This window comes from Cupressus sempervirens, chromosome 7, assembly GCF_028749045.1.
Source record: "Cupressus sempervirens isolate cs-2001-9-10 chromosome 7, ASM2874904v1, whole genome shotgun sequence".
In the NCBI taxonomy this organism is placed as follows: domain Eukaryota; kingdom Viridiplantae; phylum Streptophyta; class Pinopsida; order Cupressales; family Cupressaceae; genus Cupressus; species Cupressus sempervirens.
Window position 1 is genome coordinate 645870551 of NC_143124.1, and position 288358 is coordinate 646158908.

At 36.0% G+C, this 288358-nt stretch overlaps 3 protein-coding genes across 4 annotated transcripts; all 3 read right to left on the minus strand.

The window, feature by feature from the left end:
• Positions 1–35348: 35348 nt before the first annotated feature.
• LOC149548332 (alpha/beta-Hydrolases superfamily protein) lies at positions 35349–215966 on the minus strand. Of its 2 annotated transcripts, none has more exons than XM_089794847.1 (7): positions 215721–215966; positions 215430–215627; positions 163833–163894; positions 163086–163221; positions 162832–162904; positions 57122–57187; positions 35349–36530 (listed from the first exon to the last, which is right to left on the minus strand). In XM_089794847.1, the coding sequence occupies exons 2-7, from the start codon at positions 215615–215617 to the stop codon at positions 36378–36380; spliced, it is 678 nt and encodes a 225-aa protein (XP_089650973.1). In that variant the 5' UTR covers positions 215618–215627; positions 215721–215966; the 3' UTR covers positions 35349–36377. The 2 variants fall into 2 exon arrangements, with proteins under 2 accessions (XP_089650973.1, XP_089650974.1); XM_089794848.1 differs by having other exon boundaries at positions 215430–215652.
• Positions 175147–176937, minus strand: LOC149548333 (uncharacterized). Its single transcript, XM_089794845.1, has 3 exons — positions 176552–176937; positions 176042–176447; positions 175147–175907 (listed from the first exon to the last, which is right to left on the minus strand). Exons 1-3 carry the CDS (start codon positions 176882–176884, stop codon positions 175702–175704), a joined length of 945 nt encoding a protein of 314 aa, XP_089650971.1. The 5' UTR covers positions 176885–176937; the 3' UTR covers positions 175147–175701.
• LOC149548334 (uncharacterized) lies at positions 177722–178570 on the minus strand. The gene is made up of 2 exons (XM_089794846.1): positions 178519–178570; positions 177722–178329 (listed from the first exon to the last, which is right to left on the minus strand). Exon 2 carries the CDS (start codon positions 178295–178297, stop codon positions 177773–177775), a length of 525 nt encoding a protein of 174 aa, XP_089650972.1. The 5' UTR covers positions 178298–178329; positions 178519–178570; the 3' UTR covers positions 177722–177772.
• Positions 215967–288358: the final 72392 nt, after the last annotated feature.

The following is a 288358-nucleotide window of genomic DNA, read 5'->3' on the forward strand; positions in this document are numbered from 1 at the left end:
TGATTGCTTTAATGGGAGGAGCAAGCCTACTTGGACTATTGCAAATATTATTGATGAATGCATCCAGAACCTTCAAACTTTTGAAAAAACCTATGTGGCACATGAGTACCACGAGGCCAACAATGTGGCGAACACGTTGGCAAATTCGACAGTCAAGCATAATGAGGTGGCTAAGGGGACGGATGGACATGATATCCCATCAAAGTTTAATGAGGTCATTGAAAGGGATCATATCCCAAGTAGATTAGGTATAATTAAATGTCATAATGAAAGTTAGTAAGTTGCGGGTTGTAGTCAGTAATAACATGTGTGGATTTATTATGATAATTATTGATTTATGGGGAATATGTAGAGTTGTGAGATGGAAGTACAATATTTCTCATACTTCCCATATCTACAATATCCATCAACCTATGTCAAGTACCACTTGTGGGAAAAAAATTCACAAGGCAAAAAAAGGTGCAAGAAAACGAGGAGAGCTGAAGGCTTGCAAGTTTGAAATGGTGTTGATACTGACTACAGAGACTACTTTGAGAAGAACACCATAGTTGAGGAAAGACATGGGAGGGAACTAGAGGATGAAACCCAGAAATGGAGAAGAAGATCCAAGGTGTGGAACATCCTAAAGAAAGCCGAAATTATGAATTATATTGAATGCCTCCATGAATGGAAACCCTTTGTAACCAAAAGTATGGTTAGAAACTAGAACAAGGGCATGGTAAAAATTGATGGGGTGGAGTCCTCTATTACAGAAGAAATTATCTCCCTAATTACTGGCATCCCTATTATTGGCAAGAAATTTTACAGAGACCAGAAAATTTTAGGGCAAGCAGTGGTGGAGTTTACTAAGAACCAAGAGGAGAAAGATGCATTGGTGAAGAGAGGTACACATTACCTCCTGAGCTCCATCAAGCCTCTGTGGAGATTCATGCTCTGTGCCATCATCAAATATATTACCCTTTATACCAGGTTTGATTGCATATGCACTTACCACTTCATGCTTCTCAACCATTTTAGGTATGGGGCGAAAATCTCTATCCCCTTCTACCTTTACTTGTCCATGAATGATAATATTAATGAGTATAAAGTAAAGAAAACTAGGAATCTAGTGCTCCATGAGGAGCTATTGTTGTTAATCTATGAATACTTCAAAGCTAGGACTATTAGTAAACAAATTGAAGACAAGAAAGAGGGAAAGAAAATAATATGGAATATTGATGAGTTTGAGGAGATTTATTCACCTTCGAATACGGAGGAAAGTCTTGAGATGCACATGGATTCAGAGGACTCTGAGACCCAACAGCGTAGCTTGGGGAAAAAAACAATCAAAACTAACAGTAAGGAGAAAAATTTGCACCTTGAGCCCACACAAGACATTGACACTTCTTGGGAAAGGGGTTACAAAGAATGGGCTGAAGGGATGGACATGGGTGAAGATAGTGCAGAGGCAGAGGAGCAAATCAGGGAAGGGGATGGAAAGGAACAAAAGAAGAGTAAGAGAACCATCACTATCAATGTGTTGGCAAGCAAAGAGAAGGAGGCCACGGTGTTAGGGAATCGAAAAAGGAAAACCCCAGATGACAACAAGGACAAACAGGGGGAGGAGAGTGAGAAGGTGGAAGGGGATCCCATCGATAGGGAGGGACCCGAACATGGCTTTGAGGACTTTGGCACTAGTACTTACAAATGCTCAATCATGAGGAAGGATAGGAAGGTGGTGTGGAGGAACTTTGACTCTACTTTGGCTAATTTGGGCATTAAAAGGGAGCTAATCAAAATTCAGGTCAAAGAAAATGAAGAGGGCAAAATCCAATTGGAGGAGTTGATCGATCTTGCTTTGGTCATCCTCAGTGACATTGCTAAGGAGAACCTGAACATGGATGTCCTTAACAATGCAAAAAATAGCGTGGTGGACAGCTTTCATACCACTAAGTGGATTTTCCACAAAATCCTTGACCTCAAACACAGAATGAGCACTCTAGAAAGGGAAACCTATAGATTAAAGAATAGGGTCAATGAGGATGAAAAAAGCATGGACAGAAGACTGGAGGAAGTCAACAACAGAACTCGTGCGATGGACAGGACAATGCAAGGTATAGTTGAGCAGAGCTCTAGCATCCTCAAGGACAATGAGAACATCAAGAAGTTCATCCACTATGCGGATGTCAAAGCATCAACAAGGAGCATGACCTTGACACCCATAGCTTAAAGGATAGGATTTTGGATGAAGGTGCAAGGAAGCGAACCAGGTCCAGCACTAGGAAAAAGGATACCCTGGCCCCAAACTAGGAGCTTTTTGAGATGAAGGAGGTAGTAGGCAAGCTATCAGAGCTGGAGATCAATGCAGCTGAAATGCTGAGAGAAATAGTCTGAGCACCTTGGCCTTTTGTGGGTTGCCCTAGTTTTTTGGCATCTCTCCTTGGCTTTATTTATGTTTGTATCTTTGTTTAGGGAGATGTTCTTTCTTTTATTCTTTCTGGCTCTGTTTGTAGCATTTAGCGTTCTATTGTAGACTGATTTTTTTATGTTCAAGTTTTAGGGCCCTTTTAAAGCCTATTTTCCTTAATCAAAAACAAAATCAAAGTGAAGTTTTCAAATCTAATAGAATTGATAGGCCTTACAAAATTGAATTGCAAGATATGTCATACAATACCAATTGGAATGATGGAAAACCTATAATGAACAATGAAACCCACGATCTTCTAAAAAGAAATAACAATTCTGTGGAAAATGGCCCTTGGTGTGAAATTTGTAAGTTTCCACATGCTCTTGATCACTGTCTGATTAATCATAGCATTATGGAAGAAGAGGGGCAATTGGAAGAGCAACCAACTATAAATACTCTTTCATCCAAACCACTCTAGGGAGATGATGATTCTTCAAAAGATGAATACATTTCTGATATTGATATGATAAGGGCAAGGCAACAATGCTCACAACAAGTTTTCTATGATGAAGAGGAAAATCCAAGCGTAAGAGGTGTATTGAAGAAGAAAGAATAGTGTACACCATCGCAGCAATGGAACAAGCCAGAAGTAGTTACAAATTGAGAAAAATGATTATAAATCTTGAAAATGGGAAATCACCAAGAGTAACTGCCAACAAGCCACAAATTAATTTGCATAAAGGGATAATGAGAAGGCAATACTAAATCAACAACAAACAAAGGAGACACGTCCTCTTAATAAACAAATAGTAGACAAGAAAATGGTAAATTTTGACTCATTTATCTCAAATGCTCTATCACAATTATAAATTCTAGTTCCATTCTTTGAAATTGTCAAGATCCCTAAGTATGAAAAGGAAGTCATAGGTCTTTTATCTAAGGTAAACAAGGAAAAAAATTCAAGAGAGAAAAATGTTAATGATGTACTAGTCACTTATCTAAGAACAAATATAAATGAGAATTCACCACATGTAGACTTGTTCTATCTGACTTTGTTGATTAACAATAAATTGTTGAGAAACTGCATGATAAATTTAGGTGCTTCAGTAAATATTATGCCTATTGATGTCATGAAATAATTAGGCTTGAACGTGGATACATCTTATGGGAAGTAATATGCAAAGGATAATCACTCAGCACTAGTGGTAGGAATCATGAAAGGCATTGAGCTCAAGTTCCCCTCATGTCTTGATGTGTCATACAAGATGGATGTCATTGTAGTGGAGATACTAGCTTATTATGGTATGTTACTTTCAAGACAATAGTCCAACTTAGTTAGAGGACACATTCAATTAGACTTATCTTATGAAACCATCCCTATAAATGGAAGATGTGTCAAAACTGATAGGGAACCAAGGTTTAGATATTACATGGAAAGGTTTAGTCCTAATTATGGAGTCAACTTCTATTAGACTAACATAGACAATTTCAAGGTAGATTTGAGAAAACCGGTCCAATGCCCTAATAAATTCAATGAATTCTATCTACAAGAAGAAAATAATGGAATATGGAAAATGAATTTGATGGAGCTTGTCACAAGGAAGGTAATGGTGCTGGAGTAATTCTTGTATCTCGTTCTAAAATAAAATTTCAGATATTCTTTCTTTTTGAATTTCCAATGCACTAACAACATTTCTAAATATGAAGCATTGATATTGGGATTAAATATGGATAAAAAATGCAAGATTAAAATCTTATCAATCTTGGGGGATTTCGAACTAATAGTGTCTCATATTACAATTTAGTTTACCATTGAGAATTCAAGATAGTTCAGCAATACAAAAGCTATGTTTAGGACTTGATTGGATTCTTTGATGCATTTTCAATGAAGTGGATTGACATGAGTGAAAATGTTCTAGCTGATATGATGCCTAACCTAGAAATCAAGAAAATTGATATCCCATTGCAACAGATTGTGCAACTTGAAATAAAAAATAGGCCATCTATACCAAACAATGTACACATCTGGAAAGTTTTTAATGATAACAAGCACTTGTTTGACTTCCTGGCCTATGAAGGACATTACTAGGATCAAAGCATTGATTGAAATGGTTTTGTTGAGAATCAAGATGATAGAGACATTGTAAAGAGAATAAATTGTTCATCTCAGATCTAATAGAGTACCCAACAGATTGGTAGCGTTGGAAAAAAATTTGATGAAAATGAAAATCTCAAGACTTATAAGCTTATTGCTTTGACAAAAGAAATTAAGAAAGTTAATCTTGGGAATGAAAATTCCCCGAAGGAAAACTTTATTGGTAAAAGATTGACTCCTAAGATTAGATTAGACCTCATCTCTTTATTGAGAAAGTACAAGCATGTATTTGCATGGTCTTATGATGAATCAAAAGGTTATAGAGATGATTTGTTAAAACATGAAATACCTTTGAAGCCAGATGTCAAGCCTTTTAGACAAAAGAAAAGACCTGTTAACCCAATGTTAACACCAAAGATGAAGGAGGGATTAAGATGAGAGATGTTGGAATTATTAAACCTAGTAGACACTCTACATGGGTCTCTAATCTCGTTCTTGTAAAGAATAAGAATGGGGATATAAGATTATGTGTTGATTTTAGAAATCTAAATATTTCATCACTAAAGGACATTTATGCTCTTCCCAACATGGAAGCTTTATTACAAAAGGTAATATTGAATGAACTTCTTTCTATCATGGATGGCTTCTCAAGTTACAACCAAGTCAAAGTGAGGGAATCAAAGCAATACAAGACTTCTTTTACCACACCATGGCGAACATAAGTATATGCAATGATGTCTTCTTTTTCAACCAATGTAGGGGCTACTTTTCAAAGAGCTATGGACATTTCTTTAGAAGGTTTAATTGATTTTATTCTTGTGGTATACCAGGATGACTTCACTACTTATTCAAAATAGGAAGAGGATCATTGCAACCATTTAGAGAAAATTTTCAGAAGAGCCCTTGAATATGGAGGATCTTTAAACCTAAATAACTATCAATTTGGAGTCATAGAAGGAAAACTCCTTGGACATATTGTATCTAAGGGCAGGGTAAGAATAGACCCTAAAAGAGTAGCAGCAGTTGACAATATAAAGGTCCCTAGAACTGTTTAGGCTATTCAGGCACTTTTTGGATAAATTAACTATGTAAGAAGATTTGTTTCAAACTTTGTAGAGATAGTCAAACCTATTTCTAAAATGTTAAAGAAAGTAGCTAAAGTGATCTAGGATGATGAAGCATTGTAATCTTTCTCTGATATAAAAAGGGCAAGTAAGGAAGCAACAATGTTAAAGGGTCGTGATTTTAAGAAACCCTTTCAAATAGTTTCCTTTGCTTAATATCATACAATAGTTGTTATAATGTTGCAAAAGAATGAAGAAGGGCATGAGTAACCAATTACAATCTTTAGCAAAAGTTTGCAAAGTTCTAAATTTAATTATGACATAAACAAAAAATGAACTTATGCATTAGGAAAAGTCATAAAATCCTTTAGCCCATATCTATTTGGTGTTGAAGTAATTGTATATGTGCCAAATGTTGTTGTTAAAGATATCTTCAGATAGATAAAAAAATACAAGAAGGAGATGCAAATGTATCAATTAGATTCAAGAACTTAACATAAATATCCAGATTATGAAGTTCATAAGAGGCCAAGGGTTGGCAAAACTTATGGTTGATGCTAACTTGGAGGCAATGCAACTTAATCGAGTAAACCATGAAAACACAGTTGTTAGTATTCAACATTGTCCCTAATATAAAGATAACATTTACTATTTGAGACACATGAAATGTCATGACAATTTGGCTAAAAATCAAACAATGACCATAAAATTGCAAGCATCAAAATATGTTTTAATTCTGAGAGATCTTTATTGGAGGAATAAAGATGGTGTATTGCTTTCATATGTGGACACATATCAAGTTGAAGTTACCTTGAAAGAGTTCCATGAGGGACTTTGTGGAGGTCACTTTTCAGCCAAGACTACAATACATTAGATATGGTGTGTGGGATACTAATGACCATATATATTCAAGAATTGCCATGCATATGCTAGAAAATGTGAAGCATGTTAGAAATTCTCTAAAAAACTAAAGTATAATGGAGCCCCTCCATTAAGGACCATGCAAGCTTGAGAACCTTTTCAAATGTGGGGGATTGACTTCTTAGGGTAAATCACTAATAATTCAAGTGGACAAAGTAGGATCCTCGTAGCTACTGATTATTTTACTAAGTGGGTAGAAGCTATACCTACAAAGTAGTCTACTAATAAAGTTGTGATCAAGTTCCTAATGGAGAATATTATAACTAGGTTTGGAGTCCCTCGCAAGCTTATTATAAATAATGACATGTGCTTTAGGTTGGATGAATTCTCCAAGTTTTGACAAAAGTATGGTACAATCACTTCAAATTCTTTTGCATATCATCCTTGAGGAAATGATTAGGCGGAATCAAGTAATAAGAATTTACTAAAAAGTATCAAGAGAATGGTTGATAACAACAAAAAGGCTTGGGACATTAAATTAAATTTGGCAGTATGGGCTAAAAGAATTACAATAAAGGAGTCCACAAGATTTTACCCTTTTAATCTTGTTTATGGTAAAAAAAAGCCAGCTTTTCTTTGAACAATTTATTACTAGTGTACAAGTTTATGGTAGAGGAACAGCTTGAAGACATTGACTTCATGGAAGAAAGGATTAATGCATTAGTTAAGTTGGAGAGATTAGAAGATTGACATTGGAGCATAATATTGAAAAACAAAAATAGATCAAATCCCTTCATGATAAGAGGTCAATTGAGAGGTCATTTAAAGTTGGAGATTGAGTGCTTAAATACAATGTTAAAGATTAGGACAAACACAAACATGGCAAATTTGATGCCTTGTGCCTAGGCCCTTTTGTTATTTCTAACCTTGTAGGAGAAAACTCTTATTTCCTACAAGAGACAAATGCAACTATTCAAGAATTTCTTGTACATGCACAATTCCTTAAACCTTTCTTTTCTTAGTAGAAATGGATCCTTCCATTTTGTATTACTAGACATATTTTTATTTTCTTTTTCTTCCCTGTATTATATTTTTCCAGAGATAATTGGATTCTTGTCATATTCCAAAGCAAATGTGTCCCCAAAAAGAGCCACTGATGGAACTGTAGTGCCTCTTGTGTTTGCAGTTTGTACCTTGTTTATTTTGATCTGAGAGATGCTTGATACTCTTATTGTTATTTGTATTTCAAGATGACTTGAGGGTTAGATGTATACTTTGATTCAACACCATAGATGTGTTACTACTATACTGTTCAGTTTATCATATTTGCATGTTAATGTTATTTTGAGATGACAGTGGATCTATGAGGATATCTAGTTATAGGGTTTAGTGGACATATTGTTGATTATGTTATGAGATGGATTTTTATGCTATGGTTATTTACTTCAATCTTGTATTTTTATGCTTTCTGCAAACGTGAGTGATGTAAATGGATTAATTAGGTATTTAATACATGTTGCTTCGGTTGTGATATTATATGCAATTTCACTTGATCGTGTATTTTAGTGTGCAAGATTTATATCCCTGGCAATGGCACATGGAGATAATGATTTAGCTATTCATATTTTACCAATGTTGTCCTTGTATGGTCGATGTATCCTGATTTAATTGTTTTCAATTAAAACTTTTCGGTGATTGGTAAATCCGAACTCATCTACACTATGTGATTAGACTAGTGAGTGTGTCTATGCATTTAGAGGTTCGCTTTGTCACGAAACTGTTAATTGATTTTCTGCAATTTTAGGTTTTCAGGTTTTAAATCTTTTTGGATTTAATTTTTGGCAGCTTTGCCTTAGGTGAATTCCCACTATGGAGAATAACCTATTTTCGTTTGGGTCGATTCAAAGTCTAGCTACTCTAGTTGGCTATTTGCCCTAATCGACTATTCACTCAAAAAGTGAATAAGTATTGAAAAAGTGATTTCATTATTCGCTTCTCACTTTTTGAAATAGAAAACTTGAGAGCTTTTTGAGAATCCTCTTCTAAAGGATTCAAATTTTGTTCGCTCTGGGAGCTATGAGCATGGGTTTTTCGCAAGGTTAGTCTCATTGGACATGGCTAGGGGAGTTTATGCTTTGCTGTCACTTTCAAAAAAATTGGCAGGTTATTTATTTTATTGCGCGGGTCTCAGTTTCTACCCCTTTTGCTGTTAGGTAAAGCCTTCCCGTTTTATTGATTTTACTCCATTTCAACTTTTGTTTCTTGTAGCGATATGTTAGGAGGTTGAGAACTAGTGTTCCCCCCTGTTCATATTTGCTAGTTTTGCCCAGTTGGTCGAGTATGAACATTTTCCCTATTTTTAGGATGGGGGTTTGGGGTTTTGAGTCATTATGCTAGCCATTTTTGCATACGGTGTCTGAACTCTTTTTTTTTGGATTTTTGGGGTTTTTACACCCAAAGGCCAAATGGGTTTTAATTTCAGAATTTTTCCAAATTTTGGGGTATTTACCTCATTTTGTGTGCTGCCCTATTTTCTCAAGTTTTCTTGACACAATGTGGGTTGTGGACCTAGATGATCCATTTGGATATCAATCAAACCACTATTGCACTTTTATGTTGCATTGGGATGCATGTTGCATCTAACCTCTCGATTATGTTTTTGATTGAGAGAATTTTTGCTTTGTGCTCTCATCTAATCCTTGTGCTTTGATCTTCGTGATGGTGGTGCGCCACACACGAGTACGTGTGCATACATTTGTTGGGTGACCTGCGGGGCCCGATCTTCCATGGTACTTCTAGAAGTTATGATCATTGGGGTTGGGTTGGGAATTTGCATGCCTATGGGCACTCATCGTTGGATGAGCATGGGTAGGGTAGGGTAGCATATGGAGGGGGCTTCTATCATCGCAGCCTGGTGTCTATTTCCCAAGGGTTGGTGTGCAAAAGCTTTGTAAACAAGTGATAACTAAACTTAAACATTTGGTGGTAATAAAATGTAAAGATAATAAAAATGATTCAGGATGTGCTCCTTCCATTGGGAAGTGGAGAGCTACCAGTACCAGCTTGGGCTTGTGGATGCCAAATGACTCTCCATGATGTCAGCCCCTACTTAGTAGCCCTTTAAGTGTCTAACTAGGACCTGTAGTTTATGCATTGTCTATGTCTTGGATTCAGTCATCATACTGCCTGGCGTGTGTGTCAGCCATAAATGTTGCTTGTGTGTGTTTGTGGTTGGATCATTATCTCCATCAGCACAGTGGGTGTGGACCTATGGGTGTGATGTAGTTGGGAGGCGTAGCTACCTATACCACTGCTAGGCACCGGTGTACAGAGACGGTCTATTGTTCTAGCGCGACCGTTGCTAGATGTTTTCACTTGGTACTTTGGTTTTCGAAGTATGCTTTTTGGTGATTTATACTTTCATTGGGATGCTTGTATATCATGTTTTGATGATGTTAGTTACCAATGCATTTCCTTATTATGATGATTAGCATGTGATAGGTGATGTTATCTACTTGTAGGATTATCTTATGCTTTGTTTCTAGCATGTAAGATTTCCTTATGCTTATGTTGTAGCATGTTTAGTAGTGACATCCCTATTACAATAGTACCGACAATCTAGTTGATGGTTTGGGATGTTACACATAGGGGATGGCTAGGGCCCACGATGGTCTTATGACGCTATTGACAATTGGGAGGAACTGCTTACTTAGTTGTTTTCTTCACTGCAATGTTAATTGTGTTATTACAATGTTGTTTTCAGTACACTACGATGTTTCCCTTCCATATTTTTCCTTCTTACTGTTTCTTAGATGGTTAGTGTTGTTTCTATCTTTCAGATTTGGTTCGAGTGTTCTTGCCTCAAAATGTGGATTCAGTACTCCCTAGTGTGGAGGTTTTTATACTCTGTTTTTACCCTTTGGTTGTTGTCCTTAAGTGTTTCTTGTTTTCCTGGTTAACCATGTGTCAGCATGGTGCAATACAATAAAGTATCACATGCCCATTAAAATTGTATCGTGTGTTTCATGATTGTTTTGCACACCTCTTGGAGTTTTGTCGTGCGATACTTTCCAGTATCGCACCTCCTTTGAAGAACTGTTGTACGATACCCTTAAAGTATCACATGCCCTTGTGAGTTGTATCACCTCATCCTTGAAAATGTCACCCTACTTCTTTAGAAATATTGCATGATATTGGAAAGTATCGGCCAGTGTTGATTTAAAGTATCACTTGGAAATTGTGAAAACCTATGTGGGCAAGTAGCAGGCACTCTTTAGTAAGACCTAGACTTTTCGAGAAGTGTTTTGGGTACCCTCTTCGGTGTTCTTCAATCCTATGGTGTCGCATTTTGGATTTGGAATGTTTCTATTTCAATCTAGATCTATGTCTTTCCGTTGTCAATCCTTTGGGGTTTAAAATATATCATTTATGTATAAGTTGAACTTATACTTAAGATATATTTTAATAAATGTGACGATTCATTTGAGATAGGTTCCAAACCTCTACGAGCTAAGATAAAGATTCTAGGAAATTTCAGGGCTTCAGAAATTAAGATCTAGCCAAATTTCAGGGCTTCAGGATTTCAGACTTAGCCAATTTTCAAGAGTCAGTTTTTGCCTTTCAACTTGGTTGATCTCTTATGTTTTCTTATTTATGTTTTGGTTAATAGTGGCATTTGGAGATTCGTTGGTGTTTGGATAATTGTCAGTCTTCCATTGCGATCTTTATGATCCATGTCTGATGGTTGTCTTGTGCTTTCATGCTTGTTTTAAAAAAAATTATCTTGCTTATATTTCTTCCTTGTTCCAAGAATCTCTGGGTGAGGCATTAGAGGAACTCTCAAGTGTGTGTGTGTGTGTGTGTGTGTGTGTGTGTGTGTGTGTGTGTGTGCGTCTGTGTTTGTGTGTGTGTGTTTGTGTCTGTGTTTGTGTCTGTGTCTGTGTCTATGTATGTATGTATGTATGTATGTACATACATAGATCTATATATACATATACATAGATACATACATATGTATATACATATACACACATATATATGTATGTTTGTGTGTGTGTGTGTATGTATGTATCTATGTATCTATGTATGTATCTATGTATATATATTAGTTATATATTACAAATATGTGAGGCCTCGCCCCGACCCATCGTAGCATAGCGATGCATTACTATTATTTTTTTTGATATTCACGACTCGAGATGTCGAGACATTATTTGATGCTTAGAACATATTTTATTAATTCATGTTGTGTGATGTTATTTTCAGATATATTTGATGATTGTCATTTAATGTTTCATGTATATGTATGTCGATGAAATCAGTAAATGTACGATTGAGACTTTGATTTAAGAGATTTTAAATGATTAAGAATTAAGTAGGATAAAGAAACCCTTATTGATGTATGTTTTAATTTATGTGAATTTCTGAATACGTATACATTTATGTACATGTGATTTTATAGGACTACTGATGTGTGCAATGAGTGTGCAGATATTTAGCCGAGAAACCCTACGGAGGAACAGAACTGATCTCTATGTGTTAATTTTGGAAACCTTGTTGTTCGTAATTCACGTATTGTATTGTGAGATGTATGTATGCATCTTCTTTGTTCAGTGAATGTTAAGGTTCGTAATTATGTTCTTTCAGTGTCGCTTGACACTCGTAAAATGTTTGTGTGCTTCGGTGGATTGTTTAGGGTTAATTGTTTAACCTTTGGACCAAGTTGGTTTAAGTTATTGTCAGTTTTCCTATTAGGTTCTTAATCTAGGTTAGTCATCCCTTAATCCGGATTAGTGCTTATTTGCAAGTTAGAGTAGTGAGTTGGACCTATTTTATTCCTAGATTTTATTTGGCTCTAAACCTCTTTCCTAAGGCTTAAATCATGAAATTATTATACCCAAACGGTATGGGTATGGGTTAGGGGTCTTTTCCAACCCCTAAGCCCCTTTTGTTGACTTTTGAGGTCACTCAAAAAGTCCCTTTTTGCCTTTGTGCGAAAATTGACCATGGCTATCTTGAGTTACCTTACCTCATCTCCACTTAGGGTTTAACCATGCTGTAGGTTGAGTTAGGAGTTTCTAGATTTGTTAGTAGGTGGAGATAGTTATTGCTCCTTTTGGGTGGTTGAGTTGAAGGCTTATTTAGATGCCCTCCTTGGATTAGTTGGTTGTTACCCAATCTCTACATTTAGAGAGGAATTCTTGAAAGTTGAAGGAAGGAAAGGGATACTCTACTCAAACTTGTTCATTTCCATTACCTCTTTGTGAAGGTAGGAAATTCTCATCTCCCTTATTCAGTTTTTATGTTTGGTTTCATGTTCATGTTACCTTGTTGTTGTTTCACTGTTGTATGGTTGTGGGTATGTGGGAAGATTTGAAAACCATGTCATTTTGGTTGTTTTCCTTTCTTGTTTATGTTTGCAATTTTGAGTTTTCCTTACATGGGTGTTTTGGTATTACTCACCCTTGGAGAGGGCAGAAGTGACCAATTTTGGGAGAGGTCTGTTTAGTTGGACTCCAACCGGTGTAGAGTCTCTTCTCAGGATGAGAAGAGGGATAAAGGGTAGGGTGTTATGGGCCCCTACCCGTCAGCACAAACCTGGTATGAGTATGGCAAGTTTTAATGGAAGAACGGAAGTTCTTGGTTATTAGCCCCGATTGGGCATTTGAATTGGTGTTGTGCTTGACTTCTCCTGGTTGGAAGAATCCACCTTTCCCTAGTCTTGATTCATTGTGAATCCTATTGTGTAAACCATGTATGATTATGCATGCTTGATGTTCTTTTGGTTCTGCTTGGTCATCACCCGATCAGATATTGGTTTCCTCCATGGTTCTAGAAGTGAGTTGCAGAAAACATTATAAATCCCTTGATTGGGTCATGAAGAAAATTTGATTAAATTGTTGAAATTAGGATGGAAATTCTATGTAACTTGTAGTTTCAATTTTGATTGTGAAGTGGCCACGACGTCGGGTTTTCTTCCTGGTTCTTTCCCGGCTGAGCCCTTGAATCAGGTTGATAATAAAATAAGTGATTGAGTAAATTTTGCTTCTCTTAAAATTTTCGTATTCTATGTTGTCATATGAATGTGTATCAAAGATAAGATGGAACAAGGATGTTCAATTATGCAAGATTCGAATTGTAAATGTATGATATTTCCTTTGAGTTTGGTATGATTTAGTTTATGGATGGTTGTGTTGAAAGTGAATTTGCAAGAACATGTAGGAAAGAATTATGTCATGATATCCAAACTTAAATCTGAAAACACGATAGAGGAAAGAACTTGGTGTGTTTTGCTACTCCCATCAAAATGAATAGAGCATTATCATTTTGATCTCTTTATTGTCTCAATTGCCTCAAGACTAATCTAGTCACTATGTTATTTCAACTTTGCTCCTTCAGTTAAAATAGATAGTTAAATGAATATGTAGATGATTATTTCATGTAATGAGGGTATCATTGAAATACATAGTATTTAGGGATCATAGAAATTATCAACCCGAAATTCATAAGAGTTTTACGTAAGTTTTGATGATCTTGCAATAGTGTTTTTGTTGAACATGATACATAGTAGGTGATAAGTTAATATCATTGTGTATCAAAAACACCAACCTTATAAATTCAATAGCAAGACTTAAACCTACAAGCAAGTTTCAAATGCATGAAAAAAAAAAAAAGAGAGAAATAAGACCTGTAGCAGCACATATATCACTCTGGAAATTGTATGAGATTTTTTTTATTTTGTATGGGAGCAACAGAGAATATTCTTTTAAATATTCTTTCTATTTGAATTTTGTGATAAAACGAAATCTAGATCAAGCATAATATACATGTTAAAGTTTTAAAAGAAGTTCAAAAAAATAAAATATCTTTTTCTACCCATAAAACTTTATACAATAACTTTTTTTTTAAACATCCCATCTTACCATTACTTTTCCTCTTCCTTCATGCACGTCAACTTGACTATTTCTTTTGCTAGTCATTGAGGATGACGTCACCCTGCACTACTCAGAATTTGAGCTTGATTACCTTACCCTCCTTGGGAAGCGATGGAGTCTTTGCAGGGGTTACATTAAATTTTATTTGTTTTAAAAATTATGCTAGCACCTTACTCCTTTCCCATCGCCACTTTTCATGGCAGATGGGGATGGGACGGTACGTACCTGTCCTCTCTCTCTCGTACTGCGCGCAGTCCCTTTTGGACCGTTGGGAAAGTGTTTATTTGGAGTTTTAGACCAGGGGGGAGGGTTGACGTGGCATGTAGGAGGGTGTAGGGTTCCTTGAGTTAGTAGGTAGGTTAGATGTTAGTAGGTTTAATTGTTTTTTTTGTTAAGTTAAGTTGTTTGTTAAAAGCAGATTTGTATGTTAGTTTTTGTGTTTGGTTAGTTTTTAAATTAAGTTAGTTTAGTTTTTTATTTATTTGCATATTGTTTTAAATTAGGCAAGTATAGGGTTGTGATATTTTATAATGCTAGATTTAAAAGTTAATAGAGATTCCTTTGTTATTAGTTTTAGAAATAAGTTAGCTTGACATTTAAAAAAGAAAAAAAAAATGAAATTTAGTTTAGAACTATGACTAGTCAATTATATTAGATTTAGTAGTTTTATTTTTAGATTAATTTAGTTATTTATATATTAATGTTAATTTATTTAGTTTTGTAATAGTTTTAGTTTCGATTTAGATATATGTAAAACCGGATATGGCATTTAATTTAAGTTAAATTCGGTTTAAATTTAAGTTAAATCTTAGATTTTTGAGATGTTAGTATTAAATAGAATCTTGTTAATTTTTTTTTTATATAAATTGATTTATTAAATTAGCTTTGTAAAAGATAGTTAGTATCAAATGTAAGTATTAATGGGTTTAATTAAGATGGTTAGTCCCATGTATCAGATTTTAGTAGACCAATTAACAATCTGTTTAAATTAAAGATCGATATCAATCTTATCACAAAAGTTTTAATATCTTAACGATGTAATCGTCTTCATGTTATAATCTTAAGACATAATGTAGAGAACCTGTACGTAAAATGTTATCTCTATCATTTCAAACTTAGAGCATGTTTAATTATTAATTATTATTATAATATATATATATATATTTGTGTGTGTTTTGCCCTTGTAGTCTGGGCATGACAAAATATGTATCCATACATTTTCAATAAAACTTTATCCGACTGAACTAAAACATTATTACCCTTGTCCCCTTCTTGTGGTCTTCTCTTAGCTCTCTCATTCATCGGGTGGTGTCTCCCCTCTACCCCCTCTCATTCTTGTTCTACCTCATTTTTCCTCATCTTGGTATTGGCTTCCTTTTCCAACTTTGTGTGGGTAGTGTGCTTACCTTTGTGTCCTTTTGTTGTTTCTTTCGAGCCCCTTGGACCTTGGCTCTCTTGTGTTCTCCATTGTGTCCCTTTATCTAATGCTTTCATTTTATTTTCTTGATGCATGCATACATATAGTTTTTCATTCTTCATTCACTCATAGCCTCCAAACCCAACTTCATCCTAATTGTTCTATCCTATCATTATCCTATCTAGTTGAACCCTTGGTCTTGATCAAAAGAAAGAAAAAGAAAGAGAAAAAGCAGAACATGGTTCTTAGAAGCGTTGTGACATGCCCACTCTTTTTGGACTATATGATTTATTAACATCATATCATTATCCTATATGTTATCTCGTTCATTGACTTCCATTGCCTATCCAAAACATGCTTCATATAGTTATTTTCCCTAGCTTGGATAATCTTGAGGAGATAGTGCTTGAGAATCACATTCACTTGCTTCATGCATCATTGCCTATCCATCTTATCCATCAACTTGCTAATCTATCATGTCCTGCACCTTGTTAGGCACTAAGTCAAAACAATGTGATCTTTCTTCAGCATCAATAATCTCTAAACTATTATGAAAAATCACAAAAAATCGTAAAAGGTTTTGAAAAAAATGATCATCTTACTGAAAACCTAGCAAACATTCTCTTTGGTGTATCTCCAAAAAATAAATCCAAAAGATTATAAAAAGTCCTAAAAAAAAAATGCTCTCAAGTGGTGAAAGCCTGGAAACAGGGACTACTTGTACCTTTGCGCTTTCATCTATCAACTCGTGGCTTTTTCTATAAACTAGTTGGCTTTCGCAACACTTGTCTCTATCATTTGGAATTGATCGCAGTCTAAATCTTACTAGGGGGGAATCTTGTGCCATCGTTGTCTCTAGGAAACATAGGTGTTTCTTAACACCACCCCAACCAATGTTTCTCAACACTACCCCATCTAGACATTGAGTGTTTCTCCACACTTATTGGATAGCTAATCCTGAACTGACACCTTGTTAGAAGTTCAAGGCATACATTTTTATTGTACTTATGAGTTGAAGTATTAGAAATATCAACAATCTTTACATGTAATGGCCCTTGCCAAAAAGGCCACTAATAACCACTAATACTGAACTGTGTAATTTCTTCAAACACTTGACATGCAAACTAAATGCACTGTTGAAAGTAAAAATGTTGAATAAAGGAAATTGTTGTGCAACAAATCTACTCAAATAACTGATGTAAAATAGTGCCAATATATTCATTCAATGATAATCAAATGCTTTTACATGCAATTTTCATCTCAAGGCATTACAACATGGCACATTATAAACAAACCCTTACTGGCTGAATACAACTGAGAATTTCTTGCAATAAAACCTGGAATGAAAGAACCTGGATTGCGCAAATGTTGGAGACTGAATGCTAAAGATGAAAAGATGAAAATGCAACACCAAACTGCCCTCCACTTTGTTGACAGTACGGCTTGCAAGTACAGCCATACATGTGCGGACTAGTACGGCTCTTGGCAAAAATAATGCTGGGCTGAAAGGTGCTGAAAATGATATAGAAATAATCGCCAGGCTCCAAGGAAAATTCTCCCAAAAAATAAAAATCAAACTCCTAGCCAATAGTGAGATATGAGCAAAAATGTATGTCCAGGCTCAAAATTGAACCCTGTTGGAAATGTCTAAATACCAAATAAGTCCAACTTGAAGTAGTTGAATACCACTTCCAAAGTGCAACCCTTCAAAGGATATTTCACCTCCTCAGTTATGAAAATCCTTAGGAGACTCTGTTCCTAAAGATCAAATGACAATCTATAGACCAAGATGGCGCCACAAATGCTCAAAGAGAAAAGTAGTGTAAACTCAAAACTCGGGATGTCCAAATGAGAGGCCAAACACTCTATTTATGCACTTTTCTAAGAAGCCTCTAAGAACTTCTAGAAGTATCCATAAAATATTTTTTATGAAATCCCTTTATAATGCACTTTAATATTAAAGTAACTTAATAAAATAAAAAGTGCAACTCAATTCAAAATTATAATATTTTGGCCCCACATAACACAAAAATAAAAATATGATAAACCCCATCTCTCCAAGAGCAAATAAGACCATCCAATCCCCAAATAATCATCAGAATGACTCTCTCACCAAAACCATCTGCCTAGGAGAGTCCATAATAGGCAAATTCACTGAAAAATAACATGTCACTTAAAAGGGGACATGACAGTCCGCCCCTCCTAAAATTGCTTGCCCTCAAGCAATCTCAAAGCTGGATGTTGCAAAATATCTTCTCCCTCCCATGTGGCATCCTCCTTGAGTAAATCTGTCCACTTCACCAAGTACTCTCTGATAGTCCTCCTACAGAGCTATCTCTCTCTATTGTCAATGATGTACTCGAGAACAAGAACCAATTTCCCTTCATCATCCAATGGAGGTAGAACTGTTGAAGGCACAACATGCTAAACCAATGCCTTCTTGAGTCGTGACACATGGAAAACATTGTGCACCTTGATGTCTGTTGGAAGCTCAAGCTCATAAGCCATCTCACCAATCCGCCTAATAATTCTAAAAGGACCATAGTATCTAGGCTTAAGCTTCTCTGACCCCCTCTTCCTGAAAGTAGACTATCAGTAAAGTTGTAGCGTGAGGTAAACCATGTCACCAACCTCAAAACTAATCTTTGTCCTCTTCTGATCTGCATACTGCTTTTGTTGATTCTGTGCTCTAGCAATATTATCTCTAAGAGCATCAACAATGTCCTTGCTCTCCTAAAGCAAATCCCTAGCATGAGGAACTCTAACATCGCTCATAAACAAATCAACAAAGCTCGGTGCATTATAGCCATATAGTGCTTTGAAAGGGGTCATCTGAATAGACATGTGGTAGGTAAGCATTATAGCAATACTCACATAAATAAATCCATCTAACTCATGCTTTCTGCTGACAAGCCATGTAGTTCCTCAAATATCCCTCCACCCACTTATTTACTATCTTTGTCTGCCCATCAATCTGTGGGTGGTAATTGGTGCTAGGCGTGAGCTCAATGCAACATAAATGGAACACCTCCTGCCAAAAATGACTCAAGAACCTGTTGTCCCTGTCACTCACTATGCTCCAGGGTATCTCATGTAGTCTAAAGATCTCCCTAAAAAAGACTTTAGCCACCTGTGCTACCATGTAAGTAGTAGTGATGGGAAAGAAGTGTGCATACTTTGTCAACATGTCTACTACCAAATAGATGCAATCTCACCCTTGGGCCTTAGGCAAGCTTGTAATGAAATTCATGGATATACACTCCCACTTCCTGTTAGGAATGGGAAGTGGTTGTAGGAGCCCTACTGGGAATGTGTGCTCTTTCTTGTTTTGTTGACAAATAGGGCACTCTCTAACATACTGCAACACATCTACCTTGAGCCCCTTCCATGTGAACCGCTCCCGTACGTGCCTATATGTTTTGAAGTATCCAAGATGTCCAACTGTAGGTGAATCATGAAGTGCTCTCATAACAAAACACTTCACCTTCGATCCTAGGACTAAGAATATCCTATTCTTGTAGATAATCAAATCATCCACAAGTGTATACCTGGTATCAACAACTATCCCATCAACAATCTCAGATGCCCATGAATCTCTAGCATACTCAGCAATGATCAAGTGCCTCCAATTCTCTGATATCTTTGTCATACCACTAAGATGTGGTCTACGTGACAATGCATCTGCTACCACATTCTGAGTCTCTTTCACATAGGAGATGTCAAAATCATAAGCTTGCAGTTTACTAACCCACTTTTGATGCTTGTCATTGAGATCTCTCTGTCCAAGGAAATGTCTCAAACTATTGTGGTCAGTTTTAATGCAAAACTTACCACCCACCAAATACTACTTGAATTTAGCCAATGCATGCATAATAGCCAACATCTCCTTGTCATATATACTAAATGATCTCTCTGTCCCATGGAGCTTCCTACTCTTGAATGTAATGGGGTGCTTGTCCTGCATTAGAACAACACCAATACCCTCTCCAGATGCGTCACACTGAAGCTCAAATGGCTTCGAGAAGTCAGGCAATGCTAACACAGGACATGTAGTCATGATCTCCTTGAATCTCTCAAAGCAAGCTTGTGCCTCAGGTGTCCAAACAAAGGCTCCCTTCTTCAACAAATATGTCATAGGAGCTACATGATGTGAATAACCACTAACAAATCTACTATAGAAACCACACAACCCAAAAAACCCTCTCAATTGTGTCAAATTCTCTAGAGTAGACCATTCCACAATGGCAAGGATCTTATTAGGATCCACCCTTACTCCCTCTACACTAATGATGTGACCCAAATACAATAGCTCTATCATGCCCAAATCACATTTTTACTCCTTAGCATACAAAGACTCTGACTGCATGATCCCCAAAACTATCTCCAAGTGCTCCATGTGCTCCTACCAAGTTTGACTATATATCAGAATATCATCAAAGAAGACTAACGCATACTTCCTCAACTAGTGACGGAAGACCTTGTTAATGGTGGACTGCAAAGTAGCTAGCGCATTGGCCAGCCCAAATGGCATGACCACAAACTCAAAGTGCCCACAATGACATATAAAAGCAGTCTCCTCAATATTCTTCTCTCTAACTCTGATCTGATGGTAACCAGATCTCAAATCAATCTTCGTGAAGTAACATGCATCGTGAAGCTCATCAATCAACTCATCAATCCATGGAATGGGGTACCTATTCTTGATGGTTCTTTTCTTCAGCACCCTGTAATCAATGCACATCCTCAATGTACCATCCTTTTTCTTCACCATCACAATCGAAGAAGCGAAAGGAGACTTGCTAGGCCTAATGTGACCCATCGCAAGAAGCTCCTTGATAGTTTTCTCGATCTCATCCTTGAGCCTCTTAGGATGCCTGTATGGTGTAATCATCATGGGTTTAGCACCCTCCTCCAACTCAATGATGTGCTCAATACCTCTGTCTAGTGATCTACCAGGTGGGATGCCGTTGAAGACTCTATCATACTTCACTCTCAACTGTTGTATATCTGGATGATACTATGTCTTATGTTGTCCCTCTTGTGTAAGCATAAGAGTACATACGGCTGCCCACTCAATGTCATCATGTCTAGCTAACCTCTCCAGCCATTTGAAGGAAATAGCCTTGATGTCTCCATTCCTAGCTCTCAAAATGTGTTGCTTCACATCCACCTCAAACTTAATCTCCATGTCCTTCAATCTAAAGGTGACCTCTTCCAATGAGCACAACCACTCCATCCTAAGAACAATATCCAAATCACCCATGTTGACAACATGGTAGTCTGCCTTGAACTCATAGTTGTTCAGGCATAAGGGCAAATTTCTAACCATCTTGTTACATTTAAGAGTATAACCATCAACAACCTGTACTCGCAATCCCTTAAACTCCTCAGTCATAATACCACGACACTCAACAAAACGTGCATCTATGAAATTATGCGTAGCACCTGTATCAACCAAAGTAATAACTCTTTGCCCTGCTAGAACACCACGCAGTCTAAAAGATCCTTCCTGCTGAATGCTAGACAAGTGTGCCTCTTGGAAGTGCAACTTGGGCTCCTCCTTAGTCTCTAGAGTTTTTGCTTCTACCTCAGGCTTTGCATCACTATGATCAACCTCATGTCTAGAATTATCAGAATTTGAATCCTCGTAGTAAGCCCACATAGCCATGTTGGCCTTCCCCTTAGGCCTCATAGGACAATCATGATCTCTATCGTAGGGACCTTTGCAGTAAAAACATAGCTTCTTCCTGCACAAGTCATTCAGTGTCTCCATATCCAAAGGTGTGGTAGACTTACCCTTGGTATGTCCCTTTTTGCCCTTGATTTTATCAAACTTCTTATTGTCCTTGAATGAAGAAGTGCTCCTGGAGGTGAACTTGCTGGAGGGTGCAGTAAGCTCCATGCTTCGTGCCTTTCTCATAGCCTCCTGCAATGAAGGGGGATCAAATGCCTTGATCCACCCCTTTAGAGGTTCAGACAACCCCTCTGTGAATAGTATAACCAAACTCCTCTCGGACACATCCTGCAACATCAATAATAATCTTTGAAACTCTCTAATATAGACCTCGAAACTGTCTGTCTATCTCAGTTGTGCAAGATCATGGAAGAAGACCTCCAGGTCTTTCTTATCAATGCGCTCTACCATTCTATCCACAAAATCCTGATAGGATGTCACCTAATTATGCTACAATGTAGCCATACTATGTGACCACCAATCATGTGTTGCATCTTCTAAATGCAAAGTGGCATACTTGATACCATTTGTCTCTGACATAGGCCTCAATGCTAGGAATGTATCTAACTTATGGATCCAAGCTTGTGTTGTCATCTGTCCATTGCCATCAAAAGATGGTAAGGTGAGCTTGCTAGTAGCTCGCTACAACTCACTGTCCTGACCTCCTCTAGGCCTCCAATTCTACCTACTACTCCTCATGTGCTCTCTTCTCTGACTCAAGTAGTGATAAAAATTCAGCAACTCACGAACATGTGGAGGAAGTGCATGTCATTCTGCATCTGCAGATCAAAGATCATCTTGAAAGTCCTTTGGCATATAATCCTCTACTACCTCCTGGGTCACCTCTCTAAGGAATGTAGGATGTGTAGCCTATTTGCAGTCCATGACCTATGCCTAGGAGGACCTTGTGAACCTGCTACACTCTTGTTATCCTGCTCTGGTGTGCCCCTATCTTGTTCCTGATTACGTCTATCTTGTGGGTTCATACGCTCAACCATGGTGGTGAGTGCCTGCAAAGCCTGAGCCATCCACTCTTCTCTTGTAACAATTGCCCTGAAAAATTCCCTTGTTTTCTAATCCTCATCTCTGGATGGGTTGCACTCATACTTATCACCCATGGTGTCTAGCTACTATGATTGCTAAACCCTCAAGATGGTAGGATTTAGCTTTGATACCATTGTAATGGCCCTTGCCAAAAAGGCCACTAATACTGAACTGTGTAATTTCATCAAACACTTGACATGCAAACTACATACATTGCTGAAAGTAAAAATGTTGAATAAAGGAAATTGTTGTGCAACAAATCTACTCAAATAACTGGTGTAAAATAGTGTCATTATATTCAATCAATGATAACCAAATGCTTTTACATGTGATTTTCATCTCACGGCAATACAACATGGCACATTACAAACAAGCCCTTACTGGCTGAATACAACTGAGAATTTCTTGCAATGCAAACTGAAATGAAAGAACCTGGATTGCGCAAATGTTGGAGACTGAATGCTGAAGAAGAAAAGATGAAAATACAACTCCAAACTGCCCTCCAATTTGCAGGTACAGACATACATGTACGAACTGGTATGGCTCCTGGCAAAAATAAATGTTGGGTTGAAAGGTGCTGAAAATGATATAGAAACAATTGCCAGGCTCCAAGGAAAATTCTCCTAGAAAATAAAAATCAAACTCCTAGCCAATAGTGAGATATGAGTAAAAATGTATGTCCAGGCTCAAAATTGAACCCTGTTGGAAATGTCTAAATACCAAATAAGTCCAACTTGAAGTAGTTGAATACCACTTCCAAAGTGCAACCCTTCAAATGATATTTCACCTCCTCAGTTATGCAAATCCTTAGGAGACTCTATTCCTAATGATCAAATGACAATCTATAGACCAAGATGGCGCCACAAATGCTCAAAGAGGAAAGTAGTGTAAACTCAAAACTCGGGATGTCCAAATGAGAGGCCAAGCACTCTATTTATGCACTTTTCTAAGAAGCCTCTAAGAACTTCTAGAAGTATCCATAAAATATTTTTTATGAAATCCCTTTATAATGCACTTTTATATTAAAGTAACTTAATAAAATAAAAAGTGCAACTCAATTCAAAATTATAATATTTTGGCCCCACATAACACATAAAAATAAAAATATGATAAACCCCATCTCTCCAAGAGAAAATAAGACCATCCAATCCCCAAATAATCATCAGAATGACTCTCTCACCAAAACCATCTACCTAGGAGAGTCCATAATAGGCAAATTCACTGAAAAATAACATGTCACTAAAAAGGGGACATGACATTACACCACACTAACAAAAATCACTAAGCTATGACTGAATTTTCTTTGTATGTTGTCTTTTTTTTATTACTTTTGTTGATGTTCCCTCCTTAGTCTCTCTGGGATGTCACTTAGCTAAAGGACTAGGGTCATGGGGCATTTTTTTGTGTCTTTTTCTTGTGGGTGTGGTTTTGATGATCCCTATATGCTTGATGTGTTGGGTGTATCTGATAAGTGCCTCCATCACAATTAGAACACCACATTTTCCTCGACCTAATGCATTTGAACACTTAGGTTAGTTTTCCCTACGTCCTTGACTATTTATATTGTGTCCTTTTATGCAAGATCGCACTCTTGGTTATCTTGGTGCTTATGCTACTATGCTAGTGTAATCTTGCAACATTAACTGGAAACTTAACTAAGTCATCTTGAATTTTATGTCATTGATGCATACATTAGTTTCCTACATTCTATCTGATATAGATCATATTCATATCTTCATAATTATGCTTGAACTAGTAATAAATGTAAGATCTTGCTATGCCCCTTAATACGGTTCAATAGTGAAACTAATGACCCATTACAAGTCCTTGTGATGTGCAAGGTTGCATCTTAGTCTTTGCATTTTGCATTGGATGAGGAGAGAATCTTCATCACCATTGGACAAATCTGATCATCATACCTTTTGCAGACAACTATGCTTGATCATCATCTTCAATCATCTGATGATCTCTTTACCATCCTTCAATGTTTCATCTTTTCAGCATCTCCTATTATCCTCTCATCAAAGGGGTTAATCTTTCCATCATATCTAATCTATCCAAATGCTAATCTTTCAAATCATTTTCAACTCTCAAAATTCTGCAAAAAGTGTACCCTCACCTAATTTTGACATCCTAGATTTGTTCCAGGATCAAAATTGAAACTTGGATTGATCTTGCTTGTCAAAATCCCAATCTAAATTTCTTCTTCTTCAATACAATTTATTGTTCTTTTCAGGCTTATCTTTTCATCTTTTGAGGCATCAATCTCTTTTCTTTGTAATCACATAATTTGCCCTAATTCTAATGATATATCATTTCAGTCGACTCTTGGTCAAATTAGTCAAAATATGGTCAAACTAGGGCAAATTCTCATTGCCATGTGGTCAAACTTGGTCCAAATGCTCTTAAAATCTCTCCAAGTCACTTATCAATCATCTTGAACCATACCTTACCTCGATTTGATCCAATCTATCTTATTTATGCATGTAATGCACATCATTTTGAGTTTGATATGGAGGGGACAGGAATAATCTACCATCAATCTTTCAAGGTTGCAAATTGATTATACTATGCTTGTTAGAGGCACCTCAACTTCATCGCTTCACATCAAGTTGAGATTCTTCAATATTTTTGCATGAGTGGTTTCATCGCATCACATCAAATTGTTGGGGCAGATGATTAATTTGATCTTCGACATATCAATTCTCATTACATCATATCAGTTCTGATATTCTCTTATCTATCAACCTCAATCTCAATGTTTAGTTTCATTAATTCACATCAAATTGTGCATTGAAACTCTTGCTACCTTGCTAATATTCCTTCAATCAAGTTCGAAGTTAGTTATCTCACTACACTTTGTTTGATCAGGTTTAAAGTTAGATCTCTTATCAACTGCCTAACATTATCATTCTTTGACTCAATGTCCTCGCTCGCACACTGACGCAAAGAGGGGGAAATGTAATCACCCAATTTTGGTCTACTAAACTATAAGCCCCCTTATTGAATGTTTAAATCATATGCTAGACTACTATTATGTGCCTTAATCAATTTTGCATGATTAATTAATCAAAAATCCTTTATCCAATCATCACATAATCATTTATTTGATTATATCATATACATTGACCACCTTATCCTAAGTTTTGTTTAATTAAAAGAGCATCTCCCCTTTTAATTAAATAAAAAAATTCCCTTTATCGCATGAAAATCATTTTTTTGAAAATAAAAAGAGAGAATTCCCCCAACACTCGGATTAAATTTATTTTAGTTCAAATATTTTGTCTTATTCTCTAAATTCTTATCTCCACCTTAATTAAAGTGTCTTTAATTATGTCTTATCTTTAATCGCTTTTTCTAAGTTGGACTTATTTGGATTAAATTATTTTTTTAATCTTTTTCTTAATGTTGGTTAAAGTGAAATTTATTTTGTCTTCTCTTTAATCACATTTTCCAACGTGGATCTATTTGGAATAAATTTAATTTAATTCAAATCATCTTAATTATCCTGATTAAAGTGCCATTAATTTTGTCTTATCTCTAATCATGTGCACAATCACTTTTTTCAAGGTGCTTATCTTCTTCTTTTTTCTCCTCCAAGCATTTTTAACTTTCCTATTCTCTCAATGAGAATGGGTCATTGACTTTTGCAAAGTTTTGCCTCTTAATCCTAGCCAATTATTGTTTATCTCTTAATTTTAGCCTTTCGTTTTGCCTCTTAAGACATGAGCACATGCATCAACCAAGATTTAGTCTCCGACATTGCTCATTCTTTTACCTCTTAATTTTGATCAACCGTTAATTTCTAAAAATCTATAAAACTTTCTCTCCTCATTTCATCACACATCTCACAAACACACCACTCTTTTGTCCATTCATTTTAGCATTAGGTTGTTCTTATCCCTCCTTTTGTGCATTTCCATCCTAGCTTAGTTTTTATTTCTTTTCATTTAGCTTAGATAATCTTAAATTAATTAGCATGGAGTGTAATTTCTCTTTTTGTTAGATTAGCTTTACTTTTCTTATATTCTTGCATATCTCATTTAGCTTACTTTGCATTTGCATTCATCATGAGGATCATCGATACTAGCACTTCTATTGTGTTATATATATATAATCTTCTACTCTATGGTGCACCTTGCAAGGATCTTGATATTGGGTTTAGTTGAAACCCACCACTACCATTGCTACTTGATTCTTGCACTTCATATATAGGAAGCTATAAGCTGCCATTTGGGACTCCATATTCCATTGGATATCTCAAATAGAAGGGTTTATGGAAGTGGCCACATTTTTGGTACACAAGTACTATTGTTCCCTAATTATGGGTGATATTATTGATGTTTATATTATTTTTTACATTTTACTACAAACATGATTATTTGTCCTTTTCTTGCTCAATGTGATGTCAAAGATCACATTGAGTATTACACTAGTTACACTTTGATATAATATGAAACTTGTTACACTTTGGTTGGGAAATAATATCCTACAATTGGTCCCGTGTTCAAAAAACAATTTAGTGGTGGATGTTACCTTTTAGGAATTTCATCCCTTGCTCTTTTCATCTCAACTTCATGTGAACCAGTACCACTATTAAATATGAAGCCCTTATTACAAGAATATCTCATTCACCTACTAAGTATACAATCCTTTCATATTTATGAAAATTTGTGATTAGTGATATGGAAAGTATGAATTCATACTAGGTGCAAGAGGATGCCTTTCTTTATACAATGCCTTGACCCTAAGTCTTCTAAAACATGATTGATTCATTTCTTATTCTTCAATGTTGTCCCTTAAGAATGCAACCATGATGAAAGGGTCATGGCTAATGCCAATTATCTTTTTAAATGGCTAACTATAATAGGGGCTTTATTCTTCTTGTCCAAAATATTGCAATGCATGCATTCATGACACCTCTGCTTATTTTTCTCACAATCCATCAGTGGTGAAGAATGACACAGAATTTTAAGTGTATTTAGACAATGGATATTTGTATCCTAACTAAAATTACGTTTGCATACACATTCATTAAGATTATTCTAGATATGTACTTCTATTCCATATCTTATATCATAATGTTAGTGATGGTCATCTTCTTCAATATATAACACTTGATGAAGCTATTGTTTCTTTCCATGAATTGCATGTTGGTGCTTGTGGAAGAAACTAAAATGGAAACTCCCTTATCCATGCAATTAATTTAATGGACTATTCATTGCATAAAAGGCACAAGATGCCTATCACTACCAAAAAAAATGTCCCACATACCAAAAACATACCACTCATTTCCATATAGCTCTATGACATAAAGTTATGAAAACAAATATTCAAAATTGACAAAGAAAAATAATGACAAATATGTACTTCTATTCCATATCTTATATCATAATGTCAGTGATGGTCATCTTCTTCAATATATAACTCTTAATGAAACTATTGTTTCTTTCCATGAATTGCATGTTGGTGCTTGTGGAAGAAACTAAAATGGAAACTCCCTTATCCATGCAATTAATTTAATGGACTATTCATTGCATATAAGGCACGAGATGCCTATTGCTGCCAAAAAAAAATGTCCCACATACCAAAAACATACCACTCATTTCCATATAGCTCTATGACAAAGTTATGAAAACAAATATTCAAAATTGACAAACATATCATCAAGATGACATAAAATGCACTCTAGGAAAACTCTCATGCAGGGAAAACCCTAGTCTTCAAAATATCCATGCTCAATGTATTATCTCACGAACAAATACATTTTCACACTCCACAAATACCTCAAAATCATCAATGTTTCGACATGTAATCCATGTGAACAGATAAAGGAGAATCGATGCAACCAAACATCCCAATCCATATTTCCTTTACTCACATTTGCAACCTATAAGAGATAATCTAGCCAACATCAACAATGACTTGTGCTTGCACATATAGAACCAAGTTTGCACAAAACCACCAAGTGGCATTTCATAAACCATGTGTATAATACCATTAGTTTACAAAAACGTTTCTCCTTTATTTAATTTAATCAAGTATAAAAAAAAATTGTACTAAGTGGCTTTATTCTTCTTATTCAAAATATTACGATGCATGCATTCATGACATCCCTGCTTATTTTTCCCATAATCCATTGGTGGTGAAGAATGACACATAGAATTATAAGATTATTTAGACAATGGATATTTGCCTCCTAACTAGAATAACCTTTGCACGCATATTCATTAAGATTATTCTAAATATACACTTTCATTCCATGTCTTATATTATAATGGCAATGATGGTCATCTTCTTCAATACATCTCTTGAAGAAACTATTGTTGCTTTCCAAAAAGTGCATGTTGGTGCTTGTCAAGAAACTTAAATAGAAATTCCTATATTTGTGTAATTAATTTAGAGAGCTATTCCTTGCATAAAAGAAACAAGATGCCTATTACTACCCAAATAAAAGCCCCACATACCAAAAACATATCACTCATTTCCACATAACTCTATGACATAAAATTATGCAAACAAATATTCAGAATTGACAAGGCAAAAGAATGACAAACATATGATCAAAATGACACAAAATGCAATCTAGGAAAACTCTCATGAGGGGGAAACCCTTATCTTCAAAACCATCCATACTAAATGTATTATCTTATGAACAAATACATCTTTACTCCACAGATACCTCAAAATCATCAATCTTTCGACATGTAATCCATGTGTCCAAATAAAGGAGAATTAGTGCAATCAAACATCCCAATCCATATTTCCTTTACTCACATATGCAACCTATAAGAGATAAGCTAGCCAACATCAACAATGACTCATTTTCCTATATAGAAACAAGTTTACACAAAACCACTAAGTGGCATTTCATTAATCACATGTATAATATCGATAGCTTACAAAAACGTTTCTCCTTTATTTATTTTTAGCAAGTAAAATTTTGTTGGTACTAAGTTTATTCTAGATATTAAATATTTCCCTAATGTGCAAACTCATATTAAATATTTTTCCTAATGTTACAATACATAAAGTGGTTCTGATTTTGTCTAACCCATATCATACATGCATCCCTAGATCCTTTAGATATACTATAATTTTATTTTAATTTTTAAAATATTTAACATTATGCAACATAAATACTAAACCTTTTCCAAACCATCATGTTTTTGCTCTCAACCACCTCGCTTATCCATGGCCTTTCCCTATTCATCACTTGTACCTCATAGGAAAGTTTTATATTCCAAATTATGAATGTCCCTCCGTCATTAAGTACAAACTCATTCACCACATAGGCTGATTGCATTCCTCTAAAATATGTTGTTAATTATATTTGCAACTTCCTTATGATAGACATCATCTTACAATTTACATTACTTACGATGATTGTATTTGGCAATAACTTCTCTTTCAAAACTGATATTAAGAAATTTTGGAATGAACTTACAATCAACACTCATACTTTACTTACTTCCTTTAATATAATGGTCAATTCATAGCCATGATTTTCTTTTTCTGAATAAATTTGCATCAGAACCAGTACTCATACTCCTTACTACCCTTAATATAATGGTCAGTTCAAGGTCAAAAATTAAAGAAAAATGAATTCCATCAAAAAGTTGGATCGACATGGAATAGTTTGGGATCATCAAAATCCTTACCTTGCGAACATAATTTACCAGTGTGCATTGATGCAAGAGCATCCAAAATGCAGCTTCCTACATTTTACTGCATAATATTGTTTTTACTTGGCTCATGGTAGAGGATTAGTGTTCGACAATTGCTTGCATACATCATATCTAGAAGTTTTGAATAAGATTATAGAAAGTATCACAGTTCAGCCTAGTTAGAATATAGTTCATAGAGTGAGGTAAGCCGAAGCTTTTTGTGCCTTATAGAAGTACAGGAGTACAGGGACTCTGAGCTACAACCGTGTCGAGTTTCTTAAACAGATAATTTATTGCCAACAGATTTTGGCTGACCTACATGTTTCCTAGGCATCAAGATTAGAACACCTTGTGGCCAACGTGGATCATTAAAGCTTGGAGCAAATATATAACCTCTAGAATTCATTTGAAGGACAGAGAAAAGGGAGAACACAGATAGTCAAGAACTCATCTTAAGAGGACAGTAATCAGCGAGTCAGACAATGATAATATAAGAGTGATAGAATGGCAGTAGATTGTATTTCACATCTGTGCATGAAAGCCTATAATAAGGCTACCTTGGCCTATGACCCAATATGTAATCTTCATGTGGCAGGCCAGCGATGGAAACCACTTTGTGGCATTGAACCAATAAAAAGTTGATTTGACATTCAATGTCAATTCTAACTTGCACAATTGAACAATCATTTATTTGGTATCTCCATTTGGGACTGTATCATACATACACTCACAGGAAAATAAAATCATTTATATCTTGTTTATGGTGCCAAAATAATCATGTCCCTAAAAATCAAAGTTCCTTTACTTTAATATCTCTTTGTAGGCTCATTTAAGATAACAAATATTGTGTGTGCCGCCTCTAAGATTTATAAATGCTTATAATATATAATTTTTAAGCACCTTGCGTGTGTATTAAGATAATAGCACACTTTTTTAAGTTAATGGGTCCTTCCATGAACCTTTCATATGGGTGAGCTCGTGCTTAATCCTTAAGGCCCATATGCTAAACTTCATCTTAATTTGTTGTGTAACTAAATAACAATTACTTCTACATTTAGTTTTGGGGGCTATGCTCTATTCAGATATTCCCCTCAAATGTCATGACCTAGGACTTTCTAGTACTCTAGAAACTTCTATTGATTATTAACTAAAGCATTGTCTTTTTAGACAGAAAAAATGATTAATTATTAAATAACGATACTTAAAATTATTAAAAATATCTGAATATTTAAATAAAATCTTGATTAGTTTCAAAAATATAAATAATAATAATATAAGGTAAAAATAAATAAATAAAATTTAAATGGAATAAAATATAAGCTCAGCGAACTTAGTTCTACAAGGGTTTTGACTCGCGAAGGAGAATTAGCATAATTGGAGTTCTTGATCACTCCGGACATTTTAATTTCTTGTAGGAAAACCATGGCTAGCTGCTTTGATCTGATTTTTTTTCATATTCCATGAAAGAAATGTCATTGAAAAGATGTTAGGAGGGTACTGACACTTATGGTAGATTCTCTTACAGTACTTTTGGTAACCATAACTGTAATATATTTTCTGAAAAAATTAATTGAGCATGGACCTTCGTCAAACTAAATGTAGTATCTGGGTTTGGTACTTGTTTTGAGTTCGTAACTTGCATGGCTTGACTTTAGGTCTCCATAATTGTAACACATTTTAAACAGATCTCATTGTACCTGTATCCTCATCAATCTCAATGTAGTATCTAGGTACTTATCATTAGTTCATGTCATGCATGGCCTTAGATTTCCAAATTCAGAAATGTAATGCACTGAGATCCCTCTTGTTTGCCCTCCAGCTTGACCTTTTTCTTTTATCATAAACATCCTTTTAGAAGGCCATAGATATGAATTACAGTGACTTTTGGGCTTTTTTGGTACCTACCCTTGGCCTTTAAAGGTTTTTGTGGTCTGTCTATAAAAGGAGTAAACAGTGGCATGGTTAAAAACCACGAGTACTTAAGAGTCTGCAAGTGTGAAGGTTGAAAAACTCACAAGCAGATGTCAAATGTCTCCAACAGGTTTTAAAACCCTATAAAACACATCTGAGTTGCTCTTGAAGCCGCCTCCAAAATGTGATTGAGTTGCACTTGAATGGTGCAAAGTGTATCTTTAGTTTGGGTGGTTGAATCATAACTTTAACTCTCTTTTTTGTAGACAACAAATTAAGCCCCACACAGCATTTTACATTTTCCATCATATTTTTCCTAACTCTCAAACATGTGCCTTGTTAAAGTTTGGTAGTTGCAAGATACATATGCCTACATGATTGAAATATCTGCTATATTTGAGATCCTTGCTGCTGCATTGTCTAATCCTTTCATATGATGAGGCTGTGAAGAGTCTTTATTTATGAACAATCATTCATATGAAGAGCCATGTCTTTTGAAGATCATAGGAGTCTTAAGTGTTGGCTAGTAAGGAGACCATGAGTAGATATTAAAGAGTCAAGAAAATGAAAGGCTCTTTACTTTGTAACAGCAAGATAATGACAAGGTGATTTTATATATTCTTCGGGAGGAGTTCGTATGAAAACATATTGACATCTTGTGCTTTTGAATATTACTGCAGTTTGAGCCTTGTGTTTGGGCATATTGTATTTCAGACTTCAGATTATTCAATAAAAAGTGGTTTCATTGTGTCGGTGGGTTTTTTTCCCTCAAGTTGGAGGGTTTTATCAGGATAGATTGTTGTGCCTTAATGTTTATTATTGCTTTTGTTTTGGTGTTATTGTTGTTTATCTTTATTTCTGGACATAAAATCAACATTGTATCAGAGCAGGTTTAAGCGACATCAGGGTCAGAGTGACAGTAGTAATTATTACTCTAGAGAGTGATTCTTGTTCTTGGTGTTTTGTTTGAGACATGCATTTATTGTTATGTTGATACCTGTCTATTTCCTTGCACAGGGGCTTGCTTGCTGCATACCTACCTAGGATGGTTTTACCTACATACATATTGTGATCTTTCCAATGTGTTCTGTAGCATTTGGTTGGCTCTCGTATGTATTGATGGGCAATTTTTGTAAAAGAATTTGTTGCTGTCGTAATCTCTAGAGTTTATGTTTGCAAAATCTATCAGTTGAGCATACTGGCGAGCATAGTTGTTGCAGTTTGCTGTGATCATTCTACAATATAATCATTCCTTTCTTGATGATACCCTTTTCCTAAGTATCATGGGTAATGCTAGAGTGTAATACATTTCTGTTGGATTCACATGTGATTTACCATTATCATTGTTGTATGTGCTGGTCAAGGATCAAAATGGCATATTAATATTCAGTTACACGCATCTGCAACTGTATGACTTGTTGGATGTCTGTGGTCATTTGATTCTCTAAGACATTCTTGGATAAGATATGAACGCATGTTGTTGTAGCGGTCAAGTCTGCTGAACTGTAAGGGCTATGACAATCAAAATCCAAAAGGATTTGCTAAAGTGATCAATAAAGAGATAACTATTTTTTTATTATATCTTTGAATATTGATTATGAATTTTATGTAGTTAATTCATGCAATAACATAGGAAAGAATGAATCGTGTATGCTTCTAGAATTAATCTGCATATTTCTCTTGGGGACATCGGTTGAGCCTCTTACTAATCTCTTTAAAATGCTTCCAGAACAAATTGTGAAGCACCAGGATGATGAGAGATTACATAAGAATTCAAGGGAATGCTTGATGAGTTGAAGAGGGAGGACTTTTTTTAGGCTCGATAAGATTTTCAAGGAGATTGTGTGACAGAGGAAGAGTGTCAAATCCTTTGCAGAGGATCAACATGCTTGTGTAGCAGTGGGACTGCAAGAGCTCTTTGCTTAGTCAAACAATGGAATCAATTAATTTATTGTGATAATCAAAGTTGTGAGCATGATGTTCACATTGAGAGGGAGGTCTCAGCTGAGATGGAGTATTAGCATTCAAATAATCTTTTATGTGCTCTAATGAGTTCTTATTTATGAGAGAGAAGTTCAACGTGCAATCCCTTGCTAATGAGGTCTTCTCTATGAGGAAGAAGTTTGAGGTGCAATCCCTTGCTAATAAGTTCTTTGTAAGAGAGAAGTTTGAAGTGCAATCCCTTGATAATGAGTTCTTCTCCATGAGGGAGATGTTCGAGGTGCAATCCCTTGTTATTCTTCTCTGCCAGAGAAGTTTGAGGTGAAATCCCTTCTTCTACTCTCTGAGGGTAGCCATGGAGGATCCACCCTCTGGGAGTAGCCATGGTGTCAGTCATGTGTGGGACACCATAACTTAGCTCTTGTGTCATTCACCCTCTAGGAGTAGCCATGGTGAACATCATGTTGAGATGACGATATCACGTGATAAAGTTTTGTTGTTCACACATGGGTGTAGTCATTGTGTTTGTGATGACACGAAATCTGCAAATGATATCTTTTGCTAAGAGGCAGTGATAAACTGTGATTGCATCAGCATTATATTTAAGATGCTTCTGCATTATCTAATCCTTTAATATGGTGAGGCTGCAAAGAGTCTTTATTTATGAACGATATTTCATATGAAGAGCCACATTTTCTAAAGATCGTGAAGAATCTTCCTTGTTGGCTAATAAAGATACCATGCGTAGATATTGAAGAGCCAAGACATTTAAGAGTCAAGATAATGAAAGATCGAGACAGTTAAGGGGTCTTCAGTTTGTAACGGCAAGATAATGAAGGGTCAAGGCAATTTTATATATACTTCAGAGGAGTTCATATGAAAACATATTGACATCTTGTGCTTCTGACTATTACTGCAAATTGACCCTTGTGTTTGGGCATATTTTATTTCGGGCCTCTGATTATTCAATGAAAAGTGATTTTATTTTGTGGTTGAGTTTTCCCCTCAAGTTGGAGTGTTTTCCTAGGATAAATTGTTGTGTCTTGGTGTTCATTATTGCTTCTATTCTGATGTTATTTCTGCTTATCTTTATTTCTGGGCATAATGTTAACATGCCTCAGATCTTATTATCATTTGCAATTTGTATCTTTCCTTGTGCTAGTTTAAGCTTTGGGGCTTGCAAAGAATCGTGAAACGGGGCACTGTCGCTAAAACCAGTTACAGAGTTTTAGGAGCTTCAACTCCTATTCTTAGAATAAAACTCTCTTAAATCAGAGCACCCACTCCTAGATGAGCATCAACTCATTTACAATAGATAAATGTTTTAAGAATCAAATTACAACTCAATTCACATTTTAAAACATACTGACACCACTTTACAACCATGTAATTCTCCCTTAACAAAAAGAATGAACTGCGACTTTGTTGTGGAATTCTGATCAAAAGTTTTGTAAAAATATCTTCACACTGTACAAAGCACTTAATATGGCAAACCAAATCAATCATAAAAGTTCTTGCTAAAGTATGATCGGCATGAGTTCTTTTGATAGAATCTCTGTTAAATAATTGACTGAATAGAACCTGGATGATTAAGATGTCAAAACAATAATGCAGGTTGGAACTTTAAAGTCTGAAAGTATTATGAAACTCTGAACCACAGATCCCAGACGTTGTTGTTTGATCCTCTGACTGCAGAATATGTTATTTAACTGCTCTTCAATCAATTCTGGTATTATAATGTTACTTCTTTTCACTCAAATCTGTCACGCTATATTCACAGAGTTTTTCTACCATAGATATGCTTAGACATATAATACTTCTCAACCAAAACACATGCACCTTTTTGATGGATTACAAGTTCATTCATATACTCTCCTCCATATCTTCACAACTATCCAAATAATGATGATTGCCCAATTTATAAGCTCAATCGAGAACAGTTCAATGACTGTTATAACCAATTACTTTAACTGTTAGACAACTGACTTGTCTTTATTTCTCAACCAAAAACTCCCGTAACAAATAACAACTTTGGTACTAGAGTAAATGTTCCTTTTTGTCTTTTATTGAACAACATTACCTGCAGTTGTTTTTAATTGACGGGCATCATCTTTCAAACCTGATAGCACATCGATGACCCAGGATATTCATTTGCAAAGACTGAATGCTTGCATGCCTCAAAATTTCTTTACAAAGCATCTTTAATAATTTTCGTGTCATAACCCAACAATGATTTTTAAGGTTGAGCCATCCTTCTGACATGGTGCCCGGTTTGCAAAATGGAATGATAAAATGATCTTCAAAACAAGTGGGGACTTTGGCATCATTTGAACTTCTCTTTTTCTTTTACTGGGCTGGCACACAAGCAGCCAGCACCCCATGTTTTAAACCATATCTTCTGTTTTGTCTTCTTAACGGTGTTTGTCTGGATACAATGTGTGCCGGATTCCATCAATTGTTTCTGTGAGTAAAACTCCTGTATGCAAATATTTTCAACAAAAAGATACGTCAGTTGTCCAATATTAACATGTTGTCTGGTAACATTTGCACATAACAAGTTGCTCTAAACAGATACGAACAGAGACAAAACTAGATCTCATGAAAACAACTATTGGGGACTATGAAGGTCTCTGTATTTGAAGACTGATAATTAGATTTGAACTTGTATAATTGCAGCACTTCATATGTACTGTTCTTCCAAAAGCTATGCAGATTGTTTGACAGAAAGCACTTGTATCAAACATTAAACTTGTCTTTTTTGGATTTGTAATCACTTGTGTCGTCCATTTGTAGTTTTGATTCAACTCATTCACTAGCCCATTCAAATGTCTCACAATACCATCCCATTTTTTCTGACTAGTGACCATAATTCTGATATATGCACAATAAATTTTATTTTCCTACCCCACAGGATGGAAGAAAACCACTTTGATACCACTGTAAAGAGCCATTTTGGCTTGCCCTGAAACTATCTTGAAGTCTCTTGCTTTGTTTTGAAGTTTTATAAAAAATAAAAATAAAATTTGGGGGGCGGCAGGGGGAGGCAGCGGGGGTTCAAATATATGGAATTGACAACTCAAATCTAAGAAATTACTAACTTTAAAAGTCAACTTAATTTTCTAGTCTCCAAACTTCTAATGCTCACAATGCATATACAGAAATACCATAATATTATTTAATTCAGAACCAGGAAATGACACTTAAAAACAAATGGCAGCAGTGATTGCCACTTTATAACGGATCACAGCTCCTAGTGTAGAAACACTGCCACAATATGGTGAATCGCAGCCAATGTATGGGTAAACATTGCTTGAAATTCAAACATAGATCACAAATAGTAAACACAGACCATATAACAATGATCGCAGTATGTAATTTCCAATTCTAAACACAATATAGGACCACAGTAGTATAGCCGCCTTGATGGTTGTAGAAAACCCAGTGCTCAGAGGTAATTTGGTATACAAACCCTTGCACAATATGTCCAAACAGTCCTTGGAAAATGTGCAAATTTAATTCCCAGCAGATATGGCACAACTCATTAACAATTAGTGGCCAATTTAAAGTGCAAAACAATTGCAGAAATTATCATTTCTAACAACCAACACCAAGCTGTTATATCTCAGAACTTCCTACTATTCCTCTTCTCAACAATCACATCACCTTTCAAGCATGGGCTGTGTTGGGTGGATATTCTGCAGCCGACAGTTTGGGGTAAAATCCAGTGGCAAAATAGGATGACTAGCCACAGCGTGTGAGACAAAGTCTCTCCTACCTTAAAGGGAAGGCTGCCCCTTCTCACTGTTCCTTGTATCAACTCAAGGTAAGCCAGAAGTTGAGAGATTTTGTAAAAAGGTGTTACCAATATTCTTTCCTCTTAGCGTTCAGGAAAGAATCCACTTACCCACGGAGCGAGTAATGGGCAAGATGAAACCTCAAACTACACTTCTATCTAAAGTTGTAAACGTTGATACTGATAAACCAACACTAACTCAAAGTTTTACATCCCAATTTTCGACCCAATTTAAAATGTTCATATAGCCGTTGAGGTTCACATGAAGTCAATTGACAGTTAAATTTGTTATAACCCTATGAAATGGTAAGATGGTTAGTCATTATAATTTCATATGAAGATAACATGCTCGTTGATTATTTATCATGAATTCATGGAATTGAAAAGGCAGTTAGCCGTTATGATTAATTATGATTAATAACTTGTTATGATAATATGATTTAACTGCAGAGAATTTCCTTGTAGGGAGCACATCAAAGGGGTAGAAGCATTGTCAGAAAAGAATTGGGCATAGGAGCATCACCATCACTGAGCAAATGGGTATAAATCATGAATCACCATGGTTGAGGACCTAGCAACTGCATAATAGAATACACACATTAGACACGCATGAGCTATTAAATAAACATTTAAAATATTAAGTTAGTGAATGCATACCTCAAATGCCTTTTGATTGACTTTTCCACCATATCATTATAATGCATATTTATGTACATACACAGATATAAATTAAAGGTGGCATAATAATATTATTTTTATACAAGATTTTATCTATTTACTACATACATTGAAATGCATGTACAAGAAGATAAAATAAATCTTCTAAGATGAAACATGTATTTAGAAATACATATTTAAAAGGTACGACCTTGGATAAACATTTCATATGTGTTATATTAATAAAATATATTTACGTGCAACTAAATAAATATGTTTATATTATTCTTTTGATTTGTAACTTTTCAAATTTTTTTTCTTATTTATTCAATTCTTTACTTGAAACCGATTGAACACTTGGCATATTTATTTGGCGTCCAAGAGCCAAGACACTTCTTTTATGTTACAGCTTCTTGGAAGCCAAAGAGACATATTATCTCTTTATATTATGAAGTCAAGAGAAGCGGAAAACATTCATTTTTCAAGCACCTGACTTCCTTGTTCAAGCACCCGACTTCTTCATTCCTGACCACATTTATCATAGCACCCGATATCTCTATCAATTAGTAACCATTGCATTGTTTCCCTTCCACGATTCCTAGTTATATTGAAGTTTTCCTAAAATCTTGAGCAACATTCATATTGGAAATTAGTGTTCAAGATCTTTTCTGAGGCGAGTTTTTGAGCATCCAGCAAGACTCCATTCTTTCTTTCAGATTATACCAGATTGTGATAAGCTGGAAACATATAATATTCATGAATCAATTGAGAATCAACGGACAGAGCCGATTTCTCTGAGACCTGAGCACTTAGGACTCACCGGCTATATAGCCATGGAAAAGGTGAAGAGGTGAGATGGAATCTGCAATAACATGCAACAGAATCAGATGTGACATAACAATGTTTATCATTTTAGAATGAATCATTTAATAGCTCATGCATGATCATGTTTTCTTCTATTGTCAAGTTGAGTGGTGTGATTTGATACCAGGATGCTCAATCACTAACAAAGTGTTCCATGTCTATTCCAGATAGGGAGGGCCTTTCTAGTTAAAGAAAGTGTAGGGATAAGTTTAAGGTCTGTGGTTGAGTGGTTAAGCCCCTAACAATGTTTCCCCTCTCCACGAGATGCCAAGACGTACATCAGATAAAAATAAGTTGAGCATTCAAACATTTATTGGTAACAAGTACTTTTACTTTTTTGATATTTATACAAGTAGAAGATATGATGGATTAATTTACATCGTTGAATTCGATTATTCCCTTGATGAAAGCAACCTTTCTCGTCAATGTAATTGGTAACCATTTAGATCGATTGACCTTCCAATTGAATTATGGAATATATCTATTGGATTGTTATTTCAGTCTTTCATTTATAAGAATAATGATTATGAGCATCTCTTCTAATCTTATGTTATTGCCACAGTTAGTAATAAGAAGAAAAGAAATGAAGCAGAGGTATCGAATGCCTCAAATGATACAGTGGCATCTGATGACCAAAATGATACAGTGGTATCTAATACCTAAGTGATACAGTGGTATCCGACGCCCTAAATGATAGCGGTATTTGATGCCCTAAATAATCCAATGATAATTGATGCCCTAATTGATACAGTGGTATGTGATGCCCTAATCGATATAGTGGTATTTGATGGTAATCGTCATGTGATCCTAAGTGGTATTTGTGAACTAACCTGAGTGTTTGCAGCAGCATCCTTAGATTGATTCGGCTTCAAATTCCATGGTATGTAGATTTTAATTTCCATATAAATTCATTGATGGTGTTTTTAGTTGGTGCTCTCAATTCTTAGTTATGAAATTTTGTTTAACTGATTGTAACCCTTAATCTCATTCACATGAACGTAACTGATATAACTATCTTCCTATGAAAATGAACTAATAACTATATTTCTTTTATATGTTAGTTGTTAATTAAGACCCAGGAAAAAATGTATGTTACACCAAGGCTAGCTGAAGGCGTACCACTTTGGCTCAAGTCCTATTTTAACCTATTCTATAAGGATAACCTCTACCATTAGGGCACGAAGACTTCCAAAAGTAAGGAATTCTAACTATTTTTCATGAATTTGAGATAGTAATACAAGCTTATAGTCTATGTATTGTCACAACTACTCCTAGTCAAATCTTCGGCTCCGATTGCTTCGTAAATCACTATGCTCTATTATTGAACACACAATAATAACATGAATCAAAGACAATAGGCACAAATTACAATCAAAGCTTAATTGCTTCCAGTCAAAGTTTCGAATCCAATTGCTTCTTTTATTCACTTTTCTCCCAACTTCGTACTACATAATCAAAGCTATGCTTGCACAAATATGGCAAAGCTTTCTTGCATACAAAAAAAGATGATTTTTACAATGAGGGGGCACTCCTTTATATAGTCAAAGGAGTTGAGAAAAAGATGAAAGAAAAAGTGGGAGCAACTCAACCAACTTTGACCCAGTCTAACTAAGAGAGAAATTATTGGGTTACATGCAACTCACATTACATGTAATTATACATTTTCATGTAATACATCCTCTTCAATTACAAACATGAAAGAAGACGGAAGAGAAGGAAACAATCCTAGGGATTGTTCTAAAGGGCCTTATACTTGGTAATGCAATCCCGAATGATCATAGGATCGGAAGTTCTTGTATTTTGTGCCACTACATTCACCTTGATAACCATCGTGTTGCATCTTTAATAGCCTCTAATTCTCTTTAATGAAATGTCCATTGTTATTTGAAAACTTGATGTGATCAAGCTTTTTCTCGTTCAAATCGTCGTGAATTCTCCTTTGTAAATTGGCACATTATGGAGTCTCTGACACTTTGAAAACCTTCTCGATGGTGTCTAAATGTAAACTTTTTTTTTTCTTTTTTTTTTAAACAAAGTGCTTGGCACATTCCCACACGAACTCAGGTTCTCAGACAACCATTGGGAAAATGAAGACCAAAAGAATTACCTCTTCTTTGATTCAAAGCACGCCTTCTTTACTGGATGTCTTCATTCTTTGTAGAAATTCTAGCATATCTTGACTTAATGCAACATGAAAGTTTCAATGGGATTGAATCCTTGAAAGCTTTGAAATTTGAGTTACAATGATGAATCCATGAGGGGTGGGTATTCGAAGTATGGATTAGACACTTATGGAACACGTGTGATGTAAATGAACTAGAAGATGGAAAACGGTGGGTGGAGAGAGAGAAAACATGAAGTAGGTGATGAATATGCTTTGGGACATGAAAGTGTAACACATGGGAATGTGTGTAAATGAAAACTCTTGACTTTTAAAAAGTGACGGGCTTTCAATATGTCATTGCACGAAAAGTGGATTACATTTATATGCAACATGAAATGAGAAACAAAAAGTTAGATGACATGCGAATGCGGATGAAGAGTCAGCTTACATGTAAGTACGGATGACAAATGAGATGAAATTTGTAATGACACAAGAAATGGAATAAGATGTATTTACGCATAGAGGTGTAAGTGCATATGGAAAGATGCAAATACAATGTAACTTGAGGCAAAGTGAACTTTATAGTTGTCTTTGTGGTGAAGTCCAAGTACATAGGAAAACATGCACATGACATTTTTTGACCTTTTAAAAGTAACTTTTAGTCAAAAACAAGTTCTAGAGATGCAATTACATGTAAAAGACTTCTCATGTAATCATGACGTGTGATTGGATGCGAAAAGTGAGATGAGTAGAAATGGAAATGGAAAATGAGATCACATGTATGTGCGGATGATGAATGAAAATACATGTAATTGCATGTAAAGAATGAGATTCGAAGTGTTGTGACATGGAAAGATAGAAATGGAATGTGATGGTGCTCTTGCATGAAATGGAAGATGGAGCGAAATGAAACATGCTCAAGTTCTTGGGAAAGAACTTGCAACTTCTCCAAAATGAAGAAAAACCGAAATGCAAACTAGCAAAACACAAAAATAATCACAAAAGAAAAATGTACCTTTGGCAAAAGAATCAAACCTGTCAACAAGAAAGCCACTTCAACATGCAATTTCGAATTTAGAGTTTGGGAAAAAACCAAAAACATGAAAATGAACCATTTCATTGTTTTTAAAGGAAAAATACCAAGGTTACCAGGAGACTGGGGTACTTGGAGACCTTGGAGACTGGTACTGGTACTGGTACGGCTAATTTTCAAAAATAGGAGACGGGGGTACTTGGAGACGTTAATTGTTGTTTAATAAAGAAATAATTATACATCATTGACAAGTTTTTCTAGAGGTAATTAAGCAAATTGATTGGAAAACTATAGTGGCTATCATTATAATTACTAACATATATGATATAAGTAATAACAATTTTTTAAGGGGTGATGATAGAGGATAAGATTTAGGAGTTTTATGATGCCTTATGCTCAATATTTTTGGTGGGAGACATCAATTGTTGGTTGGGGGACTTTGGAGATGGCAACCAAAACCTTTTGCATCCAAACATTTTTGGGGACGTCTCCGGTACCTAGAGACGTGTCTCCGGTACTGGGGGTCTCCAAGACGCATCCCCAGGTGTAGGAGATGGGTCTCCTGGTAACCATGAAAAATACACTTTCCATAGCATCAAAAGCAACAAGTGTAAAGCATCAAGCTAAAACATGCATGGAATCAGCAAGAAGGAAAATGTCCACCTACATGATGATTGTGTGCCAAAATAGCAAGTTTTATGGACTTGAAGACCAATTCTCCCTCAAATCCGGATTTTCAAACAACTTTTTGACTTCTTTCGTACTTGCATGTAATGGACATTCAATGGTCGAATTTGACATGTGAATACCAAAAATGTAGTCTCCAAAGACAATAGCATGCATGAAAACTCAAAAATGACCCCACTTGATCAAAAGTATGGGCTGGAAATGCCATTTTTTGAGTTTTTTGAACAAAAACGTGGCCAAAAAATGCATGTTTTTGAGTCATTTTTGACTTGTGAATGCAAAAATGACTTTCCCAAATGCATATACAATGATCAAAACTCCAAAACAACCCCTTATTTGGCCAAAATCTGGCTATTTTTCTCCAAAACGTAGCTCTAAATGAGGCTGAAACAAAACATTTTTAGCATGAATGAGGTTGTCAAATGCATGGGAATGCATGAGGATGCAAAAATGCTTCTTGAGGGAAAGATTTCAAGTCATCCCATGGAGAAATCTAGGAGAAATCACCAAAAACGAGTTCTTGGAGGCCAAAATCATGAAATTCTTCAAAAACGGGTTTTGGAAGGGCAAATGCATGAAGTTGAATGCAAAACGGACCTTTTGTGTGTGATTACATGTTTTAAATATGCAACATAGACCCAAATGCACCTTTTCAAGGCCATTACATGTTTTAGAAACATGTAATGGGCTCTCCCAAGGGAAAAAATGCACCTTTTTGGTCCATAAGCATGTTTTAAAAACATGTTTTTTGTCCAAAAACAAGTTTTGGGGATGCAATTACATGTCTTTGGTGCAAAATGCATCTTTTTGGTGTAAAGACATGTTTAAGTTACTTGCATATGCAACCCAAGCCAAAATCTCACCTTTTTGATGCATATGCATGTAACATATGTAACTCAACTTTTTGATGTCATTGCACATTTAAGTTGAGTTACATGCAATTGCATCAAAAACATCCGCTTTTAAGTGATTTTACATGTAATGGCATTAAAAATGTCCTTTTTTGAGTGATTTTACACTTTTAAGTTGAGTTTTACAAGCAATTGCATCAAAAACATCAACTTTAAGATATAATTGCATATTTAAGATATCATTTAAGCACATGTCAATTTAATTTTGATAAAATATTACTCAAGTGGGACAAATCATATTAACAATATAATATGTAAATATCATTTAATAAGTAATATTCACTAGAGCATTTGATTTAAATATCACAAATTAAATTGAGCTATATAGTTAATATACTCACTTAAGTGAAAAATTAAAAAGTAAACTCAACTTAAAAATATAACATAAAATCCACCATAGTTACTTTAAATGAAAAATTAAAATATAAAGTAACTTAAGAACATAACATAAAGTGAATTTAAGTTATATTTTTCAAAGAGTGAATGTCAAATTAAAAATATAACATGATATTTTTAATTCGTGTAGTTGCATCAAAAAGGTCCACTTTTTGGGCACTAAATTGGTCATATCTTTTGATTGTCAACTCCAATTAAGCCCTAAGATAAATCAAATCGAAGGGAAAACTGAAAGCAATGACTTAAGCAAAACCAAAGGACTAAAAACCAACAAACACACACTCAAGAATGAGAAAAAAGACTTTGAAAGCCTCAAAAATCAAGCATAGGCTAAACAAATAGAAAAATGAAAAAGACTTGACGAAAGCCTTTAGTAAAATGATTCATTATATTAATTGGAGTTGATTGGTTGATCAATACTGACCAATTAAATAAAAATAAAAAAGCTTAGAGAAATGTGAAACTAATTTAAAAAAGTTTCGTACTATTACCTGCATTTTGTGGTGACAAAATGCAAAACAACAAGCTGATTTGGAATTCTGAACCCAAATAACAAAAGTACCATGTACAATTCATTGGCATCGAATTCCAACTCAAAGTGCAGAAAACAATGTGGAGAATTTTCAACTCTCTCACAGCTTCAAACACTCACCACAAACTTCATCAAAACAAAAAATAAATATAGAGAATGAAATAAATGAATTTATCTCAAGAGCCTTGTTTTTATAATATTTCAATCCAAAAAGTGTATCCTTCACACCTTTCACTTAAAAGGCTTCATGCTCACACCTTTCGCTTAAATTATGATTTTACATTTGGAAGCGTATTCAACTTTTAAGTAACTCCTTTATAATTCAATGGTTAGAGTCTTCTTGTGCACACTTTTCACTAAACAGCCTTCTTCAACACACCACTTAATTAGAACAATAAACTTATAAAGTTATTTAATTAAGTCAAACTTGATTAATACCCTTCATTGTGCTCTTATTGTCAAAGCTCTATAAACAAAGATAGTTTGACCCAAAGTGTCACCTCTGTACATTGCTATAAGTGGTGACCAACACTCATGACTTACTATAAATAGTAAGTTGCACCAACAAAGACCCTAAAATCCAAGTGTCAGCTCACAAGAGTTGCGATGATGAAATGACATACCCATGCTCCTCAATCCTACTGAATTAGGGACATTACGAAACATGTGGCTACCTGTTGTGACATTCTCACAATCATCGCCCCAAGATTTTGGGGACCCCCTTTTTTCAATTGCCTTAGCAAGTTTTTCGGAGCTGTCCAAAAGTTTTCGATTTGAAAATTTTACACTTTGGAGGCCTTCGGGCCAGGAGGGATGTGGTTGGATTTCTTTCTTCGCCCGGCCTTAACATGATTTTCCGAAACTTGTAATTTTATCCTTAGGCCAAACAAATTTCGAAGACAACATTTTTTATGGTTAGAACAATATTCAGCAAGATAAATTTGCAAAAATTTTGGGACTTAGACAGATTTTGGAAATTGGAAAGAATTGTAATCTTGAACATTTTCAAAATGAAAATTTTTTAGATTTAAGTGTTTTGGAAAATCTTAAATTTTTCGATGAGAAAGAAAATTGTGATAGTGAAATTAAATTGGAAAACTGATTTTGGATGCTAGAGAAAAATGATTTATTTTGGTTAAAATTAGAATTGCATTGCAAAATTCAAAGTGAATTAAATTACAAAATTTCATTAAATTGGTTGAAATATTGCCTAGAAGATTTTTAAACGTTGAAAGGAATTTGGTAAACTAAAATTGAAAGACTATTTTAGCTTGCTAAATTTGATTTTAATGATATTTTAATTGCCGAAACGTTGTTAAATGAAAATTTTGGCATCTCCTAGGCTCTCCTTGTTTTATTTTTGCAATTTTTTATCACAACCGGCAATTAAATGGGCTCATTTCACTTTGAGCTAAGTAATTTTAGCATTGTATTTAAATTTGGACCACCACCAAAGATCTAATTTAATTTATTTTTTCTCCTCTAGGGCTAGTCGGCCAGGTTGAGGGATTCAAGGAAATGTGGTCTAAGAGGGCTCCTCCCACTCTCATTTCTTCATTCCATCACAACCTTCTTCTATGTGTGGCGATTTTGCAAGGAGCAGTTTTCTTCTTTGTTTGGCGATTTCTCTTACAAGGAGCAGCTTCTACACTCGGCGATTTTTCTCTTGGAGGACAATTTCAGTCTTGGCGATTTCTATTGGAGCAGATTTTTATTGCTTAGCGCCATTCTCCTTCCTTTGATTTGGATGAATTTCTGCCCTAGATGACTTGGAGGGAGACCTAATTATTTTCGCTTGCTTGGCGATTTTGAGGAGTCTGATTTTTTCTTGCTAAGGGCCGCAATTTTGCACTAGATCTCGGCAATTTTTATCTGGTAGTGGATACATGATTGGAGGTCTAATTTTTGGGCAAATATGGCCAGTCTCAAAGAGATCGAAATTCTGATTTTTTGCAAGGAGGCTTGAATTTTCTAAGGTCTGAACCAAACTTGCAAAAGGCCCGGTTATTGGTAAAAAACAAAATTAAGGTAAAATTCTACTCATTCTAGAGGTGAAGATTGGTTTAAAGGCAGATTCCACTCCTTGTTCTTGCTTGGTTTCGTTTCCCTTATGTTCTTCTTGCATTCATCATCCACCACTTCATCATCCCATTGATAAGTTGAAGTTTGGAGAGATAAGTATAGATTCCATGATAGGACACTTGGTGAAGCAGAAATAAGCTAGCCCACCCTAGGTTGAAGTTGGAGATATAAGTGTAGTCCATCCTAAGGTAACGAAGAGGCAGAAATAAGTGGCAGTCTCATCCCTAGGTTGAAGGTTGAAGGTTGAAGATTGATAAGAGTAGAGATAGAACTTGGCAAGGTAGAAATAAGCTAGATTCCATCGATAGAAAGAAAGTTGGAGATCGATAAGAGTAGTCCATATCACTTAGAATGAAAGGGTAGAAATAAGTGTTTAGGATGGTAGATGTTAGTGCAAGCAAGAACCTTAAGGGAACGAACACCAAAAAAGACAAGGAAGACATGACGCCTAAGACCACCTTCTTCTCAAAATTGAGGCGAATAAGTGATACTAATATCTGCACAGTAAACTTGATCCAGTTAAAAGATAGATTGAAGGAAGGGCAATCCCCCATGGCAAGGAAAATTTACAAAAGTGAAATTGTACACGTGGTGGCCTTCCCTCCTACCTTGCCTTGTCCAGAGTTGGTAATGGAGTGTGCATCTCGGTTTGATATTGTTACCAAGTCCATCATTTTCGATGAAGGGAAGAGAGTGTTAGCCAACATCGGCAAACAAGTGGTTGAAGAAGCATTTAATATCCCCCAATACAAAGGCATGACAGTGATAATGATTGATCAAGCGGCCAAGTCATTTTAGGATAATCAGAAGGCTTTCTTCATTCACCTAAAGCAAGATTGGCTACATGAGGGCAAGAAGGGAGTTACCAGATCATCAAGGCTCACCATGTCAGATTTCAAATCAGAGTATGGCGATCTCATTGTGCTTCTCAGCCAGATCATGGGCTTAGCTCAAGGTATCCAATTCGAGAACTGGATGTATTATTTTACTGATGGAATTGAAAATGGAAAAAGAAGATTTCATTGGGGTAGGATCATAAGCGAAAATCTAGAATTGCAACTTAGGACCGTGCAAAATCAAAAACAATTCTATATGGGGTCTTATATGTTCTATCTAATTGCAAGATTGTATGAAAATCCTAGACTTAAGGCCTTAGGAGTAATTGGTAATTGGTCGGGGCAATGTTTGGTGCATGAGTGTTATCCACAACTTCACTTGCACAACAACAAAGACAATAAAATATTTTGTGACGCCTTTGCCATGAGGACAGTAAGGATATTACAAGGGACACCTGCTAAGACGCTTTCATTAGAGGCAGAAGCAAAAGTCAAGAAGTACGGGAATTGGTTCATCCAATTTCCACAATTCACTTATATTAGAGTAGCAAGAAGCATAGTATGTCCCAAGAGCCTTCCAAGGTACCCACCCGACAAGGTAGTTTTGATGGAATTGGCTAGGTAACTTGAGCATTATGACAGAATGATGAAACTTAAAGGTGAGACAAGAATTACCTTCTCATTTGGAATTAGCAATGATAGTTGCCCCAATCCTGTCACCTTTTTAGCTACAGAGAAAGAATTAGAATGGTATCAGCTAGCATGGTATAAAGCAAGGCAAGGATTTGATCCTAATGGTCTTATCAAAGCATCTCACGGAAATACATTTAGTCATGTTCCTACTATAGAAGGTTTTTGGGCTAATGCCCAGGACGACTTTCATGTGAGAAAGCTAGCTTTCTAAAGATTATTAATGAACATGATGAGGGCAATCAAATGGAGAAGCCATGATATTCCCGATCAACTAGAAGATGATGAAAATGTGCTGAGAGAAGGCTATGATACAATGGATGGAACAGAGTTGAATCCAGTGGATTGGGATGACCACCAAGATCATTCCTTGGAGGTAGTTACAAGAGCAATTGATTTGCACACCGAGTCGTGGTACAATGGGAAGTTGAGGAAATTACAAAGTCAAAGGGTACACCTTACTTATGAAAAGATGAAACCAAAAGAAGGTCCAACAGAGTTAGTCAGACAGAAGGGTGAAAGAGGTAGCCAGCAGCAAGGAACAGTTAGAAGCAAGAAGAGAGGTTTGGAGATTGAGAAAGAAAAAAAAATCAGGAACCTCCAGCAAAGAGACAGAATGCAGCACCATCAAGAGAGAGCATAATTAAGGCTAGGAGCCAAGAAGAAAATACAAGTGGACAAGGGGCCACGGTAGACATGAGCTCTGATTCAGAATCAAGTGGTTACAGTGATAGCACCGAGTACTCTCCTCTCTCAGAGAACCAACATGGAGAAAATGTGGCAATCACTAGTGGAGAAGAGAATTGGCCAATTGATATTGGGGAAATGAGCTAGGCACCTGAGGCCGTTGGTGATGCTTTGCTAGTCGAACCGAATCCAGATTTGGGGAGATGCACTGCACCACTATGGTTAAGGCAAATGCTTATGCCAAGAGGCGAGGTAGTGATTGTCTAAATAGTTGAAGACATCCAAGGATTAGTAAAAAAAGGTGATAACGAGAACCAGAAACAAATTGCAGAAACGGTGGCAAAGGTAATCAGGAGTGACAATGATGGTTACAGAAAAGTTCATATTGCTATACCAACGGTTAACAAGGCATTAGATGAGATTGTAGCTCAGGAATATGAGATAGTAGAGCATAACTTGGGAAGAATCACGAATGACATGGAACGTGAGGAGATCTAGGAAGGCATTGTTTCAATCAGAGAAAGGTTGAGGAAGGCAAACGAAAGGATTGTAAAGTTGGAGGCCGAGAACAAGTATTGGAGAGATTGCTAGCCTATCCAACAATTGCACCAGGCAGCCCTTCCTCAAGATAGCGGGAGCAATACAGAAGAGATATCAGCTCAGCTGCGTGAAGTCAAGGATTGGATCCATGATACAATCCAAGATGGGCGAAATTTCTTGCCTTCCTTTGTCTCGACATTCAGGTCATTGGTGACTATTAGAGATAAATTCAGAATATTTGAAGGTGAGTGGAAGGATTTCCTTCTAGTCAAGGACTTAGCCATTCCCAGGCTACAGGCATTCATTGAGCTACCAGAGAAATATTTGGAAAGAGCCAAGTTGATAGATGGAGGATTGAGTACGGTGGAGTCTTGGTTTGTTGCCTTGACTATCAGATCGAAGATACTTGAAGAGGTACGGAACGAGCTTTTACAGCACAGCCCAGGTGTTGAAACTTTCATTTCAACCATGATGAGCGATGTTGGGGCTGCGCTTAATTTTGAAGATATCAAAGAGCAGAACATCAATGAGACAGAATTTGGATTGAGATTAGATGAGTTGGCGAAGGTTTCCATCAAGAAGAAACATTTGGGCACCCTTGCCTCCCTCAATGGCTTTATTGGATACGCGAAAGAATATGAGAAGGATCGCGAGAAAACACTGCAAGCAGCAAGCAACATGATGAATTCAGCTGAGCTCAAGATGAAACATACACCTTGCCCTCCCATTAAGGAAGTCAACGACAAGCTAGTCAAGTTCATTGCTTTGGCCAAAAGGATGAAACAAAAGGGTAGAACTATATTAAAAGATCATTTGATGTAAGCCCAAGTGGCAAATTCTTCTTCTTCTTGGGTAGGATAGGTGTCTGATTCTGATTGGCTACCATTTTGGTGCCTTCTCATTGGTTGCCACTTTTCCTTTTTTTTCATCGGTCCATTGATGAGGTGGCGTCTTCTCATTGGCCAATGGGATGACAACCCTAATTAGGGTTTCTAGGATCCAATCTGGATCGTTGGTTTTGCCTCTTTATCCCTACCATCGGTTGTAATTTTGGGCCTCTTTCTAAGGCCATTTGCTCTCATTTGTAAAGGGTCAAAGAAAATTGTTGCTAAGATAATACCAAAATTTCTTCTCTTTATCATTGTTGTGACTTGCATGGTGATTAAGAACATTTGGTGTTATTGCATGGTTTCTACTTCCAATAGCTAATGCTAGATTTCCTTTAAAGTTGTTAAAGTAGATTTTATTTTGAGAAAGTTGCTAAATAAGAGTAGATGGATAATTGCATGGTGATATTAGTGGATGTTTGATAGGGATTTATAAACCAGGCCACTAGCATCCTAGCGGCTTGTTAGGAAGCCTTGTGTGGTAAACTAGTCCTTTTCCCTTTGAATCATTGCAGCTATGGAGGTAGAGCTGTAGGTAAACTTTCATTAGATTCGATCCCCATCCATTTGCTAATCTTTCCATTCATAGGAGTAGGAGTAGAATAGCAAGTAGTTTAGTAACTGAAGTCTTGAAGAAGAAAGTTAGGAAGGTAAAAGTCATTGGAAACACACCCCCCATCATCACCACCATCTACATTATCTGACATTTGTATATTTCACCAACTCATCGTCATCGTCATCATCCCAAAATCCAAGTCATCCTTGAATGAACAACATAAGGCCGCCTACGTGATTATCAGCAAATCACATCGATAATTGAGTTAGTATCCACAGGTGTAAGGAACATTGGAGCTTTTATCATGTCTTCATGAGTATTAACTTTTCAAGAGAGGAATTGAGTGCTTGATATCCCATATCAAGTGTTCAATTGCTATATGTAATGTAGTGTTACAAAACTGACATCAACATTATCTGGCCCTAGAAGGAAGGCCGAATTGAAGATCATTGGGAGGTTGAATTGACGTTCTGAATTGTAAAAGGAGGGCCTAAAAGTGTTTTGTTTAAGGACTCGTTGGTATTTAATTATGAAGAATGGTGCTTCCTAGATCAAATCAACCTAGAGCAACTTGGAGAACACTCCAAGACCATATTGTAGCCAGTTTGTGCTCAACCGCTTGGGAAGAAAGTGAGAGTACTAGAGAGTATCTGGACACCATTGACATATTGAATCAAGAAGAAAGGAAAGCACGAGCTATTGAAAGGAAAATTCAGAAAAGGTTGGAACATCAAAGAGAACTAGAAAGGAAGCTTGAAAGAGAAAGGAAAGCACAAAGCCAAGCTCAGGCCGCTCTTGAGGAAAATTCAAATTAGAAAATCAATCAGGTCAGAATTATAGTCAAGCTATATAGAAGAATTGGGTGTTTTTCCCTCGAAAGGTCTGAGAAACTGCAATTTGATAGAAGGCAAAGGATACTAAGATCCACGCCACACCAGGAAGAGGATTTACTTGTGTTAGAATTTCATAAGAAATCAAGGAATCGTTGGGTAGCCGATACTTCAAATTTGGCTAGCTCCTCAAGTTAGCCAATTCAAGCTCAAGTCAATCAAGCAACGATGGCTCAACCACCATGGATTCAAAACAACGCCTCACCTATTTCTTTCCAACAATATCATGATCTACCGAAGAATCCAACGGTATTCTACTCCAAGTTCTTTGTTAATGACCCTAACTGTACAGCAAAGGAGTATATCAAAGTGTTTGAAGATGCATTGTGCAACAGAAGGATTCAACATGAGGATGTAGCATGTAGGCATTTCCCTTATTCATTAGGGGAAGACCCTTACTGGTTCGTCAATTTGCCAATGTCATCTATAACAAGATGGGTTCAGCTCAGAGAAGCGTTTATTGCAAAATTTGGCATGCCCACCACACCACTAGAGTTACATAGGATGTTTTTAGACATTAGGAGACACGATAAAGAGTCAATAAGTTCCTTCAGCAATCATTTCCACAAGGCCTACACGAGATTGCAAGCCCCTTACACAATGACGGAGGCAGGTGCTTTGGAGGCATAGTACAGTGCATTAGATAGTCAGATAGCTATGTTTACAAGGATGGCGAACCCTGTTCCCACAACCTTGAATGAGGCTTACACTAAAGCAATTGAAATAGGGAAGCAATTGGGCCAACAAGGAATGGAACCCCCAAGTGCTAGGTATTCGAACAATCTAATTCCACAACTTACATACCAAGCACCTACAAATCAGTTGGTGGTACATCCAAAACCTCCGTTGTCTCAGGCACCGCCATCAATGCCAGTTTATCTGCAAAATGCAAGTTCATCCACAAGAACACAAGAAGAAAAGGATGAAATAAAGGAATTGATCGAGCAAGTCAAGAAACTATCTACATAAGTTACTTATTTGAGAAATCAAAACAATCAACTCCAATCTTTCCAAAGGAACAATCGAGGAGGTAATCAAGGAAACAATTATCAAAATCGTGGCGGAAGTTATCAAGGAGGGTATCAAAGAAATCATCAAGAAGGCAGATACCAAAGAAACTACCAGGACAGAGACTACCAAAGAAACAACCAAGGTGGTGGTTATCAAAGGAACTATCAAAATAACAACCATCAAGGTAACGGCCAGTCACAAGATCAAGGATACAACAATCAGTCTAACCAAAAGAGGATGTGGAACACAGGCCCAAACAATGGAAATGTGGTGTCGCCACTTGATAATCAAGCCTCAGCAGATGGTAGGCCGGTGGATAGAATATTTCTAGCCGAGTCCACCATGTCTAAATATTGCAAATTCCATGAGACTGATCAACATTCGGAGTTAGGATGTGCTGAGTTCAAGAGGGCATCCAACCTGTTTCAAAACATAATAGATGAGTCAAACAATCAAGAAGATATTAAGGTCACGAGGTATGAAATTGTCCCATTCTCGAGATATGATCAATGCTTGACTTTTGGGGAGATTTCATTTCCACCAAAATTTGAAGCATATGAAGAACACCAAGGGAGATTTCCTCCTGAGTCAGCCAACAAGCCGGTTAGCGAGGTAATAGATCAAAATGGATATAACAAAAGGTCGGAGAAAATTGTTACTAAGATAATACCAAAATCGCTTCTCTTTATCATTGTTGTGACTTGCATGTTGATTAAGAACATTTGGTGTTATTGCATGGTTTCTACTTCCAATTGTTAGAATTAGATTTCCTTTGAAGTTGCTAAAGTAGATTTCATTTTGAAAAAGTTTCTAAGTAAGAGTAGATGGATAATTGCATGGTGATATTAGTGGATGTTTGATAGGGATTTATAAACTAGGCCACTAGTATCCTAGCGGCTTGTTAGGAAGCCTTGTGTGGTAAACTAGTCCTTTTCCCTTGAATCATTGCATCTATGGAGGTAGAGCCACTAGTTAGCTTTCATTAGATTCGATCCCCGTCCATTTGCTAATCTTTCCATTCATAGGAGTAGGAGTAGGATAGCAAGTAGTTTAGTAATTGGAGTCTTGAAGAAGAAAGTTAGGAAGGTAAAAGACATTAGAAACACACCCCTATCATCACCACCATCTACATTATCTGGCATTTGTATATTTTACCAACCCATCGTCATCACCATCATCCCAAAATCCAAGTCATCCTTGAATGAACAATGTAAGGCTACCTGCATGATTATCAGCAAATCACATCGATAACTAAGTTAGTATCTATAGGTGTAAAGAGCATTGGAGTTTTTCTCATGTCTTCATGAGTATTAACTTTTCATGAGAGGAATTGAGTGTTTGATATCCCATATCAAGTGTTCAATTTTAAACTTGCACGTTATGAAGCATAGTAAGCATTAGAACTACATTGTCTTCAAGTATACCCCAAAGCTTATTGAACTCAATTTTGTACTTTATATTTTTAGGCTCTTCCAAAAAATTACATAGATTCACACTATTTCCTTTCCAAAAGAGGAAGTATGAATTAAATCTAGTGATGCTCCCATACCATTCTGCATTACAAATGTTGCATCTCCATTTTCTTGTGCCACCACCTATTGGCAGTGTTTCTCTTATTCTTATTGCAAATTGTCTGAGACGAGACTTACGATCATAAAGACCCCTAGCAAACTCTACCAAAACTTAAGAGGGGCAATCTGTAGCAGCTAGTACACTAGCCATGGAACTAGTTTTGGCTTCCAGATCAATCCCTTGGTCACTCTTCTTAGGTTCAGCCTCATGCTCAGGTTCATATTCTAATTGACTTGCACTCTTAAGATTGAATTTCCATCTCATCTACTCTCCTCATGACTACAAGAGCTCATTGTGACACTACATTTCACAAAATGAAAATAAATTCAATACGCAACTAGTTTCAGCCTACTTAAGAAAATAATAAAGGGAGCTCTTAATTTTATTTTAATTATTGATTTGAAAATATTTCAAAGTCAAACAAAATTTTAAATTTATGAATCTTGAGGTTAAAATGAAGAATCATCATAAATTCTTCATTCTGCCCTCGAGATTCATCATCAATTTTGATTTAGAGCATGAAAAACAATGAACATTCAACAATTTAAAATAATTTGTAATTTAAAATTAAAAAATCAGAAAATTAAAAAACAAGGTTTAAAAACCCTACCTTGTGCTTGACGAATCACTTCAAGGAAGGTCTAGAATCTTCCTCCTCTTCTTTCTCCTCATTCACTTATACTCACTCCTCAAATGACTCCTTTCTCTCCTTTTCACTCTTTTCTATCTGTTGTAGCGAATAATGAGAAATACAATTGTGAGTAAAAATGAAGTATGGTGGGGTTTTTGTAAGCTTGGAGCAACCAAGAGGGGACCCATCACCAATTAGGGTTCAAATAGAACCAAGAAGAAAATTAAAAGAATGATTTATTTCATTTTATATGCAGTTTTATTGTTGCTCATGATGGGGGACCTGCAGAGTCGCAGACATCCCTGAAATGGTCAAGGGACATTTGGACATCCCCACTGTTAGAGTGGAGTTGTCGTTGCACCAAAAGACCGATCTGTCAATGCCCGATACAACCACTCAATTTATAGTACACAAGAGGTGATTAAACCCTTGTCATGAATCTTGAGGTGGGCGCTAAACAAGTTTCTAACAATCTCCCCCACAGCATTACCCGAGGGTCTCAAATTTCAAATCTGTGACCAAGTTCCAATACCACTTGTTAGAGTGGGATTGTCATTGCACCAAAAGATCAATCTGTCAATGCCCGATACAACCACTCAACTTATAGTACACAGGAGGCCGTTAAGCCCTTTGTCATGAATCCCAAGGGGAGCGCTAAATAAATTTCTAACACCCACACCATTCTAGAGACATTGTGTTGTCCTACCAGCGAGTTAGTGGCAGGTTGCCAGTGGTAGGCGGACACCCCATCCCAAGAACGTGTCCCCGTGTTATATTGTTTTTTTAAAGATAGATTTTTCTATAAAAGCATATCATTATACTCATTGCAAATCATCTTATACTCTTTGCACTTGAAAAATACAGCAATTTTTATGTTGCTACCCTTGCTTGTGGAAGATCTTCTTAATTTGCTATTTGATCCTACAAGTGCTTGAGTTGTGAAATTCAACAGGATATCAAAGCTCCACAATGTCACCACTTTCTATCATCTATTTTTAGCTAGAAAATGTGGGTGGATAGTTATCATAAGGTCGGTCACTAATTTTGGTCATATACATAATATATCTTGTATGTGTGTGGAATACCAATGGTGTCCTTGTACTAATAACCAAGAACCAAAAGATCTGGCAGTTCAAGTTTGTTTGCATTGCATGCCAAAAAAATAGAGAATATTTTAACATACCATAAAAAACTATAATTAATCATCATAATTTAGAGTTATAGGGCTTAATTTTATTTTTTATTACAGGGAATTCCATCTTCCATTTTATTTAAAGGTTTACCCTAACACATTGTTCCATTTTATTGTTCTAAAAGGAATAAAATAAAACACTAACAAAATGCTTCTGGCAGCATTTGGCACATGATCTCAATATAAAATAGAAAAGGATGCACGAGCAAAATTTTATTATCATAATTTGATTGGCATATCACCAACTCAATTTCAACAATTACAAATAGGAATGAACATAAATCATGACAATAATATGATATTGGCTATTTACTCCTATTGAACTCCTATTGATGTACTAATGGGTTTCACTATTCCAAGAGTGAACAGTGGTAAAATTATTAATTATATTGATGTAGAACCAAAAGCTAAAAATGTAAATAGCTTATACGAACTTTCATTTCTACCACAACATTCAACTTAAACACTGATCAGAATAAATACCAAATAGTTACACAAGATAATACAAAATTTTACCTGGATAAATATAACAGGAACAGAGAGCTTCAACAAAGTCTCATCTCTTATTGCTCCATTAGCACCCTAATGTTAAACAGAAAAAAAAATCAAAAATTCGTCTAGATGTAGCACCTCAAAAACTCAGACAACGTATTAATGCATATCCAGACTAAAAAAATGTCTTCAGATTTATCAACTCGCAAGCTTGTTACTAAATTCATTAAATTTCATTTTGGATTATCTTGTAAAATTAATTGAACACAAATTCATTGGCATCTATACCACATAACTATTTTTTCTCACAATAAAGTGCAGAATATAAATAAGATATTCATCAACCTAAGTAAAACTCCTGAAGAGCATGTGAATAGAAATATTCAACTTAATAGAAGTTTACAAGAGAATGTACCTTAATCTGTTTAGTTTTCATAAAAATTTGAATTCAGAGCCCCCTCTCACTAAGGATTGAAATCCAGAATTTTCTAGACTAAATTATGGACAGCAATATACCCCATGTTCCCCCACACTGTCCATTCGGACCAACACAATTTTGAATATGACAGGCCTTGAGGCCTGCGATTTCATGTAGGAGCACTGGGACAAATAAGGTCTGTCAAGGTCTCCAAGCTTATCGAGTCAAAAATTCAGAACACAAGGAAGACTTGCACAGCCTTTGACAAAGTGTTTCTTAGAAAGCGGCCAAAATTCAAACATCTTTAATAGAAATATTCACCTTAATAGAAGTTTACAAGAGAATGTACCTTAATCTGTTTAGTTTTCATAAAAATTTGAATTCAGAGCCCCGTCTCACTAAGGATTCACATCCAGAATTTTCTAGACTAAATTATGTACAGCAATATACCCCATGTTCCCCCACACTGTCCATTCATACCAACACAATTTTGAATATGACGGGCCTTGAGGCCTGCGATTTCATGTAGGAGCACTGGGACAAATAAGGTCTGTCAAGGTCTCCAAGCTTATCAAGTCAAAAATTCAGAACACAAAGAAGACTTGCACAGCCTTTGACAAAGTGTTTCTTAGAAAGCGGCCTAAATTCAAACATCTTTATTGTTAATGAGCTTATAGAATTCTCTCTTATAGGAGGTATACAAGTGGATAGCCCCAACTTCTCAATGGATGAAGATTTAAACTTGATTCTGATGGGACCACCAAAGGAAAGCTAAGATTGGCTTGAGAAAGTCACCTACCAGGAAAGCTTAAGTTATTTTCTAGTTTCATATACTATTGGCCTTCAAAAAGATTTTGATAGAAAATGGAGACAAAGGCTCTGTCTGTGGACTCACAAGTGCCTTACAGAGGAGTTTAAGTATCCTGGAGGTCAAGAAGAATCATCATCTGTTACCGACAAAGAAGCATGAAACTATCTCATGATAGTGCCTTCCAAGCAACCATGAGGAAGCATTCACCCTCCTGGAACAATCTGAAATTGATGAGTCCATCTACTGGTACCAGGAAAGTAATACAACAGATAATATTATTGCAAACATTGAGAATGAGTTACTCCTTTTGCAGCTAAAGCTGATCACTTGTGAGAAAAAGCATTGTTTATCAAGTTGGAGTGAACACATTGTAGCATCTACCTCCTTAAAATTTTGTAATGATTAGTCTTGGCTTCCTGTACAGATATAAATAGATAACCGCCAAGAATATTCTTAAGATTCAAGACATACAGTCCCCTTGGCTTTCATTTAAATAAATGGCCTTTCTAGATGAACAAGGGAAGTGAAAATAGGCCAGTCAGCAAGATTTCTATTGTAAAGCCCATCTTGAGCATTTTCACCTTAATACTTGACCATTGTTGTGTGTATGCATATGCTCCATGGCCTTTTATTTATTCTCTCAACTCTGTACATCAATGAGCTCAGTAGAACTTGCAAGGAGGTCACTTAGTGCTGCAACATAGCTATAGATTCCTCTGCAACTCATGGTTATCCATAGCATCTAGAGAAGGAAATTCAATGGAAGAGCTTGGAGGCCCAATGGAAAACTTCATGATCAGAAGAGTGTCACACTTCTTGTTATAAAGCTATGATGCTATTGAGGAATTTCGTGTGACCCAAAAATCAGCTTCCATCTCTGAGATAAGAAACATGAAGGATTTTTAAAGAACATTGCTCAAGATTTACAAAGGATCATCACATACAAATTCCTTTACTGCCTGCTCTTGGAATGAATACCCTAAACTAGGTCGAGCAGCAATAATTATTTATTTAAAATACAATTTTATAACTAGGTCAGCCAAAAAGCAACTCGCAAAAAAATCAATTAGCCAAAAAAAATTTGCAAAACAATAGGCCAACCAAAAAGTAATCTACAACAAATTACATTGGCCAAATAGTACATAAAAGTATCATCCAAAAGAAAATATTATTTCTACCATAAATATTTCAACTTGAACACCACTGATTGACCCTTTGACATCAATTACACAATCTTGTCACCTTTGACATTAATGACAATCTTCCAACAATCTCCCCGTTGTCATTGATAGCAACTTTGTAAAGGGTAATCTTCTTAGTGCAATGGGATCAAACAACTGTCCCTAACTGTAAGGCTCCCCTAACTCAAATTCTCCCCATTTGACATCAATTGGAAGGTGTATCAAGGGCTAACTAAATATGACAATGAATGCCCCGCCCAGCCCCCCCACCCTACACAAATGCTTCATGAGAGCTTAGTAAATGGATGAGAGTGGCATCACTCCCAATTTGTCTCTTAGGTACTCTTAGGTCTCTTTTGAAAGAACCTTTGTAAAGATGTCAACAATTTGCTCCTTAACTTATTGATCAAGTACTTCCTTCCTGAAGATGTGTAATGTCCCCTTTTTGGGACATTAGGAATTTTGAAGCCAAATTCATAAAATATTAATTTTGGCTATAAGGGAGCTTAATGCAAATTTACGAAATGGGTCAAATTAATATTATCAAATGGATTAAAGGTGACAAGAAGGAAAAGACAAAAGGATAGGAGAAGGAAACTGAAGAGTCACCATTTGAGCATAAAAGAAGAATGTGGAGCTCATTTTGACCATGCTTGGCTATTGACTTGGTTCAGATTTCTCTTGAAGAAATTAAGAGAGACTCAACTTCTATTCAAGATCTGAGGACGCAAACCTTTTGGTTCTTTTTGGTGGATTGGACGTAGCCTCGATTCATCATCTGTGGTGAATTCGTGTAACATGCTATTCTCATGTAGCTATTTTAAAACTATAATTCAAGATACATTTATATCCATAACAAAATGAAAAAGTGACAGTTATAACAGCTACTTCATATGAAAGAGGAATTTAATGAACTTATTCAGATATTACATTTTATATTAAAGAGAATAATAACGAACTAATCTAATTCACATGAAATACAATCATAACTTCCATATGTATTTCTTTTCCATCCCTAACACAATCTTTCAAAAGATAACATAAGGAAATAATAGAATTAAGTATCATGATTACATAATAATATGTCAATGATAAACGAAAATACAAAAAGAATCAAGTACCAAATATGAAGCAGATAATGGTTACTGTGTTGAGCAAGTGTCGACATTTGGTGGAGAGGAGAAGCATTTCCATGGGCTTAACCTCCCAACCACAAACCTTTATTTATCCCCACACAATCTCATCTGAGAAAGGCCCTCTCCTGGGGTAAGGCTTGGGGCACCACAGTACTGTCACCTAAGCATCCTGATGTTAGAGTGTTGACCAGACAACAGACGAGGCTGTGGATATCCTCCATCAACCTACCCTCTATCAGCTAGCACTTCGAGCTCTAGTGATTGCAATGACAAACATGCCACTGACCTATCTTGGCCAAGGATTTCAGTGGGCTACTAATCATGCCCGATCACCCACCGCTCAACTTGACAACAAGAGTTATATATTGGACAACCATGAGCTGACTCGGTTATTTAATGTTGTTATATCTGTGTGTGTGTGTGTGTGTGTGTGTATGTATATGTACATTACTGATGTCATCTTGTTTTTGCTATTGCAAGGCTATTGCAAGGATGTTCTCTCCTCCCACCCTTGATCTTGACCATTCTGGTCCTTATGGGTGCTTCCTAGGAGATCCCTTGAGTAAAGTTCAGCTCTGGTATCAATTTACATTTCTAAATCCAAATCATTGTACAGAAATTTTATCATGGCATCAAATACGGTAATTATCTCAGAGGCATATAGCCAACACTTCTGTATAAGCCAGTGTATTTTAACAATATGCATAGTAAAGTACTTCGGTGCTTTGAAACACCATATCATACACAAGATTTGTAAGTAACATATGTATAGGGGATTACTTGTTGTAATACAATGTCAACATATGAAGTTCACACCTATGATATCATTATTCAATCCTTCTGCTATACCATAAATAAAGGAATAATGTAATGCATAACCTTATTGTATTGCTACAAAGAGGTGCACTGCCTTGTGTGGATATAGATTGCTATCCTCATCTGGTAGACGAAAATGAAAATCTATAAACATGGGATGCTAAGGACTTGGCAAATCTGAAACCACAATGCTTGGCTCTTGAAAGATATGGAGCTCGCACACAATACTAATTGCAGTGCTTGGAGTATATGGCTCGTGATTATTGCCACAAGAATGAATAAAATCGCAAAGCTAAAACTAGAATAGAATGCTCGCAAAGCTATGGCGAGAAGATATATAAAATAGTCCTCAAATGCATGCTCAATTACAAGAAAGGTCGAGGTAACAGACACAGAGCTAGGCTAAGTTCCATAAATAATCACATTTGCATTGACTCGAAAATAAATAGACTCCATCGATTGAAATATTTGAAAACAACATTTGAGAAATAAAAGCCCGATGATAAGATAGGCAATCGCTCAAATCATTGGGAACAATAATAATGATAATTATAAAGATTACCCCTCCAAATGATTTTTAAAATATATCGGCATCATGGTATCTATGCTACCTCTATTTGTACATACACATATACATACATGTGCATAATTTTGATCATTTATTTCTTTTGTATTATTATATTGATTTACGCACATATATATACATGTATGGGCAAGTATAGGTATCATGATATCATGGTGTCAGTATATTTAGTATAACAGGAGGCTCATAATGATCTCTAATAAAAAGGTAACAACTTATCTTATTTATTAAATGCTTAATATTTTTCTTTAATTGATAACTGTTATGACTAACTGGTTAGCTTGTGCCCGTCCAAGGTATACTCTTGTTTGCCTAGTCGTTTAACCTTAGCCAAGATGGTTAGAATCCATAGTCGATGGCTTGCTAGTGGACTTTTGGTGCCCCAACCCTAGCTCCCGTTTTAGAAATACTTCCCCCCCTTTGTCTTGTTCTACAACCAAGAAGAATTTTCACAATAATAACATATTCCTTAATATTAAGTCAAGGTAACTATAATCAAAAATCATTTTTTATAATCATCATAACAGCTAACAACCATTTCATATAAGCAACCAACTCTTCCAAACTACATTAAACTAATAAATATTCATTTTCTGTTTAAATTGTAACGAACAACTAACATGTCATCTTCACATGAATTAAAATGAACAAACATATTTCCATCTCACATGATCATATTATTCAATTGATTTACTAGCCAACTAACTTCACACAAATTACATAACTGCTATATGAATATTTAAATTGGGCAAGATTTTGGGATGTAACAATTAGTGATGGAGTTCAGAGTTGCATTTCAAGTTCATTTGTGGTTATCCAATCTAACTGTTATCACTATTTTTACGATTGGATTTGTTATTGTATTGTTGATTATTATTATGCAATAACGTTTTCTAAGTATTTTAATGAGTATCTATTGGTTATTTCCTGGTTAATAGTGTGGGTCTTCATTGCATAATTTATCTGTCTATATTCTGAAAAAATTGTTGTGGTAAGAATAGGGGAGAATATGGTAGGATATTATAGTGGTATCAGAGCTCACTTTTTCTGCCAGCCTATGTGGTTCTATGAATAAAGAAGTATTTATCTGAAGAAGTTTTCTCGGTGGATGTATTTAGAGGAGATTATTTGAGATTTAATTATTAGAGAATGATTTATGGGCTCATGCGGTGAAATATAATATGCAGTGGTTTTTCTTCAAAAAGGGTTGATTCAAATCAAAGTCTACATGTGGTTAGAAATTCAGAAAGGAAATTACTTTCAAACTAATATCTTGCTACTATAACAGATTTGGTAAATAGAGCTCATTCAAGCCTGTACGATAAAAATTTGATATATCTGCAACTTCCTTGAAGAGGGGTTATCAAAGTGTACTGAGTTGTTCCTTGCGAACAAATTAATTCGAAACTTGCAACAAGTTATAGTTTCTGGTTATGGGGCATTATCGGCTAGAATCTATTGCTCGGAAAATATTTTGTTTGGTTTGAAAATTTCAATCATATTCCTGGTTGAAGGGAAAGTATGAAGAGAAATTGATTCGATGCCCATTGATTTATCATGCAACTTATTCCCAAATCGCAGAACTTGATATTAATCAACGAAAGGGAGACATTGACATCAATAGTGGTAATGTAAAAACAAGACTTTGGTATTGAAAACCTATTTACCGTGGAAGTTGTTTCATGCTATCCTGGAAGGACTCTAGAGTCGAGCCTGATGGAGCCCTATTTTATTCCCAAAAAATAAAGCCTCCATTTAAGAGATGATATTGGAGACTTGATGAAGTATTATGGCTTGACAAATATATTTACCATTGTCACCAGATTTTTTATTTATTTTTATCCATCCCACTTCGATAGCCTAGTTCTTTACCAATATTTTGCTAATAAACAGGGTTGGAAGTCATTGTCTTATACTATACAATTTCAAAGCCTCCACTTAGCAACAAGGAGAGATGTTAACAAGCAACATAAATACAATGTCATTATTGATGACTAATGATATGAGACTCTGTCATGTATGAAGAGTATATAATGAGTTCTAGTTGATACAGTCATATGATGCAACAGTGGAGCAACTAGTAGAAATATGCAAAGAATTTGGATCTGTTTTAATATGCAGAAATATACCAAAGCAGCTCCCGGTTCAGTGAGGACATCCAATGATGTTCTAACACAAACAGAGATAAAGGACCCCAAAGCTTTAGTAGTCCCAACATGTTCACTATTAATAGGATTCACTATCTAATATCTCAAGTCTGGTTCTGTCCAAGGTTTCTCTCCAATGAATGGAATGTGATATGATGGTTCTTTTCATTCTTTACCTACTTCTAGTTCACCTACACCTAGAATATTGTTTTTGGAATATCTACTACTAATGGAGGGTGTCATATCGTTGCATTTTAGTGATATATCACTATGTTAAATGACATTGGACACTGTCACTATTAAGACATGCTTCTAGTTCGGTCCAATGTGATTGCTATGAGTACTATGAATCACCAATGTTACCATGAGCCATGAGTTGCTATTGAACTGTTGAATTCTTAGTGCACCTACCTTCATAATGTTTTCAAGAAGTCATACCTGGCAAGAGTGACAAGTATCTGAGGCAAATAGGACTTTTGAATCAAAATATATGTTTCAATCACATGACACCTACAGATGGTCATGACGGAATAAAAGAAAAAATATATATTAAGAAGATAGAAATCCAGTGCCGGATTGCCATATTGGATGTTAGATACCATCGGGAGTTTCATAACTTTCAAGGGCCTCATAAAAGAGATAAATATTAGCAGCAACCAAAGGTGTCGAGGATTGAGTCAAGACCAGCGTTGAACAAAGAAAGATGTCTATGTTTTGCCACATCCTTATCTATGTGCCAGCGGAATTAATCTGAAGCCAACGCAACAAAATTATACACTATTACAATACAATAGTATATGTGTACGGCTACATCATAAAATAAGGAGTTTGATGAAAATAAAAACATAGCTCGATAATACTTAAGGTTCTGGGTGGAAACCTATTGCTATGGGTATATGCAGATATTGTGGCTAAGCGGTGGCCTTAAATAGCATGATATTGTGCGAAAAGCAACTTAAAAACAACTCCGCTCATGTATGGGATGTTCAATGTCTAGCCAAGAGATACTGACTTAAAACGTAGTGGTTTAGGAAAATACATAATCGAGAGGTGCTTGCGTGGAAAAGTCATCAGGAGTTTGGATATCATCTTATGCTTAATACTTAGCATTGAAACCTTTTAAAATTGAAGATTAAAAATATTATTAATTTATTTTTAATATATGGTTTGGTTAACAATGTTGAGGAAAATGATTTGTTAACAGCAGCACAACTTGGTATGATCATGGTTAGAAAGGATGTAATTTACGTCTGAAGATATATGACGTTTTATTCGAAAAGGCATGCTTTTTTATGAATAAGATATAAAAGATATATGAGTCATTTGTTGAATGGGGAGGGGAAAAAGACATTCGAAAAAAACCAAGTCCAAAGAAGAAGAGCATTTGTATGGAGGGATGAGCCAAATATATGGTTTTGTAATATCAAATTTAAATATTTTATTTATATAACAAAATAAAAGTTCCTTTGTTTATTTTTATTAATGGCATGGAGATTAAAACTGCAGATGAATCATCCTTTGTAATTATTTTTGGAATTTTGTATACAATTTAAATATCGGATAAGTGGACATGGTCATCTAGCATTTAAATTCGATCATCACAGATAGTGTGAAATATTTAATTGTTTCCATATCTATGTCCAGTTTGTCTCCCTACCAAAGGAGTTAAAGTTCAATCTAGAATAATTTAAGATTGAATATATATTTGATCTGTCACATCTTGATTATTTAATTGTTCACAGTTCAAGTGCTTAAGAACCTTATGAAGTTGTACGTGAAAAGTCACTGAGGTTGACTCTATTGCCCGGATGAGCAAAGGCACTAGTCTTTCTATTATTAAAGTCAGAAAATCTATATATTCTTCTACAAGCATCAAATCCATTAATAAAACCTTATACAATTCATGCAATTCAAGCACTCAACATCCAGTTTTCATTTTAATAGAGTTCGAGGACCTTGCCAGCCAAAGAACTCCAAAGCTTAAATTCGCTTTAGAAAAGCTTGAACCAAGTGATCAAGTTCAAGGAGAAGGTCTACCCGTCTAGGTGTAGCAAAGCCTGAAGTGCAGGGGAATCAAGGCAATTCTCATTCGTTGGCCAGAACTGATTGAGAAGTCCTATCGAAGAAGTGGCAAGCTCTTGGATTTCCAATCTGCAATTTTGGGAAACAATAGAGCCTTTGAAAACTTTGCCTTATATTGAAAAAACGTGGTGCTGCCAGATTGGTCTATAGCTATGGATAATTAAAATTGTTCTGATGACTATAGTGGTGTGAGTGGAGTTAGAGGTCACTATCGTGATTTTGCAAATGTTCAATGGAGAGTATATTAGAAGTGAATGATTATCAACATTGAGCTAAAGACTTCACAACAAGATAAAATTCAGGAAGTAATGCACAAAAAAAAATGTTTTCATACTTTATCGATGGGCTAAAATTTTGAAGTAAATCTTGTGTCCTCGGCAAAGGTCGACTTGGCCATAAGGATTTGTTGCAAGTTAAAAAGACAGATGATTATCTAAAGAACACAAAGCTACCCAAAAGGAAGAATGAAAAATAATAACTTTTGATGTTCGAACAGGTTGTCATGTATCTAGGAATGGTAACAATTTAATACTAGCATAGCATTGGAGAGCACAAAAAAATTGAGTTTAATTTTCCATTTGTGATGGCTAAGGCTTTGGTTTGAAGAGGAAATATAGTTTTCTTAAGGGTCGAGGCTTCTTGTTTGTAGGCCATATAGAGCTTTCGGGAGAAACATAGGTGCTATTAGTGCTTTTATCAATTGTTTTCGGAAGCTAACTTGTATTGCACCATTCTGGAATCACGTTGGAAGTTCTAATTATACCCTGACGGCAAACCAATATAAGTGGGAGGATTGAGTTGTTCTCTAAGTGTCAATAAATCAATGTAATAACCCCAATCGGTTATAACTTCGCGAAACACCAAATCCTTCTCAAATTCAATTGTTTGACATTTTGTCAAACACTTCGCAAGCAAGCTCTGATACCACTGTAAAATCCTGTGCAATTCTAATTTTATTTCCTGATTGTTAACTTGAGAATTTCGTCAAACACTTTGCACACAAGGGATATATATATATTGCAGATCTAAAGTCTGATTACTTTCTAAATGCCAAACTTTAATTGATACACTTGCAAAACTCCAAACAACCAACAAGAAATATTTTTTGTATTTTGTTTTGAAACATGAGGATTGACTATAAATGAGAAAATATACATCTACATCAATAAGACATTAGGGCAACAATTCTGATGTAAAACTCCGATACAAATCAGATTACAAATAATCTCTAAATTCTTCACATGCCCTAAAATATTCAAATCTAACCTCCATGCATTACAAATGAAATAGATAGAAACCTGGCAAACTGCTCGAGGGAATCTGGATTTTTTTATAACAAGTTCCTGTAGCAGCAATGACACTATAGTGAATTACTATAGCGACAGCACTGTAGCAGTGTCACTGTAGCAGCGATACTGTAGCAGCAGTAATGTAGCAGCAATATTGTAGCAGAGTTCCTGTAGCAATATCCAACTTATTCCTTCTCCACAAATCTGGCTCCAGGCCAAAAATTCGGCACAATGAAAAGACTGATTTGTCTTCTCCAACAATAGCAATACTTCGAAAGATATTTCACCACCTCAATTATGCAAATCAATGGGAGTGTTTGTTCCCAACGATCAATGTAACAACTACAGAAACCCTTGGCTCCACAAGCTATCCGGAAGAGTAGATGACAACACATTCAATGCTCAACAATGAGGCTGCCCTCCCTATTTATTCTTTTCCTCCAATAGATGGACCTCCTTTTAGAAGAAATAAAATAATCTTTAACTCCCCTTTCTAGAAGATTCTTTTAATTTATTTAATTAACTTTAGTCACTTTTAATTAAATTAATTAAATATAAAGTCACCTTTTAATTTTAAATTATTTAATGAATTTATAAGAAATTAATTTAATCAATTTCTCCCTATTTCTCCACTTAGCCTTTAGAGAATGAAAAGCTAAGAACTCCATTAAGAGGCTAAAAGATGGGGACATTACAATAAAGGTCAAGCTTTGGTGACAATCTTTAGTTAAAGCAAGTGGAAGAATTGTGGTTAAATGCATACAACAAGATTTCCATCTTTTCAAATTCCAAAGGACGTTACAATAAATCAAACTATCAGAAGCGATTTTTGATGATGTCAATTAGTGTTGTCGTGTCGGCACGTGGATGGAAGCTTGAGTAACGCATCAAAATAGATGTTCGTTCTTGTTTATAGTATTGAGGAAATAATTTTGGCACCAGATCATTCAGCTCCTTAATGCAAACACAGGACTAAATGGTGAGAGTGAAGTATTGTTGAATTTGTTACTAATTAGCTTACATCTGGAAACAACCATTAAAGTGTATGCAAGATTTGAATTTAACTGCTCACTTGTGGAGTGCAAAGGAATTCTAATTACTGAAACAAATCTGTTGCCTTTATTTGTAGAATTTAATTAGGAAGCATAAAGCTGTCTCTACCGCTATGAAATCCTTGTGAAGACGTTGGAGAAGTTAACTCTGAGAAGACAAAACTGTGAAACGACTTGGAGGATGTCATGCATATTCGTTGGGGTCCCATTGGCGATTTTGGAGTTAGCTACGACTGTTCTGTAGTTACACACTTCAGTTTAGATTCTACAATCTTCTCCAAAATTAGATTTAAGATGTGAAATCATTGCAAACTCAGTGGTCGTCAGTTTGGTCTTAAAGGAGAAACGAAAAATTCTAGGGGTTTTTCTCAAGCTGAATACTTGTGTAAAAAACAGTAGAAAATTTCCATGAATCTCTATCATGGAGACTATGTGAGCATAAGTGTGGGTCAGAAATGGGGTCTATTTTTTCTCTTTAAGCTTGTCGTCTTTTGATTTTACTGGGAGCATTGTCTTACAATGGTGCAATATTATGCTATCACAAGAAAAATAGAAAGTGTTTTATCAGATAATTCAATATTTTATCCCTCAATAGTAGATGCATTTGTAAATATTTTTGGTTGGGTAATAGATTAAATAGGGATAATACAGTGCCCACAACAACGGTTGCCAAGAAAAGGTGGTGCCTTACAAACTGTGGAAGTGAACATTAAATCTAGAAGGACGGTCAGTTTGAAGCATAATTGAGAATGGAAATTTTGAAGAACAAGTTGTTCTCAAAAGAATTCAATGAAGTCTCCAAAGGTAATCAATTGCGACACTTACAAGAAAAAGGTAATAGGAAATTGGTCGTACCTGATTGGTTTGCAGCTGGAACATATGGAATCCTTAGATAAGGTTCTCTCTAAGCTAGACTAACTAGATACATATTTGTCCAAAGTAGACCAGGCAGATTGTAAGCTTCTCAATTGGGCTTTACGACCTTCAATGATTGCTTTGGTTCAACACTGGATTATGAAACATCTAGATAAAAACGTTAGACTTGCAGTCACTTCATGTCTCAGTGAAATCACACAAATAACAACACCTACAGCACCCTACAATGATGATGTATTGAGGAAAGTTTTACAGCTTATTGTGGACAGCCTACAGGGGTATCATGATGACAAACACCCTACTTGTGGAAAGAAGGTAAAGATTCTAGAACGAATGGAAAAACCCAGATTTTTCATTCTCATGTTGGACTTCAATTGTGAGGAGATGATTTGGTAGTTGTTTCAAATTTTCTTTAGAGAATATAGGAAATATCAACCAGACAATGTGAGAACTTGCATTAAAACTATCATGTCATTAATCCTTGAAGAAAACGATGGCATATGTAAGCAATTTAAATTAGATTTGTTGGCTATGTGAAGGGAGAGCATAATCTCACTTATGGTTTACAAGCTTGTGGAGGAGCTAACTGAACATAAGTTGAACATGTTCAAAGAGTTTTATGACTGAACCTGAGTTAATTTCAGCAGGCATACAGGTTGAGGGATCTCCAAAAATGAGCAAGAATCTAATGAGAGAGAAGATTTATTTCACATGTCACCAATCTTGGACACCTGATCACATTTGTGGTGATGCAGTCACTAAAGAAATACAGACCAGCAATGGGGATGATAAGAATTTTACCTTTTTACCCTTACAAAACAACACAACTAATGGAGATGACATGAATTCAAGTATTGACAAAGGTATGGAACATTTAAGACTCTACATTGGTGATTTAGAGATTGAAATTGACAAACATTATATTGCATATCATCAAAGTGACGATATGTTGGATAATTCTAAAGAGGTTCACCAAACTTCATGTCATGAGGAATTGTTTAATGGCATAGAAGTGCCCTTGCCCTTGCACACAAATCAATCAAACAGGGAGCTTGAGACATATGGTGAGTAATGTGTTTATTAGATCTGCAACTCACTTATGCATGATAGTGATTCAGAGGAAAAAACAAGGATTGCAATCAAGGATGATGGTATTTTGGGTCACCAATAAGAAAATGCTCTTCATAATGACAAAGATGAAAAACAATTCTTAAAGGAACAGTTGAGAGTCGCTGAAAATATGATTGTTCCAGCCTTAGTGAGGTATGATGACACTCAAAGGATTGTTGAGGATATCCAAATGAAGGCACAAAGGGAAAAGAGGCAAATGGGAATGGAAAGAGATACTTAAGTTGCTGATTTACAGGGGGTTAAAGTAGCATTGGAAACTTTTGAAATCAGATTATTTATACCTACTTTCAGACAGGAACAACACCTTAAAGGTTGCTGAAAATTATGTAGGTCAATAAAGAGAAAAAGAGGATGAGATTAATAAGCTCAATAGGGAGCTTAAGGATGCTTGAAAGGCATTGGATAATACACTAGTGTTGTGAGGTTTTCACACCATCGCCCCAAAATTTTGGGGACCCCCTTTTTCTTGATCGCCTTCGCAAAAATTTTTGAAGATGTCTAAAATAATTTAGATTCAGAAAAAATTTTGCCTTGGACACCTTTGGGCTAGGAGGAGGTTAGATTTGTTTTTCACCCAGCTTTAACTTGATTTTCCAGAACTGGTAATTTTATTTTTGCACTTGGCAGGATAAAATTTACAAATTTTGTGGACTTAGACAGTTTTATTTTGAAAATTGGAGGTAGTTATATAATCTTTAGCATTTTCAAAATGAAATTTTTTAGATTTATTTGTTTCGGAAAATTTTAATTTTTTGGTGGAAAAAAATGATTTTGTAATGGTGAAATTAAATTGGAAAATCGATTTCGAATTCTAGAGAAATGATTCATTTTTGTAAAAAATTAAAATGGCATTGCAAAATTGATTTTGGATTAAATTGCAAAAATTGGCATTAAATAGGTCAAAATTGTCTTGAAGATTTTTTAAAATATTTAAAGAGATTGGTAAATTAAAATTGAAAAACTTGATTTTGGCTTGCCAAATCCAATTTTAAATGATATTTTAATTACTTGAAACATTATTAAATGAAATGTTTAACATCTCCAAGGCTTTATTAATTTTATTTTTGCAATTTTGGTCTTAACCGGCAATTAAAAATGCAAATTTCATTAAGGCAAAATTAATTTTTAGCTTGGCATTTAATCTGGGCCATGATTGAAGGCACTAATTAAATTTTCTCTCTCCTAGGGCTAGTCGGCCAGCTTGGAGGAGTGTGTGGAGTTTTGTATAAGAAAGCTTCTCCCCTCTCCATTTTTTCATTCCACCACAAGCATCTCTTCTACTAGGCGATTTTGGAGCATCTCTTCTACTTCGCGATTTTCTTAGGCAGCCTTTGCCTGGCGATTTTCTTCTAGCTTGGAGCAGATTTCACATGCCTTGGACGAATTATTTCAAGGAGTAGATTTGCATGTGTTTGGAGATTTTGCAAGAGGGCAGCGAATTTTCCTTGAGCAATTTTTTTTCAGATTTTGGCATTTTGTGCAAGGGCAGATTTTCATTGTTCGCATCTCTTTTTGCTTGGCGATTTTCCTTTGGAGGGCAGATCTACACTTTCTCTTACATGGGCGATTTAATTGGGAACTGATTTTTTTGCAAAGAGGCTGCGATTTTACATCAGATCTGGGCAATTTTTTATTTGAAGGAGGAAACATATCATTGAAGTCTGATTCTTGGCAAATTGTAGACCATTTCAAAGGGATTAGAATTCTGATTTTGTAAAGAAGTTTGAAATTCTTAGGTCTGATCCGAACTTCAAAGAAGACCCAGCTCCATCTATAGGTTGAAGATTGGAGAGATAAGTGTAGATTCCATGATAGGACTTGGCGAGGCAGAAAGAAGGTAGACCACCCTAGGAATGAAGTTGAGAGATATAAGTGTAGTCCTTCCTAAGGTAACAAAGAGGCAGAAATAAGTGGTAGTCCCATCCCAAGGTTGAAGATTGGAGATTGATAAGTGTAGTGATAGCACTTAGTGAGGCAAAAATAAGTTAGAATCCATCGATAGAAAGAAGGTTGGAAATCAATAAGGGTAGTCCATATCACTTAGAACAAAGAGGCAGAAATAAGTGTTTAGGATGGTAGATGTTAGTGCAAGCAAGGACCCTAAGGGAACAAATACTAAGAAAGACAAAGACGACATGATGCCCAAGACCACCTTCTTCTCAAAAGTGAGGCGAATAACCGATACCAATATCGGTACAGTAAAGATGATGCAGCTAAAGAACAAAATGAAAGAAGGACAATCCCCCATGGCAAAGAAAATATACAAAAGTGGAATTATACATGCGGCGGTCTTCCCTCCTACCTTGCCTTGCCTAGAATTGGTTATGGAATGTGCATCCAAGTTTGATTTGGTTAGCAAATCCATCATTTTTTATTAAGGCAAAAGAGTGTTGGCCAACATTGGCGAACAAGTGATTGAAGAAGCATTTAACATTCCCCAATACAAGAGCATGACAGCGGTAATGATGGACCAGGCAACCAAGTCATTTCAGGATAACCAAGAGGCTTATTTCATGCATCTAAAGCAGGATTGGCTACACGAAGGCAAGAAAGGAGTTACCAGATCCTCCAGGCTTACCCTGTCAGACTTCAAATCAGAATATGGCAACCTCATTGTGCTTCTCAGCCGGATCATGGGCCTAGCTTAAGGTATGCAATTCAAAAACTACATGTACTTCTTTATTGAAGAAATTGAAAAAGGGAAAAGAAAATTTGATTGGGTTACGATCATAAGTGAGAACCTAGAATTGCAACTTAGGACTGTGCAAAACCAAAAGCAATTCTACATGGCATCTTATCTATTCTATTTGATTGCGAAGTTGTATGAAAATTCGAGACTTAAGACCTTAGGAGTAATTGGCATTAGGCCGAGGCAATGTTTGGTGCATGAATGCTATCCACAACTTCATTTGCACAACAACAAAGACTATAAAATATTTTGTGACGCCTTTGCCATGAAGATAGTAAGGGTACTATGAGGGACACCTGATTGACCACACCAGGAAGAGGATCTACTTGTGTTAGAATTTCATAAGAAATCAAGGAATCATTGGGTAGCTGATACTTCAAATTTAGCTAGCCCCTCAAGTAGTCAGTTGGGTCAAGCTCAAGCCAATCAACCAACGATGGCTCAATCACCATGGACTCAAAACAATGCCTCACCCATTTCATTCCAACAATATCATGATTTACTAAAGAATCTGGCAGTATTCTCTTCCAAGTTCTTCATTAATGACCCTAACCGTACAGCAGAGGAGCATATCAAAGTGTTCGAAGATGCATTATGCAACAGAAGGATTCAACATGAAGATGTAGCATGCAGGCTTTTCCCTTACTCATTGGGGGAAGAACCTTACTACTGGTCGTCAATCTGTCAGCGTCATCTATAACAGGATAAGTCCAGCCCAGAGAAGTTTTTATTGCAAAATTTGGCATGCCTACCACACCGTTGGAGTTGCATAGGATGTTCGTGGACATTAGGAGACATGATAAAGAGTCAATAAGTTCCTTCAAGAATCATTTCCACAAGGCCTACACGAGATTGCAAGCCCCTTACAGAATGAAGAGGCAGGCGCTTTGGAAGCATATTACAGTGCATTAGATAGTCAGACAGCTATATTTACAAGGATGACAAATCCTGCTCCCACAACGTTGAATGAAGCTTGCACTAAAGAAATTGAAATAGGGAAGCAATTGGGCCAACAAGGAATGAAAACCCCAAGTGCTAGGTATCTGAACAATCCAGTTCCACAACTTGCGTACCAAGCACCTAGAAATCAGTTGATGGTACATCCGGGAACTCCATTGTCTCGGGCACCGCCATCAATGCCAGTTTATCTGCAAGGGGCAAGTTCATCCATGAGAACACAAGAGGAAAAGGAGGAAATGAAGGAATTAATCGAGCAAGTCAAGAAGTTATCTACAGAAGTTACTTATTTGAGAAATCAGAACAATCAACTCCAAAGTTCCCATAGAAACAATCAAGGAAACGATTATCAAAAGTATGGCAGAGGTTATCAAGGAGGGTATTAGAGAAATCATCAAGAAGGTGGATACCAAATGAATTATCAGGACAGAGACTATCAAAGGAACAACCAAGGTGGTGGTTATCAAAGGAACTATCAAAATAACAACCAGCCACAAGATCAAGGATAACACTCAATCTAACCAAAAGAGGACATGGAACACAAGCCCAAACAATGGAAATGTGGTGTCGCCACTGGATAATCAGGCTTCAGCGAATAGTAGGCCAGTGGATAGAATATTTCTAGCCGAGTCCACCATGTCTAAATATTGCAGATTCCATGAGATTGATCAACATTCGGAGTTGGGGTGTGCTGAGTTCAAGAGGGCATCTAACCTGTTTCAGAACTTAATGGATGAGTCAAACAATCAGGAAGATATTAAGGTTACAGGGTATGAAATTGTCCCATCCTTGGGATATGATCAATGCTTGACTTTTGAGGAGATTTCATTTCCACCAAAATTTGAAGCATATGAAGAACACCAAAGGAGATTTCCTCCTGAGTCAGCCAATGGGCGAGTTGGCGAGGTAATAGATCAAAATGGGTATAACAATGGATCGGATTCTTTCCCACCTTTCGGAGATACTGTTTTGGTTCAAGGAACAGGTGGGAACCAAACATTTCAACAGTCAGCTAGCAATGCAAGGTTTTATTAGAGGAACAATAAGAGGAATGATGGACCTTTCATGTCCTCCATACCTCCAAACAATTTCAATACGCCTCCACAACCCAATGCAAGTAACATACCAAATTCTTCAAGAGATGCACCCGAATACAAACATGGTAACCATAATAGTGGGAGTGGAACACAGAGTTCCCAACAAAGTACACAACTGAACAATCAAGATGTTTGAGCATCACTAAGTGTCCAATCAACACAAGAAGCAAATAGAGGAAGAACAGGAAACAATGTTGTGAATAATGATGACTTGAAAAGATTAGGACAGAGTGTATAAGAGGAGATGAAGAAGATCAAAATCAATCTCCCTTTGTTCGAATTGTTGAAGATAGCGGACATTAGAGATACATTCCTTGACAGTTTGAAGGATAAAAAATCACAAGGGTCGCACACTCAAAGTGCAATAACGCATACTCAAGGGAGGCCTCCTCCTAACTCAGTGCATGTGATCCAAGACATTCCAAGAGGAAACATGACAAATTCATCTCAAGAGATTCCATATGGAGGGATAGAGAACTCTACACAAGAGATTGCATATGGTGACATTAGCAGTTTACGAATTGGAGGATGTGCCCCTGGACGAATGGTATCAAGACATAATCAATTACTTGCTAAATCACTAGTGCCCTTCCCATTTGAATCTGGTATAGAAGTGAGCGTTGAGGTTCAAGAGCAAAAGGTACATGTTGCAGGGAGCTATGTTATACAAGCAAAATCATGAGGGGATATATTTCAGATGTGTTGGAAAAGAAGAAGCTAGAAGCATTTTGGAACATTTTTATGATAAATGGGGAACAGGACATGGATCAAATTTGGCTACAGCACATTGGATACTAAGGGTTGGATACTATTGGCCAACCTTGTTCAAAGACACTCACGAGCACGTTAAAGATTTGTCATGTTTACCAAACTTCGGCAAAGAGAGAAAGGAATCCAGCAATGCCTTTGCGGTCAATTATTGAGGTGAGACTTTTTGCGATGTGGGGACTTGACTTCATTGGTCCTATCAATCCACCTTCCTTGGCACAACACAGGTATATTCTAACCACGGCTGACTACTATACTTGGTGGTCAGAAGCTCAAGCTTTCAAGAATTACACTGCTAAGATTGTCATCAAATTTTTAGAGGAAAGAATCACCACCAGGTTTGGGTGTCCTTTTGCTTTTGTATGTGATAATGATTCTGCTTTCATTTCTTTGAAATTTCATACATCAGCATTCGACCATGGGATCATCTTAAAATTTTCATCAAGTCACTATCCCTAGGGGAATGGCCTAGCAAAATCCACAAACAAGAACCTTTTGACTGTGATTGGAAAACTTTTAGACAAGAACCCAAGAGATTGGCACACACAGTTGAGATACGCTTTGTGGGCCGATAGAACAAGAGTTAAAGAGTCCATAGGAATCACTCCTTATCATTTGGTTTATGGACAAGACCTTGTATTCCTGATTCAATTGAAAATTCCAACTTTAAGGTTCATACAGAAGTACTATGATGAGAACAAAGATAGAGTCCAAGTTAGGTTGGCTCAATTGATGCAATTAGATGAAAAAAGAGATGAAGCCCTAGAAAAATTTGCAAAACATCAAGGGGTAGTAAAACGTTGGTTTGACAAAAAAGTGCAAAATAAGGCCTTCAAGATCTCTGACTTGGTCTTATATTGGGACAAAGCCCATGAAAAGAAAGGACAACATGATAAATTTGACAAACTTTGGAAGGGTCCTTTCCAGATTTCAAAAATCATCGGGGATAATGCATTTAGACTTAAGACAGTCACTGGTCAGAATGTCCCATTGCCTGTCAATGGGCAATTTCTCAAGCATTATTTCCAAGCCTAGGACTCCATCTGGAGCCCTTTTTGTACATAATTAGTTTAGGTTTGCATTAGTTAGTAGTTTAGTTTTCTTTCTGCTCTTTAGAGTAGAGTTCGTTTTGGACCATTTGGCCCAAAGGGTAGAGTACTTTCCCTTTCAGTTGGTTAGAGTAGTTTTCTTTCAATTGTTTAGTTTAGGTGTTGTAAGGGAGCTCGAATTTGATTTGCATCAAGTCATTTGACTTGGGATCTTTAACCTCCCTCAGTCGGAAGGCGGTTTTAGTTTTGCGTCTTTGCGAGGGCAAAAGGGGGTCCATGTTATCACTCGTGGGCGAAGTGTGTCGATTTTACATCTTTGGTGACAAAACGGAGTCCCTCTTTTTCATCTCTTGAATACATTTCGACAAGGTTCAGAAATTAAAGGATGTGCTTAGTCATTAGTCTCTAGTAGAACTTGTACTAAATTTGGGGTCGAACTCGATAGAGGTTCTTAAGTTATCTTTGACATAGTTACAACATTCTACTCACACTTAATTGCTCTAAGTTCTTGATGTTTTAGAGTGAAGTTGGACTTAATAAAAATCTTACGCCTGCTTCAACGCCACTGTGGTCTTCCAAACCCTCCGCAAGCTTCATTGCCTGCAAACCAAACAAAAGATTGTAAAAAAAAAATATATATATATATATATATATCATGAGAAAAGAGAAAAGGCATTATGAAAGTGAAAATAAAGATGAAATTTGGTTAAAAGGTGTGCAATCACCTCTACTGGTGCTATAAAAGTAAGCGCTAAAGGTAGAACCATGATTGTGGTGCCACGGCGATAACTCCATCGAGGCTATAGACGCTTGACTAGCAGCGGGGCTCTATCCAAGTTGCTCATGAAGTAAGGATATTTGCAATAGCTAAGTTTAATGGCTCTGAGACATTATCAAGTTCTTGTCAAACGGGGAATAAATCATTTGCACACACGTGAGTACCTATGGTCAAGGTGCTTAGGATCAACTTTAGAATCCTTTCCTTCATTGAGTGCTTGTTTTTAAGTAGATTTGCGGATAGGCCATCCTAAGATTTTTGTTCTAAGTTGTTTTATTCTTGAAACGTTCAGAACATTTCACTCATGGAGTCACCAGATGTTGTGAGGTTTTCACACCATCACCCCAAAATTTTGGGGACCCCCTTTTTCTTGATTGCCTTGGAAAAAAAATTTTAAGATGTCCAAAAAAATATAGATTTAGAAAAAAATTTGCCTTGGACACCTTTGGGCTAGGAGGAGGTTAGATTTGTTTTTCACCCGGCTTTAACTTGATTTTTCAGAACTGTTAATTTTATTTTCTCGATAATTTGAACTATACTTGGCAAGATAAAATTTACAAATTTTGTGGACTTAGACGGTCTTATTTTGAAAATTGCAAGTAGTTATATAATTTTTAGCATTTTCAAAATGAAATTTTTTAGATTTATTTGTTCGAAAAAATTTATATTTTTTGGTGAAAAAAGTTGATTTCATAATGGTGAAATTAAATTGGAAAATCGATTTTGAATTCTAGAGAAATGATTCATTTTTGTAAAAAATTAAAATGGCAATGCAAAATCGATTTTGGATTAAAATGCAAAAATTGGCATTAAAGAGGTTAAAATTGCCTTGAAGATTTTTTAAAATATTTAAAGAGATTGGTAAATTAAAATTGAAAAAAAAGATTTTGGCTTGCCAAATCCAATTTTAAATGATATTTTAAGTACCTAAAACATTATTAAATAAAATGTTTAACAACTCCAAGGCTTTATTAATTTTATTTTTCCAATTTTGGTCTTAACCGGCAATTAAAAATGCAAATTTCATTAAGGCAAAATTAATTTTTAGCTTGGCATTCACTCTGGGCCATGATTGAAGGCACTAATTAAACATTCTCTCTCCCAGGGCTAGTCGGCCAGCTTGGAGGAGTGTGTGGAGTTTTGTATAAGAAGGCTTCTCCCCTCTCTATTTTTTTATTCCACCACAAGCATCTCTTCTAGTAGGTGATTTTGGAGTATCTCTTCTACTTGGCAATTTTCTTAGGCAGCCTTTGCTTGGTGATCTTCTTCTAGCTTGAAGCAGATTTCACATGCCTTGGACGAATTATTTCAAGGAGTAGATTTGCATGTGTTTGGAGATTTTGCAAGAGGGCAGCGAATTTTCCTTCCTTGGGCGATATTTTTTCAGATTTTGGCATTTTGTGCAAGGCTAGATTTTCATTGTTGGCATCTCACTTTGCTTGGTGATTTTCCTTTGGAGGGCAGATCTGCACTTTCTCTTGCATGAGCGATTTAATGGAGAACTGATTTTTTTGCAAAGAGGCTGCGATTTTACATCAGATCTGGGCAATTTTTTATTTGGAGGAAACATATGATTGAAGTCTGATTCTTGGCAAATTGTAGACCATTTCAAAGGGGTTAGAATTCTAATTTTGCAAAGAAGCTTGAAATTCTTAGGTCTGATCCGAACTTAAAAGAAGACCCAGCTATTGGTAAAGGTAAATTCAATTCATTCTGGAGCTGAAAGGTGGTTCTTAAGCAAATTTCACTCCTTGTTCTTGCTCGGTTTTGTTTCCCTTATGTTCTTCTTACATTCATCATCCACCACTTCATCATCCCATCTATAGGTTGAAAATTGGAGAGATAAGTGTAGATTCCATGATAGGAGTTGGCAAGGCAGAAATAAGCTAGACCACCCTATGAATGAAGTTAGGAGATATAAGTGTAGTCCATCCTAAGGTAACAAAGAGGCAGAAATAAGTGGGTCGCACCCCTAGGTTGAAGATTGGAGATTGATAAGTGTAATGATAGGACTTGGCGAGGTAAAAATAAGTTAGAATCCATCGATAAAAAGAAGGTTGGAGATAGATAAGGGTAGTCCATATCACTTAGAACGAAAGGGCAGAAATAAGTGTTTAGGATGGTAGATGTTAGTGCAAGCAAGAACCCTAAGGGAACAAATACAAAGAAAGACAAAGAGGACATGATGCCCAACACCAGCTTCTTCTCAAAAGTGAGGCGAATAACCGATACCAATATCGGTACAGTAAACATGATGTAGCTAAAAAATAGACTGAAGGAAGGACAATCCCCCGTGGCAAAGAAGATATACAAAAGTGGAATTGTACACGCGGTAGCCTTCCCTCCTACGTTGCCTTGCCCAGAATTGGTTATGGAATGTGCATCCAGGTTTGATTTGGTTAGTAAATCCATCATTTTTGATGAAGAGAAAAGAGTGTTGGCCAACATTGGCGAACAGGTGATCAAAGAAGCATTTAACATTCCCCAATACAAGAGCATGACAGTGGTAAAGATCGACCAAGCGACCAAGTCATTTCAGGATAACCAAGAGGCTTATTTCATGCATATAAAGCAGGATTGGCTACACGAAGGCAAGAAAGGAGTTACCAGATCCTCCAAGCTTACCCTGTCAGACTTCAAATCAGAATATGACAACCTCATTGTGCTTCTCAACCGGACCATGGGCCTAGCTCAAGGTATGCAATTCGAAAACTAGATGTACTTCTTTATTGATAAAATTGAAAAAGAGAAAAGAAGATTTGATTGGGCTAGGATCATAAGTGAGAACCTAGCATTACAACTTAGGACTGTGCAAAACCAAAAGCAATTATATGTGGCATCCTATTCGTTCTATTTGATTGTGAGGTTGTATGAAAATCCAGGACTTAAGGCCTTAGGAGTAATTGGCATTGGGTCTGGGCAATGTTTGGTGCATGAGTGCTATCCACAACTTCATTTGCACAACAACAAAGACTATAAAATATTTTGTGACGCCTTTGCCATGAAAACAGTAAGGGCACTACAAGGGACACCTACTATTCCATCCCAATTTTCGACCTAATTTGAAATATAACCGTTAAAGTTCGCATGAAATCAGTTGGTAAATTAATTTGTTATAATCTGGCGAAATGGTAAGATAGTTAGTCGTTATGATTTCAAGTGAAGATGACATGTCCGTTGATCGTTAATGACGAATTCATAAAATTGGGAAGATGGTTAACAGTTGTGATTATTTAAATGATAATATTATTTAATGGTGGAGAATTTCCTTGCAGGGAGCATGGCAGCGGGGTGGTGGAGAATTTCCTTGCAGGGAGCATGGCAGTGGGGTGGAAGCATTGTCCAAAAAGAATTAGGCAAGAGCATCACCATCACTGAGCAAATGGGTTGAGGACCTAACGACTTGAAACAGGGTACATCTGCGGAACCCGCATGAGTTATTTAAATAAATAATTTAATTAAAACAATTGAGTTAAAATATTATACGTATCTCAAGGATTTTAATTTATCTTTCATCATATCATTTTAATAAATATTTATTTACGTGCATCTAATATAATAATAACTTTGGCATTTTATAATTTTATAATTTAATAAAGTGATGTTTTCTTATACATATAAGATTATAATAATGTTCAAAATATAATAACGTTTGAATTATAATATTCAAACTATAATCTTTCAACTCTAACCTTTTCTTTTTAATATTCTTTTCTTTTAACCGATTAACACTTGGCTTATTAAATCGATTTAATGCTTGGTATTTCGAATTGGCATATGTTATGCAACCAATGGGAGCCAAGAAGACATGGATCTTCTTTGAAACTACAGCCATGATTGAAGTCCGGCACCTTTTTATATTCTCACCTACCTTGCTGTGAAGGGATATATGTATATATTTTTTCATTCACCCCTACTTTTTCATGATTTACGTTTTCTTTTTTCAGTATTAATAACGCCTTCAAATGGTATCCGACCTTGTTTATATTTATTGGAGTTGGAGAAGAAAAAGAGGCGAGAACTCTCATTCTTTCTTCACCTCGTATTCCTTTTTGCTTATGCGGCGCCCTTCACCTTCAATGCATTACTGAATCTCTGCAAGTTCATTGAGAATCCTTCCATTCATAGCAGCGTCGTCCTAACTCAGCCTACCGTACATGACCTATCCTCGCTGAAGTTTTATGAAGTATTTTCACACTGTGGATTCGCCTGCAAGCAAACTGAAGGAGAACTGATACAATCGCTTAGCAAGACTCCAGAGAGTTTTGGATTTATATCAGAAAGAACGGGTTGCACTGAGACTTCCAACATTAGGGAAATCACTAGCAAAAGTGCCATGGAATGGTGAAGAGGTGAGAAGGAGACTGCAATGACTTAGAAATTAAAGTCAAATATGAAACAATAACTCTAGAATAATAAATAAATAATAGCTCATGCATAATCCTGTTATGTAATCTCCTGCTACCAAGTCGTATGGTGAGTTAATTACCAGGATGCCCAGTGTATGGCAAGATGACCCCTGGCTATTCCGGGTAGGGAGGACCTTTCTCATTAGAGATCGTGTGGGGATAAGATTTGGTCCAAAGTTGGGTGGTTAAGCCCCTGACAATGTTTCACCTCTCCTTAAGTGCCAGACGTGCAACGGACAAAGATAAGTCATACATTCAATTGTTTATTGGAAAATAGGTAATATCACTCTTATATGGAAGGAGGTAAGATTAAATTGAGTTATTTCATTGTTACCGTCATTTTACTTTCATTTATATGAATAACGAATATAAGTATATTTTCTAATCTTGAGTTATTGTCACAGTTAAGTAATCGGACGAAAAGGAATCCGAAGCCCTAATTGATTGAGTCACCACTGGAACCCTGTATGATACAGCGATATCGGAAGCCCTAATTGAACCCGTAGTAGCGGAAGCCCTAAGTGATTTAGTGGTATCAGAAGCCCTAAATGAACCAATGATATATGATGCCCTAATTGATACAGTGGTATGTGATGCCCTAATTTAAAATATAGCGGTATTTAATTGAAATTATCATTTGATTTTAAGATAGCGGTTTTTAGATAATAGTCTTCATGTGAAATTGTTATAGTGTATTTGTGGACTAACCCGAGTGGTCGCAAAAGCATCCTTAGTTTGATTTCGATCTCAGTTTTCCAAGGTATGTGGTTTTCAATTTCTGTAGTAATTTCGTTGATGGTATTTCAAATTTTTAGTTAAGAAATTTTGTCTAACTGATTTTTAACGGTAAATCTTATTCACATGAACATGAATGATATAACTGTCTTCCTATGAAATGAAGTAATAATAGTATTCTTTGAGTATCTTAGATGTTAATTTAGTCTTGGAAAAACCGGATGTTACACCTACTAAGCAACTCTCATCGGAAGCAAAAGCAAAGATTAAGAAATATGGGAGTTGGTTCATCCAGTTTCCACAATTCACATACATTAGAGTAGCAAGAAGCACAGTTTGTCCCAAGAGGCTCCCAAGTTACCCACCCAACAAGGTAGTTTTGATGGAGTTGGCTAGGCAACTTGAGCATTATGACAGAATAATGAAACTCAAGGGTGAGACAAGGATTACCTTCTCATCTGGAATTGGTAATGATAGTTGCCCCAATCCTGTCGCTTTTGCAGCTGCGGGAAAAGAATTGGAATGGTATCATCTAGGATGGTACAGAGCCAGGCAAGGATTTGATCCTAATGGTCTTATCAAGGCATCTCATGGAAATACATTCAAACATGTTCCTACTATAGAAGATTTCTAGGCCAATGCACGGGATGACTTTCACGTGAAAAAGCTAGATTTCTCAAGATTGTCGGTGAACATGATGAGGGCAATTAGATGGAGATGCTTTGATATTCCCAATCAACTCGAAGATGATGAAAATGTGTTGAGAGAAGATTATAATACAGTGGAGGGAACATAGTTGAATCCAATGGATTGGAATGATTGCCAAGATCCTTCCTTGGAAGTAGTTACAAGAGCAGTTGATTTACACACTGAGTCATGGTACAATGGGAAGTTGAGGAAATTACAAAGTCAAAAGGTACGCCTTATGAGGAGATGAAGCCAAAAGATCGTCCAAAGGAATCAATCGAATAGAGGGGTGAAGGAAGTAGCTAGCAACTAGAAACAGTTAGAAGCAAGAAGAGAGGTTTGGAGGTTGAAAAGGGTAAAGAACATTAGGAACCTCCAACACAGAGACAGAATGCAGCGCCATGAAGGGAAAGCATAATTGAGGCTAGAGGCCAAGAAGATAACACAAGTAAACAAAGGGTTGCAGTAGAGGTGAGCTCCGATTCAAAATCAAGTGGTTACAGTGATAGCACCGAGTACTCTTCTCTCTCAGAGAATCAACGTGGAGATGATATGGTAGTTACTAGTCGAGAAGAAGATGCACCAATTGATATTGAGGAAGTTATTGCCCGAACAGTTCAAGACATCCAGGGATTAGTGGAAAAGGGGGATAGCGAGAACTAGAAACAAATGGCAAAAACAATGGCAAAGGTGATTAAGAGCGATAGTTATGGTCATCGAAAGGTTCAAATTGCTATACCAATGGTTAACAAGGCACTGGATGAGATTGCAGCTCAAGAATATGATATAGTAGAGCATAACTTGGGAAGAAACACAGATGACATGGAATGTGAGGAGATCCAAGAGGGCATAGTTTCAATTAAAGAAAGGTTGAGGAAGGCAAATGAAAAGATCATGAAGTTGGAGGCCGAGAACAAATATTGGAGAGATTGCTAGCCTATCCAATAGTTGCACCAGGCAGCCCTTCCTCAAGACAGCGAGAGCAACATAGAAGAGATATCGGCTCAGCTGTGTGAAGTCAAGGATTGGATCCATGATACAATCCAAGATGGGCGAAATTTCTTGCCTTCCTTTATCTTGACATTCCAGTCATTAGCAACTATTAGAGACAAATTCAGAAAATTTGAAGGTGAGTGGAAGGATTTCCTTCCAGTCAAGGACTTAGCCATTCCCAGGCTACAGACATTCATTGGGCTACCAAAAAAATATTTGGAAAGGGCCAAGTTGGTTGATGAAGGATTGAGTACTGTTGAGTCTTAGTTTGTTGCCTTGACTACTAGATTGAGAACATTGGAGGAAATACAGAATGCAATCGCACAGCACCACCCAGGCATCAACAATTCCATTTCAAACATGATGAGCAACGTTGGGGTGGCACTTGATTTTGAGGATATCAAAGAGGAGAGCATCAATGAGACAGAGTTGGGATCAAGATTGGATGAGTTAGGGAAGGTTGCTATCAAGAAGAAACATTTGGGCACCCTTGTCTCCCTCAATGCCTTTATTGGATATGCCAAGGAATATGAGGACCATGAGAAGACACTACAAGCAGCAAGCAGCATGATGAATTCAGCTGAGCTTAAGATGAGACACACACCTTGCCCTCCCATGGATGAAGTCAACAAAAGGCTAGCCAAGTTCATTGCCTTGGCAAAAAGGATGAAAGAAAAAGGGAGATTTATATTAGATCATTTGATGTAAGCCCAAGTGGCAATTTCTCTTTCTTCTTGGATAGGACAAGTGTCTAATTTTGATTGGCTACCATTTTGATGCCTTCACATTGGTTGCCACTTTTCCTTTTTTTTCATTGGTCCATTGATGAGGTGGCATCTTCTCATTGGCTTGTTGGTTCCCAAAACTGCAAATTGGAATCCAAGGGCCTGCCACTTCTCCAATAGGACTTCTCAATCAGTTCTGGCCAACGAACGAGAATACTTCTCAGTTCCCCTGCACTTTAGGCTCCGCTACACCCAAGCGGGTTAACCTTCACCTCGAATGTCGACTATCTGGTTCAAGGTTTTTCTATAGCGAATTTAAACTTCTAGAGTTCTTCGACAGGCAAAGTCCTCGAACTCGATCAAAATGAAATTAGATGCTAGATAACAGTGGAATGTTTTGTATAAGGTTTTAAATAATTGATTTGATGTTTGCGGGAAGGAAATTATAGATTTTCTGACTTCAATAAAAAGACCAGTGCCTCTACTCATCTGGGCGATAGAGTCAACTTCAGTGAATTATCACGTACAACTTTATAATGTTTTACACACTTTACTACCAACAATTTAAATAATCGAGACGTGATAGATCAAATATTATGCCATCTTAAATTAGTCCAAATTGAATTTTAACTCCTCTGGCAAGGAGACAAACTGGATACAAATACGGAAATGATTTAATATTTCACAATATCTGTAATGATCAAATTCAAAATGCTAAATGATCATGTTCACTTATTTGACATTTAAATTGTATACAAAATTCCAAAAATATTTACAAAGGATGATTTGCCTGTAGTTTAAATCTCCATGCCTTTTATAATAAACAAAGAACATTTTTTTTTATTATTAAAATATAATAATGGAATTTTTATTACAAAGTCATAATATAGCCCTTATTCCTCCTTACAAAAATATATAAATATAAAAATGCTTCTTCTAAGAACATGGATGTGTATGTCCGAATATATTTTTGCTTGCCGAATGATATTTGCCCTTTTATATTTTACATTATAAAAGAACATGACTTTTCATAAAGTCATTTCTTAAATAGCACTCTTTCAATAATTATTTTAAACTTAATCCCACCCTTTGGCAATGCTCTTAATTATTTTGTTTGAAAAGTTTAATTCATGCGGAAACTTAACTTCTCATGACAGGCTCTTTGAGCATCCTAAAAAGACATTATTTCTGACATTCCTAATACTAATATATTAAATCCATGCAACTTTTATTCACCGTCAGACCTCACTTTAATCCTTTGCCTTCAAATCTCTTCATATTAATAACCCGCAACTTGGAAATTTTTGTTTTTTGTGTTACACTTAGCAAGGCTTAGCATGGTCTTGCGTAAACAAATAATCAGTGTATGTATCTGTCGTCTTTGCCTTTCCAGGAGATATCATTTCCACTATTGTATCCTTTTATCGCCATCTTCATATATATGTGTGTGTGTGTGTGTGTGTGTGTGCGCAATGTTTATTATGATCCGGAAAGATTATCATTTACATTTCTTTCACCAATCGGTCCTAACATCTTTATTTGTATTCGATGTTCACCAGGATTTTATTCGTTGACTCATCTCTTGTCTTATGCCTTATTTCTCTTTCATCCAAAACTTCCTTGTATTATCCCTAAAGAGAATACACTTATTATTTGTCGTGGGTAAAGAAGCGATTTTTTATTTGGATGTAAACTGTCAATTCTTCACCGAGGATTACCTTGCACTCAAATTTTTCAATGCCTAGAAATGTCATCGAGTTCCATGGGTATTAGTTTCATCACCATCACGAGTTGAGTGTGTATCAGTAGACGAGTCTTCTTCCTTCAAACTCGTTACTTTCATAACAGACGTTTGGTGGAATGAATTCATGGCAACAACTCATCTGCCTGTGCTCTCCATGTCATCAGTGCTTAGTCTTCATGCTTGCAAGTGTGAACATGCTCATTGACTCTGGTATGATTGCCCTGTGTGTTTTACTATAGATTGACACATGCCATTTTTTATAAAATCTTGAACATGCAATAAATCACATGAATCATTCCATGAGAATTTATTGCACCATTCCTTGATGTCTTTGTATCTGTGTTAGGTATGAGTTCTATGAATATTTGGTTGTTCTGTCCTGTGTAGGCTCCTGACTATAGATGGCGATAGCCTTTTAAATCTTTGACGAGGCTGATGAATGGATGACATGGTTTCAAGATTAGCAATCCTTTATGTATGTGTCTTGTTTCTTCATCAATTTTGATGTTGAGTATAAACCTACGTTGTAATCATCTTGAAAATATCTGAGCTCTATTTTACATTGTTGTTGCATATTCCATTGCTCTTGGCACTGTCCCCTATCAATATATGTTTGAAAGTTAATTGTATAATGTTCAACGTTACCATTTCCTACAACATTTTCGACTTCATAAAACCTGATACGAGCCCTATTTGTTTCATTTGTATTTCGAAGTATGTCTCTACCAATATTTGTCAAATGGAGGTCTAATTATTTTGAGCTCCATCATGGCCGATGGGGTGGCAACCCTAATTAGGGTTTCTAGGATCTAATATGGATCGTCGGTTTTGCCTCTTTATCTCTACTGTCGGTTGTAAACTCTGGCCCCTATATAAGGCCATTTGCTCTCATTTGTAAGGGGTCAGAGAAAATTGTTGCTCAAGATAATGCCAAAATCACGTTTCTTTCTTATCGTTGTGACTTTCATGGTGATTAAGAACTACTTAAAATAAGATTTTCATTTTGAAGTTGTTAAAGTAAATTTCATTTCAAAAAGTTGCTAAGTAAGATTAAAAGTAGATGGATAGTTGCATGGTAGTATTAGTGGATGTTTGATAGGGGTCTATAACTAGGCCACTAGCATCCTAGCGGCTTGTTGGGAAGTCTTGTGTGGTAAACTAGTTCTTTTCCTTTGAATCATTGCATCTATGGAGGTGGAGCTGCCGGTTAGCTTTCATTAGATTTGATCCCCATCCATTTGTTAATCTTTCCATTCATAGGAATAGGAGTAGAATAGCAAGTAGTATAGTATTTAGAGTTTTGAAGAAGAAGGTTAGTGTTGATGCGAGTTTTGTATCACTTACATAACATATTAGGATTTGAATATTTGATACAAGATATCAAACATACAACTCCTCTCTTGAAAAGTTAATGCTCATGAGACATGAGTATAACTCCAATGTTCCTTACACCGTTGGATACTCGCTCAGTTTTATCGATGTGATTTGCTGGTAATCACGTAGGCGGCCTTACGCTATTCATTCAAGGATGACTTGGACTTTGGTGGAATGAAAGTGATGATGACTCAGTTTGTGAAATATGCGGAGGCAGATAATATTGATGGTCACGATGATGGAGGGTGTGTCTGCCGATGATGATGTTGATGGGAAAGCGATGGTTGTGGAAGGTGAATAAATGAGTTCTATCACTTGATCTACTCTAACTTGCTTCTCTAAGCTTCGACTACCTAGCGACTTACTATTCTACTCCTACTCCTATGAATGGAAGGTTAGCAAATGGACGGGGATCGAACCTAATGAGAGCTGACCAGTGGCCTCACTTCCACAGGTGCAATGATTCTAAGGAAAAATAAACTAGTTTACCACACAAAGCTTCCCCACCAGCCGCTAGAATGCTAGTGGCCTAGTTTTGATCCCTATCAAACATTTACCAATGCTACCATACAACTATCCATCTACTTTAACTTCACTTAAACAACTTCAAATGCAACCAACTTAAAACAACTTGAAAGAAAATCTAAGTGGAAGTAGAAAACATGCAATAACACCCAATGTTCTTGATCAACATGCCAATCGCAACAATGAAAAAGAGAGCAATTTTGGTATTATTTTCGCAACAATTTCTCCGACCCTTTACAAATGAGAGCAAATGGCCTTTTATAGAGGTCAGAAATACAATGGACGGTGGAGATCAAAACAAGATCAACGATCCAGATTGGATCCTCAAAACCCTAATTAGGGTTGCCACCCCTTCGGCCAATGAGAAGTTGCCACCTCATCAACGGATCAATGAAAAAAGTGCAAAAAGTGGCAACCAATGAGAAAGCACCAAAATGGTGGCCAATCAAAAATAGACACTTGTCCTATTCTAGAAGAAAGGGGAAATTTGCCACTTGGGCTTACATCAAATGATCTTCTAATATAAATCTTCCCTTTTCTTTCATTTTCTTAGGTAAGGAAATGAACTTAGCTGACCTTTCGTTAACTTCTTCCATAGGAGGACAAGGTGTGTGTGCTTCGCCTTGAGTTTCGCTTTCTTTGCCACGCTGTTCGCTGCTTGTAGTATTTTTTTCGTGATCCTTCTCATATTCTTTTGCAAATCCAATAAAAGCGCTAAGAGAGGGAAGGATGCCCAAATGCTTTTTCTTGATAGCAACCTTTCCTAACTCATCCAACCTCGATCCAAAATTTGTCTCATTGACATCCTCTTTTCTGATATCTTCAAAATCAAGGGCTACGCCGTTGTCGCTCATCATGGTCACAGTGGAAGTGTCGATGCCTAGGCCGTGATGTGCAACTGCCTTTTGTATATCCTTTTATTGTACCACCATTGGTATTGTTTATTCGCCTCATTTTCGAGAAGAAAGGAGTTTTGGGCATCATATCCTCTTTGTCTTTCTTAGTGTTCGCCCACTTGAGATTCTTACTTGCACTATCATCCTCCATGCTCATCGCCCTATTATGGGATGGTAGAGTGGTGGACCAAAAGGCAAGAAGAACCAAGCAGAGCAATCCTTAGCCTAGAACGAAAGATGGATATCTCAACTTAAGCACTCCTTGCAACTCTAGATGATGAAAATTCACCTTAACCGATAAACTTACAGCGACTTTTCGGAACCTAGGATATGACTTTCAAGAAGTTCAAATCCCTTTGCAAATCAAGAATTTACCATGCAATTCACCTCCAAATAAAATTACCCAACCTAGGGCAAAAATAGCAACCTCTTGAAAAAAATCAGAATTTTATCTTGCACAAATTTCGGCTCCCACAAAATTCGGCCCCCACAAATTTCGCCTTCCACAAAATTCGGCTCCCACAAATTTTGCCCAAGTCTGGAAAAAATCTGCTCCTCCACAAAATTCGCCCACATGGAGAGGAAGAAATGATTTGTGAAAATGAAATGGGGAGGAGACTCCCTTTATAGCCAATTTTCTTTCTCCATAAAGCTGGCCTACATGGTCTAGGAGAAAACAAAAAACAAAAATTAAATTCAAGTTAAGGCCCACAATTAAATACTTAGCTTAAAAAAATTAATTTTGCCAAAAAGAAAATTGCACTTTTAAATTTACCAATTAGCTCCAATTGCAAAACGAAATTAAATGGTGCCTTGAGGGTGTTAAATATTTCCATTTAATGAGGATTTAGTAATTAATACGTCGTTAAAATTGTATTTTGGCTAACCAAAAGTCATTTTTCAATAATAAATTACTAAATTCATTAAAAACTTAAAAGTTTTCAAGGCAAATTAATCCAATTAAAGTCAATTTTTGCAATTTTGTACCAAATCGATTTTGCCAAGCTAAAAATTAAAAAATTAAAATTAAAAATTGCATTTAGAACCAAAAATCGATTTTTTGCAATTTTCCACATTTCAACAAAATTAAAAAATTTTCACCAAAGAAAAATTTGAGATTTTCCAAAAACTTAAGTCTAAAAAAATTTCTCTTTTGAAAATTATCCAAATTTACAGAGTTAAAACCAAATTTTCAAAGGAAAACGTCTAAGTACAAAATTCACAACTTTATCCTGCCAAGTTGAAATTAAATTAGAAAACTATTCGGCCTAGGGACAAAATTGATAGCTCTGGAAAATCAAGTTAAGAAAACCGGGTGAAAATAAGCTAAGCCTCCCCATATCTGTCCTGAAGGTGCCAAGGCGTGAAAGTTTTCAAAACTCAAAATTGTTGGACAATCCAAAAATTTGCCAAAGCGATTAGAAAAAAAGGGGTCACCAAAAATTTTGGGGCGATGGTGTGAAAACCTCACAACAGTTATGAAGGCATAAGTCATAAGAACATTCACCCTCCATCACCATCATGTTCTCCATCAACATCATCTGGCATTCACACCGAATCACCATCACCATCATTCCACCAAAGTCCAAGCTGTCCTCAAACAAATAGTGTAAGGCCGCCTACGTGATTACCAACGAATCACATCGATATATTGAGTTAGTATCCACAGGTGTAAGGAACATTGGAGTTTTGCTTATGTCTTCATAAGTATTAACTTTTCAAGAGAGGAATTGTGTGTTTGATACTCCGTATCAAATATTCAATTGCTATATGTTATGTAGTGGTACAAAACTGACATCAACAATTGGTTGCTCTTCATGAAGCAAAAAATCAAATTATTGTCAGCAAACAATCTAGAGAACAAGATGATAAAGGAAGGCATGAGTTTTTTCAAGAAGTGATTAATGAACTTGATAGCACTCAGTGTAATATCCCTTTCTGGATATTTTCTAAAACCCGTGATATAAACTTACAATTTTAAATCTGAACAGTAAACCAGTATTTGATACAAATTCCAAAACTTTAACCGATTTATAACCAGCAGAAATACATACGAGAAAACCAAGAAAATGTTTATTTCCTCCAATGTTCAAAAGTACACATTTAAACCAACAATTAACACAAGTAGTTGCCAAATAACATTGATGTATTATACATCAGCAATACAATAACATGCAACAATTCAAAAAATCCAATCTTACAAACAGAAATAACAATCAAATTGGCAATATAGATAAAACCTGTAAGAAGGCCAAGTTTGCATCCAACCTCCAAAAGTTTTTTCAAGGGTTTGCATCCTAGAAGAAATAAACAGCAACAGTTTTCAACTCCCAAATTAATATTTGTCTTCAATATTATAATCTTCATATCCTCCCATGTAGAGTCTGTTGTACCTTTATCACTTTTTCCCAATGTGATGCATGCATCTTTAAGCAATGTGGGATAAAGAACATTTTTTGTCCTTTATTCACTTAAATGAACATAGTATTTTTAAAATAAAGTGACAAGTTAAATGAACTTTTAAAGTCACTTAGCCAGTAACCCATATAATCGTTAGGCATTAAAATAACTGACCAAACGAACTCAAATAAGCATGTGCAATAGCTCGTTGAAAAGCTTTCGGAGAGACACTTCCAACCCAACATTGAGATATCGCGAATACTGAGCTCTGTTTACTTACTAAAATAGTAAGCATCCAGACAACCTACCATAACTGCTCTGATGGGTCCGAAACTGGAAATGTCTAGGCCAAATCTTCAACTAAACCCCATAAAGAACCTTCTCGCCCTGAAACCTAGGCGAAGTGAGCCGGCAACACTGAATTATAATGTCCCAGAAAAAGGGGACATTACAAAGCCTCCCTTCTCAAAGATTGCTTGCCCTCAAGCAATCCGCTCATATCTGCAGAAATCAAATGCCAAGATCTCATACTCGCCTCGAGAATGAGGTTCTACTCCTCAGTCGATATACCCTAGCATGCATCTTCCCAAACTCAGAATGGTGAAACAGTACAATAGGAATCCATGTGCCAAATAACTGAATCCCAGGATTCCAAGTCTCACCATAAATGGACACTAACTGCCATGTGCTACTGCCTTGTGTGCCAATACCCTCAATCTAGATGAAATCCTCCCTCCATGAGTGACCCTATGAATCTCTACTGTCAAGTGAAGATGGGAGCTCAACAATATACCAATGTCCACCCCAAGATGCTAGCAACCCAACTCTCCAACAAGATCCCCAATAAAAAGCAATACATAAGGATGCTCCACCTAGATCCCAAGTGAGAACTTGTGCGCTGTCTAAGATACCACTGACCAACTCCTATAGTATCTGCACCACTGTACCACTCCGGTAATATTTGTACCGATGACAATGGCAGATCCAGCCAATCTAACTCCACCACTATATCACCCTAGCGGAAACAAAGTAATCCTAATCTATGGAACTCTAATGTGTCAGAAGGCTGAAAACCTGAAACACACAGATCATAGTCACAACATAATCCACTAGATGTACGATACTATTAACACTTGGATCCCCGATCGACCAATACATTGTGTCAAACCTGTCGCCACCTAGATCCCAAAACAATCAAACCCCACATCCATTCACCATATGGAGGTAAAAATACCTAGTAGCGTCTATAACACAGCATCTCTCTACAGCTCCCGCTAAACTCCCATAGATGTGATAACTAACCAAACCATCATGCCAACTGACACCATAGTCGTCCTGTAGCCATGTACCCATAAGAGAACTTTGTGACATAGAAGTAGCAAACCATGTTGGATACATATCAGCATGATGTATAACCGACAGCTTTCCCTACAAGTAAACCCCCACAAATAGCTGAATTGGATGTTTGCATCCGTTAATCCCACCTTCCGAAGATGGTGAATACCCATCCCACAAAGGATGATATAATTCTAGAACCAACCCACACCGATGCATCATCAAGTCCTCCATGCGTGGGTCAAAAGAAAAATGATGAGCACTCCTCACAGTGTATTCGCGGTAAAATGCTCCAACCTCTGTCAATGGCTCATCACTAAAAACACTTGAATCAAGCAGTTGACCCCTCTGACTCTGAAAATCAACAAGCTGGCATCCAAAATCAGCTGCATGGAATAAAGTGACAGATTTGCTTCCAGGAGATGAAAACAAATCAACATGAGAGCTATACTCCCAACAAGATGACACTCTACGAATGCCATGTGTGGATGACGGAGTAGCGTCATGTACTACCACAAAACTCTCAGGAGAATCCACCATTGTGACACAAGAGCTGCTAGTAAATTGTCCTGTATCAACTGTCACAATACTAACCTCAGGAGAACTCGATACAACTAGTGGTTCTCTATTGTTCTCCACCAAGGTACTCGTCCCAGCTGAATTATTTGTGATAGATGTAACCACATCCCTACTACAACCCATGGATATAAAATTCTTATCAACTACCTCTGTATGTAACTGTACTATATCTGCAGTTGGTGGAGATTGTGCCAAACTCAACTCCTCTGTAAGCTTCTCAATCTGTTGTGTCTCTTGAAGAGCCGACTAGGCACTCTACAAAGAGTCCATAGTCACCTCAAGCTCATGAGTGAGCTTATCAACCTTCTCCTCGTTTCCCTGCAATGCAACATAACAAATGCGATCCCGCTCGAGAAGAAAATCTCTATCTGCAAGTAGTTGTATGTAATTTTGTTTCATCATTCCAATCGCTTCTCAGAGTGCATGCATCTCTACAAGGGAAAAAACACTATCACCATGCTCATCTGTCAAAGGAGTACTCCAACCATAGGTGGCCAACATTTGATGAGCAACATCAAAATGCTTAACGGTTGTGGCAACCATCATGTCATTAACCTTCAATTGGCTTGCTAAATGATGATCCCCTTGTGACGAAACAATTCCACACAAATCTTCCAATTTGTCATCTGCACTGTGATATGAAGCTGAATCAATGTCACTCACCATAACAAGCAGCATCGTGTATGCTATCATCTAGGTACTCCTCAATATCTAGGGTTTTGTTGCTATGCACCTCATAGGATGACTCAACTGACAAGGTAGAAACTGCTGATATAACAATATCTTCATACTCTTTCACTTCCAAGGTGGCTGCGTGTCCATCCACATCATGATCTTGGGATTCATTGCCATCAAATGAATTTTCTGATTCGTTTTCTAAGGTCTGATTTTTGCCCTCCATAAGATCAGTTGTATGATGGTCACTAACTGTTGGGAATTCATCATAGAGGCTTCTAGATACTATAGGGACCTCTTGTTCCTCTTTTCTTTTAGTACTATTATCAAGTTGATCAATGGCTTCCTTATTTAAATTTATGTACCCGCCCTTTGCAAGGAGATCTTGAGCCAAATCATAGCATTTATTTCTTATCATATCCGTCTTGTTTTGCAGCCCTAGCTGAAGGTCCACATAATCAATAAAAGGAAATTCTTCTTGAAGCTTTAACGCAAATTTGTTATAATCATCGTACAATCTACTCACTTCAGTTTTACATTCATCAGGATCTTTGACTTGCCCATCACAAGAGTACCTTGAATTGTTATTTTTTTGAAGGTTTGTTGTAGCCATTTTCTCGAGTTTTGCCTCTTCAAATCTTCCTATCTTTCTATGCTTGTATTGAAAAATTGATCAAGATCTGTTGTACTGCTGTATATTAAATAGCTACTGAACTGTCACCTACTGATGACCTTGCGAAATATAGATGACACCATCCAGCTTCCTGAATTTGCTTCCGACTCAATGCCAATCACAGTAATAAACTTCACAAATTTTGACCATGTACTGATCTCACCTAAACTGATCAGAAATTCCTGACTGGTGTAGATGACATTTCGTCGAATGGTTGGTGATAAAACTATCTAAACTATGCATGTCACTAGGAACTCTGAATTTTTGGTGTAAATTCTAGTATGATAAAGTGTATAGTTTGCAGACCTCCAATCTCATATCCCTTATTCCAAACTTAAACTCCCAACTGACCTGTACGTGCTAGCTTGGAGCGTACCACTATAGTATTCTTTGCCCAAATTATGACCAAAATGCTGGAATAATTCAATAATTGTAACCACAGTTTTCCTTCAACACTAGCCTCCCTTTCAGCAATCAAACTATCTTGATTTGCAATTAAAATTACAAGCAACACATATCTCTCAACAGCAGATGTATAAAACCGAACTGTGCTACAAGATGAAAATTAGCCACCCAAAATTTGCATGGTTAGCTCCAAACTCAAACTGCAGATCTGCAATTAATAGTTACTCCCTTTCCAATATTATCTACAGGAATCTTATCCTTTATCTGCCTCCTATCAAAAACTACTTCAAACAGTTGGAAGATCATTTATCATATTAAAAAGTCATCTCCTATTATTGTGGTTAAGCATGGCACCATGGTAGAAAGCAACAGCAAGCAACCAAGAGTCACTGTGCACAACAACCAAGGAAAGCCAATCCTTTCGTTGCATACCATCTCTTGCAAAATTGATACCCAAAGCAGGCTCTAGAAGTTCTAGTAGAACTTCTTCCACGGGAAAGTTTACTTCCCAAGAATCATTAGGATATCCATACAAACACAAGTTATCTTTCTCTCTTACAATTCATCGTGGAATGGCCTCAGCTATTCATGGGACTGTCAACTCTAAATCGTGGCGTAACAATGAAATACTTGTTATCTCTCAACTTCTCTTCCCACTGCTCGGCTTCTGTCTTAGCAACTCGGCTAGGTTGGGACTATTAGTCAGCTCTTAACGGGGGAAGCTACTGGTGTTGCTAACCTCTGTGGCTAACCCGACCCTGAGCAACCGAGATCACCTACTCTCGACACCATAAAATGGATTCTGCATAATCACGAGGCTGTCAACTTCACCGTGGTTGGAGTACTCCCGTAGCTCCCTTCCTGTGCACCTACAAGAGAGAACAGCGTCTGCTAGTAATGCCCGACCATTTCGGATGAGGTCATGGCTGTTGTTAACGTACATTTCCCCTCGCTGCACCCACACTTCCATCGTCGTTTAAGCAACCACTAGCAATCGGACCTATCAACTTCGTGTCCTCCTATTATCTCTGTCACATGCCGGCAAACTCCCGTTTCTCACTACAACTCACCTTCCTTGCTTCCGATCACCGTGTGATGACTCTGCTATGCTACAGGCGCTGGTTCATTTCGGGTTTTGGACCTGTCATAACCCCGGAAATGTCTTTTGGCCCTCTTTCTTGATGACTGTCCCAGAAAAGTTGCCTCCTTATGCTCCTCCCACAACACCGTTAGGGACAGACCTGTACACTGGTATTACACGGCACCTTCAACACCCGAAAATGAAAACTACTACTCCCTGCGATAGTCGTGCCCAAGCGGATATGACACTCGGACTCACAACACCCTGTGCGTAATGTTATAATACCATTCATTATTTTTTAGGCACCCCGCGGCTCCTCTTCCCGCAACTCCAATTCTCGTGGCTATCATCGCTTACTCCCTCATGTTCACAAATCAGTGACAATCCATATATATTACAAAGCATATGTAACTGTTGCTTAACATTCAACCCAAGAATGGTAGTCTTTATTTTCTCTCAATATTTTGCTTCCCACACAAAGTTCTAATAACACAAACTCTATAAATTTGTCTCATAAAATCTCACAAGCTGGCAAGAAAACCAGCTCTGATACCACTGTAATATCCCTTTCCGGATATTTTCTAAAACCCATGATATAAACTTACAATTTTAAATCCGAATAATAAACCAGTATTTGATACAAATTCCAGAACTTTAACCGATTTATAACCAGCAGATATACATACGAGAAAACCAAAAAATATGTTTATTTCCTCCAATGGTCAAAAGTACACATTTAAACCAGCAATTAACACAAGTAGTTGCCAAATAATGTTACTGTATTATACATCAAAAATACAATAACATTCAACAATTCAGAATATCCAATCTTATAAACAGAAATAACAGTCAGATTGGCAATATAGATAAAACTTATAAGAAGGCTAGGTTTGCGTCCAACCTCCAAAAGTTTCTTCAAGGGTTTGCATCCTAAAAGAAATAACCAGCAACTGTTTCCAGCTCCCAAATTAATATTTGTCTTCAATATTACAATCTTCATATCCTCCCATGTAGAGTTTGTTGTACCTTTATCACTTTTCCAAATGTAATGCACGCATCTCTAAGCAATGTGGGATAAAGCACCTTTTTTTTCCTTTAGTCGCTTAAATGAACATAGTACTTTTTAAATAAAGTGACAAGTTAAATGAACTTTTAAAGTCACTTAGCTAGTAACCCATATAATCGTTAGGCATTAAAATAACTGACCAAACGAACTCAGATAAGCACGTGCAATAGCTTGTTGGAAAGCTCTCAATGAGACGCTTCCAACCCAACGCTGAGATATCACAAATACTAAGCTTTGTTTACTTACTAAAAATAGTAAGCATCCAAACAACCTGCCATAACTGCTTTGATGGGTCCGAAACTGAAAATGTCTAGGCCAAATCTCGAACTAAACCCCATAAAGAACCTTCTCGCCCCGAAACCTAGGCGAAGTGAGCCAGCAACAATGAATTATAATGTCCCAAAAAAAGGGGACATTACACTCAGCAGACTTTTGACTTGGATAGCTGTCCCAAGAGATCAACTAACAAAATTTTGGGTCATATTAAGCTAGTTTAATTCCTTGTTTGTGGTTGATGCTGATTGGACATTAGATAACCCACTTTTTGAATTGGAGGAAGATCCTATCGATTTACATGATGAGGATGAGATTGATTATAGGATTTGGGACCCAATTCCAATTTCTAGCAGTGAATTTGGTTCACCGGATTGGTATGGTGACCCAATTTTCAGATTTAACACTACTTTTCATTCTCCGATCAACTTACACATGGTTTCATTTTCTGACTTACACGAGTTGGATAGACTCCTTACTTCACCACCTTAATAGATCTTAGTTGAGGGTTAGTGGGAATTCGATTCTAGGGGATGGATTCTTAGACCTCTCTTTACTCATGACAGCAACATACCCAGATGTATTTCAGACTAATGACAAAGAGTATAGCCTCTTTGCACCTTTGGTATTGATTTCAGTTATTGAGCAGTTTGATTCCTTCATCAGTAGTTCACGATGGACACTTATGATGGAGACTAGTATGCATTTCCACAGGAGATCACTCACAAAAGGAGAGTTGTCCTATATAAATAGCTCCTCGAGACATTTAAATCTTCTAATATATGATGGTCGTGATAGTATAATAGTGTGGGGTCCTGGTATTGTTCTGACTGATGCTTTACTCCAGCAACATATTGATGAGTGACTACACAGTTTTGGACCTGAAGCAGTTTTAATCAGACTAGCACAGTGAACAGGTGTAGCAGTAATTTTCAAATTGGGCTACAGGCCTACTTGCGGATTTATATGGGATCCTGGCATCAATTGCTTGAGGAGGGAGGGCTTGTAATGTCCCCTATTTGAAACATTAGGAATTTTGAAGCCAAATTCATAAAATATTAATTTTGGCTTAAGGGAGCTTAATGCAAATTTACAAAATGGATCAAATTACTATTATCAAGTAGGTTAAAGGTGACAAGGAAAAGATGAAAGGACAGGAGAAGGAAACTGAAGAATCACTGATTAAGCATAAAAGAAGGATGAGTTGCTCATTTTCACCATGCTTGGATATTGATTTGGTTCAGATTTCTCTTGGAGAAATTAAGGAAGCTTCAGCTTCTATTTAGGATCTAAGGATGCAAACCCTCTAATTCTTTTTGGTGGATTGGATGTAGCCCTGATTCCTCATCTGTGATGAATTTGTGGCAAAGTGCACAGTTGCATTTCAGGTTCATTTCTAGTTATCCAATCTAATTGTTATCACTATTTCTACAATTGGACTTGTTATTGTATTGTTGAATATCGTAATGCATTAACGTTTTCTGAGTATTTTAATAAGTATCTATTGGTTATTTACTGGATAATATTGTGGGTCTTCATTGCACAATTTATTTGTTTATATTCTGAAAATTGTTGTGGTAAAACTTGGGGAAAATATCTGGGTAGGATATTACAACATGGTACTTAATCAAAATATGTGTGGTACACGAATGCATGATTAGAATCTTTGAGATGTTTCAGGCACTTGCGCTGTCAGAGAATATTGAAATCGGGTGCTTATACTCAACCTTAATCTCTTTCAATATTTGTTCCATCCATAGAACTTGTGTACATATTGCTGCTGTAATATATTTGGGCTCAGTAGTAGATAGGGAAACTTATGCTTGTTTTTAACTACGCTAAGACATAATGCAACTGCCAAGAAAGGATCAAACTATGCTTAGTCCTTGAATGCGTGACTAGATTCTTTGAGATATTTATGGCACTTGTATTATTAGAGAGTATTGAAATGGGGTGCTCATACTCAACCTTATTCTCTTTCAATGTTTGTTCCATTAATAGAACTTGTGTACATATTGCTGCTGCAATATATTTGGGCTCAGTTCTAAATGGGGAAACTTATGCTTGTTTTTTACTAAGCTAAGACACAATGCAACTTCCAAGAGAGGATACACCTACACGAGTGTTTTTTCTATCAACAATATTGCAAGCACAATCTGCATCTATGCATATTGTAAGACTCAAATCTTCCCCTCTCAGATACCACAATCCAAATTCCATATTCCCCTTCAAACATTTCAATATTCTATTGATTGCATTAACATGGCTTTCCTTTGGAGTTGCTTGAAACCATGCCACTAAACCAACTGCTTGCATGATGTCAGGCCTTGTCGATGTTAGATATAGCAAGCTTCCAATAATGGATCTATACATAGTTTGATTAGTTGCACAAGATTCATCATCTTTGCAGAAACCAACACCAATAACAGTTGGTGTACTTTCTGGATTACAATCCTTCATTATAAACTTCCTAAAGACTTCTTTTGTTAAGGAATCTAGATCTATGATAGTGTTTTAATTTTATTTATAAATCTGTTGTTAGAGATTCACTGATTTGGATATTAATGGATTCTACAGTTCTGCAACCATATGACTACAAAGGTATATGTATGATGTTTGTGTTTCTCTGCTATTCTAATGTGTAATTCATATTGCACAATGTATAATACTAATAATCACCAATTTGTTGTGACTGCAGATATAGAGAAGAGAATCATTGGTAATGGCATGTGTTCAATGATATTTTTCCAGAGGTGGATAAAGGCTATTATATATAAACTTGAATAGTCATGTCCCTACGCGGGGCTGACTCGTTGTCATTAACAAATTCCATAACACATCTGTTATTAACCTGATCATGAATTGGTGAACATAAATAGCATGGCTCACGATCACAATCCAATTTAATATAAATACATTCCACGATCCAGTGTAATCACACTCTATGATCAATCTGTGATAATGTGATCACAGTCCACGATCTCTATTGAATAACAATGTAATTATGATCGTTGGGCATCACAAACACTGTTGAACAATTCTGAGATCAGATCAAACCATTTTGAATAATCAATTTATAATACTATACATATATGCGTGTGTGTGTATTTATTTATTTATTTATTTATTTATATGTATGTAAGTATATTATATATACATCTCTGTGCAATAATCAGATATTTCAATATCCGATTGATGCTACATATTCAACATCTTTTACATAGTCTGAGAAATGAAAAAGAAAATCTTTTATCTGATTGGGAATTTTTTTAACTAGGAAAGAAGGATAGCTCGCCTAACATTGACATCTCAAATCCCCTTTTTCAATAATATAAGCAAAGCCTTGCAACATATTATCATTGTCACCTTCAAAAATGTTGTCATTGACATATACTGCAACAATTAACAGCTATGTTCTTCATTCTTGATATATAGGTTGATGTCCACTACTACTCTTTTGATGCCTTGTTCTTGAACGTACTTGTCTAGTCTTGAGTATTAAGCACTTGGAGCATGCTTTCGAGCATAAAGGGCCTTCTTCAATCTACACGTAGTCTTGATTCTCTAATAGAACAAGTTGTTCAAGTTGTTCAAAATATACTTCCTCTTTAAATTTTCAATTTAGAAAAGTTGATTTCATATCTTGTTGGCTAAAGTTTTTATCAATCACTAAAACTACAACTTGTAAAACTGTGAAATTAGGCAACGTGTCATGAGATTTCTCTCTCGTCTCAGCAATAGGGGAGGCTCCCTTCTTACCGTTGGTGGTTCCAATAGGATCTTAACTCAAATTACAAAAGGGATGATGCTTTCAATCAATTCCTTTTTTCTTAGAATGATTCAGGAACAATTACAACTTTAAAACTCTACAATAATCACATATTGCTACAATAATAGAGGTGGTTCGGTGGTTGACGTAAGTACAACCACTAAGATAGCTATTAGTAATATTTTGGTGGAATAACAACCAGAACCCAAAGTCTCTTGCAATTAACCCAAATTTATGATTAACCAAAACAATTTGCAAAGCACAAAGTCTCTTACTAATTGCTTTCCAACTTTAAATAAAACACATCAAACTAAAGCTCAAAGTCTTTAGCTCTTAGCAATTTGCATCCACTATTCAACTATGGCAAACTCCTTTCTTGAAGCTCAAAGTCTTCAAGAAACTAAATTAAATGCTCAAGAATTTATGAAAGGAAAACCAATAAGTGAATCAAAGATAGATTGATTAACACAACATAAGAATACATAAAACAATCTCAAGAATCACAACACAAAGTTTGAGATAATTTGTTTCTTCTATTCACTTTGGAAACTTATGTACTTGAAACACAAAGTTTCCAAAATTCAAAAATCTTAGCATTGTTTCCTCACATAAACAAAATATGATAATTTACAATGTGCTTTCTCCTTCATATAGGAAAGGAGAGAAAAAGGTGGAGAGACAAAAGGAAATCCTCAACCAGCTTGACTTATTCAAAAAACGAACTAACATTGACATAATCAATGTTGCAAGGCCTAGAACACTTGCAACATGATTGCATGAAGCAACTATACAGGTACATGTTTTCCTGTATTTACAAAATGTTTCTTCTCTGCATGCAATCTGTCAATAAAACTACATCTATACTATCAAAGCATAAGAAAAGAAGTAGTATCTTGAGAAGTGCCATAAAAGAGTGTCAATGAACTTTCTAAACTTCTGACAAACCCATGTACAATTGTTGGATCTAGTTCGCTTGTATGTTGTATAATGAAAATTACTTTTTGGACTATGCTTGCAGCTTCAGAGATAACATTGTTACATTCTTCAAGTTTTCTTCATAGACAACTCAATGAAGTTTTAACTTTTATAGCTTGCCAGTTTTTGAGTCATGCCAAAATCAAAATTATCTGCCTCAAGTTGTAGATGAATAACTCTTGTTTACTGATAAGCGATAAGCCTTCCTTGCTTTCTTGTTTACCTATCATTCCTTTGTACCGATAAGATTTATCTTTGCAATTCAACGATAAGATTCCTATCTACATCACTTTCAACTAATCAAATCACTTTTTCCTATACTAATTATAGGGTGATATCTTAGTAATATTACCTCAACACCTTTATGAATCATATCCAACAATAGATTCAACTAATTCTTTTATAGTTTTGAAGAAACATTCAAATCATTCAATTGTTCTTCATTGACTATCTCAACAATTACCCAGTTTGATTCATTTCTTCATAACATACTGAGATCTTTACATAAATGGGTGCTATCATAGAACTAGCATATATACTCATCACTTAACATTTCTCTACCATAGCAACACTTGAATCCTTTTATAACTTAATATTTCTTCTCATGAATAGGTGGCAACAAGTCAAAACACTTGGTCAAATAGTTTGCCATCAATGACAACAATATAACTGATTATCCTACTGTACCATATCATCATCAACATTATATCAACGAACTCCATCATCCAACTAGCAACATTATCAGTTATGCCAACAATCTAACCCTTTGGTATTGATGGAAAACATTTTTAATACTATAGACAGACATGGGAATATTGTCCACTATTTCTGCCTAAAATTTCATCTGCATCTGCATTATCATCCATTGATTAATCACATCCTACCTATGTCAAGATTCTTAAGCCAATACTCCCATGCTCGTTCACTCATAGGGGTACTCTTCCTGTTCTAACTCTGCATCATCTTTGTTTTGCTTACTTCCTCTTGTCTACTTCTCCCCCTTTCTTGTAACTTTAGTATGCCTATTTCTCATCATTCCTCTTTTGATATTTCCATTTCTGTCTATAACATATTTTCTCATCTTCTATTCACATCTTCTCCACCTTTGGCAACAATGCCAAAGGCAATCAACCTTCTTACATTTACTTCTAATATGTCACCTGTTATGTCTTTCTTTCTCTTGACTTGCTTAGTCGTATCCCTTTGTGGAGTAGTCCACTCGTACATCAATTCATGCTTATGATCTTTTATTTTGTGCTATAAATTGATGTTACCTTCGTCTTCCTTCTTAATTGATAGCAGATAGGGGTGATGGAACTCAAATTTTTACAAATTAAGAGCATCCGTTTTAGAAATAATGATGAAAAATTTTGAGATTGTTGAGATGCGTCATTGATGTCAAAACTAGGGAATGAGCCAAAGAGTATTTTGAAACTGATGGACTATTGTCACATCCCACTTGTCTGTACTGTAAAGAGTTAGGAATGAAGTTCCAAATCTGGTGAATAAACTTTGGACTAGGATATAACCGGAGCATTCTGATTGAAAGAAGCTGGTTAGATTTATGAAATAACCGTGGAGGAATGTATACAAAATGCAGAACCTGTCAAGTGCCCTGAAGAATTAACAACAGATAAAGATTGGAACCTAGAGATTCTGGAAATTACCTATTGCTTTTGAGCATCTATTGTACAGCATACAACATGATGAAGTTGTACAAATCTTATCAGGCCTTACTGAAAGGAATATTTTATTTTCAGTCTTCAAGCAGTGGATTGGATTTGCTTCTATGCCCAATAATATATAGTTTCTGCCTTGTTTCATTTGGCTTCCTGGAAATGAAGACTAGAGGAGGACCCATACACAAGCATCATCACCGGCAGATAGAGGCAAAGTCTTTGATACTGAAGATCGAATTTTTCTCATTTGCGCTTTCTTAACATGAGCAAATCCCATCTGAAAGGAAGATGAAGCATTTATAATATATTTTGGGAAAGGAATTAATAGACAGCAAGTTAGTTAATATGCAGTCATTGGCATAGATGCCATTACATCCTTGGAAGGTGATATCAAAATTAGAAGATTCCCAGCAATCAAGGAGCGTACAAGTAGTTCTGAAAAGGATTTGTATAGTATGAATCACTGGAGAAGAAGTTTTGTCAGGAGCAGTTTTACATATGCCCAGTCCCTACCCTGTTTAAACAAATTTGGGAGACATCTGAAAGGATTCGAATCCTTTAGCTCTGCTCATCAATTTCTAACTATCTTTTGCATTTGTTGCAGGCTCTCAGGCGGAGATGAAAGCGATGGAGAAAATAAAATATTGAATGCAATTCACAAACCGAGGAGAGAAAAAACTCAGTTGCTTATCCAGCCCAATCGATTTTAGACAAAGATATGATGGGACGATAATGTCTTTGCGCAAAACATGCCACCCAATCCACCATCGCATCCAGAAATCCACGACTCGTTTTCTTGTTTGAATAGCCAAAGCTTAGATGTATATGGAGAAATGAAATTTAAAAAATTCTATGTTTGGGATACTGCGTGGAAGGCACTAGTCAAGTATCATGGATTAATTATTCAAATAATCCCAGAAGACCCATTATATTTTTGAGCCGCCTCCTTGGGTTATGGTTGTTTATTTTGGATTTACTACCAAAGTAGTTGTAATTAGGTATCGTGAAGGGGTGTGTCCATTCCTTACGTACCTTTTTATTTATTATAAATATGTAATACAAATAGAGAACGGGAGACAATTCAAGATTGATATTAAAATTTTACATATACTATATGCTCAATGATATATTTTTATTTTTCCAATGGTAAATAAGTGAAGTTTTGAACTAAGCCCATGGATTCTGGATTGCCAAGCAAATTTATATGTGATTCCGGAATTGAAGCGCAATAGATAGATCATCTATAAGGGGTCTCTTTCAAAGATCCCTAATGGATCTCTTCTGCTGATCTGCTGTAATTTTATATTTTTAAATCTATTTTTCTGTTTATTTATGTTTTCTTGCAGAACTAGACAAAAGTGCAAAAAGGTTTGTTTGTATTTGATGGTCTTATAACACAGAAAGGAATAGGGAACAGCAACCATGAAATAACACTGAAATAAATAAGGTATTCGGTAAAAATCAGAATTATTGCAAACCGTACCAAGCAGATTTGTCTGAATTATAGAGCCAAGCAATAAATCCAATGCATTTCCCAAAGCTCACATACAAATTTGATGTCAAATTGGAAGGTGAAGATTGTTCTTGAATCTAGCATACATTTGGAGGTGAATACAAGCAATATTCTATAGTCTATACACCACATGGTGTATCTACTACAAATGGCGTCTCACTGGTTGCAATGAACCACGTCCCAACTAGAAAGATGATATGCTACGCTAAAACCCCGGTAAGAATTGATGCGTCTATCCTTAATCACCACGCACAATGCCTACGAGATTCAGTGCCAAAGATTGCTGAGGGCTACATCCCAGCCAATCACTAACCTGGGATTTGCGTCCCAAACTAGAAATCGCCCATTCAGAGCAAATTCATAAACAAGTTGTCAAAAATGCAAAAGATGATCATAGAATGAAGCTTCTATCTCCTTATAACCCCTCTTAATTGCAAATCGAACGCTAAGTGTCTCCAAGTGGCGTTGAGTAGTGAAAGTGTTATAATTTCTTATTTTAAAGTGGTAGAAAATGACCTTTTTCCTCATAGACAGAAATCTGTTCACTGAATTGCCCTGAGACCAAAGAGAAAGATTTAGAGAATTTCGAGACCTTTCCAACGAGCTATCACACCATAGGATGCACATCCAGATGAGGCCAAAAACCCCTTATTACTCCAAAATGGCTAATAACTTAGCCTTATTTAATTATTAAATGCTTAAGAAATATTAAAAATATAACCCAAATAGCCACAAAAATGCCAACTGACATCACAAACCATAAAATCATCCCGTCACCTATCTGTGACTAAAGTCGGAAATCAACGATCCACTGGCAGTGTCATCCCTAAAATCTAGGTACGCTCCTAAAATTTAGGAAACAAGCCCTATCCCTCTGAAACTGAACCCAAAGAGTAATCTCATGGAGACCCAACCCTAGGCAAGATCATACCTCCTAAAAACAAGGAATGTCTCCCAACTGATCAATAACTGCCAAAACATCAAGTCCCCAATACTGAATAACCATACTGGGTCTCTATCCTAACCTCTTTATCTTGTACTTGTTCTCTTAGAAAATGATAATTTATGGCTCTATGCTTTATTTTTCAATGCATCACTTGATTCTTTAAAATGTTTAGAGCACTAGTATTACCACAATAAATTACAACAAGTTCAATTACCTTCTCATGTATTCCTTTTAGTATTTGGTTGATCCAAATTGTTTGCTGACAGTTATTTACAGCAGAAACATATTTTGCCTCAGTTGTCGACTATGAAATACAGATTTTGTTTCTTGCTAGTCCATGAAACCAATCTGTTTCCAAGATAGAAAGCTCTTTCACTTGTAGTTTTTTCTCATCAACATTTCCAACACAATTAGCATCCGTAAATACTTTTGGATTTAAGTCTCATTTCATACTATCAACCCAAATCTTTAGTTCCTTTTAAATATTTCAATATCCTTTTAACCGTTTGTTAGTTATCAAAACCGTTGATTAGAAACCTATGAGCCTTGCCTGCTCGATGCTAGGATATCTGATCAGTTTTGGCCAACTTGACAGGATCAATCAATTTGATTTAAAATCCTCTGCACTTTTGGCTCCGCAAAACCAAGGCCTATACACCTGATCCTGGACAACAAAACTTGGATCCAAGAAGTTTTATAGCGAATAGATATAATGCAAAGACAATTTCCTTAAGTGGCAAGATTTTAAGGAAAGCTTCTGGATTACGAATGGTGAATATTAATCTTCGAATTTTGATTACTTTAGTAGAGTTGAGAATTTCTAAAAGAAAAATTTAAAACAAATTACCAAAACAAATAAGTATCAAACTCTTAAAGGAAAGAGACTAGATTATTGCCAGCATATGGATTAAGAATCTTGAGCAAATTAGTGATTAGTGTCGAAGTTTAAATGGGCAATAGAGTCAAAAATATATGTTCGCTCATAGAACTTTATGATATTAGGTATACTGTATCTATAGACAATTTCAGTTATCACAATGCCTCGAATTGTTTCACTCTTATGCGTATTTAAACCAGTTTATGATATTTTAACCCTTATATGGACAAAATAGATACAAATATAGAAAACAATAATATTTTATGATATTTGTATTTATCAGATTTAAATAGCAGCAAGCAATTCAATTCACCTATCGTAATAATGAATTATAAATAAAGAATAAAATGATCACAAAGGATGAACTATACAAATTTTAACTCTAGAACAAATAAACTCTTACTGATTATATTGTAGAAGAATTTGCATTAAGACAATCAGATGCTGATGCTCTATTCAACACAACTTGATCTCAAACAATATCAAAGTTTATGCCCAACAATCTCAAATTCCACCGGCTTTGTTCAAACTTCAGCCTTTCCTTAGGAAGAAATTTAATAACATATATATTCCAGAATATGCAGAGTTCTTTTTTGGAGCAATATGAATGGTAGCCATTTGATTTTCTATCACACATATTTATATAGGACCAAACAACATCGGTTACCTCCCCAAAAGTTACACCTTTTCAAAATTAACTAATCAATATATATGATTTGAATTATTTTAGGCATTAATCGCTAGTTAATGTATTTGATGGCTTATAAAGCCAGAAACCACTTCCTTCAATCCTGTGGGCACATCTATAGCAGCTTTCTCATCCTTCTATGTGAATCCTAATCTGATCTCCGCCTTTTCTGCCAACATCATGCTTTGAATACATGTGGGCTTTTGAGACTCAGCTATATTCAATAGCCTATATCCTTTTGCCGTCAGTGCATTTCTGTAGACTCCTCGTATCCCCGCGTGAATCTCCTGCTCCCATAAACCGCACTAGAACCTGCACACAAATAACATACATTAACGATATGAAATATTCATAATTGATACAAATTTATCTATTCAAGCGGCCTAGCCATTTTATTTCCCCGAAGATTAACTTTTTCAAACAAATAAGCCACCGCAAACCATCACATATATTTAAAAAAATGGTATTCCTCCTCCCTCATGTATTCAGGCCTCTCTTTTGCATAGATATCACCTTGATTTTTCTTTATTACTTATCTTTGTTGTGCAGCAAACAACCGTCCATTCCTCTTCATCGTTCCACAAATTGTCTAAACTCCAAATTTGTAATGCTTATTTCTGGATATTCAATGCTTCTTGGTGTTAGACGTGACTGCAAACATATCTCATTCCCATGATGTTTGGCAACATGACTATTACTTGAAGCACTTGGTTTCATCTTTGCACGGTCTTCATGCATCTATATAATGGCATTATGTATCAAGATACCCTGTCGTCTAGTCCCCATCCGAATGTATGAATCATCTCTGTATGATTGAGAATCCATGGTGACTCATATGACTGGGCAATATTTCTCTGTTTGATCTCGCTACATATTCCCGATACATGTGTCATGTTTGTTTTGTCTGACGTTATCTCTTCACTGTCATATTTTGAAAGTCATTGTTCCTGCATGGATACTGATATCACTCCAGTATTTTAATTCGATCTTAACCTTCGTTGTTCAACATTATTGCAAGTTTTTTTTTTTTTTTTAACGCTGTAACATGGTGTGAATTTCTATATCTGCCCAATGCACAAATTTAATGATTGACTACTACTGGTAACTGTGATTCGTAGATATCTTCCTCCTTGAATGAAAGCACTCACAGACTTGGAATCCTCTGTGTGAAGGTTTTCTTCAATTTCTTAGTTTCTTCATGATCAATTTCAAACATCTGTAGATTGTGCTTTTATAAAGCCAGAAGAAAATCACAAGTTACAAACTCAGAGATCACAGATCTGCTTTCCTTTTATAACCGAGAAGTAATTATAAAATAGAGGTTAATGAATCTATTACTATTCGCAGATAATACGTGAAAATGCAATGGAATTGTGTGTCCAATTTGTTCAAGCATGGCTTTGGTTCAAACAAATTGACTAAAATATGGACGAGCAAAAGCTGTGATGCAAAATTACATGGCTGAGGAAAAATGTATAAAACTCCATATGAAAAGAAAAACCTCCTAAGAATTGGTTTTACACAGCACAATGGTGTATGAAATTTGAACATGTAATTTGGGAATAAAAGAGGAAGGCATATCATAGCTGATCAAATAAAGCTTTATCCTTATGGCAACTAGCTATCGATCCAGAAAATAGTAATGACGGTGATATGGGTGAAAGATGGTATATAAATGGAGGTCAAAATTTGCAAAATTTTGGGTTCCATCACCGTTGTCATATGTGAATCATTTAGATTTGATAAAAAGTTTGCAACTATACCAACTGCGTGAACTATATCCAATCTGCTATGAACAACATAATGTAACTTGCCGATCACTGATCTATACAATGTTTCATTTTCCTCCTTAAAGTCATCTTCTTTGGATGATTTGCAGCCAGTGACCATCGGTGTACCTACAGGTTTTGAATCTTCCATGCCAAAAAATCCAATAATTATGGGGTATACTTATATTGAGTTATGTATATACCCGTCTCCATTTGTTGTACTTGAAGTCCAATAAAAAATTTGATCTCTCCTATCATAGACATTTCAAATTCCTTTCTCATTTCATCAGCAAATGCCCTACTCATAGATTCATTTCCTCCAAGTATTATATCATCAGCATATATTTCAGCAATAAATATTTTGTCCTCATTTTCAGCTTACAGTAAGCATTACTATTATCACTTGTTCTTGCAAATCCAATCTTTATCATAAGAATGTAACCTTTCATACCATGCTCTTGGTGCTTGCTTCAAACCATGCAATGCTTTGTGTAATTTGCAAACCAGATCATTACCTTTTTCACTAACAAATCCTTCAAGTTGTTCTTATAGACTTCCTCTTATGGTATTCCATTCAAAAAAGAAGAGTTCACATCCATTTGATAAACCTCGAATCCTTTGTAAGCAGCATATGCTAATAGTATTCTAACTCCTTCCAATCTAGCAACAAGTGTAAAAGTTTCTCCATAATCCAATCCTTCCTCTTGAACATAACCTTTGCAAACTAGTCTTGCCTTAATCTTTATCACTCCGCCATTTTCATTCAACTTATTCCTAAACACCCATTTTGTACCTATCACATTCTTGTCACTAGGTCTGGGTATCAATGACCATGTCTTGCTCTTCTCAATCTGATCAATTTCTTCATTCATTGCTGATATCCAGCCATCATCCTTTGAACCGTCTTTTACTTAGGTTCAACCTCCGATAGCAAACATGGCAATTGATTGACTTCTAGTTAATACTCCTTCACTCATGTCACCAATTATATCAGATAATGTTAATGTTTGGTAGCTTCAATTGAATAAACTCATGAGACTAAACTGAAGCTATATATATATATATATATATATATATAAAAGTCTGTGTGTAGTTAAATAATCAATTGCTATATTACTTAAACTGAATAGACATGCCCCTTGAAGGGATGTCTTTCATGTCTCATCCTCAATATAAAGAGAGAGATCGCTGCCCTTGGAAAGCACATACCGTAAAAGACAGTGCCAATACATTTGCAGCATCCTCCAAAAATAACATATTGTTTTGCTTATCTGTATATCTCATGGTAATCTTTGTGCTTTTCTTGTTGCCTAGCCATTTTAGTCCTTGGTCTGGTTAGGTTCATAGCTGATGGCCTAACGGTGGATTTGGGTGTCCCCTTCCTAACTCTCATTTTGGCAACACTTACCCTCATCATCATGCCCATGCAAAATGGAAGCAGTCCCAAATAATAACATGTTTCCAATAATTTGAAATAAAAAATATCACATAATCATTTTAAATTTGTAAGATCTCCAATTTCATCTTAACGGTTAACTAACATGTCACATGACACTTATCTAATAACCTAGTTTCCATTTCACAAGAACCAAAATATCTTCAACAACTTTATTGATAATTCATTTTCACATAAACCATAACTCTCAACAAATTTACCAAATAACTAACTTCACATGAGTTTTTCCAATGGCTAGACTATTATTTAAAGTAGCAAAATTTGAGATGTGACATTTAGTCGCCCAAAACCCAAGTCAATTTTCCTGTGGTTTACGAACATTGATTTGCTTGTAGATATGTGAAAATTTTCCCGTCCAAAATCCTTTTGAAAAGTGATAGGCTTCTGAAAATGACTTTCTTGATGCAATCAATCTAAATCATTATAACCATATTCAATGTAAGTTGTCTTAGACTTTGAAGATTCCCCCACTTCATAAAAACGAAAGCCTTGAAAACTTTGTAACCAAATATTGGAATCGAGGTGTCTTGAATCCTTCAATGAGACCATGTGAACTAGTTTACCATTGCCGCCATTCTCAATATCTAATTGACTAACATCCAGGCCCTTACGTCGAACCCTAGAATAAGACTTTGAATTATGCATGTGAAATCGTGGGTTGATAAAAAAGGGCCCTTAAGTCGAACCCTAGAATAAGACTTTGAATTATGCATGCAAAATCGTGGGTTGATAAAAAAGGTTCGGTTGGCTATACTATTGCCTTACTGGCAAAAAAGCCTTTTAAAATCTTGTAATTTGTTGAAAGGCCTTTTTGGCGTTAAACATCATAAAGCCTGCACCATATTCTTCTCTGCAAATGCACATCTCTGCAACCATCCCGCTCCCACCTCCGCCACAACAAAGCTTCATTATTATAAAGGCACTTTATGTTATTTAATGTTATAAAATGGAGTTGTAAAGATGAAACTTCTTAAGTGAAAAGTGTGAAGAAGCCAAGTGCCAATTTGTGCTATAAATATGAGCCCATTGTGAGAGAATAGGATCCAATTGTCTATTGCTTTTTATTATTTCTTGTCCTGTCACCTTCTCTTCATTCCACTAGAGACCGTATGGCCCTTTCCTGTGTCATAGTACGGCACATCTTCTGCTCCATACTATACTATATGGCCTATACCGTACGGCCTCCCCATTGTCCGTACGTTTGCAATTGACATCCATACACCATCTCAGTTCAACCATACTAGCCTCCAAATCACCGTACGTATTCCATCTGATTTTCAAATTGTCTGGAAAAAGATTGTTTATGAATCATGTACAGGAATGGATCATTATAGTGGTATCAAAGCTTTGATCCTGCCAGCCTATGAACAATGAATTAGAGTTTATAGCCGGAAGAGAAGGAGAACCCATTCGGTTGATAGAATGGCGACAGAACCGAAACCCACAGCAGTCGAACTCGTGGCACTGCTAAGAGAACTTGTGAGAAATTAGGCACGGATTAATGATACTCAACTACTCATGGAAGAAACTCTCAAAATTTTGGCAGACAATAAAGTATCCAGTGAATAGAATAGTCACAGCACGGATTCTGCATCAGGTAAAGCAAACCCTCATCTTGCATGTTCACGACCTTCTATGCCATCTTTTCCCCCACGGACAGAGGCACCACAGGGATGGAAGCAACCAACTTTTGAGGAGGTTCAAGAACAACTGAGAGTGGACTAGAAGAATGTAAATTTTGAGGAAAATATATCTTACAAAGACTACGCAGATCTGAGGATGAGATATTCCGGAGGCAGAAACCGAAGATATTTTAACGATGATCTCAAGAAGAAGTTGAGTACAGTAAATTTGTCTCCATTTGACAAATCCAGATCCATATCTGCACAAGCGTGGGTAATGAAGGCCGATACTTACTTCCAGCTGAATCCTATATCAGAAGAAGCAATTAAATTTGCAGCATTACACTTGGAGGGAGTTGCGCATGAATGGTGGCATCACGTCACCATCACACTAGGGCATGATCAAATAAATACCTACGAGGAATTCATTGAGATATTGATAGATCAATTTGATAGTAAAGATCCGAAACTCAATTTCAAAGAGTTGGCACAACTAAGGCAGACTAGATCGGTTGACTAGTACATTGCAGAATTTCAAAAACTCTCTGTTTTGGTCACGGACATTTCTGAAAGAAGATGGATAGTGCTCTCAGGTTTACTCACATTCCAAACCGCCAATGTTTCTAAGGGACAACAATAATAAACCTTCGCCGAGGAAGTCGTCGTTGGACGAAGCTACCAGACAAGAACTTCGAAGGAAGAAACTATGTTTCAACTGCAAAGGACAATCGAAACCTGGACACAGATGCCTTGGGAAAGGAAAGATCCACTACATTGAGGTCATGTCCAATGATGAGGATGAACAAGAAGATATACCCACCAAAGAAAGCCAACCCCACGAGGACACCAAAATGATTAGTTTGAACCGTATGGAAATAATTGCAGCATTGGTACGGTGTGGAGAAACTATTGCCCTAACTGGTAGCCCAAGGCGCACAGTGTTTCATGTAGAGGAACCCCTCAAGGACAAAGGGCTATGGTGATGTCGATAGCGGAGCTACTCTAAACTTTATAAACTCCTCTTTGGTGAAACGAAGAGGTCTACCTACGGAGACTAATGCAGGATTTCAGGTCAAGGTTGCCAGAGGGACTCTCTTGCCCTACACACACCTTGTTCCTTAGCTAAATATCACACTGGCGAATCACACGGTGACCAAAGATTTCTTCATAGTGGACCTTGATGATATGGAGGTTATTCTAGACATATGGTGGATGGAGACACTTGATGAATACACTCAGAGCTTCAAACGAATGGACTTCACTTTTGTTGTCGATGGAAAGAAGGTTGTTCTCCGCGGAATGGCAAATGAAGGTTCGAAGGAAGTTTTTGCACATTGGATGGAGGCAATATTTCGGCGTGATGACGTTGTTTGGGCTGCACATTGTTTTGTCTCAATGGAACCTATAAAAGGGCAACGGACACCTCTCTAGAATGATGATCTCCAAAATATTTTGAGTGAACATGATAAAGTTTTTGACATTCCTCCTGGCATACCGCCTCATCGAGGGTTTAACATACTATTGAGTTGGAAGTTGGAGCCAATTTGGTCATAACCACACCCTACCGCCATCCCAAGCAATTCAAAGATGAGATCGAAAAAACTATTCAAGAACTGCTAGAAAAATGATGGATCCGTCCTAGTGCTAGCCCCTTCGCGTCATCAATGGTTTGCTTAAAAAGGACAGGACAATGTGCATGTGTGTGGACTACCATGCGTTGAACAAAAAAACAATAAAGAACAGATGTCCCATTCCAAGGATAGATGAGTTGTTGGATGAATTACATGGCGCAATCTATTTTTTGAAAATAGATCTTCATTCCGAATACCATCAAATCCGCATGAGGGAGGAAAACGTGGAAAAAATGGCCTTTTGTTGTCACTACGAGCATTATGAGTTCCTAGTCATGCCGTTTGGATTAACAAATGCACCTACTACATTCCAATCATGCATGAATCGCATCTTCAACAAACATTGCGTAAGTACTTACTAGTATTTTTTGATGATATTCTTATTTATAGCAGGACATGGGAAGAGCACTTGAAGCATATGGACAAAATCCTACGAATCATGAAGGATCAATCCTTGTTCACCAAGTGATCCAAGTGTGAATTCGGTTTGACAGAAATATTGTACTTGGCGCATGTTGTTAGTAAATATGGAGTTCAAGTTCATCAAGAGAAGGTTTAGGCTATCCTTGATTGGCTTCCCTCGAAATCACTCACAAAGTTGCAAGGATTTTTTGGACTATGCAATTATTACCGGAGGTTTGTAAAAAGATTCTCTCAACTCAGCACCCCATTAACAAATCTGACAAGAAAGGGTTCCTTCCAGTGGAATGAAAAAGCACAACTCACTTTTGATAAGTTGAAAGAAGCAATGAGCACTTGTCCCGTACTTGCATTGCTTGATTTTGCTCGACCTTTCATTCTAGAGTGCGATGCATCCGAAGGCATTGGCGCGATACTGATGCAAGATAGACACCCCATAGCCTATGAGAGCAGGAGGCTTACGCAAATAGAACGCTTATATTCCATTTATGACAAAGAAATGTTGGTCACCGTACATGCACTAACCAAGTTCCGACAATATCTGGTGGGCGCCAAGTTTGTTGTTCGTACGGATCACAATAGTCTGAGATTTTTTCTAGAGCAACGGGATTTGAACGAGAGGCAACAAAAATGGGTAAGCAAGGTTCAGGATTTTGATTTTGACATTGAATATGTGAAAGGAAAGAACAATGTGGTTACAGATGCTTTGTCTAGGAAACTTGTTATCTGCTTACTGACCCAGATTTCAGCTGACTAGAAAGCACATTTGTTGGTAGAATATTCCAAAAACACATTTGCCTATGAGCTAAGGGATGGAAACACTCAGGATGATCAGTACAAAGAGGTGGATGACATCATTTACTATAAGAATCGGACATTTTAGTCTAGGAATCCAAATTGAACCAGAAATTCTTGAAGGAAGTCCACGACTCACCCTTGGCAGGACACCCGGGCTTCCACAAAACTCGTAGATGCCTCAAAGAGAGGTTTTCATGAAAGGGTCTTAAAGGAGACATATTGCAATATGTAAGAGTGTGCGATCTACCAGCAGAACAAACTCGAACATACTCTACCTGTCGGATTACTGCAACCTCTACCAATTCCAGAACATAAGTGGGAAAGTATCTCGATGGATTTCATTACTGGACTTCCCAAGGTGAATGGAAAGGATTGTATTAATGTGGTGGTTGATAAACTGACAAAGTACACACATGGTTGATAGACTGACGAAGTAGGCACATTTCTTCGCCATCTCCTTGGACTTTCAAGTTGGACAGGTAGTCGATCTATTTTTTAGAGAAGTTTTTCATCTACATGGGTTACCCCAAAACATTGTCAGTGATCAGGATGGACGATTTATCAGTATCTTCTGGACAAAACTATTTCGACTGTCATGAACAGAATTATCGCCAAGCACTAGTTATCACCCTCAAACAAACGGACAGACGGAGATTGTGAACAAGTGGCTTGAAGGTTACCTTCGGAATTATGTTTCGACATAGCAACGGGCATGGGTCAAATGGATGCACCTAGAGGAATATTGTTACAATACCACTTATCACATGTCCATCGGGATGGCACTATTCAAAGCACTATATGGGTATGAACCCCTTTCCTTCATCGATACAATTCTGGGTGACAGTCGCACTTTAGGAGGGACAGGACATATTGAGATGCTTGAAGGAAAACTTACAATGGGCACAGAATCAATAGAAAATCTACGCCGACAAACATCGAATCGAGAGAACTTTTGAAGTGGGAGACTTAGTCTATCTCAGACTTCAACTGTACCGACAATCCTCATTGAAGGAAAAGGGGAAAGAAAAATTGAAGCCATGATTTTCTGGTCCTTATCGGGTAGTTCGTCGCATTGGTGAAGTTGCCTATGAGTTGGAACTTCCAGAGGGGAATCATATTCATAACATTTTTCATATCTCCTGCCTTAAAAAAGTTGTGGGACAGAATGTCACAGTAGCGGCAGACCTTCCACCGCTCAATGAAGAAGGAAAGCTTGTATTGTAACCAACCAAGATCATCGAAGTACATGAGAAGACCCTGCAGAACCGCATGGTGAAGGAATATTTAGTACGTTTGAAACACTTGCCATTGGACAACACGTGGGAGGGCAAGCGCATTCAACAGCATCCGACATTGCATTTGCTTGAGGACATGCAAAATTTTGGATGAGAGGACTGTAATGTTCCCATTATAAAATAAATTTTTAATTAAGTTATTGTAATTGGGCCAGTTGAATTAATATATCTCGGACCCATTTTTATTATGTTTCTGTAGTTTGTGTTGTCGTCGGCTATCTTTGTACACCCTTGGAAAGTTTTCCCCAACAGGTATTTAAGCACGGCTTGTAGGTAGTCATTAGGTATGCAATTTGGATTATTTTCTCTATATTGCGAATTCCTATTGGAGTTCTCTGTTGTTCATCATTTCGAAAGTGAAAGACCTTCCCTATTTGGTTTGCCCGGTTTCGATGGGATTTAACCCTCACCCCATTCCATCGTTTGTAACACTTTGCTCGGATCTGGCAAGTCGGAGCACCATCTCTATAGTCAATGCATATATCTATATCTGGAGTTGTATTAAGTCTCTCATTCTACTGTGGTATAACATATTTGGTTAATCTACTAGATTGGTATCAATTACAATGCGTTACCCTCATTCTAGGAAAATCTCCAACTCCGTCATCCCCCTCCCACAATTCACTATATGGGTACCTACTGCTACCATACAACTAGATTTGGTCTACCGTACAACCATCTTGGCCCACGGTACGGCCTTTCCTCCTGCCCCACACTTGTCCACCGTACTTCTTCCCAAAGACCGTATGGCTTTCAACTAGTTGTGTACGACTGGCCTATCACCTTCTCTCCATTCCACCAGAGACCGTATGGCCCTTTCTTGTGTCACCGTACGACACATCTTCTACTCCATACTATATCGTACTGCCTGTACCGTACAGCCTCCCCATTTTTCGTACATTTGCAATTGACATCCATGCACCATCTCAACTCAACCATACTAGCCCCCAGATCACAGTACGTATTCCATCTGATAGCAAAATCGTTTGGAAAAAGATAGTTTGTGAATCGTGTACGCAAACGGATCATTACAATTGGCATGTCCTATTTTTACAGCTTGGTAGTTTTCCACAATGGAATCTCACAAGTCTTTGTCGCAAACTTGTATGCGGCAAACTTGTTCATTGTATGTTATACAATATCCTCTGAATGAAATTCAGCATTCACCCTGTTAGTGTACTCTAAAGTCATTTATGATTCTGTGAACAAGTTGTCATCCTCTATAAGGACCTTGCATCCTATGTGTTGTAGAGCAGCCCTGATCTCTATTTCAACCGCCCAACAGCTTTCTAGGGCTCCCTGTAGCTTCGTCAAAAGCTTTTCCATCAACTGCGCCTTGTGACCCATGAGTCCTGACATTCATAGAACATATCCAAGGATAGAATGATGTTGTATGTGATCAAGACATCCAAATCATTGCTTGCCATTTGATACCATGTTCCCAAATCTTCTTTCAAGGCATCGATCTCTCGACTAAAAGTGGCAATCATATCATGGAGACTTTTTCAACACCCCAGATACGTTCAAGGATGTTGAGCGCATCTTTGGTTGACTAGACTCCTTCGGTGAGAATCTCCTTGAACCAAGCCTTTGTTGCCTTGGCTCTTCAATTCACCTGAGTTGTTTGTGATGTGATGACCATAAGTTGGGAGTATTGTTGGCGAATGACCTCGTGAAGACAAGCATTCTCCTACTTCAACTGATTTTTCTTCTCCTTGAGCTCGTGATTGCTTTTAGACAAATTGGAGAGCACATCTTAGGCATTCTACAAACACCCTAGTAGTGATTGTTTCCCAAATTCAATTTTGGTGAACTTGTAAGCCAACCGATTAAGCTTTTCAACTGATTTATCCACCAAAGGCTCTGCAATTATAGCATATTTGGTCTTCTCATAATCAAAAAGGACTCTTGAGACATTATTTGCCTTTGGAAGCTTGGATTTGTTTTTCTTTACAAGGAGATCATCAGGGGCAGTTCAATCTTTCTCCTATTCATAGTGATGTTTCCTAACCATGCAGGCAAGCCGAAACCTTCATCCACTGAAATTGGAATACTGGCTACAATAGACATTGATCCTGATTGTATTTGGTTGTCGTAGTGCATGCTTCAGTTCGCACTATTAGAACTATCGGAGTTCTGTGTGATGACTTCATCATGAATATCTCAAACCCTATAGATAAGGTATCAAATTGGGAAACTTGTCCTTCTGTGAGAGTTGGAACATTTCCCAAGTTCTCACAATGTTATGATGTGAGGAAAGAAGTTGCAAAAGAGATAGGGAGTGCCAACATAGTCACCTCCGAAATGGGAATTGTAGGTGTGAATACAATGGAGAATGAATCCACATCATTGTCTACGGCATCCAAAAATGGTTCCTCTTGAGTAGACGGCTCCTAGTTGTTTAGCGGTTATGGCGGAGATATGATCATTATCTCTCCCTCTTTTTCTTCTTCATTTGATTCTTGTGCTTGCTTGAGAAGAGCGTAAGCATGGACTCACGACATTTCCACTTTTGAGCTTAAAGAAGAGATCTTTCACTGGTTTTAAGGAGGATGAACCGTCTTTCTTCTTGATCTCCACTTGAGACTTCCTTCTAACGGGTCTGAAATGATTGTAATTTACTCCAACCTTCGGATGTACTCTCTTAAGTCCTTTTCTTTTCAGTTGTTTGTTGGTATTCCACAAAATAGACTGAAATCTGTCGAAGATGGAAGTTCCTCCTTTTTGTTGCCATTGAACAAGAGGAGGAAGAAACTTTTCCAACTAAGTGTTGTGATACTCTAGATCCAATATCATATCGTTATCCTCAATCTCAAGCCCTAGGAGAATCTGGAACATATTAAGGTTGATGATTTGCCGCAAGGTAAGCCTCTAGCAATCCATCTTGATGATATCTACCTCTGTGCGCAAGTCAATCCACACATCCTCCATGCGATGAACCTGGGTGAATGCCCTTTTTATTTTTGAATGCATTCCTTTGTAGTCAAAGTTGGATCTAGCCTTGAACTTCTTCAAGGTAATGAGTTGAAGTTCGGACTCCGTAGCTTTTGCTTTATACACCAAGTTGAGTGTGTATTGACCAACCTAGAGGGGTTTCGCTGTAGTAATGTCAAATCCTGGCCTGTGCTGGTTGGTTTGGTATGTTTGCACTTCCATGAGTTGTCTAGCCATTTCCATGAGAATGATCCTATTAATAGGATATCTCAGCAAAGTGTATGGTTCTCCTTCAAAATAAAAAACTCTCAACCAGGTGAAAGTTCGAAATTGCCAAAAATGCACTTGAACTGATTTACTCTTTCCCATGCCTCATCTGATACTCTTTTGATTGCTAACTCTTTGTTGAAAAGGTACCTAAAATGCCCAAAAAATGCATCCTGCACTCTCCTACAGTGATGCTTGCTCTGTGCTAGCAAAAGCTAATCATAGTAGTTCCAGATAAAATGCCCAAAAAACGTATCTTGCACTTTCCTATAGTGATGCTTGCTCTGTGTTAACATAAGCTGATCATAGTAGTTCCAATTGGGAACCAGAGACTAATATCCCTCGGTGGAGTCTTGAGAACGCCCCATGATTGCAGCAATATAGACCAAGTACGAATTCATTAGGAATGAGGATGATGTCCCCACATGAATCAACTACTCGCACAATGTTGCGCTTATGAGTTCTCCCCAATAGATGGGTTCTTTGTTTTCAAAAATCTAATAGATGAACTTGAACATCCAAGTCTCAAAGTGATTGGATTCTTTGAGACCACAGCTCGACTAAGAAGAGTTATCAAGTTATTAATTTCTAGAGAGAGGTCAGGTCTATGTACTGTTCTCAGCCATCTGGAGAACTTGGGCCTCTTATTAACTAGCCAGTTATCATTTGTATATCTTTGATTAACCCCTTTTCTTTGATTCCACAGTCGCCTAGACATTTTCTTGGACAAATCCACATGTTCTAACGTTGTAGGGACTTTGAAGATTTGTTCAATAACATCTAGATCCAAGCTGAAAAGTACCTTACCATCTGCATCCTTAAATATGTCTTAGACTTGTTCTCCTCAATTTTGACATCACAAAATTGAGGCAACCCTACAAAATTTCTCATGGATTCGTAGGTGTATCCTCTTTGTTGAAATGCATTGATGAGGTCTCATGAAAACAATTCATTCTCCCTGAATTGTCCTTTGTGTAGTCTTGTTAATGTGTTCTTTTCAAAGTTCTCTATCGAGATTATCCCCAATTGTTTGTAGGTAAGAATTTTCCTTCTCGCACTACAAACACTCAATTTTTGGTTAACTTTCTCATCTTTTCTTTGTTTTTCTTTATGTTGTAGGTAGTGTGTGGTCTTGTTTTTGCCTTAGGTGAATAGCCCTTGGAATTTCGCTGGATTTGAGCTAACGTAGGTCGAAATCAGAGTTGTCTAGCTCAAGTTATAAAGGGAAAGTGGGGTTTTTCAGGGCAATTGCATATTTTTATTAAAAACCTCACAAAAGTGGGCTTTTTTTTGGCAATTGCACGATATAAAATTATATTTGATATTTGAAGTGGATTTTATAGTCCATTTTAAAATTTTAACTCATCCTAAGTTGTTTTGACCATAGTTTTTTATGTTTTATGAAAATAGCTTTTTCCAAGGTTATTTTTCATGTTACTTTTTAAAAACTATAGTTAAATATTAAATATAATTACATGAGATAACTTAAGTGCATAAGTGTGATTTTTATTTCATATTGCATATATCCACATGCAAAATACTCCATGAAAATCCACTTTCGATCAATTCTAAGTCCGGACATCATTAAAAGTGTGCTTTTTAAAAGCAATTACATATGTGATTGTTTTTAAAGTTCATTTTTAATTATTAAATGCATGTGTTTAAAATACCATTTAAAGTGGGTTTATGAAACTCATTTACATGTAAATGTAAAATTAAAAAGAGATCTTTATTCAGTTAAACTCAAAGTGGTAATTTTTGTCCCAAATACATGTTTTTAATTAAAAATATGTTTTCCTTTAAACTTAAGGCAAAAGTGGCAATTTTCATGTCAAATCAATATGTTATGAACATATGTAAATACATTTCCAAAATGCGTTTTCCTCCTCAAGACCTAAAGTGGCAATATTCTATCATATTGCACGTGTTTTGTATAAATGTGAATGCCTTCTAATGATGCGTTCAAGACTCAAGTAGCGATTTTCAACCATTTTGCATATCCAAGTGTCCATGTGTTTGCCTTCAAAAGGTGCATTTTGGTCTTCATGACATATGGTGGTATTTTTTCTTGACTTCGCACATGTTTTTATTACGATAAAAGATAATCATCTATTATTAGTCAATGGTAATCTATTTGTAATCTATTGTAAATATTAGAATGTTTCTAATATTTAGTTATCTCTCATTAGTTGTAGCATTTTTAGCTTTCTTTCAACTAGAATAGAATGTTTGTATTCTTTACGATCATTTCCTAAGAAAACATCGGCACATTCTTTTGTATATAATGACCTCTCAATCTCTGTTAATAATATGCAAGTATTTACCAATTACTTCATAATATGGTATCAAGGCAAATACTTCAAAATTATTTGAAAAACCTATAATTTCTTTCAAAATTATTTGCTCAAATTTTTCGAAATAATTTCTACAGTTTTTCTCAAAAACCCATCTAGGGTTTCTGTATTTGAGAAAAATCGTTTTGTTCAAAAGTTCATTCTTAGCTAGGGTTTACAATTTTTTTTAGACCGCTACGCTCAAAACGCGACTGCAGTTCACATCCTCTACTCAAGATCATCTCAGATCCTTTGCTCGCGGTTTTATATGGTCGTTTTTGGCCTACCAATCACAACACCCTTCCAAAACACTTCTTCCTAGCATCATTCTAATCCTCAGCTCGCATTTGAAATCGTTGGGAGAGCTCGTTTTTCTACAAATCGCGATGTCACACTAGACCTCCAATACCTCTCATGGCTTCGTTTTTTGGTGCTAAAACCCTACAAATCCATAGCTCATTGACATTTCAACAAAGCAAAAAGGTTCTTTGCTAAAAATTGGGGGTTTCTTACCAAAAAACACCATTTTCTCTGCAAATCCAACCTCCATAGCTGCAGACCTGCATTTTTGCTCGAAACCCTAGTTTTTTAGCTCTGAAAACATTTTGATTCCAAATTCTCATTGGGTTTTTCAAGAGCTCACCTGGGTTGTCGTCAGGTTTTTCTGGCTGCCTCAATTTTTGTGTCTCGATTTTCAAGCCAACGGATTCAAAAACAGAAAGCATATTTCTTCTGGGTTTTTTGACCTCTCTTCTGGGTCACTCTAAACTTTTTGGGTCTTCCATCTTTTGCCTCAGAACGTGCATTCATAGATTTTCACATTTTTCATTAGAAAACGTGCCATGGCATCTCTAACAAACATTCTGCTTGAGCACAACTCAAAATTCAATGGTTGAAAATATGGCACTTGAAAGCAGTAGATCATCACAATTTTTGAATATCAGAATACCGATCAACTTGTTTTGGGTGTTACGAAGCGTTCCACTGCTCCTGGTACTGATCAGGGTACATGGGATCTAAATAATCAAGAGGCGGTGATGCTTCTCAAATTATTTGTGGTTGATGACCAGCTCCTTCAGATTCCATCTGACAAGACAACCATCGAGATATGGACACATCTCAAAAGTCTTCATGAGACTTCTACCAAAAGCAAAGCTTTCTTCTTGAAGAACACTCTATTTTCTATTATCATGGATGAGCGAAACTTGCTCCAAGCTCACCTAAATAGGATTCAAGAAATCCGTGATTAGTTGCATGCCATCGGTTGCAAGATGGAGAAAGAGGACACTGTGGTTATCACTCTCGAGAGTTTACCAAAGTCTTCAGAGCATTTTATCGAGACTCTCAACATCACGTCTTCTGGTGTTGATCTGAAGTTCACTGATCTCTGCACACTTCTGCTTCTGTAAGATCAATGGATACAACAATTCGGAAACAGTTCTAGCTCCACCTCCACAGAGCAAGCCTTTGTTGCTAAATCCTTTCAGAAGGATAAAGGCAAGTTTCAACAACCGTCTCCGCAGAAGTCTTTTGCTCTAGCATCGGATGGCTCTTGGAAGAACATTCAATGCAAATATTGTCACAAGTTTGGGCACATGAAAGTTGAATGTCAAAAACGCTTAGCTGCACAATCTAAGCAATCAAGTTCATAGCCCAAAGCAAATAGTGCATGGCACACTGAGCAGATGGAATCTGCCTTATACGCCTTCATGGCTAAAACACCTGCAGATGAGGTCAAGTCGTCTGCCTGGCACATTGATTCAGGCGCCATTCATAACTTCACTCACCGCAAAGATTGCTTCACTGACTACCAGCCTTATTCAAACTCTGTTAGTTTTTGTAGCAGAGAAGAGTACATTGTTGTTGGCAAAGGCAACATTCAGATTCAATCTGTTGGGAGGAATCTCATTTTCCTCGATGTGTACTACATTCCAAGGATGGAACTAAATCTACTCTTAGTCAATAAGTTACCGCAACATTCTCCACACTTGGTTGTCAACTTTAGTTCACATCAATGCACCATCACTAATCAGGCGACCCAATCTACTGTTGCAGAGAGTCTTGAGGATCGTGGTCTTTTTCGACTTACTGATTTTGGCGATTCTCGGGACTTAGCTATGGCTGGTCGGTGGTCTTCTGTTAGCACACTTTGGCATCAATGATATGGGCACTTAAATGTGCATTATCTCTCACAGCTTGCTTGGGATGAGCTTGTCCTTGGATTGCCACAGATTCAAACTCAACAGCTTGGAGTTTGTGATGCATGCCAAGCTGGGAAGCAACATTGTACACCTTTCACAAGTGGTGATTCATGGCGAGCTTCTCAAGTACTTCAGCTTGTTTATGTTGATATCTACGGCCCTATGGCCACATGTTTTCTTCTTGGGTCCAAGTATTTTCTATTGTTTGTTAATGATTTTAGTATTAAAATGTGGGTGTATTTGCTTAAAAAGAAATCAGATGCATTTCCTGTATTTCAGAAGTTTAAACCTTTAGTTGAAAAAGAGTCTAAGAAATCTATTATTACTCTTAGATTAGACAATGGGGAGTAATTTTGTTCTAATGATTTCTCTAGCTTCTTGGATACTCATGGCATCAAACACCACTTAACAACACCCCACACACTACAACAAAACAATGTAGTTAAACATTGGAACAAAACAACCACCAAGATGGCTCAATCCATGCTCGAACACAGACATTTTCCGAAGAAGTTCTAGGTAGAAGCAGTCAACACTAAAGTTTATCTTTTGAAACAGTCACAAACAATAATGGTCAACGATAAAACTCTGGAAGAGGCTTGGTCAGGTCACAAGCCCAAAATCAGTTAATTGAAGATTTTTGGCTCCCTTGCTTTTGTTTGGATCCGTGATGCGTCACGCACCAAGTCGGATGCCAAGAGTCAGAAACTCATGCTTGTTGGACACAGTAGTCTTCACAAAGCCTATCGCCTGATCAATGTTGAGACATCTCATCTCATCTACAGTCGTGAGGTAGACTTTGATGAGCAGCAAGGACCTTTCATGCCTGTTTCTCCTATTCCTGATCCAGCAAACCAGCCTATGAAAGCTCATGATTTGAGAGTTAGGCTTCCATTAGGTCCACCTGATGGGAGGGCTCAAGTAGCTCCTGCAGCTCCATTTATACCAATGATCCCTGTGCAAACACCTCCAGCTTCTCCTGCAAAATCACCTCAATTTGTAGATGCTTCACCTGAGTTTGATCCTGATTCTTCTAATGAGGAACTTGATCACCAAGCATCTCCTAATACTATTGTTGGTCTTTCACCTCTTTGGCATAAGTGGTAGGCTAAGACACTTGTTGATCTTCATGATGATGAGCTCATTAATGGGTGAACTGCTCAGAAAAAGAGCAAACCTACAAAATCTGTTAACTTTGCTTTGATGGCCAACATTCACAGTGTGTTTGAACCTCAAACATACTCCGAAGTTAAAGGAATTCTTGAGTGGGAACAAGCCATGACATCTGAACACCAGAGCCTGCTGAAGAATAACACCTAGGTCCTCTCTGATCTTTCACTAGGGAAGACACCAATTGGTTGCAAATGGGTTTACAAATTCAAATGCAAATCGGATCGTACTTTAGATAAGTACAAAGCTTGTTTAGTTGCAAAGGGCTTCTCTCAATGTCAGGGCATTGATTATGAGGAGACCTTTGCTCCTACTGCAAAGATGAGCACCATCAGACTAGTCCTAGTCATGGCAGCATAGTTTGGCTGGAAGGTCCATCAAATGGATGTCAAGAGTGCTTTCATAAATTATGATCTTCATGAAGAGGTCTACATGATGCAACCTCCTGTTTCAAGGTTGCTAGTAAAGATCATCAGGTTCTCTAATTGGTAAAAGCTCTCTATGGATTGAAGCAGGCCCCTCGGGCATAAAAATTGATAAGTACCTCAATGATCAAGGCTTCAAAAGAAGTTCTTAAGACTCAAATTTGTACATCAGGACTACTGGCAGTGACATCATCCTTTTGGTAATTTATGTGGATGATTTGATCATCACTAGCAATTTGGCATCTTTGATTCAGGGAAACAAACAGAATTTATACCAATCTTTTGTTAAGACCAACCTTGGGCTCATGCATTATTGCCTAGGTGTTGAAATTTGGTGACATTTTTCTGGTATATTCATCTCTCAGTCCAAATATGTTAGGGCTCTAGTAGACAAATTTCGTATGCAGGATTGCAAGTCTGCATCTACACCCATGGAGAAAGGTCTCAAGTTATCTACAAAGTCTAATTCTCCTTCCGTTGATGATACTACATACAGGCAACTAGTAGGCAACCTCATCTACCTCTCTGCTACGAGGCCTAATATCAGCTTCGCAATCAGCTACATCTCACACTTTATGACAGCTCCTAAGGCTAATCATTGGATGGCAGCAAAGCATGTGCTTCGTTATGTGAAGGGCACTTAAGAGTATGGACTTCTTTACTCTCAAATTTATAATCATAGACTCAGTGGATTCACAAATTCAAATTGGGTAGGCTTTGTTGACAATAAAAAGTCAACTTCTGGATATGTGTTCATTTTGGGATCAGGTGCAGTCACCTGAACCAATAAGAAGCAGCATGCGATTTCTCTCTCATCTATAGAGGCCGAATACAAAGGGACTATTAAAGCAGGATGTGAAGTTTGGCTTTGTCGGATGCTTAGGGATATGCAAATGTCACCAGCAGGATCGACTACTCTGTTTGTTGATAACAGAAGGCACTATCAACTTAGCTCGAAATCTAGTCTTCCATGACCAAACCAAGCATGTGTATGTTTACTGTCACCACATACGACAGCTGATTGAAGACAGGACAATACATTTGGAATATGTTCCTACCACAGATCAAACTGCAGACATTCTCACCAAGCCTCTTTGTCCTGATAAGTTTGTCAAATTCAAAGGACAGCTTGGTGTTGTAGATAGATTAACCATTAAGGGAGGGTATTACGATAATAGATAATCATCTATTATTAGTTAATGGTAATCTATTTGCAAGCTATTGTAAATATTAATGTTTCTAATATTTACTTAGCTTTCATTAGCTATAGCTTTTTTAGCTTTCTTTCAACTAGAATATAATGCTTCTATTCTTTACGATCGTTTCCTAGGAAACATCGTTCCATTCTTTTGTATATAAAGACTTCTCAGTCCCTATAAATAATATGCAAATATTTACCAATTACTTCGTAATAGTTTTTATACATGACATTGCCCTTTAAAGTTGTGTTTTCCTTCATCTAGGGTTGACTAGCGATTTCCAAAGGGAATGCATATGTTTTTAACCTGTTATAAGTTCCAAAAAACGTGTTTTGGCTTGACAACACCATACCTCTTCTAAGCTATGACTTTTGGGAGGAACGCATGCTTTTCGTAATATGTTAATGCCTTCTTGAAACCCGTTTGAAACTTGTATTTCCTCTATGAGGCATAGATGGCAATTTTAGGAGCTTTTGCGCATGATTTCACATATGCATTTGAGCAAAAACGGCCCATTTTGGGCATAATTTTCACCATGTATATGCTTCATTTTGAGGCGTTTTTGCATTAAATCTCATCAAGAAGCTTTCTAAGGTAAGGGTTTTCATTGTTTACTGTACAGGGTAAAGATACTTTAACACATGTAGTATAGCATGATACAACACAGAACAGATACTTTATTCATATATGCAATATGCACTTAATGTTTACAATCCAAATACAATGATTACAACGATGATTCTAAGTCCATTTCGGACAATGTGTATATACCTTCCCGAAGGGGTGACTCAAGCGTCACGCACCCGTTTGGATACTATTATACCCATCGGCTATACTATTGATTTTACCGACAACATCATCCCCCCCAAAAGAAAAGTCATCTTCGGAAGACAATACAAAAAAACTCAAAAAAAAAACAAAGTACATCAATGCATAAATACTAAGTAGAGGGATGTGTCCTTGGCGTAGTGGTCGTCTGCGCCCTCAACTCGTTCAGCTCCGCCCGTAGCTTGTAGACTTGCTCTTTCCTGACCTTCAATTCCACTTCTGCCTCCATCTGAAGCTCTAAAGCTGATTGCATCATGTCTGCAATTTCTCCCAACTCTTTCTCCTTTCCTGCTGCCACTTGTTCCTTTTTCGCTACCAACTTCTATAGCTAACTTTGTCTGTCTAACAAGGTTGTCCTCTAGGATTCCCAGGCTAACCTGGTAGCTGACTCCTGAGCCCTCTCAACTACTACCTGATCTGCCTGGCTCCTCCGAAGAGTGTAATACGCCTCCTTGTATAACTTCACTATCTCGTGAGTCAAAGCCTCTACTCGGCTCTCCATACCAAGGTCTCTCGTCATGGCCCAATCCTGTCACATCTCTATAGTCTCCACATCCGGCCAGCCCCGCTCCTCAAAACAGACTGTAAAGGTAGTCAAGCATCCTAATCTCATAAAGGATCTCACTCCCTCCAGCTCCTTCACTACGAAGTCCAACACCTAAGTCTCTGCAGAAGCTAACACCTGACGAGCATGAGTCGCTGGAGCTGCTACATCAACAAGAAATGCCTCTCTCATCCCTACCTCCTGCGCTACTGGATGTTCCTACAACACACCCATAGCCCTCTCCACCACTTCCACCATACGCTCCACAGCGCTATGCGGTAGTCCCTCAGCCTGTGTCTGCCCAACCTCTTGTGTCTACAATGGGTTCTCCTCCGCAACTGCTTCCCACGTGGGTGTCGGCAAGTATGTCACCCGAGGTGTCGGAGTACGGTGGAACTACGTACTAAAGTAAGCACTCAACTTCTATGTTCAGCTCTCTGTCTTGCTCAGGTGATGCCATGAGTGTCGTATCTACCGTAACCACTACATCAGAACCCACTACATCCAATCAGACACCTAATGCCCCCGACTCCTTGCCTATCAGTACCTCCAATACCCCTATCTCTGTGGTCATCTCAATATCAAGTACCAATGTCTCATCTCCTACCTTTGGTAAAGTCTCACGAGCCGGCTCCATCGTTACCTCTGGAGCGGCTATCTCCATTGATAATGAATGTGCCTCTGCTACTGCCTTCAGAATAGCTCATGTCTCTACGATGGGCTGCATTGCAACTAAAACTGGTGTCATCACCACAAGCTACCTAAGCTGACCAAAACTCGGAATACCATGTATGCCAACAGGAGCCAAATGTGTTGTAGCTGAGAGTATAGATCGTGGGAATCTCAATGCCACAGCTGTAATTACCTCTACCTCCTCATCCTCTTCCCCTTCCCCATTGGTCCCACTCTCCTCCGAAGAAGTCTCCTCTTGACCACTGTCTGTGTTTCCACCGTCAGGCCTCGGCTGTTTCTGTCCGATGGTCTTGGTGCCAAGTGTATCGAAATGCCTCCACTACATAATCGATGGTTTGCCAAGCGCAAGTGGTCCCAGTTTGGCCTCCAGTGCATCATTTGGGATCATCCACGTCGTTGCCTTCAGGAACAAGCCGATGGCATAATGCGGCATGTAGAAGGTCTTGTGCTGCAATGTCATGAATTCCGACATCTGTTCGGCCAACAATGCTGCCCAGTCATATACCCTGCCATGCAAAATTCCGTTCATCATCGCTACATGTGGAAATGAAATATCCAAGGCGTGACTTGAACCTGTGAGGCGATTCTTCACGATGTCCATCAAACATCGCCAATATCCTTCCTAAATATTAGATTTCTTCAACCCTCTACCCTTTGATGTGTCTGAAAGGGCCTCCTGCTCTGCCTCTGACAAGTCTCCACACACGAGCTGTATCAACTACATCTTCACTTCCCGGCTCATCTTTTTAGGCTTACTTTCTATTTTCCTTCCGCCTTGAGCATGGCCAAGTATCCCAAATACCCATGTGAAGTCGGTTGGTTTGAATGACACTACTAAATTGCAACCAAGATGTTCAAACGTACTGGTTCGAGGAGAACCTGTGATACATTTCTATCATTATGCGTAGAAACCCTTCGTAGTCTCTTATACAAAATACTGGCATTTGCACTACCCATTCTACCTGTGCTTTCCAGATACTAGCCTTCACCTGGTGGTTGTCTGGAGTCTCCTGCCACCACTTCCGGCATTCTGCACCATTTAACCCTTCAAATGTAACACTCTGTACTGTAGAAATATCTGTCGACTGTTTTGGTTGCTTTACTTTCTTCTTACTTGAACCTGCACTGGTCAATCCTGCTACACAGATTCCGGATGGCAATGTCTTCACATTCCTGTTCATGGCTGCGTCTTCGTCTAATTTCTTTTTCCAAGCCCTTTTTCCAGTTGACTGCATAACTATCACTTCTTTGTCATTTTGCTGGATAGATCACAAACTGTTAGGTCAGTTGCTTCTCTGTACAAACTTGCTTCACAAATTCCTCTCTTGTCTTGGCATTTGTACAGCCCTCTTTCAAAGCTTTTGTGAATGACCTCTGTTGTATGGCTTAGAATATTAGTTTGGACCTTTCTATATTGGTCGTATGTACTTTTCCTTCCAATGTTGTCGTACAGCCCCTCAAGGCAATTCTCTTCAGTCGTACACCGTACGACAATGATCTTCTTGTTGTTTTTCGCATCCAATGTCTTTGCATTCCACTAACATTCCTCCGGTGTTTTAGTTCTCCTTTCTTCGACTGTATGGTCAACCTTTTTAATGATTCCTATAATGTCACCGTACTGAGTTAGCCTTTCCTTGCGTACGGTTTCTTTTGTTTCGTTCTCCGTACAGGCCCTACTTCAACTCTCTACCACCGTACAGCTCACCCAATATTTACCGTACAGGGTAAAGATACTTTAATGCATGTAGTATAGCACGATACAACACAGAACAGATACTTTATTCATATATGCAATATGCACTCAATGTTTACAATCCGAATACAATGATTACAATGATGATTCCAAGTCCATTTCGAACGATGTACATATACCTTCTTGAAGGGGTGACTCAAGCGTCATGCACCCGTTCGGATACTATTCTACCCGTTGGCTACACTATTGATTTTACCGATAACATTCATCTCCAAGCTTGTCTTTCATCATTTTGCAAGCTATTTTGATGCCCTAGACGTCATTTTTATGTCTTTGCATTTGGAGTTGCTAAGTCAAAATTTGTTCCACATTTTAGGCATTGCATTTCTCTAACCATATCCACATGTTCAAATTTGAACCATGTTATGAGGATTTCGAAATCTATTTAAGTCTTGGTTTTGGACAAATTTAAAATCCGAAAATCACTTGGATTCTTTTTAGATTTGCTCAAGATTTGGACAATTATTTGTCTTTCTCATTTTTGGTGGAGTTGAGGTAATTTTCCTTGGTTATTTTCTCTAAGGCATTTGTATATATTTGCTGAATATTCTTGCAAGTCATTATCATTTCCATTTTCAAATTTGCATATTTTTGTTTTTAAAGCTGTTCCTTCTATCTTTTGTCTTCGTCTCCAAGTTGCATATACAAGGTCTCATATTACTTGCATATGCAGTCGGGTGTAAAATCTTGTTCTAAAATAGAAAATAAGTTTGTTTTTCCCTTACACGTGAATGCAAGTTAAAACCCCACCATTACGCATTCCATGTGCCTCCATATGGCTGCCCTATGGTTGAAGTCTTTCCCACATATTTGCCAGATAGAATCTCACATTTTGCATTTATTTAAACATGAGGTGTTCAATGTGTTATTCGTTTTTCTCCTTCCTCGCTTAGGTCCAAGCTTGTTGGTCGCTGTACATCCCAATTTTTCGGGTCTAATTTATCATTCAACATACTCAAGGAATACAGTTACTTCTTCGTTTCATAGGAAGACAGTTATATCATTCATGTTCATGTGAATAAGATTTACCGTTAAAAACAATTATACAAAATTTCTTTCCTAAAAAACTTGAAATTACTATAGAAATTGAAAACCACATACCTCAGAATACTGAATTCGAATCAAACTAGGGATGCTTCTGCAACCACTCGAGTTAGTCCACAAACATACTACAACAATTTCTTAGGTTGACTATCATCTACAAACCACTATCTTAAATTCAAATAATAATTTTAAATAAATACCACTACATTTTAAATTAGGGCATCATTTACCACGGATTCATCTAGGGCTTCCGATACCATGGATTCAATTAGGGCTTCTGATACCACTAATTCATTTAGGGTTCCAGTCATTTCTCAAATCAATTAAGGCTTCATATTCATTTTCCTCTTAATTGTGACAGTATCTCAAGATTAGAATATATACTTATGTTTGTTGTTCATATATATGAAAGTAAAATGATGATAACAATGAAATACTTCAATTTAATCTTACCTCTTCATAAATAAAAATGATATTACCTATTTCCGATAAACATTTGAATGCATTTCTTATCTCTGTCTGACGCATATCCAATATCTTGAGAGAGGTGAAACGTTGTCAGGGGCTTAACCACCCAACCTCGGAGTACAGCATATCCCCACACGATCTCTAACGAGAAAGGCACACCCTACCCGGAATTGACAGGGATCATCTTACCATCCACTGGGCATCATGATATATAACATGCCATACGACTTGGCAGCAGGAGATCACCACAACAGGAATATGCATAAGCTATTAATTAATTCATATTAAATGATAAAAAGGTCATAATTGATACTAGTTCATGTTATCGATGATTCCTTCCTCACACCTCCTCACCCTATTCAAGCCTCCAAGCCGATGATTCCTAGGTGTTATCAGGTTAAAGATCACAATTATATTTTATAACTTCTTCACCACATTCGGGCATCTTACCTGGTGATTTCCTTCTGATTTGGTTATCTCATTCTCAGTTTAATATATAATTCAGGATCGACCTGATTCTAAACTGGGTTGATTTACTTTCTTATCATGGTGATTTCCTTCTGATTTCATTATCTCATTCTCAGTTTAATATATAATTCAGGATGGACCTGATTCTAAACTGGGTTGATTTACTTTCTTATCATGGATCCGGAGATAACTCAAATAGCTCTACATATTCAAATATATATATAAAAGAAAGAATAAGAGAACAGACTTTATAATTTTAATGTCCTATCAAATTTGGATGCATTTGGATTTAAACGCATTTATCTGAGTTTTACAACATGGTTCTCCAATGAACAAAATACAAAAGGTGTAAACACATTTATCCTTAGCTTATCTTAGTTATAAACATTATTTCAATTTGTATAATAAATTTGATCAGAGAAGAAAAAGCCTTCCAAGGAAAGATTTACTGAAAATTGCACATTCAAATGTTATAATGATGAAGAGTCTTAAGATTGGAGCTCTACTATAGCAGCCGGCTTCAAACATTACTTTCATTATTAAGAAATTGAAGGCAGAATGGAAATACGTATGGCTCCCTTCATAGTTCATTTTCTCTATGACATACCCTTAAACAGCAATGAATATGCATGAGCTATTATCAATTATTAAAAATGAGTGAAATTCAAGTTGACAAATTCTTCAAGAAGGATTCAGATTAATGCATGCAGTTTCAGACTTTAAAAAGGAAATTAATGATATGGCAGCCGACTGATCTCAGAAGGTCATACTGATTAAAAAGAAGTCTTCGTCGACTTCACTCACTGTCATGCAATAAGGTTGATATAGAGGCAGAATAAAGAGGTAAAGAAAAACTTAAATCTCAATTCATAGTTCCTACAGTAGTACTATCACACATATATTAAATGTGAAGAGCATGTACGACTGCTACAGAATCAATCACCATGCATTATCAAATAGTATGGAATGGAAAACGATTTAATTGAATACATATTTGCAACCTTACGTGACTGAGATGTTCGGATGCTTGGGAAACTCCAAACCGTGGCAAGCTTATTCAGCCGTATGCAAGGTAAAACCCACTATTACTACTGCGACTGTATTGATTGCTGGCTGGAAAAACTCGGATGCAAATGACTCGAGATCTGAAAGTAATAATGGACGCCAAAGCAAGAAAAATGAATGCCGAGTTATGCTGAAGATTGTCGATTAGCCAACAAAGATGGTTGCTGAGAATGTTTTAAGGTAGCATAAATTATTTTGAACTGACCTTACGGCTACCCAACAGTTATAAAGAACCCATACGAATTCCCTCAAATCGATTAATTATGCCAAGTTATATCATTAAAGAATATTAAATTAGAAATAATAGATTGAAAGGTTGTAATTCGAAAATAACTCAAATATTATTATAATTCAAAAATTATTAAAATCTTATAAGTACTTTAAAACATCATTTTATTAAATTATTAAAATATAAAAATGCCAAAATATTTTTATATTCAAAAGCACATATATAAACTATTATTAAAAATAATACGACGAAAGATAATTTAAAATCCTTTAAGAATACGTTTATATTTAAACTTAATTAATTAAATTAAATTAATTATTAACATCTCATGCAGTTCCAAAGATGTGTCCTGTGTCAAATCGCTAGGTCCACTACCTGTCTGTCCAATGATGGTGATGCCCTTCCTAATTCTTTTATGACAATGCTTCCACCCCTTCGACATGCTCCTTGCAAGGAATTTCTCTGTAATTAAATTATAAATTATATAATCTTAAATAATCATAATGATTAACCTTTCATCTTAATTCCATGAATTCTTGATTAACAATCAACTAACATATCATCTGCACTTGAAATCATAACGACCAACTATCTTACCATCTCGCCAGATTATATCAAATTAAACTGCCAACTGACTTCATGTGAACCTCAACGGCTATATTTCAAGCTAAGTCAAAAATTGGGGTGAAACAGTCGCATATGTAATTCACCCTAAAAAAATCGTTTTAGGCTATTTTACTCGCAATTAATCATTCTAAGCTTGACCCATTTGTTCATTCTCTATTCTCATTTATTCCATCCATTTTCCCCATCTATACCTTGTTCAAAATTCATCAAAATCTTGCCATGGATCCTTCACATCATGATGTTTTCATTTTATGGGATTTTCATGTAACAGTTATGTAGGTGTACGATTTTGCAATGTCAAGAGAACCTACTCCAACAAAGGGTAAAGACAAAAAGAAGATGAAGTACCAATATGATGAGTATCATAACTCCATCCCTTCATCACAAGTAACCTCGTACTGTGATGAAGTACACGATACTGATATTTCTCATATGAACATTGAAGACTTTCTTGCAAGAGTTGATGCTGCAACTACTGAAGATATGATGTGGATCAAGCGGAATCATATTCATTTTCTATCCACTTCCCCCTTGGCAGCTCATGAACCGGAATTCATCCTTGTATGTGCAAGACATTTTGATGTAACTTCACAAACCATCAAAGACCAAGATGGCAATACTATCATTAGTCTCGATCCTAAAACTATTGATCGTATATTTCATGTTCTTCATGCTCCAATTGTTACAAATATCACCAAGAAGAAGGCTATGGAGCGATGGAATGAGGATACTCCTTATTGTACCAAATTTGTAAATGATAACTGGTTGATTACCAAGAGGCCAAATCTTGTCAGATGGCCAGTTAAGGGAGTACACAGATGTGATTTCAAAGAAGAAATCAATGACCTCATCACACTTCTCAATCGCTTAGCAGGGCTGAAGGATTCATATACCTTCGAACCTTGGATGTATAAATACATCTCACTCATAATACGATCAAAAAAGAATGTGTTTTGAGCTGAATTGGTGACTCAATTTGTGAACAATTGGTGAACGTACTATCTACTAGTGTATTCAACATGAACTCCTACATGGTGTACATTATTGCTGCTCTAGGCACCTTTTCTAGTTTATCAACCAAACATGATAGGTCTATAGTTCATGTGTGGGAATACTATGAGCAACTATCTTTGAAACAAAGTCAGATACACTTCGAAAGAGATCAGGATGCCTTCTTTGGGCATTTTATGTGCTTGTTTGATAAAGAGTTTCCTAGTAAGCGAGTATCTGATGAGCCATGGAACAAGGTTAATGAGTATGGTTGCATGTTTTTACAATTCTCCAACTTCACATACCTACGAGTTGGATGCTTCAAGGGAAAGCCATACACATTGCCAAGGTACCCCACCGATAAAATTATACAGATGGAGTTGGCAAGGCAACTTATGGAAGTCCAAGCTTATCAGTCTAGTTTGCACCAGCCCGGAGTGGGGATCTCATCTCGAAACCCATTAAAGATTGGAGGATACTCAATAGACACTATGCCTAAGGCAAAGAATATGGAGTTTGAACTCCAAAGGATCACGCTGAAAAAGTTTATAGCTAGGAGTTGTTTTGATTGGAGGGGATTGCATGACAAGATGAGGAAGCATTTCTTGCACATACATCATCTAGAAGATCTCTAGATTGATGTACGTACTGAAGTGGATATATAACACATGGATTGTACTCGGTTGACTGTGAAACAGATTGTAGATTTCAACTTGGCATCAATTCCTCCTGGTTTTGAAGATGATGATCAAATTCTACATCCTGAACATTTTCAGCATGATGTAAAGTTACCCATTTTCCTTCTACATGGTCATGCAAAGAAAATGCGTCCATTTGGGATAGATTTCAGTCTATCCTCACTAATATCAACACATGGATGAAGAGAAGGGGTCTTAAATGCATTAAGATAAAGCATGGCAAAGATTTTGATCCGATTGGTTTGAGATTAGAAATAAAGGGTAAAGGTAAAGATGGCGCGTCCTCATCTATATTTGAACCTCCTGCTCAAAGTTTGCCTAAGTTGTCTATCAAAGGAGGAAAGGATTCACGAATACTTGAGGTGAAAGGAATTGAATCTCAATCAATTCAAATTGTCTCAAGTGATGATGAAGCAAGGAAATCGAAAGAGTCGTCACCTCTTGTTTCATGTCCTCTTGAAGTTCTTGATGCAACCTCTCTTCCAGATTCAGCTCCAATATCAGATGAATCTCATGATTCGCCTTTAGGTATTTCTATGGCTGCATTCTCAATTAAGCATCCATCTTTTGAAGATTTTGTGACTATTACACCAGCCTTGCATGTATCCTCAGACGCACTCACACTAGAAACACAAGGAGATCAGTATGATTTTGAGAATGTTTTTTATGCATATTCCTTGTCGATTTGTTCTGCCACTATTCGGTCTACAACATTGCTTGATGTAACTTCAGCTCAGTTTGAGCAATTCATGACTGAGCTCACACATAGCAGTCATCCTCCTACGGCCATTCAAACTAAGACACCAACTATAGTTACTATAATTATGCAAGGTAATCCTGAGTTAACTATGGTAACTACTGCTTTAGCTAGTGCATCTTCTTTCAGTCTTCCTCTATGGTTGAGCGATGTCATACAAAAGAGAAAGAAAGAAGAAATTTCACTTGAATAAGATGACAGGCAAGTGAGCAAACCAAGGGTTTCAAAGAATAAGAAAACTAAAATAGTTTCTCGAGTGACAGTCGATGAAAATCAAATCAAATATGCTGAAGTGGTTGAACCTACTGTGGAAAAATCTACCAAAGGCGTTGATTACAAAATCACAAGGATTGAACTGGGTAAGCAAACAAGACTAAGTTATCAACAGGATGCACATGAGGCAGTTAACTTTCTTTCTCAAAAGAATGATGAATTGTGGAAAAAGAATGTGAAACTCAAAGAAGAGAATGGTCGTTTATTGGAAATCATTGAAGAGATGAAGAGGTCTTCTACAGGCACTGAACCTGTTTTAGTTGTGTGCATAGAAAGGAAGAAGCGGAAGGCACATATTATTGATGAATGGAGCAGCAATATTGAAAAAGAGGGAATCCAAGTGATTGAAGAAGTGTACCAAGAGTTGAGGAAAGGAAGGGAAGTCTCTGCTAAATTGGATGACATGTTGAAATCACTCAATCATCAATTTGAGTTGCTAGATGCAGATCTCGGTGCTTCGAACAACATGATGGAAATTGATTTAGACTTTCTATGTGAGTATGATGTCACTACATCCGTTGAAACGTACCATGATTTCGTCCATGTGATGGAAAAAAAGAAACAAGTTCTTCAAAAACTCATAGAAGAGATAAAGCCAGCAATACTCATGGCATCTACTCAAGAAAATACAATCAAAGAAGCTTTCAAAGAGTTGTCATGTGAGATTATCACCAAGGACAACGGAGTAAAGAGTCAACAAGAAATTCTCACAGAGTTTGCAAAAGCCATTCGCCTACAGCTTGAAGTGAATGACTTCAACATTAGTGTGCTTGACACATTTGCAAATTGGAAGTTTTCATTGAAGAATTTGCATAATCAAATGGAGTATTGTAACAAATAAACATCTAGGGCAGCAAGCGCACTCAGGAAAGTTACCATGATCTTATAACACACTGGAGAACCGAATTCTACAATTGTGCAAGAGTCCTTACAAAAATTTGGAGAGTTGGTTGATACCATGTGAAAACTCCAGAACATATTTTTACATGCTTTAAGTAGAATAGTAATAGAAAATCTACATGTAAAGAGCATCTATGTTGTAAGTACAGGATAAACTGTACCTGTACAATCAGCTCATGTACTTAAGTTGCAATTGCATTAAGCGTGCAACTTTGAATAAAGTCAAAGTAGTTAGTTAGGATAAGTAAGGGTCGTTGAGGTTGTTCCACTTTTTCCTCCACCTTTCTCTCTTCGTTTTTCCTTTATAAAGGAGAGAGTTCATTGTAAATAATCATCTTTTGCTTTATAGGACAAGGTTGGGCTTGTGATTAAAAGGCATTATATTTCTTGTTGCAAATCTCTGAAGTGAATAAAGAAGCAAGTTTGGTGTAGGAGCACCAAGAAAAGACATCAAAGGAGTCTATAGTATTCATATTTAAATTCAATTACGTTTGCATTGGTAATGTCATTTTGAGTCAATATGAATCAATATGTAAGGGTAAAAGATGTAAAGTTTAATAGATCTTAGTTGGTGGAGACTTACTCATCAATTTTCAGTCTTATCTATATGATAATTCAGACTAGTGTATTTCTGATATATCCTAGAAATCCCTTTTGTTTATATATATATAGAAGAATCCAATTCCGATCTGAGATCTTTATGCCATTTTATTGATATGATCTGTAGAATAGATTGGAATCAATATATGTACATAGTGAAGCACAACGAAGTAGGGGCATGACCCTACATGGTTATGCCTCAATATTTACATACACCGATTCACAATATAAACAAACTATAACAACTTCAATAAATGTTATAGGTATAAGTTAGACCCGATAACAATATTAAACTTAATGCAATTTACGGGATGACACCCACTATAAGCGTCGGTGAATTAGTGATCAACAAGGATTATAATGGCTTTGGATTAGAGTTTATCGTTACCATAAGACTGCTCATCGGCAGTGAAACATATGTCAGATATTTCGAATGTTATATGTCAAAGAAAATTCAGTGTATTATATCTGAATGTGTAAGGTTATAACGGTAACATATTAAAGCGGAAAACACTGCATATGTTTCAATACATAATTGCTAACTTGCTTAACATTCCCTCTTTAGCAATGAGGGATTGAAACTTAAGTATGAATTTAAGCCTGAAATAATCTAACAATTAATTTTCATGGTATCTGGCAACATCTAGCCTAATAGCCATGATGGATATCAATGTGTCTGTCAAAAGCCGACCTAATGACAATGCACCAATCATTTTCATGGTGTCTGGCAAGATCCGGCCGAATAACCATGATGGATATCAATGTGTCTAGCAAAATCCGGCCTAATAACAATGACACCAATCATTTTCATGGTGTCCGGCAAGATCCAACCTAATAACCATGATGGATATCAATGTGGCAGGCAAAATCTGGCCTAATAACAATGACACCAATAATTTTCATGATGTCCGACAAGATCCAGCCTAATAATCATGATGGATATCAATGTGTCAGGTCGAATCCGGCATAATAACACTGACACTAATAACTTTCAATACTTTTGGTATTCGAAGGTTGGTCATCTATTGATAAGATCGTCACCTCACAATAGATACCTTTAAAACATATATGAAAGATCGTCACCTTTCATTTAACAAGTTTGCAAACCATATAATTTAATATAATATTCATGAACAATTTTACATAATTGTTATACCAAGTTTAGTTCTAAAATACTCTATTTTCACTCTTGCAAGAGGTTTATTGAAAATATCAGCATTTTGATCATTTGTGTTAACATGGATCAGCTTGATCACATCCCTATCAACCATGTCTCTAATATAGTGGTAAGGAGTCTCAATGTGCTTTGATTGATTATGGAATACTGGATTTGCAGAAAGTTTGATGCAGCTCTGATTGTCACAATAGATTATAGTAGAATCTAACTTCTTTCCAAATAATCCAAATAATAGCTTCCTTAACAAAACCGCTTCACATGCTCCCATGGAGATTGCCATGTATTCTGCTTCAATAGAACTCAAAGCAACTCTAGGTTGTTTTATACTGAACCATGATATCATTGCTGCTCCGAGACTGAAACAACATCCGGTGGTACTCTTACAATTTATGGAACAACCAGCCCAATCAGAATCAATATAGCCTTCAAGCTTGATTTCAACATTTATGTACTTTAGTCCAAGACCAATAGTGCCACATAGATATCTCAAAACATGTTTTGCAGCCATTAGGTGTATTTTCTTAGGTTCACACATAAAGTGACTTAGCACATTTGTAGAATAGCAGATATTAGGCTTAGTGTTTACCAAAAACATTAGAGATCCAATGATTTGTCTGCAAAGGGTAGGATCAATAGATTTCGAATGTGTTGCTTCCTCTTTCAGTTTATGTAAATTGGTTTCCATTGGAATTGCAAGTGGTTTGTTGTCCATCATCCCAAATCTATTCAAAATATCCTGAGTATATTTTCCTTGATTTAAGAATATGTGATCTTCCTTTTGACATACTTCTAGACCCAAGAAATAATGTAGTAAACCTAAGTCTTCCATGTCAAATTCAGCAGCAAGATCTTGTTTGCATTTAGTAATAAGCTGATCTTCACCTGTTATCAAGAGGTCATCAACATAAAGAACCAATATGATCATATCTCCATTAGAAATTTTAAAATAGATGTTAGGATCAGCTTCATTTTTAGAGTATCCTAATTTGGTGAGATAACTATCAAATCTTTTATACCAAACTCAGGGTGCTTGTTTGAGACCATACAAAGCTTTCTTTAGTTTGCATACATATAGGCTTTCATTTTTTATCACAAAACCTTCAGGCTGTTCAATGTAAACTTCTTCATTTATAATCTCATTTAAGAATGCAATTTTCACATCCATTTGATGTACCTTCCATCCTTTTGCTGCTGCTATTGCAAGAATTGCCCTTACCGATGTGAAACGAGCAACCGGGGCAAAAGTTTCTTCATAATCAATACCTATCTTCTGAGAAAAACCTCTAGTAACAAACCTTGCTTTATGTTTCTCAATGCTTCCATCTACTGCATATTTGATTTTATAGAGCCACTTCGAAGAGACAACAGATTTGAGTTAAGTCTAGATACGATGTCCCAAACATCATTTTGTAGTATTGATTGATATTCTTCAACCATAGCATCTTTCCATGCTTGACAAGTTAAAGCTTCTTCAACAGATGTAGGTTCAAATTTAGTAAGCTCAGTTACTAGTGCAGTATAACATGATTTATTTCTAGTTTTCTTGACTTCCTTACTGATTTCCTCTGGTTCAATGTCATTTTCTTCAAGCATTTTCTTTTCCACAAAGGTCTCTTCTTGACATTAGAGATATTATTTTTTGCATCTTGTACTGGTCTAGTTTCTTCTGTATATACTCTCCCTGTGAATTTCAAATAGACGACTCCCATCTAAATCTGCATAGGGCTCATCATTTGTAGCTATAGGTAGTTTTAAAGCAGTGTTCTCGAATATGACATCTCTGCTCCCTTCTATTGATTTTTGTCCAAGAACATAAACTTTGTATCTTTTTGAGTTTTCACTATACCCAACAAATATTCATTTCTTTCCTGATGGTTCTAACTTAGTTCTCCTTTCTTTAGGTATATGTATATACACTGGACAACCAAAAATCCTAAGTGACTTAAGTCAGGTTTATTTCCTGTAAAGACTTCTTCAGGTGTTGTATTTTATAGAAAGGAGTGAGGACGTCTGCTTTGTATGTATACCACACTATTTGTGGCTTCCGCCCAGAATGAGTAATGAAGGTTTTGATCATAGAGCATAGCTTTTGTTGCTTCGACAATAGTTCTATTTTTTCTTTCTACTACCCCATTCTGTTGAGGATTATAAGGTACTATATACTCCCTCTTAATCCCAACAAATGCACAAAAAACTTTGAAATTTTCAGAAGTGCATTCTCACCCATTGTCAGATCTTAGAGTTTTAATTTTCTCTGACACTTGATTTTCTACCAATTCTTTGAATTCTTTGAATTTTGATAACACTTCATTTGATTCTTTTTCTTTTAGAAAATAAATCCAAGTCTTCCTTGAGTAATCATCAATGAATGTTATATAATGCAAGTAACCTCCTTGAGAAAGAGTTGGCATGGGCCCACATAGGTTAGAGTGAATTAGTTCCAGAATTGATTTGGACTTGTGTTTACTTGGAGGGAAAGGTTTTTTTATGTTCTTTCCTAGAGCACATCCTTTACATATACTTTTGTGTTTAGAATTTAGATTTGGTATACTAGAAGTGATTTTTTCTATCTTGGGTAGTGAACTAAAACCAATATGTCCAAGCCTCCTATGCCAAATTTCATTTGAATTTATTATTTCATGATTAAGAGCTTGATTTTAAATGTTACATAGTTTGTATAAGGTCTCATCTCTGGTTCCTATGGTAATAGCATTTTTAAGATTTGATTTTTTAGGCCAGTACAAAACTTTGTCTTTGTTGAATGTACTTTGAAATCCTTCATTTATAATCCAAAGATTGAAATTAGATTGCTTTTTATTCCAGGTACAAATAGCACATCTTTCAGCTATAATGTAACTCTAGTCCTTAGTTGAATAGAAAAAGTCCCAATATCTTTGACTGGATGAGTGAAATTATCTCCAATAGTAACTTGTTTAGATCTGTAATTTTCAAGTGTTTCAAATTTTTCTTTGAATCCAGTTATATGTTGAGAAGCACCACTATCTATAATCGACACACTTTCATTAGAGTTTATCTCACTTGATAAAGCAATGTAGAATAATAGATTTTCATCTTTCTTACTTTCAGCTAATGAGGCTAAGATTCTTTCCCTTTCGAGACATTTACTAAAGATATGTCTGAATTTCTCACACTTAAAACATTTAACTCTGGAGAAATCAGTTTTGTTGAATTTATTATTCTTTTTCTTATAGTCATGTTTCTTTCCTTTAAATTTCCTCTTCTTTCCTTGATGATTAGGAGCTGAGAAAAGAGCTTGATTTTCACCCTCTTGATTTGATACAATAGAAATTAATCTTGACTCTTCTGATGTACAATCAGTCTTTAGTTGATCAAATGATGGGATCGAGGGTCTACTTATGACTTGAATGAATGCTTCCCATGATAATGGTAATCCTCTAATTGCTAATATAGAGAGTTCTTGATCATCTACTTTTTTCCCAATAGAATTTAAATGATATTTAATTTCAGAGATCCTTCCAAAATACGAAGAGATGGTTTCTCCTTTATTCATTTTAGTATTCATCAGTTCATTCTTTAGAGTAATCAATCTGATTGAGTTGTTGATTTCAAATGCATTTTTGATTGTGGTGAATACTTTAAAAGCTTTCTTCAGATCTGATATGGAAGAATGTGATCTTTTACAAAGTCTACTATGATTTTCTTGGCTTTATTGTTACGTCTTTTCCAAGTGGCTTTTTTTGTTTCATCTTCAGGAATTTGAACATCGGATTCAAAAAAAGATTCTAGTTCTAGTTCTTCAAGAATCGTAGTAATCTGAATTTTCTATGAAAAAAAGTTTACAGCACCTTCAAGTCTATCTTCTACTCTTATGGTGTTTGACATGTTTGATTTAATTATCTCTCTACCAAGTAGTTCTGATACCATGTAGAGTTTAATAGATCTTAGTTGGTGGAGACTTACTAATCAATTTTCAGTCTTATCTATATGATATTGCAGACTGGTGTCTTTCTGATATATCCTAGAAATCCTTTTGTTTATATATATCTGTTCTTATTGTAGAAGAGTCCAATTCTGGTCTAAGATATTTATGCCATTTTATTGATATGATCTGCAGAATAGATTGGAATCAATATATGTACATATTGAAGCACAACCAAGTAGGGGCATGACCCTACAGGGTCATGCCTCAATATTTACATACACCAATTCACAATATAAACAAACTATAACAACTTCAATAAATGTTACAGGTATCACTTAGACCCGATAACAATATTAAACTTAATGCAATTTACGGGATGACACCCGCTATGATACTCAGTGAATTAGTGATCAACAAGGATTACAATGGCTTTGGATTAGAGCCTATCGTTACCATAAGACTATGCTCATTGGCAGTGAAACATATGTCAAATATTTCGAATGTTATATGTTAGAGAAATTTCGATGTATCATATCCGAATGTCTGAGGTTATAACGGTAACATATTAAAGCGGAAAACACTGCATATGTTTCAATACATAATTGCTAACTTTCTTAACAAAAGAGCCTATAGTAATGAGTTGTCTAATGTGGTATTGAATTAGTCATTGGGTAAAATTTGTATAAAATAACCATGAAGGGGTAAAATGGGGATAAGAGACATTATAGTCCATTCTAATATGTTTGGAATGATCTTGTGAAGTTGTAAAGTCATTTGAGTCATATATAGTAAAAGTTGTAAAATGCAACTTTTCAAAAGTTGTATGATACAACTTTTCAAAAGTTGTAAAAACACAAATGGGACGTTGTATGGTCATAAGAGGAAGTTAAGTAATTTTAACTTCCACATGAAGGTGTAAAGGATATAAAAAGCTTTTTAATGGTCCTTCATAGGCATGATGTAAAGTTGGAGAAGGATTGGAAAGCATTGGAAGCATTTTGGTATCATATTTTCATTGTTTCAATCTATTATTTTGTTGTTTTGAAAGCTTTTCCTCTTGTTTTCAGGTCTTGTACGTCTATGTACAGCCTGGAAACAAGTGTATTTACATTATGGTAGTTTAGTATATTGAATAAACTTCCCATTGCTTTCGATTTGAGATGATTTCATGCAGTATTGAGAAAGTTATCAATTTTTTTGTGAAAATCATTTGTAACTGCCCAAAACTCCAATTGACAGTGACCAATTTTGGGAAAACAATCATAACTTTTTATTGCACAGTTGGATCTTGCTATAAATTGGAGAAATGATCTATGATTACCCATTCTACAGTATGAACAGTGTGATTGGCATGGTTATCAATATTTTAAGAGTTATGGATGACTATTTATGACTGTATTTTTATGACCATAATAGAGTTTATTTCACAGTTGGACAATTCTTGATTTTCTTTTGCAGGTAATTGATAGATCAAGGGTTTATATTTTTCATATTGAATGAAGAAGAGATGGATATAAAGGTATAAAATTTATTTATATCTATGGAGAATATATGATAATGGTGATTTGATTGATGATGGTATTGGGAAACATGTATCAATGCCTCTATCATGTTGAAGAAATTGTGATGATCATTGAACTCTATGGTTGATTTGGGGTTCTTGGATGGATAGATATTATTCTCTGCATCAAAGTGTTTCCCAAACTTTGTGTTGAGATACTTGGAATTGATCATTGTCTCTTATGTTACATTGATTCATTCATCTTTGTCACTTCTCTTTTAGAAGCATTTGAGTGTTTGATATTGTTTCTGGAAGACTTTGAGCTTTCTTAAACAAGATTAATCTAGTTTGTTAGTGGCTGCAAGTACTTGGATTTGAAGACTTTGAGCTTGATTTCTTAGTATATTATTTCATACTTGGATAGTTGAACAAAGACTTTGAGCTTTGTTAGCCATTCGCCCTTTTGTTTCAAGGAGGTGGTTTGTAGGAGACTTTGGGTTCTTACTATCAACCACAAAAGTCAAGATATAATTGTTGTCTTAAGGTTGTTCTTATGTCAGTACTTAAGCCATTAGTATTACTGTAGCAATAAATTCTTTTTGTTTAATTGCAAGTAGTAGTTGGTAATATAAAATCATTCCTGAAGAAAGAGAAATTGATTCAGTGAACTATCCTTTTGTTAATTCCAATTAGGTCTTTGTTGTAGTCACCTACAGTAAGAAGGCAGCCACCCTATTGTTGGGAGAAGATATTTATCTCACTACACCGTTGCCTAAAGTTCCCATTTTGTAAAATGTGGTTACAGTGGCTTACAAAAATTTTAACCAACAAGACTTGAGGCTAAAATGATGTGCACATTCCTTGACCAACTTAGGTTCGAGGGCAGCCATAGGGAAGGTGGATACCAGATCAATGTTACTTCTGATATGTTGCATATCTTTGTTGGAAGAAGTTTCAAGCCTCTGCAAGAAATTGACCATGTCAACATGCCCAATCTCTGTATCTGAGATCTAATCAAGGGTAGATGAAACATGTGACCGAGTTGCATGGGCTAGCTCCTTATCATATTGATATTATATCTTTCCTTTGCCTTTTGGTGGTGTGGACATACCTTGTGCTGCAACATGGAAATTCCAAAGAGTAAATAAATCATCTAAAGGGATTGCATCCATGGAGTCATTGGATTTTGGTTTGCAATAGTAGATCTATGAAGAATAGGTGTTCGAAGTGTTAATTAGATACTTGTGGAAACATGTGATGGCTGGAAATGAATGCAACAGCATGTAATTGGATAAAAAGGGCCAAAATTGGGTTTAGAATTATGGATTGCATGTAGGCAAGGTCGGGCTTTCGTTTGAATAGTCAAGAATGCAAGTTATTTGCATATGGATATGTGCAAAATGATAACTTTGGTATTTAAAAACATGATATTTTAACAAAATCGAATTCTCTAAAGGTAGTTACATGTAAAAATGCATCATTTTACTTGAGGTAAATATGCAATTGGGTTTGGTGGATGAAATTGCATATGTAGAAAAATGGAAATTGGAATGTGTTTGGAAAATGGATTGGCATGGAAGATGAAAGCATGTAAATGCACTTACATTTTTGGGTGAAAATCCTCAAATTTCTCCAAAAACAAATCAAAACAGGTAACAAGATATATACAAAAACAAAAAACAAAAAAAGAAAGACATACCTCTTGCTTTTGACTCAATTTTGACAACTCCAAAACTTCTCTTTGCATGCAATATTAATTTTTGAGATGAAAGAGCTTTACATTTGCAACAAAGAGAAAGATTTCAAGCATATTTAATAACTTAATGCAAAAAACTAGGGCTGCATTTGAACAAATGGATATCAATGAGCCAAAAAATGAAGCAATTTACCAAAACAAGCAAGAAATGCAAGCAAAATCGTATCCTCGCACTTACTTGGAGATCAATGAGCGAAATGTGGAAGAAAGAGAAGTTTGGATGAACTTGTCTTCTCCAAAAACAGGTCCTTCAAGTGTGTTTGCATATGGCAACCAAAGATCTTTGAACAATTTAAAGTTAAGAAGCAAATTGTGGTCTCCAAGGGCAAACACATGTGCGTGAAGTTGGGAAAATGTTTTGTCATACTCCTTCTTTCAAACATTTTTGTGCCAAATCGGATTTAGAAGGCCCTAAAACATGGACGTTTTTGCCTCCAAGATGGAAATCGTGGTTTCAAAGGCCATTGCATGTAAATGCCTCCTTGAGAAATGCATGTATTTGGGCGTTTTTAATGCAAATTGCACTCTTGAGTTGCATATACATGGATGCATTAGCATGTAAAGTGGAAGGAAATCCTCTAAATGCATTCAGAAGTCACGTTTTTTAGCATAAGAGGCAAATTAGGGTCTTGAACCTCAAACACACGAAGAGAAAATGCATGGGAAATGCATGTTCTTGATTTTATGACCTAATTGCACTCTAGATGGGCATTGACATGTAACGCCTTTGGATAAAAGTTTAAAACACATGCCCTCTTTGTAAATGGAACTCTTGACATGCATTTGCATGTTTTAAAATACACAAGGGCAAACATTTTGGGCATTTTTAGCCTTTCAAGAGAAAAAAAGCGTGGACTTGAAGAGCATTTACATGTGTCTCAAGCCAAAATCGCACTCTGGAAGTGCATTTGCATGTCACGTTTTGGCTGGAAAAGCATGTCGTCAATGTAATACGCACTCTCCAAGGGCCATTACATGTTTCAAAAATGTGCTTTTGGTTTGACTAAGTCAAGCAAATTGCACTCTTGGAGGGTGATTGCATGTTTTATTTTTACCTTCACATGCAAATCGCATTGTTGGAGTGTGATTGCATGTTTGAAAAACATGCTTTTTCATGTCTTTACATTTGGGCATCCAAGGCAAAATCAAATTCTTGAAGTGCATTAGCATGTTTGAGTCACTTGCATTTGCATACAAAAGGAAAATCACACTCTCTAAATGCATTTGCATGTAACATATTTCAAAAACGACATGTAGTGGAGTTGCATCACTTAAGCTTTGAATTTAGCACTATTAGAATATATAGTCCACCAATATAACTGAGAGGGAGGGCGAGGGGAAGTGAATCAATTATCCAACTAATGTCACAATTATCAACCTTAATAAAACTTAACCATGTGAACAAATAATCAAAAACCACAACAAGATACTCATGCACAATAACACCAGATATGTTAACTAGGGAAACCCTTGATTAGAGGGAAACCCCGGTGGAGATGGCACCCACAAGATAATGCACTAATATAAATATTCCTTGTTAGAGGATGGACCTTGTTAGGAGTCTATAACAACATTCTGTACATATCAATCCTTGTTAGGACACTTTGAATCCTTGTTAGGAGATTCCAACCTTGTTAGGAGTTGTGTCAACCCTATTAGGAGTTGTGGAAGGCAGATGGACCCACTATCCAAACAGCTTTAGGGGCAAGACCAATGAACCCATTGTCCAAATGATCTATGTATTATTGCTTGCAAAATAATAGAATTGAATTGTACTTCCTTCCTCTTTCTTTGTCCTGTCAACTGGACCTCTGCTTCTTCTGATCTTGATACCAGAACACAAACCTTGCATCCAATAATCCCTTGGATCGCTTAGTTGCATTTACCATAACACTTTGCTCTAATTTGCACTTTCTTGATCACTTCGCATACTTCATTCGCATTCCATATCTTACAAAGAAAACATCTTTCCTTTATACCCTATCTTCAAAATAATTCCTTGAGTCGGCCTTGAGGATTTCCCAATTAATTATAATAAGAGAATTAATTAATTCGCAATTACAATATAACTATCGGCTCACAGTCTATACAAAACTTCACACGTGCGACTTCAGGACTTGTACACTTACTGACGTGACCATCAGACTGTCCTAGATCACTTTCCAGCTACGCATCACCAGATTATATCTCTGCTAAAAGATATAATAGGATCATCAGAAACTATTTTTCATGCAATTTGTCTCTGCACCGCTCTCTGTAAATCACTTATAGATTTCGTACATCTTCGATTTAGACTTTGTGCATTTATTCTATTCATCAAAACACATAGTGGAACATGTCCTTAACCACGCTTCAACTGTACACCAAAACTTTGTCCGTACAAATATGATCTTTGTCTGCTATTCTACCAGTCTTCATAGAATTACTGCTATGTTGACATCAATGACAAACACAGTCATGAATGCAACATGTCAATGCTCTCCAATGCTTAGGATACTCCCCTAAAGGAATACCATCAACATTCATGCTAACAAGCACATGTCTAATTGATTTATTGAGCAAACATCACTTAAAGGGTTCAAATGTCATAATTACACTATATAGTTTATATATAATGTGCAAATATGACTTAAAAGTAATATTTCACTTAAATGTTTAGAAATAAAACATTAAAGTGAGTCTCAACACTAAATTAGACTAAATAGTGCACTATAGTCACTTAAGTGAATAATCTAAAAGCAACTCAACATCAAAATATAACATAAAGTGTACTATAATGACTTAAATGGTAAATTTAAGTCATAAAGTAACTTAAAAACATAACATAAAGTTAATTTAAGCTATATTTTTCAAAAAGTGCAACTCAACATTAGAATATAACATCATTTTTTTCAAATATGCAGTTGAGTTTGGAGAACCCACCTTTTTAGCACTTAAATAGCTACATCTTTTGACTGACAACCCCAACTATGCCCTAAGATATATCAAATCAAAGGGAAAACCGAAAGCGAGAGATTGAAAGAAACAAAAAGACAAACAATCCAAACAAATACTTAAAAATGCAAAAGGGACTTTGAAGGCCTCAAAAATCAAGTTTAGGCTAATAAATTGAAAAAACAAAAAAGACTTGACGATAGCCTTCAACAAAAGGATTCATTATATCAATCGGGAATGATTGATTGATCCATCTTAGCCAATTAAATAGTGAATTATCTCTGAGAAAGGTGAAACTCTATTAGAAAATTTTTGCATTGTTATCTACATCTTGTAGTGACAAAATGCAAGACAACAAAAATCAATTCCATTAAAGGGGAATCCAATCAACTACATCAAAGATAGTATTGACATTGATATTAATATCTGATGCATCATTTTATTATATTATCCATTCACGAGAAATGATATTGTAATTTCTAAGTATTTAAGTTAGTTGTCCCTTAATTCAAGGATATTCCAAGTGGGGACATTAAAAAGTTCACCCTCCATTCAGGGTAATTTCACCCTTCAATGCTTCTAATTTTCACTCTTCTGCTTAAGTTCAATTTTGATCTAATTTTTATCATGTGCCTTCACAACTTATTTTGATCTACCCCTCAATCTAGATCTTCGTCCTAAGTGTTAGATTTTAGTGATCTCTGATAGACAAAACTATTACAGTTGATATGAATAATGATAGATATTCTTACTTGAATAACTACAGAACAGAATTGTTCTTCAAATGGTGAATGTTCTTGAATTGCTGAGATGCAAAATATGTTCCAATGAATAGTGCTGATAACACGTACTATAGGAGGAATATGTTGATTGTCTTTCAATGAAGATTGCAGAGGAGAAAGTTGAGAATTTATCATGTAATTATAGTGCAAATCGCTGCGACTTATAATGCCATGTATTGATTGTTGTCCTCAACGATCTGCATATACACTTATATGTTTGTGAAGAGCCATGACCCTTTTAGAGTCATGACTCTACGTGGCCTTTGGCCACGTAGGTTCATGCCTCTACGGAGGCATAACTAACAACTTGTTTGTTAGAGTAAATCAAAATATCCACAATGCTTTAGTATAAGCAATCGGCACCATAATACAAGACCACCAATAGCATATGCTTTATGATGTCTACCAATAATAAGTACATAATATTGTCTGCCAATAATATCATCAAACGTATGTTAAGACAATCATCTAAACAACATATATATATATATATATCAATGAATATTATCAGATAAACCCAGTACTGATTTTGCATGTCTGATGAACAGAATTTGTATAACATCATTACTTCTACTGATGCTATACATCAACCCTCCCTCTTAGCAAGGGAGAAGTAATACACCTTTAGATTTCAGAATAGAATATCTGAACACTTTATCTGATCTTAACACTTTGAAACAGTGACTAGTCAAATAATTAAAATCACCATGCTATGAACACTATCATAACATATATTATCATTTCTAATTGTCCGAAACAATATCAAGAGTAATCATAATATATTCGTTATCTATGATCTCTAATTGTCCGAAACAATATCTAGAGATGTCCATGATAACAAGCCTATCATTTGCAAGATCGTCACATTACAAATGATTACCTTCTGAATATATATGTCCATGAAAGCTCGTGACCTTTCATTACATATCTGATGCGACTAAACAACAATAGAAGCATAAACTCACATAAATTAAAAACTTAAATTCAATATTCAATATTACAATTTAATCATACCAAGTTTTTCTCTGAAGTATTTCCACTTCACTTTAGCAAGAGGCTTAGTAAAGATATATATTGTTTGCTCGTTAGTACTATTGTACTCCAATTGAATGATTCCTCGATCCAGCATATCTCTAATGTAGTGGTAACGAATTTCAATATGTTTGGAACGATTGTGGAAAACTGGATTAACTGAAAGCTTGATGCAACTTTGATTATCACAACGAATCACAGTGTGTTTCAAAGGTCTTTTGAACAAATCTACTAATAACTTTCATAGCCATACCGCTTCTCTAGCACCCAAGGAAGAGGCAATGTATTCTACTTCGATAGAACTTAATGCAACTGAAGATTGTTTTATGTTGAACCAAGAAACTATTCTAGATCCTAGACTGAAGCAACACCAGTACTCTTACGTTCAGTAGGATTGCTTGCCCAACCGGAATCAGAATATCCATGAAGTTTGATGTTGACTTAATCATATTTGATTCCCATGCCAATAGTACCCTTTAGATATCTCAAAATGTATTTAGCTGCATGTAGATGTATCTTCTTTGGTGCGCACATAAACCGACTCAATGTGTTAGTATCATAACATATGTCAGGACGAGTATTCACCAAATACATTAAAGATCCAATGATCTGCCTATAGTAAGTAGAATTTGTAGGCTCTGATTTGATCATATCATCCTTAAACTTGTGTACATTGACTTCCATAGGAGTAGAAGCTGGTTCACATTACATCATTCCAAATTTTGTTAAAATATCAACTATATATTTTCCTTGATTCAGAAAAATGTAGTTATCCAGTTGCCAGACTTCCAATCCAAGAAAGTAGTGTAGAAAACCTAAATCTTTCATTTCAAACTCTGTTGTGAGTTCTTGTTTGCATTTCTTTATGAGATGTTCTTCACCACGCTCTGAGAGCCTATTTGAGACCATATAGAGCTTTTTTTAATTAACAAACATGAGTTTTGCTGTCATGAGTGTTGAATCCTTCTGGTTGCTCGATATAAACTTCTTCAATTTTGCCATTTAGGAATGTTGTTTTGACAAACATTTGATGAACCTTCCATCCTTTGGATGCTGCGATAGCCAAGATGGTTCTAACTAAAGAATATCTAGCAACTGGTGCAAATGTTTCTTCATAATCGATGCCTTCTTTCTGTGAGAAACCCCGTGCTACAAATCTGGCTTTGTACTTTTCAATGCTACCATCAAATGCATGCTTAATTTTAAACAACCATTTAGAAGAAACAACTAATTTGTTTTTAGACCTCAGTACAACATCCCATACATCATTTTTTAGTATCGAATTATATTCTTCAATCATTGCTTCTTTCCAAGACTAACTTGAAAGTGCTTCTTTAACATTTTGAAAGTTCTATTTTTATAAGTTCAGTTAATAATGCAACATAACATGATTGATTTCTTGTTCTTTTACTTTCTCGAATCACTTCATTAGGTTCAACTTGATTTTCTTCTATCATTTTCCTAGCCCAAAGTGGCCACTTTTTATTGTTGACATTTTCATGAAGATACATCATTTTTTAGTATCGAATTATATTCTTCAATCATTGCTTCTTTCCAAGACTAACTTGAAAGTGCTTCTTTAACATTTTGAAAGTGTTATTTTTATAAGTTCAGTTAATAATGCAACATAACATGATTGATTTCTTGTTCTTTTACTTTCTCGAATCACTTCATTAGGTTCAACTTGATTTTCTTCTATCATTTTCCTAGCCCAAAGTGGCCACTTTTTATTGTTGACATTTTCAGAATCTTCATGATTAGATGTAGTGGTAGAGGATGGTTCAATATCATTCTCCCTCTCAATTTCTGCTTCGTGATTTTCATCTACTTCAGGAACAGATTCATCACTGTTTCTAGAAATATTAAAGGCGATATCTTCTTCAAATTTCACATCTCTACTGATCTCAATTGTTCTTTGACCTGGAATAAAGACCCTGTAGCCTTTGGTTGTTTCATTGTATCCAATGTGTATCCCCTTCTTTCCGGATCGTTCAAGTTTTGTTCTTTTCACTTTAAGAATGTGGATATAAACAGGACATCCAAATATTCTTAGATGACTTAGATCTGGTTTAATGCCCGTAAATACTTCTTCAGAAGTAGTGTTCTCTAATACTGAGTGTGGACATCTATTTTGAATGTAGACTGCAGTGTTAGATGCTTCAGTCCAAAAGGAAGTATGAAAGTTTTGATCGTGCATCATTACTCTGGCTGATTCAACAATTGATCTATTTTTACATTCAGCAACTCCATTTTGTTGAGGATTATATGGTACAGAAAACTTCCTCTTAATCCCAAAAGCAATGCAAAAGTTTTTAAAATTTTCGGAGATGTATTCACCTCCATTGTCTAACCTTAGTATTTTTATTTTCTCACCTGACTAATTTTCAACTAGGGCTTTGAATTCTTTGAATTTTGATAATACTTCAGCTGATTCTTTCTGTTTCAAAAAGTAGATCCAAGTTCTTCTAGAGTAATCATCAATAAAAATTACATAAAAGAGGAACCCGTTAAGAAAAGGTACAACAAAGGTCAATATGAATCAATTCAAGAATGGATTTTGATTTGTGAACACTTTTAGGAAATGATTGCTTAATGTTTTTGCCTAAAGCACATCATTTACAAATACTAAGTGATCAATTTTGAAACTAGGTAAAAATTTTACAATTTTTCCTATGGATGATAATGCATGATAGTGAAGGTGACCTGGCCTCTTATGCCAAATTTCGGTTGAATTTGAGGTTTCATGACTAAGAGCTAGGTTTTGATTATTACAAAGTTTATATAAACTCTCATCTCTAAATCCGATAGAAATGGCTTTCTTGATATTAGAGTTCTTTGGCCAAGATAGAACTTTGTCCTCTTGTAAAGTAATTTTGAATCCTTGATCAGCAAGACCAAAAATAGAGACTAGGCTTCTTTTTATTCCAAGTACATATAAAACATTTTTGAGTTGGAGAGTAATTCCTAAATTTAGGTAAATTGAATAGGAGCCAATGCCTTTGATAGAATGAGTAGAGTTATATTCAATGGTAACTTCTTCTGAGGAGTGTTCTGAGAAAGTCTCAAATTTGTCTCTAAAACCAGTGATGTGCCGAGATGCTCCACTGTCTATAATCCAAGTGTTGTTTTTTGAGTTTAATTCACTTGAAAGGGCTAAGTAAAAAGCATAGTTTTCTTTTTATTCTTTCTCGACTTCCTCTCCTTTGATTTCTGCTAAGGCTGCTTGAATTCTCTTCTTTTCAGGGCTAAAGAGTGACCAATTTTTTCACATTTGAAACATTTATTGTAGCAATCACGTTTCTTATATGATTTGTCAGTTTCCCTTCTATTATGTTTGAATTTTCTTTTCTTGTTTGAATTTGCATGAAGTGCTTGAATATCTCCCTCTTGATTTATATTTAGTCCTCTTGAGACTAATTTTGATTCTTCTTGTGTGCATTCATTTTTTAGTAATCAAATTTAGGAAGTTCAGGTCAAGCGCTTAATCCTTGAATAAATGTTTCCCAATATAGAGGAAGACCTCTTAATGCTATCATGCTGAGTTCTTTATCATCAACTCAATTTTTCATTGCTGCAAGTTGATCTTTTAATTTAGAAATCCTTAGAAAGTAGGATGTAATAGATTCTCTATTTTTCATCTTTATATATAGTAGATCTTGTTTTAGGGTTAATAATCTACTAGTATTGTTGATTTCAAATGTATCTCTAATAGTAGAGAACATCTCAAATCCAATCTTCAGACTAGATATGGATGGAAGAATATTATCTTTTACAAAATCTATTATAATTTTCATTGCTTTGTTATTGTGTCTTTTCCATGTTACTTTCTCTGGATCATTTTCAGGCATGGATATGTTTGTTTTTATATACTCCTCTAATTCCATTTCTCTTAATATTATCATGACTCGAATTTTTTTATGATGAAAAATTTGATGCACCCTCAATCCTATCTTCTAGACTTACATGATTCACCATTTTGATTTAAGAATACGATTTGACTTTTATAAATCTGAGACTTTAGATTTTAATTCTAAGTAATAGATTTTCTTATCAGAATGGCTCCGATACCATGTTAGATTTTAGTGATCTCTGATAGACAAAACTATTACAGTAGATATGAATAATGATAGATATTCTTACTTGAATAACTGCAGAACAGAATTGTTCTTCAAATGGTGAATGTTCTTGAATTGCTGAGATGCAGAATATCTTCCAATGAATACTATTGATAACACGTACTGTAGGAGGAATATGTTGATTGTCTTTCAAGGAAGATTGCAGAGGAGAAAGTTGAGAATTTATCCTGTAATTATAGTGCAGATCACTGGGACTTATAATGCCATGTATTGATTGTTGTCCTCAACAATCTGCATATACACCTATATGTTTGTGAAGAGCCATGAGCCCCATAGAGTCATGACTCTACGTGGCCAAAGTAGGGTCATGCCTCTACAGAGGCATAACTAACAACCTGTTTGTTAGAGTAAATCAAAATATTCACAATGCTTTAGTATAAGCAATTGGTACCATAATACAAGACCACCGATAGCATATGCTTTATGATGTCTGCCGATAATAAGCACATAATACTGTCTACCGATAATATCATCAAACATATGTTAAGACAATCATCTAAACAACATATATATATATATATATATATATATAAGTAACATCAATGAATATTATCAGATAAACCTGGTACTGATTTTGCATATGCCTGATGAACAGAATTCGTATAACATCATTACTTCTACTGATGCTATACATCAACACTAAGTTCTAATATGAATTCGCACCACCTTTCTGCTCTGATACACCTTTAATTGCATTGGATTTGAATTGAATTTATTTGGAATGGTGCTCTTGATACTTCCTCTTATCTGAACTCATTAATTTGCTTGAAAAAAGGAGGGGGTTGGCTTCCATTGCACTTAATTTTGATTTGATTTACTTCCCTGAGTTTGGCCTAGATATGTTCACACCTTTACATTTCACACCCTTTCATATATAAATATATATTGCAGGATTTCTTGATCACCATTCACTGCAACTTGGATTTTACATCTGCTTGTGTTCTGCTGTGCAGAAGCCATAGGTTTAGGTGGAAATGGTGGTCTTTCTGGGCAGTTTTTTTTTACCATTAGCTGGAAATTAAATTAAATGCTTGGGCAGAATTCCAATAAAATGCTGGAAATGCATATTTTTCTAGGCCGAAATTCCAATAACAAGCTGGAAATGCATCTTTTTCTAGGGCAGAATTCCAATAACAAGCTGGAAATGCACAAAATGGTTGAGCGGAAATGCTAGTAGGAGCTAGAAATGATGTTTTTGCAATCCCACTTCTCACATTGAAGCTTGAATTTATCTATTCATTTGTACAATTCCTTAAGGCTTTATCATTCAAACTCCCACTTTCTTTACTTCTCACAACTTAGACCTTAAACTTCCACTCTTTTTTCTTAGGGTGGGTTTGAGAGATGGAGCTGGAAATTGTAATGGACAGCCTCCTTTGGAAATCTGATCAACTTTTTTTCCTCTGATTTCTTTTGAGTTCATGATTGTTTGAAAATAGACATTGAGCAACAATAATGAAGAAATGTCTATGATGCAACTTCTAAATTATCTATAGCAGTATTGTAACAATTTGAACATTTATTCTCTGTTCTGAAACATGAACACTGAAATACACTTGCAACAATTCTTTCAATGATTTCTCAGTTGATGTTGATATTGACAGGTCAATGTATATTTGCATACCGGATTTTCTGTCCAGTCACTATTTTCCCCACTTAATACAATTATCAGCAATATAGAACCTTAGATGGGATCATCCAAGTAATTTCAGATCTGCATGTACGCCATTATTTGAAGCTGTTGCAGAATTATACAACCCACTTAAAGGTCGTTTCAGACCTGTACAACCCTTCTGTAGATGTCTTTTGGCAGATAAAGTTTGCTGATAATTACTCGACTGGTACAATTTGGTTCTGAACTTTTCCAGATAAGTACGGCATCCAAAGACTCATAAGTAGGAGATACTTTCCACAGCAAGTCAAATCGTGATATTGCTATCAGGATTTAACTGTGAATTTTTTTAGTCGAACTCATTGACCCATGTTTCATGAGTGGTGATTCACATGAATCCCATATCTCATGAGAATAAATGGAACACTTAGCACTCATTGGATCTAGGTGATGCTCATAGAGGCAAAGCATTGGGACTTCCCAGGAGGTCACCCATCCCAATACTACTCCAGGTTAAGCGTGCTTAACTACAGAGTTTCCTCCATGGTTAAACCCACTCTTCTTGCAAACCCATTTGCAAAACCTTCACCAAGTGTCGTGCATTCTGAACCATTCATTAGAAAGTCCCTTAAGCTCATCAATTGATAAGTAGGAGATATTTTCCACAGAAAGTCAAATTGTGATATTGCTATCAGGATTTAACTGTGTAGTTGTTGAGTTGCTGTGGAAAATATTTCCTACTTATTAATTGATGAACTTAAGGGGCTTTCTAATGAATGGTTAATAAGGCACAACACTGGAAGGTTTTGCAAACGGAGATGCAAGCAAAGTGGGTTTAGCCATGGAGGAAACTCCATAGTAAGCGTGCTCAAGCTGGAGTAGTACCAGGATGGATGACCTTCTAGGAAGTCCCGGTGCTTCAACTCTGTGAGCATTGCCTAGATCCAATGGGTGCTGATTTTTCCATTTATTCTCATGAGGATTCACGTGAATCACTACTCATGAAACATGGGTCAATGAGTTTGACTCAAAAACTACACAATTAAATCTTGATACCAATATCACAATCCAAAGACTCATCCAATTGTATTTATAAGCATTAATAGCATAGGCAGTTGGATGTACAGCGGTATGGTCACAAACTCAGCCTTCAATCTCCTCAAATCAACTCCCTTTGACCTCTGAAATTATATAGAAAGAAGTTAATAATATTTAACAATCGCATTTTTGCCTCAATGCATAACACAATTGACCCTCCTGACTATGTCTTCCAACAGCAAAGAGATTGTTATTCACAAGGAATTTCATCATCACAAACCCGTGAAGAAAACTCTCTGATATTTCACTACTTTTTATTTCATCCACCATGCTCAAAAGGAGTTCTTCAATATCTTTTATAATGTTCTCAAGAGAATCCATTCGTTCACCTTGCCAATGTAGGATAAATAAAATCATTTTTTGTCTTTTCCTATTTCTGTGGGGGTTTTTCTTTTTCCTTTTTTTTTTTGTGATTGTTTTCCCCCTATTTTATCACAATTCCTATTTTCCATGATGCTTTTTCCTTTAATTTCAAGTCCCCTAACATTTTATATCACCAATGAGTTATTAAATAAATGAACTTAAAATCCCAGGTGTCATAATCCCATTTGAGAAAACTTAAATTAGTGAAACGACATCATATTACTAGGTGTCATAATCCCACCTAAGAAGACCCCTCTCCCTTTATGATAAAAAGTCAATCCCAAACTGGGCTGCCAATATCACCATCTCACCAACTTGCGACTTCAAACTCCTCACCCTAACTAACTATTGCGATCATGCATCTAACTGCCAGGCCTTTTATGCATCCCCACAACTACTACCATCATCCTCTTCAAACCGCAGCGAGGTTGCAATCATTGTGTCCACAATCCCTTTACTTTTAGTCACGGCCTTGCAACACCTTTCACATTACATGCTTGACCGTGGCGACCATGTGACAGCATCCTTTACTAAAAGTTACTGCTCTGCTCGAAACCTCATAGCCAATAAGTGCTAAGACACATTACCCGCCACAATGTTGCAGCCATTGTTTCCTTTATCCATCACATGATTAAATACATCCTTTCAACCACAAGACAAAACTTTTATTAAGTACTATGACCCTGCGATTGTAATAAATTTTAACCACCATATCCCTATTGCGGCCTCGTGGAATCTAGTTGTTAATAGACTTAACCATGGCAAGGTTGCGATCAATGCTAACTTTATCCTTCATATATCTCTCCTTTTCCATGTGGTATCCTATCAAACACTCGCAACAATAGAAGCTTTTTGCCAAGGAAACCTTGCTAGGCAGCAAAAACATGAAACATTTACCATTACATTAGCCACGTGTCCTTCCCTTGTCCACTCGCAACATGAACATTCAACTTTCTGTTAGCTGTTGTGATGATACAACTAAAACCTTTGTTTAACCCTTTACAACTTGACTCATAGCCTTGCAACCACAAAAAGCTTGAACATAAAAAAGTTTGCGATAACATAAAATCTAGACCTCTCGCGAGCTCACAGTTGCTAAGAGCCAAAACACAAACCGAGCTCCGACTGTGCAACTAACATGAAGCTTAACCAGCATTTGACCCACTTGACCTGTTGACATGAACAAATAGAAGCAAGACGTGGGATTTAGTTCAAAACAGTCGACCTCCAAGGCAACCCTTAAAATAATGCAAGATCTTTACCACCAAGAGAAAGAACCCTAAATCAAAAACACAGGAAAACTTTGAAGCGATACCAGACCTTACATACAACATGCACGAAACAAGGAAACTGAGCCAATTTTTTGCAATACCACCAGGATCTAAGGTGCTTGATCTTCAACTCTTGTAAGATTTTTGTCCTTGTGGACCCACGGAAAATCAGTGTGAATAAGTTTCATAGGCTTTGATGTAGAACATTCCTTCAGTTTGAAACTTCTACTTGTTTGTTTCCCATGTTAACATTATTTGCAAATGATATTTGACAACTTTGTTATTTTCGGCATCTTTATTATGGCTTTCTTTTTGCTAGTCTTCTGATATTGTCAAAATTTAGTTATCCCAATCACTCAATGGAGATTGAAAACAGATTGAAACTGACCTTATCTAGAAATCTCCATAGGAATCCTAGAATTGCCACAACATTACTTAAGCATCAATTGTCTAATCATATATCAATAATGTATAATTGACATGAAAACTATGGTCTACATGTGTGGGTTCCTATCAGAGAAGACTTTAGACTTTTAACATAAAATTCAAATTTCATTGCACATTGAGAACACAAATACAACTTCCACTATCGATCTGAAATTGTTGAATTGGTACTGCAGTCCATTGTGGAATCTATTCCTTCATCACTGTTATGGCCTTAATCTGCCAACTCATCAGGCTGGAAGTCATATATCTGCTCTTACATTTGGAACTTGACTAATTAAAATTATTAAATGCACGTACAAGCATACCTATATATAAGAATGGTATTACTATTATAGATAATGATTTAATGAGATACTTATACAACTGAATAAACTCAACTTACCTTTAGAGGGTAACCCAAGCAAACTACAGCAGAGATATCAATATCTTCTTTTTCGGCTACCATGCAGCTTACCCTGACATTAGAAAAAACTATATTGATTAATATCACAAAAGTGTCTTATTGAGCATCCTAGATCTATTTTATCTGCCATTTTAAGCAGCAATAAATTCAAGATTAGAATTTCTTGACACACAAGTGATGACATTTCTTTAACTATCAGTGACATAAGACTTGTATGCCAAGATCATTGGTACCTCGAGCCCATTGATTTTCCCACTAAGATCAGTGGATGCCCTGGATGCTTGGCAACAGCGTTCTTCACTTCCTCTGCATGAGGATCAACCAATTTTTCTGCCTTGGGAGGTGCCCCGTGTTTTCCTCCTGAAAAATCTGCAAAAGTCTTTTACCTATTTTAGGCACAGCTATCTATTTATTGCAACCAATTAGCAATAAGGTTATAAAAAAAAACCATAGCAAAGTAATACTTTGTAGCTCTTTCTATAAAAAATTGTGTAGCATGTGAGGCCTACACTGGTAATGCTTATCACAAGTATATCAAGATTGTACAGAAAGTAAGAGAGGGTAATTGGCATTCGGTAATGAAAAATCTGTGAAATTATTTTGCCAATTTTAGACCAGCTGTCTATTTTTTGCTGCCACTTAACAATAATGTTATATAGAAGGAACCATGGTAAAGTAATACTTCCAACGGATAGTAGCCTTTTCTTTACAAAAAATGTGCAGATGGTGAGGCCTACATTGGGAATGTTTGCCACGTGTATATAAGAAATGTATGTATAAGTAAGAGATGCTAAATGGCATTCACTAATAGTAAGACCAGAATCCGGAGACATGTAAACCAGTATTTAAAAATTGAATATTTTAAAAAAGAGGTGCCACAACATCCACAAAAGGGTAAAAAACCAACATTTTACCGCATTCAAAACACCTATATGCTGGAATAAGCTAAATATATTTAATAACTAATATTAGCCACTCACATGGATAGTCAAACGTTACAACTTCCACAGCACCTGTAGCAGATGCCAACATCTTCTTCCATCTGTTAAACCACATTATTCCAAGTTATAACATGGCTCCTTAGAGAATCGTGTATAATAGGGTAAACTTGTAGACCTTATAATTGCCACAGGTCCAATTATTGCTAGGAAAAGACAACTTATTCTGTTAGTAGCTTGAATACAAAGGTGTCATGAATTACAGACCACAAAAGTGAAAACTATCATAAACCACTAAAGAACAATTGAATTGTTTTTGAAAATATGATGATTGTGTCCCAATGATACTGTTAATCATGAATTAGAATCTTATCTCTAAAACAATTAATTCTTTCATTAAAACAAAATTAATATTTTATCATTCCTAGGAGAATTGACAAGTATCCTAGTAGAAAACAAAATAAGAGAACAAAGTTATTCACCTTCTTCGCATAAATTTCAGACAAATTCCCTTGGGGTTAGATTACACTGTCTCTCTTCTCATTACTGCTGGAATAAGACAATAATTTACTTAATCAAATAAAAGAATTTATCCTAATTAATTTATCTCTTACTCCATACTAAGACATAAAGTATGAGCAATACTGCCACCAAGTGCATACAAAGCCATTTACATATTAACAATTGAATACACGTATTTGGAAAAACAACAATCTTATTCTTAGACCCATACCTTGAAAAAAACAACTCAGCAGCCCAAAATATTGACTTGGACTCTAGTCTAGGCATTCAAGATATCAAAAGGATGTGTAAATTCATAAATAAATCTAAATAACAAGCAGGAAGCTGTTGATAGTCAATCCATTGGATACTTTTTTTATATAAGTTTGGCTATTGACATACCCCATAGCTAACCCAGTCTAATCCTCTAGCAAACAGCTTTGAAGCTACAAACCCTAGCCTCCTGGACTCTTTTTCTCTTTTGAGCATGTGTCTTACAAGTATAGTGTGCTTTAAAGCTAAAAAGGTCAATGAACACTCAACAGAAGAATCAAAGATGCATGTGCATATTGCAGTTCGAGATGCTTCCACCAAACTTGAGCACAACAATCGTAAAACATCGGGCGTCTTGTAGCAGCATGAAGACCCAATAAAGCTTGATGTAATGGAATTTGTGTCTTATAAAGCACTTAGAATATTATTTGTAATTGACATATTACATGTGATGGAAAAATAGGATGTAATTGGATGTGATAGTATCACATGCAAAGTTGTAACATGTAATCAAGTTGCAATCGCATTGGGCATGCAAATTTGAATAAGTCAAATTAGTTAGTTAGAAGTTTCTTAGAGAATAAGTCAAGGTGTTTGAAGATTTCCTCTTTTTCCTCCACCTTTCTCTCTCCTATTTTCCTATATAAAGGAGAAAGCTCATTGTAAATAATCATCTTTGGCAAGGCAAGAAAATTGTACCAATTTGTATATGCACTCTAAGACTTTGTGCTCGGATGTAAATCTAAATTGCTTTCAATAAAAGAGACAACTTGTTTTCAAACTTTGGGTTGATTCAAAGTGTTATGTGACGACATTTTTTGGATATTGATTGTGAGTTTTGGAGCTTCGCTTAAAAGGGCTTTGCATTTAATTGTGCAGACTTTGAGCTGCCCTATTACATTCAGAGTCAATTTGAACTTTTGAAGACTTTGTCCTACAAGAGGACAAACTGTAATAGATAGTAGTGACTGTAATCACTTAGATTTGAAGACTTCAGGCATCAATTGTAAGTATTTTTATTGAATTTGAGAGGATCCAAAAAGAGACTTTGTGCCTTACTCGTTATTTTGCTTGAGTCTCATTCAAGAAAACTGCACGAGACTTTGGATTCCTGAGTTTGTTTCACAAAATATTAAAAGTAAACTGCTGCCCCTCGTGTTGTTCTTACGTCAATTTCAAGGTCACCAATATCATCGTAGCAATAAGGTACTTTTTGAAATCATTCCTGAAAAAAGAGGAATTGATTAAGAGAACCATCCTTTTTGTAATTTCAATTAAGTTCCTATTGAAGCCACCTACAGTAAGAAGGGAGTCTCCCCTATTGATGACAGGAGAGAGAAATCTCATGAAATATTGCCTAAAGTCACAATTTTGTAAGATCGTAATCAGTGATGTACAAAAATTTTAGTCAACAAGAAACAAAAGATAGATCTAACATACAATTGCAGAGCATTGCACAAGAAAGAGTTGATGAATTAGTTGTAATGGCCCTTCTCCTGGCTTGAGTATTTGATGCTTAAAACCTGTAACAATTGTTAGTGTATGGAAAAGATATCATAAACATACATGAGTATGAGACGATTATTAGCAACTAACAAGATAAATAATTATTAAATCATCTAAGTGCTAATTCCCATACTAAAACCCCCTAATCCTTAGGTGTATGGAAAAGATAACATAAACATACATGAGTATGAAACAATTATCAGCAATTAACAAGATAAATAATTATTAAATAATCTAAGTATTAACAAGATAAATAATTATTAAATCATCTAAGTGCTAATTCTCATACTAAACCCACCTAATCCTTAGGTGTATCGAAAAGATAACATAAACATACAAGAGTATGAAACGATTATCAGCAATTACCAAGATAAATAATTATTAAATAATCTAAGTGCTAATTCCCATACTAAACCCCCCTAATCCTTAGGAGACTCTACTCAAATCTACCTAACCCTCAGATGAGAATAACTTTCAATTAGGCAACCATCATGTTAAGAGAGCCTTTTAAGGCCTTTGGATCTCTATTAATAAGTAAACTCATTAACAAAATATACTTGGTAGAGATCCCACCTCTAACCAAGTCTCTTGTCTCTAACATATGCAAATGATTAACCACTACAGTATATATTGCCTCGAAAAAAATACTCTATGAATCTCTCTTTGGTTTCCAATTTGGAATCTCGACATTCACAAAGCATGGCCTCTAATCTCTGCAAGTTCTCTTAAGAAAACTTGACGTTCTAATAAATTCCCTCTACCAAGTTCTTAATTGGTCTCTATGAGAACATCTCAAGTATGATTATCAATTGTTGAAGGATAATTTATCTACCATATGATTCATATTTATTTCTGATATAAAAATATCAAATGAGACATATCTCTGGTTTCCTTTAATTATGCACTATATATTCCTTCTCAAAATGAGTATTATTTTAATTCTCTATATTCCTTCTCAAAATATATATTAATTTAGTTCCTTATTTCCCCTACTCTCATGGTTCTGCAATCCAACTTTCTTTGAATATAATTATTTTCTAGTCCTCCCATATTTTATTTGTCATCTATGTCCTTCTAAAAAGTCACAACCCTTCATAATCACAATCCTTTGAAAAGTCACAAGGTGTCAAAATTATAACCCTTTCAAAGAGTCACAACACTTCACAATTACAACCCTTTTGAAAAATCGCAACCATTCATAACTACAACCCTTTCAAAGAGTTACATCCTTCCATCATTTCAACTATTTCACAAATTCCCTTATTTTATTGGCATTCTGTTCCTCTTCCATAAATCCTTCTTTTACTCCTATGTTCTCCTCCTCCTTCCTCTTTCAAATCCCCCCTTTTATATCTTAATTTGAGAGAATCACATCTCTTTATTACATATCTCTTACCTTTTCACTAGATTGAGTTTATTTGTAGTAGATTATTTATTTTATGTCTATTATCATTTGTTATTAAATGATATTTAGAAAGGTAACATAGTTTCTAGAGTATTTTCTCTTATAGTTAGTTGTACTTACTTAGTCCTTCATTGTTACTCTTATTTAATTATTTTAAATAGATTATATATGTTATTATTTATAGTATAATAATAATATTTTATTGCCAAAAAATATTATTATTATTCTTATTTTTATATTGTAATATATAATTTTATTATCATCATTTATTTAATAATATTGTATTATCTAATTATTCGTAATTATATCTTAAAATGGGGACATGACATAGTTGTGTGGCAAGCTGGTAATTCCAGGACTAAGCAAATTGGTTGCTTGAGGCAAATTGTAGTTGGCAAATTGCTTGTTGGTGCAAGCCAATCAACACTTGTGATCATATCGTTGAACCTGAGGATATTGAAAACCTGAGGTTCCTTAAATTTGCAAGAATGTTGCCTAGAAGGATGAATCTTAGAAGGCTAGAACAAATGATGGAGGAATTCAAAAATGAGACAAGGACTAAGATCTAAAATGCATTACTTGGAGTTAGGAGAAATTCTAAGACTGAAGATAAATTTGAGGAAGTTGTTAAAGATCTTGAGACATTTGGAGCTCAGATTCAGAGTGACTTAAGCACCCCTTCAAATTTGAGACTGTTTTGTCAAATGTTACCAAATACTTGTGTTTCCCTTCATGCTTCAAGTACAACTAAAGGCTCAAATGGAACAAATTAAGGACTCGATCTTCCAAGTGACCTACTAGGATTCCAAGGACTTCAACTCACTTAAACTCATCAATGGAAACCATTCACAAAGTTTCAATTGGTAAACTCCACTTGCTGTCCTATTGGGCCTAGAGGGTAATTAGGCCTCCAGAGATAGAATTTAATCCTTTACTCAAAACTTTTCCAAATCACTTCAAAAGCAAATTGCATATTAAAATGCCCATTGGCTCCCATACAACATATATATTAGAAACTTTTTATGGTTTGTTTTGGACCAACACACCCCAACGGTTAACTGTGACAATTTTAAGGGCCTAAATACCCCACTTTTACAAAGCAACCCACACCAAAACTTGACCCCCAACCTTGTAAACTTGCACAGAATGTTTAATTTGTCATAAATTAGGGAAATATGCAATCAATTTTATCTTACAAGCTTCCTATACCCAATAGCCCCAAATCACTCCACAAAACCCTCAATGCCTTGGGGCTTTCTCAATGTCGCCCTTCCAAGCAATATTTCAACCAACCAATGATGGACTCACCTTCCCCTTGACATATAGAACCATATCCAATCATAAAACATAGCCCTCCTTTGGCTGGAACTCCTACTACAATATCCATGAACCAAACTTAGTGTTCCTTCAAACACCCATTCATGGTGATCACCCAACTTCTTCAGCTTTTCTTGAAAGAACTATGTTAGTTTCACATAATACATATTAAATCATGATCATTCCATGAGAAACAAGTTCATAAATTCATAAAATGATCATTTCCCTTAATAGAAATTCAAAACTAGCAAAGGAAAAGGCAATTTCCCACACTCCATTAGCAAACTTAATGAACAAATGCAACAGCAGTGGTCTTAGATCATGTACAAGGCTTTTTTGATGTTTAAGCTTTTTCCTCAATCCATCCCAAAGCCAACTTCAATCAAAGAATCTACTCTATCATGCAAAGAACACAAGAAATTGAAGAAACTACATGTTTATTCACTCACAGGTTGTATAATGCTATTCAATATGTACCTTCCTGTTTGACCCATGTCTTGATCAGGCTATATAGGGTGTATCTTAACTGTATCAACCAATCCAAGTCAGTTTCCATTCATTACAAACTCATTGAACCCCTTAAACATACCTTCCCTCCTAAATGAACTAGTCGTTACAATTCAAAATTTTAAATTTCTAACTCTTGTTTTTTTGCTTTATCAAGCCTTCAAATTCATCAAATTTGCATCTTATTTCTCCCAGGACCTTATTAACCTATCTAGGACCCTCCTAGTTCATTTAGATCTCTTGGGCACACGAGACTTAACATTCAAGATGAGTTAAGTCTTTTGAGAATTAATACAGTTGAGGATGCTTATCAATAATCACTAATGGCAAAAGATAAGTTGAATAGAAGATGGGTCACCCCTAGGGTTAGGGATAAATCAGTTGTTGATAAAGGAAAACATAAACTTGTGATTGAAGAGGAACCTATGGAAGGGGCAAAGGCAGTTGAGAGTTCAAAGGTACTTGTTTCAAATACAAAGCTTTCCAATGTTTGGTTAGTTCTAGCAAAGGAAAGCGAAACCTAGTGGCACATGAAATGTAGTGCCTCTCTCATTTCTTTTTGTATGCCATCCTAATGGATGTGACCCTAATGGTCATGCTTTCTAAGTGATCATGTTGGGATTGATGAGTAGCCTATACCCTCGGGGTGATTTGATTTATGTTGTTGTATCAATAGACAAAATATGCTTTGTGCCTGATTTATGAGGCTTATGATGTATTCGATGGTTTCACTGCAATGTGTGTTAGTGGTTATCCAAATTTGTATGGTATCACAATGTTGTTCCGTAAGTGTCCTTGAGATATAAACAGTGATTGCACTATGTGATGCATTGGACTATTGCACCTGATTCTAGTTCCTGCAATAGTGCTGACTCATATGTTTGATTATGTTGCTAGTAGTATTTTGACCATATTTGTATGGTGGTGCCTTATGATGTTATCTAGTGTATTTTACATTTGAGGTTATTGATGTTGCTTCACAATGACTATCTAGGATTTTACAAAGTATTGTACCTTATGTGTTGTTGAGTAATCTAGCTATAATGCTTAGAATGATGGGGAAATGATTTATCTATATTCAGGTTTGGGATAGATTATATTTGCACATGGAAGATGTTCACTTGGATTCATGATTATTGTGCCTCTATGCTATGGATATCTATCCTTTAATTTCAATTGAAATATATGCTTAAAGGACTAGAAATGGTTATTTAATTGATTTAATTTAAATGAAATATCATATAATTATATGTTGTTATATTGTACTACACTACTAGTATGCGTGGATTGCTCGTTGGTGCTAGATAGAAGTGGGAACAGAGTTGTAGTCACTTGCAAAATCTACACAGTGTCTCGTTCTCCTTCACATGATTGTGTCTTTATGTGCTTCGGCTATTTATATATTGAGCATCCGCACTTGATGTTTATTCTTTACTAAATAGGTACTAGGTACATTAACCCTGAGTTCAAGATCTGAGTGTGTGCCTATATCCCCGGTAGTGGGCACCAAGAGATAATGACTTTGACCTTTCATGTTGAGAAAATGTCGTCCTTGTATGGGTGACGTATCCGTATATTTGTTAGTATTAACCCTCTAATTATTGGTAAATTCAAATTCGTAATATAATATGTGATTATTCCTGTGAGTGTGTTTGTGCATTTAAGGTTCGGCAGTTGTCGCGGAGAATGTTAAATAAAATGCTGATTTAATTTAATTTGGGGGAAATTTTCTATTTTATTTTAAATTATTTGAATTACCGACTAATTTGCCATAGTTGAATTCCAAATATCTCAAACCGATTTATTTAATTGGGGAAAGGGGTAAATAGATTATTCAGTGGTTTAATAATCTATTTTATAAGTCACTTTGTAAAAGTGCTTATATTATGCCAAAAAGTGAGTTTTATCATCACTTCTTATTTTCGTGTTTTGAGAATTGGAGGAATTTTCCTCCAAACTCTCTTGGAGGAAATCTTTAGTTACTCGTTGTGTTTGATCCTGTTATCGGATTTATGCGTGGAGCGGCTCACTGGATTCCTATCGGAATTGCTCAACTTCACCAAATGTTTCACCCAATTCAATGAAGTTTATTTATTTCTTCCCATTCTTGGTTTTTACCATTCATGTAAGGTAGGGCTTTCTCATTTAATTGGCTTTGCTTCATTTTAATTAGATCTTTTAATTGCTAAATGTTAGGGGGTTGAGCACTAGTTTTCCCCTCCATTTTCATGCAATTCTATCACCTTGTTGGACGACAATGAGTAATTGTTTATTTCATGTTTTTGAAAATGAAAGCTTTGCTAATGTAATGCTATCGGATTTCGCGTGTATGCCCAAAATGGGAATCTAATTAAATTTTTGGGAATTTGAATATAATTTAGAAGTTGATTTTTGATTTCATCGAGTTTTGGGATGTTTGGTTTTTGGGTTTTTTTGGCATTGCCTCATTTTGTTTATCGCCTTGTTTGGCTCGACTTGGATTTTGTATTAGTAGCCTTTGCTACAAAGAGTAGGATTGTGGAGTTGGAATGATTAGAGGATATTCCAAGATATTTTATATCCCCATTAGAAAGTGTGGTTTTAGTTCTAAATGTGGACTTGTGGATTCTTATCAGATTTTGTTGAATTTTGGAGTTTTGGTGTATTTTGGGCATTGTATGTCGTCCTCATATTCTAACGAAATAATTGGAGAATTCCACAAGAATCCATGCTCTTGACAAAGTGGTTGATTCAGATATGAGCATTTAAACTTTGTTATGGTTTCCATTTGAATGCTTTCCCCGAATGTGTTTATGCTTGTATCATTTGTTGCATTTCCTGAATCCAACCCTTGTATTGGCCTTATCATGATTATTTCATATAGTTGGTTGTGCCCACCCACAAGCAAATGTGTGTACCTATGACAGGATCTTGCGAGACCCAAACTCCCAGATTTAGGCTGGTTGAGTGATTGTTCATTTGGGGGTTGGGTTGGGAATTTGCATTGCCTACGGGCCTAGTTATCAGATTCATGCATCCAGGTGTTGAACCGGATCCGAGTCCGTACCGGGTCCAAATTCACTACCCGATTTGTACCAAACTTGTGCAGGGTCCGAAATCCGAACGTCGTACAAATCTAGCACAAATCCGTTACAAATCCACATAGACCCAAGAGAATCTGGTACAAATTCGTTGCGAATCCAGGTAGGCTCAGGAGAATCTGGTGCGAATTCGCACAAATCCCCAAGAATCGCAAGCCAAACTTGGAATCCAGACCCTATACGAATCCGACGCAAATTTGTCATGAATCCACGTGGACCCAGGACAATTCGGCAAAAATTCTTCACGAATCCACGCGGACCTAAGAATCTAAAGCAAATCCCCACGAACCCACAGGCCAAATTTGGAATAAGTACTCACGAATCCATGTATAATGCATTTATATATATATATATATATATATATATACATATTTATACATATATATATATATATATATATATATATATATATATATATATATATATATATATATATATATATATATATATATATATATATATATATATATACTTACAAATCCTTATGAATCATAATGGGGAAAAAAATTCACGAACCACGAATCAAATTCTTGAACCTGAATTTGCAACTAAGCCTACGGGCACTCTTCATATGACAAGCATGGGTATGTAGGGTAGATTTGTGGAGTGGTTTCTCATGGGTACCCCGGCTTGGAAGTGGCCAACAAGGTAACATGGAAAGGTTCTAAAGATATGATAACCAATTGATAAACATGGGATAATAAAACCTAATATAAGATATGAGATCTTCCCATCCAAACGATAGCCGAGCATCTCAAGGGAGCCAGTGCGGAGGATGGTGTGTCCAAGTGATAGCCATTCTTCTATGGAAGTTGGTGCGAGGGCACAATATGCAGCCTCCTAAGGGAGTAGATTTACCATACCATAGTATGCGGCCTCCTAAGGGAATTGATTTACCATATCATTTTATATGACTTGGGCTAGTACAAGTCAAGCATTTACACTCCACTAGAGTCCCTACATATTTATCCTATAGTGTGTCTAGCTAGTGACCTAATGTATTGCATTGCATTCATGATCATTGAGTCTTTGTGTCATCCATTGATTGGTTTGAGCGTTAGTGTTAGATGTTTTTTCTTTTGTGATTGTGGTTGGGTCATTATCTCCACGAGCATAGTGAGGTGGGCCTATGGGTTCTACAAGGTTAGGAGGCGTTGCTACCTATACCACTGCTAGGGATCGGAGAACAGGGATGGCTATCTTCCAGTTGCAAGACATTGTCAACTTACCTCTTCTTCCCTTGCCCTCTTGATCTCAGTTTGAACTTCCATTTTTGGTGCAAATTTCTCTTATTGTACTTGATATCATTGTATCTGATAGTTAGAAGCATCAAGTAGTTTAGTTTGATGTATTGATCATTTTGGTACGATCAAATGCTTATCTCTTTGGTTAGTGTACATCAAGTACTCCCCAGTGTAGAGGTTTCCTATGTTTTTAGCTTCCTTTATTGTTTTCACGTGGATTTGGGTGTTTTATTGCACCCCTTCGCATCTTATCCCACGATGAAATGTTGGTCTGCATTTCATTGCATGCAATAGGGAGATCTCATCACATGTAGTTGAAGCATTGTATCGCACGATGAGATATAAAATGCATTTTATCCCACCATTAACTGGTGAAGTATCTTGCCAATTTCTTGCACAATAAGATCTTGTATCATGCCCCTTTAGTTGTTTCATCACACAATACTGTGGAAGATCATCATACCTTATACAATGAGCACTTCTAGATCTTTTTGGAATTTGCACATTGGATTTTTAGGTACCCTTTTGGATGTTTTATCCTCCCAATTCAAAATAGTTTGATTATCGGACACTTCGGATGGGTTAACAAGGTTGTTCTTATCACATAATCATTCTCACATTGTTGCACATACTTTATTACACAATGGAAGATGATCCACCTTTAGTGGACATGTGATTACACCTTGTCTAGTTGATAGGTCATCTCTATTACATCCCAATTTTTGACCTAATTTGAAATATAGCCGTTGAGGTTCACATGAAGTCAATTGACAGTTAAATTGGTTATAATCCTGAGAAATGATAAGATGGTTAGTCGTTATAATTTCATGTAAAGATAACATGCTAGTGGGTTATTTATCACGAATTCATGAAATTGAAAAGGCAGCTAGCTGTTATGATTATTTATAACTTGTTATGATAATATAATTTAATTGCAGAGAATTTCCTTGCAGGAAACACGTTGAAGGGGTGGAAGCATTGTCAGAAAAGAAGTAGACACATGAGCATCACTATCATTGGGCAAATGAGTTGAGGACCTAGCAACTTGAAAACAGGATGCATCTGTGGGACCCGCATGAGCTATTTAAATAAATAATTTGAAAAATATAAAATAATTGAGTTAAAATATAAATCGTACCTCAAAGGATTTTAATTGATCTTTCACTTTATTATTATAATAAATATATCTATATGCGTACATATCAAAGTAACAAGAATCGGAATCGGATCGGAATCGGCAAGGCCGAATCGAATCGTGAATCGGCAATGAATCGGCAATGAATTGGCAATGAATCGGCAATGAATTGGCGATGAATCGGAAAATTTGAAAAAACCCTTTAAATTTAAAGATTTTAACAATTTAAAACTTATTTCATGCACCCTTTATTGAATATAACTTAAACACACTATAACATCATCAAATAGAAGTTAAAACTTAACATACATAAACATGGAACATAAAATCCATCACATATGTAACTATGTTATCTAAAATGTAAATTGTAGGCTAGCTGAAGTAAATAGAAATCAAATGATCACAATGATTTAAATCATAGAATGTATGTAAGATGATCCATAAGACATCAAATCATAAATGTATGTAAGAATCTAAGATGAAGATCCATGAAAGTTTGAAACATATGTCTATCAATGATTCAGTATCAATATCTATAAACAAAATATAAAAACAAGGCTCCAGCTCAAGCCTCAGACTCATAGTCATCATCATCATCCTCAACATCATCCTGAAGCTCGGCTGCAGCCTCAGCCTCAGCCTCTGAGTATCCAGTCTGCCTAGTAGCAAGGCGTCTAATGTAGGTCCTAGAGGACTGCCGAGCCATATCTCCCGCATGTAAGATGGGCTCATGAACGTCGCTAGGGCCTGTGCCTGTGCGTGCACGTGTGCGTCTACCAATGCCTGAAGAACATGCTCTAGCTGCCTCAGCGTCTATATCCACCTGGTCAACCTACACACGGTCTTCCTCAGTGAAGACTGGATCCACAACCTCTGTGAGCCACTCTGATTCTGGATCAATCTCCTCTAGAATGATCGGAGAGGAGTCAGTGCCCAAAATCTGTCAGATCCTAAGACGAAGGTTGTAATGAACAAAGACAATATCATTCAACTTCTGCACTGTCAACCTGTTTCTCCTCTTCGAATGGATGTGCTCGAACATGGACCAACTGCGCTCACATCCAGAAGCGCTGCTTGGCTGACTCAGAATACGAATGGCAATTTTTTGAAGTTTTGGGGTTGCGGCCCCAAACATTTGCCACCATCTATCTGCAATAAGGGAAAAATTGAAAATAGAAACAATTAGTCTCATTTACAAATTACAAGTTAACTCTAAAATTACATAATCAACTTTAAGATAGAATCTAGATTCATGAACATTGAATATATTATTTAATTTTTACCTGGCTGTAGTGTTGTCTGAGCATTTATGGCCATCCTGCTAGAGAAAAGTGGCCCCTCTTTATTGTTGAACTGGTCTAGCTCAACAATCGCAGCAGCGCTATCTTCATCGCTACTCAACCTCTGAATCACTGTGTATAAGCCAGTGAGAACCTCCGCATCCGCCTTGAACTCAGGACAGAAACGATATGCCGGATTCAGAAAGTAAGCTGCTGCATGGATGGGTCGATGGAGCTGATTCTGCCATCTCCTATCGATGATGTCCCAAATAGGGTCATACCTCTCCTGCACTCCTGCATATTGGGCTCTGATGGCCTCCTTGGCCCTATCCATGCCCTCATAAATGTAGCCCATAGAGGGCTTCTCCCCATCAGCAATTCGTAGCAAAGCTACAAGGGGCTCAGTGACCTACATATAAAGTAAAACAAAAAACTTGAGTCAAAACTTAAATATAAAATAATATAACTTAAAGTAAAAGTAAAATACTAAATGTTAAATTGCAATAAATTTACCTGCAGGATTTCTCTAGCGGGTTTCCAAAAACCATCCTCATCAAATATGCAATCCGCCACATCTATCCCTACAGTGGTCGTAGCATAGGAAGAGGAAATCCACTCCCGCCCAACAAACATGCTCCTCAATTCATCCCTTGATGTCAACAAGGACTGCAAGGTGATGAAATTCGAGGCAAACCTCGTGATACCTGGGCGAGCTAACTCTTTGCCTTCTGTGTACTTCCTCATTGTGCTAAGGACAAATGAATGATTATAAATGAATTTGCATATGTTTTTTGCCCTTTCCACACATGAATTGACAAACTCAAGTTTGCCAATTTCCTCCAACATGAGGTCAATGCAATGTGCCGCACAAGGGGACCAAAATATGGTGGGGTGCCTCTCCATCAAAAGTTTATCTACAACAATTTTAAGTCAATTAGAAATTCAAATTTCAAAATTCAAATAAATTTATTTTCAAAACTTGAAAAGTTAAAAGTTTACCTGCAGCAACATAACTTGCTGCATTATCCGTCACCACCTGGATCACATTTTGTTCTCCCACCTCTGCTATAACTTCCTCAATAGCCTCACATAAGTATGTGGCATTTTTTACATGTGCGGAAGCATCAATGGATTTGATGAACATGGTATATCCTACAAGTAACAAAACAACGAATTAGAATATTAAAATTAAATGGATCATCAACAAATTAGCATTCAACAAATCAAAATTTACAATTATGTATGTAGGAAAGTAGAATGATCAATTACCTCCACAGGATACAAGAAAATTGAGGAGTGTTCTATTCCTCCTATCTGTCCAACCATCAGTCATGATAGTGCAACCCTTTGCAATCCACTCCTTTCGGTTCTCCTCGAGCTCAGCCCTCATGTCCTCTACCATCTCATCCAAGAGGTATCCGCTCAACTCAGCCTCAGTTGGGGCTTTAAACCCCGGACCACAAATAGCAACCGCGTCTATCATGTTCTTCGCGTCTATCATGTTCTTCCAATAAGGAGCCCTGTCACAAATAAAAATTTAGATGTCAAAGACTCAAATTATAAAACAAGTAAATATAATTAAAGTTTTACTTTTACTTTTAATTTTAACTTTAAAGAAAACAACGAAAAAAGAATCAATTACCTGGCTGCAATAAATGGAATGTTGCAAAAGTACCAAAATTTACATATCTCCTTTCTGGCAGCATCATGAATTTCCTTGTTCAAACCCATGCCCTAAAGCGTGGGTTGGGAACCAGGAGTAGTGCGGGGCACAAAGTAACTATCCATTCTGTTTTTCCGCACTCTAGGCTGCAACAGGTTGGTGTGGGACTCTGTCTCAGTATGTGACCGACTAGCACTAGCACGAGCAGAAGAACTAGGATAAAAAGGAGGCCTAGAAGAACCCTCTCCAACACAACCTACAGATGCAGAAGCTGATGCAGATGCAGATGTGGATGCGGCTGCAGATGCGGATGCGGGAACATGGGAGCCAATACCCCTTAACCCTTCAAGTTGCATTTTCCTATTGGCTTTGTCTTTTTCAATTTTTTCTAATGCCATTAAGCAAGTGCGTTTTGCCTCAGGAGTTTGGTGAGTGCAAATTGTAACATCGTGTCCAGGTATAGCAGCAATGTGGTATTTCAATCTATAAATACCCCCAGAAGTTATTTTTTCTTTACAAAAAATACATTTTGTTTGATATTTGGTTCTTCCAGGAAACTCTTCGTTATATTTCCAACATTCATCTTTTCTACCCATTGCGAATTTGCAAAAAATGAAAGCAAAGGCTGCTGCAATAAAAATTTATATGTAAAATATCAAAGTTTGAAGCTAATAAAAGCTACAAAACAACAAACCCTAGTTTGCAACTTAGTAAAAATAAAGAACATTCAAGATTTAAACTAAAAATCTTGAAAACTATAAAAATTTAACAAAAAATGCATAATACACTAACATGCAAAAAAAAAAAGAGCACTTACCTCTTGCAAATGAGTTGAGGAGTGTTGAGATTGGCTCCCTAATGCTCCCAATGCAATTAATGGCCTCCCCAAATGGATTGCTGATCTCTTTTGTGCTCTTTCTTCTTGCCGGTTAGAAACCTATGGCTTTTCTTTTCTCTTCTTCTCTCTCACTTTTCCTCTCTTCTACTCACGTTAAATAAATAGAAGGCCCTTTAGGGTTATAACAAAGAGAAATGGTCAAAAACAAAGTTAAAAAACCAAGCAATTTTTTAAAATTTTACAACTCTATACTTTATTGGCCGCGGGCGATTCCTGCCGATTTTTCCAGGCGATTCATGCGATTTTTTGCCTGAATCGCCTGAATTGGCGATTCAGGCGATTCACTTGAAGAAATCGGCAATGGCGATTTCCGACTCCAAAAAAATTGCCATTGCTGAATCTAATCGCCGAATCGCCGATTCAGGCGATTTTATGGCGATTCTCGTTACTCTGGTACATATAGATATAAAAATGAAATGGCACCATTATATTATAATAATTTATAATAAAGTGATGTCACCCCATTGATATATTTACATGGACATATATAAATATAAGATTATAATAATATTCGAATTATAATAATATTTGAATTATTATAATATTCGAATTATAATCCTTCCAATTTTATCTTCCAACTTTTTAATCTTTTCTCTCCTCTTCTTTGTTTTTAATCGATTTATTACTTGGGTTTTTTAATCGGCTATAATTCTTTTGTAACCGGCGGAAGCCAAGAAGTCACAACTAGTTCTTTATAAAGGAAGTTGTGAGGAAGAGACGGGATCACCTTTTTCCTTGGTGCCCAAACTTCTTCCTACTTGCTACATACCAGATTTCTCTTGTTTCATTAATCAACTTGACCTTGCATTAAAAACGTCTTGCAATCTGCCATTAAAAACATCTTGCAATCTGCCTTGAAACGTCTGCAATCCGCCATTGAGTCATCTACAATTTACCATTGTTATAAACCTTGTTCTGATTGTGCGAATCCAACATAGCCAAGCAAGTAATTCCGGCTAAAATACTAAGGATAAGCGTTGAAGAAAGTTGAGAGGGAGCCAATCAAATTCAAGTTTTCCAAAGAATACATTTCAGGTCATGATTTATCCTTCCAAAGTTCTTAAATGCAATTCTATAGCAACCGGCTAGGAATAGTAACTACCTTCTTATGCCTATATTCATGTCATTTAACTTGTTGAATAAACCCTGAGATTTAGAAAGAACTTTCTTCTACTTTTCAATATCATTTTAATGATTTCCATAACAGCTAGTTAGGCTCACAAGACTCTTTTCTTTCCAGATTTATTTCAAAGTTAAAATATGAGTTTTGTTGCATACTTCATGTCCTTTGTTATCAGTCCTCTTCTTTAGACTTTCATAATAAATTAGATACAATCCTTATGGAAGCGTTTTTCCAAATGCAATAAAATCTGGAACAAAATATACTATCCAATAATATTTTTCAAGTAGTATCAAGAACATAATCTTTCTGGTTACAGTTGTGATAAGAATACTAAGCAGCGAATCTATGCAGCAAGTTTCAATATTTATCATGATGATATCTTGTTTGAATTTACAGATTGAACTTTTTTAAATTTAACCTTGTTCATGGCAAGTGATAGCCAAGTAACCATAGTATGAATCTATAAATCATTATGCCAATGGATATGAGAATTAAACAATCAATTCTGCGATCTTTAAAGAATATAATCTCTCAAATCACAGATTGTGATACGCTGGAATATATGTTAATTATGAAACAATTGAGAATCAATAGAAAGAACCGGTTGTTCTGAGAATTCCGAACACCTGGGACTCACCTGGCTATGTAGCCAAGGAAAAAGGTGAAGAGGTGAGAGAAAGGAATCTGCAGTAACATGAAACAAAATCAAATATGACATAGCAATGTTTATCATTTTTAATATGAATTATTTAATAGCTCATGCATGATCCTGTTATTGTAATCTCCTATTGTCAAGTCGAGTGGTGTGGTTAGATACCAAAATGCTCAGTGGATGACAAGATGATCCTTGTCTATTCTGAGTAGGGAGGACCTTTCTCGTTAGAGATTGTGTGGGGATAAGTTAAGGTTCGAGGTTGGGTGGTTAAGCCCCTGACAATGTTTCCCCTCTCCACAAGATGTCGGATGTGCGTCAGACAAAGATAAGCTATGCATTCAATTGTTTGTCGGAAACAGGTATTTTTACGAAATATATGCAAGAAGAAGGTCAGATTAATTCAGTTATATTATCATTGCAGTTATTTTACACTTAGTTGCGAGAGATAGATTTATCTGATGGATCGTTATTTCAATCTTTCATTTATATGAATATTGAATATGAGCATATCTTCTAATCTTAAATTATTGCCACAGTTAAAAAATCGGAAGAAAAGGAATGATACAGTGATATCTAAAGCCCTAATCATTTCAGTGGTATCTGGAGCCCTAAATGATACAGTGGTATCTAAAGCCCTAATTGATTCAGTGGTATCTGGAGCCCTAAATGATACAGTGGTATCTGAAACCCTAGTTGATTCAGTGGTATCTAAAGCCCTAATTGATATAGTGGTATCTGATGTCTTAAATGATCCAATGGTAATGGATGCCCTAATTAATACCATGGTATGTGATGCCCTAACTAAAATAGTGGTGTTTAATGGTAATCATCATTTGATTCTGATATAGTGGTATTGGATGGTAGTTGTTATTTGATATTGTTACAGTGGTATTTGTGGACTAACCTAGGTGGTTGCAAAAGCATCCCTACAATGATTTCTTGGATTAAATTCCATGGTATGTAAATTTTAATTTCTATAGTAAATTCATTGATGGTGTTTTAAGTTCTTAGTTAAGAAATTTTGTTTAACATATTTTAACCGTCAATCTCTTTCATATGAATGAAATTGATTTAACTGTCTTCCTATGAAAGAGAAGTAATAACTGTATTTCTTTGAGTATGTTAGTTGTTAAATTAAGACCCCAGAAATCTAGATGTTACAATCTCTACCATCACTTGGTTAAGTATTCTACTTGCGATCATTGTGATCAATGTATGCATGTTTGTATGCTTTATATATGTGTGTGTGTTAGTGTATGTTATATCCTTGTTTCCAAGGAGTCTCGAGTGGAGCATTACATGAGGAACAAGTTGATGAAGATAATCTTGTTGAAAGGGAGGTTGCACCTCAGATGGGAGAATCTATTATGTTCAAGACAGTTATGTTGAGCAAGAAGGAACAAGAGCCTATGCAAAGAAGGCAATTGTTCTGAACTCTTTGTAAATCAAGAGACAAATGTTGCAAGATGATAATGGATAGTGGAAGTATCAACAACCTTGTATCAGAGGAAATGGTACACAAAATAGGGTCGAGAAGACTCAAACACCCTTGTCCTTATGGGATAAGTTGGTTTCAAGATGATCATATGGTGGAAGTGAACGAGCAGCATTGGATCAATTTGAACATTGGACCGTAGCAAGATGAGATATTGTGTGATGTGGTTAACATGAGTGTTTGTCATGTTCTATTGGGTAGAACTTGGCAATATGATGTTGGTGCTATTCATGATTGTCATAGGAATGTTGTGTCTATCATGAAAGATGGCAGACGATTTACTCTAATTCCTTTGAAGGAGGAAGGAAAGCTAAGAACCTGAGTGTGATGAGGACTTACACCTTAGGAGATCAAACTACTTGGGATCCGAAGGTGAAGGATTTGCGGTAGGTGACTGGAAAGGTTAGTTAAGCTGTACAATTATTGAGGAATCTGATGAATGGATTTGACCCGATGAAATTGAAGACTGGCAACAACCAAATGATGTTACAATAGGTTACAAAAGCAGTGGTATTAGGTGAGCTGCAAAATCTTGTGAGTGGATTAGAGGCTGAAAAGTTGTTAAACGATGTAAGAGGTGGAGTCAAATGACAAATAATAAAGCACGCACTAGTTTGGTTGTGGAAGTAACAAATGCAAAAGCAATTGGTGTAGACTGAAGGATCAAAACAAAGGTTGTGGAAACAGTAGTAGAGGAGTACCAGAGGGTGGTAGATATTCTGTTGGACTTGTTGATTCATAAAGTCAACGCAACTATTTTCCTTCAGATGAGGAGAATATGTTGATTAAATATGAACATGGAGTTTATGTTCCAAATCCTATCATATGTTCATAAGTTCCTCTTATAGAACATCTTCTTATTTACTTGGGGTGTCTGATGCAAGAGCGCCCTTGGGCCATTGGCAATCTTCCATCACCCAAAAAGATTTCCTTTTAGTTTGTATGTATATTGTTCCAGTTGGACAGTTTCCTATTGTTTTAGGTAGCGATTGTCTCAATTGCCTCGTTATTTTATGCAATCCTTACGGTGATGTCCAAGCATTGTATAGATCCTATTTTTAGCTTTATAGCTCGTCCTGATGTTTCTAGATGAAGTTATCTTATGATCAATTTGGTCCTATATTTGGTTTCTCGTTCTAACAACTAGGGTGGCAAGATTTGGCTTGTGATGGAGTTTCACGACATGTGATGCTAATTGGTGCATTGTTCTATGCTATATTACATGTGGTTGCCCTCTTGTGTGTTTGCATGGCATGATGTATCTATTTGAGGTGTTCTCATGGATTTAGATCCCAGCCTATTTGTTTATAATACATTTCCTTCATCTTGGAGATTGTTGATTGGATAAGTCGACTTGTGGCTGGCAGTCTCGTATATAAGTAGGGTAGTAGTCCTAGTTTTAAGAGGAGACTAGGAAGCGCAAGGAGACACTGGTAGATGGATGAAAGTTGTTAGTCTAGCATCTAATCTAGTAAATAATCAGGCCTAAATGCCAGGAATGTAAGAAGGCTTATGTCCTAAATCTATATTTTGCACTTGTAGGCCAACTTGATGATAATTGAAGATCCTTTTTCCTTATTGGTTGGTGTTGTTATGACTTGATGTTCCTAATTCTGCTGTATTGTTTCTAGCTGCAAGAGTGGACATCTCCCTTGGAAACTAGTCTGATCATAACTGCATCAAAACACACAAAGTGTTGATTGCTTCCATCCCCCAAAGGTGTTGAAAATTATTTCCTCTTCTAGTGTCTTTAACTCCACCAGTCACTTAATTATCATGTCCTAAATTTCTGCTTCTTACTTGATGAATTGGATTAACCTTTTCTACAACTTTATGGTTCGCAAATGTGAAACACTTTAGACCTCCTTCCTTCGATGTAACACCTTTAAAGCTTCTAATGACATTTGTTGTGAAACTTTTGATGCAATTTTGCAATCAGGCTTCTAATTGTCTCAATAGGTCAAGGTGATGGCCTCTACATTCTTTAGGTGAGTACTTTGCCCTTAGCTATATGTAGTCTTTTAGAGGCATACAATGATACAATCCTCCCCTAATCCAATCTTGATGAACTTGATCTCGTAGATTAATCATGGGTTCATTGCCTTCTTGTTCTTCTTTAGGTGGAAATGTTGGTTTTATTAACCTTGAACTTGTTGTAGGCACGCCTTTACTTGGAATGTCATTATTGATGGATTGAGTTTTATTTCCTCCTTTGTTGCCATTGTCCATTACTTGTTTTAGCATGTCCAGCAATTGAGTTAATTTTTCTCGGGTGTTACTATTTCATGTCATGGATGGAATCATTTTAGTATTGAATTTGTACAAATCCTTGAGTGATCTTCATTGTTTGCTGAGCTGAATAGTTTTTCCCATACTCTAGCAGACTCATTGGCTATGATACCATTAGAATGTCCTCTTTTATAAAATCTTATGAAATTGGAACAATTATTACTATGAACTATGATCTATGATACCACTTATGAATGTTTAAATTATGCAATAGATAAGAACAATATATAGATTGGATAATAGGTCATTTGTATCTGATAGGACTTTAGGAATTATACAAAGATTAGCTATTCAATTCGTCAATATTTAGAGATCTCTGCTCTTCATGATATGTCAACATAAACTATGCAATGTGTTGAATATTTGCCCAAAAACAGCATTAAGGAATAACCAAAATAAATACAAGACACACAAAATTACCTTGGGAAAACCCTTCCAAAAATAAAGGGGAAAACCCAGCCACACAACAAAATATCACTTTATTGATCATAAAATATAGAAGTGTACAATGTCTTTTGCTTGATGCAATATATATAACAAATAGAGAGACTCTTCACATTACAACTTAAAGTCTCTTGAATTTCCGAAACATGAGTCTTCATTTTGAAATACACAACTCTTTGTATTTCCATGCCTCAATGCATGTCTTATGACACGTCTTTATATTTAATATACAATTATCATCACAAATGTCCTCTTCAGCTGAAGGTGACCATAACGATTATAATGTTCTCTAGAGAAAAAGATTTCTATCGCAGCTATAATCTTCAACACTCCCTCTTAGCGAGAGAGATCTTTTAGCTAAATAGTCACACAATGCTGCAACCAAAAATGTCAATGATAAATTCTAATCACATGGATTCTCATAAAAAACATAATTCATGGAATCACTCAACATGAAAAGAAATGCAAGAATCACAACCAGCTCTCAGCGAGATGTTGTCATGGAATCTCTCAACGTGACACTTCTGCAAGGCCCTTACATCACCGACTCTCTCTACGTGATGTTCTCATGGAATCTCTCAACATGACAAGCTGGTAGAGGTTTACAACCAGCAATTTATCACGGATTCTCTCAATCTGATATAGTCATGGACTCTCTCAACATGACTTCCAACTACTATCACAAAATCTCTCAACATAATGACCTCATGGACTCTCTCTACATTATGCTCACTATGAATCTCTCATTATTGAAAGAATTATCAAGTTGTCCTTACAATTCTTTTAATTTCACATAAATAAGAACTCATATTCAGAAAGAAATATCACAGCTGAGACTTGTATCCTAAAAGGGTCTCAAATTCTACAATATCAAAAAACATTCACAGCATATATAAGCATGATGAGTATTCTGTAATGACTCCCACTCAATCAGGAACTACTTTGATCACCGCAATAAGAGCGTAGAAGTATTCTCCCTCTAAACCTGAACATCTCCCTCTGAATATGTAACGTCTCCCTCTGAATATGTAACATCAAGGCAACATCTTAATCTCATTGCTTCCTATAATCAAGAGAGACAATAAAAATCAACCTGTCATACAAATATATATATATATATATATCAATGCTAAAAAGTCTACAATATTTTCAATGATATAACCACCAGTATTCAAGTAAACTTAACTCATGATTTTTCATATTTTGATCTTCATACAAACGGCAGGATACTATGCCTCTGCCCAATATTTCAACTTTGCATGTTATAATCACCTTACACTTGATATCAAACACGTTATGTGCATCTTCTATATGCCTACACTTGGCATTGAGATTAACAAGAGCATTAATCTACAAATGAGTTAAGAGTTTAATCTAGCCTTTCGTGCTTGGGCATGAACCTTCTTCCCAAATATCAATATGCTCTAGGAATATACTGCAAGAAAAATAAGATATGTGTAATTCTTGTACAGACACAATAATATGTGAAAGTATAGAAAAAAATTCAGATAACAGTTGTTGTCCTGAAGATATTCCTCACAAACACATACCCTAGAAAAATTCTTAGATAATAGTTGGTGTCCTAAAGACATTCCTCACGAAAACATATCTAGCGTACTTTACAAATATCTCCCAATAATATAAAAATACCCAAGCAGAAAATAAAACTGACAATATTCATCTTCCATAATGGAAGGCAAGTCCAAAGAGATGGTAAGAGATACATACCTCCCAATATTGTATCCATCATGTCCTCGCTCAAATAGTCCCCTCTTCATACAATCACCATACCTAGAAAACTCATAAACATCTCAACTGATACATTAACATAACTTCTACAGAATGACTCCTGCAATGATCGCATGTGCAGACTAATACATAGCTTAGTGCTATGTGTTCTCAAGCCACTCATTTCCATAGTCGACGATGCAGACCTCAATATGGGTCATGAGACTCGATATCCATCAATTTACAATGAACCTTTTGAATTCTGAAGCAGCAAACCCACAAATTGCAAACAGAACGTCCTTTTATGTTTTTCTGTATTTACGATAGAGCTGGAGCACATGTAAAGACAACTTGCACTAACATATACAAACAAAACGAATATCCTTTCTTTTATTCCCACTAACTGACAAGGCAGATAAAAAAGTTTGAATAAAACTTCCTTTGTCGTTATGAAAGTTGGTGCCACAATATTATGTTGACATGATGGAAACATATATTCTTGGTGGAAATAATATGAGTCATAGAAGTTAACCACTCTGCGACGATACCAAGACATTTGAGCTGGAAGCAATAAGTTCAAACAAAAAAGAAACAAATTTTTAAAAAGTTCTAAAACTTCTCAAAAAAGACAATAGATGTCATCTCAAATTGGTGCTACATGAGATATCCCCCGAGCAACAATAAAACCTTTGTGAGAGATTAGGCGATTGCAATAGTCACCGCCAATAATGAAAATTTCCATATGAAGGACGCCACACACAAACATAGGAGAGTGACCAAAGAGTCCTGAACGACAGTTACAAAGTGGAAGACCAAACATTGTAAATGGTCGCAGTCAATCTACCACCGACTCCTAGTTTAGTCGAGGCATTGAGTATCTATGCCATTACAAAATGTTTACGACAATCTCACAACAAGGCTTAATTAAGGGGAATTTATGTAGTCAATCAATGGCATTGAAAATGAAACTTATTTCTTTTGCAAAAAAATAGTAGAATGATGATAACCCTTGACTAAAACTATCAGCCAAATAGACATTCACAATAATACTGAACACACGCAAATTGAGACTACCATGAGATGATTTTGTTTTCCATAAGCTTGTTCCGTGAAGCTTCACGATAACTGAGGAGACTCCTTAGCTCAGCAATGATGGTAAAGAAGCAAGATGGAACACCTTTTGAATAATATATAGACTACTGGTTTGAAAAAAAATAGAACCACATATATGATAGCATATCCACTCAAGGAGAACATAGACAAGAACTCAATAAAGAATCTCTCATCTTGCTATCAGAACATTAACACTTCCCTATTGCTGATATCAAAACTAGGCTCTAATACCATGTTGAAAATTTGCCCAAAAACAGCAATAAGGAATAGCCAAAATAGATACAAGAGACAGAGAATGAAGGGCAACAAAATATCACTTTATTGATCATAAAATATTCAAGTGTACAATGTCTTTCGCTTGATGCGATATATATAAGAAATAGAGAGATCTTCACATTACAACCAAAGGTCTCTTGAATTTCCAAAACATGACTCTTCATCAACGCATAATTACAAGAATTATCGTAAATGTCCTTTTTAGCTGATGATGGCCATAACAATAATAACGCCCATATTAAATGTCCTCTTTTATAATATCTTATGAAATTGGGACAATTATTACTATGAATTATGATCTATGTGTAATGTTCCCGAACGGTTTCGGAGATGTTCCTGTGTTGCACGGTCACAGCCCATGCTGGGCGGCCTCAGTTGCCCGTGCTGCGCAGCTACTGCCCGTGCTGTGCGGCCACTTTCTCGAATAGTTTCGGAGATGCCCCCGTGCTGCGCGACCTCAGCCCATGTTGCGAATCCTCAGTTGCCTGTGCTGTGCGACCACTTTCCCAAACAGTTTCGGAGATGCTCCCATGCTGCGTGACCACTACCCGTGCTGCGCAACCACTTTCCCAAACGGTTTCAGAGATGCTCCCGATGATTTCTGCTTTGATACCACTATAATGTTCCAACCAACTCTAAAACCAGAATAGTCGTACGAAAATATGAATGCACAAACTGAGAGATTGTACGGGCCAAATTTGGGGGGCAAAATGTAGAGCCGTACAGTGTGGAGATTGCTAGCTATACGTAGGAGTCTATCAATCCGTACGGTGGAGGATAGTTAGTCGTACGGTGTTTGTAGCATATCGTACAGTGAGAAAATAGGTCGTACGATGGCTCAAATGGATGACTCGAAGGCCCAAGCCGTACAAGGAGCTGAAGGACGGCACAAAAGGATGGATGGGGTGAGGAATGAGCAGTGCGGAATCACACAATTGGCGACGAAAACACAATATTGCTCATACACAGAATGCTGATGGAAGCCACAAAATAATAGACACCAAAATGGAAGTGCATAGAACAAAGAATAGATCGAACCAATAATTATTTGCAATATGATGGTGCTTTGGCTTTCCAAATCCGAGCAAAGAAGTACAATGCAACAACGGAATAGGGTGAGGGTTGAATCCCACCGAAACTGCACGAGCCAAATAGGGAAGGTCTTTCACTTCCAAAATGGTGAATTACAGAGAACCCTAAACAGGAGTTCGCAATACAGAGAAAAATAATCCAAAGCATACCTACAGACTACCTACAAGTCGTGCTTAAATACCCATCGGGAAACTTTTTGAGGGTGTACAAAAATAGCCGACGGCGACACAAACTACGAAAACAAAAATAAAAATGGGTCCGAGATACATTAAATCAATCAGCTCGTTACAAAAGTCTAATTAAATACATTTATTTTATGACGGGGACATTACAGTACTCTCATTCCAAAATTTGTTTGTCCTGAAGCAAATGCAAACCCGGTTCTGGGAAACCTTCTGTAATCAGCTCCTTTAGTTCCAAGTCAGACACTAAGTAGATCTTCCCGTCGAAGTAAATGATGTCATCAATAACCTTGTATCTTTCATCACATACATAACCATCCATCAACTCACGTGCAAAAGTGTTCTTGGAATACTCAGCCAATAGATGGGCCCGCCAATTATCCAAGAAATGCAGTGAGGTGTTGACTATCTTGTTTTTATTTGCAACGTCTGACGCCAAATCCTGTTTAAAAATTGCCTCCATCTTCTTGATTGTGACTTACCTCAATCTTTTATTTGACATTCCTCTTAGCAACACCTTCTTGCCATCCGTCTCGAATGAAAAGTCCATCCTTTTGAAATTTTGAGTGCACTGGTCAACAATTTCCAACCACTAGATGCCCAAAACGATATCAGTATCAACCAAATCTATGACAAAGAAATCATCTGCCAGGGTATAGTTTCCCATGGAAATTTGTAGCCATGGGATCACAAGAGTGCAAGGTAACAAGGTTCCTCCTACAACCTTAACCTCAAATCCTCTGTGCTCAATTACGCGCAAGCCTTTAGTAGTGATCAAAAATGAATTGACGAAATTGAGTGTGGTGCCACTATCAATCATGATTGGGACTCGTTTTCCGTGAAGTGTGCCACAAACTCTGAAGATACCACCTCCAGTCGGTGTAGTGAGGTTAGCAATGGAACCCCCTTTTTGTATCAAGGCATTTATTCTCTCCTGCTGGGTAATTTCTTCGCCAGTTGCTACAGGTATTTGTTCTTCGTTGTCATCAAGCATCACCTCAATGTAATGAATCTTTCCCTTCCCGAGGCAGCGACAACTAGGACCCCCTAGTTCTTTGCACGTGAAACAGAGTTTTTTCCTCTGGAGTTCTTGTCGAGAATCTTCATCAAACTAAGGTTTTTTCTGAATTGGCTCCTTGTCTTTGTCTTCTTGTGGGGAGGGTGTTGGTGTAACTGCGTGAGTTTTGGAGGAAGATGTGGCCATGTCATGCACCTTAATAGCTTCGTTGAGTGTACCCGAGTTGAACCCTTTGATCCAACCTCTCAAAGGCTCTCTCAACCCATCCATGAATAACACAATTCGACGTCTTTCAGAGATGTCTGTGACTAATATGGACAGCCTTTGGAACTCAGTGACATAGTTGTCTACCATGCCCATTTGCTTTGGCTGAGCTAGATCTTTCAAGTTTAGCTCAAGATCCTTCCCATCGAAACGATCAATGAGTCTCTCAATAAACTCAACATAAGAGGTCACCTGGTCGTGATGCCACCACTCATGCACCACTCCTTCCAGATGAAGTGCTGCAAGCTTGATTGCTTCCTCTTCGGGCATTGGATTGAGTTGGAAATAGGTATCTTCCTTTAAGACCCACGACTGTGCGGTAATGACTCCAGATCCATCAAATGGCGATAAGTTTACCTTTCCGATCTTTCTCCTAAGATCGTCATTAAAATAACTGTGATTTCGTCCGCCAAAATATCTCATTCTTAGATCAACATAGTCTCTATAAGATATATCTCCTTCCATATTTGCGTTTCGCCAATCTTCTCGAAGTTTTTCTTGCATTTCCTCAAAAGTAGGCTCTCTTCCTTTGTGTGGTGCTTCCGTCCTTGAAAGGAAGATGGGTATCAAGGGTCGAGAGCGAGAGAGTTGAAAGTTTGTCCTTCTAGAAACAGAATCATTGCTATGCCCATTTTGTTCTGTTGTTTTTCCCTCGACCAATTTTTGTAGAGTTTCCTGCATAAGCCTTTGGGTTTCATTGATTTGCATATGATTTCTGTTCAACTCTCTTAAAAGATTCATGAGTTCTGTCGTAGGATCCTAATGATCTGCCATTCTATCAATAGGGTTATTTCGTCTTCTCCTCCAAGAATAAACTTGCATTCACTTCCACAAGCAGGCAAGATCAAAAGCTCTGATACCACTGTAATGTTCCCAAACAGTTTCGGAGATGTTCCTGTGCTGCACGGTCATAGCCTGTGCTGCACGGCCTCAGTTGCCCGTGTTGTGCGGCTACTTTCCCAAACAGTTTCGGAGATACTCCCGTGCTATGCGACCTCAGCTCATGTTGCACGTCTTTAGTTGCCCATGCTGCACGACCTCTTTCTTGAACGGTTTCGAAGATGCTCCCGTGCTGCACAGCCTCAGTTGTCCGTGTTGCGCAGCTACTGCCCATGCTGCGCGACCACTGCCTGTGCTGCGCGGCCACTTTCCCGAATGGTTTCAGAGATGCTCCCAATGATTTCTGCTCTGATACCACTGTAATGTTCTGACTAACTCTAAAACCAGAATAGCCGTACGAAAATATGAATGCACAAACTGAGAGGTTGTATGGGTAGAGCCGTACGGTGTGGAGACTGCTAGCTGTACACAAGAGTTTATCAATCCATACGGTGGAGGATAGTTAGCCGTACGGTGTTTGTAGCAGGCCATACAATGAGAAAATAGGTCATACAGTGGCTCAAATGGATGACTCGAAGGCCCAAGCTGTACAATGAGGTGAAGGACGGCACGGAAGGATGGATGGGGTGAGGAATGAGCAATGCGAAATCACACAGTTGGCGACAAAAACACAATGTTGCTCATACACAGAATGCTGATGGAATCCACAAAATAATAGAGACACCAAAATGGAAGTGCACAGAACAAAAAATAGATCGAACCAATAGTTATTTGCAATATGATGGTGCTTTGGCTTTCCAGATCCGAGCAAAAAAGTACAATGCAACAACAGAATAGGGTGAGGGTTGAATCTCACCGAAACCGCACTAGCCAAATAGGGAAGGTCTTTCACTTCCGAAATGGCGAATTACAGAGAACTCTAAACAGGAGTTTGCAGTACAGAGAAAAATAATCCAAAGCATACCTATAGACTACCTACAAGCCGTGCTTAAATACCCAACGGGAAACTTTCCGAGGGTGTACAAAGATGGCCAACGGCAACACAAACTATGAAAACAAAAATAAAAATGGGTCCGAGATACATTAAATCAATCGGCCCGTTACAAAATTTAATTAAATACATTTATTTTATGACGGGGACATTACACGATGATGCCACTTATGAATGTTTAAATTATGCAATAGATAAGAACATTATATAGATTGGATAATAGGTCACTTGTATGTGATAGGACTCGAGGAATTATGCAAAGATTAGCTATTCCAATGCGCTGATATTTAGAGATCTCTGCTCTTCCTGATATGTCAATATAAACTATGCAATGAACCTCCTCCTGATAAGAACAATGCTGATATAAAGCGCTATCTCTGATATTAATCCTTCAAACCATGCAATTGGTTTCTACTTATTGCTTATCACAATATGTCCTGTCTGATATATCAATGTGATTGTGCAATCTTGAATATGCTGCAATGTCTGATGTATCGATATGAAAGTGCAACAAAAGGGGGATAATTGCTTGTTGCAATAAGTTACTATCTCAGATCTGTATATATGTTCTTACAATAATTAGTATGATGCTGTTTCTGATCTTGTTAATTTGCTCTTGCAACAATGGTGCTGTCTCTGGCTATCACTTTCAAACTATGCAACTGTGTTATGCCAAAAGGCTGATGCGCTATGAGCAGATCCACAAAGGATACAAAGAGATAATGATTTTCAAAATCCTTGAGTGAGATTGGCCTCCATCTTATACCTTGTACAATGGGAATGGATGCAGTTAGAGAGACACGTCTCTTCTCTCCATGATTAATTTGCACCTCCTCATAACATAAATACATTGATTCAATATGCAAAGGGTGTCTCTTCATGATTAAGGATTTATATTAAGTCTTAACTAATAGCTGTCGATATTCCCATCGCATGTGTTATCTCTGCCTTAACCGATACTCTTTGATGGATATCTCTTAATCTTGTTATCTCTTTAATCTTATTGATCTGCATATCGCACCATACTTAGCCTTGTCCCTATCGACTATTGAATCAGTAATCCATTTGATCGATTCATGCAATCTGATGTTTATGATATTGCTTTTATCAGATTATTCCTCAAGTCTGATTTGATCAATTGCTGTCATAAGATCTTCAATATCTAATTGTTATCATGTTGACACTACTAAAGGATATTATCCGAATGGTTTATGATTAATTAGCATAGCAATGATAAGATACCATGAATCTTACTTTCTGTATACAGCCTGCAGGTCTTGTGTTATTAAGTGCTATTGATACTAATGTTAAAAAGTCCACTTCTCCTATTGCGAGTTTTTTAAGTGATATGCTACTTCAATCTCTGCTACATAATTTATAATGTCTCCTTAATACAGTTGCAAATCTCTACTTTGTGTATGCTACCTTTGCACAGCATTAATAGCTTGGCTTGATACTTTTGAATGCATGATCTATAAGAGTTGATTTGATTGTTGTACTACATATAATTTATCTTGCACTTTCTTCCAATAATGAACTCTCAACACGTTTGCATCAAATACTGATCTATATTAGCTATTGTCTTCAGTGGTTTATACTGATCTTTACGTATTCAGAGATCAATGAATCTTAGTTATTTCCTCATGTGTTTGCATGATATGGGGCTTATCACAGTTGTTGACCCAGTTGTTTCAAGTTAATCACTTTTACAAAGTTGTCATCAATGACAAATGGGAAGATTGTTGGAATAAATAGTCATTGATTTCAAAGACAAAAAATCTATGTTTAGTAAAGATAATATACAAACAGCAGAATATATATATATATACACACTAAAGGATTTCAAACTTATTTTTTGGAGCCCCCTAAAATAGGCCCAACCACCCTAGGGTCAAACAAAAATATTAAATAAATAAAAACAATTATTGTTGTTGCTGGCCAACCTAGAAGGAAGAAACTCCCAGCCTTGGGAAAGAAAAATAAATCAGAAATAACATGGACCACCCTCCTAGAAAACAGTGCCCACTTTTGGGCAAGAGAATTTAACTAATAAAAATGCTTTTCTCTAAGTTGGCCAAACTGTGCCTTAGGGACCTGGCTCAATCAACAAGAGCTTCTTGTGGTTAAGCACAAGATCACAAGGTGACATCTCCCCCCAGCCCATTTGGTACCAGAGAACATGTTGTGCCAGCATCACCAATCACGTTAAAAAGTTTACCAGGCACACTGCTGTTTATAAGGGGTGTGCTATACTCGATTTCTGCAGACTTTAAAAAAAGTTGGCCAAACTGTTTCAAAAGGTAATGACATTTGGCATGAAAAGTCATATTTGGTAGGTATAAAAAGAATGTCATTGAGGATCATTTAATTTATCAATTCATTCCATATCCTTTCATTAAGAGCAGATTTAAAGCAGAAAATGCAGCAGTCTTCTGGAGAAATATCAGCCTAGAAGCCAATTTCTAAGGTTAAATTAAACTCGTCTGGAAGGCAAATTCATGCAAATCCTTGTGAAGATTATCACACTTTTTGAATACTTTTATCAGATTTGTGAGCATTCTTTTGAAGAATATTTTTCAGATCTGAGGATTTTTAGAGCAGATTCTCAAGGCAAACTAATGAGTATGCAGATTGTTGAAAACTTTTACAGGATCTAGGGTGGATCCAACAAATATCATTATCACCTTAAATTTGAAGGTTGAAGCCTTATATTTTACCAGCATAAGAGGTTGGTGCCCCTCATTCAAAGAGATTGGAGTTTCTTGCTGAGTTGGCTCAGTGGAGGGGATTGTGGTCTCTTGAAGGATGGTGCCTCCAAAGTTGTACAGAGTTCTTTATAAAAAAAAATATTTTACCAAGGTTTTCTACAACGATAGTTTTCACGTAAAATCATGTGTGCATCTTGTCTTCCTTTTGTTAGATCTTAATTGTGTGGATGCTTTGGTCATTGCTCTAAGATTACGAAAATTATAAACTTAAAAAAGCTGGTTTTATACAGATTCACCCCCCTCTCAATACAAGAATGTGTGTTTTAGTCATACTCTACAAAAGAGGGTTATAAAGGAGTACTTGGTCAAATGAAAAAACTCGCTTATTGATGATGCAATATGGGAGAATGAGCAGATTTTACAGCATCCTGAGTTAAAATTGCTTGGGGACAAGCAATTTTGGGAAGGGCAGACTGCTATGTTCCCTTTCTAATGTCTTCAATATGATAGAACGTTAATCTCTTCAGAGGGTTCCCATAAGCTAACTTATTAAGGTTAAGAGACTCATAATGTCAGTTTGATCCAAAAATTAGCAACGACAACTGTCTTTTTAAGCTCGGGCAATTAAGATTTTCATAATGCCCCTTTTTGGAGTGTATTTGGATGGGTCTCTTTTACTTATTATTTTTAGTAATCACGTTATAGGGACCAAGCCAGTTGTCATTATTACTATTTTTAATTTTGGTGGATGCAGTGAATGATGATTTTTCAATATTTGATGTAGTCCTATGCTTTCTAATTAAATAACAGCCAGTTATAAACTTATAAAGTTAGTTATAAAGTTAAATAAAATGTTTCAATTTTATCATTATTTTTATTTATTTATTTGAGAACCATATGGACACCCCAGTTAATAAAGCAAAGTGCAAATATTTAATAATCAGGGCCATTTTGGAGCGGGTACCACTTTAGGAAGGAAACATAAGGATTTAAACTAATTTAAAATACATCCCCAGATGGGTGTGTGTTTCGAGGGCCTATAAGTGCATTTTGGAGCTCATTTGGATATGCTTGGATTTTGATATTTTGATATTACTTTTGCTGATTAAATATGTTCATATTGTGGCTTCTTGAGGATGAAAACCCTTGCAAGAAACATCTTTTGTGTTAGTGAAAGATCCAATCTGAGAGATTAATGATGGTTTCACTTGGAGATCACAGTTGGGGATTTCATTGTTGAATTGATATCATTAATGACTTTCACAGAGAACTCAGAGCAGAAACAAAAGAGATTATTTCGAGCACATTTGATAAGTTTGAAGCTTCTGGTGAGGACTGATCGTGCTACCTTTAGTTGTACCATATTCCTAGCTGGCCGCACATATCTTGGGAGGTGGGAGTCTCATATATTGTTGGCATAGAGTTTTGGAGATTTTTATTGTTTCTTTTTTGGTGACTGTTAAGTTTTATTCCCAGATATTAGATAAACAGCATAAGAAAAGTAAACAAAATGCACAGGAAACAAAAAGGATTTATCTTGGGAAAACTCTTCCACTTGAAGGGAAAAACCCATCCAGACCAGCAAAATATCTATTTTATTGATGATAAAAGTTTGAGTACAAGGCTTTTCACTTGACTTGTTTACAATATATCAAGCAATCATACAAACTGATTGCATAAGACTCTTCATCTTACATACAAAGGACTCAAAATTCTCTTTGAGTCCCAAAAATAAGACCCTTCATATTTCCATACATTAACACTTCACATTTCCATAAGCATGCCTCTTCGCATGTCTTTTTATATAATTTATTAACTTAAACATTCTCACAAATGTCTCTTTCAGCTAAAGGTGATCATAACGGTCATAACAAACATATTTCCACTTTATAAGAGCAGAGATAAAGATCTCTGTCGCAGCTACAAACTTCAACAGTGACTAGCTTTGGCTTGCAGACTTGCATTGATTTTGATATTCCAGTTCCGTTTTAGAATTGTCCCCACTTCTGGATTAAGAAATGAATGCTGGAACCTGCAACAAAATCACTACTACAATATAAAATATATATTAAAGTTATTGATATAATTAAGTACTAATCTAAATACCACCTTTTCTAACCCTTCCTAATCCCTCAGAAGAAGCTCTGCTCAATTCACCTAACACTCTAGTGAGAAATAATCTCGATTAGGCAATTCTCAAATGAAGAGTGTCTTCCTCGAGTCTCTTGGGATCTCTGGTTCGCACTTTATAACACTACTTGGTAGAGATCCCACCTCTAACCAAGTCTCTTATCTCTGACATATGCATATGGTTAACCACTAAAATATATATATATATATAGTCTCTAAGAGATTCTCTAAAATATATATATATATATATATATATATATATATATATATTGCCTCTAAGAGACACTCTAAAAATACCTCTCTAGGTTCCAATTTAAAATCCCGACATTCCATTAAGAACGCCCTCCAGTCTCTGAGTTCTCTTAAGAGAACCTCGGCATTCGTAATGAATGCCCTCTATCAAGATCTTACTTAATCTCTATAAGAACTGTATAGTTCTCATCTCATATTTGGTTATCAAACTTGATAAATTCCCCTATTGCATAATTCACATTTGTCACTGGAATGTAAATAAATTAAACATACTTTGTCATGTCCCCTTCTCAATTTTAGTTCTAGGTGACAAAATTAATCTATCTCCATATCCGGATAGATTAATATTGATTTCAGGCAGGATGCTTTCCAGTCACAATGGGGTATTTCATTTAATTCATTCCAGAACTTTATTAAAAGGTACAGAGCTAAGTCACTTTAATGTTTTAAAGTTATTTACTTTATTAACAGCTTTAAGTGACTACAGGACGAAAATGACTCTTAATCCCAAATTCCTTGTACGTGGTACTTTCCCTCATTCCGAGGCTATATATGCACGAGTTTACATTGGGATTAACACAAGAAAATTAATATTGAATGCTCAGATTTGAATTTCTGGTTACTTGAAAGTGACTGGTATCATCTTAAGGACGAAAACCCTTAAGATTCTTGGCAATACTGGACGTAGCCCCAGTCCTTGCCATTCTGGTAAATTGGAAGTTAATACAGTAAGGAAGGTCAGGGAGAGTTGAAGTAAATCAGGTTAGTGGGAAGCGGCTAATTTCATTAAGGTCGCAGGTTTTCTAAGAGAACAAGTGCTGTCAGGGTATTGATAAAGAAAAAAGACACAGTCTACAGGTTTGGGGCAAATGCTGGAGTTCGAGCGTCTGAGGCTTGGAAATATCTGGCAACCCGTGGACGCATAGCAGGTCACGTTCTGAGTTTTGCACAGCAAGGCAGTTGAAAGGTTGTTCACGTCGTGACCAGTCGGGCTGTAGTTAGGGTTAATCCACGCCTATCGCGGGTGGATAGTAACGCTGGCGTCATTGACACAAGATGTTCTGAAGGAGGTCGGGCTGTTGGACAGCTTGGAGGTATTGTTTAACGCCCAGTCGAGTGCAGGAAATCATTGATCGCGTGGCAAAGAATTACTTCGCCCTGTCATACACAGTGCTGGGTGAAATCAGTGATCACGTGGCAAAGAAATATGATGCCCTGTCATACACAGTGCTGGGTAACTCTTAAAGGTCGCCCTCTCCAATTGTATGTCTTCACCTTGAGTGCCAAGTATTTTTATATATATATGCATTGTTGTACATGAGTTGAATGGTTGGTTCTGCATTTAATTTTAATTGTTATTAAGTAATACCCCATTGTTAGCATATGTCTGCCAAATGATTGTCAAAATTACCTCAGCTGTAACATGCCCACAAGGAGATTAATATTGAATATATGCCAACTCCGTGATAGTTCCTTGTTTAATACTGAACTCTATGGTGAGCAAACAGCCTTCTTCCAAAATCTTTGAAACATTTGCAGCTTCATCAGATTTTCCAGTGGTACTGAAGTATAACCAGTTCATGGATATTGTTTGACAAAATTCTTTGAGTAATACATTCAGCATTTTTTAAGAAATCTGAGTCCAGTCCATTACATACTTCTAGCTCTCTGATTTGGTATTCCCCCTTAATAGTATCACTCTATTTATGACCTCCGCTTCTTAAGAATTTTATAAGCCTGTACTATATCTTTGTTAGAATCTTCACTGATTTAGTATTCCCTGTTATTCAAGACATAGCTATTTCTTTAGAGATCACTGACATATAAACTTGGGCCTCTTATATTGCCAGGTAACTTGTTATTGGTTCAGATTAATCATTCGATGGCTTACTATTGTCTCAATACTGAATTGTTACAGATGTCCTATCAATGTCCTCTTTTCCCCTGCCCCCTCATTATTGCTATCTATGTTCTGTATCACTGCTAGTGTGGCTATTGTGTTCTTATAGTATGATTGTGCCCTTACTTCGTATCATGGGTACTTATTAGTAATCCTTTACGTTGAGTTTGAATATCATATTTTTGTCTTCCTATTTTCTTTGTTCTGTTATATCCCTTTTTCTATGCACAGGATTCAATGTTGCATGTAACAAATGTTATGTGCTCTCAACATGTCTTATGCAAAGTTTAACATGTAATTGACATACTCCTTTCCATAACCGATCCAATATTCTTCCCTATGCATTCTTGGCTTATATTCGTTGACATGCCTTTGTGACAGTCGTATTGCTCGTTGTCTATAGTGATGTAGTTCTGTTATGAATCTGGTATAGTCCTAGATGCTATATTACGAGGTAATTGGTAAATACTTGCTTATTAATAACAAAGACCGAAAGGTCAATTTATACAAAAGGAAGAGACGATGTTTCCTTAGGAAACGATCGTAAAGAATAGAAACATTCTATTCCAGAGAAAGCAAAAAACGAAAGCAAACTAAAGCTAAAGATATTTACAAGATAACCATTAACTAATAATAGACGTCTTATCTATTATTGTAATACCCTCCCTTAATGGTTAATCTATCTAACACACCAAGCTGTCCTCTAAATTTGACAAACTTATCAGGACCAAGAGGCTTGGTGAGAATGTCTGCAGTCTGATCTAAGGTAGGAACATACTGCAGATCTATAGTCCCGTCTTCAACCAGCTGTCGTATGTAATGACAATGAACATCCACATGCTTGGTTCTTTCATGGAAGACTGGATTCCGTGCTAACTTGATAACGCCTTCGTTATCAACAAACAGAGTAGTCGGTCCTGCTAGTGACATCTGCATATCCCCAAGCATCCGACGAAGCCAGACAGCTTCACATCCTGCCTTAACAGTCCCTCTATATTCAGCCTCTGTAGAAGAGAGAGAAACTGCCTGCTGCTTCTTGCTGGTCCATGTGACTGCACCGGATCCCAAACTGAACACATATCCAAATGTTGACTTTTTATCATCAACAGAGCCTGCCCAATCTGAATCTGTGAACCCACTGAGTTTAGGATTAGAACTCCGAGAATACAGAAGTTCATAATCAGAAGTGCCCTTCACATAACGAAGCACACGCTTTGCTGCCATCCAATGATCAGCCTTAGGAGCTGTCATAAAGCGTGAAATATAGCTGACTGCGAAGCTGATATCAGGCCTAGTAGCAGATAGGTAGATGAGGCTGCCTACTAGTTGCCTATACGTAGTATCATCAACGGAAGGAGAATCAGACTTGGCTGATAACTTGAGACCTTTCTCCATAGGTGTAGATGCAGGTTTGCAATCCTGCATTCGGAATTTGTTTAACAAGGCTCTGGCATATTTGGACTGAGAGATGAATATACCAGAAGACTGTTGCCAAACTTCAACACCTAAGCAATAATGCATGAGCCCAAGGTCAGTCATATCAAAAGACTGGCATAAGTGTTGTTTGATTCCCTGAATCAAAGATGTCGAACTGCCAGTGATGATCAGATCATCCACATAGATAACCAGAAGGATGATGTCACTGTCAGTAGCCTTGATGTACAGATTTGAGTCTGAAGAACTCCTCTTGAAGCCTTGATCACTGAGGTACGTATCAATCTTGATGTACCATGCCCGAGGGGCCTGCTTCAAACCATAGAGAGCTTTTACCAATCTGAGAACCTGATGGTCTTTACCAGCAACCTTGAAACCAGGAGATTGCGTCATGTAGACCTCTTCATGGAGATCACCATTCAGGAAAGCACTCTTTACGTCCATCTGATGGACCTTCCAGCCAAACTGTGCTGCCATGGCTAAGACTAATCTGATGGTGCTCATCTTTGCAGTAGGAGCAAAGGTCTCCTCATAATCAATTCCCTGACGCTGAGAAAAGCCCTTTGCCACTAAACGAGCTTTGTACTTATCCAAAGTACCATCTGATTTGTATTTGATTTTGTAGACCCATTTGCAGCTAATGGGTTTCTTCCCTGGGGGAAGATCAGAAAGGACCCAAGTGTTGTTCTTCAGCAGGCTCTGGTGTTCAGATTGCATGGCCTGTTCCCACTCTGGAATGCTTTTAGCCTCGGAATATGTTTGAGGTTCAAACACACTGTGAATGTTGGCCATAAGAGCAAAGTTAACAGAATCTATAGTTTTGCTCTTTTTCCGAGTAGTTCTCCCATCAATGAGCTCATCATCATGAAGATCAGCAAGTGTCTTAGCCCACCACTTAGGCCGGAGAGGAGAATGACCAACAGTAGTACTAGGAGATGCTTGATCAGCAGGATCCTGATCAGAAGAATCTGGATCAAACTCAGGTGAAGCATCTTCAAAACGAGGTGATCCTGCAGGAGAAGCCGGAGGTGGCTATACAGGTATCACTGGCAGGACTGGAGCTGTAGGAGCTACTGGAGCCCTCCCATCAGGTGGACCTAATGGAAGCCGAACTCCCAAATCATGAACCTGCATAGGCTGGTCTGCTGGATCAGGAACAAGAGAAATAGGCATGAATGGTCCTCGCTGCTCATCAAAGACTACATCACGGCTGTTTATGAGATGAGATGTCTCAACACCAATAAGGCGGTAGGCTTTGTGAAGACTGCTATATCCAACAAGCATCAGTTTCTGACTCTTGGCATCCAACTTGGTGTGTGAAGCATCAGGGATCCAAACAAAAGCAAGAGAGCCAAAAACCTTCAGGTGACTGATTCTGGGCTTGCGACCTGACCAGGCCTCTTCCGGAGTTTTACCTTTGACCGCCACTGTGGGTGACCGGTTCAACAGATAAACTGCAGTGTTAACTGCTTCTGCCCAAAAACGCTTCGGAACATGTCTATGTTCGAGCATGGAACGAGCCATCTCGGTGATTGTCCTGTTCCGACGTTCAACTACACTGTTTTGTTGTGGCGTGTGGGGTGTGGTGAACTGGCGTTGGATGCCATGTATCCAAGAAGCTAGAGAAAACATTAGAACAAAATTCCCCCCATTGTCTGATCTAAGAGTAATAATAGATGGTTGCTGAAACTTGCCCTTATCCTTCTGAAAGGATTTCACAGCAAAGGCTTGCTCAGTGGAGGTGGAACTGGAGCTGCTACCGAACTGTTGTTTCCACCGATCTTGCTGAAGTAGCAGAGTGCAGAGATCAGTGAACTTTAGATCAACACCAGTAGATGTGATGTTGAGAGTCTCGATAAAATGCTCATAGGAATTTGGTAAACTCCGAAGAGTGATTACAACAATATCCTCTTCCTCCATCTTGCGACCGATGGCAAGTAACTGATCACGGATTTCCTGAATCCGATTCAGGTGTGCCTGGAGCAAGGTGCGCTCATCCATGACAATAGAAAACAGAGTGTTTTTCAGAAAGAAGGCTCTGCTCTTGTCGGAAGTCTCATGAAGACCTTTTAGATGTGTCCAGATTTCGGCCGCTGTCTTGCCGGATGGAATCTGAGAAAGCTGGTCATCAGCTACGGATAGTTTGAGAAGCATTACTGCCTCTCGATTATTCAGATCCCATGTATCTTGATCAGGACCCGGAGAAGTCGGACGCTGCGTAACACCCAGAACAAGTTGATCAGTGTTTCGATATTCGAAGATTGCAATGATGCGTTGCTTCCAGGTTCCATAATTGTGACCATTGAATTTGGAATTATGCTCGAGCAGAATATTTGTCAGAGATGCCATGGCACGTTTTTCAATGAAAAATTGTGAAAATCTGTGAAGGCACGTTCTTCGAGGCAAAAATACGGAAGACCCAGAAGAATCAGAGAATGACCCAGAAGAGAGCTCGAAAAACCTAGAAAGAATCTGTTGTCATTTTTTGAATCCGTTGGCTCGAAAATCAAGGCACAAAAATTGAGGCACCCAGAAAAAACGGACAACAACCCAGTTGAGCTCTCGAAAAACCCACCAAAAATCTGCAAACAAAATTTTTTTTCGACCCCAAAAATTAGGGTTTCGAAAAAAAACGGCCCTAGCTGAAAAAAACTTGAAAAAACTTCAGATTTCTTGATGAAAAATGGTTGAATCTGCTTCCCAGAGCACAATGACAGACTGAGACGGCTAAGAGCATGAAGATTTGATACAAAAACATGCAGATTTTCACCCCAAAAACGCAAGTCTTCAAAAAATGGCCACGATTTCCACGCGATTTGTAGACCTGTAATTCGGGAATTTCTCCAAGCAGAAAAACCCTAGGTGGGTTTTGGAGAAATTAGCTGAAATAATTTTGGAAAAATTTAAACAAATAATTTCAAGAAGAAATTATAAATTTTTCCGAAAAAATTTAAGTATTTAGCTCTGATACCATATTACGAGGTAATTCGTAAATACTTGCTTATTAATAACAGACCGAAAGGTCAATTTATACAAAAGGAAGAGACGATGTTTCCTTAGGAAACGATCGTAAAGAATAGAAACATTCTATTCCAAAGAAAGCAAAAAACGAAAGCAAACTAAAGCTAAAGATATTTACAAGATAACCATTAACTAATAATAGACGTCTTATCTATTATTGTAATATGCTACTCCCATGGCAATTGCCCTGTTGTATTCTACTTTTCTTCTCTTTGTATTTGATATGCCCCACTTGATCTCTTCCTGTCACTTTGTTTCTATAAATTCTAACATATGATTGGGACTAACTTGTTCGTTGGCTGTGGCTTCCAAACTATCACCTCCAGTGCCTCTTTATATCTTCCTCGTTGACTATATTCACTAATCTCTTTGTCGGTTCTGCAAATAAAGAGAACTACATAAGTGTATATTATGGAATGTGATATGATAAGTTGAGTCTGTTAGCATGAATGTTGATGGTTTTCCTTTGGGGGAATATACTAAGCATTGCTAGAGCACTTGGGAGATTGTTAGCATGATTGACATGTTGCATGATTGTGTGTGTAATTGATGTCAACATAGTATGGTTTCTATAAAGACTGGCAGAGTAGCAGATAGAGAACGAGGTTGTACGGACGGAGAATTGATGATCAAGTCAAGCGCAGTTAAGGAAGTGTTCTACACTGTATCCTAATGAAGTGGACGGGAGCGCATACAGAAAGTCGAAGACATGAAAGAGTTATCCATGATTTGTAGAGGATAGTATACAAACAGAGTACCTGACAAGCAATTTCTGATGTTTGGATTATATCTCCTAACAGAGATAGAATCTAGATGTGCGAAGTTGGACAGTGACAGTAGACAGCTTGATGGTGACGTCAGCAAGTGCGCAAGGACAGAGGTCGCACGTGTGAGAAAGTTGTAAAGACTGTGATTCGACAGTGTTGTGTAATTGTAAAATAATTATTTCTCTTAATGAGGTCCTATTATAATTAATTGGGAAAGCTTCAAGGCCGACTCAAGGAATTATTTTGAGGATATCGTATAAAGGAAGGATATTTCCCTTGTTATGAAGTGTGCAATTCAAGTGTGATATGCGAAGTGTTTGGTAAATATGAGTAAGTGATACAGGGGATTATTGGATGCGAAGTTGGTGATCTGGTATCAAGATCAGAAGAGGATAAGTCTGGTCAGAGGACAAAGAAGGAACTACTCATTTCTATTATTCTACAAGGAATAATACGAAGACCAATTGGACAGTGAATTTGGTGGTCTTGCCCCTAAGGCTGTTTGGACAGTGGGTCCATCTGCCTTCTACAACTCCTAACAGGGATTTGAAGTCTCCTAACAGTGACTAATATGTACAAAATGTATTTTATTGGCTCCTAATAGAGTCCATCATCTAAAAAGGAACATTTATATTAGTACATCATTTTGTGGGTACCATTCCCACCAGAGTTTTCCCTCTAATCAAAAGTTTCCCTAGTTAACATATCTGGTGTTATCATGTATGAGTATTTACTTATGGTTGTTGATTATATTGCTCACATGGTTAAGGATTAATAAGGTTGATAAATGTTTTAATAGTTAAATAACTGATTCACCCACCCCCCCCCCACCAGTTGTCTTGGTGTACTTTACTTTCTAACAATTGGTATTAGAGCTTCAAGTCCTTGAAAAGAAAGCTTAACAGCTTTGAAAGATCAATGGTGGATCACTTCAGAAAATAAAGTTCTAAATTCGATGGAGTCAACTATGACAACTAGAAGCAGAAAATGAAGACTCGTTTTCTATGTATGGGTCCAGGATATTGGCTAATGACAAAGAATGAAAGAGAGATTGTAGAAGAAACCAAACTAGAGGAATGCAGTGAAACTGAAAGAGATATGTTTATGTGTAAGATGTGTGTCAGAGAAGCATTATTGATAGCTCTTCCTGAAAATGAATACAGTCAAGAAAAATCACTAGAGACATCTCATAAAATTTAGAAAGCTTTAGAATCTACTTTTGAAGGTGATAAGCATACTAAAAGAATCAAACTACAGAATTGGATATGTTTGTTTCAAGATGTTAAAATGATGGAAGATGAATTTGTAAGAAGCTATGTCGGTAGAATATATGAGATTGTTGCAGGAATTAAGTCTTGTGAAGGATCTAAAGAGGACGATGAGATGTATGGAAGATTATGAAAACCTTAACACCACCATTCAAATAAGTAGCACATATGATTGAACTTTTGATACCCTGTACTGAGAAGTTCACTAGGGAAACTTTACTTGGAAGATTGGAAGCAGAGAATCAAGTTTGAAGGAATTTGGAGAATTGACCAGAGTGGAAATAGCTTTCAGTGCATTAAGTGTTTGTCCTACTTTATCAAGAAGTGCAAGCACTAATGGAGACTATGTTAGCAGTAGCCGATCCAAATCCAAAGAAGATAGGAAAATTGAAGAAGGAATAGCCCTGCCTATGAGAAGAGATCTAGAAGGTAAGAAAAAAATTTAATGTTGCACTTGCAATGAACTTGGTCATTATGCTTCTAAGTGTCCTAGAAGAGAGAAAAAGTATAGAAGGAATTTCAATCCTAGAAGACCCAGAGATTGTTTGTATGCAAAGGAAGATGATGAATCTAAGGAAAGAGTTCACAATGAAAGTGATGATGAGTTAGGATTTGTGGCTATAAAAGAAGAAAATCCTGAAAGGGAAATTAGAGAAGAAAAAACTCTAGTTTCACAAGTTGAAAAAAAATCTGATTGGATCATAAACAGTGAATGTTCACATCATATGACTGGTGACATGAACTAATTTGTAAGTTTAAGAATCATGACGAAGGAATTGTTAGAGTTGATAACAATGCAGCCTATCATATCACAGGAATAGGATCTATTACTCTTGATGGAAAGACTAACACTAATGATGTTTATTTTGTTGATGGATTAAAGCATAACCCATTGAGTGTTAGACAGTTGGTTGATAAAGGTTATCGGTTACAATTCACAGAGAAGACATGCATTATCAAAGACAAAGATAGTAAGTTGATTGGAACCATTACAGGATCCAGAAGTAATGTGTTTGAATTGAACCCTACTAAGATGACTTGTTTAGTTGCAAAGGTGGATAACAGTTGGTTGTGGCATAGAAGGTTCTATCATATAAACTTTGACAATATTGTAAAGGCTAGTAGTACATTTGCAGTTAGAGATTTACCCAGAATCATGAAGTCTACTAATATTGTTTGCAAAGAATGTATTATGGCTAAGCAAAAGAAGGTTTCATTTCCTAGCAAGAAGTTCACTACCACAAAGAAGTTGGAGATTGTTCATACAGATTTGAGTGGTCCGACCAGAACAAGAGGATTCTATGGTGAAAGGTATTTTATGATTTTTGTTGATGATTTCACTGGAATGATGTGGTTAGCATTTCTTAAAGAAAAGTTTGAAGCATTTAATAAGTTTAAAGTGTTTAAGAATAGAGTTGAGAATGAATCTAGTGTAAAGTATAAATGTTTGAGATCAGATAGAGGTGGAGAGTTTACTTCTAGAGAATTTAACATCTTTTGTGAAGAAAATGGAATCAAGAGACAGTTATCATCACCCAAGACTACTGAGCAAAATGTGATTGCACAAAGAAGGAACAGGTCTGTATCAAAGGCAGCAAAAGCAATGATGTTTGAAAATGATGTATCCAAGACATTTTGGAGAGAAGCAGTCAATATAGCAATATACACCATGAACTGAGTACAGACCATAAAAGTTACAAACAAGACTCCTTATGAATTATGGTTTGGTCCTGCACCCTCAATAAAGTACTTCAAAAATTTTGGAAGTGTTACATAAAGAGAGATGATGATATTGGTAAGTTTGATACAAGAAGCGATGAAGATATGTTCTTTGGTTATTCATTAAAAATGTAATAGCCCCTAGCTGGTTATAACTCCAAAATACATCAATTATTTAGATGTTTAACAATTCATCAAACGCTTGGCAAGTGAACTCAAAACTCAAGCAAATGAACTGGAGATGGATAGATGCACATAACTATATATAATACCAATATGGGAATTGATTCTCCACTCTTTCAATAATTTGATATATTCACAAATTGACTGGAAATTGATATCAGAATACTGACAAACAATTAATGAGCAACTCCCCACTTTATTAAATGTCTTAGCACATTTTTCATTTATTGGACATGACATAATAGTGTTGCGGGTAGAGACAATAAATTTGGAAATGAAATATACAATAATTAACCAGCTTCCTCATCAAGTGCAGCTTGGAATGTAATGTCAGGATGGATGTCAATCTACATATTTTGTTTGCAATATGAATGATGTCAATTTGTAAATTCAGATCGCAGTCATGATCTAACTTCAAACCCCAAACTACAACTCGTACCTCTCCAAATTCCAACCTCAGCGCAGCCAAATGAATTGTAGCCTCCCAATTGTGCAAAAATCTGAAACTCATCTAACCATACACTGCTTATAGACTTCAATAATCAGCCAATTCCTTCGAACAAAAAATGCAAGTACAAATTTAATAATTTTTCCCAATGTCAGTGAAATTCTTCAACACAAAACTCTCCTTAGCTACAATAAAACAGTAGGAGAAATGGCCAATTGTATACCTCAACACAATTGCTAATGCAAACTTAAAACAAAATCTCAGATTTGAATCTACAATACTTCAGTTGTAGATCCAATGGAACAACTTAGAATTCAGACCCTTATACTTCAGCAAGGGCACAAACTTCAGAACTAGAAAAAGCCACAAAGGCAACAAAAGCAAATAAATATCCAAGTGCGTTTTTTTCAACAAATGGGTTTGTATTTATAACCTCCAGATTCCCCTTTGTTGCAAAATCACTCAAGACACTTCACCACACAACATTAATTAGAAGCTTCCATTAGATTCTCTCACTTGACTTGGTTTAACTAATTAATAAATGACTCTTTCCATTGATAACTCAACCTTCAACTTAAGTGAAATTATAAAGTTAAATTGTAACTTTATAATAAGTCATTTAATTATTTAATAATAATTTGGCCTCTAAAAATATAGTAACTCCCAAAATACTCATCATTTAAATATGTCGTCTGAAATAGGAGTCATACCTATTATTTCTCCATGTGACCAAATGCACTTTCCAAAAGTAGAAAGGGTTCATCTCGATCAACACCAAGTTACCACAAATAGTAATTACACAAAACTAAGCCCAAAAGAAGCCCAATTTGAGCCAAATGAAGACCAACCTGTAGCTTACTGAATTATGGAGAAGATAAGACCCTCCCAAGTCAAGCCACTGCTTCAAAAGACCCATTATCCACAATAATTAGCCTACAAGGATCACAATAATAGGCTAATCTCTCAAACTTTGATGCCGACAAAAATGGGGACATTACAGAAACTGAGAAAAGCAAAGCTTATACATGTTTTAATAAGAGAACTAAGACAATTGTTGAATATGCAAATGTGAAAGTGGATGAAAAGTTTGTAGTTAAAGAGAGAATGTTGGATTATATTTCTAATGAAGAGCAAGATAATCCTAAGCGTGTCAAAGAAAATGTTGAAGTTTTCCTTAAGACTAACAATGATTTGCAGAATGATGTTCAAATTGTTGAGCAAAGAAAAAAATAGAGATCAAAACCAAGAAAAGAAGAGTTGAGGTAGCAACTCCTACACCTAACAAGAATTTGGCAAAGAATCACCATGCTGAACAGATTATTGGAAGTAAAGAAAAATGAGTGATGACAAGAAATAGAGTACATGAGGAATTATGCTTCATTTCTCAAGTTGAACCAAAGAGCGCAAATGATGCATGCAAGGATGATCATTAGATTCAAGCAATGAAGGAAGAACTAGATCAAAATGTAAAGAATGAGACATGGGAATTGGTTCCTAGACCTAAAGAAAAGAATGTTGTAGGAACTAAATGGGTAATCAGAAATAAGATGAATGAACAAGGTGAAGTTGTGAAGAATAAAGCTAGACTGGTATGTAAAGGATATTCATAGCAAGAAGATATAGATTATGAAGAGACATTTGCCCCTGTTGCTAGAATGGAAGTAGTAAGAATATTCTTGGCTTATGCAGCAAGCAAGAAGTTTAAAGTGTATCAGATGGACGTAAAGTCAGCATTTCTGAATGGAGAACTTGAAGAAGTCTACATTGAGCAGCCTAAAGGATTTCATTTGACAGAAGAAAAGGACATGGTATGTAGATTTAAGAAAGCATTGTATGGTCTAAAGCAAGCACCTAGAACCTAGTATGCAAAGTTGGACAAATATTTGGCAAAATTGGATTTGCTAAAGGTATGACAAACGGTACTTTATATTTGAAAGAAATTGAGAATGGATTATTAATCATTATGATATTTGTTGATGACATAATCTTTGGACGTAATGATGAAGCAAGTAATAAGTTTGATGATGAGATGAAGAACGAATTTGAGATGAGTATGATTGGTGAGATGAAGTTTTTCTTAGGTTTACAGATTGTGCAAAATAGTTATGGTATTTTCATATCACAAGCTAAGTATTTAAAGATTTGGCTTGGAAAATTGTAAGCTTGTTGGTACACCTATGATAATTGGTCACAAGTTATCTAGCAAAGATGAGACACCTATAGTTGAGCAAAAGAAGTATAGATCTATGATTGGAGGTTTGCAATATCTGACTCGTACCAGACCAAATATAGCAAATGCAGTTGGGATAGTAGCAAGATTTCAAGTTGATCCGAAGGAATTTCATTATGCAGCAATAAAGAGGATATTAAAATATCTAGAGGGTACACCTGATTATGGATTATGGATTATGGATTATGGTATGATAGATCAAGTGATTTCACTTTGTGTGCTTATACTGATGGTGACATCAGCAAGTGTGCAATGACAGAGGTCGCACGTGTGAGAAGTTGTAAAGACTGTGAGCCGACAATGTTGTGTAATTGTAAAATAATTAATTATCTTAATGAGGTCCTATTATAATTTATTTGGGAAAGCCTCAAGGCCAACTCAAGGAATTATTTTGAGGATATGGTATAGAGGAAGGATATTTTCCTTGTTATGAAGTGTGCAATTCAAGTGTGATATGCGAAGTGTTTGGTAAATACGAGTAAGTGATTCAAGGGATTATTGGATGCAAAGTTTGTGATCTAGTATCGAGATCAAAAGAGGAGAAGTCCGGTCAAAAGACAAAGAAGGAGCTACTCATTTGTATTATTCTGCAAGGAATAATACAGAGACCAGTTGGATAGTGAGTTTGGTGGTCTTGCCCCTGAAGTTGTTTGGACAGTGGGTCCATCTGCCTTCTACAACTCGTAACAGGGTTGGAATCTCCTAACAAGGATTCAAACTCTCCTAACAGCGACTGATATGTACTAAATGTATTTTATTGGCTCCTAACAAAGTCCATCCTCTAACAAGGAACATTTATATTAGTACATCATTTTGAGAGTACCATTCCCACCGGGATTTTCCCTCTGATCAAGGGTTTCCCTAGTTAACATATCTGGTGTTATCGTGTATGAGTATTTACTTATGGTTGCTGAAATTGTGTGTGTGTGTGTGTGTGTGTGTAATACAAATTTTATAAGGTCCCTATAATTATTAACATGTTTTATATGCATTAAGATAGACTAATTTGCATGTCATTTTCGGGTTATGACAGCATCCGTTTTGGAGGCTACTATAGCTGGTTTTCATTGATGAATCAAATATAGTAATCTCTTAATCCAGTAAAGACATTGTGAGGCATTTTAACAATCTGAATTGTCTTTATTTTGATCAAATATTGTACTTTTAGTTCTCAAAATCAAATCCGAAATACTTCAGGTTGTTGGTTTGCTTAAATATTGTACTTTGAGAAATTATTTTTATTTACTTAATCACTGCAACAATTATCATTGCAAAATATCTTCTGCATATCTGTCTTCCTCTATCAAACAGACCAAAAAAATGGAAGTTGTCTAGTGTTGTTGGAACCTTAAATGTTGACAAAACATAGGGGTCGAAATAGCATTAACCATTCCTAAAATGGCCTTCTCTCATAGTCATTTTTCACTAGTAATCACCAAGCTTTTATATTTGATCAAAGGTTGAAGCTACTTAAGTTTTATTGAAAAAATATCACTGCCCACCTGTGAACAATGGTCTGAGTTCCTACACCTCACATTCACTTTACTAATCTGCACATTTTGCCCTAGGGATCTCAGTGTAGTTCATTTTGTAAAACACCATATGCAGATGGCCCCAAAATTCAAATTCAAATGAAATCACTAATAAAGAATTTTGTATTATACCAAAATCAGTCAACATAAATAGGAGCAGCAAAATTCATAGGCATATTAATAAAACAAAATGGGCATTTATCACCAATATTTATCAAGCCAGTCCAGCCATCAGTTAGGCACAAGTTAAGACCCATCAAAAGACCAAGCTATACCGAAAAGCGCAGTGTTGAGCAAACCCATGTATAGTTTCATCAAAAGGCTTTTCGATGGAGTTGTGATATCTATTAAGTTAAAAAAAGTTACATCGAAAACTAATTATCGATGAAACATGGAAGAAGCTACACTGATGGGAAACTTAATCAGAAGGAAGTCCCTTATTGATGAAGATTCGTGCATCGAAAATAATGTTTCCAGTAAAACCAAAGGATCAATTTAAACTTGATAAGCTTTGACAAAAGGGGTAATCTTAAAGAAAAAAATTACACGGAATAAAAGAATTTATTGAAAAATAAAAAGTTTGCCTTTTATCGAAAAATAAATTTCATCAATGAAAGAATGAATGTCAAACAAAGGTTAAGGCGATAATTAGAAACCATTACTACATCAAAACATTATTTCAATGTAATAGCCATACAATCTCCAATCGAAAAAGAAAGATATCAATGAAAGACATGCTTCTAACAGAGACAAAAGGAGTTTGTTTGAATGAAAGTATTCTATCAAAAGAAAAACTTATCAATGAAATATGTGTAACATTTTATCGAAGACAGGATTTGAATTGGGAATTCATATCGATAAGAGGCTCAGGAAGTTTTATCAAAAGAAAACATTTTCAGAGGAAAACATGGGATCTAACAAAGCAAAATGGTTTCTATGAAAGAAGTATCTCATCGAAAAGGTTTATTTTGAAGAAACCAACTTATTATTACATTGAAACTTATTATTGATGAAACATATGCATCGATAAAACAAAAGAAGGGTAAAACAAGGAGTATTACATCGAGAAGGAGATATCAAAGGAGACGATGACTTAGATCCCCATGTGATAAAGATTACTAAAATCTTCTACAAACAGGAGTACGTCATGATTCACTTATGCGTCAACATCAACTGGGAGCAGTATATTTGCTTATTTCAAAGAACAATTAGTTGTTTCTTAATATTATGTGTTTGTGTTAAAAGACGTGTCTGTTTGGTGGAATGACTTTTATCTTCCATATATAGGAAGATCATTTTGTAATTGTAAAGGAGAGGATATAAGAATAATACAGCATAGATAGGACAGATACTGGTGATCAGAATGTACTTATTTTGGTCTAGAAGATAATAGAAGATATCTAAATTTCTATGTTTTCAGTTATTTGTTGGTGTTATTGAAGAAAATATTGCTCAATTGTCTCCAAGTTGCTTCCTTTTTAACCAATGTTTCTGCTTTATTAAGTAGCCTTTTCTGCTTTGTGTGTTTTGTTTGTATGGTTCTTGCACCGCAGCATTAAATTTGTATAATTAGATTACAGTAATTAAAGGGGACTCAATGGATCATTCAAAAAGAACTAAGTGATATTACATATTTGCATGTTCATATACCATATAAATACTCATATGCCAAATAATTAGTCTGCAGCCCTAGAAAAGGCACCGATCACACTAAACTTCCATTTTGTTAAAACCTCAATTCACTTTTCTTTTCCATTATCGGAAAGTTGCTGGAAGATATATTAGGAGATCATCAAGAACAGAAAGAGGAGATAAAATGGAAGCAAGAACTAATCAGAAACCAAGCAAGTTGTAGATTAGAACCAAAGAAGTAAAGGAAGAAATCAGGAAGCCAGAAGGACATTAAGCTATTTGAAGAGTACATACCATTTTAATATAGAGATTAAGAGTAAGATACAAGTAAGAGATATAAAAATGCTGTAAAAAGCGCCAACTAGAAGAATCAGTTGGTGAATAGGTTCACCTGCCTAGGTCCTACAGAGCCTAAAGTGTAGGGGAAGTTAGCCTCAATTTGGTTGATCCTGTTTGTTGGCCAAGTCAATAGGAAGGTTTGAGCATAGAACTTGGTATACTCTTAGAACTCTCCAATCTGTTGATTTAGAAACCAACGTATAGTACACATGTTTAGCATTCTTCTTGTCATGTCATAGCTTCCACATATTCTTGCTGACCAAAATTCATTTGGCTTAATAACTCTACTTTACTAGTAATTTAATAGTGTCCTTGAGATGTCATTTTTGTGCTCACCATGGAGCCATGCTGCGATTGTCCACGGCCATGTTTTAACAAATAACTTTGATATTGTTGTAGCTTTGTTAGGTACTGCTGTAGCTTCACCGTCATATTTATATTTGAAACAAAGGACTTGGAGTCTCGGACCCTGACATCTATGCTTGAACTTGGATTTGATCTTGCCAGCCTGAGTGTCTATGCTTAACCTGTTGCTGCTCTTGTAGAAAAGCTACAGACAAGTATGGCCCATATAGCTGATGCAGAGTCTTGCAGTCATTGTCAGCGTTGAATAACTTTTTACGCCCTTAAAAACAAGCATAATTTTGAGAAGGAATATTGTAGCCTTTGCAGCCGTAATCAGACTTCAATGAGGAGTGCAGCATTTTTAACCTTGCTAAAACAAAAAAACCTCTCGTCAAATTCTTGTCGCAACTGGCTTAGATAGATCTGGTTGAGGCCCAACAGCTGTTATAATCGCTTAAGGGCTCTATCCAATTGGCTTTGAATAAGATTTATAAGTACAAATGAATAGCTGTTGCTACTGTTTCTAGTTTTGAGAAGAGGCCGTAGTAGACATATTGAGGGGAATATGATTGGAACCCCAAACCAATATGACACCGCTTGAGGCATAGCATCTTCTTGTTAGTATCGTTGCTTTCCGTTTGCTTACTAAGTTGATACTTATTACTGAGCTACAGGAGAATTTTTTGAATGACCGTTATAGAAATTATGAGGTAAAGAATAAGTGAAGGAAGGCTAAATGCAAATACAGTGACGTTTTCATTGCCGTGAAGTTGGAATTTGGGCTAGGAGGCACAAATAGTGAATTGACAGAAATTGTTCGTGAATTTGCTTTTATGAATTATTCCCTTGAAACAGAACGGGTTTGGACTCCGGAGCATTGTATGATTAAAATGGAGAAAATTGTAGCAGTCTTGTGAGGCAATCAACCCAAACTAAAGAAATCGATTGAATAAAACACAGGCCCGAATGAAACTCATTTAATGTAAGAGAGAATTTGGTTAAATATATATCTGCGTAATCAACCAGTTACCAAACAACTGCAGAAGCGAGAATGTTTATAGTGATTGTATGACACTACTGTGCTAGTTGCATTTTATTCATTCTATACCAACAGAACTATTCTAAATAATTAATAAAACTCATTTTCTGCTTCTATAAGATTAATACTAATCTATCACTGTAAATTGTACATCATAGATTCTATGTGCTGGTGAATTTGTGTTATGATAGAAGGTACAGTGCAGAAAGTCCGAATCATAACCATTTCAAATAAATTATCGGTCGGTCACAAGGAGCTTAACCTAAATGTTTATCTCTTTACCCTGATAATGTTATCCAAGAATTTATTTACCAACTCTAAACAATATGCATTTCAAGAAGCCTGAGTTTTATAGTATCATGTTTAGGAGTACCTTGTCATCCATTCGGAGGAGGAAGGTGCTCCAGCGCCATGAGCGAATACCAATAAAGGCTGCTTGCTTTTATCGTCATTCCCTCTGTCCTCACCATTATCATTCTCGTTCTTCTTCTCTTTCTCTCTCTCCTCCTTAGTAGCTGGTGAGGAAGTCTTACTTCGCTTGAAGGGGCGGGTTTCGTCCATTGCTCTTTCTCTGTGATATTCCAAACAACTTCAAACTGCAACGAAACAATAGTATAAATACATTTCTAACTGATAAAGTATTTATATTTGATGTTGGGCATACATGTGTGGCTTGTTGGGATTTTCTACTGGACCATTCTACCCTGGAGGAAACTGTAGCTCAAATAGTTAGATAAGCAGTGCTAGAGAATTGCAGTACTCGCATCGATTTCTGCTTTGTCCTTGACACTAATGCTCCGGTTCAAGTGCTCAGGTTCACCAGTTTAGGTTTTCCCGCCACCTAGAATGTCATTTTATTGTGTTTGGTATCTTTCTCATCTATCTATATAACTCATTGTGCACCACTAACTCTTACCATCACATTGCACTCATTTCTTCAGTGCTCACTACCCATCATTTTCTACTCCCATCATAACCATGGTTGAGGTTGAACCATAAGAAGTGTCAATCCCTAAACATGTTTTTGATATCCTCCCACTATTTACTACACCCATACTTGGACACCTTGTTTTCAACCCTCCTCTTATTATCAACACATCTATTGTGACTCACCTTGTCAATCTCTTTATATAATTTCTTGAGGATGATGATTTCCTTTAGAAGACATGTTCTATAGTTGACTAAATGCTATTGGGTCTTTTATTTATACACATTTTTGTTATATTTTGTATCATGTTCCTCGTATTTCATGGAAGATTCACATCCAATTAATATGTACATATTGACAAAAATGAAGACGAATAATATTAACTTTTGTGTTCATTTCTTGTTTGTATCCTACTTCTCTATGAGTGTACACCCTCTTATTTGTCATTTGTGGTGTATTCCTTCTTCTGAATTTAAGGATGATACTTTGCTTCTTCATGTCTCACCTCCCTTCTCTTGTTAAGTGTATGTGTTTTTATTAAGGACCATCATTTGTAAAATCCTAACTTCGATATGCTTGATAGCGCTTACATACACATAATGTTAATTGATTTATCAACATTACATGCATAGAATGATCCTCTGCAAAGTTATTGGTGTTGTATGATATGATAATATATTCACTTATGTTTATCTTTGTCTATATCATTATTTTGAAAGTGTTTACAAAATGGCTATGTTATGTCATAAAGTGTGCTTCCTTTGTTTTTGTATCTTTCATTTTCTAATAGTCATTCATTAGGAATTGTTGTTGACCCGTCTGTATTCCCCAATGATGTAACATCTCTAGATGTTCATACTTCACTCTATGATGTCAACAATGACCTCTTAATAAAAGTGTTGCTTGTTTTCTAATAACTACATTCATTGATGTTTCTAAAAAAATCCATGTTCATATAAAATAACACATGTGCTTGTAGTTTTGATCCACTATTATTAGAAATAGTACTCGTGCCAAGTACCCAAGTCAATTTTCATATCCTCGTAAAACTCTTCCACATAATAATTCAAGTAGAACTCCTGCAAACTTGCAATAAATGGATTAGAAATAATAAATGGGACTTCATCATATATCAATTCATTAATTTGATTCACTATAGGAACCTTTGCATCTTTTTTTCAATGTCTTTATGTTGCAATATATCCATGCTTGGAGACAAATTCATCTCTATTTGAGCCTTATCTATCTCTTGGCTTCATCACAAGTCTTCTTCCTCGTTGCAACTATTAGCCTTTTGATAGGCCATAGTACTTTCTTACTTAACTTCAAATGTCATCTCTTGGTTCTATCAAGAACCATCACATCCATCTCTTTTCCATCTTGTTGAACCTTTTCAGCATAAGTCTCATCAACAACTACCACTTCAATCTCTTTCGTATCTTCGAGAACCTTTTCTTCATAAGGTTTATCAATAATTATTTGCTGCAATTTTTTTACATCAGCCTCATTTTTTTCACTTTGTCCGTTCAATGGACAACTTTTCTCTTCATTAGTAACCAAAATCTATATTCCATCTTCACATGCCTTTGTTTTCTCAATGGATGGTTGCTCCAAATCACCATTTTCCTTGTCCATATTTTTCTGCAATTCCTCTTTTGGTCTCTCTAAATTTTCTTCCCCTTTTTTGAGTTCCCTCCTTAGGAATCTTATTTTCTCTTCTAGATCTCTTGTTTCATTCTACCTTCCTCTTCTCTTTTCTTTTTTTCTCTTGCTCTCTTTTCTTTGCCTCTTCCTTCTTCTTTTTGAAAATCCCAATATGAAACCCATGCATTTAATATTATCCTATTATCATGAGATAAATATCCTCTTGTGATAATTTTCTCCTATCTAGGTTCTCTCCACTCAACCTAGTCTTTTGGCCACTCTACAAGTTCTCTCCTTAAGCTGTCACAACCCACACAATTTCAAAAAACACCTTTGCCCAGATCTTTTGCTGAGCTCTAATACCAAAATGATGCAGAGGTACACCTTTGTAATTTCTCTTTTGGGATTACTATTCAAGAAGCTTCAACAATGTGTTCTTACACATCAATTAAGAAACTTTTACCAACTTAATCATCTATTACAAAATATAAATTCTCCAAAGAACCATTAATAACTTTCATAAATGAAGAGATAAAATTAATTTCTTTTATGAGAGAGTATGTATATCAGTTAAACAAATTTTTCCAAAGTTATAGCTAAAATGATAACTGGAATAAAAGTTATCACTCTTCTTCCAAAATCACTTACATAAAAATCAAGTTCAAACCAATTTGCATTAAAATGCTCATAAGTTCTTCAAATTGTAATGAAATTCGACCAAACCAAAAGAAAAAGAAAGATAATTCAAATATATTTTTGAAATATATGTTTTAGATTTTTATATATTAATATGTTCTTGTACCAACACAAACAATAGTCAAATTTTTGAAAAAGTTACTTAGAAATTTATCATAAAACTCTGAAAAATAAACTTCTCTTTATTTCACCTCTTCTTTTAGCTTCTTCGACCATTACATTCTAAAAATAACACCCAATACATGATATTTTAATGCCTTTTCAATTCCTTTAACCTATTGTTTACCTCCTAATAACTATTGACCTTCCTCATTACATCAGCTTTGCATATTGTCAACTTTTTATGACAATATTTTATTACATGTTTGAAAATGTTTGCATTTTCCCTTAAATGACATTTAAACTTTATAAAACCCCTACTAACATATCAAAATAGACTATATATGACATTTTATGATGTTTTACCCTTCCATGGGTTTATTTACATAATTTGACCATATTAGACACTTTTGACAATCTATTACATATGACTTTATTTAGCCTTTCATATTGAATCAAATAGATTCAAAATACATTTGAAAGATCATCATGAGTAATTAAATGTCCTCTATACTCATGGGTCCTCTTATTGTGCCTTTCCTTTATGCATTCTATTGCACCAATATGGCTAACCACTAAATACCAAGAATTTACCAATAATAAGAAAATAATAAAAAAGGTTGTTAGTGTGATAGTGAACCAATGTCCAATACTTATCATGATGATAACTCTTTTTTCCTTTTTTGTGATTCCATAGAAAACATGGACCTAAACATCAAGAGTTATAGTGTTGAGATATATAGTTAAAGGTCTAAGCCTTTGTCAATATAATGTTTTAGAATACATCAATAAAACATAACTCTATGAGACCAATTACCCACTTCTCTAAAAAAATAAACATGCATTGATATAACTCTAGTACAAATTTCTCATTGAGTAAATACCATATATCAAAATGCTCCATAGACAAATAGTCTAAAGAAATTATGATGAATTCTCATTATTTTACTATAACCAAAGTCTTATTTAGATGCATTAGAATATACATCATTACGGTCATTTTTTATCGATGTTTAATACATATAAATCTCCTTAGTTTTATTGTACTATATATTATAATATACAAGTTAACTCATTTATTCATATTTCACATACATACATAACTATGAACTAGATTGAACACTCAATGATGTTATGTTTCTAAATATTCACAATGAGTTCAATTATGAAACACTGTATACTTTTTTAGTGTATTTTTTATGACCATGACATACATGGTTATCATATAGGACTCTATAGATATTGTGGGAAAATACATAACATGGAGATAAACAAAGAATAATACATTTGTTTATTTTTAAATCTCTATTTGGACCATTAAGTGATGTTGCCTAAATCGTTGATGATTGAGCTTTTATTTATTCCTTAATAACACTTATTCCAAATTCAAGCACAATTGTGTACACCACTACTTAGTCTAAATTATAATAAAATTTAATGATATCAAATTTTAATGTATTTTCATTGATAATCCTAGAGATAATGCTTTAAAAAAATGTTATTAAGTAGTTTCAACAACTTCTACATATTGATGGTTGTATTCATATTTGAATCACTTGAAGGTGCTCTAATGACCTCAATCACATATTGTGAAATTTATAATTGAACTATTCTCTACAAAGCCTAAAATGACCACCAATGTAACATGAAACTACTTTGCAATAAATCAAACTCAACATTACCTATTACAAATCGAATTTATGTAGATAGGTACAATTTATTTTTATTGTTTTTAGAAAGTAAGTGTAAGAGTTGTTCTACTTTTACCAAATAATGTTTCATTGCTTTAGCAACTCTTATGAATATAAACCTAAATGGTACTTTTATCATTTTAAGTATTATGCTTGTATGAAAAATAAGTACTAAACAAGTATTAAAGTATATATATAAACTTTAAGCAATTTTGATTCTTGATGAGGTGTATCCAAGTAGATATATCTATATATCAAAGAAGAGGAACATCATTGAGGTGCTCTACCCCCAATCACAAACTAATTGGTTCCCTGCATATCCTCTAACTAGATAATAGCCTTGTCTTTGTCAAGGTGGTAATATCTTGATGCATGAGCATCCCATGCCTAGGTGTAATAACAATCTTACATCACCCAAAAATATTATCTAATTTATATTTTCAATAAGGGTTATCTCAATGTAGAGTTCTTATTTCTAAAAGATTACTATTTTTAGTAAGTTGGTCATTTGATAGGGAGATCTATCTTCTTGAGTCCTATCTCCTTTTGGACTCCTTAAGGCCCTTCTCTCGACCTTACTAGGGTTCCTTCCAATACCCTACACCAGGGGAATTCCTTCTCCAACTCCTCTCTTTCCAAAGACTTCTCTAACAATTTGACACTTCTCACTACTCACCTCTTGCTTCATGGACCCAATGTATTAAGCCCACTCCTAGTTCACCATAGGTAGGTTCAACTTCAATATGGATGGAGGGACTTCCAATTAAGGTATTTTTTAGTGGTAAATATTCATAATTATACAAAATTTAGAAATTTTTTGCTAGTAATTTGGCTAATAATTTAAGATTTAATGCAACCTAAATCACCAAATTTTTATTAAATTTAGTTCTAAAATATTTACAATTGCTCAATAATTTATTTTATTAAAAAAATTAAACTCAAATATTCGCCAAAATATTTGATGCATGATTAGATTTGATTCACCTAAAGATTATATATTATTGAAGAAATTAAAATCAATTCACTAATAATTATCATAATTATTAGTTACTTTAGGGATATATTACCAATATTTAGTTTTCACTATTGATTTAAAATAAAATGTAATTATCCTCATAATTTCCATGAGATAAAACATGTTCGATTTTGATTTGTAATGTTTCATGATCACGATTAGCGAACTTCCCATTATTATTGAGATTTGCCAATATTTTCTACTCAAAAATTATGATTCCAAAATAATCACCAATGTAAATAATATTTAAAATAAAAAATTTGAGAGATTAGTAGATAAAAATAATTTGGTTTTCAAAATAATGAAAGATTCACCAATAATTTATATCTTTTTCTGCAGGGAGGTTTCCTAAAGTTTAACCTGCTTCCAACCTACTTATTTCAAATAATTTTGGTGTCATCTTGTTCACTTCTTCCATGGTTTTACAATCAATTTCTCCAAACCCTTGGAAATAGGGCTAATAGCCTTTTTGGTTCAATTAGGCCTCCAAATTGGGTTTTTGGATAATAAATTAAAAATTTCCTAAATAATACCCAAAATAAAATAGCATTACCAATACCCTTATCAAAGATTCCCAAGATTTTTAGGGTTTTAAGTTCGCAACTTCTTTATACAATGCCTTCCTAGAATTAGACCTAAATATGAGAGTTTTAAGGTTGTTATTGCTATAGTGTGCTCAATGCATTCAAACACCATCTAAATGATTTCAATTTGCCTCCTACTCTTGGAAACTAGTCCTATAGACACCACACTACATCTCTATGATCTTGGATTGCACAGGTCAATAAATTACACCCTCCATCTTTATGCTGCAATCACCAAGTTTCCTATCTAGGTACACCTTGTCTAGCCTAGGGCTTAGTGTTAAAAATAAAAAAATATGAAAAATATGACTCCAAACTCCATATGTACAAAGTATATATAGTTCCCTAGCATATTCCACAAGGTTTTATAGTTCTCACTATTGAAACTTGTGCTAGGGTCATTTGAAGTCTTCCAACTTTGTATTGACTAGTGAACCAGTCAGAAAGGAAGTATTTGTATTACACTAATCTAAACAAAATATTTAAACCTCAAAATGCACACAAGAAAGGTAGATTTAATTCCCTATCTAACCATGCAATAATGATCCTCAAGTCAATCCATTTAAGTATTGATGCTTGAGTTGTAAGTGATTGTAACAGTATTGCAGGAAAAAAAATTGTCAAGTTTATTTACCAAATTTTGTATATAAAATGATCCAACCTTTCTCTAGACCTTGAATGGTCTCAAATAGCTGTTGTGATTGTGTTTCAACTATCACAACCAACCCACAATCATTTCTTGCCTCCTTTTACAATGTTGTCAATATTGCCATTGACAACTTTTGCATATTTTGCACTTTGACACTTCTACAACTTGTGAACACTCCAAATTAGTGCAGATTGAACACTTAAGTATTTCTAAACTCCTTCATCACATTGTCACTCAATTCTATGTATTTTGATATTTTTTGACCCTTTCACCAGAGTTGCACTACCTTGACAACTTATGACCTTTCATGTCAATTTACTGACAATTCATTGGCAAACTTTTACCCGCAAATTCTAATGAGTCTCTAAGACATTGAGACACACTTAGGACTCACTCATAGCCATTATTCTTCAACAATTTTTCCAAAACCACTTACAAGCCAAAATTTGATTAGGGTTTGGGGTAAAACCCCAAGTGCTCTTGCACCATTCTCCCCTGCAACAAAGAAATCAAGTTAACCCTGGGGATAGGAGTTCCAAATTGATGCCAAGTTTCTTGAAGTTACTCTCTTCTACCCCAGTAGCCTCTAATTTAGGTTGGTATCTCTATTTAATAAGATGCTCTATGTAGATGTTATGTCTTTTCTATTGAAGATCTGATTGACAAAGATCATTATTGAAGAAGGAAGATTATTTGCAAAAAGGGAGATTGCTGATAAAGATTGTTTTCAATCATTGTTTTGTCACTGATGTCAAACTTGCTATTTGTTGGAATGAAGATTGCTTATAAGATCCAAGTACTATCACTTAGTTGATTGATGAAGAGGATTTAATCAATAAGATGTAACAAAAGCACCTAAGGGAAAGGTTGAGTTATGGTTTTGTAATGAAGTATAAGAATTAGTTAAGACATTGATAAAATGATGTATTGATAATACACTTGAAGATACATAGGTTGACTACACTTAGAAACTCTGGAAGAATAAGTTGTAACAAAGATGTCTGCAAAGCTTGACTAAATTCATCAATGGGTGCCAAGCAAGCTAGTTCATGCTGAGCAGATTATCAATAAGTGTCGAGCAAATGCAAAATCTAGTGTGTGTCAAGTGAAATAGAAGGAGCCAAGCAAGTTCAGGTGCCAAGCACGTAATAGGTGTTGAGCATCAGTAAAACACAGTAGGTGTCGAGTAACACAATATGTGCCAAGCATCAAAAATTTAGTAGTGTCGAGCTACTACATTATTTGAAAAGTCAAAGATTCGCTAGATCTGAACTAACAAGTTTGTTACCTTGAATTTTGTGAACCAGAAGGAAGATAAGGATGATGAGCTAGTGGCATAGAATTTAGGTTAACCATTTTTGGGCGAATACAGGTGGATTTCTCATGATGTTTCTAGAAGAAACAAGATAAGGGTAGATTCATTGAATCTTACCTAATCCATTCGAACCAAAATTAAGAGCAGGAAGATTAGAGTGGAAAAAGTATTCTAGACTTCTATTTAAGGAGTTATAGGTCAAGAAGTAAGAGTTGTTGAGTCATTGGTTGGAGAAGAGTATGTGGTGTCAAGGTGAAGGCATCGAGAGGGAGGAATAGAGTACAAAGACTCTACTTCGATAGGTGACCAATGAGGAGATTGCACTGGTACATCAAGCATGGAGACTTAAGGAGACAAAACTTGAAAGGGGAACAAGTTGTCAGAGCTACAGAGACTGAAAGCCAGACAAATTTGTGAGCTGAATTGAGATCTAAAATCTACAAATTATGTTGTAAGTTGTATTAGATCAAAAGCCCTTATTGTTACTCTCTAACAATTGTATTAGTTAGGGTAAAATCCTATAGACTTAGGTTGGTTTAACAACCACTGTGTAAATCCTTTAATAGGGTGACATTCTAAGTGAATGTTCTAAAGTCCTTTAACCAGGCCCACTTCTAACAGGGTGGTTAAATCCTTTAACCAGGTCACATTTAACAATGTGTTGTAGCCTTTAATAGGGTAGGCTTTTCATAGGGCATCACTTCAGAAGAGTGAGAATTAAGTAGCATGTTACTGGTGGTTTTTCCCAAATTTGGTTTCCACATAAATCATTGTGTTATGTGTTGATCTTTCATGTCTTATTCATGCATGTTGATTTTCAGTAACTTGCTAAGTAGAAATGTTTAGCTTGGATGCATGGTTAGTTTAAATGGGCTCATTATACTTGGTGAAAAAGTTTTATTAGGACATTTGGACCTTGAATAACTGGTTCACCCCCCCTCTCAATTATTCTAAAGCATTTATAACAATTGGTATCAGAGCCATCTATTGATTTGGTTTAAAGGTACTAGAAGCAAGAAGATCAAGATGTCCAAGAGAGAAGTTCCCAAGGTCAATAGAGATAACTTCGTTGCACGAAAATTTTTAATGAAGCAGCATCTTGGATCAATAAGTAATCATGCACAAACCTCAATTGAAGTGGAACATGTTGATCCAGTTGTCCCCACTACAAAAGATATGAAGAAAAAGAAGGAGCACAATCAGGGAATGTTGGAGATTACCTCTGCCCTCAACTATGCTGAATTTGATGACATCAAGGGATGTGACTCTGCATTCAAGATGTGGAAAGCCTTGACAAATATTTAAGGAGGAGATTAGAATGTCCAAAGAGAAAAAAGAGAAAGCCTCAAAGGAAATTTTGATGACACGAGAATGGAGGAAGGTGAGAACATTGCTCAATATGCCTCTAGAATAAAGGAAGTAGTAAGTGCAATAAGAATTTTGGGTGGTAATTTAGATGATGAAACTATCAATAGAAAATTCTTAAGAACCTTGCTCCCCATCTATGCTATTAGAGTATCAACCATCCAAGAGTTAAGATGCGTGCCAGGAAATAAGCTAACTCTTGAAGGTATAGTGGGAAGACTCACTGCATTTTAGTTATCCAACTTTGATAACTACAGACCTAAGAATCTTGAATCTGCTTTCAAGGCCAAGCTATTGTTGAAAGACACTGAAGAGGTGAAACCAAAGAAGAAGAAGAAAAAGGCAAAATATGCATCCAATGACAGCGGCACAGATGAAGAAGATGTGGAACAACTGAAAGCATTATTGGCTAGAAGATTTCACGGAGGCAAAGATAAATTCAAAGGTAAGCTGCCTATCATTTGTTTTAATTGCAATGAAGTAGGACATATCGCTGCAAGGTGTACACAGAAGGAGAACTATAGAGAAGTCAAAAAGCACAAGAACAAAAGAGAAGATGATAGCAGAGATTACAAAGATAAAGGCAAAAAGTGCTACATTGTTGAAGAAGAGGATTACGATGAAAATGATGATGAGGTAGTCCATGTAGCCATGAAGGATGAGTCAAATGAAGATGAGGCAACAACACTAGTAAACTGTGTAAACAAAAATGATAGATGGATTATAGACAGTGGGTGTTCACATTAGGTGACAGGAGACAAACGTAAGTTTGTTACCTTTACTTAGTATGATGGAAATAGTGTTAGATTTGGAAATGATGCTCCATGTTTAATCAAAGGAAAAAGTTCTATTAAGCTTACAAAGAAATTTTCATGTGATAATGCATACCATGTTGAAGGATTGAACTATAATCTATTGAGTGTGTCATAGTTAGGCAATGTAGGATGCAAAGTAGAATTTGGAAACAAAATTGCCAAAATCTATGATATTGTTGGAAATTTGATAGCAAAAGGAGACCAAACTAGGAATAATTTGTTATACCTAGATATGGAATATGCAACCTGTCTTTGTTAGATTTGATGATGTGTGGCTATGGCATAAAAGGCTATGTCATGTCAACTTTGATAATCTAATTAGCATCAGGAAAATGAAGAAAGTCAGAGGTCTACCAAAACTGAAGAAGCTTGACAATACAATGTGCAAACAGTGTCAACTAGGAAAGATTACCAAGTCAAGTTTCAAAAGCAAGACCTATACTTCTAAAGAAGTATTGGAGTTAGTTTATACAGATTTATGTGGCCCAATAGAGGTGCAAAGCTACAAAGGAGACATATATATAATGGTGTTTGTAGATGACTATTCTAGGATGATGACTGTCATGTTCTTAAAGCAAAAATTTAATGCATTTCAAATGTTTAAGTGTTATTTGGCCAGGGTTGAGAAAGAAATAAGGAAGAGTCTGAAGTGCCTAAGATCAGACAAAGGAGGAGAGTTCACATCAAAAGAATTTGAGACATTTTGCAATGATAAAGGAATCAAGAGACAAACATCAGCACCTAGAACTCCCCCACAGAATAGAATTGCAGAGAGAAGGAATAGATCAATGATAGACTATGCCAGAGCATTAATGATTGAGAAGAATGTTGCTCTAAAATATTGGAGAGAAGCTGTAAGTACAGTTACCTACACTCTAAATCAAGTACAAGTCAAGAAAGGTACAAATGCAACACCTTTTGAACTATGGTATGGTCACTCACCCAATGTAAAACATTTCAAAGTGTTTGGTTGTAGATGCTATATTCTTAAAGATTCTAGAAATGATAAGTTTGATGCAAAGAGTGATGAAGACATATTCCTTGGATACTCCACTAGAAGCACAACATATAAGTTTTTGAATACTAACACTAACAAAATTGTGGAGAGTGCAAATGTAAATTTTGATGAACATGTAGAAGTTCAAGATGATGAACCCATCAAGAAACCAGAAGATTACAAATCCTTTGTATACTTCTATAAAGGAATGCCTACTGAAGAAGAAGTTGCCAATCAAGTTGGGAATTAGCAACAAGTTTCAGTATTAGTAGAGTCACAACTAGTGAATGTCGAGCTGCATTCAGAAGTTGAGTTGTAGAATGAAGATAATGCACATTCTGATTCTAAAATTAGTGCACATGAAAGAGATGATGAAATACCTAAAAGAGGTGTGCACAGTAACTCTGAAGTTGAAAGAACAAACATGGAAACAAGGACAAAACTAAGGTTATCCAAGTACATTAGAAGACATCACCCTGCAGAACAAATCATTGGTGACAACGAAGCCAAACCAAGGAAGCAGAACAAATCATTGGTGAATAAGACTTGGACTCCCGTTCATAGACCCAAGGATAAAATGTAATTGGAACAAACTGAGTTTTCATAAATAAGTTGAATAACGATGGAGAAGTTTCTAGAAATAAAGAAAGGTTAGTATAAAAAGGTTATTCTCAAGAAGAAGGTATTGATTATGGTGAAAAATTTTCTCCTGTCGAAAGATTAGAAGGTGTTAGGATTTTACTTGCTTATGTTGCATATAAAGGATTTAATTTTTATCAAATGGATGTGAAATATGCATTCTTGAATGGAATTCTTGAAGAGGAAGTTTACATAGAACAACCTGAAGGTTCTATAGATCCTATAAAAAAGGATATGGTTTGTAAACTGCACAAAGCATTGTATGGTCTCAAGCAACCTCCCAAAGCTTAGTATGAAAGACTTCATAACTAATTGATAAAGATTGATTTTAAAAGGAAAAAAGATAACATAAACATGTATATCAAAGAAGGACCAGACAAGAAGAATGTGTTGGTAGACATCTTTATAAATGACACATTGTTTACTGGAAATCATGATTTATGCAAAGATTTTTTTAGAAGAAATGAGTAAGGAATTTGAGATGTCCATGTTTGGAGAGATAAAATTCTTTGTTGGATTACAGATTTAACAAAAGAAAGATGGTATCTACATTAATCAATCCAAATATATCAAGGAGGTACTAAAGAAGTTTGGAATGGGAGATTCAAGACTAGTTGGAACACCTATTTCTATTGGACATAAGCTTTCCAAGAATGATGATTCTAAGGAGGTAGATCAGACCACATACAAATCAATGATTGCTAAACTAGAATATGTAAACCATTTTTGGCCGACTTCTATACAGTATTTAATAATTATAAAGACAATTAAGATAGAGTTTACTCATCTTTACAAAAGGTAATGATCCCAATGAAAGAAAATCAACCAATCAAAAAATTAGAAGGGAAATAACAAAAGAGATGAACCATGAACTGTTGATTATGATCCTTTTTTTTTGAAGAATTGTCTATTTAAAGAGGGTTCTAACCTAGGAGAGAGAGAGAGAGAGAGAGAGAGAGAGAGAGAGAGAGAGAGAGAGAGAGAGAGAGAGAATGAATGGGTGAATATGCATGTGAAGGAGTGAACAAGGATAAAATAGAACATGAAAGGCTAAGTCTAAAGGAGATCAAATAGAGCAATCCAAGCAGTGAAGGACAAAACAAATACATCAGATAAAGAGATCAAATTGAGGCATTGAACAAAAGAGATCCAAAATTAGTTTTCACAGCAAACTGAGGGTTAGGTATTGAATCATTTTTTACAGATTGAGTCAAGGTAAATCTCTTAATCAAGTGATCCTAAAAAATCTATGTAAATCTCCTAACATAGTCCTTACTTGATTAAAAGTGTAAAATACTTTAACAGGGTAAGTGTTGTCACTTAGGTTTGCACCCTTGTCCAAAGCCTATGCATGAGGACAACCTAATGAAACATGGAAACAACCTCCAAGCTGTGGGACTTGAACTATGAGGTTGAGTCTCCAGAGAAGGCCGATTTCCTCTTACTATCAAGATACACCTAGCTACTCTTGGAGAGGAAAAGGGAGAAGGAGAGCATGAAAGCAAATCTACCTAATCTAATCTAAAGAGGTGATGCACCAAAATAGAGTGTTCACACCAATCTCTACCCATATATGCACTATTGAACCAGAATGAAACTAAGGATATACACATTCAGACTTGCTTTAATCAAATAATCACATGTAGATCAGAAGACCAAGATGAATGACACAAGGAAGAGAGATTCACTTATATTATCATTCATAGGCCAAGGAGATACAGTAATGTAGATCAAAGATCTCTACAAAACACCAATAAGAGGCAAAGAATTCTTGCACTTTCATACCAATGGCTGAAGGAGATAAGATAGAAAATCATGTAGTTCAGAGGCAAAGGGAATTTTACACTGGAATTGCAGAGCAACAACAAAGAACAATAGAGAATGAGCGACCTTTACAAAATTCACAAAAATTGCCTTTATAGTTCAGGCATAACTGAGATTTTCCCTCCAAAACCATCCTGCAACCACCACCATCAAGGCTTTGTCAGGAAAAATCATGGGGATCTGAAGAAATCTGATCTAAGTATAGCCTTCTGGTACCATGAAATTTGATTTTTAACTAAAATAGGGCCTTGAGAAGACAAAGGCATCGCCATAACTGTGCTCTGACCAAGTAGATGGATTGGATCAGAGGTGGAGTGTTCTTCCTTGTCTCGCATTCACTTCTGGTGGTTGGAATCAATCATGAAGATTAGATTCGCGTAAAACCTCAAATTTTTATCATTTTTGGTGCATGAATCAGCAGGGTTAGCAAGTCAACCGAATCTCACAACGAAAATGCACCATGTGGACCAATAGTCTCATTTCATTCTACCACCTTGCAAGTTTCCAAGCAATTGACCATGTCTTTTAACTAACCGCGCCATCTTTTCTTTAAAAATCTTGATTGTGACGTTATACTAACCATCGATCACATCTAACTGTTACTGCCTCTGTCGGACCCACTGGACACATGTCAGTGAGGCGCTATGTCACTATGTATATCCTCCGAGCACTTTCCCATAGTGAGATAGCGCCCATCGTCAATTTCCTTAGATCTGACGATCGTGAAGACTCGCCATAATACTGCACTATCTTCTCAAAATTTTAGGCCCACGAAATACCTCAGCATACCTGGCACCTAACTCGGCCCAAACTGGTACCATCCCTGCAGTTTCATAACACTCAACCCCACTGATCCATGTGGTGAAAGGGCGCTATGTCACTATGGATAACATCCTCGTAGTTCTCCATAGCGAGATATCACCTGCCATGGATTTTCTTTAGATCTATGGTGATCCACAAAATTGTACAATTGCGCATCGAGCTGGCTGAACGGACCAATAAAAAATCACCACCATACTATGACCCACCTAACAACATGCCATCGAGGATGAGCCATAATATTGCTTTGGAGAAGGGTGGGCCCATTACATCATCCATGCCATGCGTTGCCGAGTCGCTATGTCGCCATGGTTAAAATTCTCACAGCTTTCCATAGCGAGATAGTGCCCACCGTAGATTTGAACTGATTTGACGATGAGCAAGATAGATATGACCTATCAATGTACCAACCAATAGAAACTGGCCACATACCAACCTATCTGACAACCCTTTTTTGTGGCCCACCAAGTGAAGTAGGACCCACATTCCACACAATCATACCTTAGCCAATGAAAAGATTGATCAACTGCCAACGTGTCTGACAAATCCTCATTGATATTCAACAAGGCATACTTGGGACCCACCCTCCTTCTGGAATCACTGCAGTAACACTTTTCGTCAGGGCGCTATGTCGCTAACGGTGAGGAACATAGATTTTTCAATAGCGCCATAGCACCCATTGTGGATGGAACAAAAAACTAGCGCCGGAGAAACAATCAGGGAAAGGGAGGACCCACCTAACATGTGGAAAAAAGGTGCTATGTCGCTATGGGAAAATGATGTGCAACTTCCCTTGGCGAGATGGCACCAACCGTAGATTTGGGGAAGATCTGACGGCGCGGGAAGTTGCAGGCTAGCGGAAGGAAAAAAGTGAAATACACTAAGATTTTAATCATTTAATTTTTGGTATTTATCAGGCATTAAAATAACATTAAACCTAGGAACTAGCTGTTGGGTGGGGTTTGTATTTGAATTCAATTTTTGGTGGGGGCGCAAAAATAAGCAACATTTCTGGCGACTCATAGGGGATGCGAGCCTGCTACGCATATGACCAGTGGCCTAAAGCATCTATTGGGCTACAGAGTCATAAAAAATATGTAGATTCTGAGCACTGTGAAACTCTAACCCCACCTTTGAGAGGAAAACCCTAAAACCCTTGTCTCTGCAACTAGAACCAGAGATGAAAACCTCCTTCTGAACCCTTCAAAATTTCAAAACTTGTTGTCTCACAGAGACAATCCTGCACTCGTGCACTTCTTGGAAAAGAAAGAAACAAATTGGAAATAAAACTAAACTAACTATGTACATGGAATCTCAAACCCTCAAAAACATGGCTTGAGATAGATCCCATTGACTGGGATAGGCAAAATCTCACCATCAGGCTTGCTTAACTGGAAAGCATTGGCCTGTTTGCAACTGATAATTAGATAGGGCCACTCCACAATGCATTAAACTTTGAGTGTCTTCTCAGTTTTGCCCTATCTGCATCCCATTTCAGAACCAAATCTCCCTCCTTGAAGATTTTGGCCCTAGCCTTCCTGTCAAAACTCTTTTTTACCTATTGCTGGTGTGTCTCTAGGGTCTGCATGGCTTTACTTCTCTTCTCTTCCAGCTCCATTAGCTCTGCCATTCTTACTGTCATGGCATCATCTTCAATCAACTCCAATTGATGAGCTAGCTTTAGGGATAGGAACTCCAATGAAATTGGAAGCCTTGCCTCTCTACCATATACTAACATGAATGGAGAGTTCCCTAATGATCTCTTAGGTGTTATCCTGTCAGCCCACAGAGCTGTCCTTAATTTTTTATGCCAACACCTCTGGTTATCCTCTATTGTCCTTTTAATAATTCTGATCAGGTTCTTATTAGATGACTCAGCCAAACCATTACCCTAAGGATAGTAATTTGAGGATGTACTCAAATAGATATTATGGTCTACTGCCCATGCACAAATCTGAGCTCCAACAAAAGACTTTGCATTATCTAAAATAATGGTTGAAGGGGCACCAAACCTGGTCACAATTCCATCAAGGAACTCAACAACTGAAGATTCAGTGGCATCCTTCAACGCAATTGCCTCTATCCATCTGGTGAAGTAATTTGTAGCAGCTAAAATCCATTTGTGACCATAACTAGAAGAAGGATTGATAGGGCCTATAAAATCCAATCCCCATTGAGAAAAAGGCTGGTCCACCTGAAAAGGATGAAGGGGAAGAGCTGCAAGTCTTTTTTTGCTAGAGAAGAAGGCACATTTTTCACACTTCCTCACATACTTATGACAATCATGAAACATAGATGGCTAGTAATAACTAGCCCTCATGATCTTTATTGAAGTTGTCCTTGCTGAGAAGTGGCCACCATCAAGACCATCATGAAGTTCTTTGATCATTCTTTTAGCCTGGTTTGTATCAAGGCATCTTAATAGGGCTCCATTAAAATATTTTCTAAAGAAAACACCATCAACTATGACATAAGGAATTGACTGTAATCTATATTGTCTCCTTTTAGTTCTATCTAATCCTTGAGGGTATCCATTCCCTAATAAGAAACTCATCATATCATCCATCCAACTCCTTGGGTCGCTATTTCTTACCTCTTGTTGCTCTGTTAGTATCATAACAGCTTCCTCGTCAGGTTCCTAAGATGATAGCATATGTTTACACAATCCCCTCCATCTTACTAGCTTGGTAATCTGAATGTCAACATCATATTCCATTACTTTAGTAATCCAGCCAGCTCTCTTCTCACTAATACCTTTGCTCAAAAGAAAATCCTTCACACTAGCATGGGGTACTAACAAATGAATCTTGTTATGAGATAGGAGGTGTCTAAATTTCTTTAAAGCTCTGATGACTGCAAGGGCTTGCTTCTCTACATAGTTGTATTTATCTTCATATTCTTTAAGCCCTTCACTAAAGAAAGCTATGGGTTGCTCATCACCTTTATCATTTCTTTGAGTCAGGATAGCAGAAATGCTTGACTCACCACCTAGGGGATAAAGGATGAAATCTTTCTCAAAAATTGGATTCATGAGAGTAGGGGCTGAGGCTTCTTCAAAACTTTCCTTCCCTTACTTGGTCCATGCAAAGACCATACCTTTCTTGAGCATAGTTGTAAGAGGTTTCACCATGGTAGCAAGATTTGGAATAAATCTTCTCACAAAATTTATCCTACCTAAGAAACTTTGGAGCCCTTTCTTGTGTTTAGGAAGAGGGAGGGCAAGTATTAATTTTGTCCTCTCTGGATCAATGGTTAAGCCATCCTCAGATACAATATGTCCCAATAATTTTCCTTGGTTAGTAGCAAAGAAACACTTGCTTGGGTTAAGGGAAACCCCAAACTCTTTGCATCTTAGGAATACCTATCTTAAATGATCAAAATGATCTTCTAAATCCTTTGAATACACAATGATATCATCAAGGTTAACTAAGACAAACTTGTCAATCAATCTTTTGAAGGCCATCTCCATTGCCTTCTGAAATGTAGCACCTGCATTGGTTAGCCCAAATGGCATCTTACAATAAGCATAGGTACCCCATTTAGTGGTAAATGCAATCTTGTACCTATCAGACTCTTTAACTAGCACTTGATTGTAGCCAGAAAATCCATCAAGAAATGAAAATCTCTTTGAACCACTGACCTTGGACAAAATCTGCTCCATAGAAGGGAGAGGATGGTGATCTTTAAGGGAAGCTTGGTTAAGGTCCCTAAAGTCCACACACAATCTAATTTCTCCGTTTTTCTTCCTAACAATGACAAGGTTTGCTACCCATGATGAGTGCTTGATAGGGAAAATTATATTGGCCTCAATCAATTTGGATAGCTCCTTTATCATTAAGGGTTCAATCTTGGGATTCGCTATTCTCTATTTTTGTCTTACTGATTTTACATCATTAATTAAATCTATGGTATGTTGAAACAACCTTGGGTCAAATCCCTTTAAGTCATCATATGTCCAAGCAAATATGTCATTAAATTCTTGACATAGATGAATAAAATTTTCTTGTTCAATTTCAGAACATACCTTCCCCATGTTTAAGGATTTTCCATCAGCAACCATGACTGGAATATGATCATCTTCATCAGCAACTAGGTTCATGACTCTGCCTCTTGCTTGATCATCAAGATTGAAAAAACTCTCTAGAGTAATGAGACCCTTAGGAAATTTGTTAGAATTGAGATGAATGATCTGATCACCATATTGATCTTGTAGTCTCAACTGGTTCTTGCCTGAAAATTCTGCTTCATTCTGCAAGAAGCTGACAATTTTCTCATCAGATTCAAACACTTGCCAATCGATGTTATCAGGGATAGCAGGCCTTACTACCACTCTGATTTTTTTCTTCTTCTCCTCCTCAAGATTCCTTGGTACATCACAAGATGCACCTATTGCTACAAGTCTATTACCATGTTTATTTTCTTTTCTAGGGATGCTTTGAATATTAAATGCATTGAAACCTTCAAGAAAATCCCATACCCTATTTTTATAAGACTTGAGCAAACCATTCTTGGTGGTATTCTGATTTCTCACTTGATTAACCACCAACTCACTGTCTCCATACACCCTTAAGGCTTGAATTCCTCTTTTTTGAGCAAGTAGGAGACCTTGAATCAAGGATTCATACTCGGCTACATTATTAGTGCAATTGAATTGGAGCCTAAAAGAGAAGTAGTATCTTAATTATGCAGGAGAAATCAACATCACACTAGCCCCTGACCCAATCTTATTCCTTGATCCATCAAAGTACATACTCCATATCCCACTCATATCTTCTTTATTCTCCATAAGATTGGCAACTAGAGCATCTTTCTCCAATATATAGTATGTACTGAGACCTATCTCAAGGGTTTATGACATAGGGTCAAATTGATATGCATTAGCCCACTGATCCAAGAAAAAATCAGGTATCTCTGTTAGGGAAGTGGTGGGCTCATTCACTATGTCATTCTCATCCATCTCTAGAATAGGACAATTCACGTTGATGAGATTAGGGGTGTAGGGTTTAGTATGATGGAGGGCTTGAGGCTCTGCTCTAATTGAAGCTTTGGCTCCATATCTTGTCTCGAAAGACATATATGACAAGTCAAAAGATATGTAACCACCTATTTGGGCAGTGAAGTCCCTTGATAAACAGATGGCAAAATATGCGTGACCTCAGCAACAGAGATGTCTTGGGTTACAGTACAACCAGGGCATGCATGTAAGGCCATCTCCACATTCCTAAGGATCCCTATAGTCTTGATAGTACTACCATCCAACTGTAACACATCCCTAACAATGGGCTCATATTTCATTCCCAAAGCATCAACAACACACCTAGGCATCACTAAATTGCTAGCCCCTAAATCAATCATGCAATTATGGACTAGTTTTCCCCTTATAATTAGAGAAACATAGAATGGAGGAGGTCTAACCTTTTTACTTTTTTCTAGCTCCCTTGATGGTTGTACTAGGCTTGTGGCACTTTCCATACTAGGTGGCTGATCCTTTGGTTCAATTCTTTCCAATTCTTGTTGCAGCAACCTCTTTTGCATGGGTATAGTAGCAACAACACCCCACATGGAGATATTCACATTTGTCTTCTTCATTTGCTCTACCATACTAAATGGCATAGCAGGTGCTTTGGTAGGAGCTTTGGGAGCTACAATTGTATGAGGTTGAGATGGAATAACCTGAGGATTACTTGTATCTTTTCTGCCATGATTTTTCCTTTGCTGTTGAAAGACACTTGATTGATTACTTGCTTCTTGCTCATGAGATATTGCATTTGAAGTTGAGGCCTGATTGGGAGAAAGAGGGACAACATCTTCCATAGCTCTTCTTTTGCTTCTAGTGTTATGAGCAATGGAATCGTGGTTTACATTACAATGCTCTTCCATCTGATGATTCATAAAAGAGCAATCACCCTATCTTTGCATATCTGAGGCATCTTTAATTTGGTCCTCCTTGTATGATTATTTTTCTGTAGGTTCTTGAACTATCAAAGCCATAAAAGATTCAGCCTTCTGACACATACGATAGGCATAGGAGTAGTTACAAGAGGGACAAAAATCTTGATCTTGAGGCATATTGTTTTTAGGGACTATGGCCCTACTTTGGTTTACATTTGAGGTTGAAGCATGGCCACCCTTCCTACTCTAATCAAAATAATTGTTCCAATGATTAGGGTTTGGAGGCCTACCACTGCTTGGAGTTTGATATTGCGATTGATGAGGCTTACTATCATTGAGCTTGCTGTCTTTCTAAAGTCACCACTTCGTTGCTCAGTTTCTGCATCATAGAGAAATTATCCTCCAGCCTCTTTCCTTGATCTTCTAACTTCTTCCCTTGATCTTGTAGTCTTTTATCAGGGTTCTTTTCTCTTTTATCCATGTTCTGCATCGGAGATTGCATCATCGCTTTGATTTCATCTATCCCATTTGAAGATGTGGAAGCTTGAGGGACTGGAGTAAGGGATTGTGATGTAGAAGTTGTGGGAAGGGGAGCCATTGCTAGTTGATGATTTGGAACATCAGGGAAGAAGGACATAGGAGGCCTTGGAGCTAGCTTACCTCCTTGTATCAATATATTTTCTGCCCTTATCACTATATCATAAGCATTAGGCAAGGTATCTCCTCCCATAGTTTGGATTGTAGTGGCAATATCACTGTTAAAAGCTCTAAGGTAATGCAAGAAAGCATTACCAAGGGTAGGTTTCACTGAAGTAGGTATTCTATCCCATGTCTTCTGAAATCTATAATTAAAATCAGTCATACATTCATGGGGGGCTCTTTTTATAGTAGTCAACTACTCTAAAAGTGACATATAGTCACTTTTATCCTCAAAACGTTTGCACAATCCTGCTCCTAATCTATCCCAATATGTTATAGAACCATGAGCTAAACCTCTATACCATTGTAGTGCTTTTCCTTTCAAGGATGAGGCTAGGAGCCTACTTGCAACATCATCCTCTGTAATACCATGGATATTACAGACATTAGCAACCTCTTGAATGAGTTTTGAAGGAGAGATAGAAGTTTCACTAGTAAACTCTAGTATACTTTTGAGGGCAGCTACTGGTATGTCATGTCTTTGGGCTAATAAGAGAGGGCTTTGACCATTAAAGGTGGCAAAAGTATGAGCTCTAGGCAACGCCATATAGACAAGTGATCTATTGATATGTATTGATGGCAATCTAGGCTGAGATCTAATAGTAGGAGGAGTAGAGATAGATCTTGTAGGTATATTTGTTACTATTGCACTCCTAACTAGTGATAAAGATATTCTAGTCTTCCTTCTTCTAGGGTTTTACAATGAAAGCTCTTGATACTGAAACTTACCTCTAGAAGATGCCCTTGTTTCAGCTCTGGGCATGAATCACTACAACTTTGGTCTAGAACCATATATATATTTGAAGCTTAGAGTCACCAAGTACTTTGAAGAATGAGCCTCTTGAAGGCTTAAACACCGAAGCCAGTACTATCTCCTCGATATTGATCTTGAAATCTTCTCTTTTGACACTAGCAGGCTTGAAGTTTTCTGAGATGTTGTCCCATTGGACATGCCAAAAACTATTGTCACTTAGGTTTGCACCCTTTTCCAAAGCCTATGCATGAGGACAACCTAGTGAAACATGGAAAAAACCTCCAAGCTATTGGACTTGAATTGTGAGGTCGAGTCTCCAAAGAAGGTTGACTTCCTCTTACTATCAGGATGCACCTAGCTACTCTTGGAGAGGAAAAGGGAGAAGGAGAGCATAAAAGCAAATCTACCTAATCTAATTTAAAGAGGTGATGCACCAAAATAGAGTGTTCAGACCAATCTCCACCCATATATGCACTATTGAACCAGAATGAAACTAAGGATATACACATTCAGACTTGCTTTAATCAAATAATCACATGCAAATTAGAAGACCAAGATGAATGACACAAGGAAGAGAGGTTCACTTATATTATCATTCATAGGCCAAGGAGATACAATCATGCAGATCGAAGATCTCTACAAAACACCAGTAAGAGGCAAAGAATTCTTGCACTTTCATACCAATGGCTGAAGGAGATAAGATAGAAAATCATGTAGTTCAGAGGCAAAGGGAATTTTCCGCTGGAATTACAGAGCAACAACAGAGAACAATAGAGAATGATTGACCTTTAAAAAATTCACAAAAACTGCCTTTATAGTTCAGGCATAACTGAGATTTTCCCTCCAAAACCATCTTGCAACCACTGCCATCAAGGCTCTGTCAGGAACAATCATGGGGATTTGAAGAAATCTGATCTAAGTATAGCCTTTTGGTACCATGAAATCTAATTTTTAACTAAAACAGGGCCTTGAGAAGACAGAGGTGGCACCATAACTGTGCTCTGACCAAGTAGATGGATTGGATAAGAGGTGGAGTGTTCTTCCTTGTCTCGCATTCACTTTTGGTGGTTGGAATCGATCATGAAGATCAGATTTGCGTAAAACTTTGTTTTCTTATCATTTTTGGTGCATGAATCAGCAGGGTCAGCAAGTCAGCCAAATCTCACAACAAAAATGCACCATGTGGACCAATAGTCTCATTTCATTCTACCACCTTGCAAGTTTCCATGCAATTGACTATGTCTTTTAACTAACTGTGCCATCTTTTCTTTAAAAATCTTGATCGTGACGTTATACTAACTGCCCGCTGCATCTAACCATTACTGCCTCTGCCAGACCCATTGGATACATGTCAGCGAGGTGCTATGTCACTATGCGTATCCTCTGAGCACTTTCCCATAGCGAGATAGTGCCCACCGTCGATTTCCTTAGATCTGACAATCGTGAAGACTCGCCATAATACTCTGCTATCTTCTCAAAAATTTGGGCCCATGAAACACCTCAGCATACCTGGCACTTGACCCGATCCGAACTGGTACCATCCTTGCAGTTTCATAACACTCGGCCCCACTGATCCACGTGGTGAAAGGGTGCTATGTCACTATGGATAACATAGGAGGCCTTGAAGCTAGCTTACCTCCTTGTATCAATATATTTTCTGCCCTTATCACTATATCATAAGCATTAGGCAAGGTATCTCCTCCCATAGTTTGGATTGTAGTGGCAATATCACTATTAAAAGCTCTAAGGTAATGCAAGAAAGCATTACCAAGGGTAGGTTTCACTGAAGTAGGTATTCTATCCCATGTCTTCTGAAATTTATAATTAAAATCAGTCATACATTCATGGGGGGCTCTTTTTATAGTAGTCAACTACTCTAAAAGTGACATATAGTCACTTTTATCCTCAAAACGTTTGCACAATCCTGCTCCTAATCTGTCCCAATATGTTATAGAACCATGAGCTAAACCTCTATACCATTGTAGTGCTTTTCCTTTCAAGGATGAGGCTAGGAGCCTACTTGCAACATCATCCTCTGTAATACCATGGATATTACAGACATTAGCAACCTCTTGAATGAGTTTTGAAGGAGAGATAGAAGTTTCACTAGTAAATTCTAGTATACTTTTGAGGGTAGCTACTGGTATGTCATGTCTTTGGGCTAATAAGAGAGGGCTTCGACCATTAAAGGTGGCAAAAGTATGAGCTCTAGGCAACGCCATATAGACAAGTGATCTATTGATATGTATTGATGTCAATCTAGGCTGAGATCTAATAGTAGGAGGAGTAGAGATAGATCTTGTAGGTATATTTGTTACTATTGCACTCCTAACTAGTGATAAAGATATTCTAGTCTTCCTTCTTCTAGGGTTTTACAATGAAAGCTCTTGATACTGAAACTTACCTCTAGAAGATGCCCTTGTTTCAGCTCTGGGCATGAATCACTACAACTTTGGTCTGGAACCATATATATATTTGAAGCTTAGAATCACCAAGTACTTTGAAGAATGAGCCTCTTGAAGGCTTAAACACCGAAGCCAGTACTATCTCCTCGATATTGATCTTGAAATCTTCTCTTTTGACACTAGCAGGCTTGAAGTTTTCTGAGATGTTGTCCCACTGGACATGCCAAAAACTATTGTCACTTAGGTTTGCACCCTTGTCCAAAGCCTATGCATGAGGACAACCTAGTGAAACATGGAAAAAACCTCCAAGCTATTGGACTTGAATTGTGAGGTCGAGTCTCCAGAGAAGGCTGACTTTCTCTTACTATCAGGATGCACCTAGCTACTCTTGGAGAGGAAAAGGGAGAAGGAGAGCATAAAAGCAAATCTACCTAATCTAATTTAAAGAGGTGATGCACCAAAATAGAGTGTTCAGACCAATCTCCACCCATATATGCACTATTGAACCAAAATGAAACTAAGGATATACACATTCAGACTTGCTTTAATCAAATAATCACATGCAGATTAGAAGACCAAGATGAATGACACAAGGAAGAGAGGTTCACTTATATTATCATTCATAGGCCAAGGAGATACAATCATGCAGATCGAAGATCTCTACAAAACACCAGTAAGAGGCAAAGAATTCTTGCACTTTCATACCAATGGCTGAAGGAGATAAGATAGAAAATCATGTAGTTCAGAGGCAAAGGGAATTTTCCGCTGGAATTACAGAGCAACAACAGAGAACAATAGAGAATGATTGACCTTTAAAAAATTCACAAAAATTGCCTTTATAGTTCAGGCATAACTAAGATTTTCCCTCCAAAACCATCTTGCAACCACTGCCATCAAGGCTCTGTCAGGAACAATCATGGGGATTTGAAGAAATCTGATCTAAGTATAGCCTTTTGGTACCATGAAATCTGATTTTTAACTAAAACAGGGCCTTGAGAAGACAGAGGTGGCACCATAACTGTGCTCTGACCAAGTAGATGGATTGGATAAGAGGTGGAGTGTTCTTCCTTGTCTCGCATTCACTTTTGGTGGTTGGAATCGATCATGAAGATCAGATTTGCGTAAAACTTTGTTTTCTTATCATTTTTGGTGCATGAATCAGCAGGGTCAGCAAGTCAGCCAAATCTCACAACAAAAATGCACCATGTGGACCAATAGTCTCATTTCATTCTGCCACCTCGCAAGTTTCCACGCAATTGACCATGTCTTTTAACTAACTGTGCCATCTTTTCTTTAAAAATCTTGATCGTGACGTTATACTAACCGCCCGCTGCATCTAACCATTACTGCCTCTGCCAGACCCATTGGATACATGTCAGCGAGGCGCTATGTCACTATGCGTATCCTCTGAGCACTTTCCCATAGCGAGATAGTGCCCACCGTCGATTTCCTTAGATCTGACAATCGTGAAGACTCGCCATAATACTGTGCTATCTTCTCAAAAATTTGGGCCCATGAAACACCTCAGCATACCTGGCACTTGACCCGATCCGAACTGGTACCATCCCTGCAGTTTCATAACACTCGGCCCCACTGATCCACGTGGTGAAAGGGTGCTATGTCGCTATGGATAACATCCTCGCAGTTCTCCATAAAGAGATAGTGCTTGCCGTAGATTTTCTTTGGATCTACAATGATCCATAAAATTGTACAACTATGCATCGAGCTGGCTGAATGGACCAATGAAAAATTGCCACTGTACTATGACCCACTTGACAACATGCCATCGAGGATGAGCTATAATATTGTTTTGGAGAAGGGTGGGTCCATTACGTCATCCGTGCTACACGTCATCAAGGTGCTATGTTGCTATGGTTAAAATTCTCGCAGCTTTCAATAGTGAGATAGAGCCCACTGTAGATTTGAACTGATCTGATGGCGAGCAAGATATATCTGACCTATTAGTGTACCAACCAATAGAAACTAGCCACGTACCAACCTGTCTGACAACCCTCATTTGCGGCCCACCAAGTGAAGTAGGACCCACATTCCACACATTCATACCTTAGCCAATGAAAAGATTGATCAACTGCCAACGTGTCTGACAAATCCTCGTTGATATTCGACAGGGCATACTTGGGACCCACCCTCCTTCTGATGTCGCTGCAGTAACACTTTTCATTTGGGCACTATGTCGCTAACGGTGAGGAACATAGATTTTTTGATAGCGCCATAGCGCCCACCGTGGATGGAACAAAAAACTCAGCATCAGAGAAAAAATTAGGGAAAGGGAGGACCCACCTAACATGTGGCAAAAAGGTGCTATCTCGCTATGGGAAAATGACATGCAACTTCCCTTGGCGAGATAGCGCCAACCGTAGATCTGGGGAAGATCTGACGGCGCGGGAAGTTGCAGGCTAGCAGAAGGAAAAAAGTGAAATACACTAAGGTTTTAATCATTTAATTTTTTGGTATTTCTCAGGCATTAAAATAACATTAAACTTGGGAACTAGCCGTTGGGTGGGGTTTGTATTTGAATTCAAATTTTGGCAGGGGCGCAAAAATAAGCAACAATAAGACCTAATAATCTTAAAGCTTTTAACTGGGCATACCCCTCATAGGGTAGATCATATATTTATGATCAAACATTATAACCCTAACATGTTAATTTTATTGTTACAATAGTGAAGATTTGTGTGTTTCATCCCCACCCTAGTTCTACCTTCACATTGAAGTGTTTTTGGGTAAAGAAATAATTTGTGTTATGTGTTGAATCTTTTTATGGATGTGATGTTTTCATTTATAGTTAAACATTATAGTTTTAATGATAGATTTATTAGATGCATAATCAGTAGTTTGGTTTTGTAAGTAAAAGTATACAATCTTGATTTAACCCCCCTCTTAGTATCTTGTTTATCATTAAATCCTTCCATCAATTGGTATCAAAGCTAAGTTCTCTTGGAAGAAATCTTACAGCTTTTGAGGATTAGATCATAGTATCATCCAGATGAAATGCCCAAAATGTTGTTGGAAATTTGATTGAAAATGAATACTATCAAAGAGGGAGATTGTTGCAAAGAAGGAAGATTATTGATAAAGAATGTTTTCAATCATTTTTTTGCCATTAATGTCAAACCTAATATTTTCTAGAATGATAATTGCTTATAAGATCCAAGAACTATCACTTAGTTGATTGATGAAGAGGATTTAATCAACTAGATGTAACAAAAGCACCTAAGGGAAAGGTTGAGTTATGGTTTTGTAATGAAGTACAAGGATCAATTAAGACAATGGTAAAATGATGTATTGATATTATACTTGAAGATACAAAGGTTTGCCACACTTAGAAACACTGGAAGAATAAGTTGTAACAAGATTGACTACAAAGCTTAACTAAGTTCATTAGTGAGTGCTGAGCAAGCTAGTTAGAGCTTAGCAGATTTTTCGTTAGTGTCGAGCAAATGAAAAATCTAGCGTGTTGAGTGATACAAAAGGAGTCGAGCATGTTCAGCTACCGAGAAAAGTAACAGGTGCCGAGCATTAGAAAAACTTAGTGGATGCCGAGTGAATCCATAGTAGGTGTCGAGCATCAGTAAAACGTAGTTAATGCCGAGTAACACAATATGTGTCGAGCACTAGAATTTCAATAGTGTCGAGCTGCTGCACTATTGGAAAAGTCAAAGATTCACCAGATCTGAGCCAACAAAGTTGTTACCTTGAATTTTGTGAACCAGATAAAGGATAAGGATGATGAGCTGGTGGCACAAAATTTTAGATAAACCATTTTTGAGCAAATTCAAGAGGATTCTTCATGATATTTCTAAAAGGAACAAAATATGGGTTAGATTCAATGAATCTTACCTAATTCATTCAAACTAAAATTAAAGGAGGGAAGAATCAAGTGGGAAAAACAATTCTAGACTTCTATTTAAGGAGCCACAGGCCGAGAAGCTAGAGTTGTTCGTGTGCCAAATTGAGAAGTGGTTGAAGGGTGTCAAGGAGAAGACATCAAGGAGGAGGAAGAATAGAGCACAGAGACTCGGCTTTGATAAGTGGTCAGAAAGGAGATTGCACTGGTATATTGAGCATGGAGACTTAAGGAGACTAAGCTTGAGAGGAGGACAAGCTATCAAAGCTAAAGAGATTGAAAGCCAGCCAAATTGTGAAGAGTTGAACAAAGATCTGAGATTTGCAAGATAAGTTGTGAATTCTAATTAGGTCAAAACCCCTTATTGTTACTCTCTAGCAATTGTATTAGTTAGGGTAAAAATCCTATGGACTTAGGTTGGTTTAACATCCATTTGTAAATCCTTTAATAGGGTGGCATTCCAAGTGAATGTTCTAAAGTCCTCTAACCAGGCCCACTTCTAATAGGGTGGTTAAATCCTTTAACTAGGTCACATTTAATAGTGTGTTGTAGCCTTTAATAGGGCAAGCCTTTCATAGGGCATCACTTTAGAAGAGTGAGAATTGAGTAGCATGTTACTGGTGGTTTTTTCCCAAATTAGGTTTCTATGTAAATCACTATGTTATGTGTTGATTCATCATGTGTTATGCTTGCATATTGATTTACAGTAACTTGGTAGGTAGGAAAGCTTAAGCTTGGATGAATGAATAGTTTAATAGGCTCAATTTGTTTGATAAAAAAATTATTTGGACATTTGGACCTTCAATAACTGATTCACTCCCCCTCTCAGTTATTCTAAAGCATTTCTAACAATTGGTATCAGAGCCATCTGTTGATTTAGTTTAAAGATACTAAAAGCAAGAAGATCAAGATGTCCAAGAGAGAAGTTCCCAAGCTCAACAAATATAACTTCACTACATGGCAAAGCCTAATGAAACTGCACCTTGGATCAATAGGTGATTATGCAAAAACCTCAATTGGAATGGAACATGTAGACCCAGTTGGAGCCCTTACTGTAGATGATTTGAACAAAAGGAAGAAGCACAATTAGGCAATGCTAGAGATTGCCTCAACCCTCAACTATGCTAAGTTTGATGACATCAAAGGATGTGATTATGCATTCAAGATGTGGAAAGCCATGTCAGATATCTATGGAGGAGATCAAAATGTTCAAAGAGCAAAAAGAGAAAGTGTCAGAGGAAAGCTTGATGGCATGAAAATGGAGGAAGGTGAGAATGTTGCTCAATATGCATCTAGGATTAAAGAAGTGGTAAGTGAAATAAGAAGTTTGGGTGGTCAATTGGAAGATGATATTGTCAATATCAAATACTTAAGAACCCTGCTCCCTATCTATGCTATTAGAGTTTCAACCATCCAAGAGTTAAGATGTGTACCAGGAAACCAGCTAACATTTGAAGGTATATTAGGAAGACTCACTACATTTGAGTTGTCCAATTATGATAACTACAAACCTGAGAATCTTGAATCTGCTTTCAAGTCCAAGCTAACATTGAAAGACACTGAGGAGGTAAAATCAAAGAAGAAGAGTAGAAAGGGAAAACATGCATCTAGTGACAACAAAATAAATGAGGAAGATGTGAAATAATTGGAAGCATTATTGGCTAGAAGATTTCATAGAGGCAAAGGTAAATTCAAAGGTAAGCTTCCTATTATTTGTTTTAATTCCAATGAAGTAGGACATATTGCTACAAGGTGTACACAGAAGAAGAACTACAAAGAAGGAAACAAGTACAAGAACAAAAGAGAAGATGATAGCAGACATTACAAGGACAAAGGCAAAAGATGCTACATTGGCTAAGATGATTTTGATGAAAATGATGACGAAGTAGTCTATGTAGCCATTAAGGATGAATCAGATGAAGAAGAAGCAACAACAATGCTAACCTATGTGAACAAGAATAAAAAATGAATCATAGACAATAGATGGTCACATCACATGACAGGAGACAAAAGTAAGTTTATTACCTTTACTCAGTATGATGGAAATAGTGTTAGATTTGGAAATGATGCTCCATGTCAAATCAAAGGAAAAGGTTCTATTAAACTTACAGAGAAAATCTCATGTGATAATGCATATTATGTTGAAGGATTGAACTACAATTTGTTGAGTGTATCATAGTTAGGCAATGTAGGTTGCAAAGTAGAATTTGGAAACAAAATTGCCAAAATCTATGATATTGATGGAAATTAGATAGGAAAAGGTGAACAAACTAGGAGTAATTTGTTTTACCTAGATATGGAAGATGCAACCTGTCTCATTGTAAAACTTGATGATGTGTGGTTATGACATAAAAGGTTATGTCATGTTAACTTTGATAATCTAATTAGCATCAACAAGAAGAAGAAAGTCAGAGGTTTTCCCAAGCTAAAAAAGCTTGACAATACAATGTGCAAACAATGTCAACTAGGAAAGATGACTAAGTCTAGTTTCAAAAGAAAAACCAACACTTCCAAAGAAGTACTAAAACTAGTCCATACAGATTTATGTGGCCCAATAGAAATACAAAGCTACCAAGGAGACAAATACATAATGCTATTTGTAGATGACTACTCCAGGATGATGACTGTCATGTTCTTGAAGCAAAAATATGATGCATTTCAAATGTTTAAGTGGTATGTGGCCAGGGTTGAGAAGGAAACAAGAAAGAGTCTGAAGTGCCTAAGATCAGATAGAGGAGGAAAGTTTACATCAAAAGAATTTGAGACTTTTGCAATGATAAAGGAATCAAGAGACAAACATCAATACCAAGAACTCCACCTAAGAATGGCATTGTAGAAAGAAGGAATAGATTAGTGATAGACTATGCCAAAACATTAATGATGGAGAAGAATGTTGCACTCAAATACTGGAGAGAAGCTATAAGTATTGCTATTTACACCCTGAATCAAGTACAAGTCAAGAAAGGTACAAATGCAACACCTTTTGAATTATGGTATGGTCACTCACCCAATGCAAAACATTTCAAAGTATTTGGTTGTAAATGTTATATTCTTAAAGATATTAGGAATGACAAGTTTGATGCAAAAAGTGATGAAGGCATATTCCTTGGATACTCCACTGGAAGCAAAGCATATAAGTGTTTGAACACTAACATTAACAAGATTGTGGAAAGTGCAAGTGTAAAATTTGATGAGCATGCAGAAGTTCAAGTTGATGAATCTAGAAAATTAGAAGATTATAGATCTTTTGTATACTTCTATGAAGGAATGTGTATTGAAGATGATGCAACCAATCAAGTTGGGAATCACCAACAAATTTCAGTATCAGCTGAGTCACTAAGCTGCATTTAGAAGCTGAGTTACAAAATGAAGATAATTTGCACTTTGATTCTGAAAACAATACACATGAAAGAGATGATGAAATACTAGAAAGAGATGTGCAAAGTGACTCTAAAGCTAAAGAACCAAACATGGAAAGAAGGATAGAACCAAGATTATCTAGGTATGTGAGAAGACATCACCCTGTAGAACAAATCATTGGTGACAAGGATGCTAGACCAATGAAAAGGAATAGACTAAGGAATGAATCATGTTTGCTAAGAAATATTGAACCCAAAATAGTGAAAGATGCACTGCAAGATGATAATTGGCATAAAGCTATGGAAGAAGAGATAGACCAGATTGAGAAGAAAAAAACCTGGACTCTAGTTCCAAGACTAGCTGATAAAAATGTAATTGGTACCAAATGGGTCTTTAGGAACAAATTTGATGAGAATGTTGAGATAATAAGAAACAAGGCCAGACTAGTCTACGAAGGTTATGCATAAGAAGGACTGGACTATGGGGAAACAATTGCCCCTATTGCAAGAATGGAAGGAGTCAGAACACTATTTGCATATGTTGCCTACAAAGGTTTCAAAGTCTATTAGATGGATGTAAAGTTTGCTTTTTTGAATGGTATATTGGAAGATGAAGTCTACATAGAACAACCAGAGGGATTTATTGATGACAACAACAAGGATATGGTTTGCAAATTGCATAAAGCACTCTATGGTTTGAAGCAAGCACCTAGAGCATGGTATGAGAGACTGCACAAATATCCTGTGAAGATAGGATTTGAAATAACATATGACAACAACAACCTGTATATCAAGATTGAAAAAGGTAAAGACATTTTGATATCTAAAATCTTTGTTGATGATATTATATTTGGAGGAAAAGATGTTCTATGCAAAGATTTTGTTGACCAAATGAAACATGAGTTTGAGATGTCAATGTTTGGAGAAATCAAATTCTTTGTTGGATTACAAGTACATCAATTGAAGCATGACATATTTGTGGCCCAATCAAAATCTATCAAGGAGATACCCAAAACATTTATATTAGAAGATTCAAAACTAGTCAGTACACCAATGGTAATAGGACATAAGCTATCCAAGAATGATGAATCTACTGAAGTGAATCAGACATTATATAGATCTATGATTGAAAAGTTGTAGTATGTTGTGCATAGTAGACCAAACATTGCATTAGCAATTGGAATAGTGGCAATATTTTCTCCTAACTCAAGAGAAAATCATCTGATGGTAGTAAAAAGAATATTGAGATACCTAAAAGGAACTGATGACTTTGGCTTATACTACAAGAGGAGTGAAAAGTTTGAGTTGAGAGCCTACACTGATGCAGACTGGGGAGGAAAGATTGATGATAGAAAGAGCACCAATGGAGGAGTACTTTTCTTAGGAAAAAGGTTAGTTTCTTGGACTAGCAAAAAGCAAAGTTGTACCTCACAGTCCACAATAGAAGTTGAATATGTTGCTGCTGCTATAAATTGCACTAATATTGTATGGATCAAACACCTGCTACAAGGCATGAAGGAAGAAGTAACTGAACCTATAATACTTTATTGTGATAACACAAGTGCCATAAACATATCAAAGAATCCTGTGATGCATGCCAAAACAAAGCACATTGCAATTAAGTATCACTATATAAGAGAATTGGTGGAAGAAAAGCAAGTAAGAATAGACTAGATTAGCTCAAAGGAATAGATTGCTAACATCTTCACAAAAGCATTACCTAAAGATGCATTTGAATATCTTAGAGGTAAGTTAGGGGTGATACCCCTAGCCAAAGCTACTTAAGTAACAACAAAAATTTCCCTACATCAAATGAGTTAATTGTTGATATATTGTAAATTGATGCATAGGATACTTACTTTAGAATCATGCCTGAAGTAATTAAAGTGTTGAAGTTCCAAATTAGTCATAAGCAAGGTGACAGAAGGAGAAATTGGAGTACCTCCAAATGCTACACTAGCATGTTAAGATGTTAAGATAATAAGTCTTTGGCATTGTTGTCAAAGAGGCAGAAATAGTGGAAACTGATCAACAACATTCAAATGGATAGAGGGAGAAGTAGCTGATACCAGAATAGCAGAACATGATCAATGCATAAAAAGGGAGAAACAGTGTGAGAAGGTGTCAAGAGTAGTACAAGATCAAAGTAAACAATGGTAAGCCATAGAAAAGAGGGAGAAAAAGAATGTTCAGATATGTATAGGGAGAATAGCAAGGACATAGCAGATCAAAAAGGGAGAAGAAAATTTATCAACAAAGAATTTAGAGGGAGTCTTAAGCTAATTTGTATTGCTGATAAAATGAATAGTTTTGAAGAAAGTTTTCTTTTTGGCATTTGATTTACTATTTTAACCTAGTTAGCATTTTGTTAACTTGGTTGATCAGTTTGGTTTTCCATCAATGCCAAAGAGGGAGATCATTGGAAATCTAATTGAAAATGAATACCATCAAAGAGGGAGATTGTTGCAAAGAAGGAAGATTGTTGATAAAGAATGTTTTCAATCATTGTTTTGCCATTGATGTCAAACCTGATATTTGCTGGAATGACAATTTCTTATAAGATGCAAGTACTATCACTTAGTTGATTGATGAAGAGGATTTAATCGACTAGATGTAACAAAAGCACCTAAGGGAAAGGTTGAGTTATTGTTTTGTAATGAAGTACAAGGATTAGTTAAGACAATGGTAAAATGATGTATTGATAATATACTTGAAGATACAAAGGTTGGTCACACTTAGAAACATTGGAAGAATAAGTTGTAACAAGATTGACTGCAAAGCTTAACTAAGTTCATTAGTGAGTGTTGAACAAGCTAGTTAGAGCCAAACATATTTTTAGTTAGTGTTGAGAAAATGCAAAATCTAGTGTGTGCCGAGTGATATAGAAGGAGTTGAGCATGTTTAGGTGCTAAGCAAAGTAACAAGTGTCGAGCATCAGAAAAACTTAGTGGATGCCGAGTGAATCCACAGTAGGGGCCGAGCATCAGTAAAACATAGTTAATGCCGAGTAACACAGTATGTGCTGAGCACCATAATTTTAATAGTGCTAAGCTATTGCATTATTAGAAAAGTCAAATATTTTCTAGATCTGAGCAAAAAAAGTTGTTACCTTGAATTTTGTGAATAAGATAAAGATAAGGATGATGAGCTGGTGGCACGAAATTTTAGATAAATCATTTTTGATCAAATTCAAGAGGATTCTTCATGATGTTTCTAGAAGGAACAAAATATGGGTTAGATTCAATGATACCTACCTAATTCATTTGAACTAGAATTAAAGGAGGGAAGAATCAAGCGGGAAAAGCAATTCCAAACTTCTATTTAAGGAGTCATAGGCCAAGAAGCTAGAGCTATTGGTGTGCCAAATTGCAAAGTGGTTGGAGGGTGTCAAGGAGAAGACATCAAGGAGGAGGAAGAATAGAGCACATAGAATTTGCTTTGATAAGTGGTCAGAAAGGATATTGTACTGGTATATCAAGCATGGAGACTCAAGGAGACCAAGCTTGAGAGGAGGACAAGTTGTCAAAGTTGAAGAGATTGAAAGCCAAGTAAATTGTGAAGAGTTGAATAGAGATTTGAGATCTACAAGATAAGTTGTGAATTGTAATTAGGTCAAATCCCCTTATTGTTACTCTCTAGCAATTGTATCAATTAGGGTAAAAATCCTATGGACTTAGGTTGGTTTAACAACCATTTGTAAATCTTTTAACAAGGTGGCATTCCATGTGAATGTTCTAAAGTCCTCTAACCAGGCCCACTTCTAACAGGGTGGTTAAATCCTTTAACCAGGTCACATTTAATAGTGTTTTGTAGCCTTTAACAGGGCATGCCTTTCACAGGGCATCACTTTAGAAGAGTGAGAATTGAGTAGCATGTTATTGGTAGTTTTTTGCAAATTGGGTTTCCATGTAATCACTCTGTTATGTGTTGATTCTTCATGTGTTATGCTTGCATATTGATTTACAGTAACTTGGTAGGTAGGAAAGCTCAAGCTTGGATGAATGGATAGTTTAATAGGCTCACTTTGTTTGATGAAAAAATTTATTTGGACATTTGGATCTTGAATAACTGATTCACCCCCCCCCCCCCCCTCAGTTAGTCTAAAGTATTTCTAACAAATGTGTCCTACACTCGCCTATAGTGATGCTTTCTCTGTGCTAACATATGCTAATCATAGTAGTTATAGATGGGAACTAGAGACTGATCTCCCTTGGTGGAGAGTCTTGAGAATACCCCATGGATGCAACAATATAGACCAAGTATGAATCTTGTGGAATGAGGATGATGTCCCCACATAAATCAACTATTTTCACAATGTTGTTCTTATGAGTTCTTACCAATAGATGGGTTCTTTTTTTTCAAAAATTTGATGGATGAATTTGAACATCCAAGTGTCAAAGTGATCAAATTCATTGATACCATGGATTCTCTATTAAGAAGAGTTATCAAGTCATTAACTTCTAGAGAGAAGTTAGGTCAGTGTACTTTTCTCAATGATCTGGAGAACTTGGGCCTCTTATTTACTAGCTAGTTATCATTTGTTTATCTTCAATAATCCATTTTTCTTTGATTCCATAGTCATATAGACATTTGACTAGAAAAATCCATGTATTCTAAAGTTATAGGGACTTTGAAGATTTGTTCAATAACATTTGGATCCAAGATGAAAAGTACCTTACCATCTACATCCTTAAATATCTTAGACTTGTTGTACTCAATATTGACATCACAAAACTGAGGAAACCTTACAAAATTTCTCATGGATTCATTTGTGTATCCTCTTTGTTGAAATGCATTGATAAGGTCTCATGAAAATAGTTCATTATACCTAAATTGTCCTTTGTGTAGTCTTGTTAATGTGTTATTTTGAAAGTTCTATGCCGAGATTATCCCCAATTGCTCATAGGTAAGAGTTTATCTTCTTGCACTACAAATGCTCAATTTTCAGTTAACTTTCTCATCTTTTATTTGTTTTTCTTTATGTTCTAGATAATTTTTGGTCTCATCTTTTCCTTTGGAAGTGTAACCCTTGGAATTCTTCTTAATTTGAGCTAGCTTAGGGCTCACCCATTTCATAGGTTTTCCTAAAGTTTTCAAGCCTGAGTGGATAAAGATTTTCCTAGGTCATGGTCATGATATGAAGGTATGGTTAGAAGGAGGACCAATTAAAATTAACAAGGCCATAATATGCTGAGTTACTAGATACCCTACCATGGACAAACTAAAGAGCATAAGGGGCTTTGGAAAAATGAAATTAAAAAATCAACTAAAGCAAAGTGGAATGGTCAAGGAATGTCAATTTATGGGATTGAAAATCCTATGATTGAATTTGCAGTACCTATGATAATACACAAATTCTACCAATCCAACAGATTGAATAGTGTACCATGTGTTACAATAGACCTAGGCTATAAAATTGTTAAAAAGGATCATTCTTATGATCTTTCCAAGTTGCAACTACAACAACTGATAGAGAATCTAGGAGCAATTAGAAAAGAAAAGAACCCATCATGTAACTTTGGATATTTTATAGTTTGTATATTCTTTTATGTACATAATTATTTTCCTATAGTTGGTACTATAGTGTGGGATAGGCACAAGACATATATGCAACTTATAAATGAATAGATAAATTAGTTAGGAGAAAATTTTTAAGCAATCATGGATAACTACTTCAAGGAATTCAAAATAAAAAAGAAAAATAGAATGAGGATTCCTAAATCCATTGTAGATAGATATTTTGATGAGATATGTTTCATGGTAGACATAAATTTGTTTTTATGCACAGGAAATGTTACCTAGAATTATATGGTTAAGGCCTATGCTTTATGAGGTTAATGTTGATGAAGTCACAATAGGAATGACTACACTTTTATTAGGAGATGTTGATGCAAATGTTGAGCCATTCGACACATATGACACAGTAAAGGATCAGATGAATGCAAAGTTAAGTGAGCCCAAGATAGAAAAGAAAAGTAAAAGGAAGAGTCTTGAGGATAAGGAAGATGATGAAGAAGAAGAACATCAAGATACAGGTGAAGCCAAGGAAGGAAAAGGGAAATAGCTAGTTGTTGTCAAGCCTAAGAAAATCAAGAAAAAGAAAGTGATAATTTTTGACCCCAAGGTTAAAGATGATCTCAGGAAAGGTTGCTACACCTCAGGAGCCTAAAAGGAAAATTTTAATGAGATCAAAGACAACCTAGCCCCTAGCTAGTAAATCAAAAGGAAGTCAAGAAAAAAGAAAACAAGCCAGTGCACCTGAGCAAAATATTCCAAAAAGACCAAAGAGAAAATTAGTTATATTTGAGGAGGAGGAAGATGATGAAGAGACCAAGTTTGATGATCTAAGTAAATCATAGATTATTCTAAGACCACCTCCCTCAATTATTGATAAGGTCTGTCAAGAAATCACTAAACTTGTAAGTCTAATAGGATTCAAATACATCAATTTTTATTCCCTAAATAAAGAAGATCAAGAAAAACTTGAAAAATCCTTGATAAAAGCGATGATACAATTCAAAGCTACACCTATAGAGTTGGGAAAAGGCATTCAAGAAAACTTGTATAATAAGGTTGACACCAAGTGGAAGTGGGCATTATCTACTAAATGACAGATCATTGAGACCACCTTAGCACAAAAAAATACCAGATTTAAGGAAGACACACATGTCTATTACACTAAAAGATTTTTTGAATAAGTTCATGCCAAAAGAAAGGGCATATAAAATTTTGATGAATAAATCTCATGAAGTTGAGAAAGAGAGTATCAATCTATGGAGAGAAGCATTTGATTTACTTAATCCATTAGTCAATAAAGGAGATGAAGAGGTAGATGAAAAAGGTGGGGAAGTCAATAAAGAAGAAGAGGATGATGTAGAAGAAGTTGCAAAACTCACTGAGGAAATTAGACAACTTTTGGGAAGTGTGAATAATGAGATGCTGCCACCATTGAAGACATTCCTGATTTATCATCGCATGATCTAAATGTGTTGAATATTACACAATTGTACCAACTATACCAACTAGACATTGTGTTGAATATTAGGTTAAGTGTGCATAAACTCATCTCTAATCCTTCATTCCTGCAATCTTAATCTTTGTTTGCTACTCTGCCAATCTTCACAGTATGTTGACATCAATGACAAACATAATCATGAATGCAACATGCAGTCATGAAATCAATCTCTCAAATGCTCCATAGATGCTAGGATACTCCCACATGAGAATATTTTCATCATGATGCTAACAATCTCCCCCTTTGGCATTGATGGAAACATAGAGAAAAACATCTAAGCTCCAAGAATACCAAACATATTGTTGTTGTTCCTCCTATATTTTCAAATCCTCTTCACCTACTCTCATCTTTTCAAATCCTCTTCATCAATCAAATATGAAACTCCCTGGAACAATTGTTGCTCCCACTGATATACATTGTCTTACTAACATATTTCTCCCTCATTCTGTATGCATATCCTTCCATGCATTCTGCCCTATTGACATCAATATTTTCTAGATAATTCTCATGCGCTCATTCTCCCCCATAAATGAGATTTTTTTCATGTGCTCATTCTCCCCCATTGACATCAATGACAAAGGTATCATTATGTCAATCTACTACTCAATATCTTCAACCGACTCAAGTGTCCAAAGATATTGTTGAGTACCAACTACCAAGAGTACTTCATAACACAACTCAATCATAGATACTCCCCCATAAAGGAAGCATCGCCATTCAATTGAAATAAACAATAGTGCTCTATAATAGTAGACTAATGTAATCTTTCCATTATCTACTCTAAAGTAGGCAAGGGTATAACCCCAAGAATACCTCACAAATACTCAAATTTATCATCAGTTAGGAAAAGGCTTTGTAAATATATCTGCAATCTCCGCCTTTGTACTAACACACTCTAGTTTTATCTCTTTCTCTACAACTTTATCTCTCAAAACATAATAATTAATAGATATGTGATTTATCTTAGAATGTAATGCAATATTCTTAAACATACTCACTATACTTGTGTTATCACAATGATAATAGGTTCTAAAAACTCTATCCTGATATATTTCAACATATGTTTCATCGACATGATTTGATTGCAATTTTTTTTACTATTACATACTCCACTTCTATTGTACTTTGTGAAATGCAATCTTGTTTCTTGCTTAGCCAAGAAACCAATCTTCCTTTAAGGATAAATGCTGAATCACTTGTATTATTTATGTCATTCATGCTACCTACCCACTTTGTATCAATATATGCACATAGAGTAAAGTTATTTGACCATTTTGCATCAATATATGCACATAGACTAAAGTCATTTGATCTATCATACCACAACCCAAAATCAGGTATACCCTTCGAATATCTAAATATCCTCTTTATTGTTACATAGTGTGATTTCTTAGGATCAACTTAGATCTTGCTACTATACCAACTACATTTGCTATATCCAATCTTGTATGAGTCAGATATTGCAATCCTCCAACATGGATCTATATTATCCTCCTCAATAGTAGGTGTCTCATCTTTGCTTGATAACTTGTCACCAATTATCATAGGTGTACCAACAAGCTCATAAATCTCCAAACTTAACCTCTTCAATAAATATTTCAAATACTTATTCTAAGAAATGAAAATACCTTCATTGTTCTACACAATGTGCAAACCCAATAAATATTTCATCTCACCAATCATGCTCATTTCAAATTCCCTCTTCATTCCATCAGCACATTTGTTACTTACCTCATCATCACCTCCAAAGGTAATGTCATAAAAAATATCACAATAATCAACAAACCATTCTCAATTTCTTTCAAACATAGATTACTATTTATCATACCTTTAGCAAACCCCAACTTTGCCAAATGCTTGTCCAATATCGTATACTAAGTTTTAGGTGCTTGCTTTAATCCATATAATGTTTTCTTCAAATTGCATACCATATCTCCTCTATTCAAAGGAAATACTTCATGATACTCAATGTATACTTCTTCTTCATGTTCTCCATTCAAAAATGTCAAATTCACATCCATCTGATACACTTTGAACTTCTTGTTTGCTACATAAGCCAATAACATTCTCACTACTTCAATTATGGAAACAAGTGCAAATGTCTCCTTAGAATCTATACCTTCTTAGTATGAATATCCCTTGTATACCAATCTAGCTTTTTTTCTCACAACCTCACTTTGTTCATTCATCTTACTTATGAAAACCCATTTAGTTCCTGTAAGATTTTTGTCCTTGGGTCTAGGGATCAATTCCCATGTCTCATTCTTCATAACTAGTTCTTCCTTCATTGCTTGAATCTAACGATCATCCTTGCATGCCTCATTTGCACTCTTAGGTTCAACTTGAGAAATCAAACATAACTCTTCATGTACTTTATTTCTTTTTATAACTCCTTTATCTTTGCTTCCAATAATTTGATCAACGCAATGATTGTTTGTCCAATTCTTATTTGGTGTCAGTGTCTCAACTCTTACTTTTTCTATAGGTTCATATCTTGGTTCCTCTCTTTGTTGCACAACTTGAATGTAATTCTACATTAGTCTCATAAAATAACTCAATATTTTCTTGGTTAGTCTTAGGATTAGCTTCTTCATTAGAATTATAATCAAGTATTCTTTCTTGAATTCCAAACTTCTCATTCACTTTCACATTTACACTCTCAACAATAGTCTTAGTCCTCTGATTAAAACATCTATTAGCTTTTTTTTTCAATGTATAACAAAGGAACATACCTTCATCGCATCTTGCATCAAACTTACCAATGTCACCATCTCTCTTGATATAACAATTGTTTCCAAAAAATCTGCAATACTTCATTGATGGTACATGTCCAACCCATAATTCATAGCAAGTTTTGTTTGTACCTTTTCTGGTCTAAACTATGTTCATTGTATATATTGTTGTATTAATTATTTCTCTCCAAAATGACTTTGATACATCATTCTCAAACATCATAGCTCTAGCTTCTTCTGTTACATACTTGTTTCTTCTCTTTGCTATACCATTTTGTTTAGGTGTCTTAGAGGTTGATAGCTATCTTTTAATACTATTCACTTCACAAAAGTATTAAACTCATTTGAGGCAAACTTAAATTTCTCAAATGCTTTAGACTTTTCTCTAAGGAACACTACCCAGATCATCCTAGTAAAGTCATCAACAATAATCATGAAGTACCTTTCATCGTACAATCCTCTTCTCTTTGTGGGACCACTCAGTTCAGTGTGAACAATCTCCAACTTTGTTGTTGTAGAAAACTTCTTGCTAGGAAAAGAGCTTTTCTTATACTTAGCCCTAACACATTCCTTACACACAACATTAGTAGGTTTTACAATTTTAGGCAAATCCCTAATAACAAATGTTCTGCTTGCTTTCACAATATTATCAAAATTTAGATGACAAAATATTTTATACCAAAACTATTTGTTATCAACTTTATTAACAAAACATGTAATATTTGTAGGATTGAATTGAAAAACATTACCTCTAGATCTTTTACCAGTGCCAATCATCTTACCATTCTTATCATTGATGATACATGTCTTTTTTGTGAATTGTAATTGATATCCCTTGTCAACCAACTTTCCAACACTTAGAAATATTATGTTTTGGTCCATCAAAAAAATACACATCATATGTGTTAGTTTTACCATCAAGAGTAATATATCCTATTCCCTTACTATGACAAGCTGCATTGTTACCAACATTAACAATTCCTCCATCACAACTATTGTGCTCAATAAATATATTCATATCACTGTTCATATGATGTGAACAACTATTGTCTATCATCCAATCATCTTTCTTCTCAACTTGTGACACTAGGGCTTTCTCTTCTCTAACTTAATTTACATGATTTTATTCTTTTATAGCAACAAAACCTAACTCATCATCAATTTCACTCTGTACTCTTTCATCTAATTCATCTTCATCATTAGCATACACACATTTTATAGGCTTTCTAGACTTGAAATTATTTTATGTACTTATTTACTCTCTTAGGACACTTAGAAGCATAATGACCAAATTCATTACAAGTCCAACATTTAAATATTTTCTTACCATATGGTTCTCTTCTCACAAGTAGGGAAATTCCTTCTTCAATCTTTCTATCTTTTTCAGATCTTGATCTATTGCTGCTAGCATAATCTCCACCAGTGCTTGGACTCCTTGATAGGGAAGGATGAATACTCAGTGCACTAAAGGTAGTCTCTACTCTAGGAAAATCTCTAGCTTGTTTCAAACTTATTTTTGCTACTTCCAATCTTCCAAGAAGAGTCTCTCTAGAGAACTTATCTATATAGGGTAGCACTTTCTCAATCATATGCATTGTCTACTTGAATGATGATGTCAAAGTTTTCAAGATCTTCCATATGATCTCATCTTCTTCTTTAGTTCCTTCACAATTCTTGATTCCTACAACAACTTCTAATATTCTATCAATATAACTTCTTACATATTCATCTTCCATCATTTTATCCTCTTAAAACAAACATATGCAATTTTGCAATCTAACCCTCTTAGCATGTTTATCATCTTCAAAAGTAGATTCCAAATCTTTCCAAATTTCACTAGATAATCCCAAAGATTTTACCTAACTATACTCATTTTTAGGAAGAGTTGACAAAAGTGCTTCTTTGGCAAGCATGTTACACATGAACAAATCTCTTTCAACTTTAGTACACTCTTCAAGTTTTCTTTCTTCCACGATGGTCTTTCCATTCTTTGTAATCAGCCAATATCTAAGACCCATGCATAGAAGATACGTCTTATCTTCTCTTTCTAGCCATCATAGTTAACTCCATCAAACTTAGGACTTTCTTTTCTAAAATGACTTGCCATTGATCTGTTTAAGCTATTAATCTTTTCCTTCAAGGACTTGATGCCTGATACTAATTTTAGAAAAGAAAAGTCCACCAAGATAATTGAGGGGAGTGTGGGGTGAACTAGTTATCAAATCAATATTACTTTTATAAACCTTATTAAACTTCAAACATGTGATCAATATAAAAAACAACCATAAGAAGATACACATACACAGTAACACCAAATATGTTAACTAGGGAAACCATTGATTGGAGGGAAAACCCTAGTGAGGATAGTACCCACAAAATAATGTACTTTTATATAAGTTTCTTATAAGAGGATGGATTCTATTAGAAGCCAATGAAATACATTTAGTACACATTAGTACTTGTTAGGAGACTTTGAATCCCTATGAGGAGATTCCAGCCTTGTTAGGAGTTGTAACAACCCTGTTAGGAGTTGTACCAACCATAAGGACCCATTGTCTAAATAGCTTCAGAGGCAAGACCTCTGAATTCATTGTTCAACTATCTTCTCTATTATTTCTTTCAAAATAATAGAAATATAATTGATATCAACAAATCAACACTTTCTCAATCCTCTTACCAAGCCTTTGCCGCACCAAACAGTTCTCAAATCTCAATACTAGATCTGCAAACTCACATCACAATAATCCCTTTCATCGCTTACTCACATTTACTTAATTTTCATATCACTTTCACAATCCACACACTTACCTATTTCATCACAAGGAAAACAAATTTTCGTTATACGACATCTTCTAAATAATTCATTGATTTGACCTTGAGGCTTTACCAATTAAATACAATAGGACCTCATTAAGATGACATGCCATATTAAATCTTTTCATAATTACACAACACCATCAGTTTACACTAATTACAAATTCCCACATGTGAGATCTTAGACTTTTTTCTCTCACTGATATCATCATTAGGTTGTCTTCTTTCTCTCTCTAACTTTTCTCATTTAGATTCTATCCCTGTTAGGAGATGTAATCCAAAAACTAAAAACCACTTCTCAGGAACTCTGTCTGCAAATTATCTTCTATGAATCTCTAATAACCGCCACTAGTCTTTGACTTTTTGCATGCACATGCAACTATACCAACTAGACACTATTGAGAATATTAAGTTAAGTGTGCATAAGCTCATCTTTAATCCTTGATCTATACAATATCATTTTTTTTCTACTACTCTACCAATCTTCATAGTATGTTGACATCAATGACAAATATTGTCATGAACACAACAGAGGGTCATGATATCAATCTCTCCAATGCTCCAACAATGCTAGGATACTGCCCCATGGCAACATCATCAAAATTCATGCTAACAATTTCCTTCTTTAGCATTGATGACAACATAGATGAAAAACATCTAAGTTCCAAGAATACCATACACATTACTGTTGTTGCTACTACTCTCATCTTTTCAAATCCTCTTCATCAATCAAATATGAAACTCTCAGGAACAACTACTACTCCCACTGATATACTTATATTATTAACATATATCTCCCTCATTTTTTATGCATATCCTTCCATCCATTCTCCCCTATTTAAATCAATCTTTTCTTTGGAATTATCATGAACTCATTCTCCCCCATAACTAAGATGTTTTTCATGTGCTCATTCTCCCCCATTGACATGAATGACAAAGGCATCATTATGTCAATCTACTACTCAATGTATTCAACCAACTCAAGTGTCTAAAAACACTATTCAATACCAACTAGCAAGAATCCTTTATGACTCAGCTCAATCACAGGTACTCCCCCATAAAGGAACCATCAATATTTAGTCCAAATTAAAAATAGTGCTATGTACCATTGGACTAGTGCAATCTTTGCATCATCCACTCTGAAGTAGGTAGGGGCATAACCTCAAGCATACCTTGAAAATACTCAAATGTATCCTTAAACAACAACTTTTTAAATATATCTATAGTCTTCTCCTTTGTATTAACATACTCCAATTTGATCTCTTTATTTGCAACTTTTTCTCTAAAAAATAATAATAAATAGAAATGTATTTTGTCTTAGAATGTAACACAAGATTCTTAGACATACTCATTGTACTTGTGTTATCACAATGTATGATAATAGGTTTTGAAAACTCTATCCTGGTATCTTTTGACATCTGTTTCATCCACATGATCTGATTGCTATTGTTTCCTACTACTACACACTTTGTTTGTGTTGTACTCTATGAAATACAATCTTGTTTCTTGCAGGGAAAATTGCTCCACCACTTGTACTCTTTCTATCATCCATACTACTTGCCTAATCCACATCAATATATGCACATAGAATAAAGTCATTTGATCTGTCATACCACAACCCAAAATTAGGCGTACCTTCAAATATTTGAATATCCACTTTACCATTACATATTGTGCTTTCTTAGGATCAACTTGAAATATTTCTACTATACCAACTGCATTTGCTATATTTGGTCTTGTACGAGTTAGATATTGTAAAACTCTAATCATGGTGTTGATCTCTATGCCTATGTTGCCTATTAGTGTCCAAACACTTAGTCATTTACTAGGCAAGGATGGAAGGTCATCACTGCAACCGAGTCATCTAGTAAAGGTCAAGCACATGAGGACTTGTTTATTTTTCATTACATGTCTAGCAAGTTAGAGATTTCTAAGCACCTAGTTGAGACTGAGTGCATATTGATGAAGGGTGCTCCCCTTAAAACCATAAACTCATAACAAAAACAAAGAAACAACAAAAAATGCAAGAACAAAATATGGACTTTTTATTTGTGCCACAAATGTGGAATTAGAAAATTTATAAGTACAATATGCTAACCCACATGGGTGCCTTCATTACATTAATCTACACAACTTAGTTGCAAATTACCACCTGGAGCTATTCTAGACAATGTTTGGGCCTTTCTTAAATAGGCAATTTTATGCTATTCTCGAGACATTGAAAGTCAATATGTAGGTCTGATAGACCCTAGCAATACATATAGAGTTGGCCAAATACATCTTTGACAATTATTTTAGATATTTTGGGTAGCCCAACTTTGAAAGGCTATAACTCACGAACCTTTGCTCTGATTGGCTATTATAATCACTTATTGGAAATGCTTCTGATCTACAAGCTTGGAATGGTGCTAGCATCATTTCGTCAAGTTTTTGGACCTTATTCAGACACTCTAAGGCCTCCAACAATGAGCTTGAGGATTTTTTGCAAATTGTTCCACCGAAAATCCACAATAACTTCTCCTATACTTATGCTTGAGCAATGAGATTTTAATGGTAGCCTTACAACTCTAAAATGAACCTTCATGTAGAAAATGAGAATATTCTAAGCTCATATGAAAAACTTACTAAAAATAACAAGTTCCCATAAATAGTAACCACCCTATCTACTAGTCCTTATTAAAATAGAAAAGACTGCAAATAAACTATTTTTGGGTGATGCAAGATTGCTCTTACACCTAGGATGCTCCTGCATCACACATATAAGTCAAGCTATTATAGTTGAGGCCAAGTAAATTGGAAAACAATTTTTTCCATGTAAATAGAAAAGATCAAGTATGTAGAAGCTGAGTGCCAACATCAATTTTAGTAATGACCAAGCATCAAAATATTTAGATGATGAGCAAACCAGATTTTTCATATGAGTTTGTAAATGCATAGACACCTATGTAAACCATTTTTGGCTAACGTCTATATAATATTTAATGATTATAGAGATAATTAAGATAGAATTTATGCATCTTTACATAAGATAATGATCTCAAGGAAAGAAAATCAACTAATCAGAAAATTAGAAGGGAAATAAAAAAGAGATGGACCATGAACCATGGATTATGATCCAAAATTTTTGAAGATTATTTATTTAAAGAGGGTTCTAACCCTAAGACAGAGAGAGAGAGAGAAAATACGGAAGTGTGTGTGTGTGTGTGTGTGTGTGTGTGTGTGTGTGTGTGTGTGTGTGTGTGTGTGTGTGAATGAATGGGTGAATGTGCAAGTGAAGGAGCAAACAAGGATAAAATAGAGCATGAAAGGCTAAGTGTGAAAGGAGATTAGACAGAGCAATCCAAGCAGTGAAGGACAAAATAAAGATATCATATTAAGAGATCAGATTGAGGTATTGAACATAAGAGATCCAAAATTAGTTTTCATAGAAAATTGAGGGTTAGGTACCGAATCACTTTTTATATATTGAGTCAGGGTGAATCTCTTAACCGAGTGATCCTAATAGATCTATGCAAATATCCTAACAGGGTCCTTAGTTAATTGTAAGTGTAAAATCCTTTAATAGGGTAAGACCTAATAGTCTTAAAGCTTTTAACTAGTCGTGCCCCTCACATGTTAGATCATATATTATGATCAAACATTGTAACCTTAACATGTTAATTTTATTGTTGCAATAGTGAAGATTTCTGGGTTTCATCCCTACCCTAGTTTTACCTTCACATTGAAGTGTTTCTGGGTAACCAAATAATTTTTGTTATGTGTTGAATATTTTCATAGATGTGATGTTTTCATTTACAATTCAACATTACATTTTTAATGGATGGAATGAAAAGGAACATTTGGAAAGAATGAACAAACCAAGTGAGGCTATCAAATACTTTAAAGAAATGATGAGATCACCTAGATCAACAAGAGATACTTCTGGACTAGGATACAACAAGATATGCATTCATGTTCTTGGTGTCCTACCTTTTTGGAATTAAAGCAATTATGAATAGACTTAGGTTTAGAAGTTTGCATACGATTCTTGCTTCTGCATATGTTAGTTGTGTGTCCAAGTTTACCACAATGATGACATGTAGGTTTTCCTTTGGATTTTTCATTTCTCTTTTCTCCACTCTTTGATGATTCTCCTTCTTTATTAGATGAAATGTGCTTGTTATATCCTAGTCCAGAAGTATCTCTTGTTGATCTAGGTGATCTCATCATTTCTTGATTCACCCACTACAGATCTAAGACAAAATCTAACTGGACATCTACAAAACAAAAATAAGCATGAAAAAAAGGAAACTCTCACCATTGAGATTACAATACATGGTACAACTGTCATTATTGTAGAGAACAAGGACACATTCTAGAGAATTCCATCAAGACACATTTTAGAGGAAATTACAAGAAATGGTTAAATGGAGAACTAGTTTGTTTTAGTTATCTCAAAGTTGAACATGTTAGTAGAAACTTTAACACTAGAGCACCAACACTAAACAATGGAAATGAAAAAGGTAAAGAAAAGGTCAAGGTAAAGAAAATATGGAAAGAAATAGTGGAAGCTAGAAGTAGTGGATCAAACAAAGATGAGATCGCCCAATCCAATGGATTAGGTGATCACATCACAAATAACTAAGAGAAGAAGGTATGTAGGAACTATATATTCTATAATATATCTTACATTAGTTCCTAACATAGATGTGCTAAAAGTTCATATATGCATAAGAAAAGATGCATCAACAACAAATCTATAGAAACGAAAAGTGAAAATGAATCATTTGCAATATGAAGTATTGAGCATTAGTGATACAGTCTGTATTGACTGAGCATTAAAGTATAGACCAAGTGATTGATTGAGTTGACCAAATGAATTGGTATCGACTGAGTAAGATAATGTCAACCGAATGTTTTTAAGTAAGCATGGTGACCCAGGCAGCTGTCATACAACTACCAAGTATGAAAACATTTATTATAGACCTAAGATGGCAAATTGAAGTTATTTATTGAATTTGGGCATACATTTCTATTTACCAAGTGATTTCAGAGTTCACAAGTGACTCAAAGGAAAACAACATGAATTTAGTAATGAAACAAGCAAATTACAGTGAAGCATTGGGGAATTTGATAAAGTGAGTAAGTGTTAGTTTTAGTGCCAAGTTAATTATTTTATGAGGTTATCAAAGAATTTTTTTTTTTCAAGAACCCTATATTGAAATGGCATCAACAAGTGATATGTTGGAAGTGAGCAATGCTCAAATCATGAGGAACGATGAGCATCACCCACCAAATTTCCATAGTAGTATAAATTTTGAAGAAACTAAAGATGATATTAGTGCCCTGTCCTCAATTTTACCCAGAGTTTTGGCTATATGAGATGTGAGATCCTGTTATATGTGCAAAATAGGAGAAATTGGATATTTTGATATAAGAGTAGCCTATGAGAAGCTATGCAACAATGGAGTACTGAGGGATCAATTTTGATTCCCCAAATAAAGAAGATCAAGAAAAACTTGAAAAATCCTTGATAAAAGTGATGATACAATTCAAGACTACACCTATAGAGTTGCGAAAAGGCACTCAAGAAAACTTGTATAATAAGGTTGATACCAAGTGGAAGTGGGCATTATCTACTGAATGATAGATCATGGCGACTACCTTAGCACAAACAATGCTAGATTAGGGAAGAAACACATGTCTATTACTCTAAAATATTTGGTGAAGAAGTTCATGCCAAAAGAAAGGGCATATAAAATTTTGATGAATAAATCTAATGAAGTTGAGAAAGAGAGTATTAATCTATGGAGAGAAGCATTTGATTTACTTAATCCATTAGTCAATAAAGGAGATGAAGAGGTAGATGAAGAAGGTGGGGAAGTCAATAAATAAGAATAGGATGATGCAAAAGAAGTTGTAAAAATCATTGAGGAAATTAGAAAACTTTTGGAAAGGTGTGAACAATGAGATGTTTCCACCATTGAAGACATTCCTAATTCATCACCACATGATCAGAATGTGTTAACAGAAGAAGACCTACAAAATATTCACCTTGAAACATCTTTTCCTAGCACCAATCTAATATTGTTACAAGTTATAGATTATTTAAGGATCGAAAGTGAAAAGACTGATAGTTCAAAAGTTACATTAGTTATTGAGGATATAAGAGCCGAGCAATAAGGCAAAACTATAATCATATTTCCACTATTCACTTGTATGCCTATATTGTAGAAAAAGATGAAGATTGTAGAGGAATCAATAGAAGAAAATGAGAAAACTAAAGAGCAAGAAGCTACACAAGATCTTATATAGTTATTGAGTGCAAAGCCATCAGAACCATTGATTGGAACACCTAAATAGTAGGTGACATCTACTCAATAGGAGCATCTACAAGTATCTAGATCGATTGAGAGGGGTCAAAAATTACAAATATCACTACCTAGTGATACAACCCCATGATCTTAGATTGTGAATCAATTAGAAGAGATGAAAAATGATTCAGTAAGTCTAGATGAGGTATTTACTTTACCCATGTGTGACTTAAAAAATTTGGCATTGGATTAAATGTAGGAGTTACAAACTCTGCTGAGCTGTAAGGCAAAGCAAGAATAACTAAGGAGAGAGCACAAAAAGAAACATGTACTACATACTGTTAAATATATATTTTAGATGCATTTGGAATAACTAAGTCAAACAATCAACATCAAATTTTGGATCAATTAGTGCACATAGGTGATAAAGTTCAATCAGACAATATTGAGACCAATGACAAATTATTACAATGGTCTAAAGTAAAATTTGAGCACAAAGTATTGGAGAAAGTCTCTCAAGAACTTATAGATAGAAAAATAGAGCTTTCTAATTTAATCACACAAATAGAAGCAATTTTAAAGAGTGTTCATACTTTGTATATGAAGATTTGTGATGTTGAGTTCTTCACATTGGAGAATCAATGATCTATTGATATGATACACATTGACATGAGGGCATGTACAATTTCATTGAGGAAGAATGTAAGTTCATACTCACCCTCATACAATAAGTTAAAATTTGGACAACTAAGGTTAGCTTAACTCATAGCTTGAGTTAGTGATATGAGGAATAAATTGATCTTAATTCAATTCTAGTTACTATCACATTGGAAATTATTTAGAAGGAATTGTTTATGACGCAAAATATAATGAAGAAAGACACACATTTCTCAAATATTGAAAGCCTAATTAATTTAGCTTCCAAGCTAGAAATTCAAACTCAAGTTTTGGAGAAAGTAAAGGAGTAGTGGAATAAAGGCTTTGCAAAATTTTTGGCAAGCCATAAATCATTTTTGAGAAATATAAGATAGCCCCAACAAACCCCAATCCATAAGTGATAAAAACAAGGGGGAAATTAGTCAAGTCAAAAGGGAAAATAAGAGAAAATAAGAGTATTAACAAGCAATAAGGGGGAGTATAACAAAGGGAGTATCATAAATTAGAGATAAATTCATCAAATCAAAACCATTGATTGCAAAACCTAAATAGTAGTTGATATCTACTCAATAGGAGCAACTATAGGTATCTAGACTGACTGAGAAGGGTAAATAATTATAGATATCACAACATAGTGATGCAACCCCATGATATCAGATTATGACTAAATAAGAAGAGATGACAGATGAGTCAATATGTCTTGATGAGGTATATACTTTACCCATGTATGACTTAAACAATTTGGCATTGGATCAAATGTAGGAGTTGTAAACTCTGTTAAGCCACAAGGAAAAGCAAGAAAAACTAAGGAGAGCGGAAAAACAAATAGGTACTACATACATTTAAAGATATTTTTGTAGATGCATTTGGAATAATTGAATCGACCAATCAACATCAAATTTTGGATCAATTAATGCACATGATTGATAAAGTTCAATGAGACAATATTGAGACCAATGAAAAATTATTGAAATAATATAAAATAAAATTTGAGCACAAAGTATTGGAGAAAGTCTCTTGAGAACTCATACATAAACAAGTAGAGATTTTTAATTTAGTCACACAACTAGAAGAAATTTTAAATAGTGTTCATACTTTGTATATGAAGCTTGGTGATGTTGAGTTCTTCACATTTGAGAATCAATGATCTATTGATATGATACACACTAACATGAGGGCATGTATGTTTAAGCTCACCCTCATACAATAAGTTAACATTTGGACAATAGAGGTTAGTTGAGCTCATGAGTTAGTGACACGAGGAATAAATTGATCTTAATTTAATTCCATTTACTACCACATTTGGAAACTATTCAAAAGGAAGTGTCTATAGGTTAAAATATCATGAAGAAAGACACATTTCTCAAATATTGAAAGCTTAATTGATCTAGCTACTGAGCTAGAAATTCAAATTCAATTTTTGGAGAAAGTAAAGGAGTAGTGGAATAGAGGCTTTGTAGAAATTTTGGCAAGCTACAAATAATTTTTGAGAGATATAAGATAACTCCAGCAAACCCCAATCCATAAGTGAAAAAAAATAAGGGGAAAATTAGTCAAATAAAAAGGGAAAATAAGAGAAAATAAGACTATTAGCAAGCAATAAGGGGAAATATAACAAAGGGAATATCATAAATCAGTGATAGATTCATTAGATGGAACAATATCACCAAATCAAGATTGCAGATCTAGATTATAGTCTCAGGGGAATTATTATTAAATAAAATAATAATTAATGACAAAGTATTTTTTTCCACTAATGTCAAAGAGGGAGATTGTTGATCTGTACACCTATGTTTCCTATTAGTGTTCAAACACTTATTCATTTGCTAGGCAAGGATGGAAGGTCATCACTATGACTGAGTCATCTAGTAAAGGTCAACCAAGTAGATGAGGACTTATTTATTTTTTGTTACATGCTCAACAAGCCAAAGATTGCCTTGCACCCCTGTTGAGACCGAGTACATATATAAGCTAAGATATTATAGTTGAGAATAAGTAAATTGGAATTTTTTTTTTTCTGAGCAAATAAAAAGATCAAGTATGTAGAACCTAAGTGCTAACATCAATGTTAGTAATGACCAAGCATTAGAAGATTCAGATGTCGAGAAAACTAGTTTTGTTATATGAGTTTGTAATCAGAAAGACACCTATGTAAACCATTTTTTGTTGATTTCTATATAATATTTAATTATTATAGAGACAATTAAGATGGAGTTTACACATCTTTACAGAAGGTAGTGATCTTGAGGAAAGCAAATCAACCAATCATAAAATCAAAAGGCAAATGAAAAAGAGATGAACCATGAATCATTGATTATGATCCATAAATTTCAAAGATTTTTTATTTAAATAGGGTTCTAACCCTAGGAAAAAGAGAGAGAAAATGAGGAAGTGTGTGTGTGTGTGTGTGTGTGTGTGTGTGTGTGTGTGTGTGTGTGTGTGTGTGTGTGTGTGTGTATGAACAAATGGGTGAATGTGCAAATGAAGGAGAGAACAAGGATAAAATATAGCATAAAAGGCTAAGTTTTAAAGGATATTAGATAGAGAAATCCAAGTAGTGAAGGAAAAAAAGAAGATATCAAATTAAGAGATCAGATTGAGGCATTGAATAGAGGAGATCCAAAATAAGCTTTCAGAGAAAATTGAGGGTCAGGTACTGAATTAGTTTTTACAGATTGAGTTTTGGTAAATCTCTGAACCTATTAGAATTAACTAGGGATAGAAATAACATCTACATGCAAATATAACCAATATCATAAAATAATAAATCGCACAGAAGAGAACACAAGACACAAGGATTTAATGTGGTTCACCCAATCCTTGAGCTATGTCTGCCAACAAAAAGTCCAATATTATTATTGTCTAGTGATTACAATCCAAAATCCCTTACAACTCAATACCACTATAAAAAGTTACAATATCACTATACATTATGAAATCTCCAACTCTATGTCATTATCTCTATGCCATTATGAAATCCCCAACTCTATGCCATTATGAAATCCCCAATATCACTATACATTGCAACACCTTCAAAATATAATCAACCTGAGATAATGTCAATTTTTTGTTCTTTCTATCTTTGCAAATTTTCATACTAAGGATTTGTTTTTCTACCCCCAAATCCTTCATAGTAAATTAATGTGCTAACTATTGTTTTAACCCATTAATGTGATCCATGTTCAACCTAGCTACAAGCATATCATCAATATATAAACATAAAATAATATAGCAGTCATCATCTAACCTCTTAAAATAAACATAATAATCTAAATAACACCTACTGTATCTATGCTCATGCATAAAACTATCAAATTTCATATACCATTGCTGAGGTGCTTGTTTCAAGCCATATAAACTTTTCTTGCAATCTACACACTATGTTCTCATTACCTTTGACTTCAAATTCCTATGGCTGTACCATATATATCTTCTCATCCAAATCACCATGAAGAAAGGTTGTTTTAACACCAAGCTTCTCCAAATGCAAATCTTTAGTAGCCACAATACTTAAAATAGTGCGAATAGAAGTCATTTTAACAAAAGAAGAAAATATCTCATCAAAATCAATGTCCTTTTTTTTGTGAAAATCCTTTTACCACTAACTTGGCTTTAAATCATTACTTACCTCCATCCTCTTCTTTCAATCTATAAACCCATTTATTCTGTAGAGCCTTTTTACATGTAGACAACTTGCATAAATCCCATGTCTTATTTTTCAGAAAAGAGTCCATTTATTCTTTCATTTTAGACTCCCACCGAATCTTTGTATCCACCTGCACAACTTCATCATAACATTCAGGTTCAATAGCATCAGTAAGTAAAATAGAATATAAAGAGGGAGAAAATCTTTCTAGAGGTCTACTTATCCTTTTTGACCATCAAAAATTTATTGGGGTGTGTGGTATTTGTTGTTACGATTATTGCAGATAATGAGAACATCATCTTTTGGAGTGTCATCCAACACTACGTAATCATTTTCTTTCTTCTCATGCTGCTACAACAGATCATTATACAACACTTTCTCATTAAATATGAAATCCTTGCTTCTTATAATTTTATGATTTTCAATATCCCAAAGCCTATAACCAAATTCATCAATATCATATCCAACAAATACACATTTCTTTGGCTAGCTTCTAGCTTGGTTTGATTTTCATATCGACATATGCAAATGCTTCACAACTGAAGGTTTTGAGAAAAGAATAACTCACCTTCTTACTAGTCCATGCTTAATCTAGAATACCACAACTAAAAGGAGAAAAGGTAACTCTATTAATACAATATACATCATTATTGGAATCCTCTTCCCACATGTTTAAGGGCAGCCCAACGTGCAACCTCATCCTCTTTGCATGCTCCATTATTATCTTGTTCATGCATTCAACCATTCCATTTTTCTATAGAGTCATTGGAATAGTTTTTTGTCCGTGAATACCATTAGTGGAGCAATAATGTTCAAATAATTTGCTGCAATACTCACCACCATTATCGGATATGAGACATTTTAATCATTTACCAATCATTTTCAACCAAGCATTTCCATTTCTTAAAAGTTTGAAATACATTAGATTTTTGTCTAAGGAAATAAACCCATACTTTTCTAATTGCACCATCAATAAATGTAACATAATAATGAGAGCCACCAGGGGAAGATACTTGAGATGGTCCCCATGCATATGTATGCACAATTTAATTTCTCATTTTTCTTTTCCTTCCCACTCTTCACAAAACTGAGTCTCTTTTATTTTTCATACACACAAATTTCATAGAAATCCATATTGGCATATTTCAGACTTGGTAAAAATTTTGTTGAATGAATGTATTTCATAGACCAAGTCTATAGTGCCATATCATTGTATTAGAATCTACATCAACTATTTTTTCTCCCTACTCAACTATTCTTGAATGTTCATTTTCCTTTGAAACAATTAAAGTATAAGGAACAATATGACCTATATAAAGATATAAGGTGCCTACTTTCACACATTTTTCTACTATAGGAGAACCTTTTGAAACCTTCCAATTTTATCATTAAAAGTAACTACGCAACCCTCATCACCAAGTTGCCCTACTGAAATTAAATTCCTACTTAGCCTTGTAACATATCTTACCTCATATTGTAGCTAATGATTCCCATTCTACAACTTAATCTTAACTTCTCCCTTTCCAATAATCTGACAAGGTTCATTATTCCCCAAATAAACAAGCCCAAAATCCCCTTGTACATAATCAATAAAATAACCTCTATGGGGTGTAGCATGAAATGAAGCCCCATAATCTAAAACCCAAGAATCATCAACAATTTCTAAGGAAAGAAGCAAAGCATCCTCTTTAGATTTGTTACTTACCACATTTGCCTCCTTGTTTTCATCTTGTTTGTCTCCTTCATTTTTATTTTGAGTCTAGTAATCTTTTTCTTATGCCCTTGTTTTCCATATTACCAACAATCTCTTTGTCCTCAAGATTGAAACCTCTTTCCTTTGATTTTCCTCTTTATTTCCCATAATTTTGAGAATTATTTCCTCTCTCATTCATTTTGCCTCTTCTTTGTGAATTCAAAGCACTTCCTAATGTAGATACACTTGAAGTTTTCCTACGAGTTTCCTCACTTAGAATAACACCAATCACATCATCAAATTTTAGGGTATTAGATACAGAAACATAAGTACTCATAGCCATGACCAAGCCATTCCAACTTTTTGACAAAGAATGCAAAATCAAGAGAGCCCTAATTTCTTCATTAAAATTGACATTAATAGAAGGTAACTAACTAGTAATAGTATTAAACTTGTTTAAATGATCTGTAATAGATCCACATTCTATCATCTTCATATTAAATGAATGCTTCATGAGAAATACCCTTTTTGATATGGAGGACTTTTCATATAGTTTCACTAGGGTTTGCATCAACTCTTCCATCATCTTTGCTTTTGTAATGTTAAATGTCATTAATGGTGCCAAGCATAATCAAATACTTCCAAGTGCCTTTCTGTCTAAAATCTCTGAGTCCTTATCTATCATAGTTCCTTGTTTCTTGGTTTTTCCTTCCAATGGCTTTCATAAATCCTTCTAATAAAGATAGTCCTCCATTTTCATTTTCCATAATTCAAAGTTTTTCCCATTAAACTTCTCAACCTTCAGCTTACCCTTGTCTTCCATTGCTCCCACTTAACCATGAGACTTCCAGTCAACCGTGAGACCTTCCTATAGAGGATAACTTTTAGATTTGGATAAAAAATAAAATGGAAAAAATTTGACTTCGATACCATTTATTAGGATTAACCATAGATAGAAGTAATAGTTACATGCAAATATAACTAATATTAGAAAATAATAAATCACACAGAAGAGAACACGAGACACAAGGATTTAACGTTGTTCATGCAATCCTTGGGCTATGTCCACCAACAAAAAGTCCAATATTTTTATTATCTAGTGATTACAATCCATAATCCCTTACAGTTAAATACCACCATAGGAAGGTACAATATCACCATACATTATGAAATACCTAACCCTAAGCCATTTTATACAAGCTTTTTCTAGCTTACAAAATTAGGGCTAGAATAAGTTGTCCAATAAAAAAAAGTAGTCAATGCCTTTTACAATAGTAGGGTCATTTTTGGCTTCTAGGGTGCTACTCGCCAAACCCCCTTGGGGGAATTGCCCCTTGACCCCACCCTGTACTACAAAAGGGAGTGCACCTAGGGTGCTACCCTAGGACCCTACAAGGGGCATTGCACCTTGACCCCATCTTGGGGGTGCTAACCCCAAACCCTCATAGAAATAATCTAGAGAGAATCTACACTGAATAATCCTCTAGGTTTGATTAGTGTCCACATCACAATATAACTGAGTGATCCTAACATATCTATGCAAATCTACATACAAAGTCCTTACTTGATTGTAAGTGTAAAATCCTTTAACAGGGTAAGACCTAATAGTCTTAAATCTTTTAATAGGGCAGACCCCTCATAGGGAAGATCATATATTATAATTAAACATTATAACCCTAGCAAGTTAAATTTATTTTTGTAACAATGAAGATTTGTGGGTTTCATCCCCACCCTATGTTGCCTTTACATTGAAGTGTTTCTGGGGTAACCAAATAATTTGTGTTGTGTGTTGAATCTTTTTATTCATGTGATATTTTCATTTACAATTCAACATTACAGTTTTAATGATAGATATATTAGATGTGAAATCAGTAGTTTGGTTTTGTAAGTAAAAATATAAGATCTTGATTCACACCCCCTCTTAGTATCTTATTTCTTATTAAATCCTTCCAACATATGGATCTATATTTCTTCTTCTGAATATTAGGTGTGTCATCTTTGCTAGATAATGTGTGACTGGTTATTTTAGGAGTACCAACATGCTTACAACTCTCCAAACCAAACCTCTTCAATAAATCTTTCAAATACTTAGTCTGAGAAATGAAAATACCTTCACCATTTTGCACAATTTGCAAACCCAAGAAATATTTCATCTCACCAATCATGCTCATTTTAAATTCCTTATTCATTTCATCAATAAATTTGTCACTTGCCTTGTCATCACCTCCAAAGATTATGTCATCCTCAAATATCACAACAATCAACAAACCATTCCAAATTTCTTTCAAATACAAGTTACTATCTATCATTCCTTTAGTAAATCCCAACTTTGCCAAATGCTTGTCCAACCTCACATATCAGGTTCTCAGTTCTTTCTTTAATCCATATAATGATTTCTTCAACTTGCATACTATATCTCCTTTAGTCAAAGGAAATCCTTTAGGCTTATCAATGTAGACTTCTTCTCCAAGTTCTCTATTTAGAATTTTTGACTTCACATCCATCTAATACACTTTGAACTTCTTGTTTGCTGCATAAGCCAAGAATATTCTCACCACTTCAATTTTGGTAACAAGTGCAAATGTCTCCTCATAATATATACCTTCTTTCTATGAATATCCTTTGTATACAAGTCTAGCTCTATGTCTCACAATCTCACCTTGTTCATTCATCTTATTTCTAAAAACCCATTTAGTTCCTATAACATTTTTGTCCTTTGGTCTAGGGACCAATTCCCATGTCTCATTCTTCACAATTTGATCTAGTTCTTCCTTCATTACTTGAATCCAATGATCATCGTTAATTTAAATTTTCATGAAATTCCTTAACTCTCTATCTCCTATATGTGTTGACTGTCAACAAATAGACTACTATAAAATATAGCATGCATAAAAATAACATCCACACATAAAAATAACACTTTAACACCAAGATTTAATGTGGAAACCTAATTTGGGAAAAACTGCCAAGTAACATTCTACATTTTTTTCACTCTTCTGAAGTGAGCTCAGTTAAGAGACAACCCTATTAAAGGTTAAACACTATTAAATTTGACCATGTTAAAGGATTTAATCATATTAGGAGTGGCCATGTTAGAGGATTTTAGATCATTCCATTAGAATGTCACCTTGATTAAAGGAATTACTACAAAATGATTGCTAGGTCAACCTTGATTAAAGGATTTTGACTGATACAATGGTTAGAATGTAACAATAGGTTTGATCTATAAAGTATAACTCACTTTCAAAATTTAGATCTCCACTCTCTCATCTATTGGTTCATTAACTGGCCTCCATTGACATCTCTATCATTGATCTTCTTGACATCTCCTCAAATAATCACTCTTCACACTTCACCTCTACTATATAGTGCTTCAAACTTCTTCTTAAGATCACCAATCAACAATGAACTGACCTTAGAAAAAATCTCTTATGCCTCCTTAATTAGGTAATTTTGATCTTTTTTCACTTAAACATCACCATTGATCTTAGGGATAGGTCAGATTCATTGAATCCTTCCATCTTTTTATTTTCCTTCTTCTTTTAGAAACTTCTGATCAAATCCTTAGCTTTGATTGCTCAAAAAACTCTCCTTGTTCATTAAATATGCTATCTCATCAATTCTTATCTTTTACATGCTTTGAATCATTCAAAATTCCAACAGTGTCAGCCTCAAATTCAAATCTTTTTCAAACTATAACTTTTGTTGTCACTCGACAATCAGTGTGTTATTTTACTCAATCATCACTGTGTAGCTCAATACAAACTATACTATCTTGCTCGACATGAATAGGATCACTTGGCCATTATATGCTCGGTCACTACTAACACTTCTTCATATATTTATTTGGTAATAAGTAACACTTAACTTAAACTTTTTTGTTCGGCTACTACATAAGCTCCTTAATCTTCTATTTAAGCTCCTTCATTGATCAACCAATTTAAATACTTGGCTAAGCTTATCCTTTTTTACTTTCTCCAACTCTAAGCTTCATCTAATTATTTTCTTGACTTCATGTAACACATTACATTATCTTCTCAAGGAATAACTTATCAAGTTCCCATTGTATTTTCATGATACTTAACTTCTCAACTCAACCTGGTCATCTCATGATCTCTTCTTTTCAAATCCTCTTCATCAATCAAATGATATGGCACTCTAAATTATTAGTATTTATGTCTCGCACTCTAAATTATTAGTATTTATGTCTCTTACCAATAGGTTTGACATCAATGACCACATAATAATTTCTCCAATTATAGTTTTGAATAGATAATATCTAGTACAGGTGCACATATCTCATTGAATCCTCTTACAAAATTTCTATAAAATTGAGCCAATTCATGGAAAATCCATACATCAATCCCTATTTTTGGAGTGGGTCAACTAAGGATGAATTCTACCTTTTGTGGATCCATTTTCAAATCACCTTGAGAGATTACAAAACCTAAGTGTACAAGTTCTTACTTTCAGAACTCACTCTTCTCTATGTTAATGTCTAGCTTCTTTTCATATAATCTCCTTAACACAATCTCTAGGTTCTTTATGTGTTCTTATTTTTCCTTTTTAAAGATGAGGATACCATTAAGATACACTTCTACAAATCTTCCTAAATAATATTTTAACACCTCATTCATCAACCTCATAAACATGCTAGGTGCATTTGTGAGACCAAATGGAATAACTAACCACTCATAAAGACCCTCTACAGTCTTGATAGCTGTCTTCCACTCATTCCCCTCTTTCATCCTAATTTGATGGTATCCACTTTTAAGGTCAATCTAAGTAAAGTAGTTAGCTCCTCCTAGACAATCTATCAAATATTCTATTCTAGGATTATGAAATCTATATCTTATAGTTATCTTATTAATTTTCCTATAATTATTACATTATCTTTACTTACCTCGCTTCTTGGGTGCTAAGACAACTTTAATAACACATGGGATTATAATCTTCCATATGAACCCTTGATCAAGCAATTTTTGAACTTATTTTTCTATTTCCTTGTTTTGGTTTGGTGTCATCTTATATGCAACTTTGTTAAGAAAAGATGACCCTAGTATGAAGTCTATGTGATGGCTAATGGCTCTTTGTAGAGGTAAGGTTGCTGATGTCACATCACTATTGATGTTACTAATCCAACCGTTGTTTTACCTCTACATGCAATTGTGGCTTTGGTTTGTCCTCTTCCTTGAGTTTCAATACTATTACAAACCCAACTCCTTCCTATTTGAGGTCATGTAAGAACTCTTTCCCACTCATTAGAAGTAAATTTGAATGTACTAAGGTGTCTTCTCCTTCTTCAAATAAGGACTAAATTTTGTAGTGACTCAACTTTTATTTAAGGTGTACATGATGGACAACATCTTTGTCATATTGCCATGGTCTTCCCAATAGTATATGACAAGCATCCATGGGTAAAATATTGGTAGAAAGTAAAGGCCACCAACATAATTGAAAGGTAGGGGGTGCTCAATTAGTTATCCAACTATTAAAACATTTATTAGCCTAATTAATCCTTGACCATGTGAGAAATATAATTATCAACCATAAGAAGATATGCATACACAATAACACTAGATATGTTAGATAGGGAAACCCTTGATCGGAGGGAAAACCCGGTGGGGATGGTACCCACAAAATGATGTACTATTATATAAGTTCCTTGTAAGAGGATGGACTCTGTTAAGAGCCAATGAAATACATTTAGTACATATCAGTCCCTGTTAGGAGACTTTGAATCCTTATTAAGAGATTCCAACCTTATTAGGAGTTGTGCCAACCCTGTTAGGAGTTTTAGAAGGCAGAAGGACCCACTATCCAAATAGCTTCAGGGGCAAGACCACTAAACTCACTTTTTAATTGGTCTCTATATTGTTCCTTATAGAATAATAGAAATGAACAATCTCAAACTCCTCTATCCTCTTGGCTGGACCAATCCTCCTCTAATCTCAATTCTAGATCACCAACTTTGCATCCAAATAATCCCTTGGATCACTTACTCGCATTTACCAAATACTTCACATATCGCACTTGAATACATACTTGTTTATATATCACACTTCTCCACAAGGAAATTAACCTTCCTTTATATCATATCCTCTAAATAATTCCTTGAGTTAACCTTGAGGCTTTCTCAATTAATTATAATGGGACCTCATCAAGATATTGCAAAATATTGCATCTTTTCATAATTATAAGTTACTTTTGGCTCATAGTATTTACAACTTCTCAAACGTGCAACTGTTAACCTTTCATACTTACGAATGTCATCATTAGGTTGTCTACTATCACTATCTAACTATGCTCATCATGATTATATCCTAGTTACGAGATAGAAATCAATCATTAGAAACCACTTATCAGGTACTATATCTACTTACTATCTTCTGTATATCTTGAATAAATTCTACATGTCTTTGAATCCCTATATGCACACTTATGCATAGAACTAGGACATAGTGTAAAATAAATCCTCAATTGTGATTGACTTGATCATGAATTCTTTGTTTGTATGACCTTGTTCTTTGTCTTCTACTCTACCAATCTTCATAGAAACAATACTAAGTTGACATCAATGACAAAAAAAACCATGGATGCAACATGTCAATCATGTAAATAGTCTCTCCAATGCTTAGGATACTCCCCCAAAGGAATACCATCAACATTCATGCTAATAATATCCCCCTTCAACATTGATGACAATATAGATGAAAAAAATCTAAGTTCCAAGAATACCAATTCCAACTCTACTACTACTATTGTTCTCTTTTCAAATCCTCTTCATCAATCAAATCTAAAACTCACTATAACACTAATCTATCTACTTCCTCACTCTTAGGATCGACAATAGCTATTCACACTTCTCTGCCAATGATATAACTCAAAAATTCTCCCCCATACATACATCTCCCTTTTTTTTTAATGCACACTTCTCTTTCATGTGATAATCTCCCCCAATACACTAGAGGATATTTTTTATGTATACTTCTCCCCCATTGACATTAATTACAAAGGCTTCATTATGTCAATCATTTTCTCAAAAGTCTTTAACTAGATCAAGTGTCCAAAAACATTATTTTGTACCGGATACAAAGAGTCCTTGATGACTCTTCTCATCATAGATACTCCCCCATATAGGAAGCATCAACATTCAATATAGATAACAATAGTGTTATGTACCATTGGACTAATGCATTCTCTACATCATCTATTTAGAAGTAGGAATGGGCATAACCCCAAGCATGCCTTACAAATACTAAAATGTATCTTTAGGAAAATTCTTCATAAAGATATCTACAATCTTCTCTTTTGTACTCACATACTTTTATATGATCTATTTCTCTACAAAATTTTCTCTCAGAACATGATACTTAATAGATATATGCTTAGTCTTAGAATGCAACACATGATTCTTAGACATACTCAGTATAGTTTTATTATCACAATTAATGATAATAGGTTCTAAGAATTTTATCCCAATATCCTTAACCATCTACTTCATCCACATGATTTGATTGTAATTGTTTGCAACTGTTATATACTATGCTTTTATTGTACTTTGTGAAATAAAGTCTCATTTCTTGCTTAGCCAAGAAACCAATCTTCCTCCAAGGAAAAATGCTCCACCTCTAGTGCTCTTTATGTCATCCATATTTCTTACCCGATCTACATTAGTATATGCACACAAAGTAAAACCACTTGATCTGTCATACCATAATCCAAAATTAGGTATACCCTTCAAATATCTAAATATTCTCTTTATTGCTACATAATGTGATTCCTTAGGATCAACTTGAAATATTTTTACTATCTCAACTTTAGTTCCTATATCTGGTCTAGTGTGAGTTAGATATAGATAACCTCCAATCATAGATATCTACTTCTTCTACTCAACTGTAGGTGTCTCATCTTTGCTAGATAACTTGTGACCAGTTATCATAGGTGTACCAATAGGTTTACAACTTTCTAAGACAAATCTTTTCTACAAGTCTTTCAAATACTTATCTTGTGACAGTAAGATACCATCAATATTCTATACAATCTATAGACTTAAGAAATATTCCATCTTACAAATCATACTTATCTCAAACTCATTCTTCATTTCATCAACAAATTTTTCACTTGCTTCATTATTACCTCCAAATGTTATGTCATCCAAAAATATTACGATAAATTATAATCCATTCTTAATTTCTTTTACAAACAAATTTCTATTTGGCGTACCTTTAGCAAATCCCAAATTTTTCAAATATTTGTCCAATCTTGCATACCAAGTTCTAGGTGCTTGCTTTAGACCATACAATGCTTTCTTTAATCTGCATACCATGTCTTTTTCTTTTGTTAAAAGAAATCCTTCAAGATGCTCATTGTAGAATTCTTCTTCAAGTTATACATTTAGAAATACTAAGTTTACATCCATCTAATATACTTTAAACTTCTTACTTGTTACATAAGTCAAGAACATTCTTAATGCTTCATGTCTAGTAATAGGAGAAAATGTTTCTTCATAATCTATGCCTTCTTGTTGTGAATATATTTTGCATACCAATCTTTCTTTATTCCTCATGACCTCACCTTGTTCATTAATATTATTTCTAAATACCCATTTAGTTCCTACAACATTCTTGTCTTTAGGTCTAGGAATCAATTCCCATGTCTCGTTCTTCACAATTTTATCTTGTTCTTCCTTTATTGCTTGAATCCGATGATCATCCTTGCATGCCTTATCTGCACTCTTTGGTTCAACTTGTTTATTTTCATAACTCCTTTGTCCTTGCTTCCAATAATCTAACCAATGGGTGATTCTTTGTCAAATTCCTATTCCATGTAGGTGTTGCTATTACAAGTCTTACTTCTTCTCTAGGTTGAAACATTTGTTCTTTTCTTTGTTCAAAAATTTGAACATCAATATGCAAATGATTCTTTGTCTCAAAGAAAAATTCAATATTATCGTGAATAGGTTTAGAATTATCTTCTTCTTCAATAATAGCTACTAAAGTTGTTTCTTCCAATAGTTCCTCTTTCTCAACCAATTCAAGCTCATTATCTTCATTATTGCTATCATTCAAGAATCTTTCCATACTTGCTTTAAATTCATCATCATCATCATTAGAAAGTAAATCCTTTCTAGTTTTTCTTATTCTCTTAGGACATCTAGATGAAAATGGACCAAATTCTTTACATGTCCAACAACCAAAAAATTTCATACCTTCTGATTCTCTTTTCATAAGTAGAGAAATTCCTTCTTCAATCTTCTTATCTTCTTTGGATTTGGATCTATCTTGAATTTTTCTTGCATTAGTAGGTTTATGCAATAAAAATACTCTAGATCTAGAAACTCAATATTTTGTTTTGTACATAATCTGATATCTCACCAAGGAACTCCTATTAGAATATATAGTCCACCAATATATGGGAGGGGGGAGGTGAATTATTTATCCAACTAATAACACAATTATCAACCTTATTTAAATTTAACCATATGATCAATATAATTAGAAATTGCAACAAGATACTCATACATAATAACACTAGATATGTTAACTAGGGAAACCCTTGATTAAAGGAAATACCCCGATGGGGATGGTACCTACAAGATGATGTACTGATATAAATATTCCTCATTAGAGGATGGACCCTATTAGGAGTCTATAAAAATGTTTAGTACATATTAGTCCCTGTTAGGAGACTTTGAATCCCTGTTGGGAGATTCCAACCTTGTTAGGAGTTGTGGAAGATGGCTGGACCCACTACCCAAACAACTTTAAGGTCAAGACCAATGAACCCACTGTCCAAATGATCTTTGTATTATTCCTTGCAGAATAATAGAAATTAATAGTACTTCCTTCCTCTATCCTATCAATCGAACCTCTGCTCCTTTCGAACCTCTGCTCCTTCTGATCTTGTAACTAGATCACAAAACTCACATCCAATAATCCCTTGGATCACTTACTCACATTTAGTAAGCACTCTACTCCTTTTCACACTTGACACTACATACAACAATCACAACATCTTAAAAAAAAGGAAAACATATTTCCTTTATACCATATCTTCAAAATAATTCCTTGAGTTGGCCTTGAGGCTTTCCTAATTAATTATAATAAGATAATTAATTAATTACAATTGTAATAGCATTGTCAGCTCAGTGTATATACAAAACTTCACATGTGTGACACTAGGGCTTGAACATTTATTAACATCACCATTTGATTGTCCTCTATCACTAGCTGACCATCCATCTTCTTATTACATCTTAGATGAAATATATAATACAAACACCAAAATATTATTTCCAAGAACTCTATCTTTGAACTACTCTCAATAAATCAGGTACAACTTATGTACATCTTCAACTTACATTTTGCACATTGAACCATGTCATCAGGACATTGTACTAAACATATCCATGATTGCACATCACTAGAGAAGCAAAACCTTGTCCGTATAACTAAGATCTCTCTCTGCTATTCTGCCAGTGTTCACAAACTTACATCTATGTTGACATCAATGACAAACATAGTCATGAATGCAACATGTCAATTCTATCTAATGCTTAGGATACTCCCTCAATTTAGTAACATCAACATTCATGTTAACAATATCCTCCTTTGGAATTGATGGTAACATAGATGAAAAATATCTAAGTTCCACAAATACATAAATAATACTCTACTACTGTTGGTGTTGTACTCATCTTCTCAAATCCTCTTCATCAATCGAATCTGAAACCTTGTGGAACTCTACTCAATTCTTCTTCTTTAGGATCAGAAACAGTTGTTCACAATAAGAAACTCATCATATCTCCTTCTTAGAGATATTCCTCCTTCTTTCTTACATGAATCTTTCTAAATATCCCTAATAAGGTAGATATTTCCATGCACTATTCCCATACATACTTAGGAGATGTTTTTCATGCATATTTCTCCCCCATTGACATCAATGACAAAGTCCTCATTATGCCAATTTACTGCTCTAGGTCTTCAACCTGCTCAAGTGTCCAAAGACACTATTCAAGACCAAATACAAAGAGTCCTCAATGACTCAGCTCATCATAGATACTTCCTCATATGAGAAGCATCAACATTTAGTCCATCCTAACAATAGTGCTCTGTACCATTGGACTGATGCACTTACTGCATCATCTACTTAGAAGTAGGTAGGGGCATAACCCCAAGAATAACTCTCAAGTACTCAAATGCATCTTTAGGTAAGGGTTTTGTAAAGATATCTGCAATCTAATCTTTAGTACTTACATACTCTAATCTAATCTCTTTTTCTGCTGCTTTCTCTCTCAACACATGATACTTAATAGATATATGCTTAGTCTTAGAATGCAATACAATATTTTTAGACATATTCACTTTACTTGTGTTATCATAGTAAATGATAACAATTTTTACAAACTCAATTCTAATATCCTTCAGCATTTATTTCATCCACATAACTTGATTGCAGTTATTTGCTATTGTAACATACTTTGCCTTAGCTGTACTCTAAGAAATACAATCTTGTTTCTTACTTAGTGTAAGAATTTGGCTTAGGCCAAAATTCACCCAAGAACTAAAGAACTCAACACAAGCACACAGTAGACCAAAATAGATAGAATATGATCAAAATGATGATATTCATTCAATTACTAGATTGAGAGTACACTAGGAGTGCCTAAATATAAAGGCCTCAGGAGAGCTTCTAGAATGCATAGAAGTTAGCATCATGATATGTCATACAACCAGGCACATGTCCACCAAATATGGGTTATCTTCCATTGAGCACGAGATTAAGTGCGATGATGTGAGGATAAGCGTACAATTATATAGCACGCAAATTAGTGGAGTAGACAACATGTGCTAAATGAAGAGTGCAAATAACTATGTTGTCATCATGAAAACTCAGTGAATGATGCATACTCCTATGTTGTAGACACCATGTGCATAATTAGAGTTGCGTAACTCAATGAGAGTTCAAAAACTCCTAAGTGTCTCACCTAAAATAATAATAAAATAATGCAAAGTAATTAAATAATGCATTAACCTAAGTAAAACTTAAGTAAGTGTAATAAGTAAATACTTATTTACACCAACACCCCCCCTTAAGTGCAACTTAGTGGAATGCCCTTAAGCTTATGAATCTAGGCTGCAATGCAATATGGGTCCCAGCTACTAGGCCATATTAGGTACCCATGTACATAATGATATGCAATCTCCCATAAAGCGGGGAAAGAGGGAAAACCTCATGGGAAAAACCCTCCCCCAAAAAGAGAGATAAATAGGGATGCTTGGATGGATGGAGTAATCAAGACCCCCCCATAATGACATACATCTAGTATATACATAAGAGAATTATGAGAAGAGGAAGAGAGATAGGATGGGCTCCCCCCCAAGAAGAATGCCGAACAATGACTACTCCGTTGAAGAAGCTGATCCAAGATTGCAGAATGGTGTTCCTCACCTTAGGAAGAAACAATGCCAAGGGTACAAATGAGATGCTTCCACTGTGTGTGGAAAGAATCCCATGGATAAGTGATGTCTTTGAAACCTACTCAACTGGCTGAAGAACCTGTCTCAAGGAACTGTCTGTCTCTACAACTGATGAAGAACCCTGCTGCAACTACTGATCATAAGTATCCACAATCACTTCAACCTATGAGGATTGATCATGTAGAGAATGAACAAGAGAGTTTGGAACCCTCGTGACAATTGAAGAAGGCAATTTTGCATCAAGAAGAAGAGACAGATCATGAATACTATCCCCCAAATCTGTCACTGAACCTGTATCTGGAAGACTAGATGTACCCTACTGTTCTGGACCTATCACTGTGGTGATGTATGCATGCAGATTGAAGTGATGTAGTGACCTCTCACTGTATCTGTCGATAGAACCCCACATATCTTAATCTGTTGAAGCACCATCGTTGGTGTCACTATCAATTTCCACACTGTATGATGTGCGAAGAGGAGTAGAGGACAAGCTTGGTGAACTTTCCTCAAAATGTACATCCTTCTCCACAAATATCTGATGAGTCTCAGGATCTAGAAGTCTGTATGCCTTCACATTGTCTTCATAACCAATGAAGGTACAAGGCCAAGGTGATTGTGCCTCGCATCCCCTGAAAGATATCTTTGCCCATGCAGGACAACTGAAGACTCTGAAGAGTGACACAATAGGTTTTCTGCCGCACCATGCCTCAAAAGGAGTTTTTCCATCTAAGGTTGGATGAGGAGAATGATTAAGAATGTGAGTGGCACTTGAGATTACTTCGACTTCTAATGATGGATCTAGAGACTTGGCATGAATCATGCAACTTGTCATAGATTTGAGAGTCCTAATCCTCAGAGCTGCAACATCTATCTTATGTGAGCTGAATGCTAAAGGATTCTGAAGATCAATGCCCTCATGTCTACAAAAGTCCCTAAGTCTTCTATTCACATCCATGTTTCCATTGTCCATTTGAAGTACTTTGATGGCCTTTGTGGATTTCCATTCTACATAAGCCTTGAAGTCTAGAAACTTATCCAACACTTCATTCTTGTTATGCAGAAAGTAGACCCAAGTGAACCTTGAAAAGTCATCAACTAAGGTGAGTATGTAGCGACCTTGTTTGAATGCAAAAGGACCTGCTAATACCATGTGAACCATTTGTAGAACACCTGTTGCTCTTGAAGACTTCCCTCTTAGTAACTTCCCCTCTGGATGCATATCCACTAAATTTGTTGAACACTCACCCTTAGAAAAGTTGATTTGAGGTAGACCTTTCACCATTTGGTATGTGCAAAGTTGTTGAAGGTAGCAATAGTCAAGATGACCATACCGCTCATGCCATAATTGCATGCTTGTATTTGATTGAGATAACAAGGCCTTTGAAGGAGACTTGAGCACAAAATGAGAGAAAGAGTACAAGCTTTTGTGATCATTCACTTTCCCCACTACAACCAAGGAATTGTCTTGAAGACTGTGCACTTTTACTGAGTCTGGAAGGAACTCAACTCGGTGTCCATCTCCAAGGTGAGTGATTTGGTAGATTGATAGGAGATTTGAACTTAGGTTTGGAACATAGAGAACCTCTTGAAACTCTCCATTTTCCATCTCCACATTTCCTTTTCCTTCAACTTCCATTTTGCTATCATTTCCCATGAAGATGTGTGGTACCCTTGAGTGATTCAATGAAGAAAAATCCTCCTTTGAAGAACCCATGTGATATGAGGCACCTGAGTCAAATATCCATTCCTTTGAAGAGTTTGCATTTGCCACAATGCTTGCCCTTTGCCCTTTGAATCTGAAGACGACCCTTTGTCCTTATAAGCATTAGTCAATGGAACATTGTATTTCTTCATGATGTTGGTCAATTCATCAATCTTTTTAAGATAACACTCATGCTCTTCATGACCCAATTTTTTGCAATAAGAACATTTCTTCTTCTCCTTATTATTGTCCCTAATCTTGTTGTTGTTCGAGGACTTGCCTTGTTGATTAGATTATGGTGTCGTCTTTTTTGCATCCTCAGATTTACTCTTCCATTTCTTCTTACCCTTTCCTTTAAATGAAGATTGTGTAGCTGAATTTTGAGAACCCTCATTGGCCACCAATGCTTTGGACCGCGGTGATTTGAGAATCCCCATTGATTTCAACTTCTTTTCTTCATCATCCAATAGTTTAGTATATTCATCAAAAGTGACTTTCTTATAGGCATACCCTAAGGTAGTCTTTGAGGTGTTAAAAGAAGATACAAATGTGGAATATTCTAATGGCAACTTGTTATGGATGAGATAGATTAGTCTGTCAGCTTTGATAGAACTCCCACAATTAGTAAGCTTTTTCCTTAATTCATTCACCTTAATTATGAAGTCCTGTATTGAGTCATATGACTTAGGATCTAAGGATACAAGCTCATCTTCAATCTTGAACACATCCTCTTCAGACACTTTACCATATAGGCTTTCGAGGGTATCCCAAGCTTCCTTGGATGTAGTACATTTCTTGATTTGATACATGATTTTATCATCTACCCCCAAATAGATATCACCTAGGGCTTTCCTATCCATGGCTTCCCAATTTGAAATATCACTTGCAAACACATTATCACCTGTTGGTTTAGGAAGAGTACCATCTACATATTGTGAAACTCCATTATGCATTAAGTGATACAACATTTTGATTGACCACAAAGCATAATTATGAGGAGTTAATTTAGGAAACTTAAAGTTTCCCATAATGTAGAAAATGAAAGAAAATTGCAGAAAAGAGAGAACACAACACCAAAAACACCCCCCCTTTTCACTAAATCAAGAAACCACCCAAAATAGATGCTTTGGGCACTTTATCAGTAGTGTGATTACAATGGGCCACTTGCCAATTTTGGCCTTTGTAGACTTCTAATTTTTCTTGTTACAACCTCTTAATGGAGTAAAAATCTGAAACTTTACAATGTGCTACAATTCTGAAGCATTACAAAGAAAAGAAATGCCCTATTGTTGAAAGAGACAATTTTGTCCAAACAACTCTACAATCTGATACTCGATCTGGAAAGTAGACAAAAAAATACACACTTTCAAAAAAAATGGAACTTGTTTTAAACTCCAGATGTGCCCATACGGAGCATTTGAAGTTGCAAAATGCAGGATTATCCAGGTATAGTTGCCAAAAAATGCAAATTCTGAACAATCTGTGCACCAAAACTAGAAAATAGCTGCACCACCAAAAAATTTAGAAAATTTTACTAAATTTCAAAAAAAATTGCACCTGATTTGGAGTTTGGATGTGCAAGTTATGGCCTCCTGAAGTCGAACTTCAAAATCCAAAATGAATCTATTGAGGGGTTGCATCAGCGAACTATGGGATTAACTTTGATGGTTATACGGTTATCATAGTAGTTCAATTTTCCTCAAAATTGATGATCAGATGCCCGTCAAATTTAGGCATAGGAAATGGTGACGTCAGTGACTTTCCAACTTGTCTTGGCTGACATGGCAGGGACTTGTCATTTTGTACTATACGGATATGTACAGATGGTACAAAAAAACTACATGGCAGCTGACTCAGCAGATGAGGTGGCAGTTGCACAGGCTGTGTTGACTCGAAAATTTGCTAGTGTGGTAGGTACAACGTGTACACGATTGTGCAGAGATCCCTGTGTCCTCGGCTGGGCAATAGCCATGTGTCCTTTGATTGTTTGTTGACTGCATCCGCATGTATTCTACAGGGCTGACGAAGCTTTTTACCGGAGTTAGCAGATGCGGTGTCAGGAAACTAGAAACATCACTGGGGTGTGGGGATTTAATCCCACATTCATGGGGTTTTGGCTTAAAGCACTTTTTAAAAACCAAAGCGCTCACTACACATTACAAAGAGAGATTGCCAGATGTGGGCGTCGGTACATGGGTCGGGCGAAGGTTG

Bases quoted from the DNA above. Each gene is read 5' to 3' on its own strand.
- LOC149548334 (XM_089794846.1), bottom strand. From the start codon at position 178,297: ATGGGTAGAAAAGATGAATGTTGGAAATATAACGAAGAGTTTCCTGGA.
- LOC149548332 (XM_089794847.1), bottom strand. From the start codon at position 215,617: ATGGACGAAACCCGCCCCTTCAAGCGAAGTAAGACTTCCTCACCAGCT. The intron at 163,895-215,429 runs GTACTCCTAAAC...GTGGTTTAACAG, and splicing joins TCCTCCGAATGGATGACAAG to ATGGAAGAAGATGTTGGCAT. The intron at 162,905-163,085 runs GTACCAATGATC...TTCTAATGTCAG, and splicing joins GGAAAATCAATGGGCTCGAG to GGTAAGCTGCATGGTAGCCG.
- LOC149548333 (XM_089794845.1), bottom strand. From the start codon at position 176,884: ATGTTGGAGGAAATTGGCAAACTTGAGTTTGTCAATTCATGTGTGGAA. The intron at 176,448-176,551 runs GTAAATTTATTG...CTTTATATGTAG, and splicing joins CCGCTAGAGAAATCCTGCAG to GTCACTGAGCCCCTTGTAGC. The intron at 175,908-176,041 runs GTAAAAATTAAA...CCCTTATTGCAG, and splicing joins TCAGACAACACTACAGCCAG to ATAGATGGTGGCAAATGTTT.